This window comes from Engystomops pustulosus, chromosome 1 (assembly GCF_040894005.1).
Source record: "Engystomops pustulosus chromosome 1, aEngPut4.maternal, whole genome shotgun sequence".
In the NCBI taxonomy this organism is placed as follows: Eukaryota; Metazoa; Chordata; class Amphibia; order Anura; family Leptodactylidae; genus Engystomops; species Engystomops pustulosus.
In genome coordinates this window covers 185,591,065-185,879,422 of record NC_092411.1, presented here as the reverse complement: position 1 = coordinate 185,879,422, position 288,358 = coordinate 185,591,065, and the positions used below count along the sequence as shown (strand labels likewise).

Here is a 288,358-nt window from a genome sequence, read left to right as displayed (position 1 = left end):
GAGAATGGTTGTGCATGCACTGAAAACTATCCATTCGGCTAAGCTCCCAGGATCAGATCAGTGGCCTGTTCTTCAGATGGGACCTACTACTGTAGGTTTATTTATGACATATCCTGTGAAAATCTGGTGATAAACTTTAAAAGGTGACTATCTCCAGTATAAAGAGAAACATAAAGCCTTTGAAGTGAGGATTTGACCTCACAGTGCAATAATCCTTAAGGAAATTTACCATCAAAATCAAGCCTGATATATCCTTGCACTGTGACTATGGTAATCTTCTTATATTTGTTATCCATGGCCTCCTTCAGCCTAAAAGGCTATTGAGCGGTTCTTGGAGCCCCTCCATGCTGCAGTGTTCTGCTGATTTCTTTGATTAAATCAGGTGAAGAGAGGACTAAGTGCAAGCAAGAGCAGGGGGCAGGTTGAGACAGTCTAACAGCCTACGAATCTACAGCATGGATATAGTCTGCCCCAGTGGCCGTTCAGGCTCATTAGCATAATTGTAAAATTCATTTTAGCAGAAAGGAAGCCATGGATAACAAATATAAGAAAATCACATATAAGAAAGTCAAATTTTGATGGTAAAATTTTTAAGGCTGTCCAAGGTGTAGAGGGTAACTTCTGCTCACTTACTTTTGTTAGACGATGGTACACATGATTGAGCTCTTACCGTATTGTGTTAAGGATTTAATTTTTCTTTCTTCATTGGAAAATTATCTTTTTATAAACCTTACCAAAAATCTCTTAAGCAGTAAATTAAAATCACTCAATAATCTACATTTTTTTACACGAAATGCTTTCCCGCCCTACTCTTCCTTCCCAGAGAATTGTTCTATAAAATTATACTAATTAGTTTTTAATGAAGTCTCCAATGTGCCCTAATTTTGCCAAATAGAGTTGTCATGACCTTACCACATTGACAGCGCAAGACTATAAGTGAACAGAAAAAAAATGGGCAGCGACAATCTTTTTTATGACTTTGACAGTGCGGAGCTCTTGTTAGCTTTCTAATTTTTTAACTCATAGGTAAGTGCATAAATATTCTGCAAAGCTTTATCGAATTTTCCTTGGTCTCTGTCCCTATTGTGTCTCAGAATAGAGATTCCTAATTAACCTTGTTGTTAACTCATGATTTATTTAGAGACATATTGGCCCAAATTTACTAAGGTGTCAGTTTTCTGTCAGACTTTGCGCGCTCTTTTCGGTGCAAGTTGCTTTTCAGTGCAAACAGGTATTTAAGAAGTGTCACACATGATCCTTTTGTGGAGCGGCTCCACTATTCTTTTGTGTTCCGGTGCACAGTCGGACTGTGCAACACAGTCTGATAGAAGTGTGTTGTACGCAAAAAACAGTTGAAGAAAAAAAAAGTTGGTGCACTCTGTCGGGGCAGTGCAGGGAGCAAACGTGCACTAGAAATCTAGAATCTGGCGCCCTCTTTGCTATTCACAGGCAAACAGTACATTTTTAGTAAATCTGGGCAATCGTAAATTGAAGTGGTCCTCTTGATAAACAGATGTGGGAAACATTTACTAAGCACTCAACATGCAAATACTCTATTGCAGATAAATTAACTTTTTAATGGCTTTATTGGTGGCTTTGCTGTGAAAAATGCTAAGAGAATCACTTTGTCACAGGTTATACCTGTCTAGTTATTGGGGCATTCTGTAGAGAGCAAAGTATTCCCTGTTGGCAAAAATGAAAGGAACATAATAAAGAAAACCATCCCCTCTTTTCTGTTGTAGAGCAGCAACTCCGATTCTCCTATCTGGTGTTGTTTATTCAAAATGTTTAGTCAGACATCTTGACTGCAAGTCTGCTTAAAAGCTCAACCGCACACTGGAGAAATGTGACTTTCATACTGACAATCAGGCATGTCCTAACAGGAGTGAATCTCCTTGGGGGTGGGCCGGTACCAGTCACATATGGACCCTGAGGCCAAAGCAAGTCTAAAAGCTTATCTACCTTTAAATCAAATATGTTACCCACTCATATAACCCCAAGCATTAAAAAAAATCAACATCAATTTCAACTTGACCACTACTACCAAGAACAAGGTGGATAATGGTCTGTATAAATATGATGATTGTGGAAGTGTGTCATGACAGGAACAGTCATGTAATAGTCCGCAACGCCCCAAAATAATCTCTACGCAATTAAAAGACTACTTACGATGTGGTATAATAGGTATTTGCTGATGGGCTTTGTAAAATAACATTTTACTTTAATTCTTTGGGTCAGACAGAGATAATTTAAAAAAAAAAATGTTGTTATGTTTTAATGCCTTTAAGTCTTTGGCAGAAAAAATAATCTTTTTATGACCATATTCTGATAACTGTAACTATTTTATACTTCCATGTATTAAGTTAATACATCATTTAATTGATAACAATCAGAAGATCCACAATTTTTACTAATATAGCAGCGCTCATACACTGATCTCTAGTTCCATTGACATTCGCAAGAGCAACGATTGTTGCCAAACTATAGGAACACCTATTAAAAATATCCGTTTAGGTGTAGCAGTTGCACTATTGTGTGCCATCCAATGCAGCTTTGGTGCCATCACGATCATGGCTTCTAGAGGCAACTGTCTACTGTATATTATAAGTACAATCTAGGGTAAAAAGGGAAAGGGTGAAATGTTATCATTATTATTTATGTACAGAGCACCATTAATTCCATGGTGCTGTACAATCAGTAGGGGTTCACATACATTATATTAAGACAAAACCATATGCAAGTACAAAATACTAAACTACAGTAATCAGGAGACAAGTAGGAGGAGGACCCTGCCCATGAGGGCTCACAATCTGTATAATTTGCACTTATATTTCACTAATTTATTTTCTGGTCAACTACCAGGACCATAGAAGGTCTGTGCTGAGTGAATCAATTTATGATTTTATGATTGACTTCTGACAATAATACTCCATTTACAACTCTACACCATTGGGTGCCTGGCACAAAACACATACATACATAACACATACTACAAATATTTAATGTCAGACAGGAATAATTATTTTAAAAATTATTATTAATAAAATAAGACAGGTTCAGGTTCATTTTTGATGTAAGAGTCTACAAATGACTCTAGATGAAATGAAATTGTCAGATGATAACCATTAGAATTGCAACAAGCAGATAAAATTACATCCGGTGTCATGCAATGTATTTGTAGTATAGTCTTATGCAATGAAATGCCAGTATGGGAAGATAAATGTATCAGAAATTCTGAATATTCTGCAGTTACCAGCAGATGGTGCTAATGAGAGAAAATGAGAGATGATAAACAGCAGAATCTCAGAAATTATTCTTATGGGAATATTCATGAGCTGGAAATGTCAATCATATGGTATTACGGTGCTGGAGGCTGGAAGCAGCGTGAAAGGCACTTTGGCCACTTTAAAATCATCTATAAATCTGTTACTAAAGAAGCATTTCAAATAATTGCATTGGTATCATTTGTAGCGAGATCTATTATTCTGATGTACCAATGGAAAATACAATATAACTAGAGATGAGCGAACACACTCGTCCGAGCTTGATGCTCGTTCAAGCATTAGCGTAATCGAAACTGCTCGTTGCTCGGACGAGTATTTCGCCAGCTCGAGAAATTGGCATCTCCCGCCGTTTTGCTTTTTGGCGGCCAGAAACAGAGCCAATCACAAGTCAGGAGACTCTGCACTCCACCCAGCATGACGTGGTACCCTTACACGTCGATAGCAGTGGTTGGCTGGCCTGATCAGGTGACCCTGGAATAGACTAGTCCCTGCCCGCGCTGCTCGGATCATTCTCTGTCTGGATGCCGTTAGGGAGAGAGCTGCTGCTGCTGCAGGTATAGCATTAGGGTGTTATATTAGCTTACTGTTAGGCAGGAGTGAGTCTACAAGAACCCAACAGCCCTTGTTAGGGCTACAATAATGTTATATATTTTTTTTTGTTTGTTTGCTTGTGGCTGGGCTTGCTGGCACTAGTAGTGCAGCTAGTACCATATTGTCAGGAATTTGCAGGGAGACTTGGGAACGTTCTATTTAGCACTTGGTGACACACATATCCATCTCAAACACCGAAGTGGGACAATTTATTAGAGTTTTGATTTGAATTAGGCACAGTCTGCTGATTTATTTTTTTTACCTTTATTTTTTTTCATAACTCAAAGTCATCTGGCATAGCAGTGTGCTTTCAGTGTAGGCTAGAAAATAGCCATAGGAGAACCCAAACTGCTTACTTAGACCTACAATAGCATTATATATTTTTTTTTGTTTGCTTGTGGCTGGGCTTGCTGGCACTAGTAGTGCAGCTAGTACCATATTGTGAGGAATTTGCAGGGAGACTTGCGACCGTTGTGTTTAGCTCTTAGTGACACACATATCCATCTCAAACACCGAAGTGGGACAATTTATTAGGGGTTTGATTTGAATTAGGCACAGTCTGCTCATTTATTTTTTTTTACGTTTATTTTTTTTATAACTCAAAGTCATCAGGCACAGCACAAAATCCAGTTGTGTGCTGTCAGTGTAGGTTAGAAACTAGCCATAGCAATAGGTTTAAAAAAAAAAAAACACAAAAAAACAAACAAAAAAAATTTACAGTTTACACTTTAATTTTGAAAATGTTTAACCCGAGGGCTAGGGGTAGAAGACGAGGGCGTGGACGTGGGTGGGCGTCCAACTACTGCAGGGGTCAGAGGCCGTGGTCCTGGGCGGGGTGAGACACCACCTGCTGATGAGGGAGCAGGGGAACGCCGCAGAGCTACACTCCCTAGGTTCATGTCACAAGTTACTGGGACTCGTGGTAGAGCACTGTTGAGGCCAGAACAGTGCGAACAGGTGATGTCGTGGATTGCGGACAATGCTTCTAGCCATTTGTCCACCAGTCAGTGTTCCACGCATTCTACCCATGTCACCGAAATCAGCACTCCTCCAGCTCCTCCACCTCAGCCTCCTTCCCCCCAGTCTTCCCCCTCCCAGGAAAATTTGGCATTTGAACCGGCATACTCTGAGGAACTGTTTTCTGGACCCTTCCCAGAGTCACAAACCACTTGTCCGGTTGCTGCTGAGCTCTTTTCCGATGCCCAGGTTTTCCACCGGTCGCAGTCTGTGGGTGATGATGACATTATTGACGTAGTGGAAGAAGTGTGTAAAGAGGTGAAGGACGATGAGGAGACACGGTTGTCAGACAGTGGGGAAGTTGTTGTCAGGGCAGGAAGTCCGAGGGGGGAGCAGACTGAGGGATCGGAGGATGATGAGGTGACAGACCCAAGCTGGGTTGATAGGCCGGGTGAACACAGTGCTTCTAAGACGGAGGCGAGTCCTATACCAGAACAGGTTGGAAGAGGCAGTGGTGGGGCCAGACGGAGAGGCAGGGCCAGAGCTGGTGCATCAGCGCCAAATGTTTCCCGTAGTCAAGCTCCCGTGGCGAGGGCTAGATTTTCAGAAGTCTGGAGGTTCTTTAAAGAAACACCGGATGACCGACGGACTGTGGCGTGCAACCTGTGCCAAAACAGGATCAGCAGAGGTTCCACCACTACTAGCTTAACTACCACCAGTATGCACAGGCATATGAATGCTAAATACCCCACTCAATGGCACCAAGCCCGGGCACACCACTGCTCCTTCCCCTGTGTCATCTGCTAGTCAGCCCCCTGTCCAGGACCCCGGCCCAAACACCTCCCGTGCGAAAACCCCATCTTCGCCTCCACGATCCTTCACAGCATCCACCAGCGTTCAGCTCTCCATACCCCAGACACTGGAGCACAAAAGGAAGTATAGTGCAACCCACCCACACACCCAAGCCCTCAACGTCCACATCTCCAGATTACTTAGCCTGGAGATGCTGCCCTATAGGTTGGTAGAGACCGAGGCCTTTTGCAAGCTCATGGCGGCGGCCGCCCCTCGGTATTCGGTCCCCAGCCGCCACTACTTTTCCCGATGTGCCGTCCCAGCCCTTCACCAGCACGTGTCAGACAACATCAACAGTGCCCTGACCAACGCCGTTTCTGACAAGGTCCACCTGACCACAGACACGTGGACGAGTGCTGCTGGGCAGGGACACTATATATCGCTGGTGGCACATTGGGTTAACTTGGTGGAGGCTGGGACCGAGTCTGACCCTGGGGCTGGTCATATACTGCCGACGCCGAGGATTGCGGGGCCTACCTCGGTCCAGGTCTCTCAGGCCTACTATGCCTCCTCCTCCTCCCACCCCTCCTCCACCTCCTCCTCCGAATTACCATCCGTGGGCATGGCGCCATCAGTCGGTAGCTCTAGGCACAGCAGCAGTGCCGTCGCTAAGCGACAGCAGTCAGTGCTCAAACTGCTGAGCCTAGGCGATAAAAGGCACACCGCCCAAGAGCTATTACAGGGCATCACGGCACAGACTGATCTGTGCCTGGCACCGCTGAACCTGAAGCCAGGCATGGTTGTGTGTAACAACGGCCGTCACCTGGTGGCGGCTCTGCAACTCGGCAGATTGACACATGTGCCATGCCTGGCCCATGTGTTAAATCTCATAGTTCAGCGTTTCCTCAAGACATACCCCAATCTGTCTGATTTGCTCACGAAGGTGCGCCGCATCTGTGCGCATTTCAGGAAGTCCAGCACAGATGCTGCCACTCTCAGGGCAGCGCAGCGCCGTCTCCAACTGCACACTCACCGACTGTTGTGCGACGTGCATACGAGGTGGAATTCAACATTAACCATGTTATCCAGAGTTTACCAGCAGCGCAGAGCGATTGTAGACTTCCAGATGTCAACTTCCACCAGAACTGGTAGTCAGGTCAGTCAGCTTCCTCAAGTCTACAATGAGGAGTGGACGTGGATGTCTGATATCTGTCAGGTGCTGAGTAACTTTGAGGAATCAACACAGGTGGTCAGTGGTGATGCCGCCATCATCAGCCTCACCATCCCGCTGCTTGGCCTGTTGAAAAACTCTCTGGTCAGCATGAAGTCGGAAGCTTTGCGCTCGTCACAAGAGACGGGGGAAGAAGATTCCCTTGTTGATAGCCAAAGCACCCTCAGGTCAGTTTCTCAGCGCATATCGGAGGAGGGGAAGGAGGATGAGGAGGAAGAGGAGGAGAATGTTGGCGAGACAGAAGAGGGGACCAATGTTCAGTCCTTCACTGTTCAGCGTGTATGGGCAGAAGAAGAGGAGTTAGAGGTGTTGGAGGAGGAAGAAATGGAGAGTCAGGCCAGTGAGGGGAGTGAATTCTTGCGCGTTGGTACTCTGGCGCATATGGCAGATTTCATGCTAGGCTGCCTATCCTGTGACCCTCGCGTTCAAAGAATTTATTCCAGCACCGATTACTGGGTATTCACTCTCCTGGACCCACGGTACAAGCAAAATCTTTCCACTCTCATCCCTGGAGAGGAAAGGAATGTGAGAATGCATGAATACCAGCAGGCCCTGGTGCACAAGCTGAAACAGTATTTCCCTTCTGACAGCGCTAGCGGCAGAGGGCGTACTTCTGCGGGACAAGTAGCAAGGGAGAGTAGGCGAGCGGGCAGCTTGTCCAGCACTGGCAGGGGTACGCTTTACAAGGCCTTTGCCAGTTTTATGTCACCCCAGCAATACACTGTTACCTGTCCCCAGTCTCGGCAGAGTAGGGCTGATCTTTACAGAAAGATGGTGAGGGAGTACGTAGCTGACCATGCCATCGTCCTAAATGATCACACAGCTCCCTACAACTACTGGGTTTCAAAGCTGGACATGTGGCACGAACTGGCGCTGCACGCCTTGGAGGTTCTTGCCTGCCCTGCTGCTAGCGTGTTGTCCGAGTGGGTTTTCAGTGCAGCTGGTGGCATCATCACTGATAAGCGTACACGCCTGTCGACTGACAGCGATGACAGGCTGACGCTTATCAAGATGAATAAAGCCTGGATTTCTCAGGATTTCCATTCTCCACCAGGTGAAGGAAGCTCAACCTGAATAATTTATGCACTCCTCCTCCTCATTTTCCTCCTTCTCCTCCTCTTTGTACACTAAAGCAGAGGAAACTGGCTATTTTTTGCCAGGGCTAACTAGCTCTAGCTATTGTACGCTATGTATTTAAATTTTCTGGAGGGCCACCTACCGGTCCCCTGTTTTAAATAATTTTTGGGAGTGCCACATACAGGCACTCAATCTATTTAATTTTTCTGGAGGACCACCTACCTGCTCCTCTGGTTTGAAAACTTTTTTGGACTGCTACATACAGGCACTCAATCTATTTAATTTTTCTGGAGAACCACCTACCTGCTCCTCTGGTCTGAAAACTTTTTTGGACTGCCACATACAGGCACTCAATCTATTTAATTTTTCTGGAGAACCACCTACCTGCTCCTCTGGTTTGAAAACTTTTTTGGACTGCTACATACAGGCACTCAATCTATTTAATTTTTCTGGAGGACCACCTACCTGCTCCTCTGGTTTGAAAACTTTTTTGGACTGCTACATACAGGCACTCAATCTATTTAATTTTTCTGGAGAACCACCTACCTGCTCCTCTGGTTTGAAAACTTTTTTGGACTGCCACATACAGGCACTCAATCTATTTAATTTTTCTGGAGAACCACCTACCTGCTCCTCTGGTTTGAAAACTTTTTTGGACTGCCACATACAGGCACTATCCAAATTGAATTGTCTCCGTAGCAGCCTCCACACGTCGTCTTTTTAGCTGCCTCCACACGTTGTCTCCATTGCTACCTCCACACGTCATCTCCATAGCTGCCTCTAAAAGTCGTCCATATAGCTGCCTCCATACATCATCCCCTTATTTTCATGGCTTCCACATCAAACTTGTTAACTTTATCGCCACCCTGCTGTGTTATCCACAAAATATACTGGCAAACTTTTATAATTTACCGATATTATTTCAGCGCTTCTTGCGCATCTGTTTACATTCCCCTCACCCGCCATAACCCAAACTTATAAGAACACTACTACACTTGATCTTATACAAAAGGTTCTTAGAAGTGCTGTTTGGGGAGTAGCCGAGAGACAGGGGCTTGCATAGGCGAAAGCTCGCCTGGCAGCGGACCGCCAGCTCCATCCCAAAATTCAAATAACATAGTTTTAACTGCAGCACCTTTAATCTACAACTACTTCACTGCCTCCATACATCGTCCCCTTATCAAACGAGCTGTGTCAGGTAGAATTTTCAGGTGTTTCACCAGATACATAGTGGAACTCGGCCCATCTGTCGCCGCAATGCTGGAGACCTGAAGTTGCAATCATAGCAGCGCAATATGGATGCCCCATACTGTCGCTCTTAATCATGGAACCATTTATGAAAAAACTATTAAAAATAGAACCACTATGCTATTCCGTTATTCCTAGGTGAAATATTCAAACAACCCCGCCTGCTTCGAAAATTATAATTTTTTCAAAGTACACGCTTCTGGCCCCCAGGCCCATTTTGGGTGGGGAGGAGCCGAGAGAATGGGGCTTGGAGAGGCGAAAGCTTGCCTGGCAGCGGACCGCCAGCTCCATCCCAAGATTAGGCAGCCTTAGAGGCATCCATGCATGCTGCCCCTGCTGTTTCCTGTCCATTTTGCCTCCACGATCCTCCGCAGCGTCCACCAATGTCTCCATGCGCAACTTTCAACTCTCTATACCCCAAACGCTGGAGCACGAGAGGATATGCAGCACATCATCCCCTTATCTGTGTCAGGCAGAATTTTGAGGTGTTTCACCAGATACATAGTGGAACTCGGCCCATCTGTCGCCGCCATGCTGGAGACCTGAAGTTGCAATCATAGCAGCGCAATATGGATGCCCCATACTGTCGCTCTTAATCATGGAAGTCGTCTCCATGGCTGCCTCCACATGTCGTCCCCTTATCAAACGAGCTGTGTCCGGCTCATATTTCGGGTGTTTCACCAGATACGTTATGGAACTTGGTCACTATGTCGCCACCATGCTGTGTTTTCGACTAAATATACCGTCAACCTTTTGTTCAATCATTTCAGCGCTTCTTGCTCACCTCCTTTTGTTCCTCTCTGCCACCCATTGGTTTGAAGCCTGAGTCCATTTAAGGTATGTTGCCATGACACTCTCTAGCTTGCCCTGCTGCCGCTGCCTCTGCATGCCGTCACCTATAGTGTCAGGGTCAATTATTGCATGTTTTAGATGCTATCTAGCCTCATTCGGTCACTCTGTCATGGCCATGCTGTTGCCCATAATTTTGGCATAATGGTACGATTAAGCAGCCTCAGAGGCATCCATGCATGCTGCCCCTGCTGTTTCCTGTCCATTTCCGTGGTGTTTCCATCCTTTTCTGAGGTTCCCAGGTGTTTGGCCAAGCTTCCCTGTGCAGAACCTTAGTCCCCTTTAAAAATGCTTGAGTCTCCCATTGACTTCAATGGGGCTCGTTATTCGAGAGGAGCACTCGAGCATCGGGAAAAGTTCGTCTCGAATAATGAGCACCCGAACATTTTAGTACTTGCTCATCTCTAAATATAACCCATTGAAAATAATAATAAAATGTATCATCATATTCCACAGCGCCTAAAAATTACCAGTTAAAACAAAAGGATACTGATGCCTGTTCACAAGAACAAACAATGTATGAGATAGTTTACAGTCTTAGGCTACATTCACACGACCTTATGGAGGACGTATATACGGCCGACGTATATAGGGCCGATATACGTCCTCCATAGACGGCAATGGGCGCACGGCGCCCTACGGGAGCGGTATGCTACAGCACACGTGCGGCACCGTACCGCTCCGTACCCGGAAAAAAGATAGGACCTGTCCTATCTTTCTCCGTAGTACGGCGCCGTGCGCCATTAATTCCTATGGAGAGGGACGGGGGTGAGCCGTGCTCACCTCCTCCTCCTCTCCCTGTACACTGCCGTTGCACGCTACGGTACGGGCGGGCAACGGCAGTGTGAATATAGCCTTAGAATTTAAGAGCTCACAATCTTCAGTTCATCAGCTGAATGCTTTGTGTTGGAGGGTGCCAACACCTATTGGACCCCAGCTATGTGATTGAAATAAGTTCCGGCCAGTGGCAATTATCTTCACTTTCCTAATATATCACTCAAATATAATTCAAACCATAATAATGGCACATTTCTAAGACCTGTATAACCCATTTATAAACGTTTACTCATAAAAGATTATAGGGTACATTTTTCATAGGGCAGTGCACCAGTTTTCTGTCAGACTTTGCAAAGTTCTTTCTAGTGCAAACTACTTGCACAGGTATTTAAGAAGTGTCTGAGACACAATTGTGGCACGTGTGACACTTTGCGCCGTGAATATGGCGCACGATGCAATTGTCATCATTTGAAAAAAATTGCCTTTTTCATGCAACCTCAAATGAGAGGATTAGACATGGCTCAAAACAAAAAGATAGCATGTCAGTAACAGCTTGAACCTAAATTGATCATGTATTTTATTGTTCACATATCACTTCACATTTTATAATAAGTATTTATATCTATCTATCATATTACCTCATATTACTTAACATATTACTTCAAACATAAGCTGTATATATGTATTTATGTTCTAAACAATCAGTTACTTGAGGGTATTGGTGGATGGTAAACTTAATTTTAGTGACCAGAGCCAGGCGGCTGCTGCTAAAGCAAATAAAATTATGGGATATATCAAGAGAGGAATAGATTCTCATGATAAAGACATAGTTTTGCCCTATGTAGTTTTGATACAAATCACTGGTCAGACCACACATAGAATTGTGTACAGTTTTGGGCACCAGTGTATAAAAAGGGCATAGTAGAACTGGAATGGGTGCAGAGGAGAGCAACCAAGATTTATTAGGGGAATGGGGGGGGGGGGGGATAGAATACAATGATAGATTACACAATTTGGGATTATTCAGTTTAAAAAAAAGATGGCTGAGGGGAGACCTCATTACAATGTATAAATACCTGAACGGGCAGTACAAGGATGTTTTTATACCTAGACCTGTGACCAAGATAAGGGACATATTTTATACCTAGAGGAGAAGCGGTTCTACCATCACCATATAAGCTGCCTTATACTCATTGCCTAATAACTAATCAAATCTTAGTGCTCGAATTAATGACCTGTAGCAAAATAGAATGTGTCCTGTGATTGGTTGCTAACTGCCACAACAGGCAATAGCTCCTGTAGATGGTGGTTAAGAAGTGTATTTTGGAAAGCATGGAGTGAAAATTTGGACTCAAAACCAAGTCTTTGATGTTTTTTGAGTCACAGAGAGCGGATGTGCAAAATTTGGCGATTGTGAATGCAACGTTGCATTTGAAAGTGAAATACGGCGCTCGGTCCAAATCAGTCAGACAGATCGACTGCATGCATCCTAATTTTGTTGCATGGAGGCTAGCGCAGCTGCGCCACAATAGTGGCACAATAGTGACAAGGACACTTCTTAGATACCTCTGAAAGCCAATTTCCTCCAAAAGAACATGCAAGTCTGAAAAAAGTGCGGAAAAAGCCCTCAGTAAATGTGCCCCAATGTCTCCACTTGCCAACTGTTCTATGCTACACTTCCTGAATGAGTGTTTCATAAAACACTGTGCCAGTCCCAGTTTTGGTTATTGAGGAGGACAGCTACTGTGTTGTTGTCACCAGAAACTTTTAGCAGAAAATTTTAGTACCCTGCATTACAGGTGGAAATTGATCTATTTGTGTTCCCCATTAATACACAAAAAATGCTCACATATTCTGGCAAGACCTCCTCCTTTTTCCTGATGCATGTAAATGCTGATCTTGCAATCTTTCGTTTTTTAAATTCCACGGTTTTTCCGAATCCGTCGGGTTGTCCGACGGGCCACGGCCCCCGATTTCTGTCGCGTGCAAATCAATCGCGTGTGCCAAAAACACGGGACAATTGGCCGCAAAACCATGCAAAACGGAAATATTTGAGAAAACCCAACGGAATCGTGGTCCGTGGACCTTTAGTAAATATGCCCCAATATGTCTGAAGAGTGAAGGAGTCTAAATATGTTCTAAATGCGCTGTAACATTAAGTTAATATTAAATAACTTTTTACTTACATTCTTTATTGGAAGCAATTGCTAAATGGAAGAAACCAACTGTTTCTCATACTCTAAACCTAATGGTTTTGTTAAAGAAGTGGTTTGGCAAATATTTAATGTAGAGATGTGGATAAAAAAAATTGTATAGTAGCAATTCTTATTCAGATTCAGAATATGAACAGTATTCAATACAAAAATATTAAACCAAGAGCAGGAAATGACAAAAGAAAATAAATGGCATGCTAGAAAGTCCAGTGGTAGTCGAGAGGAAGGCAAGAATTTGCATAAAGAAATATGAATGAATAAAGAACCAGTACTCTGCGGCTAAAAACATATTCCTTATTTGTTCTTCTTAAAAGTCCAAGCATTATAGGGAGATTTTACAATCCAATCCAATTGGTAGGTTGATTGGATTGAGAGCTCCAATGGGGACAGGGACTGATTTGTCAAACTCTGTGCAGTGCTTGGTAATCTGTGTGTGCTATATAAATAAAGAATTATTATTATTATTTTACTAGATGTTTCAAGTTAGGTAGAGATTTATCAGATGAGTTAGATGAATTTATGAACTGTGACTTTTTAAAAAGTCGCAAATTTAGAAACAAATTCACAACAGTCTCCTACTGCATTAGAAAATACTTCTTATTTGCACAAAAAAGTGAAAGTTTACACAAAAATGCGAGACTTTACACAAAAAGTCTACAATCCAATGCAGATATTAAAGGGGTATTCTCGTCTGGGCACTCACATTCAGTTTCATTAATCTGCCATACATAAACATTTCTTTAATTAAATGTTATTAAAAAAAATGTTCCTGTGTGAAGATAATTTCTCATAAATGTAGTCATGTTGTCCCTTAGAAACGAGATGGCTTCCTCGGATACGGCCACCTCTGCTGGAGGGATTGCACAAAGAAACAAATTATTTTTGTATATAAAATGTCCGGAAGTTACTGTATATACTACAGCCGTCCTGTGGTAATGATTGCTGAATCCTGATGGTCCAGCAGGACTCTATATCGCATGTCTAGCCACCGCTGCCAGAGTGTGACGTGGTCGTATCCGAGGAAGCTATCTCGTTTCTAAGGGACAGAATGACTACATTTATGAGACATTATCTTCACACAGGAACATTTTTTTTATTAACATCTAATTGAAGAATGTTTACATATAGCAAATGAATTTAATTGAATGTAAATGCCCTGATGGGAATACTCCTTTAAATAATACTCTTAGATTAGAACTGCATCTTTATGCAACACGTCTTTAATCAACACACAATTTCCTAAATTTCAATGTCATTGTATAGTCCTATGTGAATATAACCAAACATGTGTTGAATATAATCGAAAATACAGAATAAAAATGTAAATGAGATAATTATAAAAGAACGCTTATGAACACTGATGTTCCCAAGTGACTGAAATCCACTGGCAGAAGGTTGCCCAGGTGATTGCCAAAGAGGTATCCCTAGGGGCATCAGCCATAGCAAGAGAAGTTGGTCATTCCAGGTTTGTGATTTCTAGTATATTGCATCTTTATAACTTTAAAATCTCATTCAAGTCCTCCAAGAAGGTTTGCTGCCCTTGAAAGATAAATGCAAGAGAGGAAAAATAAATGGAGATAAACTTTATGGGTAATCGTTTCAACACTGCAGCTGGAATTGCTCATCAGCTCAGCACTCAGGTTAAGGATCTGTTTTGTCATACAGTGTCTCGACTTTTGAGAGCCTTGAGACAGAAGGCCCACTATGCAGTAACCAAACCTCTTATTAGAAAAAAGAATCAAAAGGCTAGACTCCCCTTTGCTTGTTGTGTGGATAGGTGATGAATTTTAGTGATGAAAGAAATACATTTTTTTGGGATCTGAGGAGGAAGTGTGGAGGAAGTGTCATGTTTTGGGGGATGTTTTTTCAGCAGGAGTTGTACCTCATACAGCTACATAGTAGAGTGAATGCAAGTGTGTATCACAACCATCTTCAACAACATGTGGTTCCTTCCTTGTATTCTTCACTCAATTACCCAGCAATTTAATCCAGGACAATGAACTCTGCAAAGTTGGTAAAGCAGTTCCTTGAAACTGAAAAAATTACCAGTCCAGAGTCCTGATCTAAACCCAGTAAAAAACTGCAGGAAAATCCTTGGTGACAAAGATGTGGCCAAGAAGTCCCCAACAGCCACAGAACTGTGGAAAAGACTGGAAGAAGAGTGGACCAAAATACCTCCAGAGTGAGAGAGATGAGTGAGGACCTGTGGCGGCTGATGATCTGAAGTCATTCATTGCAAAGGCCTGTACACTTTCTACTGATTGGTGACTGGTGAAACCTTCACAAAATTAACTATAATCTTTCTCTGTGTTACTGTCATTGCTGTTTTCTAATAATGATCATCACAAAATAAACGTTTATGTTGATATACTTCAGTAATTTTGTAAAACAATGTTCTAGTGGAATGGTGTACCACTTTTAAAAATCATTGAAATGTTGATGAATTGATATTACTTTATTTCTGAAAAAGAAATTGATCAATCTAAATTTAAAAACGTCTTAATATCAGTATAGAGTTCAGTTGTAATGCTAAGGCCAAAGCTAAGGAGTAGCTAAAGACCTGTTGCCTCTACAAAATAAACAACTATGAAACAGTACAACATACAAGAAGTTACAATTTAATTTTTTTTTTTTGTGTGTAATTCATTTGGAGCTCACTACTAATGATCTTTAAAGTTGTTCTTCTTTTATAACAGTTATAGTGGGATATTTAAGGGGTTGGAGATAATATGGTCATATTTGGGCCAAAGAGCCTTAGAAGGTTCATATGTGAAGTTACCAGAAGCTCTCAGTGCTGTAGCTACACAGGTTGCTTCACTGTGTGGGCTTACACTTAACCTTTTCCCTGCTCTTTTGGCACTTCCCCCTCTTATTGATCATACATTGAGAGGCTGCGGGAAGTGCTCCTTCAAAGTATAACAGCATTTGCAGTTCCAGCACATACAGTCTCTAATATAACAATCTTAATGTGTTGCACACTTGGCTTCTAGGAGCTAACAACGGCTCAGGACCGGTCCACAAACAGTCCCACAATTAAAACAAAAGAAAGAGAAAAATTACTCTGACCGGAGCTCCAACAATCCTTTATAAATTCTTTATGAATCCAACACGGTATATTGCTTGACGCATCGATCCTTTTCAATGAGTATTGCACGTCTCCACAGGTTTCTGACAAGAATAGGTCACCATTCAGACCACCTCCATAGCGTTTCCTAATCCTCCTTCATTGCCATCTCTCTTTAAAGGGAACCTACCACCACAAATCTATCTATAAAGGTAGATTGGGTGGTAGGTGGATCAATGGGACGTGAGGATAGCCCTTTTAAGTGCTAATCCTCACGTCCCCACACTTTTTTGTTAACTTTTATTAAACTTGTATGCAAATTTACTTATGCGGCTACTGGGGCGTGGAGTAGCCGCATCTGAGGTTACACGAGACGGCTACTCCACGCCCCGGTAGCCTCTTTTTCCCTCCTACTCACCATCTTCGGCGCGCAGCTGCGCGTAGCTGCGCGTAGCTGCACGCCCTCGTCCGGCGATCCTGTCGCCTGGGCATGCGCAGAAGAGCAGGCCCGCGCCTGTTTCGGAGCAGTGACTGCGCAGGAGGGGAAAAGAGGCTACTGGGGCGTGGAGTAGCCGCCTCGTGTAACCTCAGATGCGGCTACTCCACGACCCAGTAGCTGCATAAGTTAATTTGCATACAAGTTTAATAAAAGTTAACAAAAAAATGTGGGGACGTGAGGATTAGCCCTTAAAAGAGCTAATCCTCACGTCCCATTGATCCACCTACCATCCGATCTACCTTTATAGGTAGATTTGTGGTGGTAGGTTCCCTTTAAGACAATTTCAGTAGAAGAAATACGCGTATGGATAGTGTAGTATATTCTTTGTAGTTTAAAATTTTATTAAAAAATATACTCACAAAACGTTTGTAAAAATGCGCATATCTAGACATAAGCAGGACACCAATCACACATGTCCACCCGACCCTGGGTTTCGCCTACACAGCTTCTTCCGGGGCGTTGCTGGAGTCTCATGTCCTGCCTCTTTTATATCATTCACAACATACAGTCTCTGATAACAAAGACATTCAGGCACATCAGCATGATTTATGGATCTATATGTAAGTGTAAGTACATTATGCAGCAAACACCCACTGGAAACACTAGCGAAAAAAGGCTTGGTCCTTAAAAGGGTTAAAGTACTAATCTGGTCTGTATTCCCATGTTTCTTTGCATCTACTGCCACTGTAGATTACTATTTGCCGCATAGTGTCATCATTTGATTAAATGATTTACTGTACTGTAATTGAATTTTACGTTTTTAACATTGCAAATGCTTCAATATATATATATATATATATATATATATATATATATATATATATATGTTTATATAGTATATATGTTAAGTGCTTAATAGGGTTTTCTCATATGTCAGTACCAAGTACCAAGGGTGGTTGCTAGAGATTCCCCCTTCATATCAATCACAGCCTTAAGAATAGGCTTGTCATTTACTATATCTCTAGCAACCTATGTAAATGCACAGTAGTTGGAAAATCTCTTAATATAATGTATAGGATAAGCTAATAATACAATTTACCAACACAACCCTGCTGATAAGCACTGAGCCCTCATAACTCTGCCCTGGGGTTAGCAATCACACTTTACAACTGTTCTGTGAGAGTGAGAGGTAACTTGAGAAGTAGATCATCTTGATGAATCCCAGTAGCTGTGCAAGCTGTTATGATTTGTATTGCCCCTATACCTAGCCTTGAATCGCTGAACAATGCATATAAATATAATAGATGTTTCTGCAGTACAAGCAGAAGACTGACTATTGGCAGCTGAAGTGTTTTTGTTAGTTTGACAAAGCACTTTAAGTCTAAGCACGGTGCACGGTAACATAAAGGTAATGGAGATTATCTTCACTAAATAAACACTGGCACCACAGCTACACAAGCAAGTCATTAGTGTTTCTATATACAGTATATTATGTAGTTTAAGGAGTTATCAAGTAAGCTAAAAAACATAGATCATAAAGATTTTCCAAAATTCATAACGCAATCTATTTTTAGAAAGAGAGCGATAAACTCAGCACTCACGGATGACTCTAGGGACTCCAAAATCCAAACTTTATTAGCTTAAAAACAGGCTATACAGACAAGACAAGGTACACAGTCGGGGCGATCTATTTTTAACTTGACTCTGACCCCTCATCCTCTACAGTGGACTCTAGATTGCAAAATTGTATTATATATATTATATATTATATTTTATGTGCAATTGTTGCATGACATCCCATTATGTTCATGTAACTCCCCTCTTCAGCTTTTTTCATTCCCTGAAGCCAAACATAAAGTACAGAGTATTGGCTAAGTTTTTTCTGTCCTCAAAAATAAGTTTATGTCTAGCTTAACAGCACCTATTGGATGACTTACATTGTGAAGTACGTGAAACAGGGGCGTCGCTAGGTCAAAAGATCCGGGGCTCGTGCCCCGGATCTTTTGGCTAGAGCCCCCGGATCTCCCCTGCGCATCCTTCTCTCTCTCATCACGATCTCCACAGATCGTGATGAGAAGGAGTGCAGTCACTGTTTTCCCCAGCAGGGGCTGCAGCCTCTGGAGGAATAATACTCTGAAGGACCTGTGATGATGTCATGGTCACATGACCTGCCGGGGAAACACACAGTGAACACATAGACCTGCATCATTGAGGTAAGTGGGGCTGTGTGGGGGACATTACTTACTGGGGGGGGGGCTGTGTGGGGGCACATTAGCTACTGGGGGTGCTGTGTGGGGGCACATTAGCTACTGTAGGGGCACAATACCTACTAGGGGTAGCTGTGTGGGGGACATTAGCTACTGGGGGTAGCTGTGTGGGGGCACATTAGCTACTAGGGGGCTGTGTGGGGGCACATTACTTACTGGGGGGCTGTGTGGGGGCACATTACTTACTGGGGGGCTGTGTGGGGACATTACTTCCTGGGGGGCTGTGTGGGTGCATTACTGGGGGGCTGTGTGGGGGTAAATTACCTACTGGGGGGCTGTGTGGGGGCACATTACTTACTGGGGGGCCTGTAAGAGGGACATTATCTACTGGGGGGCTGTGTTGGGGCACATTACCTACTGGGGGGGCTGTGTGGGGAACATTACCTACTGGGGGTAGCTGTGTGGGGGCACATTACCTACTGGGGGGCTGTGTGGGGACATTACTTATTGGGGGGGGGGGCTGTGTAGTGGCACATTACTTACTGGGGAGGCTGTGTGAGGACATTACTGGGGGCTGGTTGGGGGCACATTACCTACTGGGGGGCTGTGTGGGGGCACATTACCTACTGGGATTAGCTGTGTGGGGGCACATTACCTACTGGGAGTAGCTGTGTGGGGGCACATTACCTACTGGGAGTAGCTGTGTGTGGGCACATTACCTCCTGGGAGTAGCTGTGTGGGGGCACATTACCTACTCGGAGTAGCTGTGTGGGGGCCATTACCTACTGGGAGTAGCTTTGTGGGGACACATTACTGGGGGTAGCTGTGTGGGGACACATTACTGGGGGTAGCTGTGTGGGACATTACTGGGAGGCTGTGGGGAACAATACTGGGGGTTTGTATGGGGGACATTACTGGTGGTAGATGTATGGGGGTCATTACTTTGTGGCCATGTGGGGAACATTACTGGGGTATCTGTGTTGGGGCACGTTACTGGGGGTATCTGTGTGGGGCATGTTACGGGGGGGCTGTGTGGGGGACATTTCTTGGGGCGTATTCACACGTGGCACTAGGACAGGCCTCGGTTTGATCTCATTTGCGTTTCCAGTGAAACCAATGTGATGGGTAACAAGCTCCTGGTGTTTAAATGCAAGCCTTACAGTATTTGGGGGAGATTGTTAGGGGCAGCAGCAGGATAACTCTGTCCAAGATAAAGGGACAATGAGGAACATAAGATGTGGTGATGTCTAATGGAGAAGATGGAGGACGCGTCACCTGCAGTTACTGGAGGGAAAAAGTAGGGATTTCTCCTGTGGTTTCTGTAGCTGTATATACTGTCAGTAAAGTTGTTATTGGCACAAGCACGTGTGAGGGGGTTATGTACAGGAGGGGGCATTACTGAAAGTCTGATACAAATGCATTGGGGCCCGTTCCCAGGATCTTTTACCACCCTAGCAACGGCCCTGACGTGAAAAGTGATGCTGCCTGGCTCAATTTTGTAGCGGTATGCAAAGAGAACCTGGAGTCAATCTTTGAACTATCAAACGACCAGCACATTCAGTGAAACATCCTTTCTAGAATTCCTTCAGTTTTTTTTTTAATTTTAAATCCATTTTGTTAGTTATGAAAAAACTTTCCAAAGGTATGTGTAAATAAGCAGATAAGAGTAAAGGCAGGCCACAAAGCTGATTTGAGGACAGAGGATCTTGGGGGTCCACGCGCCCTGTACGTATTACCGATTACATGTACAGCTCTGTCCTGTGCATTAAACAGGCAAGGGAGGGAGTGGGTGGTGTGATGAAGAAAAATAATGGAGACACAGGCACACACAGGTTGCTGCCGCCCCTCAACTTTGACTCACCACATGCTTCTGGCAGGGAGCCAGGTAATTAAACTTATATAAAGTACTAAAATAATTCAGAATGCTAATAAAGGCATCATTTTTTAGGCTAGGGGAGAAAGTATGGTGAGTGGGTGGTAGTTCCCACCACGCGTGTGGTGTCTAAAAATATAATTGTTAGAAATATAAAACAAATTGAGTAATATCACAATGCTATCATCACAATTTATGCTTTGAATCTACAACTTTGCATCTCACCAAACAAAACTACCTTGGCCATCTACTTTAAAAATAAAATTTACTGCATTTGCTGGGAGTAAAACTGTACTCTCTTGGATTTCTTCCTATTTCTCTGACCATTTTTTCAGTGTCTTTTTCTCTGGATCTCTCTTTTCCCCTCTTCATTTGACTGTCGGGGTTCCTAAGGGCTCAGTCCTAGGTCCTTTTCTCTTTTCCCTCTATAAAGATCCCATTGGAAAGACCATCAGCAGATTAGATTTTCAGTATCATTTTAATGCTGATGCCACCCAGCTGTAATAATCTGCACATTATATCAGCCCTGCCTTACTGTAGAACACCAGTGACTGTCTCTCCACTGTCTCTAACATCATGTCCTCTCTCTTCTTGAAAATTAATCAAACCAAAACTGAACCTTTTGTCTTTCCACTGTCTACTAACCAATCCATCTGTGATGTTACTATAATTCCGAAACAACAGGCTCACTGTCTTGGGGTTGTGCCAGACTCTAACCTCTCCTTTGCACCATATATTCAATCACTTGCACATTCTTGCCGGGTGCACCTTAAAATCATTTCTAGAATCTGACCTCTAAAACCTCTAATTGTTACTGTGATTCGTCTAGACTACTGTAACTCCCTACTAATTCGTCTTCCACCTACTAAACTCTATTTTCTACAATTTATTCTTGTTTTTGAGTCCAAACGCTATAAGAATATCTCAAGTCGATGTCAGTCACTGAACTGGTTGCCTGTCTCCTTTTGAATACAGTTTAAATAAATGACTCTAATCCACAGAGCTCTACACAATGCTGCAGCTCCCTACCTCTCCTCTCTCATCTCAGTTTATCCCCCAATCTGTACTCCTTGATTTGCCAGTGATCTTAGATTATTCTCTTGCAATATTTTAACCTCTCACTCATATCTCCAGGACTTCTCCTGAGTTACACCAATTTTGTGGAAAGCCCTACCATGGGCTATCAGACTAATACCTAACCTCCAAAGCTTCAAACATGCTCTTAAACCAATCTCTTTAGGCAGGCCTATCACATTCCCTAACTGCGTGCAACTTTAACTCTCTATTTACTATCTTATTCTGTGTACTTGTCCCATCTGTTATCTGGTATAACCAGATACCAAGCTACAGGCTCCTCCACAGTCCCAACAACCTTGGACTCTGTAAATAAAATGGCAGCTGATTCAAGCAGCAACATTTTTATTGATGAAATTATTTTTATTCCATTCCCTTAGATTTCCAAAGAATGGCTGAACCATTATACAAGCTCTTATACCATTTGTGTCACCCATTATAGACTGTAAGCCCTCACTCTTATTGTTTGACATGACAATGTTATTACTCTCTAATGTTTTATTTTATTTGTATATGTTCCCCATAATATGTAAAGCACTACAGAATTTGATGGCACTATATAAATAAAGATTATTATTATCATGTAAAATTGCCATCTTTAGTGGAGAACATTTTTTAAAGTGAAAAGAGTGCCTTATATCTAAATGTGGTTTAAGTAGAAAAATGGTTGTTTTTGATATTGAATATGGTTGTGTAGCAAATAGTAGGGAGTCTTGAGCTATTGTATATTTTTTTTAGCAGCATATGATTGGCAGAGCTCTTCTTAAAAAAGCTATACCAGTTGGTCAATATCTCAGAGCAAGGACACACTGCTGGAGGGAGGAAGCTATACTAATAACTACTAAAGAATGGGTTGGTTTAAATTGAAATTTAATTTTGATGAGCTTGTCTGAGTACCAGGAAAAATTTTGGTTCGGGACCCAGACATTGGCACGAACTTGAACCTCAACACGCAGCCCATTGAAATAAATGAGGACTCAGATTTTAACACCCAAAAATGGTGCCTGTAAAATGGGATTAGTAAGGACTAGAGGGCTGGGAATGGTGGGGATAATAGGAAAGTTGTCCTAACCAAAATGGCCTACAGAAAGTATTTAAAAATATAACATAACATAAATAATGTAATAAAGAAATTATAGTAAAAAAGACGCATCTTCCAGCGACAGAAGATGTGTGGACAGATAATTTTGGTTCTACATGCAATATCCGATAGTGGTGGAGGTTCAGAAGAATTGAACATGGCATTCCACATTGTGGCCAAGCTCGCTCTCCCTCCCGGTTGAGGAAACGATGGTATTGTTTCTGTTTGTTGTCTACAATGCGGTCTACATGTGAAAATTGTGACCGTGGGATGGATTTTTTCATGGTTGAAGAGTGACAGCTGGTATAATGCACCAGGCTGTTCCTATCTGTGGGTTTACGATAGAGGTCTGCTGGAGAAAATGTTAACCCCATTGGTTAAGCAATAGCAATCATTTTTACTAGACACGTCAGAATTCCTAGAATGTGTTCACACACTGGGACCCTTCCCAGAAGATACACAACTTGTGACATGGGACGTGCTGCATTGCCGCGTACCACTATTTAACAGTCCCCCGCTTTACAATACACAGCACCTTTTGTCAGCACGACTGAGCTACCTCATATCTGTGCTCAGGACGACGTTTTTTCCTTCCTACCAGCAGCTACATGGTAAGCCTTCTCCTGGTCCCATGGATGTTTATTCATTTACAAGATCATATTTATTTTAGTTCATTTTATTTGATCTCACAGTATGATTATGTGTTCTTTAAGTTACCGTAGATACCATATTATCTTTATTGTGCATTTTTTCTCCTTTCATGAGATATTATCACCTTGCCCCCATAAGTGAACCCACACATATGAGTATCCTCTGCTTTCTGATTTATTAAAACAGATTCTTACCTGGAGTCTTCCTCTCTAGTCATTAGATTTACTTACCTGGACCAGTATGTAAAAGATTGTTAATATTGTATATATTTATGTATATACATACATATATATATATATATATATATATATATATATATATATATATATATATGTAATATTGTATATATATAAATGTCAGTTTTCTCATACCACTTATTTTCAGTATTATAGTGTTTGATAAAGGCTGAGTTGTAGCTGAAAATGTTTACGCTTACCGCAAATAAAAAAAACCTTCACTTTGTAGCATCAAAACTATGTGTGTGCCTGGATTTATTGTATACTATACTCTGGAGTTGGATTTCAATTCCTGTGCACCTTGGGCACCAAAGGGAGTGCGATTGGAATATATTCTTTGAAATGGTCAATACTTGACTAAAACATTACACAATTTATGTTTCCAGTTGCATTAATAAAAAAACTCATAATTGATACCAATCAACAGTATAACTAGATTTTATAATTGGTAGTATAAGTTAACATTGATGCAAATAGATCTAAGACTAGCATTTTAACTTAACACTGGATAAGACCAGAACTGAAAATTATACTGCGACAGTGCCTTTAACATTGTGCTGGATGATGCTGGGACTGAAAACAATTCTGCAGCAGCACCTTTAAGATTTTGATGCAATTGCAAACTCTACTGAGATTGTGCATTTAAAATATTTCTGCAAAACACATGAGACTGGTACATAAAGGTAATTTGGAACAACTTGGATTCTAGGATATTGACCAACTTAAGATGAATATCCGATGATGAACTTTTTTCATTTTCTCTCCTAAATCTGACCAATGAAAGTTATGTTTTTAGTGATAAATGTGTTTAACTGCCCTCTTGGCACAAGGTGCCAAACTGATTAGCCTGAAATTTGGGAACTCAGGCTCTATAAAGTTAGCCATCACTGTGAAATGGTATTATGCTAATATACCTCACTACACCTTAAGTGTCAATATGATTAGATTAAGATCTTATATAACATATGAAGAAATTGTATCCGTAAGTATAACATAGTTTATATGGTTGAAAAAAAGACACATGTCCATCAAGTTCAACCAAGGAAGGGAAGGGATTGGATGAGGAAGGGAATTATGGTAAACAATTCTATATCACATAACCATCAATGTTATTTAGATATAAAACAGTTCTGATACAGTTAATTAATATTGGCTGTTATATATTCAAGATACTTATCAACACCATGAAATTAACAACAAATCTTTTTTTAACAAAGTTTGTTTAGTACACACATTTAGAAATACTTATTAAAATGACCTAAAGCATTCTGAATTTGACTACCATCCAATATCCTTTAGGACCACCCAAACAAACCCAATCTAGGTGCAGAGATCACAATCGTCCAAACCTATTGAATCTGAGTGTCATTCCGTTTGTATAATATTGTCCTTTATGTACAGTTTATATTTTTGTTTTAAAAGTAGGCAGCCTATGATTCTATTTATTTGTTACCCCACAGTCCTTTAATGTATTTCTTGAATTTCTTGTATTTCAAGAAGTTCTTTGAAAACACCAATATTCTATTAAACTGACAGCAGAAATGTGAAAACGTAGCTTGGCAGCTATCATGATGTTCAATCCCAGTCTGAGTTATTCATCAATATGCTCTAAAAATTAAATTAAGGGAGTAGCACTTAAAAAGATACAAAATGCCTTTCTTCTTAACTGCTAGTATATTTAAACCTCTCTTCTGATACTCTTCATATTCCTAATAATAACTAGCTGTAACACTGACAAGCTCATAATTACCGCATACATGATATGGAGCATTGGGGAGGAAACTGCTGGCCTTCAAGACAGATTGACAGAAGAAAACAAATTGAATTTATGACTTTGACGTGACCTTTTATTCAATATTAAATGATTCCTTGTTTGTTTTTGTGATTTTTTTGTCATATTTTAATTACCCACGATTCTATTCTCTCGCTCTTCCTAAGTTTGATTTCTAGGACATTTACGCTCATTTTGTTCTAAAAGGATGTACATTGTTTTAGCTTAATAAACGCCAAGTCGATCTTGGCTAGAGATCAGCTGTACCACCATCCTGATTGATGGACCTTTTCTCAAGGAGACGTTAATATGCACATGAAATGTCAATTCCCTGAAATAATTTGCAGAAGATTAGCTCCATGGTGATTCTATTTGATAAGAATAGGTATTAACATTACCTCAGTGGGCCTATTTGTAGCCGTTCCCGCTGTATTGGTCATTTCCATAAAGATCAGTGAAGTGTGAATGATAAAATAGCGGAAGAAAGGACTCTATTGCTAATACCAGCTGTGACTGAATTCTGGATTTCAGTGTGTTCTGGTCCCTTAATTTATTTCTCCATTACATTTACGACCTAGGACCTGGCTTTGCAGCTATCATTGTCAGCCTTTTGGCCTTCTAATTATGGTAAGCACAGCACCTGAATATTAATTATATTCACCATATTTCACCTCTGCATGTAACAAAGAAACCATCTGATAGCTCATGTCTGCTAAGGGAGGAGTATATTAACACAGCATATCCCTTTTAAGATGATACAGGGGATTTAAAACTATAGGTTCTAAATAGTACACCAGCGAAAAACATTGGAAAGTACCCAAATGGCTTTGGGGTTTGCAGAAGGTTTTTGATGAAATCTAATTAATATGGTTAAATGCTGACTAATGCAGCAGTAGATTCCACACAGACCTATCGTCCGTTCCATTATTTTATAAATTTCATCTGTTAATCTGATAACTTCAGAAAATTCAATGTAAAAAAAATAGAGACAGGGGGGATATTTATCTTGTACAGCAGCGTACGATAGCCCTGCAGGCTGAAGCCACTTGATGCATCCATTGGGGTGCTGCACAGCCCTTACCTCTACGCCAGGCCCTTCTTGGCGTAGAAATAAACGCAGCCGCTGACTTATCAGATGTGAAAACTTGCTGCTTGCACCGAGTGCGCAGGTGCAGGGACGGTAACGCCCAGCGTCACCCACTCCCGAGCAGCCATGCCCTCCACACCGCCGGCCGCGCCCCCTTCACGCCCCACTGGTGTGAAGGTGGCTGATTGGGAGAAATAATAAGCTTGCATTTGCGATTATTTCAGGGCTTCTACACAGACGCCTTGATAAATATGCCCCATAGAGGGCATTTCATATCACACAAAGGACCTGATGAAGTGCAGTGTGCATTGTCACTGTCTTTTTATTGATTTTTTCAAAATGTTTATATGGGTTGATATTTTTAATAAACTACCAGTGGATATAGCTTCCACTGCATATATACATATGCAAATAAGTTTTCCAGGATGTGATGGGATATTTTCCCAGAATCCCCCTAGTGGAGCCTCAATGGCTGTAAGTCTCCACATGCCTACATGGTGGCCTTAATTGGCAATCTCCATAGGAGAACTTTTACTTCCTGACCTTAGTCAAAGCCAAACCAGTTCCATAAGCTGTACTGAAAAGACCTAACTAGGTTGAAACAGTTCTGTGTACAGTTGGAAATCTGTTTCTTCTGGAATAGATAGACTGGTTTGGTTTTAATCCCACACCATGTCATAAGGCTTCCTGAGGGTCATGCTTGATGTAGTTGCTAAAAGAGGCATGGTTTTCCTTATCTCATCCTGTAAAACTTTGCATATTTTCCCAAAATCCCCCTAGTGAAGCGTCAATGGCTATAAAACTCCACACACCCACATGGCTTAATTGGCAGTCTCTGTGAGGACAACTTTTACTTCCCAACCCAATGAGTCCAATGATTCTAAAAAAAATAGAGTCAAAAGAAATTCAACATGGAATTCAGGGTGTGGAGCGTTATGACAATGTTAAATTTGATGATGATATGACTGTCTTTGAATAAGTATTGCTTTTTGTTCATAAATGGACATTTAGGGTATGGACTGTTAAAAGGATGTTACAGAAATCGATGGCATAACTGCCTTTAAATAAAAAATGTTTTTTTTTGGTTCTTAAATAATGTCTAGTGTGATAAATTTACCATAGATTCTTGTACATGGAAATAGAGTCACAAGAAATTTTTTAAAGAATTTAGAGTTTGGCTGGTTATGCTTATGTATGTGATAGCATAACTACTGGGAATAATGCAAATACGTTTTCCAAGGTGTTGAATGGAAAACAATACCTCCTTTTGCTACCTTGAAAGGCAGCCCCCTTAACATCAAGTATGACCTACAAGAAGTCTAAAAACATGATGTGGGATTAAGCCAAACCAGTATATCTATTCCATAAGGAACAGACTCCCAACTGTAGACAGCACTGTTTCGACCTGGTTGGGTCTCCTCAGTACAGTGTAGGGAACTGATTTGGCTTTGTGAGAGGCTATTGACTAGGATCAGACAGTAGGTGTTCTCCTTAAGGAGACAATGCCAATTAAGGCCACCTTAAAGGCATGTGGAGACTTAAAGCCATAGATGCTCCACTAGGGAATTCTGGGAATAATGCAAATACGTTTTCCAAGGTGTTAAATGGAAAACAATACCTCCTTTTGCTACCTTGAAAGGTAGCCTCCTTAACATCAAGTATGACCTACAAGAAGTCTAAAAACATGATGTGTGATTAACACCTTGGAAAATTATATATTATAACATATCTCCTGAAAATAAGACCTGGTGCATTTTTAGGAGCAAATATTAATATGAGACCCTGGGAGACATATACCTTCATTTTCACTTGTTATTTCTTTCTTTTTTTGCGTCTCTTTACTGTGACTTTTGTTGTCGTTTTTCAAGTACGTTTTTATATGCAACTTGTGCACTGTGCTTTATGAATGTTTACTTTCCTGATGTTCCGTGCCACTTTTTACTTATGCACAACTTTTTTTGTTTGCTATTGTGAATTTTTTGTCGCAAATCTGCACCTGGTCCAGGGCAGGTGCAAAATAAGGATTTTCTTCTCGGACCCTGTTTTAACATGTGAATTGAATTAAGTTGACATTCTTTAAAGGAAATCTACCACTTAGGAAAAGTTTTCCTAATTTATCCTATCAATTCAGATGTTTTGCTGCATCTACTAATGATTCATCATTAGCAATGTTTTGATTTAGGTGCAAATTTGGGACAAAACACTCCAGACTGAAGGTGGCGTAGACTGAGAAGCAGGACCCTGAGCAGTGTAGCACCTGTATATTATAGCAGCAGAGCTCAGCCAGTGTTAACACCACTTGCAGCCACTGTTTATAATTTATAATCTGCAAAGCAGCAGCTCAAAGGCAGAAGAGAAAAAAGTAATCCTGGGAGCTTGCAGATAGTACAGAGAAGTGTCCCCGAGTAGCAGGATGATCAAACTAGTGTCTAAAGAGGAATACTGGCCACAATTTCAGGAAGGCAGCAAAGATCAGCACTGGACGATCCGTTCCAGGAGATGATAGAAGCCACTACTGAGGTGGATCACTAGGGTGCAGCTTGTCAGACACATGTGCTCTGCTGTGCTGTTTCATATTGGGTTGTCGGAGAGAAGTGGAGAGAGTGGAGCTCTGCAGACTAGGAGGCTTACATGTAAGTGCCTGAATCCAAGGTTGCGCCTATATAGGGTAATTATTTCAGATTTCCACCTGTCCCTAATCACAGAAGTTGTTCGGTTTAACTCCCTGTCTGAATGACCCTAGCAAGATCAGTAGCCTCTCCCTAGTTCTGCTTTCTCTATTTAACGGGACATGTGTACAGCAGTACAGCAGGGTCACATGTCTCAGTTAGCCAATCACAACCATGCTCAGCAGTCAATCAACCATTTTTCCACGTTTTCCTGAACATGAAACTGAAGCCCAAACCATGGAGGACCAGAGGATTGTATGAATAATTTGTGAAAGACTACATCACTGTACATCCCAGCTGTGGAAAATAATTAATTCCCTAAAAGTTTTAAAAATGGGTTGATTTGCTGGGGGTTTTAATTATTCTGGTATCTTAGGGCTTCTGAAAACAAGTCATGGTACCTAAAAACTATTGCCCTACAAAAGCTCAATGGTCATCCTTCACTTCTATACCCCATTGTTCCCATGTAGGGAATTCTCGTACTTGGGAAAAACTGGAAAGCAAATCCTTAGATGCATTTTCCCCTTTTATTCTGCATGCTGTCAAGGGTGCTCCCATGATCCCTGTCCCGTCCATTTACTCCCCGAGAACTCACCTCTCCTGGCTCCAGTGGTGGTCTCTGCAGCTCCCAAGGTTCGGCACGCGCGTCCCCGTTTACAAGGGTGCGAACGAGCCTGCTCGCAAGGATTTATAGGGCCAGCACGCCAATACTTGTCCTGCCGCCTTCCCAGATAGATTCCTGCCTCTTCCTGTGACCCTTGCCAGATCTTTGTGCCTCACAGCCTTAGAAAAGGCGTTCCAGCGTTCCGGTGTGTTCCTGTGTATCCTGCGTTCCTGCTCCCATGTGTACCTGTTTCTGTGTCATGTGTGCCTGTGTTCCCTTCCCCATCTTCCTAGACCTCCCCTTGCTGACCCCGGATTGGATGCTGCATCTCTGACCTTGTGCCCGAACAGGAGACTGTCCTCTGTTAAGGTACCACGACCTCGGCTGCCACCGCAGGCTAGTTGCACCTGTGGAACGACCTGGTGGTATCCTGCCGCAGCAAGCCCATCCTGCTTTGCAGCGGGCTCTGGCGAAGATCAGGTGCCACTTAGACTCCAGTCCCAGGTCTCTGCTAGTACCACATCAAGCGGTGGTCCAGTGGATCCACGTATCCCAAATCCTGACACATACATTGTATGTACATTTTAGGGCTAAAAATACATTTTACTGACAACATTTTAAAATTCCAAAAAGAACTTCTATTTTCTTTTAATTGTGAAATACTTAAAGAGTTACCAAGCTCCCTACCAGCTGCTTTGAAAAGATGGAGGGGTTACATGATCACTTCTAAAAAAAAATGTAAACGTCTATAATAACAGCCCAGAGGTAGTTGGTTTCCAGCTCTGTCTTACTAATACCAATGATATGGTCATATGGAGAAGTTCATCCCCCCAGAGGGTGAAAGAATCCAAGTAAAGAAGTGTGTGCTGTGTGTTTTAGCTAAGGCCCATGACAGTCTCTGCTCTTTCCAATGGACTGGTTGGTGTTTTCTATGACCAATGTTCTAGCTGTCTTATGTGAGACATAAGATGAGTAGGGCATGTGCGTTATGTCACTCTTAGGACCAAGTATTAGGGAAAGGACTGATTCCTTCATGAACAATTTTTATAACTCCTGAAGTGAACTACTGAAGTGAAGACCCAAAGGTTTGCGTACAGTAATTTTCTGTTATGAAAAACATAATACTGGGATATTTTAGATCTATAAGGAATTATGTACAGTCGTTAAGACAAAAAAAGTCAATAAAATGATCCCCTCAATTTGCAAGAGAATAATTATTGCAATTACCAAAATATATAGTCTGTTGTCATAAATGCCATTGAATACATATAATATTTCATAATATACAATATAATAACAGGACATCACTCCATATCAAATTTTTGAAGATTAAAGGATCATAATGCTAAGCTTTCTTATTAAAATGGGATGCAAAGTGTACTCCAAGAGCTTTTAAGGGGTTGTCCACTTCCAACAAATAATTGATATTGTTTATGTAATGAAAAGTTATAGAATTTTTGTGTATCTGTTTCAACTGCAGCAACTAAGGATCCATGCACCTGTGTGACATCACATGACCATAGACAAATTTATATCCACTGGAAATAAAACATAAATTCTTTCTAAAGCAGGACAGCAAGTAGAGATCTAGAATATCATGAGGAATTGATACAGAAAATATATAGGAATATTACATATAAATTATTTGCTGAAAGTGGACAACCCCTTTAACAATGCATCATGTTTTCTTCATATTTAAAGTTGTATGGCTTGTCTAGACATGAGGCTTAAAAAGTAATCGCCATTTCAAAAAACTTTTGATATATTGTAGGGAAGGCAATTTTACTCCCTTAGTCTTCAAGTTGTCCCCTCATGTGCTATGCTGAAGTTTCAGATAGAAAGATTACACCACAGTCAATAATCTATCACATCAACAAGGAATTCAAGGAGAGAGGTTTCATTGTTGCCAAAATGGCTCCAGGGCACCCAAGAAGGACCAGCAAGCTCCAGGACCATCTCTTAAAAGTGTTTCAGCTTCGGGATCGGGCTACCAGCAGTGCAGAGCTTGCTCAGGAATGGCAGCAGGCAGGTGTACCTATACATAGGTAGATAGATATGGTTTCATTGGTCAGCAGCCCTTGCTTGTGATGAAGTCACAAGAGGCAGGTGCTGGAAACCATGGTTTCTATGGGCCAAAAAAGGTACTAAATGAGGACCGAGAGGCAAAATACTTTGAGGAATGATTCCCAGGGACACCTGGAGCAGAATAAAACTTTTTTTTTGTTTTTTTTTGCTTCAGAATGACAGTTACACTTTAAATCTCAAAATTACCTAGTAGATGGTTGTGTATCATGAACTGCAACTGCTTTTCATAGTTCTACAAAAATTATACATATTGCACATTTGTTTTTCCAAGCCTTGCCCTTTTGGATGTAGTTATGGAAGATTGTATGACAGTTGTATTAGGTAATAAAAATTAGTTTTCTCTTACTGCTGTCAGATAAAATAGAAATGTTCAAGTAAGAAAGAACAACACAATGGGGGTCATTTACTAAGGGCCCGATTTGCATTTTCCGGACGTGTTACCCGAATATTTCCGATTTGCGCCGATTTTCCCTGTATTGCCCCGGGATTTTGGCGCACGCAATCGGATTGTGGCGCATCGGCGCCGGCATGCACGCGATGGAAATCGGGGGGCGTGTCCGAGCGAAAACCCGACGGATTCGGAAAAAACGCAGCATTTAAAACAAAAAGTGTCGCTTGGGACGCGCTTACCTTCACTTGGTCCGGCCCGGTGAATTCCAGGGCGTTCAGATGCTTTTCAGCGCAGCAGCGCCACCTGGTGGACGGCGGAGGAACTACCTTAGTGAATCCCGGCCGGACCCGAATCCACCGCAGAGAACGCGCCGCTGGATCGTGAACGGACCGGGTAAGTAAATCTGCCACAATCTCTTAAATCTGCTGAGCTGTTCTATCGCTTATTTGTATTCAAAATATAAGCAAGAGACTGCCAAAATGGCTGGCAATGCGGCCATATTCTGTTTAATCCTATTGCTATACACCTTTTTCTGCACTCTTGTACTTGTTCTTTCTCTAAAATCTAGCCAGCTTTAGGAGAATTCTACAGTTTGGCAACTTTCTTTGTCCATTGTTAAGCAACCATAGAGTCTTCGGAGGAGAGCCCAGGACTGATTACATATTAATGAACCTAGTGCTAAGTAAGCCCTACCATGGCCCCTAGGTAAAGTGTGTATGTAGCACACTGCGGGTTGTTAGAAGCAATTCCAATTAAAATTTGTACCTCTTATTTTAAGGTTTACTGGTCTACTCTATGATATAAAAGACGAATTCTTTTTTAACGTATGTATCACCAATTTTCTTATAAACCAGATAGTTAAGCAAATTATTGTCGATTTCTACATTTCTCTGTCCACATTTTCTGACAGCAATATTAGAAGAACTGACCCTCAGTTAAAACAAGAAAGGGGGTCCATTCTTAATAATTGATGGAGTAACAGATCGAAAATGCGCCTTGCTGTTTCATTCAGTACTATAACAAAAATGGAAACTGTAGAGCGTAGGGCTTGGCCGTCACTGTCAATAAGATTGCCAGAGATAGACGAGCAATGTAAATAAACGGATTGAGGAATAAATATATGCAAAGTGCAATACAGTATAGCAAAATGGTTTGGTCAGGTGAAAGGCCAAGGGTCATCATACAGAACGAAGGTGCACAAAATAAGGCATTCAGAAAAATTTGCCACTTTAGTTGAATTTGACAAAATAATTTGATATGAATTATTTTAAAAATTGTGTCACAATTACCCACAGGATGTCAAGTATTGTATCTTAACTCCTCCCAAGAAATTATATCTGTGCAGCAATGACATACACAACCTGCAAAAAGTTTTCTAACCCTAAACAACTGTAGATTAAAAGGCCTGTAGGTCTGACTATTATAAAAACTCAGCAACCAAGTTGGGGAGGGCTTTAATCTGAACTTACCTCCTCACCCCTCCTCAACACCTCAACCACCCTCCTCAAGCACCCTATACTGTATGGAATTGTGATTGCTATAATCTTTACACATTACAAAAACAAACAGGAATTTGTCAATTTAATATGGCTTATAGCAATATTCCAAAATTCTAACCAGAAATAGGGTTAAATACTTATTCTTGCCTTTGCTAGAAATTGCACATGATTTCAAACCTCACCATATCTCCTAATAACTATTACTGCTACGTTTCACATTTGAAATATGATTTCTTCCTCAAAATCATTAGTAGTGAAAGTCTCCTAGGATATGAGAAGCAATATTTTTCTTGTGGGAAATCTAAGTTTTCTACAGAAGTGACATAAAAATGGAACTGTATAGAGAAAAAAAATCTTTTATCATTTAAATTAAGATGGCTTCCAATCTGATCAGTAAACTCATACCAAATAACATTTACAAATAAGCACTTTTTCACCCCCTGCCTGCTGGGATATCCATTATTTTTTCATCTGAAATACATCTATTCTTTGGAATGGTGCAGGTGGTCATTGTAAGAAGAAAATGAAATCCTATCAATCCACAGAAAAAAGGTTTTTTTTTCTTACAATAGAAGATTGACTTTTCATACCCTTCTATAGTGAAAACTCTACGATTTCTCTTCTATAATTTATATGCAAATAACAATAATAACATAGTGAACACAACACATTGCCCATAGCTAGAAATTCCAGATTTTCAGTAAAATATTTGGCAACTTGACAGCAACCATATTTTAATTATTGAATATTTGGGAATTGACAACATTATTCCAAACTGGGAGCATTAACCCCTTAATGACCATAGCATCAGAATTTTCCAGGACCTAGGTATCTTAACATTGGGATCGGAAAAGCTCTGATCCTGGGTGTTTATTCCCTTAGGCACAATGGTCAAATGTGGACCATGTTTACTAAGCAGGTGCAGAGGGAGCGCCCTCTCTCTGTCACCTACTGGCACCCCACAGCAATGATCATAGGGTGCTGATGGTTTCCCTCGGCAGTCCAGGGTCCACTGAAGGACCCCAAAGCTGCCTGGCATAGCCATCTATTAGACCTGCCTGTCAGGGACATATAATGCACTGCAAGACATAAATAGTGTAGTGAATTATATAGAGATCAAGTGATGTCAGGAACATATCACCTAGATACTAACACACAGAAATTGTCAATTTCTTAAAACAAAAATGTAAAATTACACACAGATTGTACATCCACTGCCCTGACTACAAAACTATAATAGCATTTATCACATATGACAAAAAAAACTTATAAAAATGTTTTGATCATCCATCACACAAAAAATTATATAAATTGTTATAAATAAATGTGGAGTGCCGGGAGGAGATATGTAGATCCCGCGGTCACAGCATTGACCACGGGATCAAACTGGTTAACAGTCGTTCAGATCCGGACTGTTAGAACCAGAGAAACCCGTTGGCCTAGCCTAACCGAACCGATGGAGAATTCCGTATGGGCTGTCACTAAGGGGTTAAATACCATCCTCCTTTTAAAATATTTTGCATATACATACTGTGCTCCTCTCTATAAGACATATATGTGATGATGCATCTGTATACATATCAATGACCCTATTGATCACATGCTATATACCATTAAGGCATCACTTGCAATGAGCTAGTAACCACAGGGAGAAAACTAGCTTTGAAGAATGCAAACAATGAATATTCAGAACAGCAGCTTAAAAAGATGATAAAAATTCTTTAACATGACTCCCCATCAAAGTATACATAATATTTAAAGGGCCTAACTTTCTGATTGGTGGGGGTCTCAAAGATGAGACCCCCATTGATTATGAAAACGAGGTGTGCGATGGGGTCCCACATCGGACCCCTCGTCCCAGTAATGGAGCAGACGGCCACACATAACTGTTCTCCTCCATTAAACTCTATGGAGATGATTGAAATTGCTGAGTGCTGCTCCATTTAATTAATATTCTGTGTCTCTGAAAGAAGTACAAATGTACCCCCTATATTAGACATGTATACACTTTGCTTATATATTATGTTCCATTTATTGTATATGTGTATATATATATATATATATATATATATATATACTCACCGGCCACTTTATTAGGTACACCTGTCCAACTGCTCGATAACACTTCATTTCTAATCAGCCAATCACATGGCGGCAACTCAGTGCATTTAGGCATGTAGACATGGTCAAGACAATCTCCTGCAGTTCAAACCGAGCATCAGTATGGGGAAGAGAGGTGAGTATGGGGAAGAAAGGTGATTTGAGTGCCTTTGAACATGGCATGGTTGTTGGGGCCAGAAGGGCTAGTCTGAGTATTTCAGAAACTGCTGATCTACTGGGATTTTCACGCACAACCATCTCTAGGGTTTACAGAGAATGGTCCGAAAAAGAAAAAACATCCAGTGAGCGGCAGTTCTGTGGGCGGAAATGCCTTGTTGATGCCAGAGGTCAGAGGAGAATGGGCAGACTGGTTCGAGCTGATAGAAAGGCAAAAGTGACTCAAATCGCCACCCTTACAACCAAGGTAGGCAGAAGAGCATCTCTGAAAACACAGTACCTCGAACTTTAAGGCAGATGGGCTACAGCAGCCCACACCGGGTGCCACTCCTTTTAGCTAAGAACAGGAAACTGAGGATACAATTTGCACAAGCTCATCGAAATTGGACAGTAGAAGATTGGAAAAACGTTGCCTGGTCTGATGAGTCTCGATTTCTGCTGCGACATTCGGATGGTAGGGTCAGAATTTGGCTTCAACAACATGAAAGCATGGATCCATCCTACCTTGTATCGACGGTTCAGGCTGGTGGTGTCATGGTGTGGGGAATATTTTCTTGGCACTCTTTGGGCCCCTTGGTACCAATTGAGCATCGTTGCAACGCCACAGCCTACCTGAGTATTGTTGCTGACCATGTCCATCCCTTTATGACCACAATGTACCCAACATCTGATGGCTACTTTCAGCAGGATAATGCGCCATGTCATAAAGCTGGAATCATCTCAGACTGGTTTCTTGAACATGACAATGAGTTCACTGCACTCAAATGGCCTCCACAGTCACCAGATCTCAATCCAATAGAGCATCTTTGGGATGTGGTGGAACGGGAGATTCGCATCATGGATGTGCAGCCGACAAATCTGCGGCAACTGTGTGATGCCATCATGTCAATATGGACCAAAATCTCTGAGGAATGCTTCCAGCACCTTGTTGAATCTATGCCACGAAGAATTGAGGCAGTTCTGAAGGCAAAAGGGGGTCCAACTCGTTACTAGCATGGTGTACCTAATAAAGTGGCCGGTGAGTGTATATATATATATATATATATATATATATATATATACACATATATACACAATGCCTCCTCAATTAGATATATACTGTGCCCCTATTTAATTTAATACTACACTCCTTTATTAAATATTTCCTGTGCTCCCCTATATTAGATACTGTACCCCTTTTAAAAATAATATTTAAAAAAAAATTGCAAAACTTACTGATTACATTACAAGCCTAGGGTTGGAAATATGTTGGTTACAGGCTTCACTCGCTAATGAAATACTCAGTAGCCTTCCCCAGCATATAGGGTTGCCCAGAACAATGCTCACAGTGTATATCTATCCATGGCCGTCACTAGGAATTTTGGGGCCCCTGACTGGAAGACTTTTGCCCCCCCCCTCCCCTGCAGTGTCCATTCTCACATTGATGCATAACATTGTATACATTGTATATACAATTTTTTTTAACAAAACATTTTTAAGCAATGACAAGCAAGACTTTGCACATGCCTACTCAGTATATAGATAACCCCTGCACGTGCCCAATCATTATATAGATAGCCCCAGCACGTGCCCACTCCAGTCTGTAGTCAGCCTCCCAATCAATAGCAGATAAGGAAATGTCTACCCCAGGTGCCCCCTTTAATGAAATGTCCACCACAGAAGTCCCTCTTTAATAAAATGACCATCCCAGATGCTCCTCTATAATGAAATGTTCTGCCAGATGCCCTTCTTTAATGAAATGTTCTGCCAGATGTCCCCCTTCAATTAAATGTCCACTCCAGATGCCCCCATTAATGAAATGTCCTACCAGATGCCCCCCTTTAATGAAATGTCCACCCCAGATGCCCCCATTAATGAAATGTCCTACCAGATGCCCCTCTTTAATGAAATGTCCACCCCAGATGCCCCCTTTAACGAAATGTCCTGCCAGAAGAACCCCTTTAACAAATTGCCCTGCCAGATGCCCCACTTTAATGAAATGTCCACCATAGAAGCACCTCTTTAATGTAATGTCCTGCCAGATGCCCCCCTTTAATGAAATGTCTTGAAAGATGCCCCTCATAAATGCAATGTCCACCCAAGATGCCCCGTTTAATAAAGTGTCCTGACAGATGCCCCAGTTTAATGAAATGTCCACCCTAGATGCCCCCTTTGCTGAAATGTCCACCCCAGATGCTCCCCTTTAAATAAATGTCCTGCAAGATACCCCCCTTTAACAAAATGCCCTGCCAGATGCCCCGCTTTAATGAAATGTCCACAATAGATGCCCCTCTTTAAAGAAATGTCTTGCCAGATGCCCCCTTTAAAGAAATGTCCACCCCAGATGCCCCCTCTGCTGAAATGTCCACCCCAGATGCTCCCCTTTAATTAAATGTCCTTCCAGATACCCCCTTTAACAAAATGCCCTGCCAGATGCCCCCTTTAATGAAATGTCCACTCCAGATGCCCCCTTTAACCAAATGCCCTGCCAGAAGACCCCCTTTAACAAAATGTCCTGCCAGATGCCCCACTTTAATGAAATGTCCACCATAGATGCCCCACTTTAATGAAATGTCCTGCCAGATGCCCCCTTTAATGAAATGTCCTGCCAGAAGAACCCCTTTAACAAATTGCCCTGCCAGATGCCCCACTTTAATGAAATGTCCACCATAGATGCACCTCTTTAATGAAATGTCCTGCCAGATGCCCCCCTTTAATGAAATGTCCACCCCAGATGCCCCCTTTAACAAAATGTCCTGCCAGAAGAACCCCTTTAACAAAATGCCCTGCAAGATGCCCCACTTTAATGAAATGTCCACCATAGATGCACCTCTTTAATGAAATGTCCTACCAGATGCCCCCTTTAATGAAATGTCCACTCCAGATGCCCCATTAATGAAATGTCCTACCAGATGCCCCCATAAATGCAATGTCCACCCCCAGATGCACCCTATAACAAAATGTCCTGCCAGAAGAACCCATTTAACAAAATGTCCTGCCAGATGCCCCACTTTAATGAAATGTCCACCATAGATGCACCTATTTAATGAAATGTCCTGCCAGATGCCCCCTTTAATGAAATATCTTGAAAGATGCCCCTCATAAATGCAATGTCCACCCAAGATGCCCCGTTTAATAAAGTGTCCTGACAGATGCCCCAGTTTAATGAAATGTCCACCCCAGATGCCCCCTTTGCTGAAATGTCCACCCCAGATGCTCCCCTTTAATAAAATGTCCTGCCAGATACCCCCCTTTAACAAAATGCCCTGCCAGATGCCCTGCTTTAATGAAATGTCCACAATAGATGCCCCTCTTTAAAGAAATGTCTTGCCAGATGCCCCCTTTAAAGAAATGTCCACCCCAGATGCTCCCCTTTAATTAAATGTCCTTCCAGATACCCCCCTTTAACAAAATGCCCTGCCAGATGCCCCCTTTAATGAAATGTCCTGCCATATGCCCACTTTAATGAAATGTCCTGCTAGAAGAACCCCTTTAACAAATTGCCCTGCCAGATGCCCCACTTTAATGAAATGTCCACCATAGTTGCACCCCTTTAATGAAATGTCCTGCCAGATGCCCCCATAAATGCAATGTCCACCCCCAGATGCACCCTATAACAAAATGTCCTGCCAGAAGAACCCATTTAACAAAATGTCCTGCCAGATGCCCCACTTTAATGAAATGTCCACCATAGATGCACCTATTTAATGAAATGTCCTGCCAGATGCCCCCTTTAATGAAATATCTTGAAAGATGCCCCTCATAAATGCAATGTCCACCTAAGATGCCCAGTTTAATAAAGTGTCCTGACAGATGCCCCAGTTTAATGAAATGTCCACCCCAGATGTCCCCTTTGCTGAAATGTCCACCCCAGATGCTCCCCTTTAATTAAATGTCCTGCCAGATACCCCCCTTTAACAAAATGCCCTGCCAGATGCCCCGCTTTAATGAAATGTCCACAATAGATGCCCCTCTTTAAAGAAATGTCTTGCCAGATGCCCCCTTTAAAGAAATGTCCACCCCAGATGCTCCCCTTTAATTAAATGTCCTTCCAGATACCCCCCTTTAACAAAATGCCCTGCCAGATGCCCCCTGGCATCACGTGGATACCAAATTTGTATAGGTTTTATAATGTTTTCATACATTTAAAAAAATTAAAACCTCCTGTACAAAATTTTTTTTTTTATTTTGCCATCTTCTGGGGCCAATAACTTTTTCATACTTTGGTGTACGGAGCTGTGGATAGTGTCATTTTTTGCAAATTTTGATGCCGTTTTCATTACTATAATTTTTGGGACTGTACGACCTTTTGATCACTTTTTATTAATTTTTTTATATTTTTCAAAATGGCAAAAAAATGCCATTTTCGACTTTGGACGCTATTTTCCGTTACGGGGTTAAAGATAGTGAAAAAACATTACCATATTTTGATAGATCGGGCATTTTCGGACGCGGCGATACCTAATGTGTTTATGATTTTTACTGTTTATTTATTTTTATATCAGTTCTAGGGAAAGGGGGGTAATTTGAATTTTTAGGTTTTTTTATTATAATTTTTTTTTTTTAACTTTTTTTTATTTTTACTTTTACTATTTTTCCGACTCCCTAGGGTACTCTAACCCTAGGTAGTCTGATCGATCCTATCATATACTGCCATACTACAGTATGGCAGTATATGTGGATTTTACTCCCCATGCATTACAATGTGCAATTAGCACATTGTAATGCATGGGTTAAAACGAAGTAGCCTCGGGTGTTCGGAACACCCGAGGTTACCATGGCGACGGATTGCTGCTCCCCGTGACGTCATCGGGGAGCAGCGATCCACGACAAGATGGCGGCGCCCATGCGGCGCAATCTCTTTGAAGCTGCCGGCAGCATTGCCGGCGGCAATATGCAGCAAAGACTTACCGGCTATGGAGAGGGCTCGGCCCGCGAGCCCTCTCCATGCACTGGGACCCGGCGCGCGCCCCCTTTAATGAAATGTCCACCCAGATGCCCCCTTTAATGAAATGTCCAGCCAAATGCCCCCCTTTAATGAAATGTCCTGACAGATGCCTCACCTTTTGGGAATGGGGAGTTTAGTGGGTAAGGTGAGCCCCTCAGACCACCCCCTTTTCATTGGAAAGGGGGGGAGGCCCTTGAACACAGTCCCATGATGGCGACCCTGTATGTAACCAGCACACTGCCTAATGTAAATATGTATCTAGCACACTGCCCCCCCCCCCCCGAGTATATATGTATCAGCCACACTGACCACCAGTATTTAAGCATCCAGCACATTGCCTTTAGTAAATAGGTATCCAGCACACAGCACCCCAGTATGTATGTATCTAGCACACTTCCTCCTTTTATATATGTATCCAGCACACTGACCTCAGTACATAAGAAAAATAAACGCAGTACTTATCTTCCACAACTTCCAACAGCTCCTCTTCTGCCGGGATTCCTCAGCAGTAGCATGGGTATAGTCAGGTCCGTGCACTCTGCCTGCACATACTATGACATCATGAGGCTGCAACACATAGGGGCTCATTTACTAAGGGTCCCCGGATATTTATTATTTACTAAGGATATCGTCGGATATTCCAACGATTTCTGATTTGTGCCGCATTCAACTGAGGATTTTGGCGCACGCGATCGGATTTTGGTGCATTGGCTCCAGTTTTCATGCGACAGAAAACGGTGGGGGGGGATGGGCCATCGAACGATTCGACTGATTCGGACTAAGTGCAGGATTTAACATTTAAATTGTGTCACAAGCCAAGCACTTACATGCAGCAGGAAGAAGAAGGTGAACTTTGGTGGACCTGAGCGTTGAAGTGACACATGCAGGATATCGGGCGCACGCTGGTAGTGAATCGCGGCAGCTGTGCATTCTCATCAGGGCATTTTACCATCAACATAGACAAAGGTTCTTTACTGTAAGAGTAGTGAGACTATGGAACTCTCTGCCACAGAAGGTTGTTATGGATGACTCTATGCCCCCTTTATTGAAATGTCCACCCAGATGGCTCTTTTTAATTAAATGCCCACCCCTTTAATGAAATGTCCTGACAGATTACCCCCCTTTAATGAAATGTCCTGACACATTCCCCCCCTCCTTGAAAAAAAAATCCATGCTCAACTTTTTTCCTCATATAGTGTTCGGGAATAGGGAGATTAGTGGTTGCTGTGAGCCCCTCAGAATCCCCCTTTTTCATTGGAAAATGGGGGAACCCTTGAACACAGTGCCATGATGACGGCACCGTATGTATCCAGCACAATGCCTCCTGTAAATATATATCCAGCACACTGCCCCATATATATATATATATATATATATATATATATATATATATATATATATATATATATATATGTATCATCCAGCACACTGACTTTAGAATATAGTTATCAAGCACACCGCACCCCAGTATATATGTATCTAGCACACTTCCTCCTTTTATATATGTATCCAGAACACTGCCCCCCAGTATATAGCTATCCACCACACTGCCCTCAGTACATAAGAAAAATAAACACAGTACTCATCTTCCAGAGCTTTTAACAGCTCCTCTTCTGCTGGATTCCTCAGCAGTTGCATGGGCAGATTCAGGTCTGTGCATGGACCTGGCTCTGCCTGCATTAATGTAGAGGTATCCTTGAGAGAAGAGGAGCTGCATGGAGCGACAGAAGGTGAGTGCTGAGTTTATTTTTTTATGTGCTAGGGTGGGGATGCTGACTCCCCCCCACCTGCTACATTCTGGCATTTCCCAGGGCAGTTGACCACCCCACCTCAGAAAGAAATGGGGCTGCTTTAGGGTGCAAAACAGGTGCAAAGATTAGGAGTTAAGTAGGCTAAGTTTGTGTTCTTCTGTACTTTTATTATTATTTTTATTATTATTATCCTCATCATAATTTTTTATTAAACTTATTTATTTTCGTTATTTACCGTATATACTCGTGTATAAGCCGAGTTTTTCAGCACAAAAAATGTGCTGAAAAACGTCCCTCGGCTTATACACGAGTCACAAGTCACTTAAAAAATACTTTAAAAATAATAAGCTTATATACTCACCCTCTGGTGGCCCCGATCTGCAGCGCTGTTCCCCCGATTTCCGAGTGGGTCCTCTTATGGCTTCCGCGCTCGTCTTCCGTCTTCTGCACATCGTGCTTGGACGCCGCCATTGCTCTCTCCCGGGTGCCGCTGCTGACGTCATACTAGGCGCCGTCCGAGAGAGAGCAATGGCGGCGCCCAGCGCGATGTACAGATGATGGGCACGGAAGCCAGAAGAGGACCTGCGCGGACATAGGGGGAGCAGCGCTGCAGATCAGGGCCACCGGAGGGTGAGTATATAAGTTTATTCTTTTTTTTAATGCTGGGCTGGGCTATATACTACTGGGGGCAGGCTGGGCAGTTCTGTATACTACTGGGGGCAGGCTGGGCAGTGCTGTATACTACTGGGGGCTGGCCGGGCTGTGCTGTATACTACTGGGGGAAGGCTGGGCTGTTCTGTATAATACTGGGGACAGGCTGGGCTTTGCTTTATACTACTGGGGGCAGGCTGGGCAGTGTTGTATACTACTGGGGGCAGGCTGGGCAGTGCTGTATACTACTGGGGGCAGGCTGGGCAGTGCTGTATACTACTGGGGGCAGGCTGTATACTACTGGGGGCAGGCTGGGGTGGCTGTATATTACTGGTGGCAGGCTGGGATGGCTGTATACTACTGGGGGTAGGCTGGGGTGGCTATATACTACTAGGGGCAGGCTGTATACTATAGGGGGCTGGCTGGCTATATACTGGGGGGGGGGTCTGTGACCAATCCATTTCCCACCCTCGGCTTATACTTGAGTCAATAGGTTTTCCCAGTTTTTGGTGGTAAAATTAGCGGTCTCGGCTTATACTCAAGTATATACAGTAATTTTTTTATGTGTCATGTGAACATTTTACAGTAAACTTAGATTACTAATAGTGGGTGAATTGGTATATGTTTTGTATTATAGTTGCTAGCACTTCTAAATTAAGGGGCTTATGCCTTTTTTCTTTTTTTATAATTCTTTTTTTACTTGAAGAGGGTTATGCATTCAAAACATGTTAATGAAAGTTTGCCAGTAGGATATACGAAACCCAAATTGTGCTAATAAAAACTTCCTTTTGTCTATACAGAAAAATAAAAAGGCTATAGCTTGTAGAAGGCATTGACGGAAAAAAAAAAAAGAATGGCCGAATGGCCTGGGTATTATGTGGACAACAGGTTCAGAGATAAGGGGTTAAGTAGACTAAGTTTGTGTTCTGGCTTTTTTTTCTAGGCTTATATCTTATTATCTTTTTTTTACAATTCTTTCTTTTTTAGAAGAGAGCAAGGGATATGCCTAAATACCGACCCGTATAAGCCGACCCGAGTATAAGCCGAGGCCCCTAATTTTAACACAAAAAACTGGAAAAACCTATTGACTCGAGTATAAGCCGAGGGTGGGAAATGCATTGGTCACAGCCTCCCCAGTATATAGCCAGCCCCTTGTTGTATACAACCAGCCTGTCAGCCCCCTGTTGTATACAGCCAGCCTGTCAGCCCCCTGTTGTATACAGCCAGCCTGTCAGCCCCCTGTTGTATACAGCCAGCGTGTCAGCCCCCTGTTGTATACAGCCAGCGTGTCAGCCCCCTGTTGTATACAGCCAGCCTGTCAGCCCCCTGTTGTATACAGCCAGCCTGTCAGCCCCCCGTTGTATACAGCCAGCCTGTCAGCCCCCCGTTGTATACAGCCAGCCTGTCAGCCACCCGTTGTATACAGCCAGCCTGTCAGCCCCCCGTTGTATACAGCTAGCCTGTCAGCCCCCCATTGTATACAACCAGCCTGTCAGCCCCCCGTTGTATACAGCCAGCCTGTCAGCCCCCCGTTGTATACAGCCAGCCTGTCAGCCCCCCGTTGTATACAGCCAGCCTGCCAGCCCCCCGTTGTATACAGCCAGCCTGCCAGCCCCCCGTTGTATACAGCCAGCCTGCCAGCCCCCCGTTGTATACAGCCAGCCTGCCAGCCCCCAAAAATAATAAACTCAGTACTCACCATTCCAACAGCCCGGGCAGCTCCGCTTCCATCTTCATGTCCGCGGCGGGTCAGCGGCATCTCCGTCTGCAGCGCCTCTTCTCCTTTAGGCCAGCGCTAGGATCGCGATGTCTCAGTACGCATGGCCCGGTCGGCACATAACTGTGACATCACAGTTGCTGATGTCACAGTTGTGTGTCGGCCGGGTCGTGCGTACGGGGATGTCGCGGTCCTAGCGCCGGCCTGAAGGAGAAGAGGCGCTGCAGACGGAGCTGCCGCGGACCCGCCGCGGACATGAAGATGGAAGCGGAGCTGCCCGGGCCGTCGGAATAGTGAGTATTGAGTTTATTTTTTTTATATACCCGAGTATAAGCCGAGTGGGGAATTTTCAGCACAAAAATTGTGCTGAAAAACTCGGCTTATACTCGAGTATATACGGTAATAAAAGAGACACCTACTTTAATATATAATTCATGATTCTTCAGAGGGTGTTTGCTCAATTGTAAGTGAATATCCAACAATAATGCCATTAATGCTCAATATTTTTTACCCTATTTTGCCAATAGAAAAAAAATTTAAAAGTATATTCACCTATATACCTTTACTGCACTTCTCTGTAATTGAAAAAAAAAATGAAAAAGCAAAGCAAAAGAAATATACCAATATTTATTAGCCAATGGTACAACATTCTGTAGACACTTTTGGTAAATGTTGGCTAACAAGAATGTTTGTGTAGTAAAGTAGCATGAAGTAGCATAAAAGTTGTCTAAGTTTACCTTTATAGCTATAACTATTGGATAGTTATCAGTATCGGCTGTTAAAAGCTTGTTAGCTCTCAGCATTGCAAGAAATGATATAACTTTATGTAGTTTGGAACAAGGAATAACCGTCATGATAACCAGAATAATGCAGATTGAAGACTAGGACATTAAAAATGATAGGATCTTAGTTGCTAGAATCTTTGCAGTGGCTGCCAGTAGATAACGTTTCTGTTTACAGGCTAATCCAGATGGAAATTCAAGGCAGCTACAAATAGACATTTTTTATTGAGGGTGTTCAACAGCTAATATCAAAATGTCTAACTTACACTGGAGCACATCAAAGTGCAAAACAGTCAGTGTTACAAACTACTTCCATTTATCAAAGGAAAGGGTGCAGAATGAGTTTGACTTCTTTAATGTCAAGTTAATGTCATAGCATCTATAATTCATCTCATATAGTTTTGTTGTTATGTGTTTATAGAGAGGAAACCTGTTAGATTCAGCTATAGCCTTTAAGATTTTAATGCAAATTGTAGTTTACGCATCAAATTTAAACTTCTGTAGACAAATATTGTAACTATAATCGTTTTCATATAAATATGAATGTGTGCAGATTTCATTTAAAGGGGTATTCCCATTTATGCATTCACATTTAGTTCGTATATACGTTTCTTCAATTGCATGTGATTACTGGTGTGAAGATAATTTCCCATAAATGTAGCCATGTTGTTCTTTAAAAACAAGATAGCTGTCCTTAGATATGTCCACCTCTGTACCCTAGCAGCGGTGGTCACAAGTGTTCTATTAAGCTCTGTCTGATCTCCTTGTTTAAAGGGCACCTGTCATCAGGTCTCTGTTACTAATTCTGTCCCCACTATCTGTTGGAGCAGCTCACAAGGATTCCATTCCAGCCTTTATCTAGTTAATTCATACACTAATCATTATAAAATCATCTTTCCTTTATTATGTAAATGAGGCAGGGCACATGGAGATAAAACGTGATGTCACACCTGTTAGCCCTCCCCTCTCCTCCCCTGCTCATGTCTGTGTGTAATGTATAGTAAAGCATTGCTAGTGTTTGTGCTTTATCTGTGAGAGACACAGACATCAGCTACACAAGTACCTGACATGCTTTCCCCTCATACACAGGGCTGCATCCTGTAGCAGTTGTATTTTACACAGGCGGCAGGGGACATTGCATCCAGCACCTGGAAGTGCATAGAGGAGCCAGCACCAGCAGTGTTACATCGTTATACAGAAAAATGCAATGAGGCAGCACTCCAGTAAGTATAAAGGTGATCTTTATTCACCCATGGCAAAATAAGGTGCAACATTTTAGCTCATCCATAGAGCCATTATGAAGCATACAAACATGTGTTATAAGGTGGATATTTATATCCACAGGAAATTACATCATGAGTGACATCATTACATTGGATATACATCAAATCTTATAATTATCTATATAAAACATTTCAATAAAGTGAACAAGTGCATGTGCTAACTAACCATATCCTCTGTGGCAGTTTTGAACAAAGTTTATATATGTCCATAAGCATTATCAGCCCCTGGGAGTCCAAATCAGAAGTCGCTGTGTGAATTGGTTGCTAGGATACCAAAAACAAACAAGATCGGATGCAGTATATCAGATAAAGCCTTATATTACTTATTGTGCATCACCAGATCTGTTCCTTAAACACTTCACTAGGGGATATACCCCTTAGATTGACTGCTACTGCAGGATTAATCACGGATGATGTACATATAGGTGATGTCACTATTTGACCAATCATGTGACTCTGTAAGTCATGTGACTCTGTAAGTCATGTGATTTACTAGTTACCACCATTTTCATTAAGGGAATCTATGCCCATATTATATGGCAACATATCGGAGGTATGTACCGCTATAAAACCTTGCATATGTCAAGCTAAATCCAAAAGAACAAATACAGTCAAAAATGGGCTGCAGTACATAACATCCCTATGCCCTTAACCCCTCAACGCTCTGCGCCGTAGCTCTACGGAGTAGAGGTGCAGGGAATGTATGAAGAGGGCTCACGGGCTGAGTCATCTTCATACAAGGGTGTGGGCTGTTGCATATTGCAGCAAACCCCCACCGCTAATGACAGCCTGTATATCTCATACACACGCACACTGAAGGGGACTGACCGCCAGAAGCAAGAAACACATAGAGGCAGCCCGCACCAGGAGTGTCACAGCATTATACAGGCTGTCAGTCATGTGTATAGGAGTATCTCATACACACACAGGCTGCAGGGGGGCCAGCACCAGGAAGCACATAGAGGAGCCAGCACAGGAGAGTCACATCATTATACAAGTGGTCAGTCATGTGTAAAGGAGTATCTCATACACACACAGGCTGCAGGGGGCGCCAGCACCAGGAAGCACGTAGAGAAGCCAGCACCAGGACTGTCACATCATTTTAAAGGTTGTCAGTTATGTGTATAGCAGTATCTCATATACACACAGGGTGCAGGGGGCGTGGCCTCCAGCACCAGGAGTGTCACATCATTATACAGGCTGTCAGTCATATGTATAGGAGAATCTCATACACACACAGGATATAGGAGGCATACCCACCAGCATCAGGATGTACATAGAGGAGCCAGTACCAGGAGTGTAACATCATTATACAGGCTGTTAGTCATATGTATATATCTCATACACACATGGCCGCCAGAACCAAGAAACACATAGAGGCAGCCCGCACCAGGAGAATCACATCCTCATACAGGTGGTCAATCAAACATTGAGGGGTATGGCTGTGCCTCACATTCCTGAGTAAGCTGGACTGCTGATTAAGATAATGGTTCATTGGACGCACCTCAGGTCATTTGCATACAGCTCTAGGATCTGATTGTTTAAATGTACAGGCATGTGGAGGGACAATGAGGGGATAAGGGGCAATACTTTCTAATGGCAGCTTCGAAAAATATATTTAGTTTTGGGGATTCATTTTCCTGGCGGGTTCTCTTTAAATATTTATTACCACAGGAAGGTGGGGAGACATGCATGAAGGCTCCCATCCATATGATATGCAAAATCTATTGAAACATGCTACCTACAAATAAGTTGTGACTTTATTGTTAATTCTCTATTACCAATAGAGTTTTCATACTCTACTCTATTGGTAATACTCTATACTCTAATACTCTATACTCATAGTTAAAAAAACATAAGGATATGAGTACGCTACAAGCGAGACACCATTACACATTGCATTATGTGCTTGCTTATGCTAGTAGCCACTGTGTCTGCTGGGTGTCAATGCTTGCTTCCTCTGAATGCCTTTGTCTTGAAGTTTATCGACCCACACAACATATCTTGCATACTTATAATAGAAATATCTGCAAATTGCCTTAATTGTATTATACAGGTGGTGCCTCCACTGGTCTATAGGTTTATACAATATAGTTTGGTGTCACATAATGCTATAATTTGATTAACTGTTTGCTGTCCTAGTTGCTCTATTTCTGCCATAATGATTAACTGGACTGCATTTAACCCTTCTTTTTTATCTCTGTGTCTCCCATATGTCTTAATATGTCTCCCTTGTAGTGTACTTATATCCTTCCCTTATTAACCTCTGTGTATGTATATTTTATTGTTAGTAATGAAGCATTTCTTATTTGTTATATCAAGTTTCAACTTATTTTTAGGTAGTATGTATCTAAAAGCGTAGACCCTTTATCACTCGCTGCTTGATCAGATAAATATGTTAAAAGAAATTTTTAGTACTTTTTCGATTCAAGGAAATTTTATACTTCTGCTTTAACCTCTTATAGACTTGTCATGTAGTAGTACGTCATGTGTCGGCTCACGGGCTAAACCCTCTCCATAATGGGTAAGTCTTTGCTTTATATTGCAGCAAATACTTACCGGTAACATCCATGATCGGTGGGATTTGGACCTTGAAATAGATGATGTGCAAAATCCACATATACTGCCATACTGTAGTATGGCAGTATATGGTAGGATCAATCAGACATCCTAGGGTTAAAGAACCCATGGAGTGTCTGAAAAATAGTAAAAATAAAAAGTTAAAAAGTAAAAAGAAATTTATAAAACCCCCCTAACGATTCACCATCCACACTTTTCCTACAACTGATGGCAGTTAGCTGTGTTTAACCCCATAACGGAAAATAGCGCCCAAAGTTGAAGATGTCATACATTTATGCCAGTTTGAAAATATATAAAATATAAAAAATTCTATAAAAAGTTATAAGTGGCAGAAGATGGCAAAATAAGTAATTTTTTTTTATAGGAGGTTTTTATTTTTGTAAATGTATGAAAACATTATACAACCTATATAAATTTGGTATCCCCGTGATTGCACTGAACCCAAATATGAAGAAGACATAAAATTGAAGCCCATAAGAAATTGGTGCAAATGCATTTTTTCACCAATTTCACAGTATTTGGATTTTATTTCCCACTTCCCAGTACAAGACATGGAATATTAAATACTGTCACTATGACGTACAATTTATTTCACAGAAAACAAGCCGTAGCTTTTTACATGTAAAAATAAAGAACTTATAGCTTTTGGAGTTTGGGAGAGAAAATGCTAATCCAAACAAAAAAGGGCCTGGTTGTTAAGGTGTTAAAGGCAAATTTCAAGATGGCACTGGGCTTTTCCTCTGCTAAAATGCAATACCTGAGACCACACGGGAATCATAGGACCAGAATAACTAAATGTATACCAGAATAAATAGCTAATATGCTAAATATTGCTCTGTCATAATCTAGGCAGATTATCATAATATTATATATACAGTAGCATAGATATAGTAGTGAATGGCATAAGAAGTCATACAGAGTGCTCACAAAGAAGCATCAGATCATGCAGCAGAGAGATCAGAGGAGTAAATGCATTTTTGACTGCAAATAAAAATTACAATTTAGATGTTTTTTTGAAATACATAAAGGAAAACTACAGGCAGTCCCCGGGTTAAGTATAAGATAGGGTCCGGAGGTTTGTTCTTAAGTTGAATTTGTATGTAAGTCGAAACTGTATATTTTATAATTGAAGTTCTAGACAAATTTTTTTCTTTTGTCCCAGTGACAATTGGAGTTTCAAAATTTTTGCTGTAATGGGACCAAGGATTATCAATAAAGCTTCATTACAGACACCTTACAACTGATCATTGCAGTCTGGGACTATAGTAACATCCAGAGAGCTTCACCAGAGGTCACAGTAGGCAGAGGGGTCCGTCTGTAACTATGGGTTGTCTGTAAGTCGGGTGTCCTTAAGTAGGGGACCGCCTGTAAATAAATATCTTTAGGTAGACTTTAAAAATAATAAAATATTAAGAGAAGTTTTTCCACATTGCTTAAATATATAAAAAATGTGGTATTTTTTTTCATTTTTATACCATTAGGAATAAGAGAAACAGAAGTCTAACGCCTTTTCTAATTGCATCGAGCCCACAGGCAATTCCAAGAAAGTTACATTAGCAGTGGAATTGATGTTATTTCAAGCTTTTAAAGCACAAAATTGATTTTTTTGTACATTGAATCTCATTTGGAAACTAAGATACAACAATGTAAGATGATCTGTGGCTGTATTTAAGTAGGAAAAGGGATCAAGAGTTCAGTTTTGCACATAAATGTAAAAATGTGTTTTTTGGGATTTAAAATTGTATAGAAATTCATAACATAATAAATGGATTCTGGATTTTGCACATTATTTTTAAGGAGAAAACAGCTTGCTGCTACCTTTGTAGAGACATGCTTGTCCCGATATGGGAAGTCCCTGCTAATCAGGCTGAACATACCTGTGTCATTATCTGGTTAAAGGGAATGCCACTATTTTTTATTTTGACTGATTAAATTTAGATAAGAATATGTTGATCAGTTTTTATTATCTGATTAGTCTTATATTTCATGTCTGTGATATTGGGGGCTGCCATCATACCTAAGCCCTAGTAAACCATTTAATGATAGGTATTACAGCAGCCTTGTGTATAGTGGCTCTGTTCAAAATTGCAAGGAATTTGCCAGAAACTTTACCAGTGCAGACTCTAATAGGGTTTATTTACCCTGGAAAAGTGTCCCTGTTGCTGGCAGGAGCTCCAGGTCACCTTATCTGCCAGCAGCAGGACTCAAGACTTCCTGTGATGTCCGGTGTACTGCTGACTTCTGGAGGATGGAGGGGATTGTACAATCATTGAGTATGCATGCCCCCTTCATGATAACCATATATCAGTATTTGAAGGGCATAAAGATGTCCTTGGAATGCCCCTGATATGACCACTGATATGGGAGTGGTTATCATGATGGGGGTGTGCAAACAGTAATGACTGCACGGACCCCTGAATTCACCTAGAGCCAGTAGATGTGTATGATATGGGTGAACTTGAACTTACTTTATCAATATTGACCAACCCCTTTAAATATACACAGTGACCTAGAATATTACATAAGAAAATTGAAATAGCTTAATTCCTTTTGATATCTTCCCTTTACAATACAAATGAAAGAAGTCCTGGAACCCCAAGTGGCGATCAAATTTTTCTTTATTATAAATCCAACAAGTAGTTTACTAGAATAGCGTGCGAAAGGTGCTTTCGGCTCTCCTGAACCTTTCTTAACTGCAGATGCTATTCTGTTAATAACAGTAAGTAATAATATCAGACTTTTAGGAGGCAACAGCGAACATACGTCGGGGTATCTCCTACCATGCAACACCTGGGTGGGTAAAGTTACTATTTGTATTTACTATATAACTTTCTGATATGCTTACTTGGATGCCTAAAATGGATGTATATGTATATGATGGATTGGCCACTACCACTCTTTTTGTTTTTGTGGATTTTATTGTATGGTTTAGTGGTTTTGATTGACATTTTGTGCATAAATAAAGATGGGAATAATTTTTATTGAAACTGGAGTTATGATTTCTGAGTTATACTCTTTGATCCTATATACTGATATTGGTATTCATGTTGTGGTTTGTATAAGGATTGCATATGGTAGAAGTGGGTGCTTCTATTGGTATTAAGTTCCCCCAGTATAAAGCCAGCCCCAGTATGCCCAGCACATAAAAAAAGACAATGCCCCCACAGGTGCCCTTATTATGCCCAGCAGCGGCAGATCCGGCAGCCGCATACACACTCAGGGCTGATGTCAGGGCTGGGCATCCATGATACCAATGGCTACATAACATGACTAAAACATGTGATTAAACACAAGTGCATGAAAATGAAAGTTACAAAAATAATGAACCCCTAAGTGATTCTTACCTTAGTCACAATTACAGAGGCGGAATATAAATAAACTAATAGCACAAAAAGAGGGTGATTTTTTTTAGTCAGCACATTTGTGTGTCTTTTTGTGATTTTTTTGGGGCTTTTGACTTGTTTCATTTATCCTAAAAAGTGATATTTAAGACATTTGACCCCAATTTGCACCAAAATTTTGACTTTTTTATTTGTCCAGATCTGGATTTTAAATATATATCAGGGGCAGCGCTGAAAAAAACTCTGCTAGGCAAGTGGAAGTCACAATTTTATGTGCAAATATATACCAAATAAAGCTGCAAATATAAGAGAAAAAAAGAGAAAAGCATAAGATAAATGACCCCCAAAGGGTTTTACTGCTCAAATCTCTGATGGAAGAATTCAAAAATGTCCATGGTATAGAAAGAAAAGTACATGAACTTTATCTTAACAAACCCCCTAATTGCCAAGAGTTGTGGGTTTCACAGTTGCTTTGTCCATGAAATAAAAGCACAAAGTTCTGGGAAATTACAAATATGTCCTGAACGAAGATTGGTTAGTAAAAGTCGTTTGTTAACTTTTTTTAATTTTACTTTGGAAAACAGAAGCAGATAGCAGAAGCAGATAGTGTTACCCTAAAGAGAGCTATCATTATGGAAGTGGGGTTGATGTGGTCAAGCGGAGGAATCATGCATCACTGTTCTATGTAGAAAATCCCTTTGAGCCCAAACTACATACAGCATAGCACAATATTATTGCGTAAATAATAAAAATCACATCAATATGTTCTGTTATTGAAAGTTTTTATTTTTTGTAAAAATATAAAATTTTGTATTTTACACTACAAATAAAAAATGTACACAACCAAAATGCACATATACTATAGCGTCAGCAGAGGGAAAACTGGAGGCGATAATGGCGATCTACATATGCTGGATAGTGACAGTCAACTCTTCATCCAGGGCATTATATTAAAGAGACACATCCTTGTTTCCAAATAAAGGGATGTTTGTTCTGCTCTCCCATTCAGTCCAATGGCTGTTATGTAGGGATAACAATAAGTATATCAAGGAGCCGAGCATGGCCATCATACATTTCTTGTTTCTATAGATGATGTTTCATCCGGAATGTATTTCTTAAACAGTTGAAGATTTCAACACATTTTAAGAACTGGAATTAATTTGTTACCGTTCCTAGCAAACAGTTCACCTGATGTATAAAACACTGCATAAATGTAATATCAAACACCAAGTATAGCATTATATGACAGCATTAGAAAGAAATACTTTAATTCTCCATGCAAACATACATCCAATCTGAAGCTGGACAATGGATACAGGAAAATAGTGGCATGTTAAATTCATACAACTGAACAAGTACAGTATGAAGAGCATTTTATACATTGTTTCTTCAGGAGGATTTCGTTTTATAATATCATGTATATTGTAGTATGGGGTGAATGCACCATATGGAGACTGAGTGACTTCATAATACCACATGTAATGTCTTATGGATAAAATTATCATCATTAATCGCATTGATTACAACATTAATAGGACCTCATTCATCAAAAAGTGTCTGAGAGCAAAAGTGTTCTGGTTGCACATAGCAACCAATCAGAGCTAAACTTTCATTTTATAAAGTGTTGTGGGGGAAATGAAAGCTGAGCTCTGATTATTTGCCATGAACAAGTAGAACAGTTTTGCACTCAGACACTTTTGATTCGTCTCCCTCAAGAGTCTGCATGTCATATATATGGTGTAACTTAACTGCACCATTTAACATTGGAGATTGCATCATGGATTTAAAGCACACAGTATATATGGTATCTAGAGAGAATGTACAATGTTGTAAATAGCCAATGATCAGTAATACTATATACGCTGTGTGTAAACGTCATCATGCCATACTGTAGAATGGAGTCAATGAACATCATAATACTAGAAAACCTTGTAAAACAGAGTGTGTAAGCTTAATTTTATCCTACACGCTGTAGTTCAGGGGAGCAAACGTCATAATGTAAATTGGATTTTTATATGTATTTACACTTGTATCTTCTGATGCCAGTAATTTAATAGAGAACAGTACCTGGACAGTAACTATGAATAACCTGTTTATTCTTGAGCACCATGACAGTAGGATTTTATTTTTTTAATTACACAATTTTTTTAATTTACACAAGGTCTGGGACATAAATAATTTGTGGTTAAAGTAGTTGGAAGAGTAAACTGGAAGAAAAAAAAAATAAAAGAAAGGAGGGATGAGAAAAAAAATGTAACCAAACTTTGTATCTATCACTTTATTACTGCCATGAATTTATTACGAGAATGAATCTGAACAGTCCATGTGTTCACTATGCTGATTATTTATCAGGCTTTTAGTGGTTAAAATAGTCTGCAGCTAGCCAGGGCCATAAGAGGAATTGAAACATTCCCACTTTTCAAGGCTGTGTCTTACTTTAATATGACTAAACTGTAATGCCAGCATGTATCAAATGCAGATCCAAAGTTCACATTGACTCTTGCCCATTTGGCTTCTACTGTAAACATTGAACATTTTGAAAAATCTACCCATAAACCTGTAGGTCAACACTATAGAACTCTATAAATAAAACTTATTAAGGTGTTTCAGCCATAACCAAAAACATAAATGCAAAAGTATCAGGTGTGTTATACATAGATTCAGTTTTCCTATGTATGGGCTCATGCACTAACTTTGTGAAGTGCCTGAAGAGTATCCAGGCTCTGTGATTTTCAGTTCTAGTTCTAAGCTCTTGCTCATTCTTACCCCCCTCCCTCTCCATAGAACTTCTTATTCGTAGCCTAGAAAGCTGCTACCTATATTACTGGAATTTGCCATAAAAATTTCTTATGTACAGCACACCATGAACATAAGGCATGACTGGCTAAGAATAGAAATCTGTAAAAAAATAAATATGAGATGAGGGTCTTTGAGAATGTTTTCAATAAAAGTATGTACCATAGGCCATGAAAGCTACAATAATAAATGAGGTGCTCAGATGAAGTCTGTATAAATGGTCAGTAAGGAGTGTTTCAGTGTACATTCATACTTTGCGTATTGTGCATTATTTTTATATAAAGGTAAATTTGGAAATAATATCACATGTAGGGGGAGCACTGCTGAGATAATACTGTCATTCACTGCCTTATATTGCCTTTTTTAAAAGGTTTTTTTTTTAAAGGTCTACATTTTTTTTAATGTACTGTATATTAAATTGTTTCTAAATCGTATTCTACCAAAATTATTAAGCATCTTCATGTAACTTCAGTGACAAAAATTCCAATTGATCACTGGATTTCGGAGGGAAGTTTAATTGGGGAGGAAACACTATGAAAATATAGTCATATGATCTCTTTTATTTATTTACTATCTACTAGACTTACAGTAACTTAAAGGTTTCTCTTGTCTAGAAATCCTATTTTAAATTGTGGGCTGAGCTTGTTATGAGTTATGTGCTAACTCTTTAAAGACCTTTAATATTAGCCATTATAGACAGAATTTACAAAGAGGGTCCATTATAATGGTGGTCCAGTCCTGTCCTGTCCATATAAAAACCAACAGATCTGAATGGGCATTTTCTTGTGATGGTGCTGCATAGAAACTGAACACTTACAACTAGATTTACCCAGAGATTAGAGCTGATCAGTGGTGGCCCAGGCAGTAAATCAGTCAACCACTTGAATAACAATGCCAGACATATTTTGGAAGGCCAAGTAATTCATTCTTGTTGTCCTGGCAGGACTATTATGTCAAGTGAACACTAGCTCTAAATTACTAAAGAAGAGGATCTAGGAGGCAAGTTTATTATCTCACTTAGGCCACGGACATTTATTTTGGAGGTAAAAAGTTCACAGTTAAAAAATAGAGCCTTATACCTTTTCCACTCAAAACAAACACCAATTATCTATATTCTAAATCCTGCTAAGTTATTATTACCTGTAGGACTCACACATGGAGGATACTGTACAGAATATTTTTTTATGATCTACAATACCAGCTGGAATGGACTAAAATCTAATAACTTCCAGTACCATTCAGTCTATATTTAGAATATAATGTTTAGGAAGACATCATAGGAACATATATTTGAGGTTTCCATATAGACAATTATGGCATATCAATAAGATACGTCAGAAGTGCCTTTTGTAGAGATCCAACCAATGGATATTATATATTAAAGTCTAAGAGGGTTATTGAAATATGTTTAGTCACCTTGCATTGTTTAGAGAATAGGAAAGAGGTGGACTGAATAGAACTGCTGAATGTTTCTTCTAACTACAATTATAACATAAACTTCTATGGTTACTAAGCTGTATCATATTATACTATTACCTAAGTAGGCAATAAGTGTATGAGGTCTGACTGCTATGAACTCCCAATTACAAGAATGGGGTCCTTTGTCTTCTATTAAAATAGGCGGAAGACAATCATGCACTGTCACTTCAAGAAAGTCTATGCGAGTGTCAAACATATACATTTTCACAGTATCTCGAGCATTTCTTGAGAATTGAAGGCAACCTACGATCAAAATAGAGCATCATATAGCATTGCCATTTACTCAAAAATCCAGGCACTGTGACTGTGTTTTTTTGATTTGTCATCCATGGGCAACTTCAGTCTAAAATTTAATATTATGCTAATGAGTCTGAGGCACTCTTACCAAAGGCCCTGAGTGCTGCAGCGTCATAAGCTGAGCAGCACATGTCTCCCCCTCCCCCTGCTCTCTCCCTCCCCCCTCTGCCTCTGTAATGTAGCAGCAGCAGGAAGTGCAGAGGAAGGGAAGACCTGCTCTGCTTATTGCAACAATGAATGAAAAGACATCATCGAGGGGCTTCAGAAACACCCACCAGAGCCCCTCAGACTCATTAGAATAATTTTAAAAGTTTATTTTAGAAGGAAAGAGGTCATGGATAACACATATAAGAAGATTACCATAGTCATATGCACAGGATCTATGAATAAGTGTCACTCGTATCATGAGGATATTTGATGCTAGATTTCCTACATTTTTTCTAAGTATGCATAAATATGATAAAGGTGAACAAATTCCTGCACTCTTTATCCAGGCCCCATTTGTAACTATCATTTATAGGCTGCTTTGTTGTCCTTTGCCTTAAATGTTAGGCCTTAATAATAGCAATAATGCAAAAATAATCTGAAGACCATTGGTGAAAGTGCTATATTACAATCAAAGATGTCAGAAAAAAATACAAAGGAGGTTAAATCTGTAAAGATGCTTGAGGCAAAGGCCTCACTGCTCTTGAAGATGCCGGTCCCAGATCATGGTAATCAATATAGCAAATTTACCTAATGCATCACTATTCGATATGTAATATTTGCAATACGAATAAAAAAGACGGTTTCAATATCCTCTAAAGGTGTGTTTGGTTACAAAATATCAGTTGCTTTAGGCTTCATGTATCAAAACTGGGAAATTTAGTATCCACATGACCAACAACATCCAGAGTTCCCAATGTTTGGAAACTTCCAGTGATTGTTGCTTTGCACAACTACTTACTTTTTCCCAGAGACAATTTTTCTACATGGGGCCTAATTAGACAATACATAACGTTTCACTCCTTGAAAATATGTTTATTACAAAATCACAAAATGAATATTTAAGTACCCTGTTGTTATAATTTTTATTAATAAAGCACCATGGCCTTAGACATGACAGTATTTAGCTGATGTTTGCAGAAAGATATTTGAATATCTTTTTAATTTATTTGTTTAAATCCTTGAAACTCGTCATGAGCATCATAGTAAAAGAACACAACAAACACACAGACATAAGTGGCAGCACAGAAACGTACCTGGGAGTGTAGCAAACTGTACAGTATTTACATTATTTAATGCATTAACCTTACCAGAGAGCAAACTAATAGGCAAATCAGAACACAAAAAATAAATATATTGTATTTGCAATTGATCAAGCAATTTGTTTGTACATACACTTCCATAACTTAATGCTGTGTGACAGCATTTTTGTTCAATTTACAAAAAAAACAAAACAAAATGATAACTATCCAGAAAATCTAGACATATTGCTCTTCAATACACCTTTGTAGACAATTGAGACTTAGTAAACGTCGGTAAACTGCAGCTTTTTTTCTAGGCCATACAGGGCTACAAAAACGTTGTTTTTAAATGATCCATTCAAGTAAGTTCTTGGAAGTATTTAGCGTGCTGCTACAATAAAAGCACTATCAAGATGCTATATACAATTCATGTACAAAAGCATCATGGGAAGTCCTTTGTTACAGAAGCCAAAGAACAGGCTAACTTTACTTTATAGCTCTACATCCAACTCCAGGTCCCATGCATGTTGCAATTACTCATGATGACACAAACAAAATAAAAAATGAATGGAAGTTTGAGTCAAATACTGTTGTATGTTCATTTTGTCGGTTTCAGCCTTCTATAGCAGTATACTCCCTTTTTATTTCAGGTTTCTCTCTGTCTATATATCTCTGGACAGGTTACAAAGTGCAGACTTGCTTGGTTGTGGAATAGCACAATTACAACGGCACCATTCCGTTCAGTAACTGGGCTCTCATTTCTTGGATGCTATTCATTATCTTCTTCTGATGACCGGCCAGAGTCACTCCAAACCTTCTCAGATCTCTGAAGAGGAAAATACACAGAAGGCTTTTACTAGCTGGGAAAACCAGAAACACAATATTGAGAATTATATAAACACAATGTTAAGAATATGTGTAAATTGTAACTATTATCTAACTAATTGTCTTCCTACAAAAAAATATAACGTACAAGGAATTTTAGAGTGATCATGAAAATGCAGGTATATTTCACATGGTTTCACATGGAGTCAATTATGAACATTTTTGTAGTGGATTTTTTTTGTTTATCTACCTCAAAATTTGTTTGTGCAATGCATTTTAATTATTTCAAATTGGAGAAAATATACATTAATATTATTAGCCATTTGAGAGGAAATGTAGACATTATTTCTATTCTATTTTTAAGATATTTTGTACATTTTTATGTTATGAAGACACATAAATTCAGGAAAATACTATTCATTTTCCTACTGTCCTCATATACAGTGATGTAATGGTAAGACCTCTTTAGGCTACTGTTGTCCATGATTTCTATACACAGACATGCAGAGACAATGCAAATCTCATCTTTCCAACATGTTTCGAAGCCTCCTCTGCACAGAGAATCTCTGCGACCAGTGGCATATTTTCCATTACACATTTAGGGCCCTTCATCTATGGACATCGAATTGTGGATAACATCTCATTTTTTAAAAAAATTATCCTTCCTGGATAAGATGCCCAACTGATGGTGTGTTATAAACTATAAGTGTGGAGCGCAGTGATATCTTAGGGTATAGAAATGGGGGTGTAAGGGGTTAAGTAGAAGTGGGGTCACATGTGGTAAGAGTCTATAGTGTCAATAAAATGCTTACATGTATGGACATGGTGTTATTATGCTTAAACTTTGGCACAGTTATCCAAAGCATCACAATTCATGTTTATCCGTAAATCACAGTATGATAGTTGATTTACTTTGTTGACTGACCAAATGTCATAATGATTTCCTGTATTTTTTGTGTTATTGTAACTTTATTGGGGTCATATTTATTTAGGGTGCATGAGCTTTAAATATGTCTCAGCATGTGACATCATTGTCAATGGCACACAAATTCATCTATGACCAGCACTATATTTTGTCATACTGTTTATATTTAACACAATAGTTAAAGGGGTATTCTCGTCTGGGCACTCACATTCAGTTTCATTAATCTGCCATATGTAAACATTTCTTCAATTAGATGTTATTAAAAAAAATGTTCCTGTGTGAAGATAATTTCTCATAAATGTAGTGATATGGTCCCTTAGAAACGAGATAGCTTCCTCGGATACGGCCACCTCTGCTGGAGTGAGTGCACAAAGAAACAAAAGGTTATTGTATACAAAATGTCCTGTGGTAATGATCGCTGAATCCTGGTGGTCCGGCAGGACTCTGGCAGCGATGGCCAGACTTGCGCTATAGAGTATGACGTGGTCGTATCCGAGGAAGCTATCTGGTTTCTAAGGGACAACATGACTACATTTATGAGAAATTATCTTTACACAGGAACATTTTTTTTTAATTAACATCCAATTGAAGAAATGTTTACATAAGGCAAATGAATTTAATTAAATGTAAATGCCCAGATGGGAATACCCCTTTAAGGAAGAATTTGACATGGGCTTTGACTTACATGCACTAATTTTAAGTATATTCTACTCACAATATAGGACATGTTGCTTTTAAGTCAATGGGAGTGGCCTTTGGTACAGATTTTTCAGTGGAAAATATCTGATAAGAATCGTATGTGTGAACTGAGACTTGTAATGTTTTGAAAAGCATAACAAGCATATTCATATTTAACACACCAGGGGGGGATTTATCAAGGCTTGTACTGGTACATTGCGCCAGCACTTGATTAATCCCGTCTACCCCATGATATATGTAATAATAACACATATTAATAATTCCTTAAATAATAATTTGTATAGTCACACAGGTTATGCAGCGCTGCACACAACTTGTCAGACCAGTCATGTAAAACAATACAAACAATACAAGCAATTGGAAACATTTGAATTTCTCAAACATTGTCAAAGTTTTCATTTGTACCCAAACTTCACCTTGGCCACAGTTATTGAGCCTTGTGAAAACCCAACCTTGCTGAAATAACTCATAATATGGGGTAAGTATAACCTGTGCAGAACTGACTAGTGTTATTTTTTTGGATGACTTTTCAACACAAAGGGGCACATTTACGAAGAACAGTGCAAACTTCACTATGTGTAGTTTGCCTGTGTAGTGTGCAGGGAATGCCAGATTCAGGATTTAACATGGGCGGAGCAACACATTTCAATTTTCAATTCTGCCGCACTATCCGACTGAGCATCGGAACGTCCCCTTCAGTGCAGAAATATGTATCACATGAAGAATAGTGCAGCCACTCCACAAAATGGTTGTGTGTGACACAAATGTGGCACAGACACTTCTTAAATACTTGTGCAAGTAGTTTGCACCTAAAATAATGTGCAAAGTCTGACTGGCGCATTGCCCTTAGTAAATGTGCCCCATAGACTATAATACAAGCTATCCCAATTTTTGTATGAGAATTAATAAAACAGGCAGCTGCCAAAGGAAAGCAATATTCTCTTTACTTAAAAAAACTTCTCACATGTCTTTGGCATATCAGTTGTTTTATATAAAATATAAATATAAATAAAACTATACAAAGTTTATAGAGTTTTCTAATATGTTTACATAGGTCCAATTACAGGAAATAAAATGGCTCTAAGAACACTTGACCCAAAAAGTCCCATGAAATAGTGGGGTCAAGTAGTCAAACCTACTCCAAAGAATAAGCCAGAGACATGTGGATAGGAAACCAACAAGTAAAGCAAAATATTACTGATTTACCTGAACACTGTCTCTAATTTCCAAAAGAGGCATTATCAATCTAATTATGAGTTAATCTGCATGGCATTGTGCAAGCATAACAAAGTTTACATTCTCATCAAATTAAATTTGATTAGCAAAGTCATAAGACATAAAATTAATTTATGATTGAAAATAAAATGCAATGATATTGATTGAGAGCCTATGATGTGACTCGAGAAGAAATGACATTCAATACCTCAGGTCCTGGAGAGAAATGGGAGTATATCATGAAATCATGGACTGAGTAAGGAACTGTATCAATATGTATTTGCAAATCAGCAGCTAGTATCCCTCTGTTTAGAGTTAGTTTCTGAATACAATAAAAATTATGCTACTGCGGTTTAATTAGCTCCTTGTACATTTTATTGGAGCATCCTACTAAAACATATATCCCCTGTGCACAGAGGTACAGTGTAACCTCTACATTTGGGACCGGCAGGATTACTAGAAAAGGGGTCCACAGAATAGATGTGTAAATAGCATTGTGGCCACACATGTGAACTACGGTTTCATTCAAACTCTACGGGACTGGCATAAGCATTTGAGCACAGCAGTTGCCTATTTATTGCATTATTGCATTGAAATGACGATAAAGGAGCCTATATGGCCAGTCTAATCCAACTGGCATGAGAATCCTGAATACATGTATTGTAGTGATAACACATAATCTGTGGCGTAACTTGAAGCTGATGGGCCCCAGTGCAAAGTCTGTGCCAGGCCCCCTGACTATAATGTATTTTTTATAGAACTAGTCTTCTCATATTGGAAAGTGACACCTTATGGGCCCCCTAAAGTTACGCCCCTCCACATAATATGAAGTGCTTGGCTAAGAATCAAAAGCTACCAGTGAAGTAAAAAAAAATCTACTCCACTGACACCTTCGAGGTTAGATCCATCTCCAAGCCTCTTGGTCTTTAGAGTACAAATGGAACCTGGTACCTTACTATGCAGCCCTGTTCGTAAGCGTTGCCCAGCTTTTCTTGGATGTAGAACTTTCATAGTATGGCTGCATAGATAGTATTTGTGGAATAGGACTAGCAACTCTTGGCACAACTCAAAGTTATTCAGACCTGTCCCTTCTATATATAGATGAAAAATATTCAGCATGAAGTTTTAAGTGGAGTTAGGGAAACTACGGCTAAGAATACATTGAAACACCTTGTTACTTACTCCAAAGTCATTTGGGTAACTGCATCCATTGAAGTGTATCCATTCTCCACAAACGTATCAGCATACCTTCCCATCTTTATGGCCTCTAGCCACTCATTTACTGATCTGTATGCAGCACCTCCAAGAGTATTTTGTTCAACCAGTAAATTTGATACCCTGCAATGCATATATATAATAAGTAAAAATAATACAATAAATCTACACTAACCCTCTATGAAACACTGTAGCTTATAAATTGTATGTATCCAATGCAAACTTCATGCTAAATGTCTTCCATAAATCACCATTTATCCGGCATAAGAATTTTTTTTTTTAAATCTTTACTCACTAAGATTTGTTTTAAAGCCAAGTTACTTAAAATAAATAGTTGTTTATTCTATTTTAAAGAAAGATGCTGCTGTAATTTGCATGTAATAAAAGAAGTTTCAGTCAGCAGATATTTGTATCTCCCTAGCAATTTACAGGTAGCAGAGCAATTTTTCATAATTAATGTAATTCAATTTCTTGATGTGACCTTGAGTGCCAGCCAAAGCCATCATTATTATCTTATTACAGTTCCCTTCTCATCAAGTTCTCCTATTTATATTGCTGAGCAGTCAGCTACGTCTTTTCTCTATTTTGGAATGTCATGTAATCTTCTGGATCCGGAAAGTGGAGCAACTTCTCCCCAAATTCTGTTATTTTCAAGCCTATCCTAAGAACAAGCCTATGGTACTCCATCACCCCACAAATAAAAATAGCTTCATGTATGGCACTTAAGATTTCCAATTATGCTTTTCCATTTTCCTAGCAAAATATTATTAAAAATTCTAAAATAAAACGTTCTACTTTATGCAAAAAAGAGAAGAATATAAGAATACAGGTACACCAATAGAGTTGGCCATACTGGTGATGTACCTGCAGGATTTGTGCAGTGACAGATCACTGTTCTACAAAGTGCTGGTTTTACTTATGGGGTGATTTGGACAATGGATTTCTCTCTTTAAGAAGACTTCATCTGGGGTCTAGCAGCTTCCTTAGACATCCTAGAATCAACTGGTGGGTTAAGAAAGGTTTTCCGCTAAAGCCTTCTATAGTAGACCTGACCTTTTGGATTGTCAAGTGCCAAGTGATAGGACCCATATAAATCTTGAACATGTTCCCAGTTCATGGTGGCAATAAATGCCTTGTCAGGCATGCATTTTAGTGAATGGGATATAGCCGAAAACTCTTAAAAAGCTGAATAAAACTAAATGGGTAGAGATTGATAGATAAATAAATAGAGAGATGGATATGAAATCATTTCAGCTTTAATGTGAAAGGAAGTCAGATGAAAAGCATTTTATGGTTGAATAGTATAGACATTAGATTAAATATAGCAAATGCGGTTAATTAGAATTAAACACTTTTATATCCACCTTTAAATTATATTGACTTAGATTAAGGACCTCAGTATAAAACCAAACCATCAAAATATCACACCCAAAGAACTAGGCTCTAAAAGCACCCAAAGCACATAGACTTATAACAACTCTAGGGTATATTCTTGCAGCCAAAAAGTCCCATGTCTGTAATTACGGCATTTCTTTGTACCAAAATGGAAGACATCCTGCTATTTCAAACCCTCCCCCCCAAAAAAAAAATGGCATATGTACAGATATGGGACTTTTTGGGCACAAAAACAGGCCTCAAAGTTATGATAAGATCCTCCACAGTATATCACAAAATAATTCTTTAAAGTCTTCATAAGCTGCTCATATATCTGTGTCCTAGATAAAAGGCAAGGAATGACACATCTGTATATGATCATGATATATACATGTGAATTTTTGGCTTCCAATTCTAGTCTCAAATCGTACATTTCAGTATTAAAAGAAAAAATAAACTACTGTATACAGTGTTACTATTACTAGTTATTATACCATTGATATACCAGTATAAATATAGTAACCAAAATTTTACACATATTGGCAATTTAGTCAAACCAAGCTAATTCTGAAAATATATGTTTACCTGTTAGACGAATTAACAAGTGTCTTCAAGCTGCTTGGGTTACGGATCAACTTGTCCAACATACTGACAATCTCTTCAAACTTGGGCCTGCTGTTGCGGTCTTTCTGCCAGCAATCCAGCATGAGCTGATAAAGAGCAGCCGGGCAATCCATGGGACTTGGCAACCGGTAACCTTCCTCAACAGCTTTAATTACCTAACAAAGACAAATTGATTTGCTGTAGTTGTTCGCATTTCAAATAACATACAAACTGTTGCAGCCAAATTTGGGATTAGTATTGTTTATTCACAGCTATTGTAAATGAGTTAAAACATATTGTTAAAATATTGGCATATCTATTATAGAGTCATGTTTTGGGGAACCTTCATTTTGGAGCCATTTTAATCATTAGATTAGACCAGCATATCATCAGATTGTAAATAATCATCGTATTTGGAGTGGGATTAATTTGGGTCAAGTTCATGACACTTACAGGGATTATAAATCCCCCCATTGGTTTAGGCAGTGCATAAAGCAACAGAAAGCAACTATACATGCTACCTACATGTTATAAACATAGATCTGATAAGCGGCTACTAAGGTCATCAGCAAAGTTGAAGAGGAAGAAGACATTCACTGGGAAAGTGAACACTCCACAACTATGTGACATAACTATGTAATACCACTATGTAACTATTGCAAACAGAGATTGGTGAGGACAAAAGCTGCCACACTAGACCAGGAGGCAGAAAAGAGACAATGTGATGTTTGGGTGCAAAATTTATACTCTCTCACATCCATTTTAATATACATTATATGCATTACAAATGCTGTGCTTAACATATATTCACATTTGTATATTACACATACACTTACATTCTGTGCAAACAGCAAGTGGCAGGGGAGAGAAGATAGGAGATACAGGCAGTCCCCGTTTTACATACAAGATACGGTCTGTAGGTTTGTTCTTAAGTTAAATTTGTATGTAAATCGGAACTGTATATTTTATCACTGTAATCCCAGCCAGAACTTTTTTGGTCTCTGTGACAATTGGCTTTTAAAAATGTTGGGTTGTCATAAGAACCAGGATTAACACTAAAGCTTCATTACAGACACCTGTGATAACTGTTATAGATGATTATTGTAGACTAGGAGTAAAGTACAATAAATTACCAATATCCAGAGGTCCGTTTGTAACTAGGGGTCGTAAGTAAGTCAAGTGTTCTTAAGTAGGGGACCGTCTGAATATCGCTGTGGAAGGCATTGGACATAAATCATGTTTCTCTCTGTTTTGCTTCCTGTGCCTGTCTCTGCTTACGTCCTCCCTCTTCTCTGACTGCTCTCTAACTAATCTGTCAGCTATTCCAGGCACTATGGCACTAGTCTGCATGGGAAGCTGTTAGCCTGTCCTGGAGAGAGGAATGTTAACCTCCTATATAGTCCACACATGGAAATGCTGCACATGTCAGTGGGGAAAAAGTACAGCTGTCCAACTTACAGAGAAGGTGCTGGCATTGGCAGTGTATATCCAAGGCTGGGGTGGGGAGCTAAGTTAAGGTATGGACTGCTGGTGGTTGTGCTGTCTGTCCACAAGTAAAGCTACAACCTACAGCCCACTGCAGACTTCCTATAGTAGAAAGTCAGTGCAAGGGATGCAGATGCAGCTGTACAGCCACTAATTATGATGCCGCAGTGACATTCAAACCTGCGCCCCCCCCCCCCCCCCCCAGAACCTGAACAGATATGTAGCGCCCTATGTGATTGTCTACCTCTGCCTAAACTTTGTCCCAGCCCTGACTATGTTCCTGCCCGGTTCTCCTGCGACTTCACTGAGTATTGATCCTCAACTCTAATAGAACTTTTCCTACCCTGAAGTCTGTCTTCCCTTGAATATTCTATGTTGGTCTCCGATATAGATTTTAAAAGTAAGTCAGTTAGATAGAACTCTTGAATAAAGCTTGTGACCCACTGTTCATTAAACAAAGTTTTGCAAAAAGGTTTTTTGTTTACTTTATTTTTTTTTACAGTTTAATGAAGCAGCCATGTTTTTTTAAGGTGGATCACTGGAAGAAGAACCATATTGCTATCCGCTATTTCATGGGTTCAGATGAATTATGAAGTTACAGTTTTACCTCACGGTGCTACACTCCCTATTGCCTTTTAGTGTGCTAAAATACTTTAAAGTGGTTGCCCTTTAACAGGGTAAGTATAGGGTCACTTAAAAGTTCACCCAATCTTGTACTTATCCTACTTGTTTTCCACCAGTAGCCACCATTGACTTGACCCTTACGCAGTAGGACTCAGGACTTTCTGTGACTTCTGCAGGCCCCTCCAAAAACTGATACAGGAGTGGTTCTAAATGACTGAGCGTGCAGACAGTAATAACTGCAAGGTCCCCTCCATCCGCTGGAAGTTGTAAGACACATGAGGGTTTATTTACTAAGGGTCCGGCGGCCGCATTTCCGTCAGGTTTTCCGACTTTTCAGGGAGAGCGGCGTCGGGACAGGAATTTAGAAAGTCATGTAAAATTGTGTCGCAAGCCAAGCACTTACATGCACCAGGAAGAAGAAGGTGAACTCCAGTGGACAATGTTAGTGAATTGCGGCAGAGTGCAGGATCGTCGGACACTCCGGATCAGGGAACACGCAGGACTGGGTAAGTAAATGTGCCCCTCTGTCTTAAAGGCTGCAGCAGACAGCTCTTTTATGTCTTTATGATCATAATGGGGCTCATTTACTAAGGGTCCGAATCAGGTATTTTCGTCAGGTTTTCTGAATATTTCCGATTTGCGGCGATTTGCCCCGGGATTTGGGCGCACTCCGGCGGACCTCGGTGCAGCAGAGACACCTGCTGGATATCGGGTGCACGATCTTAGTGAATCCTGGCCGACCCGAATCCTCGTCGGACAACACACCGCGGGTTCGCGACTGGACCGGGTAAGTAAATCTGCCCCATTGTCTGATTATCTTCAAGAAAGTCAGCATATGTTACTTGAGGAAAGGGGGTAGATGCATGCAAGGCTGACCTTGTAGACAACATTGGCTCTATATTTTGACCTAATATGGGATTTCTTATCTTATAAATCCATTTATTTTCAAATATCCATTATGGACATATGATAATACATAAAACATAAAGGAAAGTGCAGGTTCAGGATTCTGCTACAGTGCATCACAGAAAAGTACATGTAGGCTATATAAATGCAAATTAGGAGCACATGTTAACTAAAGCAGGACACGCCGCTGCTTTGACATGTGTTACCTCTATGTAGAAACTAATCTTAGTGAAAAACCACAGTCCAGGTGATGGCTGAGAAGTCTGTGTGAGTAATCCTATTGCTACAGGGTAGTGAACGGAGCAATACACGGAGCAATCAATACGGCTGCTAAATCTTACATACAGTTGCCAAACATCATGAATAGCTATTTTAGTACATTCCATAGAGAATGAGAGGAAAACAGAAAGCATTATCACTGCGGTTTCTGGGAATTCTGCTGTGCATAAACAGTTTTCTCAATTGATTCTAAAATGTGTCTGCAATCAGTTTTAGCATCTGATTAGGTGATCAGTTTGCCATCATTGAAGCATAAAGGTACATTTTTCCTCTAGATAAGCTAATTATAGTTAGGAACACGTTTCGGCATTTTTAATTGCAGTTTGATTTTTCATTCTGAGATCACACGGCATGTAATAAAGTGTTGTCCTGATTGATGTGCCATGTTATAGTCGGCTATAAAATAGGATTATGAGATGTTCTGCACCAGCTGTTAACCCAGCTATTGTCCATAATCGTATGTTTAATGTAAAGTCATTATAGGAAATGGGGGCATATATGTGTGTGATGGGATCGAAAAGTCTTCAGTTGTTTTATGGGTGGATTACAGTATTTAAAGGTGTTCTCTAGGATTAAAGCCTTTTTTTATATATGAACAGGGGTAACTGGTGGTGCAGTGGCTCCATGGGAGCACTGAGAGAGCTGAGTATAAGCTCTCCTGAGCCATATATCAAAAGTTTTAAAATCCTGCCCAATGCATTTAAGGGTTTGTTAATAGCTTTAACAGCAGAAAATAATAATTTGAAGTAATAGTTTAGTTAGCAAAAAGCGTCTAAAGAAACATGGAAGACACATAAACTTGTGATCGATTTATCAAATTGTCTGCCACAAAATTCTGAAAATGTCTGAAATGCCTTGTTCTACATTTATTTAGAATTATAGACACTTTTTTGACTAGTACGACAAAGTGCCACGGCTTCCAAAATTTGCCATGGTTTTGTGGTGAAAATTCTATATTTGTTTTATAACTTTGTGTAGTCCTAGAGGTTGGGCTTTGATTTGGATCCATTTGAAAAAACAACAAGTGACTTGTCTGTGCTGCAGACCATCTCTCAGGCCCCACCTTTGTGCGCCTGTACAGATCCTCCCTCTCCCACTGATTTCAGCTCACCAGGCTGTGAGCTCTGTGAAGGTGCAGAAGGGAGTAGCTGTACAGGAGCACAAAGATGGGGGCAAAGAGTAGTCTTGTTTTTTGAAATGCATCCAAACCAAAGCCCAACCCCTAGGACAACACGGAGGAATATGTCAGAATGCCAGGGTAAGTTACAACACACATTTATAAAAAGGGCAGTCTAGTGCCAATTAGTGTTCTACATTTATCACAGTGACACAAGAAAAATTGTGTAGCACGCTCTATGTTAAAGGTGCACCAAAAAAGTTGGTGCACACTTCCCGAGAAGTGCAATGTGCACCAGACCAATGAAGACCTTGCCCCAGTAATCAATAAAACTGCACATAGGCATATGTGCATATGCACATATGTATTAATAAAGTGTCTGTGCCAGTTTTGTGCCGTGGTTAGACTGTGTCTGACAAGACAGAAGAAATGGCCATCAAAGGAGTATTTTAGTGCTTAGTTGGAGTTTGTGCCACATTTATTTCTGACATGCACCACAATTCTGCATCATGAACAAAATGCACCAAAAAAAATGATGCACACTTCCAGAGAAATGCAGGGGGCACCAGATAGACCATGCACCAATTTTGCTTAATCTCTTGAACCCTGTACACTCCGCAGGCAAACTGTGGAGTGTACATGATTGTACTAGTTTTGCTAAATGTGGGCCATAGTGCACTTTTTTGATAAATATGGGACTATATGTATAGTCACATAAATTTTACTTCTATTATTGCTTATTTTAGGACTTAGTACTTACATCTTGGTTTGTCATTTCCCAGTAAGGTCTCTCTCCATAGGACATGACTTCCCACATGACAATTCCATAGCTCCACACATCACTTGCAGAGGTGAACTTACGAAAAGCGATGGCTTCAGGGGCAGTCCATCGAATTGGTATTTTTCCTCCCTGAGAACATCATATCATATGGTTAAGTGCTAATATGTGAATGCCCTTTCTGTTCAAAAAGTGATAAATGAGATGAAGCAAATAAGGTGAAGCAAGTCACACAACCATGAACACACATATCACCGATGCTCAGACAGTGTAATACAGAAAATAAAATGTTCACTTCCAACAACTGGTAATGATTTTGTCTCTGGAGAGGAATAAAAGTCATGAGTCACATGATGTATTTCAAAACAATGAATTGAACTCCATTTACAGATAATTCAAGAGCAGTGTTGTAATCTTCCTTCCTGAACAGTTATTACAGCCCTGCATGAAAGTAATAAACAGCACAATGGGACCAAAAAATGGAGGGTATGGTCCTGAATGTCAAGTGCAATACATATCCTGGATGTGTAGATCAAATCTGACCTCTGGAATCCCCATACTGGCTGCAAATGTGCAATGTGTCAAGTTTACAGGCTCAGCTCTAAGCCAAGGAATAAAACACTATACAGATGTACAGGGTTAAGGAAATTTCCTTTGCTGCAATATAAAGTAGTAAAACTTGACACAGGTGGAAGGAAGAACTAGAAGAATTGCTGACACACTTCAGGTTCTAATCAAGGGAATTCACTTATGGATCAGATTTAAAATGCTGTAACATAGGAATATTAGAGTATGACTGCATAGTGCTCATAGTTAGAGCATAGTGCTCAAACTGAGAGTATATATATATATATATATATATATATATATATATATATATATATGCTACTTTGGTTATTAAGAGCAGAATTATAACTCAATTATACAGCCTATATGATAAGCCGATAAGATCAGTAAATAAAGTAAACATAAAAATATTGTTTAAATCTGATTATCTAAGTAAAAGGAATTGGTCCATTGAAAAATATCTCCTCCCTTATCTTATCTCATACTACAGTGTTTTACTAGGAGATTATGTGATTAGTACAGACAGTCCCCGGGTTATGTACAAGATAGGCTTGTTCTTAAATTGAATTTGTATGTAAATCGGAACTGTATGAACTGTACGTCCAGATAGATTTTTTTTGGTCTCTGTGACAATGTGTCCTTAATACATTGCTCCCTACAATCAGTATTTGTAAAGTAGCACCAGGGATTGACTATATACTCAGTAGAGATTTTCACAGCAGAATATTTCTTATCCCACACTCACACACATTCATAGTTTGATACCAGTCATTAAACATTTAATGAGCATTAAATAGCATTAGATAAGAAGTAAAAAATACAGTAAATTTACAGTAGGGTTTTTAGTAACTTGCCATGTATCTCCAACTATTAACTTACCCTTGTAGTATATGCGGCTTCAGGATCATCTTCAAGAACCCGGGAGAGACCAAAGTCTGAAACTTTGCAGACCAGATTGCTGTTAATAAGAATGTTCCTTGCTGCAAGGTCCCGGTGTACATAGCCCATGTCTGAAAGGTACTTCATTCCAGATGCAATGCCCCTCAGCATACCTACTAGCTGAATTACTGTGAACTGGCCATCATTTTTCTGTAAAAAAAAAAAAAACGAAACAAGGTTCATATTTATGTCTAATATTTCATAGTTTGTGCTAGCAGGATTTGGCACACTAAGCCTATTTGGCATACGGAGCCTAAAATTGTATCTGTTGCAACCAGGGGACGAGAGGTACACAATGCACCAGCACTTTATTGTCCTGGCTTTGTCCCTCTTCATGTCTGCAAAACTGTCACCAAACTACTCAGTTTATACTATCATAGAGTGAGGTGCTGGTCCGAGAAAGAAAAAGGGAGAATATAGTAAACTATCAAATAGCAGAAAGAAATGTGAATAGTTGGTATTGCAATTCCTGGATAGGGAGGAACCATGCCAGAAACATTAAAATGAGGCCAGCAAATATTTTTTTCTATGCATTTTACAATTATTGTGTATTTATTGTAAGTTGTGCGGTCGCTTTAATTTACAATTTAAAAGAGGAAAAATCCAAAAATGATAATATTACAATGAAATTATGTGCACAAATCAAAAATTTTTGTTATGTAAATGAGGTCTTGTGGTCACCATTATTGGTACCCCTACATACAAGAAATACCATGTAAGACACAAAGAGACACAAGACACACAAAGTGCACAAGACTATGTGCATAAATCATGCTGCAAACAGGAAGCAGGTTTAGCCCATTTCCATTGAAACTGAGTGGCCACGCGGCTTGGTTACCCACACCGTGATGGTGTGCATAATAGATTTCAAAGCTACCATTTTTGTAGCTAGCTCATGGCCACCATATACTGCTGTGAACATGATATGTACATTAAATGCTAAATTTGATATTTAGCAAGGCCTTCTACTCTTCTGCAGATTGTTTGAGGATACGGAGATGTTGGCTGTGAGAGAAGTGAGATCCAGGGGTACTCGCTATGTTAGAACCTCCCAAGGCTGTTTGAGTAGAAGCAATAGGATCTGGGAGGCTGGCTGTGTTAGTAGCAGTTGACTCTAAGATGTTAGCTGTGTGAAGAGGAAGGCGATATAGCACTGTTCACTGTTTAAGAAGTGGGTAACTAGGAGGTGCTGACTGTGTGATATAAAGAAAACATAGGAGTTCAGGTGTTGTGAGAAGCAAAGGAACATCAGGATACAGGATTTGAGAGAAGGAAAGGACATATGGATGAAAGCATATGAGAAACCCTCACATAGATATTTCCTGCATTCAACTACTACTGTCCATTTAGGGGATTCCCAAACTTAGCTACTCATGTCCACATAGAAGATCTCTGATTTCTACTGACATATCCCTGCAACCAGCACCGTTCTTCTATGTAAAGGATCATTGCACTCGGCACCTTTTATCCATATCTACTTGAGGACCTGACTACTGGAGTAAGCACCAGACACCAGCTACTGGAAATCTATCACAAACAAAGCCCAACAGTGATATTCACATAAAAGTAACAGTGTCAGCAGATTCTCCATCAATTTGCCCATAAAGAATGGTGGATCTCTTTCTATTTGTGTATAATGCAAGATCTATGAAAACCTGTAGATCTATTCTAAAGTTATTTTTTCTCCATGATACAGCAATATCTCAGAGTTATACATAGTTATAAATAGGAACCTATCAGGATTTTATTCTGCCTGTGGATGAGATCCCTGTCATTTTTTAACCTCCTCTCCATGCCATTGACACCATTATTATGAATTATGAGTCGGGCACTATCTTTCTTCTTCCTAGGGCACAAAAATTCTTTGTCCCTACCCTGTATATTATAATTCTTCTTTATTTCTTTTTTTTTTTCCAACTGTATTTTTATTGGTTTTTCAAAAAGGAGAAAAAGAGGAGAATTCCTAAAGGAGAGGGGTTAAGGAATACAAAAACTTGTTTAGACCCTCAACATGTAATTCTGGAAATACATGAACATTCATTATCAACAAGATCGATATAGCTCCTAGTGCTACAACAGATGATGCAGTGTTACAAAGCTAGCGTTATCGTAAACCTCCAATAATGCTAGCAAACACTGCGGCTGTGTACTTTAGAAAACGTCGTACCACGCTTTATGTGGTCGAGGCGTATTCATGAGGGGCCGGTCCGAGACGCTGCTTCACCACCGGACCGCCCCTGCTACTCCATAGCTTCATGCGGCAGTCACTGCCCCTAATCCTCCCCCCTCACGAATATGCACATACAGCGTAGTCCGGCGTTTTCTATTGTACAGCCCGGCAGTGTTTGCTGGCGTTATCAGAGGTTTTGGATAACTCTAGCAGTGTAACACTGCTGCGTCTGTCTTAGCACTAGTAGCTGCTTACTTTAATAAGCAGCTCCTAGAGAGGTTTTTACAGATGACAGGTCCTCTTTAAGGACAAAGGACCAGAATGAGGGGAGACACTTAAGAATCCAGGTTTGGGGGGGGGGGAGGTATCTCTAGCTTGCGCTATTGGGGGGGGGGGAGAGTGTGCTTTATATTTCTTTTTTTTTAATTGCTACATGAATACGGGCAGGGCAACTTTTTTGTTGATGGTATTTAGATTTGCTATTAAAATCATATGCTGATGGAAAGATGGTACATACTCACTTATTTCTGAATATTTGAGACTTTTTATACTTAACAATAATAGGTTCTAGAAATGTTTACCACAACTGTACATCTGTATACTATTTTTCAACATGATGGGGCAGATTTATCAGTTTATTATCTGGCCACGACAGCCAAAATTCAGCCCAAATTCTGCTGAAAAATATGGGTGAATGTAAGATTCACTTACTTCAAAAAGTAATTATATTACATTTTTAAAATGATAAAAATCAGAGATTTCAAGTAGAAAAATAGCTATACATAAAATCATGACATAATAAAATGATAATCCTGCTTTTAAAATTCTCATATCTAAAAATATTGGGGGAGATTTATCAGAAGTGTCAGAGCAGAGCTGTTATGTTTGCCCATGGAAACCAATCAGCAATGGTGGATCTTCGTGTGTGCGGGCCCACAATAAAGATCCACCATCAGTCTTAGCTCACCTTCTGGCTTCTTTTCCTTGGACCCGCGGCTCCATCTTCTGCTCTTCCAGCCCGGGCGCATCACTATGACGCAGCAGTGTCTCGAGCGTGTGATATCCTAGTTTATGCGCCGTGCAGGCCCTTACACTATGACGTCACGCGCCACTACACCATCGCATCATAGTGGGCTGGAAGACGAAGACGACGGAGCAGCGGGGCCAAGAAGAAGATGGAGCCATGGGGCCAGGGAGAAGAAGCCAGAAGGTAAGTATAGCTTTTTTTAATTTTTCTTTTAGAGATCCCAGCTGTGGACATAATAGTAATGATGAAGGAAGCATCTGGAGCGAACATTTCATTAATAAGGGGCATCTGGAGTGGACATTTCATTAAAGGGGACATCTGGAGTAAACATTTCATTAAAAGGGGGCATCAGGAGTGGAAATTTCATTAAAGGTGGACCCTGCCGGTAGACATTTCAGTAAAGGGGGACTCTGCTGTGGACATTTCAGTAAAGTAGGACTCTGCCGGTCGACATTTCAGTAAACGGAGACTCTACTGTGGATATTTCAGTAAAGGGGGTCTCTGCTAGGGACATTTCAGTAAAGGGGGACCCTGCTGGTAGACATGTCAGTAAATGTGGACTCTACTGTGGACATTTCAGTAAAGGCAAGTTCTGCTGTGGACATTTCAGTAAAGGGGAGCTCTGCTGTGGACATTTCAGTAAAGGGGAGCTCTGCTGAAGTACATTTCATTGATGAGTAGTGGCTACATTTCCTACCCTAGGTGTTGTCCTCCAGTCAATAACTTTTCCCTGTTTTGTTTTTTTTGGGGGGAGGGTGTAAATGTAGGAGCCTTGGGTTATTTGTGAGCATTTAGAGTATGAGTGGGAGTTCAGCTGCAGGATGCACAGAGACCGGACAACCAGCATCTACATCTCCGACACTGTCTGGAAGATCTGCTTTGGGCGGCAGTCGGGGTGGACTGTTCATGCAGTTCAGGAATGTTCGGCTTTTCTAAATAGATGGGTTATAAGAGCATGATTGTAGTTCATCATTAAATTACTTTTATAAACAGTACAATATTAAGCATATAGAGTTGTGCTTAAGTCCTCACATCCTGACACATGTTGGTTTGGATGCTAGTAGTCGTGTGTACAGCCTGGCAAATGGGACACTTAATCGGCCACTGCCAATCAGAGCTCATCTTATGTTTTATAAACATCTGTGGAAAAAATGAAAGCTAAACTCTTGTTGGTTGCAATGAGTAAATAGAACATATCTGATAAATCTCCCCCTATTGAGTCCATCATTTTCTCCGATTCTGACAGGAGCAGAATAGCACGTAATGGCAGTCATTAAAGTATGTGTGATAATACAATATTTACAGTGAACTTTAGCTGTAGGATAGTCTGAGCTACTAATGAAGGTTTCCTGGGAGACACATCACAGACTCTTCATGCTTGCTACATTGTAATAATTACAGCACAAAGCGTAGGAAAACCATTGACGGTACAAAGCTCCACAAAATTCATATTATGTTAGACTAAAAGTGAGTCTAATTGAAATATAAGCATAAACTAAATTACCCAGAGAATTCATGATCTCCCACTAAGCAGGACCATACAGAAAGTAGCTGCTAAAAAGAAAATTAAATAAAACATGCTTTCTTTCATGAGACTCTTAAAGATTTTGAGGAGAGGTTAATCTAGGACAATGTCTAGAGCAATAAATTTAGCACAAGCGATGCTTGCCAGCCATGTACTGGAAGGGAGCCGCAGACATAGTTTCTGTGCATCAGATTTGCACATTGCAATCAAATGTTACAATACCGCCATGGAAATAAAGCAAGCTGATTTTATTCCCTACATATTGATAAAGAGGGATATTAAACTACAATCATAGACTTGGAAGGTGATTTGACAAGTGACCACAGCAGTTGTTTTTGCAGCATTAGATATAATATGAAATACATTGCACCTTTGTATTGAAATTGCAGAATACAAAATCAAGTTCCCATAGTAGTCAATACAATTATGCATGTGTAACTGTGGAGTGAAGTGACTGACTACAGCTCTTATGAGAGCCAAAAGAATGACGGCACCCATGGAACAGAGAACTGGAGAGACACAATAAAGTCTTTGTAATGAGGGGACTAGGAACAAATAAACAGACAAGACAGTGAGCCCTAAATCTGAACCAACCAATCTCGTCCTTTCTACTTACATGTATCACCCTTGGAGGTAGTCATTAACTAGTTGATAATCCCTCCCTACACCAAAGTGCAAAACATGAATTCAGGATACCAAAGGTCAGGATACTAAGAAAACAATGATCAGATAAACAAAGAAAGTATGGAGCCAACTAGGAATAACCAAGTACTGCCCTACTATCCCTTGCACTCTTTAGGACCTGCACACCCATTCTCTATCATGATATCTGGACAACATAGGGTGCAGATAAATAGTGTGAGGAGCTGTTGATCTCCATGGGTCAACTAATGATAAACATAAGCTAAAGTGATTGGTGTGATGCAAATCAATCCAAACAGCTTAAAACTCATTCACACTCATTTTACACTTTCTTTAGTTTCCAGTTGGCTCTTCTCAATATATGACTATGCATTCCTGTAGCATCTAAATGAATAATAAAGGGCATATAACACAACCAGTCACATGTGCCTCAAAATAGGGTGAAAATTCTCCAAAAGGACAGATTGGGAAAGTACAGATAGAGAGAAAAAAATTGCACTACAGTCGCCATCACCTCAGGTTATATCTTGTAGGAAACTAGGTGAAAAGCCTCCCAATAACTACATGATACTATACTGGTTGACCAATTTTGGTACTGCGAATGATTAAAAAGCAGAAAAAATAGGCACTAACGCTTTCTCCAAACAAACTGCCAAAAATCAGGTATGAAAATGGAGGTCATATAAAATAGTTTAATAATTAAATACATAAATTAAAAACACACAAAATGGGCAAAAATAACGGGGCCGATTTACTTACCCGGTCCTGTCTTCCGGTGATTCACTAAGGCAGTTCCTCCGACGTCCTCCAGGTGTCGTTGCTGCGTTGAAGTTCATCGGAGTTCACTGGACTTCACCAAGCTGGGCCGAGTGCAAGTAAGCGCGTGTCCAGCGACACTTTTTTTTAAAAAAATGCGGCGGTTTCTCAGAATCCGTTGGGTTTTTGTTCGGCCACGCCCCCCATTTCCGTCACGTGCACGCTGGTGCCGATGCGCCACAATCCGATCGCGTGCGCCAAAAACCCGGGGCAATTCAGGGAAAATCATTGCAAAACGGGAAAAGTCAGGTAACCCGCCGTAAAAACGCGATTCGGCCCCTTAGTAAATGACCCCCAATGTGTTTATTGTTACAAACAGAAACTTGACACCAAACCAGTTACTAAACTATTTTATATGACCTCCATCATCCAACTATTTTTTGGAGTTTTTTTGGAGTTTTTGTCAGTAGACACTTCTAATCTACATATTTTTCTATGGGGCCTTTTAAATTTCAATTATTACAACATTACATTGTTTATTTCATTCTCTGCTTGTCTTCTGCTGAAATCAGGTAATCTGTGCCAAATCTGACCCCTTAAACTACCCCTTTTACTTAAATTCTATTAAACAAGAAAATTGTATCAGTTACCAGCCTGGCCAGCAATCGGTCTAGGTATATCACACATACAGATCAAATGGTTGAAAATGTATGCAAATGAGCCTTAGGGGCTCCAGGCTTTATTAACACCCATGGAACCTGCATGCTGTCCTTTATCCTGGTGGTAGATGCCCTTTAAAAGATAACAGTTATTATACTTAACCACTATATAATAAACCTACCTTTAGAAAAGTATCCAAAGAGCCATTTTCCATATATTCTGTTACGATCATTACAGGCTTGCCTGCAAAATTCAAAGCACAATCATTAAATAAAGATCTATAATCAATCTTCCCTAAAGAGTTTCAATATGAATATAACATACAAAACTATAATGTTGAGTCAATTTAGAATATCATTCCTGTTTTATGTAAGCATTTATACATATACATATAAAAGTAAGCTGAATATGTCATATTTTCAGATGGATGCCTTCTACTTTCACACAATTACAATAATGATAGGGTCTAGTAAACCTGTAAAATGCATCATATACTGTATTAATAAACCAGCGCTGTTCTTAATGTACAAAATTAATATTTGAAAAGCCAGGTCCCTAGTAATATCAATTATTGCTTTTACCTCTCTTCTTTAATATCTTAACTGGACAAAAATATTTTGGGAATACAGGCAGTCCCCGGGTTACATACAAGATAGGTTCTGTAGGTTTGTTCTCAAGTTGAGTTTGTATTTAAGTCGGAACCGTATACTTTATTATTGTAACCCCAGTCAAAATTTTTTTGGTCTCTGTGACAATTGGATTTTAAAAATGTTGTGTCATAAGAACCAGGATTAACAATAAAGCTTCATTACAGGCATTATTGATAACTGTTATAGCTTTTTATTGTAGCCTAGGACTAAAGTACAGGAAATTACCAAAATCCAGAGGACCGTTTGTAACTAGGGGTCGCATGTAAATCGGGCGTTCTTAAGTAGCGGACCGCCTGTATAAGGACAAATGTAATTTCCCATTCTCCAAGTTTAATATCAATATTTATGCTCACTAACTCACCTGAAACCTATTGTTTTATGTACCTAATTTTAGGCAAATATATTTTTTATGTATGTGTTTTTGTCTCTGGATTACAGTATATTTGTTTACTATGCAGTTTTTTTCATTTTTAATATTTGATTTATTTAGTATGAATTCAATTGTTGAACCCATTAGCACTGGATCAGGAAGCATGAAATTAAAGACACAAATAACATGGCAAATTAGAATTCACATAAGAACCTTACAAGTTCACAATAACACAGTAACACTGGAAACTGAATATAATTAAATTTATCATTATGAAACAAATTCAAATTTATATGATTGTTTATTTGAATGCACTAAAATAGTAATCATGTAAATATTTTATGGGATTTGGGAAATTTATTTACATTATATATCATTGTTTTATTCAATTTACAAAATGAAAATAATATCTTAATAACAATTGACAACACCATCCAAAAATAGCCTCAGCCTTTCTCTATAATTTAAAAGTACAGTGTACCCTTAATTTGTCCCAAAAATTATACAAAATTGACATACATAAGGTACCGTAAATAAAGAAAATAATTGCCAGAAAATACTGTTTATTTGGATTGATTATATTCATAAATAGGCTACATATTGTTACTGTAAGCCATAATTTGTACAAGTAGTACAATTTTGCCACCCAACATACATATTATGGTAAAAATGTTGCCAGTTAATTCACAGTAGTCGCAAAGTGAAAGTAAACCTTTTGAAACCAGCAAGTGGTTGTGTATTTGGATACAACCTCTCAATGGTTATACTGTCACGTTGCAATATTGTATTGCATTAACTAAATATATGCAAAGTTAAGGGTAGACACATCTGTATATAATACATATTCCAGTAGTATTTGGTTTTTCAAATCCTTGGAGTGCTACTACTTATTTTCGTTTTAGTCTAGATCCTGGGCTCATCTCCCTTTTCTCTTCTATATTATTCAACCCATATAAAATACTATAGACTGTTACAGTCGGAACAAGGTCATATTCTGCTTCTGAAAAAAAACTACTGCATTATTCATGATCTTCTCATCACCAGTACCTACTTTTTGTGACAACTCCCTCTAAGTGGATGATATTTGGATGGTCAAATTGTCCCATAATACTAGCTTCACCCAAGAAGTCTCTCCTCTGCTTGTCAGTGTATCCAACTTTAAGAGTCTTGATAGCAACAGGAAACTCCCTTTTTCCTGGAAGTTTAATGCGGCCACTACAAACTTCTCCAAATTCACCTATAAAAGAAAAGATGATATTGGATGAAAATATAAAGAAGCATAGGTTCAGTCATCCTTCATTTAAAGGAATATGGCTACTTACTACTTGGGTCATACAATGCAATTTCACACAATGGGGTACATTTACTTACCCGGTCCTGTTGCGATCCCCGCTGTGTGTTCCCCGACAATCATGGACTCGGCGCGATTCATTATGATCGTGTGCCCGATATCCTGCATGTGTTGCTTCCCCGCCCAGGTCCGCCATAGTTCATCTTCTTCTGCATGTAAGTGTATGTCTTGTGACACAATTTAAATGTTAAATCCCGCGCTCAGTCCGAATCCGTTGGATCGTCTGACGGCTCGCCATCCCGATTTGTGACGCATAAAAACCGGCCACATGCACCACAGTGCCCTTTTAAATGCGGTGCAAATTGGTAATTGTCAGAGTATCCGACGTTTGTGCGGTCCACGGACCATTAGTAAATGAGCCCTAATGACACAATTTTGCATAGCATGTGAAAAACAAATTCAGTTCCACTCAGAAGGCAACACAAGTTCAATTTAAATCCACTTTCAGTTCTAGCTTCCAAACCATCATGTGAATAACTAATATGTTGTTATAGTTGATCTCTATTAAGAGCCAGCTTAAATTCAGCATGGACACATAACCATAACATTGATGAAACATAGGTACTATATCTATGGTACTTAGTCAAATACATTATGTAACTGGAATGTTTTCTTATGCTATAAGGAAAAATAAACAAAAATAACAGATAAAGCACATAAACCTATATTCCACAAAGACAATAAAATGCTGCATGGTTTGCCTACAGTCCAATAAACATAATGTTACACAATAAAACCACAACTTAATGGCTTTCTAGAGGAAAGTAATATTGTGCCTTGGACAATTAATGGTGGCGTAGAAATTCATTTGGCTAAAGCATTTCTAGAAACTTGTGTTGAAGAGCTCAGTACTCCCAGTTCTCCACTAAAGTTAACATAACATTCTCCTTGCTGTGACTTTTAGCAGCACTGAAGATAAAAATGGAATCTGTTCACAAATATCTATGGAGTTTACAGTTGCCAAATGTCTATAAATGTAAAGGACTTTTCCTACTTTTGACATGTGACCCAATTCTGTCGAGTCGCACTAATAAATGTGGTGCCATGTCCAACTCTGTACCAGAACATCCCTTTAGGTGCAGAATTTTGTGGTTCCTCAGACAGAGTGCTGCCATGACACAATTCTGGTGCAAAAACTTCATAAATACATGTTTTCACATTCTTTTCAGTACAAAATTAGACAGAAAACTATTCCAACGCTTTAATAAATGTGAACCATTGTGTCACAAAACTTATTTGACACATTTGGGTATACTTCTGAAGGAGATGTCTAAGTAGCCTCCAGGACACCAGGCAAAGAGGGGATCAGAAAATAGAATTTTCCTGCTTTCTGAATCAAATGCAGGAAAATAAAGCTATTCTTATTACAGGTACAGCAGGGTTAACATGACAGGCTTAATTTGTTATAACGTCTTATTGGGAGCCTGTCATCAAGAACAGGCACAATAAAACTTACTCACCAACCACTGTACCTTTGTTGAAAATGTTTAACATGACTGGCTTAACTTGTTAACACACCTTATAGGGAACCTGTCATCAAGAACAGGCACAATAAACCTTACTCACCACCCACTGTGCCTTTGTTGAAAAGGGCCATGCAGGTTTCCCAGCTTAAATGTGCCTCCTCCCTCCAGTAAAATTGTTCTCCAAACTTTTTTCTACCTTTATCTATGTTGTCTCCACCCACTGGTATGTGGCTCTGCCCATTCCACTGGCACCATGGAGAAAACTTTACTCTTCAGAAGTTGACTCATGTCAATTCATTTGCATATCAGTAAAATGGCGGTAATTGAAGTACAGTCATTTTAGGCTATATGGAGTGGACTTTCAATCTTTTACCAGGTGATAGGTCTTATTTAAAGGAAAACAACCAGTGTAAAAAAGTAAAAAAACACTACAGATACTCACCACTGCTCTTCATTTTGATCCCGGTGCTGTCCTCTGCTAGTCTTGACACACAAGGATCACATAGAAAAGAAACGTATAATTAGCTGGCCGGAGTGCAAGGACAAGATGTCCGGCGCTCCGGGCTGCTGCTTATGGCGAGGGTCATAAGTAGCATCCCAGATGGCCAGACATTTTGTCCCCACACTCCGGCCAGCTAATTTCTTTCTTTTTTAGGTGATTGTGGTGTGTCAAGACTAGCAGAGGAGAGCACAGGTATTAAGATGAAGAGGAGAAGTGAATATCTGTAGTGTTTTTTACTTTTTTACACTGGTTGATTTTGTGCTAAACAGTGCTACCTTTGTATGTAAAGAAAGAATTGAGGAGATGGGCACGGCTGAAAGTCAGAGGTAAATGATCAGCCAATAGTTGAGGACCACTATCAGATATAAAAGAAGGGGGTACCAATCAGGCAATTTGTGATAACAAGTAGTATTCAGTAACATTCAGTAACAAGTAGAATTTTATTATTGTATAAGTGACAATACATGACTCAACATAGAGAATTGAATTTTGCATTTTATGACAGTTAATGAAGTAATGAATTTTCCTTTATCAATAGTCAAAGAAATTAGGCTACTCAATACAATTAAAATATTTGTACATACCTGCTCCAATAACACGTTCAATAGTAATAGAGGAAGCATCAATTTCTTTAGCAAATTCATGTACTGCCTGATTTGGGTCTTCATAGGTGTGAGGGTCAATGTATGTCTTTATTCCTGGAAGTTTAACTGTAGTGGAACAGAAGACTGGCTTCTTATTAGTTGTCCTAGTAGTACACAAGTATAGTCTTTACACTACGCTGTACAAAATGCATGAATGTAGAAAATGCAGAATAATCTAAATACTGCAATAGATGCCAACCAGAATTACGAGCACTTACATTATTACAAGCAGTCCCCGGGTTACGTACAAGATAGGGTCCATAGGTTTGTTATTAAGTGGAATTTGTATGTAAGTCGAAACTGTATATTTTATAATTGTAACTCCAGACAATTTTTTTTTGCCCCAGTGACGATTTTTTCGCTGAAATGGGGCCAAGGATTATCAATAAAGCTTCATTACAGACACCTTACAGCTGATCATTGCAGCCTGGGACTATAGTAAAGCAACCAGAGAGCTTCACCAGAGGTCACAGGGGGCAGAGGGGTCCATCTTTAACTAGGTCATCTATAGTCGGGTGTCCTTAAGTAAGGGACAGGCTGTATTGTATTATTTCTACTGTCCTATAGAGGTTAAAGCCACATACTTTCAGCTATATTTTAAAAGTGAAAAAAAGCCTGGAAACTGGAGATGAAGTTTGGTACACAATGGGGGACATGTATCATAGTTTTTTTTACTTTGTTGTATAATTGAAATATTTGGAAGGACTTTTTTGCACCTTATGTATGATCATGTCATTTTTCTTGTGATAAATGTGTAGTTTTGGCTATTCTGGCAGGCCCAACGTTTGGCTGTTTTTGAGGCTTCTTGTTGCAAATGTCTCAAATCCCCAGCCAAGGAGGTTACATACAGGTGTGGACAATACTATAAATTTGGGATTTGAGGCTGTGTCCTGCACTTTTAAGCACTCTTGTCACAACCCAGGGAGATATCTGAGAATTAACCAATAAATAAAAAAAAACATGTAAATGCAAAAAATTTATGAATTTTAAAAAACTGCCCAAACTTTCAATGCCCAACAGGTTAATGTGAAAAGTTTGTGTAAAAATTAAGGTAAATGAAATAACTCCAATTAACATGTTAAAACAGTGTCCATGACAAAAAAATCCATCCTTTGCACCTGCCTTGGACCAGGTGCAGATTTGCGCTTAAAAAGTGGCAAAAATAAGTTATAAAGTGATACATAAGTGAAAAGTGGCACAGAACATCTAGAAAATAAAGATACATATAAGGTACACTACACAAGGAGCAGACTAAGGAGTACTTGAAAAACAACAGCAAAAGTCGCAGTTAAAAGTAAAAAAAATGACAAAAGTCCCAAAAATTAGACAATTTAACTATGTCCCCCACTAGGTTGGTCACGATTATGGTTCCTCCTGGATAAATGGAAACCTCTGAAAACATTTTGGTTCTGGTTATAAAGAACTATTTTTTAAAGAAACACCGAAGGGAAAAAGCATGCCAATAAATAGCAATAAATTCAAAGTTATTGGAAAATGTTCTAAAATTTTCCAAAATATCTTCCAAAAAATATTCTAATATTGTTGAAAAAAATAAATGATTATTAGGAGATTTATAAGTATTTTAAATCAAGTAATACAATTTTAAATTCTCTTTTCATGTCCTAAAATGATTTCATACAATATCTGTTGAGAATAAAAGGATCATCGATTACACTTTATTTAAAAGCATAAACCAATAAACCTATGATACTTACTGTGTCCATTATGAAAATGCATCTTTTCCTCTTCTGGATCTTGTTTAGCTTTGCTGTAGCCACATCGCCTGTAAAAGAGAACATACCATGGCTGCTTAATTAAAAAAAAGCATTGGGACTACTGGCAGTGATTAGGACGCAGTCCTAGGCCGGCTGCACACAAATGTGTTCATCCCAAAGAAACAGAGCAGTATCTTGGTCCAATTCCACAAATTCAACATAATGCAAAGGACCTAAGTCCTTGCATCATACAGAAATATGATGCAAAGATCAGACTATAAAAACTGTCACACTCTTGGTGCTGCAGTTTTGCCGGCAGACAGGGAGTCCTTGCAGTCTGTGGGTTGGACCAGCTCCATGTGCAGCTGGCCTTGGGCTGCAAATGTTAGGAGTGTTAGAGGCAGTGACCCATTGTTCGGCTCCACGTTTTATATGTCAATCTTTGACCATTGTCCTCTTAGAATTAGAAGGCACTCACATTTATCAGTGTGCAGTATAAAAACAACAGCAAAAATAAATGATTTGCCAGTCATTTTTTAACTATGTTAAGTTAAAAAAAAATTAAGAATTCCTACTAGAACAAAAAATGATTCATTCTGCATCATTATGGTTCCACTAAATAAAATCTAGAGATTTCCTACAAAAGATAGGGATTGCCAAGGGTATAAAAAGGGCTTTGTCATTGCTAAATGGTTCATAGTATATTATCTAAAGTGAGATAAAAATTATGATAAAGGCATTTTATTTTTCATTGGGAATATCTCTGGAGGTCTATAAATATATACAGCAGCATGTCATATTAACATACAAAATTAAGTCATGAAAACCCCCAATGTGTCATAAAAGCACGTCTCAACATGATGCACTGCATAATAATATAAAACGATTGCAGGTTTATGTTGGCATCGAGGCAATAGTTCAGCTTCACTAATAATGCATGGCAGGAAACCTGTCCATGAAACATTATCAACCATAGAGCTTCCAGATGTACTAAATTTACTGATCAGATAAACAGGCTATAAATTTGTCACTTAGTGAACAAATTATGCCCTGTAACGTCTGGCATGTAAATACTGGATTTCAAGAAAACAGATGTGTTGTGGTTTGAGCTACAGTCAGTGGCTTTAGTCCTGAAATTCAGCCTTTACTAATCTGATGGGTCAAACAATGTCTCTGCCCAGCAATTTTACATAAAGCAAAAAACTCCAGATATTTGAAAACTGCATAATTTTGGGTTTATAGGTTATTAAGTGTTGTGGGAATATCCGGGTTAATCAGGGACAGTGTTTTATAATTCTGCCTCACCATAAGGAGAACTCATACTCCCCGACCCTAGTCAAAAGCCTCTCCCTCAGGAAGACCAGTTCCCTACACTGTACTGAAGATACACCACCACGTCGAAAGCACTCTATAGAGATGGGAATCTGTTCCTTCTGGAATAGATATACTAATTTGTCTTTAATTCCACATCATATCAGTAGGCTTCCTGAATGTCATGCTTGATGGTAAGGGGGCTGCCTTTCAAGGTAGCAAAAGGGGCCTCGTTTTCCTTGTCCCATCTAGGAAAACCTATTTTCATATTTCCCAGAATCACCTAGTAGAGCATTAATGGCTGTAAGTCTCCACACACCTTCAAGAAAAGCCTTAATTGACAAAGTCTCCATAAGGAGAACTCCTACTCTCTGGCACCCCATCAGAACTGATACTCTAACTGGACTACTAAAAGTCAGTAAATGGGCTTTATTTACACTCTCTTATTATTGACCCCACTTTTAGCTATGGTTTTTTACTACAAAAGGATGGTTTTAATAAAGATTATGCTTTACCCATTGCAATATACCAGTTTCAATGGGCAAATAATATGTTGGTTTGATCTGGGAATTAATTTGTTATTCCTTTTTGGTGGCATTGAAGAGTTTATCCTTTAGCTACAGGATAATGGATCATGATATTTATCCTTTATCTTAAAGATAATAATCACTAGGGTCTAACCATCAGACCTCTACGCATCAAGAAAAAAGGAGCATGTACTCTGTGGATTGGGACAGGTGTTATTAAAGGCACAGACCTTTCAGATTTTTCAATATACATTATTACAGGAGGTTACACAGATGAATGCAAACAGCAAAGAAAATTTTATAGCAAGATACAGTGCTAGCCCTTCTAATTCACTTTCCATTGGTTCTTAACACAAATAGCATAAAGAATATGACAAAACTTGACTCTCTCTCAAATAGCCCTAAAAGGCGCTGCAAGGATTTCTGCAAGGACTTTTTGGATAGGCAATATTGAATGATTCATTGTACTAATCACAAGACAGAATGGTTTATGTCTTTAAACTGTACAACTGTGCAACTAATGTGAATGGGGTTTGTATAAAGTATGGGGCCAAAGTATTATGCCATGTGTGTCAGTTTTTTGGCATATCATGAAAATTGTGACTTTTTAGTCCTTTTGTGTAACTCAAGTCATTTTTTAAGACAATTGTAAAGGCTGGGAACAAAGCATTCCAGGGTGGGGATGCCATGACACATGATGACAAGCTAAATTTATTATAAACCATGCCAGAAAACTGGAGAAGGTTCTAGCTCAAATCTACAACAATCCGGACCTGGCGTAAGTCCAGGCTACCGAAAATGCCATTCTTAATACATCAGCATCCATGTGCTTCCAGCAGTAACAACCCAATATGGATTATTAAGATGTATAACATTTAAGCCAGGTTTTTATTGACACTTAAAAAAATTTAAAATAGATATAATATATAAAATATCTAATTTCCAGCAAATGTAACTTCCCTAAATAAACTTAAAAATAACACTAAATAAAAGGAAACTAAACAATGAATGCTGGAAAAGAGATGTACAAATTCATTTTCTAACCGTGAATATGTAGTTAGATTTCAGTCATTAATGTTTGTGATTTCCTGCAAGACAAGACCTTATAGTTGCAATTTATGCAAATAAATTTCTACTTTGTCTTGTTCTGGCCCCAATTATCCAGATAATTACTGGAAACTTTCTGGAAAGACAAATTAACTACCTACAGCGACTGTCAATGCAGCAAGCTTGACCCTTGTAAAGGCAACACTGGCTAGGACAGGGTAAATAAGTAATCCTATTATGTTGTAAGAAAAAGTGTGTGGCAGCAATTTAATAGGAAACTAAATTTATTATGGAGTTGATTGGAAAATAAAAATAATTTAGGAAATAAAATAGCATAATAATAGGATATTTATGCTGTGCTGATTAAGTTTACTGGATGTTTCAAACCTTACAACACAATCTAGATGGGATGTGGAATTATTTATGGTCTATAAAAAAAGAGATAGGTATGGATGCAATTATTAAAGTCATTATAAAACTTGTTTCTGTGTGTTTCTCTCCACACAAATTAAGGCTGAAAGATGTATCATGTAAGTAGATTGTTGTTGAAAATGCTGCACTGAAGTTTGATACTTCCACATTGCAGAGGTGTATCATTTAAACCAATTTACTTGGTGTTTTGCACATGGTATAAAAAGTATACCCTATTAACATGATAGGGCTAGCTTGCTATTCAAAGGAAGGAACAGGGGAAATCTACCATCAAAATCATACATGATAAAACACTTACACATAGATCCAGGCACTGTTAATGTGGTAATCTTGTTATATTTGTTATCAATACTTTCCTTCTAAAATCAACTTCAATATTATGTAAATTAACCCGAGGGGCTCCTTTGGTTATTTGGTGTCAGGTTGACAGACTTAGGTTGTAGGAATCTCTAGCAAGTGTAATTGGTTTCCGTTAATCACCTTTCTCAGTTGGTCTACATAAAGGACCAGCAAATACTTCCATTATTTTTTTAGTGCTAAGGACTTTATGGTCCTCTACTATGTCTGCAACCATGTGAATACCCACTTTCAAAAGCTTATCAACGTGTATGTGCCTTGCATAGGGTGGGGGGGTTGGGGAGAAATTGCCATACGAGGATTTTTTTTTTTATGATTTATTGGCATTAAGGCTTTTCCCAATCTCTTAGCGAGAGATGGAGGAGTAGAACAGCCACGGATGTATTTGCTTAACTATACTGGAGTAGTAAAGTTGCAGAGGTTTGGAACACCCATACCTCCTCATTTCCTTGTTGTATATAAGATAGATGAAGTGACTCAGATGAAAGCAAAGATTTGTTTTTGTAGCTGTTTGACATATAAAATTGGAACGTGCACATAATTTCATTTTATAAAGGACCACTCTACCTAGCCAGGAGGGCCCTAATTTGTTCATCTCTTCAAATTCCTTCTGAAGGGACTCTAGTAAATGTGTAACATTTACCTCCACCATTTTTAACTATCATAATTTTGATGTTTCTCTACCTTTAGCACCACATCTGGCTTTACAGGGGTTACCCTGTCTCATCCGCCCCTGCTTCCTCAGCAATTGTGCAGGTTTTTCAGCCTATAAATATGTATATCTGGTCCACGTGGAAAATCACCTAATTCAATCTTAAAGTAGCAAAGTTTTTGTGCTCTTTTTTAAAGCTATATATGTACTATTGCTGTAAGAGCTATGGCATAGGTGTGGTATGTGAAATGAACAGTTGTTAATGCTGAACAGACTCCATAATTGACTCTTGGAGTTGTACAGTTATTTTCATTTGTTACAAAACCAATAAATGGTATTGGTTGTGTAATGAAAAGTTCTATAATTTTAAACAATATGCCTTCTGCATGCTACCATTCTACAGAAAGCTTCTATGTTTTTTTTCTGTGGATAAAATATGTTCATGGTCATGTGATCTCATATGGTTCATTAGTATCACAGATATTAATCAGAGCTGTCGTGCACTTGCACAAAATCACTTGACCAAGGACTGGTTTCTATCCACTGAAAGTAAACGATGGAAAGAGGAATTGATACAGAAAGTATATTGGAAAATTGTATTGTTTCATTACATAAACATTAGGAATTATTTGTTGATAGTGGACAACACATTTAAATGTATCTAATGCTTTTCACTAACACCTAATTAAATATTCTCCATACCATTTATCAAAGGGCCACAATAAATGTAACTTACTTTTAAAAGTTGATTTTAGAAGGAAGGAAACCGTGGGTAGCAAATATAAAAAGATTACCACAGTCGCAGTACCTGGATCTATTAGTAAGAATATGTTTTTGATGGTAAATTTCCTTTAAAATGTAATTTTCATATAAAGCAAGTTTGATCCATTTTTGAAGTTTTACCACATCAGACATACCTTCCACTGAGAAGAAACCCAACCATTCCAGCGAGAAGAATGATGCCCACAGTCACCGACACAGCTATAATAGGAATCTGACTCTGATCACCTGTTGCTGCAAATGCTGAGTAGACAGACAGAAAGAACAGATTATGAATTCAGGCAGCTGAGAATTTGTACTTTATAATTAATTTGAATAAAACTAGATTTTTTGTTTACATGAAAATGTTCCTCAAACTCAAAAATAATTGAATCCTCGTAACACGTTTGTGAAGTATTTCTGTTATAAGATCACCCTCTGCATGAGATGTATAAATCAATAAGTCTTGGTGCTTCCACTAATGATGCAGTCACTTGCCTCTTTTTATCTGCTCTTTCCTGCATGTAATGATACATTTTCACATCCTTCTCCCAGGCTTTTCACCCCAAAGTAACCAATCAAAGTGCAGATTTTACTTTTCAAAAGTACTATAAGAAGTAGATGTATGGAGAATGGGTGCTATGGGCAACAACATCAGTTTTTTTTTTAACAGCCAAGTAAATACATCTTGAGAAATGTATAGCACTTTACCACTCTAAGGGGGGCAATCGTACAGCACAGCAAGCAAAATACATTCTAAAACAATATCATATAATTATTGAGTTTTGCCATTTAGCCTTCTTTATAACAGGAAATTTGACTTTTTAGATCAGTATATCTCTCCTAGATAGATATACTCATATGTATTATAAAATAAACTGGGAATACAGTTGTGATTTTCTAAAACCATTTAAATTACAGTTGTGTATAAAGAGCACACTGGTATTTATACCCCCTACCCCTAGAATAAATGAGATGAGAAAGCAAGATTCAGCATGTTAACGTAGCCAAGTGAGTGACACGAATGAGGTCTCTTCACTTAATGCATGGGGCCTGGGAGAGGAAATCTGGAGCAGTGTAAGAATGACAGTTCCCTGTTATGGTATTGATCTGCTGACTCTTTCCGCTAACTATTACATGGACATGAGCTGACAGTAATTAAAATGACTTACACACTGGGCTGGTTTCAAACTCAAATCTGCGACTGAAGGCACCGTACCCTGCGGCCGTGCGTGCTCGGATCTGAAATATGTAGGACGATGCAGGCTTCAGTCCCTCTGCTGTTATTTCTGTTTCTTTGGACTTGATAATTGTGTAGCTGGTCTCCTGGTCCTTGATTTGTACATGGAGAGATCAGAAATGGAAGAAAATAGAGAGAGAATTAAAAGAGTTGTCAAAAAAGTAATAAAAAAGAAAATTAAGGAAACAAAATACAAACACAAAACAATAACATTGTCGTCCCCTCAATCTGTAGCCACTCCAGTGGTACACAATGCTGGTAAATGAACAAGGACCCACATAATGTTTAAGCTAAATTGAATGTCATTGAACACAGGATTAAAGAGATGTTTTTTAAAGAACATGTAAAGAAGGATGGTACATAAAAAATTGTCAATTGCCTTTAGAGCCACACATGTGCTGAGGAAGAAGAATTGCAGTGTACCATGCCGAAATCACACGCTCACCTCCCAATGTTATAGGGAATCTCCACTCTTACTTAGGGCTACCAGGATTCGCCAATTACTTGGCTAGGGTTCCCCAATGACTTCGCTAGGGAATCTCCATCATGACAGTTTCCTAAGAATTCCTTTGGTTGTCAACCCATTTTGAAATTAGTCACTTTGAGGATGTTGCTAGTATTTTGGTTCAGTACAACGTGTGAAATGGCACTGAGGTGCTAAAAAACCAGCAATCATTGAATTCATTAGGGTGTTTACATTTTAAAATGTAATAACTTTGAGGATGTTTCTAATGTTTTGGGACAAAGCCTCCAAAATACATAATATACTCCAGTCATAATACTTCTTGTGCTGAGCCGAGCTAGTAAATAAATTAATTAATGACTCAACAAAATAGAGACAGCATTAGAAAATCTAGTTTTCTTGCAGAACTGAACTGTAGAGCTAAATATTCTCATGGTCTGTAAGGAGTAATTCTTTAGCCTCCTCTCATTATCAGTTTCCATGTACAGTTAGATAAACAGTTAAAAAGCACAATACAGTGAGATGGGAGGAAAATATTGGATGCATAAGATTTTTCTTTAACAAAGTATGCAAGTTTAATATTATCTTAAAACAAGAAAAATAAAAATAGTTATACATAGGGGCTCATTCATCTTTAGTCAGGACATTTGTGCATGTCTTTTCTTGATGTTTCTGGGCTTTGATTTATACATAAGGCAACTGAGTCTGATGGGTTTTGGAACTTTTAATTAAAAAGTCACACAAAAGTTGCACACTCTTCTCCTAAAGTTTTTCCTACACCTGATTGGGACTGGAGCATATTTGTGACTATTTAACCATGATTTGCGCCAAAAATGCAACATTTTCATATGTTCACATCTGGATTTTAAAGATTTATCAGATGCAACACTGAAAAATTGTTGCACAGCTAATTTTGCTAATCGAGTGGAAAAGTCACAAATTTCGAAGAAAATATATCAAATGTGCCAAAATCGCAAAATTAAGAGAAAAAAAAAGAAAATTGTAAGATGATGACAATGCTGGGTATCGAACTCCATGCATTACATTGATATTTGATGCACATAATTCTTAGTTCCCTGTCATGTAACAGAGACGACTGTCACAGCTGTGATCATGGACTGATCACTGAATAATGTGAATAATAAAGTTCACCATTGTCCCCTAGACTTTTCAGTTCTGCAATGAAAAAATGTCTTCAAGGATTTAGTTATACTAGTTCATATTCATGAAGAAATGTTCCATCAACCTAGAATGTTCCTAGAAAAGTAGAACAATCCTTTATATTGCAGGATTTTTTTTTATTGTTCCTCATTTCAATAATAAGAAAATGAAGGTTTATTTTTGGGATTTGCTGATCTTTGACTAACTGGTATGAAGCTTTTGTACACTGCTATGAGGCTCATGTACTGTACAACAATGGATTATTAATACACATTGTCAGATTTCTAATATTATTATTAATTACCTAATTGTCAACACATTTGGTAAATTCTCTGGAATCAGATTTAAGTGTGATAAATGAACCCTACTTAGGTTGAGACATGATTGAGCTCTATCTTTTATTTCTAATTCTACACTTAGGTATGATAAGTATTGGTGATGTATCAATGCTGGAAAAAAACGTATTTCGGTTAAGCCTTAACATTTGTACTTTTTACATGTTTTCTCTGTTTTGAGCAGCACACAAGCAACCCTGTTTCCCTGAAAATAAGACAGTGAGGGTCATTCGCGTTTTTGCGACGTGATACCCGAATTTTTCCGTTTTGCTCTGATTTTCCCTGTATTGCTCCGGGATTTTGGCGCACGCGATCAGATTGTGGCGCATCGGCGCCGGCATGCACGCGACGGAAATCGGGAGCGTGGCCGTAAAAAAAACAGACGGATTCAGAAAAAACGAAAAAAAAAGTGTCGCTCGACAAGCACTTACCTTCATCCAGGATGACTCGGTGAACTCCAGTGCATTCCGATGCTCTTCAGCGCAGCAGCGACACCTGGTGGAGGTCGGAGGTACTGCCTTAGTGAATCCCGGCCGGACCCGAATCCACCGCAGAGAACACGCCGCTGGATTGCGAATGGACCGGGTAAGTAAATCTGCCCCAGTGTCTTATATTAATTTTTTCTCCGACAGATGCACAAGGTCTAATTTTGAGGGGAGGTCTTTTACCATTAACAAGCATTCACTTTTAATGTGAATTCTATCAAGAATTTCTTGTGATTCTATTTCCATGTACATTTGCCAATCCTGGTATTTTAAGTCATATCATCATTACCTAGAAGCAAATCATTACTCTCCAAACCCTGAATTTCATGTTGAATTTTTTGTGACTCCATTTCTGTTAGAATCATTGGTCCCAATCTCTCATGTTTAGCACTTTCCTTTAATGAGCCCTTCTCTTGTCCAGGAAGCTTCTTGTAGCACATTTGCAGCGCAACAGTCATTGATTTTATCCCATTAAATCTTCACCCATGTCACAACCTTTTGCAGTATCAAAATGATCTACTAATAGTAGATGGCGTGAGAGGAGGTATAGCAATGACTGCCGCTAGGTCTTGTTTTCAGGGGGGGGGGGGGCCTTATATTCTGAGCTTGAAAAAAATTGCACTACTTCATATTTTTGGGGGGTGTCTTATTTTCAGGGGAATTATGGGTATTATGCATGACCAGTAAGGCACACACTAAAAAACCATGTATGTATTTTAAGTTGTCTTTCCCCATGTATTAAGTCACTCATTTCTATTGTATTTTTTCTTTGCTCACTTCCAATGTAACATTTGATATCACTTCATTTTTAGTAAGTCTCTCTCTCTTATCACATCATATAATTTCTTTTGCCTCTGGCGCAGCACAGGATCAGGAGAGAGAAATGACAGACGCACGCGGTTAGCAAGTTGCATATTTCAAACATGCTTTCATTTCCTGTGTTTTGTTTCCAGCTTTATCAAGACAATCAATGACTTACAGCCAGCGTTTTGAGTAAATTATTTACATGCAAAATTATTTCCTGTGCTGTCTTTATTAATATAGTACAACAGTGTCCCCTATAAGAAATAGCAACAGTATCATATATTCTATATTAATTCACTGAAGTGACCTTTATTCAGATGAACAAAGTCTGCCAATATCTCCGACCTGAACTTTTAATGTGTTTTCCCAAGCCGATGTGCCACACTAATGAAAAACACACACTGGAAGTCACCCTGGTAATTTACTGCAGACACAATCAATTAGTGATCAATTTCCCTATGTAGTTGACAGCTCCCCAACCTAGAAGAGTTAGTGAGAGCAAATAACACAAAGATATAATTGTACATTACAGAAGGTCAGACCTTTTCAAAGTATTTGATCTCATATTCCAGGATGATACCGTTAGGCTGCTCTGGTTCCTGCCAAGACAAGGAAATGCTATTTCTGGAAATTTTCCCTTTCTTCACATGAGTGACTGGAGATGGGGCTGTGAAAACAAAGGAAAAAATCATTGGATGTTGAAAGTGTTTTGTTTTCTAACTTTTACATATTGCAAAATGACAAACAGTTTAAAGGTTTCAGTCTGAAGCAGTGGTTGTAGTTCCAATAAGATTTCTTACAGGGGAAGTTCAAATTTACTCCATATCTCTCCATATCCTTCTGCATCCATTCATCTCATCTGTGCCTTTATGTCACATATTTATCTCCTACCTACTTATGAGTCCTTCTTTTTTTTTCTTCTGGATGAACATGCCCAAATATGTGTAACATATTATGATCAGATATTCAGGACAAATATTGAATCTCAAAGCAACAATCTATTTGTGTTAACACCCAGGGATTAAGCAATATTGTGTCAAATTCTTCTTGAAACAATTTTGTCTTCAATTTGGTTATTGCTGCTTCCTTTAGGCTTCTTTGATATTGGCGTTATTTATCACATTCGTGGTTCAGTGATTTCCTCACAAAGCCATTGTTTCCAAAGGGTGTTTTCACATTGGCATTTTTTCAAAACATATGAAACATGAACATGAAACATGTCCTATTTATTTCACAGATGTGGATTATGGAAGCCCAACTGATGACACAATGGAGACAAAACGCAATGGACGCATAGCACACACGCCGATGTAAACCTACCCTAACAACTCAAAAATGAACTTAAACAAAAACTCAGCAAATTTAAAACTACAACTCAAAGCTGAGGGTTTTACTCAAGATATGGGCATCAATAGAGACAGATCAGCCATTTTATAAACTCTCTAATACACTAATACTTACGCTTGTATGTAAAGCACATGAAACACAGATTTGAAACATATCATCATTGTTAAATAATTGTAGAAAAACAAGTATCATAAACTAAGAAATAAAGGGTAATGTACAAAAGAAAAATGGTATATGTTATTTTTTAAATAAATTTTAGCAAATATCAGATGGCTTAGTTTAAGTGTCTGAAAACTCCATGCATGGGCACATTTTATTAATAGGCAATTGTAAGCATAGAATGACCATATGGCTATGTATCCTCTAGAACCATTCACCTCTGCCAATGATCCTGAAGACCTACTCATATACTGAATAATACAGAGATAAAAAAAGAAACACAATACAGAGAGCAGAAGATAAAGCTGGTAATTTTACCCCTTTGAGCTTTCTTTAATAGAAGTGTTAAAGTGTAACTGTGCGATAAAGACCAATTAAGTATATCAAATCGATCCCTGAGGTATTCAGATGATAGTGTCTTTGTATCCGGAGCACATCTGCGTTACAATGCGCAGTGCTGGAGTAGAAAGGTAGAAGTATTTTGGAGATTTCTTTCTCAAACAAAACGTAATTTAATCTCAACATCCACACAAAGCCTGCAATCATTCTATCTTAAAAGTCTGCAACTGGATACAGCAATGTATGTTTTAAAAGGAGAAGCGCAAAGGCACAGGAACCAGTCTTTAAAGGTCACTTATTCTGCAAGGGCAGATTTCCCAGTATATCAGAGGGCCGTGCCACATTCACACAATGCTATGCTCTTACGCATTTGTGAAAACAAAACATAAGCTGCCCCTTTACGTCTGAAAGTGAAGTTATCTGTGTGTCACCAAATGGATAGATATACAACTAGATAAATAGTATAGAAGGTTGATAAATAGAAATTCTACTGTTAGATACTGTAGGTAGTTAAATAAATAGATATATAGGTAGAAAAAAGAAGAAGCACTCTCGGATAACTATGTAGCAAAAGGAGGTGAAGTGTTTAATCCATACACAAATACATTTCGCTATTTCGCTACAAATACATTTCGCTATTCGCCTTTTTCAAGTATAATGGTAGATAGTGGAAAAATGGATGTATATTAAGTCCAAAGGGTTAAATGTTAATGTAGTATGAAATTTGTATATTTTTTATTGTGGTCTCTTTTAACATTGGGGTAGTTTCTCCACCATACCCTTTATCAGTCTTTGTGAAGGTTATGTTGTGACACAACTTTATTTATATATTCACATTTGTTTTTTTCTCCTTTTTTTCAGATAACCTTCAAGTCTTGTTTTGGGTTGACATCCTTCAGTCTCCATCTGCATCAGTAATGGAATGTTTTGTTTATTTATGTAAACAATATTTTAAATGCTTATTTTTTTCTTTTGTTTTTTATAATGTCTTTCTTATCAGACCACTGGATATTTATTGGACTGTTATCCCTTGGCTACACATACAAGGAGTAGGAAACCATAATGTTATTTAGCTGTTAGATTGCCTCAAGCTGGTTCTATGAAAGGGACTCCACTTAAGAATACCATTATTATAATATGTGGATGCATATTGTATTGATGTTTAGGGATTGTGTGGACCATGTATGCTTCACGTTGACTTCTGCTAAAGTTTATTATGACTACGTATGCAAATTGAACATACGGGGACACACAGGGGCACATGTGCCTGTTTTCTGTTGGACTTTGAACGTTCTTTTAGGTGTAAACTTCTTGCACAGGTATTTAAGAAGTGTCTGCGCCACTGTGCCGCGCTAGCCACCATGTAACACAAATTAGGGGGCATTCTGGCGCTCAGTCGCACGCCCTATGTTAAAGGTGCACAAATAAAAAGTTGGTGAACTCTGTTGGGCCAGTGCAGTGAAGAGACAGATCCATAATTTCCTGCACAAACGTATACTGGGCAAATAGATATTATATAATTATTATATTCTATTAATGTTTCTTTATCTATCCCAATGCATTTTTTGAGATAAAACAGTAACTGTTACGAAAAAGATAATCAATTCATTAATTATTGTTTTTTTAATCTCACATTATATCAGAGATTTAAACACAGATTTTGAGGTTTTATAACATTTTTCGAGACATTCTCATTTTCTCAGGATTCTAAGATTCTTGTTGTATAAATATTGAAATCTATTTTGCCAGCTATTTTTTTCTTCGAGTATACTAGAACCATTTATTCTGTGGGCCATGATTCAGCTACTATGTTAAAAATTGGCTGCAGTATTAGGGCATTCATCAAGAAGACTGATTGCTGTATCATGTAGACTGGCAGGCTTGGCACCAAAGGACATTTCCCACACAGTCCACACAGGTCTGGGTGATTGGTGTACTTATTTTTCCTTGAATTTAATAGCAGCCCAGGGAAGGATGCAGTGGTTCCTGTTGAAGGAAAATACTGAATGGGAGATTAGAAAAGAAAATGGGTGGGTTAAGTTTCCTTTGACACTTATTCGAGAAAGAAAGATCTATTTCTTCACTTATATGATTGATAGAAAATATTAAGCACAACAGATAAGCTTTGTGTCACAGCCTAGTAGACATGATGAGTTTTGGTATGGGTCTCTCGCTCACAGAGAAAATGCAAGCACATTGTCCCATTCATAATTTGGTTGTAATATCTGCATCTCTCACAGTCCTCTGAAACAAGGTCTGTAGTAATGTAATTTGCATGAAGGAGGACCAAAATGGGCCTTCATTATGGCCTTGTGAAGGAGGATAAGGATGGTTGCATTCAATAATTTTGAATGTGTATAAAATAGTTACTGTTTCTTTACAGTAGTCCAGCAGCCAATGAAGAATGTATGCGTATGAATTAAAACAAATTAAGCAACAGAAGAAAAGGTTAGTAGTATAACTCTTGTTTCATACAGGCAGTTCCTGGGCAACGTACAAGTAGTAACTAGGGCACGGCCTGTTGCAGCTTCAAAAGCACATATAAATTATATGAAATCCACCATCTGGAATGTACTTACCAAAGTAAAACTAGTTGCAGATTTCCCTGGCACCATCTTCCAGAAATAGTATTTTATATTCCACCGTATGGCCTACTTTGTCTGCAAAATCTAAGTTTTATTTAGCGCAGGGCTACTGCAATCATCCAATAGTCTCTAAGAGCTAACTGCACACCCCCATGCACATCCATGATGTCTCCTATGCCAAGGGTAGAGGCCCACCCATGTGCAGTAGCTCCTGAGTAGCTGGCTTCAGCGAACATGCAGAGAATCCTTTCAGCTGGCAGTACCATTGTCACGGGTGGTTCCGCGACCCATATCGCAGGTTGCTGGCTCACCCATGCCCTGCTCTCCCTGTCAGCACATCGCACGTGCAACTCACGGGTTCCGGCTTCTGCTCTGTCCTCTTCAGCCATGCGCACGCATTACCGACTCCTAAAGCGTGCGCATGCCGGCTTCAGGAGATTTAAAGGGTCAGCACGCCAGTAATCGGCTCTGGACATTTTCATGTAATCTATTTTACCCTGCCTCTTCTTGCAAACCATGCCGGATCTTTGTGCCTCACAGCCTTAGAAAAAGCACCCCAGCGATATTCCTGAATTCCTGTGTATTCCTGTGTTCCAGTGTGTTACTGCTCCTGAGTCCTGTGTTGCCATGTTTCTGTGTTGCCGTGTTCCTGTATTAACATATTCCCTCCGTCTTCCTGTGTTACCAAAGTTTCTCCGTGATGCTGTGTTCCTGCATTGCTATATTCCTGTGTTGCTGTGTTCCTGTGTTGTTGTTCCCATCTGCCTGGACCTCCCGTTGCTGACCCTAAATTGGACCCTGCATCTCTGCTGCCTGCCCTGACCCTGTGCCTGGACCCAACCATGAGACTGTCTCCCGTTAAGGTATCTCTACCTCGGCTGGCACCGCAGGCTAGTCGCACCTATGGAACGACCTGCTGGTATCCTGCCGGAGCAAGTCCATCCTGCTTTGCGGCGGGCGCTGGTGAAGACCAGGTGCAACTTAGACTCTGGTCCCAGGTGTCGGCTAGTACCATTTCCCGCGGTGGTCCAGTGGATCCACTGATCATGACAACCATGCATGGAGCTCCAGGGGGAAACATATCCTTTCCTTTCAGATTTTAAGATGGTTGGCCATGTTCTGGACATAGCCTAATAGATAGGACCCCTCATTCATTCAGACATGTGATTTCCCCTTTCATTCCTGAAATGAAGGGGTAGCCTGGGATTTTTTAATCACCCTGTACAATAGGCTACATGTTAAAATTCAGACTTGCATGTGATACTAAATTTAAAAAAAGTATCAAGTATATAGAAACTTAAATGATGTTCTTTTCTCACAACATTTCTTGGGATAGCTTAAGGAAAATAAAAGGAGGACACATTTATATACACTTATATTTAAGGTATGTAACTATTTAAGGATTATATTCATTAGGCATCCACTGTTAAATTGGTCAAAAATAACTATTGATGGCCTATCCCCAGGACAAACCATCTATAGTTGAACATGGGAAAGGGCTACACCTGGCCCCCAAACTGTTCAGCACTATGTACTATACCAAATGTGGCTGTAAACCTCTGACAAATCTTGTTATGGTTTTTTTTATCCATGTCCTCCTTCCTTTTAAAATCAACAGTTAAAATTACGCTAATGAAGTTTAGTGGTAGATATCTTCAGGGAAAAAAATTTGCGTCGAAGGTCTTTTTTAAAATTCCGTTTGCTATTGTACAAGGAATTCGCTGGTTGTTGAACACCGTTGAATAGTGTTTTGGAGGTTGATATGCTTTTTTATATTGTGTTGGTTTTTTTAGTTTAGTTTTAGTTGTTTGTTTGTCTTTAGTATATGTTTTATGTGTTTTATATTGTGTATATGACTAAATCATTTTAATAAAATTTTATCTAAACTAATCTAAGGTTAAAAGGCTACTGAGGCAGTTCCCACAGCTCCTCAATGATGCAGATCAATAGGCTGCTACACTGTCTCCCCCTCCCTCTCTGTTCCTGTTTGTCACACACCTCCTTCTGCCTTATGTTATCTCACAAAGTAGAAGTTATCGCAGAAGCACACAGTGAAGGGGGAAGTACTCCTTGTACACTATAAAAGCCTGTGAATCTGCAGCACAGAGGGACTCTGGGAACTGCCCCAGTAGGCTTTCTGGCTCATTAGTATAAGTAAAAAAAATAATTTTAGGCCATGGATAACAAATATAAGATTACTACAGTCACAGCACCTGGATCTATGCATAAGTGTCCCAGGTTTATCATGCTTGATTTTGAGTGTAGATTTTCTATAAAGCTTGGTCATATGGAGACAAATGCTGTAAGATTGAAATGATCATGCCAGGCTCTACTATGTAGGAACAATATAAAATGTACTGCAGTTGATATGTATAAATAATACAAATAATACAATTTTATCTTTATGCATTTCAGGATAAACTTGTTATTTCTTCATTTAAAGACAAAACATGCTGTTCTAACACATATTTGTATGATTAGTATATTTGTGGTACCACTGTGATATAACATAATAAATATATATTTTATATGTTTTTTTTCCAGAATAATGCTCTGAAGCTAGAATACCATCCAAAATTCTAAAAAGGAACCACTGTAAATTTAGTGGGAATTTCTTTAAGCTCCTTTGTGAACAAACCCCTTTTTATAAGCAGCAAAAAATATGATTCATAACTCTTTGGTGGTTTCAAGCGACAGCTAAAATTCCAACCTCTGCAGTATGAATCATTACTTTTTAGATTGGCTCGGTGTTTAAAATTAATAGGTAATAGAATTTTCCCGAATACACACTAGGGACCTTATGGAAGCAAATAATGAGCGAACAGTGAAAACACATATTTCTGTGCTCAAAACCCAATTGCTTGATATGATTTATTTCTCTAACAACGCTTTTAGATGTTCCTGGTTGTAAAGAAAACTGAATTCAATGCTGTTCCCAGACAGTTTAGGTGGATACAAAGGGCAAGCCGTGCAATGTGTCTACACATACGGTTTATCTGATACCAAATGTGCGTAAGTCATTCTTACTATGTCCGACAGATAAAGAAATACACATTATTTCCTCTTGTAGGCTCTGTCTCAAGCCTGTTGAAGCAGATAACAGTGTAATGAGTCAGTACAACAAATAAGTTATTTCTCATTAATTTTCTATTATTGTAAAACCTGAAACGTATGTAGCAAGGGTAGATTCATAACTTCTTTAGCTGTAAGAGGTTTTCATCTACCCCCTTTGCAACTTGTAATAAAAGTAAAAAATGTTATGCATGTGCAACACCCCTGTCAATGCATAGGCTAGGTGGTTGTTGCGAATAGCGCCCTGTCCTTGTCAGAATCTATCTGGTGAACCTAAGGCTAGGTAAACTTAGTCATTGCAGCTTGAAGCCACTGCCTGTTGTTGTCCAATTATATTCCTTGTAATATTGTAAAGCAAGCTGGAAGCTGGTTGGAGGGGGCTACCACCTGACCAAGGGAGTATAAAATACCCTGGTGGGCGGGAGCACATGGTCAGAGATCAGAGACTCCGTCTTGGTGCACCACAACCACAGGTGCACAAACACATCTCATTTAAAAATATGATATGTTTCTTGCTAGTATTAATCAACATATAATCAACTTGTTTACTTGTTTACATCATGAAAGCCAATATTTCTGTTGAGTTGCAGACCACACACTTGTGTGTAGAGTAATCCTGCAGCCATGTTGTCACGAACCTGTCCAGCAAACAGCCTAACCACGACCAAGCAGTGCAACTGTCAGGCTGGTTAAGAGGTGGCTAACTAATCTTGTGACGTCCCTTCAGGCTAGGCGCTGCCTACAGCAGATAATCTGCCCTGATATGGGTGAACCCACTATCAGAACCTTACAGACCCTGCAAGGTGACAAGAAATAAGAGATAGACCAGTGTTCACACAAGTACAGAGAATAACGTCTACCAAAACCAAACACTAGTGAGAGAAAAAGGGCCACAGTGGGAAAGAATTAACACAGAGGGGCAAATACAGATAATGTCAAACAGAACCAAGTGAAATCCAAGATGGCGGAAAGGCACAGAACCCTATAGCATGAGAATGGTTGAATAAACGTAGCTGAGGTGGAATAGAAAAAATAGCAAAGATGTATCAATAGCAAAGGCAAATGTTAGGACAATAACCAGCAACCTTTAATGGAACTAGGCAGAATATAAAGGAGTAAGCGATGCCAGCCCCAGCAACTGACTGGTTTAACAGTCCATTACTCCAGCCAAAGCTACACATGATACAAACTTAAACTTACACCCAGCTTTCCCTAAGGAAAGATCCAGAAAGGGAGCTGTAAACCAAAGACAGCCCTTGGTGTGGTTTTTAAGCACAGAAGTCTGAAACCTGAACACAGTTAGAGCAACTGAGAGAGTTCTGAAACATGTGTTATTTGACTTCCTCAGCTTCTACTGCTACCTTGAAGGCTGCAAAATAGGGTTCAGTGGTAATAGAAGCAAAAACCTTGACTGCAAAAGTTTGTTACCTTAGAGACACATATGCCTGCAAAGACTCACCTTAACCATATTTTTGAATATCATTTATCAGAGTAATAGATGACAATTCTAAGGCAACTGCACAGAATTTATTATGAATTGACATGTAAGGAAATCTTTTGCTAGGTTTTAGGCCCCTTAAGGATTAGCATCAAAATCAAGCATGATAAACCAAGAGCTCCGGCACCCTGACTGTGGTAATCTTCTCATATTTCCTATCCATGACCTCCTTCCTCCTAAAATCAACTTTATGCTAAATTATGCCAATAAGTCTGCAAGTCTACCCTAACCCTTCTGTGATCCAGCTTTACAGGCTGTTACACTGTCTCCCCCTCTCCCTGACCCCGCAGAATTGAAGTTACAGCAGTAAGTGCTCAATGCATATTGCAGTATAAAGTAACTGCTTGCTTAATTGTTCAAGAACTGTTTATTTCAGGATATATATATATATATATATATATATATATATATATATATATATATATGAAAATAGAAAAAATATGCGGCACTCCAATTTTGTGGGAAAAATTCAAGTGATTTTTATTCCCAAGTCGCTACGTTTCAGCCTCATCCGAAGCCTTTCTCAAGCAATTATCAAAGTGCGTAAAGTCTCCCTTTATGGGAAGTGGTACATAACATGGGTGGAGCTTGCATATATAAAAAGCCTCATATTATACATAAAAAGTGATTAAATATCATCTAATACATGGATAGCCTTGCATAGAACAGTGAATATTTACAGTATACATAGTCCAAGTGTATCATCCAAAGTGTACATGTGAAATAACAGACAGACACTCACAGTGCGATCCTGTTCAAAAACAGCGTTCTCCTGTTCAAACTGCGCATGCGCAGGTGGCGCTGACAGGTATTGGAGTGCCGCATATTTTTTCTATTTTCTTATGGACTGAGGGATCTGGCCGACCCGTTAGTGCGTGCACCCATCTTTATTTGCTAAGCAGTGCCGCTGTTAACTTTTTTCACTTTCCTATATATATATATATATATATATATATATATTAGTTTTATATATAATAAATCCATGCTACATGAATTTGTAAATATAAATCTCTTTAAGCCACTTTTACATTTAAGAAAATAAGAAAGCCCTTATGCCCATTTTATTTTTACCATGATATCATAAAACTTTGTATACACTTTATGTAGTTATTACATCTCATTCTGTACACTGCTGAGAAATATGCATAGTTCCTTTTTTTTTTTTTTCCCAAAATATTGGTCCATTCTGCTCAGCGCATACAGTCATAACACGTACAGCTTGTGAGACAATATCCAATCTGCCAGTCTAATATGCCAGGAAAAATGTAACATCTGAGCCAACAGCTTGTTCTGAAGAAGAAAAATACCGTATACACTTTAGTTACTGAAAACTATACTATTCTCCAAGGGCACTAGAATATTGGGGGCACATTTATTTACATCCAACAAAATGTAAGAGGAAATGCAACGATTTAACTATTCCTTCAGAAAAGGAATTTAGAATAGAAAATTTAGATAGCCATGTAAGTTATATACATTATTTTATATTGAGATAGTCTAGAACATTCATAACTATTTCTGAAAGCAAAAGAGTTGTCTCCTGATTGATAACAACTTCGTTGTGGACACTAAATCACCTCTTGCCAAATGATTGTGTCCATAGGGAAACACAATGGGCACATTTAATTACCCATCCTGACACATTCCCGGAAAGTCATTGTCCGACCAGAATAGTGTGTCCAATATCGTGCATGTGTCGCTTCCCCACTCAGGTCCAACAGAGTTCACCTTCTTCTTCCTGGTGCATGTAAGTGCTTGATCTTGCAACACAATTTGAAAGTTAGTTAAATCCCGCGCTCAGTCCAAATCAGTAAGATCATCCGCACGCCCCCCCCCCCCATTTCTGTTGCATGAAAGCCAGTGCAGCCGCGCCACAATTCGATTGAGTGCGACACAACCCCAGTCAAATATCCGTCACAAACGGAAACGTTGGAAAATCTGACAAAAGTGCGGCCACAGATCCTTAGTAAATAAGCCCATAAGCCCCAATGATTATATGATCTGCTTTCAAGGGTTTTGTTACCATGTCACAATAGTATGGTACTTTCATAACCACGCTCAAGTTATGGCTACAGTCAAATATGTTTTTATGGGGAATCAAAATTGTTACCTTTCCCCACCAGTTGACAGTAGTCTAATTCATATGGATAAATTTGTAAAATATTGTTTGCCTAAACCAGAATAAAAGCTTACATGCCATTTATAATTCTCAGCTGATATAAATGGTTAATATGCTCTGTTATATTACAAATGCCTTTGTGTGACCCTGGCATTATATGGTATTAATGTCAATAAAAGTAGTATTAATAAGTAACCTAGCTGTATCAGCAATGTGAAAATATGAGAAAGAAAAGCATTAGTGGAGATGAGCTGTCGCAGCTCTCTTTCAAGCCTTGCCAGCTTTAATTATTGTGCCATGCATTGGAGACAATCTCATGATAAGGACAGAAGCACATTGCTAGCTTGTGATCCATGGATACTCACATCCTTGATTCCAGCATTAATCACCAGACAGTTGAGAGACATTTATGGCCTTTGTATTCCTCTTCTATCAGGTGATCATGCTATTGCTTGGATTAACTAATCATCCTGGCCGGTCTCTGAGCTTTGTGAGGCAGATTAATCTCTGTCCACAGCAGACAGAATAGCATTGTTCGATTTTCTGCTAACAATAACCTGTGCTTCTCTGAACCCGCATACACTTCACGTTAGCCAAACGGGCCGTGACTGATGGTGTATTTATTGACAATGCCAATTGTGACAATTCTGTCTGAAATGTAATTGCAACTCCTAGAATGCTGTGTTATTATTACTAAACTTCTGGAGTAAAAGATTTTAAGGTAAAACAATGACAGTTTTTCAAATTCCTGTGTGTATACTGTATAGACCAGTAGTATCTGTCTGGCAGTGCAGTAAAGAATGTGAACTTTTAAGGTACGTTTACATGGTGCGGTTGTCATGCTGTCATGATGCTGCCGAGAGGCAGTTGTAATACTGTCATGGTGCGGCTGAAAGTTGACAATTAATAAAGTATTAAAATAATTCATAACGACATTCCATTCTGGTTTTGTAACCTGAACATCTAAGTGTTAGCTTAAAACATTGAAAAAATAATGGGGGTCATTTACTAAGGGCCCGATTACCGGTTTCCCGACGTGTTACACGAATATTTCCGATTTGTGCCGATCGTATTGTGGCGCATCGGCGCTGGCATGCATGCGACGGAAATCGGGGGCGTGGCCGAACGAAAACCCGATGAATTCGGAAAACCCGCCACATTTAAAAAAAAAAAATCGGTTGCGGAGCTTGCACTTACCTTCACTCAGCCCGGCTCTGTGAACCCCAGTGCGTTCCGATGCTTTTCAGCGCAGCTGCGCCACCTGGTGGACGGCGGAGGAACTACCTCAATGAATCCCGGCCAGACCCGAATCCAGCGCAGAGAACGCGCCGCTGGATCGCGAATGGACCGGGTAAGTAAATCTGCCCCAATATGTTTGTTATAAATGATTGACATACTTTGTTATTTGTCTACTTTTCACCCCACCATGACCACATCACAACCGCATCATAACCACATCACAACTACACTGTGGAGTCGTATCCCTAACTGCTGGTATGCTGATAGGGTTCTAAAAGATCCAGGTCCCAAGCCCTTTAGCTTATTAACTGAATTCTCAATAGTATGCACATATCTGCATTTAGGCCAAAGGCAGAAAACCAGAATAATTAAAAGATATTGTACGCAATGACACACAGATGTCATAAAAACATCTTAGATTCTTCCCTATTCTGACGGTCCCATCCTGCTTCTTCCCCTAACTTTGTGCCCCCAAACTACTTTTACTGAAAGCAAATACCTCCAATATATAGAATTTTACATTTATCCCTCAGAATTTGTTATGCTTTTCAGCAGAATTTTACTGAACTAACAGTGATGTGTTACATCAATACATGTATTTTTTATGTTATTGGGCTAATCTGAGTCCTCATACAATTTTGCATGTGACAAAAAAGTTTATTAGGTGATTGCATTCTGCTACACGAGTAGCCTTTACTGTCATAAAATTACAGTACGCTCAGCTACCATTGCCAAAAATACTTAAAGGAAACCTACCACTTGTAGTGGCAGGTTTCTGATGGAAATACCGGGCACCAGCTCAGGGTGAGTTGGTGCCGGAGCTTATTTTCGTTAGTGTTTTAAACCGCGGTATCGCGGTTTAAAACACTTTTTAAACTTTATAGCCGGCGCAGGCAGGTACGCGCTCGGCGCTTACCGTGCGCGCGGCTACATAGGAAGTGAATGAGAGCCGCGCGCATGGTAAGCGCCGAGCGCGTACCTGCCTGTGCCGGCTATAAAGTTTAAAAAGTGTTTTAAACCACGATACCGCGGTTTAAAACACTAACGAAAATAAGCTCCGGCACCAGCTCACCCTGAGCTGGTGCCCGGTATTTCCATCAGAAACCTGCCACTACAAGTGGTAGGTTTCCTTTAAACCCATTGTAAATTACACCTGATTTTCCCCCTTCTTTTAAAAAAAAAAAGATCATCAATGAATATCATGCCACAATATGACAGCATTCACATGTAGCAGTTGAATTGCATTTTAAAGCTCAAGAACGTGATAAGCCTCCCAAATTGAGTCGCAGAAATAACGGCTCCCTCTTCCCCCCTCTCTTTTGGTCACATCACTTATCTTTTAAAGCAGCGCATGCGCAGTGAGACAGTGAGGATATGACTCCTCTCCATGTTGGTGAAACTAACACAGGATTTGATGAAAGGCTCCCTGAGAACAGGCTCTTACACACACACATATACACATAAACTTGTGTAATTATATACAGGCAGTCCCCGGGTTACGTACAAGATAGGGTCCGGAGGTTTGTTCTTAAGTTCAATTTGTATGTAAGTCGAAACTGTATATTTTATAATTGTAGATCCAGACAAAAAAAATTGGCCCCAGTGACAATTGGAGTTAAAGCATTTTTTGCTGTAATGGGACCAAGGATTATCAATAAAGCTTCATTACAGACACCTTACAGCTGATTATTGCAATCAGGGACTTTAGTAAAGCATTCAGAAAGCTTCACCAGAGGTCAGAGGGGTCTGTCTGTAACTATGGGTTGTCTGTAAGTCGGGTGTCCTTAAGTAGGGGACCGCCTGTATATAAACACACACACATGAAGTATTTTCCATTGCCCATACACTCATATAAACACTCATAAACAAACACAAACAATACATTTTATAGAGATAGACATTCATTCACATATCTGCATTATATAGACTCAGGGCCGCCATCAGGGGGGGCTTAGTGTAACTGCATTCAGGGGCCCAGAAGAGGAGAAGGGACCCCAAGTCACAGAAAACCCTCCTTCCTTCACAGGTGCAGGGAACTCACTGTGCATAGACTATTGCACTTTCATCCATGTTTAGTTTCCATAGAGCTCTAGCCTTACATTTTACTGACTGTTGGATTCTTGTAATCATGTGTTTCAGTCTTTTCTATGATGCTAAATGTTTAAATGAAATATTTCTTTATATTCAATAAACTCCTGCTGGAAGTGATGTATTTTCATATAACATAAATGATATTACACATTCCAAAGTTCCCTTTCAAACACTACCATTCAATCTGGATAATGCATGCATCTGGTCTGAAATGTGCAATCATTATTACCAGAAATTAAAAACATCAATTAAAATGTGCTCCACTTTCCATAGTTATAAGAGAAGAGTGCTCAGAACAAAGCAAAATACTAAACCTAGAAAATGACACCCATAGGGGAGTCACAGGCAGGTTACATACTGCAGACAAGTCTTTCTTTAGCTTCCTCTTAACCCTACATTTCCTGACATGAATGATGCCAGATGATTACATGTGGCATATCATAGTTGAGGATGGGCCGCACTCCACTTAAAGGGAACCTGTCATCTGAAATTGACCTAATTAACCATTACCAGTATGTTGTGAAGCAGATTAACACCTTCCAGATCATGTTTCTTTAATGGCTCAGTGTGGTGGCATCATTCAGAAAATCAACCTACAAGTGAGATGTAAATTGGTTGCATGAAGTCATAGAGGTGCAAATCTCAGCATTGAAGTCAAGCTCTCCCCACCTCAGAATGAAGGAGATCTGGTTAGTGATGTATCTGGATGTAGGACCATCAATTACAGTCAAAATGGCAAGGAAAGGAAAGCTTGACTTCAGTGTTAAACTCTCTGCCTCCTTAACTTTATACAACCAAATTACATCTCACATCAAAGTGGATTTTCTGGACAATGCCACCATGATGGGCGATGAAATAGACATGATCTGGAAGGTGTTCAGCTGCTTTATTACATACCGGTAGTGCTTTATTATGTAAATATCTGCTGACTTTAAGCAAGGATCTTATGAATGCATTAGAATTACTACTACAACAATAGAGTTTATCTATACAAAGATATATAGTGTACGACCCCTCTGTAATATTTATGGGGCACATATAATGTTGTCTTCTTCACCACCTTAACAGATGTTTATGTCAGCAGAAGAGGATCATAGAGCAGTACAGCAATGCTGCACATGCGTTGCTCATCACTACTGCATGCTAGCTAGGATGAACTACTGGGATCTGACAACTTGGGATGCTTTGGTTGCTACAACTATGATCACAATGCCATATGAGTGGTACATTGCTGCATTTGTACATATATTATTGCAAAAACAGATTACAAAGCTTGGTCAATGTCCTGTATCTGTGAAAGATACACCAGGACTAATGGAACTTCCTACTAAGCATTGCATTTGATGATCATTAGAGATGAGTGAATCATAAAACCCCTCTTGTCCTCTATATCCTTAGTTAATTTAAGTTGGTTAATCATGTTTTTCATTTTCCCTTGACCATTCCTTTGCCCAAAGATGTGGGTAGCATGGCACTACTATCTACCTGTCATTTTTAAATATTCCTCTAAAGTACCTAAAAAAATTTGTAGTGAAGCTATGAACCAATGGCATAACGATTGTGGTCACAGAGGTTACAACTATACCCAGGGATGATAGAGGCCCACAGACTGTTAGCCAACAGACTGCAGGTTCATGACAGGGGAAAATAATCAATTGCAGACGCCCATACAATCGATTATCAGAGCACATTGGCAGAGGCACGTCTGTGCGCTCTGCCAGTGCACACTGTGTGATCTCATACAGTGTGCTCGGGCAGAGGCCATGGACTTGTCTTGGCCCGCCCTAGTGCATGGAACACCAAGGATATAACAGGAATCTAGAGCACGGGAGCTAAATACTGAGTCCCAGTGACTGCTAATAGTCAATTTATTAGTGAGGGGAGACTGCTGCTAGACATATTATTATTATTATTACGGGGAGGCTGTTAGACATTTTATTGAGTTGAGATTGCTTATGGTCATTTTATTCAGTGGAGACTGCTGCTGGAAATTTCATTGAGTGACAGCTGCTGCTGGGCATATCATTGAGTGAAGGCTACTGCTGTACATTTTAGTGAGTGGAGACTACTGCTGAACATTTCATTGATTTGGGGACTGCTACTGGACATTTCATTGAGTGGAGGCTGCTGCTGGACATTTCATTGAGTGGAGGCTGCTGGGGACCATCTTATTAATGAGGGGGTTGCAAGGGAGGCTGCTGTTAGACACTACGTATAAGGTGTATAAGTATGGTGCTGTGATTATATGTCGGTGTAGCATTTAGATATTTGCATAGGGGCCCAAAATTTGCATAGGGGCCCACTATTTTTATTAAACTGGATTTTTCTAGTATTCTATAATTTACGTGCCCCTCAGAGTGAACATGGATACTAGTAGATGCAATGAAAGGTTTCCACATTAACCCTTCGTGTCACAGCCCTTTTTTGTTTATATTTTGCTCCCCACCTTCAAAAATCTATAACTTTTTCATTTTTCTCTGTACAGAGCTATGTCAAAGCTTTATTATTGTACATCTCTGTGACATTATTTATTATTCCATGGTGTGTGGTGGGAAGCTTGAAAAAATTCAAATGTGGGGAAATTGGTGATAAAACGCATTTGCGTCTTGTGGGCTCAGTTTTTAAGATTTTCACTGTGCTCTCCAATTCATATGTCTACTTTATTTTTTGGTTCCATATGATCAGGGAGATACCAAATTTATAAAGGTTTTATTGTTTTTTAATACATTTTAAACAATTAAAACAATGTGTACTAAAAAACAGTTTTTCCATCTTCTGATGATAATAACTTTTTCATACTTTAGTGTATGGAGTTGTGTATGATGTGATTTTTTTTTAAGATAAGCTGTCGTTTAATTGCTATGATTTTGAGGACTGTGCAACTTTTTGATAATTTTTTTTACATTTTTTATGTTATGTAAAATGGTAGAAAGTGGCGTTTAGGACATTTGGGTGCTATTTTTCATTATGGGGATCACCGCCAGGAATAACCGCTTTTACATTTAGATAGACTATGCATTTTTGGACGTGCCGATGTTTAACATGTTTGTGATGTTTACTGTTTAAATATTTTGTATCAGTTATGGGGAAAGGAGGGTAATTTGCTTTATAGCGCCAATAACAATAGATCTGTGTCCATTGCTGGCACCTGCGTGTCGCGGAAAGTGTGTTGTAAAGACTGCTGGATCCACAAACTTGAAAAAGGAATAGCTCATGCTATGCGTTTTTTGGCTCAGACAGTCAGCTCAGCAACTTGCACGACTGTGTGCACGCCCTTGGAAATGAATTTGTCTGTATGCTAACTGTTAATTCACCAGAATTTTACCACAATTTACCGTATTTTCCGGACTATAAGGCGCACTTAAAAGCATTGGATTTCCGTGGAAATCCAAAGTGCGCCTTATAGTCCGGTGCGCCCTATGTATGGCGCTGGGCACAGGGCAGCGGACCATACTTACATAGGTCCCCGCTACCGGAGATCTCCAGCGGGAGATCTGCTGTCTCCGGTAGCGGGGACCTATGTAAGTATGGTCCGCTGCCCTCCTCCACCTCCCCCTCACCTTCCCCGCTCACCTTCCCCGCGTTCCCCGTCGCGTCTCGGCGTCGCGTCTCGTCGCCGCGTCCCGTCGGGTCTCCGCCACGCCCCCGGACCTCCGCCACGCCCCCGGCCGCCGGACCCCGCGCCTTATAGTCCGTTGCGCCTTATATATGTAATTATTACACATATAAGGCGCATCGGACTAATGCGCCTTATAGTCCGGTGCGCCCTATAGGGCAAAAAATACGGTACTCACAACACTAATACCTTCTGGTAAAGGGTTAAAAGTCCACTTCATATTACCTAAAATTATCTGCCACTGTGGCACTGTACCTTAATTACAGCCATTTTCATGATATGCAAATGAGTATAGAACAGTCATTTTTTCTCCTGTTGGTGGAGCCAACATAGACAAAGACAGAAAAAGTTTTGGGAATGATTTAACAGGTGTAAGCATGCAGATTTAAGCTCCGAAGCCAACAAAAGCACAGTGGAGAAGGTGGGGGGTGAGTAAGGTTTAATGTGCCCATTCTTGATGACAAGTTCCCTTTAAACATAGCCCTTTTAATATTCCATAGCAGTAAATGTTTGCACCAGGTAATATAAGGAAAAAAGTTTCAAGATCATTTTTTGGATATTTTGTTTATGTCGAGAACAAAGAGAATAAAAAGTATCACCTAAATATTTTGCACAATCAGTTTACAATTGACTCATCAGTTCCTTACAGGGATTCTAACACCATCATGTTAAATGTAATAACATTGAAGTCAATAACACTTATGTTGCATTCGTACTGTGATAAACAAATAGTTGCTAACACATTGATTAACAAATAGCTAACATTAATCTAGTTCCTTTTCATGAAATAAAAGTAAAAGTAAGCAAAGTTTGCTCCTGAATTAAAATATTTTTAGGACTTAATGGTGAATAGCACATATTTCCAATGTAGTATTCCAGGTATAGAATAGAAATGATCATGTAACGTATTGAGCAAAGTGGGTACAATATACTGAATACTATAATGTACCAAAAAGTGTTCTGATGGGCTCCCTACAGTTTGTTCAAATGTTTTACTCAGAGAAAAAGCTTTCTTGGCGAGAAAGGAATTGGATCACTTCAGGATAGTAGGTATAAATATATTGCTAAACACTATGAATTGTTAGTTGTAATCTAAAACACTGTATTATGTGCTGCAATAACGTAACATATTCTGACTTTATATGTATTTAATAAAATCTATACTAAAGTCTTAAAGGGGTTCTCTAAGATCTCATAGGGATTGACCATCAATATCAAATCAGTGGGGAAACCCCCTGTCCAATAAATTGGACCCCTCTTATCACTGGAAGGTCAGATCACTGATAGGTCAGACAGCCGTATTCTCCATATCATCATTGATACCATGGTTATCTAAAAGCTTTATTATATCACTATTGGCATTTCATACTGACCCACAATTAAGGTTAGTGGGTACAAATCCTATCATCCGAATCTCTCTTAAGAAAATCTGTCAAAATTCATTTCATATATAAGTGGCTATGAATGAACCCAGATCACAATGAATTCTATGTAATACACCTCTGTTTCGAAGATACACAGAATGATTGAATGACTTCTATATAAGAGAAGAATGACTACAGCATAAGTACTTTGGAAATTGCCAAGGTTATATACAGTACTTGGCCAAAATACAAATGATCATTTCTATATAAAATAATGGAATGATTACATCTAGCTGATAAGACTGAATTAATGAATATTACCAAGTTGGGGAAGAATAATAATTCCTTTAATTTTTTGCCGAACACAGATTACGCAGTGCTGTACAGAGCTTGCCAAATAGGTCCCTGTCCCCAATGGGGCTAACAATCTAATCAACCTACCAGTAAGTTTTGGAGTGTGGGAGGAAACCGGAGGACCCAGAGGAAACCCACGCAAACAGGTATAAGTGACTAGATATGACGCTATTTCATTTGGTATACTGTATTTAAACTGAGAAGAAAGGTTAAAGTATATTACTATGGCAGGCATGGCTGGAAAACCTAGAGGTGAAAACCCATAACTTTTATTGAATTTAGTAAATACAAAATTTAAACAATGCATTTCATTAAAGATATATGTTGATGTTTACACAATATTAAACTTTACATTTAATAGTTGTGACTATTGCAACATAAATATATTAAATGTAATCTGTCATGCGTTATATCAAGTATTTCAGTTTTCCAAAATCTTTGTATGCCACTAGTGTCTTATTGTGTATCAATTTATGTAAGGAATGGGTTGTTGTTGTATAAGATATAAACCTAGAGAGTGTCTAATTACTAAGTTAGGGATTATTTTCTGACAGAGCCTAGGGCACAGAATGGTTTCAATGGTAAATAGATGTGTTCTCTGGTAATAAAAGTATTTGCTGTTTTAAAAATGCTCTGGATATTATTGCCTTATGACAATTAGTTTGTGTCACTGTTAGACTTGGATATGCAAAAGTACCTCATCACATTTCATCACTGTGAGCTGATTTCTCTCTGGAACTCATTTTACAAAAAGTAATTACGGGTCTCATAAATTTTGCAACCACCTGCATACCATCCCAAATTAACCCATAAATCTGGTAAGAACACCTTTCCAGTCTTGATGGAGAGATAATGTTAGATTTGTGTGACTTAATTTTAACCACTGAAAATAAATAATTACCTATATGTACAAAATTCTGATTTGTAAAACAACTGTGACACATTGGGAGAGATTTAATAAAGTGTTGCTGAATAGACCAGTGCACATATAGACTCCCCAGTCTTATTCTGCACCAGATAAATCAGGCTGGACATGGTATCTGGAGTAGTTTAGAACTCTGCTGCCAATTTTTGGTGCACAGATTGAATTTTCCGGCCTCTTGACTAGGCCATTCCCTTTTTCCCAAGGCCATGCCACTTTTTTAAGAATTTGGAGAACTGAGCAAACATAGTCATTTTAATGTGGTGCACAGTATTTTGGACATAAATTACTCCAGAATTCTGGCGTTGAGAGATTGATAAATCTTCCCCTTCGAGAAGAAGATCCAGAGATGTCTTCCTCTGCAATCATGGTGTGACCTTAAAGGGAACCTACCACCACAAATCTACCTATAAAGGTAGATCGGGTGGTACGTGGATCCATAGGACGTGAGGATAGCCCTTTTAAGGACTAATCCTCACGTGCCCGCGCTGTTTTGTGAACTTATATTATCGCTTTATGCTAATTTTGTTATGCAGCTACTGGGGCGTGGAGTAGCCGCAGCTGTGGCTACATGGTGCGGCTACTCCACGCCCCAGTAGCCACTTTACCCCTCCTACCCACAATCTTCGGCGCGCAGCTCCTTGCAGCCCCGCGCCCTCGTCTGAAGGAACCTGCCGTCTGCGCATACGCAGAACAGCAGGCCCGCGCCTGTGAGGTCACTGCTCCGAAACAGGCACGGGCCTGCTGTTCTGCGCATGTGCAGACGGCAGCTTTGTTGGATGAGGGTGCGGGGCTGCAAGGAGCTGCGCACCGAAGATTGTGGGTAGGAGGGGTAAAGTGGTTACTGGGGTGTGGAATAGCCGCGCCGTGTAGCCACAGCTGCGGCTACTCCACGCCCCAGTAGCCGCATAACAAAATTAGCATAAAGCGATAATATAAGTTCACAAAACAGCGCGGGGATGTGAGGATTAGCACTTAAAAGGGCTATCCTCATGTCCTATTGATCCACCTACCACCCGATCTACCTTTATAGGGAGATTCATGGGGGTAGGTTCCCTTTAAGTACTGATGCATCAAAGATGTATCTGATTGCAAATGTCCATAAAAGCATAAGCTCACAAGTATATACAGAAGTGTACATCATCACCTTTCCTAATTAACCAAAGTTACAGGCTGGCAATACATTTCACAATTCCTGCAGAGCAGGGAGGAGTAAACTATCATTTCTTCCGAATGGAATAGAATTCTATGTAAAGGATATTTTGCAGTAAAGTAGAGCAAGTGACATGACCAGAGACAACTAAGGCCACTGTTTGGCAGCAATGGTTTTTTTTTACTGCTACAATATTTGAACTGAACCAGCCTCCCAAATGTTTACATTGACATGCCAAGACTAGTTTGAAAGCGTTTTCCAGAAAGACAAACTAATTGCATATGTTGACAGTTAGATTATCAATTCATACATCACTATTCAGTACATTTGTTATAAAAATAGTAAAATACACCAAGTACTATTCTGATGGAAGCTATTTGAAATCACAAGGAAAGCAATGAGTCAACAAGTAAAAATTGTGGCTTTTAAAAGGCAACACCCGATAGATCAATGCCTGAATTGCAAGGAGCCTTGTGGCATGAATTTATTATAGAAGAAAAAAACAGCCACCTGAAGGCAACACTGTATTGAGGTTTCTACTTCTCATCATTGCAGTATAGGGAACTACTTTAGCTAGGAAAGAAGTAAAAAAAAATCTCCTTTTGGAGACTGCCTTTTCAAACCACTTTTACATGTAAAGAGAGTTTAAAGAGAGTTAGAGAGTTTGTATTTCTCACATTGTTACCAACCTTTTGTTTACGAGATGCACAAATAGCTCAAGGAAAAGGTCAATGTACGTCAATTATCTTTAGTTTGGACATCTGGGTGTGTCTTTTTTTCAGGTTTTTGGACAATTTGTGCCAAAATTGCAACTTTTCGATAGTTTGTATCTGGATATTAGCGATATATCACATCCAACACTATATCACATCCAACACTGGAAAATCATAAAAAGCCTTAGAAAAGTGTCATTTTAAGTTCTAGTTCATTATATGATTCAACTCTGCATCCTACCATGGAGGTCATATTGGATGTCTACGGTAACAGTGGCCATACTTTTGCAAATTCACTTCAAGCTCATAAAAAAGGGATGTTTCAAAGTGAACTGGGGTCACCCATCTGTAGGGAACCCACAAGAGCCACCGTGCCCTTATAGTTACAATAATTACACAAAAATGCCTACATGTGTTAAGAAAAATGTCAATGAAGTCCAACCTTTTTTCCAGGTCCAAATATTTCATCAAGACTGCTAACTCCAGAGCAACAAGAGAGACTAAACATGGATCAAAATGGATAATAATGGACAAAAGGATTGGACTAAGTTAAGTAGAGATTGAATAATATGGGACCTATAATGGAATACTAGGATAAATATAGATGAAACAAGATGGATAGTGAAGCAAAAATTTGGATAGGCATAAATTAAGATCATTAGAAAAGTACTAAGGCTTCATGAACACAAATATGGCCGATTACTGTAGCCAATAATCATCCTGTGTTTATCAGTCTGTGAAAATGGGCACAAGGGCCATGGACTACAAATTGCTGAAAAATACAGCTTTGTATAGGGATAGAGACTTGGAAAGAGTTAGACTAAGATAGATGAAGATCGGTTGAGATCAACTAAATAACTGGTCAAAGGCAATAAAATATTAAAGTAATAAAGCAAATATCGTTTTGCCAATAAATGACAAAGTATAAGCAGCAGTCAACTCAGTTTTGTTGAAATGTTAATATTTTTAATGTACAATGTTACTTTCATCCTTTCCCAGCAGCTAATTACTGCCATGCATTCAAAGTAATTATAATTAACACATGCCATCATGTGGGAGTTCAAGCTGGCAATATTATTACTGTGCATATGTATAGTCATTAGCAAAAAAATATTTCTATAATCCAGAACACAGACAAATAGGAAATGAGCATTACTTATTAAGGGTGAAATATCATTGCAAATGCTAAAAAGTTGAGTTGGTTAGAATGCATAGAGGGCTTGATTGAATGGAGAAGGCATTCTTAAAGTTCTTCCTATGCTTGGCACAATTTACCTTGGTACTAACACAGTGTTATTTTGGGTTACAAAGAATTTATGAATTTGGTTATAAATAAAACCTGTCATAAAGAGGTTGGCAACTATTTCAAAACTTTGTCATGAACAAAATCCTAAGAGCATCACCCACATAGTACTTACTGTCAGGGTGGGTGGTGGTGGACCCAATAAACAACCGTGAACTATGACATAGGCCGACACCTGAGTAGCACCTGGTTGGACTTGCTGTGGCGAGAAACCACCAGGTCGCTCCACAGGCGCAACTTTGCCCCGGTGGTGGTCAAGGCAAGGTACAGAATTGGTAAGCAGAATCGGAGTCATGGTCAGGGAGAAGGTCAGGACAGGCGGCACAGGATCGGAGTCGGGGACGTAGCACAAGGTCAAGACAGGCAGCAGAGAATCAAGGTCAGGAACGTAGCAGAAGGTCACAATAGATAATACACAGGAATCGCAATAGGAAGCTTTCTCTAAGGTTATTGAGGCACAAGGATACAGCAGGGGTGACAGGAAGAGGACAGCTATTTAACAGGTCAGCTGCCGGCCAGCGCCAAATAGCAATGCTCTGGCCCTTTAAATCTTACAGAGCCGGCGTGTGTGCTCCCTAGGACATGGGGACGCCGGAGTACAGGAGATGCCAATGGAGCGTGGAGTGGTAAGACTCGTGGGGTGCCGCTACACGGGAGCCCCCCGAGACTGTGGATCACAGGAGCACCCGTGAAACTTACCTAGGTAAAGGTTTTGTAAAATACTAACTATTGCTCTAATTCACTCTCATCTTGACTACTGTAACTCTCTACTAATCGGTCTTCCATTCACTAAACTCTTTCCTCTTTGTAATTTATTCATAATGCAGAAGCTAGGCTTGTCTATAAGACCAAATGCTACAAAAATGCTTTTTGCCAGTCTCCTTTCAAATACAGTTTAAAATCATAACACTCATTCAAAAAGCTCTGTATTATGCTGCATCTCCCTACCTCTCCTCTCTCATCTCAGTCTATCGCCCAACTCATGCTCTTCAATCCCCCAGTGATCTGAGATTAATATCTACCTTAATTCAAACCTCCCACTCATGTCTCCAAGACTTCTCTAGAGCTGTACCCATTCTATGGAATGCCTTGCCTCCGACAATCAGACTAACACCCAACCACCAAAGTGGTTGTGGCTGTGCAGACATTACTTTCTATTCTCCCCCTCCACCATAACGACTGCCATAAAGGTGGTTGGAATGTTGTTCACATGTCCTTGGCACTATTAGTACTTACCCTAGTACCTTGTAGTTACACTACAAAAGTTTTGTTATACTGACTAACATCTTCACACTCCCCCCCCCCCCAATACAATTTAATGACTATTACAGCTTGAGCTAAAGAAGACAGGGAATTCATTCATTCTTCTTTACCAAATCTCTCATGTGAGAATAAATAATAAGAATTGACCATCTTCAAGAAATAGGCTCTGTTCAGCATCTCCATTCCACTGATGCTGATAATTCTGCCCTGTGAATCCACAGTATAAGTGACAGTACATTATATCAACAGCAACAATGCTTCTGCAGACACTTGGCACATTGGAACATATAAGTTAAGGGAACAACTTAACTTGTCTTCTTATAATCATCAAAGAAAAAAGTGTAAAAAGATATTGGGGCACATTTATCAAGTGTCTGAAAGTCAGAATATTTCCAGTTGCCTATGGCAACCAATCACAGCTCCACTTTAAAATATTCATGAGCACTGGTAAAATGAAAGCTGAGCTGTGATTGGTTGCCATGGGCAACTGGAAATATTCTGACTTTCAGACACTTGGTAAATCTGCCCCATTGTCTGTATGAAATAATGACAGCATGAAGTACACTGACATGTTAAAATGTCTATATTATTTTTCTTTGATTTGTTCCTACTCTTATAAAGTAATAGAATGTGCTCACTCCACAAGTGCTGAGGAAGCCAATCACAGAGGGACAAGGGAAGTCCATCAGACTCATTAACATAATTTTAAAAGTTGACTTTAGAAGGAAAGAGGCAATTGAGGCTTGATTTAAGTGTGACCAATGCTACTGGACACTCTCATGCAGGAACATCATGTGCTTATTCACTTATAATAAGATGTTACTACTGAGCCAAACCACATTTAAGAACACATTTCTGTATGCACTAAGAAATATTTGACATTAAAATTTTAGATATGATGAATATGGGAACTCTCTTACTGACCGGATAAAAGGAAGATGATAGCTGTTATCATATGCCCCAAGAAGTAAAGGCTGAAGATGTCTAGAAGCCAAATTGCTAATCTCATTATTAAAAGTCTGCAGTTAATCCAAATATCAGTACATAAAGCAATGTCTACCATATTATTTTCTCTGGATAGTAAAAATCTGTATTTGAGTTGTGATGAGCATCAGTATTATGATTATTTGTAGTTATTATTGAGCATAAATATGACCAGGTTCAATAACTGTGCACTGTATGGATATTCTCTACTGAATGGAAATATCTTTTATGTATTTATCATAAGTCACCAGTGTATATTCTCACTGCCCTGATTTATGGGGTTTAATGCTTCAACATTTAAGCAATGTAATATATGTTTATAACACAAGTAAAAATAAATAGCAAAAGCACTGAATTTATTATAATTTTATTCACTTTCTTTCCTCTTTCTTTGTGTCTTTACAACCTTTCTGTAAATCTCGGAAGTGCTGAAGCTATTCAGGTTGTGCATTATTTAGATCACCTTACAAGCTATTTTGTTACAGTTTAACACTGGTGTGCATCTGCTGCTACAATATGAAATATATTGCTATCACCTTTCATTGGAGCACAATAAACTCTTTTTTACACATGAAATGTACATTTCTTTTATGTGGTTGATTTATTGTGCTTTTGCTTTCATAGATAAAGAAACTTAGCACAGGCCTATGTGATCAAAGCAATAGACTAAATAGCCATTGAGAAATTGCTCAGGATGTTTTCACAATAGATTACATCCTTTCATTAATCTTACCATTTTCTAGAGGCCAATAAACTGAAGCTAAGTACAATTACCAACTGGGGAGTTATAAATAAAGATATAAAATATTCAAGTAATTCATAAGTCAGATAGCAACGGAGACCTGACCATATGTTGTGATGTCACTACCCACTGTGATAGAATATCATCTGTAGGAATACTAAAAAATGTTTGCTGTCCTAAATATTTATTGGTCTAATAAATAAATGTGGGATAATGCAAAGCACTATTTATATCAATGCTAACAATTTATCCAGTAAAAGAGGAATAGACGAAGCAGTACCATGGATGAGGAGGTTCCAGTCCTCAATGGTGCTCCCAAAGACACTTGACTCAAAACTAATTTTGTAAATCCAAGAAAATGTAAGAAAGCTGCACTCCTGTAAAGTTACAGCAATTTATTTATGGGCAAATAAACTGACAAACTCTACAGAAGTGCCACTTCCTTGCATTGTCTTGAATTCTACCAATATATGGAATTGTGCTGAATTCAATTAGAGAACCAACACCAAAATGGATGTCTTGGTTCCTAGGGAAAACCAGAAAAACTAAGGCTACATTCACACACACTGGCCCACGGGAGCGGAGGAGGGGGAGAGCGCCGTGATACGGAGAAAGATAGGACATTTCCTATCTTTTCCCAGGTACAGAACGCTATGGTGCCGTACGTGTGTGGCACTGTACCGCTCCTTACCGCACTGTGCTCCCATTGCTGGCCTATGTGGGATATATATACGGTGGCCATATATACATACCCCAACGGTCGTGTGAATTCACACTTATTCTGGGAGTCAACTGTACAGATACATGCAAGTATTATGTAAACCACTGTTTACATGAGAGATAACACAATTTCTCATTATGGCCAATTCAGTATGGCCAGTGCTGTGGTGAGACGTCATCTCAGTGAGGTAATGTGCAGTGATGGCAGTTGCATCATTAGAAATTGCTAAGGATTGGTAACAGATTAGGACAGTATGATGTATTATTACTGGGTGCAGAGCATAAGGGGGAGAAGGAGTTACTGAGAACTGAAGGATCATGGGACTTGTAGTTTTAGATGGTGAATCATCTTGGAGATATCTCTGCTTACTTTAGAAAGCCCACTTTATAAATTTAGTGAATCATAAACACAACTATTCAAGCTCCATTTTGTGATTAATGACATTGAGTTTTCATTTATTTATAGCATTATGGGTTTTTGTTTCAGACATTCTTATTCCCAGAATACCCCGCTAATATTAATGGTTTAACAATATTAATGGTTTAAACCAACAATATTTTTGGTTTAAAGAGAAAGATTTGTTTACATTCTAACAAGATTCACCAGATCTATCACATAGTGTGCCTCATTGTGATACCAATGTAACTTTGTTTGCCTATTTTATGTTTATGCTGTTTACCAATTAAACATCATTGGCAAATTTCAGGAGGGACACTATAAACATTTTGTAGCTGGACAAATTACTTTAAAGAAAATCTAACAGCTAATTTGATTTTTATTAACCAATACTGAGGCTGGGTAGCTCTTAGCAGTGTGATTGGAGACATATGTTTATACAGAGCTTTTTCTCCTGTACTTTCCTTATAAAATAAAGTTTTATACTTATGTAACTCTGAAGCAATTTTTTTTTTGGTGGTGAAGTTAACATGTAATCCGTATTACTGCTCCTTCAGCCCAGCCATCCTCTGCGGAAGTTAGCCAGATGCACAGGCAGAACATACTTACTGGTATGACATGATTTCCGTATGCTCCGAAAAGGAGGAGCGCCAAGGGAGCAGGGATGTTGGTTACAAGTGCTTTGGGGGTGCGCGTCAGAGAGCCCGGAGCACCTCTGGGATCCCCCTCTCACAAAGCACTTGTTCTTTATTTACATAAAAAAAAAAATTAGCAGATTAAAGCAATGTATAAACATATATCTCCAAACTACCAGTTAGCTAGTAGATTTCCTTTAAGTGAGTGAGATTTAACCAATCTTATTACAATTGTTAAGGAATTACACTTTTTCTATTTGTGCAGATTTTCAAAAATATTTGTAATGATAACAATTGGAAAATATCTTAAAGGAAACCTACCATTTGATTTGATGCATTATAAACCAAATATTCCTTGAGAATACTGTAGCTACACCGATGCAGGATCATATCTGGTTTATACTTGTGCTGAGTGGTTTTTCCTGAAAAAACTATTATAAATTTATGATAATTAAGCTTTGTCGCTTCTGTGCCTGTGCTCTGAGCTTTTCCTTTCACATTAGTTATGCACTGCACCAGAGGATGATACAATCACGGTCCTCCCTGCTAGGCAGAATAATCAATTGCTGTACCATCCCTCAGCTGCTGTGTATGAGTGATACAGCTCAGGTTCATTAGCCGTCTGTTGGCTTTTCAGAAAGCTCCATGTGTAATGTGGATCCAACTTTCCCAAGGTCCTGAATTTTATAATTGTTTTTTAAGCAAAACCACTCAGCACAAGGATTAAACAAGATATGATCCTGCATCAGTGTAGCTACAGCATTTTCAAGGTATTTTTGCTTCAATGTTCATCAAATCAAATGGTAAGTTTCCTTTAAATGAAAAACAGATATTTTTTTATGAAATTAGAAACAGTTCTAGGAGCATTTGGTGAGAGGGTACCAACTTGAGAAGATATCATAGATAGAAGGTGAAGGCTTATGAAGAGGTCGGTAACATTAAAGAGGAATATTCTGCAGGTTTTAATGAAATATACACATAATGAAGAAAGTATTTGTAGCTGTTTATGTTCCAGAGAAATAAAGCTAAATATGTCTATGAGGACACTGTGGCTAGAGAACAAGTCTATCTCATACTCTATTCATATGCTGTTTATGGTCCAAAGAAAGTAAATTCTAAGAAAATGAAATAAAAGTACAGATTGAAAAAATGAGTAACTGTATTATTATGGGAAAAATGTACTTGAGAATAAAACTTATGTCCAAACATATCTACCTAAGCCAAAATCTTTGATATCCAAAACAGGAAAACTGGCAAAGGACTGAGCTGGCAACGGACTTCAGAGTAGTACTCACATTCAGAATGTCTTGTAGCAACACAAAAACAAACCAGAACTTGGCAAAGCTTTACTACAAGGTTTTTTTCTTTATTCAAAGGGACATAAAATCTGTGAAATCTGATGTAACATATATATTCAATACACTGTGAACACTATACTTCATATACAGACATAAATGGAAAATATAATCGAAGCAGGGCCGGATTTGTGATTTAGTCTAATCATATTGTCTACAGAAATAGCAGGGCTGAATTTGTGACTTAGATCTATACTGTACTATACTGTTTGCACAGATCTCCATGACTGCTACCTAATATTGTCTGTAGCTTCAAATAGTCAAAATTGCTGTTAAGTCTCGTGTACACGACTGATTTCTGGACAGCATACTTCTCCAGGGCCAGATTAGGGAGAGAGGATATATGGAGAGGTATTATATGGAGAGCTTTATTCACAGTTAACACTAACAAATCCATGGACAAACACTGCCCATAATAAAATTAAGCTGCATTTACTAGGTAGCCACTACACTAAGGACAGCAAGGGGTTAAGACACTGACAGCACCAAACACCTAAGGGGGGGGGGGAGGGGAGAACATGTCACTTGTCTCCTGCTCCCCCAGATGCCAAGACAGACTCCTCTTCCTCCACTATTATCTCTGCATTGAGAGTCTCCAGCTCCTACTTACAAGTAGAGTGGGGATTGGCCAGAGTCTCATGTGTTTCTTCCCCCATCTCTCTCACCTTTTCCTGCTGCTCTGGGTTGTGAAGCCCATCTTTATCTGTGTCCAGAAGACGCTAATAATGGTCTCATGTACACACGTGAAGTAAAAGAGTGAGCGCTATGTAAAATGCTTGTGGTCTCTCACTATGCAAGAAATACAGTAGTGAAAAACTGTGAACTGAAAGAATAAAAACGTCAGTATTTGGTGGATCTCACTTATACTAATTGAAGTGCCATATTTAGGCCAAGCTGTACTCCTTCTCCAAAATGCTTCAACAAGAAAGCTAATCCTCTAACTTTTAGTGGATTAGTGAAAAATCTATATGTTCGTATTCGATAGGTCTTCTACTAGAAGGCAGAAAACCTCAACAGGATGCCCCACAAATGCTTCAATGACATTGGAGCTGCTGCATGACTCATGTTTAAATAGTGCATGTCACCAACGTAAGTATAAAAGAAATTACATTTATTAATATATACTCACAAAAGAATTTAAAACCAAGCACTTATAACATAAAATATGATCAAAAGGCCTTAGCCCAACCCTGGGTTACACCCTTCAAGGCTTCTTCTGGGGCATGTTCTATGCTCATGGTTCTAAACTCCTTTGTGAGTATATATTAATCAATGTTATTTGTTTTTACTTACCTTGGTGACCTGCAGTATGTACTACTGTGCATGCAATAAATTCATCTGGGAGTCAAGCAGAAGTTACAGTATCCTTGCAGTAAATCTGAGTATTTCAGATGTGTTTTTCTAGTTTCTAGCAATAGAAGGATCAAGTCTGAACAGAGACACATTTTATCCTGAGTATATCTAATAATCTTGTCTTCATGGGAATACCCATTTAATATAGGGCTGGTGGAGGTCAATCATGAAAAACAAAAATTTGCTATTCCAAAGCCCCATATTAGAAATGGGTATTGTAATTGTATATGCTTCCTTATCCCCACTTGTTAGATAGTGTAGACACCCCAACTATCTCAAACTGATGGCCTCTGCTAAAGAGAGACCACGAGTATTGACCTCCACACACACACACAAAACCATTAAAAGTGTTTCAGTCAACATTTAAAACTTTTTTTGCTAGTTCATTAGTCATTGCTTTAATTCCATCACCAATATACCTGCAGTAAAGAGGAGACTGTATGCACCAGAAGAACTGGAACTGGAACTGTTGCTCCATACAATCTACAGCTTTTCCATGCTGTAGAGTCTATAACTTTACAATCAGTTGGCAAATAAGACAGATATTTATAATATATTCTGTGTATAGTGTTTCAAATCCAACTTACCAGCTTGGTTAGTGGTGACATTCACTGAGACATACTGCTTAGATCCTAGGCTCAGCTCAGACACACCATTTTCAGCCTCAATCTCAAAGGTGTAATTTGTGTGGGCCTGGAGATCTATTACCATCACAGATGTGTTTCTGAGTCCGCTTTGCTGAGGAACATAACGGACATGAATTCCACACTCCTCACAAACTCCGGCAATAGAGTTACATTTCTTGCATACAATATTATAGTAGACATCTTTTCTTCCTCCAGTGTCTGCAGGAAACATCCATTCCAAGAAGACACTAGTTTCATTGATGTTGGAGATTGCATTGCGTGGAGCTGAAGGTGGCCCTTTGAACAGAAAAAAAATAAATTGTGAATAATAAAAGTATGTGCAGTTAAATATTGTTATTCAATCAGTGGCAATATCTATGATGTGGCCACTTTTCAATACTTCTATAATGGAAATATCTAAGAGGTCCATCAAATTCCTGGTCATGGCTTAAAAATTAAAGAAAAATTGGCAACAAAAACATCCTATTAGGGGTTAGAATCGGCTACAAACGACATCCTTCCGGGTGACACCATATAGAAATACAGAAAGACATTTTAACCTTGCAGAGCTGGGCATGGAAAAGCTGGTAGGAATTAGCTCAGAGGACCATTCTTTGAAAATAAGAAGCATATTAGAATTGCATGCTGCCTTTGGATGAATTCAGGAATGCTTTCATAATCAAATTTTGAGTTAATTGTTATAACAAGAAGAAAAATATAAGATAAATTTCCCCAAAAACAAGCCCTTTTAAGAAATGGCTCTAAGTGTTGGCACTGACCGTGGATGTTATCCACTTAAATACCGCCTGCAAAGCCATCATGTTGCCTTATATGTCAGGATCGATCAGATCACCTCAAAAATGTTATAAAAACCTAAATGCTAAAATCAACCTTTTTCTTAGAACTGATATAAAAATTAATAAACAAATAAATTCATAAACATGTGAGGCATCATCACGTCCCAGAAGGCCTGATCTATCAAAATGTAAAAACAATTATTCCCAACAGTGAACAGAAATTTTTAATACAAAATGATTAAAAAAGGTCATACAGTCCCCGAAATGGTAGCATGGAAATGACACCTTACAAAGGTCCATACACCAAAGTATGAAAAAGATATTGGCCTCCAAATATGGTGAAATGAAGCATGTTTCTTTTTAAAGATTAATTTTTTAAATCTACAAAATCTATATAAATTAAGTATTTCTGTGCTATTACCCAAAGGATAAAGGGCAAGTGCCATTTGGAGTGCACAGTGAAAGCTCTAAAAACAGCGCCCAAAATAAATGGCGCAAATGTGTTTTTTTTGCCAATTTGGATTTTTTTTTAGCTTCCAGTTCACGGCATGGAATATTAAATAGTACAGTTTGTTATGTAGAAAACAAGCCTTCATACAGCTGAGTATACAGAAAAATTAGAAATGTTATGGATTTTTGAAGATGGAGAGGGAAAAATGAAAGGGTTTAAGGTATAAACGTGACTACATGGGTCTCTATGTTAGGCTGCATTCACACTGACGTGTGCCCGCCGTACCGTAGCACGGCCGGCACATGTCGGCACCCGGGAGAGGAGCAGGGGATGAGCGCTGCTTACACTGCCCCTCTCCATAGAAATACACAGCGCACAGCACCATATTCCACCAAAAGATAGGACATGTCCTATCTTTCTACGGGCTACGGAATGGTACGGTGCTCCTGTACGGCGCCATGTGCTAATTGCAGTGTATGTCGACCGTATATACGTCCCCCATACGTTCCTGTGAATGTAGTACACTTTTATTTTAATCCATAATGGATTCCATAGTCATATGGAATTATATGTCATGGAATCCACTCCTCCACATGACGTTACAGGCGGGTCTTTTAAATTGCATGTTGAGTGTTGTAAAAATAGATCAAGTCCCCCCAAGTTGATACTCGACTACTGTGTGTGATTTTGCAACATTTTATACAATAATAAAGACTCATTGACAATATGATTTTGGGGTGGATTCTACTTGAATTTGCACTAAATAATGTAAAAATTACAATTAGTTTTATGTATTTAGTAACAGCATCAGTACAGTTACTATGATCACAGGCGCTTCATGTAGCAAAGGTTTTGATTTCTTAATATCCTATAGTGTATTTGTGAAAGGATTGCCTCGCTGAGAAGAAATTAAGACTAATGAATGAGGGTAATAAACGTGTATTGGGCAATAAAGTTCTCTATAGTTAAATTAAAAGAGGAATCACAGGCTACAATTCAGTTCTAATTAGCTCACAGATAATCGAGGTGCCATGATGGGTTACTGTTTGGTTTAGACTTAGGCTATGGTGTATTAACTATTTGTGTTACCAACACCAAATATTAACTATTTGTGTTACCAACACCATACAGTAAATTTCATTTTATTTTAGCTACTATATCCTCAAATTGCTTATGTTCACAAAGATATTATTTTGCTAAATATGTATTACTATGTTACTACAAAGTATTTTTGTACTGCTAATTCAGTCAACAACTATACCCCTTGACCCTACCATATACACCATATAGGTACTTTTTGGCCAACCATGTATATGTTCTTAATAGAGATAGGAAAGTGGATGACTATGGCTGCTGCTTATCTGTCTTTTGGGATCAGAAGTGTTGTAATTCAATGGCCTATTCTTCTTTCTCCCATCAAGAGGAATCACCAAACAAGTCGATGGTTGACCCCTCCAGATGACATTGAGTTTGGCAAACTTGTTTGAATGCCTATTGCCAGACAAAGTGTATATTTAAACAATATTTTACATGTTATATGAGAAAGTCAGCCATTGAGTTGAAAAATGTATATAGAACTGTGTTATGATCCAGAGCTGCAAAAACACATCACTGTCAGAGCCATCACAAACACCTTATTGGAACAGTTGTGGAGTAGGGGAACAGTTGTTTGTGTCAGCATCAGATTCCTGGATACTGCCTGGTAAAAGACTAAATACTAAATGTATTCATTCACTGTTAAGGAGGCATTGTGCCAGATTTTACCCCCAGTAAACTAAAAGCCCCCTCAAGAAGCATATGAAATATCCTTTCTTGAATTCCCTTTTGTATGTGAAATATTATTTACCTATAAAAAAAAATCTCCAAAGTCATGTGAAAATGAGCAGAGAAGAGTGATATTTAGCCTGAGATGAGTCAAAGTTTTGATGCTGCAGAGGGGGATACTCAGACAGTCCTATCTTCTATAATAACTTATTTTTTATTAAATAATTATCATTTCAGATCACATCAGGTTTGTGCTTCTCTAAGCTAAAGAATTGGAAATAGAAGCAGTTTCAGATATAGTTAGAAAGGCAAACTGCAAATAAAGATCTAGTTTTCTCATCAATTGCCTGTATCTCTGGTTTTATAAATTACTGAACCACAAACCTTATTCATTCTGAAAGATAAGATTCCTATATCGCAAAGCATGTTTCTAGGTGTTATACAAACAAAATAAGGTACCGTATTTTCTGGACTATAAGACGCACTTTTTAGCAAGAAAAAATCTTGCTAAAAAGTGCCTACGTCTTATACAGCGGAGGTCAGGAGGATCTTGCACTGCCAGACCCTCCTGACTGCTGTAATGGAGATCGGGTGATGCCCTGCCACAGAGCTGCACTCGATCTCCCAGAGAGGAGGCTCCGTACTGCTCTCCCCTCTCCCCGACAAGTCCAGGACCTGCGGTGATGTCAGAATCATGTGACTGATCACATGCTTCTTACATCACCACAGGTCTCATACTGCCATGCTGCACTGGGGCAGGGTAAGAAGAACGGAAATGGGGGAAGTATGTGTGTGTATGGTTCTGTGTGAGTGTGTATAGGTGAGTTGAGTGTGTATAGGTGATGCAGAGTTGAGTGTGTATAGGTGATGCAGAGTTGAGTGTGTATAGGTGATGCAGAGTTGAGTGTATAGATGATGCAAAGTTGAGTGTGTATAGGTGAACTGAGTGTGTATAGGTATGGATGATGCAGGGTTGAGTGTGTATGTGGATGGATGATGCAGAGTTGAGTGTGTATAAGTATAGATGATGCAGTGTTGAGTGTGTATGTGGATGGATGATACAGAGTTGAGTGTGTAGGTGGATGGATGATGCAGAGTTGAGTGTGCATGTGGATGGATGATGCAGAGTTGAATGTGTATGTGGATGGATGATGCAGAGCTGAATGTGTATGTGGATGGATGATGCAGAGCTGAGTGTGTAAATGTATGTCTGTGTGCGCTGTGCTTTAGTGCGACCAACAGGGATATTTTAATTGGTGTAAAATATATTTTTCCTTTTTTTTGGAAGCCTAAATCTGGGGTGCGTTCTATAGTAAGAAGCGTCCTATAGTCCGAAAAATACAGTAGTCTGTAGTGGCATCTGCAACTTCTATAACTCATTTCATTCAAAATATGACTCTTCTCTGCTCATGCAAGATTTCTGATAAAAGAGGGTATTTTAGATACAAAAAAGATTCATACCCTACCTGATGGTGCTGGTATTTTAGTGGGGTAAAATCTGGTACCAACCTATGTGTCTTCATGGTAACAAACAGTGTGCATTTTCATCAAGCAGTCATGAGTTGCTTTACTCCCCTTCTCCTTTCTTCTTAATAACATATGGACTGTAGAAGAGAAGGGAATTTGGAATAGACTAACTAACACCTGACTTATTAGACACAATAAAGGTATTGCTTGTATTGGTTTACCCTGGGCACACAAAGTTTCAGAAAAAGATATTTTATCAAAATTATTTCGTAAATTGTGATATAACAATTACAAAAAACAATTGCAAAGTGCACCAATAGGAAATCTGCAATTTCTACAGTTTTTTTTTCCAGAAACAGTGCCTTCTAATTTAAGAGTAAACTGAACAAACCAGCAAAAAAATCTACATCAGCTAAGTGACAAACAAAGAAATAAAATCAATAAATCATTACAGAATTGGCAAAAGTCTGCACCTGTGATGTCCATAAATAACTGGAAAAGAGAAAACAAAATACAGGATTAACCAGCATAGTCCCCATTTACTGTGAATGATTGGAACAAATACAGTATTTCTTTCTACATATTTATTCCCAGCATTAGTTAAAAGGGTATTCCCGGGAATATGAACATCTGATACCTAAAACCCATGATGTTATAAAGAAATTAATACAACAAAACTCAATGTTTTTAATCACAAAATGGAGCTTAAATAGTTTGATTTTATGATTCACAAAATTTTATGGCCTCACTAAAGTATGCAGAGTTATCGTCAAGATGGCCACCACTAGAAGCTACAAAGTTCCATGATCCTTTAGTCCTCAGTAACTCCTCCTCCCTCTTATGCTCTGCTCCCAGTGATGATCTAACAGATTGTTTGCTCTGTTACCATAGTAATGATGTGTGTAACTGCCATCGCTGCACATGGCATCACTGATATGAGGTCTCACCACAGCTACGGATGCACTGCAACCAACTGACTACAGCCAAACATAGTGCTGATCACATGACCTGCCCAGGCAGGTGCAGGACATGTGATGTGGACATGTGACCAGCAGCCATTTTCTGTCATGTGTCTGCTCCACAGGGACAAGGTCCCAGGACTGATTAAAGGGCCAGTAGCATTTTAATTCTTCATTACAGTGTATGAGAACGGCATTTTTCTGCTAAGGGGAGCAAAATTTTAAATAAAAAACTACATATTCGCTTATATTTTAATGACCTATTTGTATATGAATTATTCTTATTCCTGGAATACCCCTTTAACATATAAAAAATGGTCGCCTAATATACTGTTACATCACACTTTTAGATTATTAGAATTTACAATATGCAGTCTTGTTTTCACTGGTTGTATAATGGAGGAGTGCTTGGAACATGCTTACTTGTACATGCCATTGTATGCGGATCAGACTCCCTCCTATAATAGCGCTCTTCACAGACACAAGACGTTGCTGCTTCCTCATGGGCGTAGCTGTGAGGTGGGCACTTACTGCATGTCTGACTCAGAGGGGAAGATTTGAAAAATCCAGGACGACATGCTGCAAAACAAGACATAACATGTCACATTATTATGACACAGATCTGACTTACGTGTTTGGTTGAAATGCATATGTTCCATATAAGTAGCCATTGTAAACCTTACAACACCAGAATTAGGCCAAAGACCTTTTACCTAAAGGTGAAGTGCTTTTATGCAGCAACACTACTGTACATGGACACCTCATATACAGTATAAAGATAGTCATATCTGTTTTCTGTTTCTGAAAGGCGTGTAAAATAGTGAAGGGTGGGAGTGTTATTTTGACCAATACCAGAAGTAAATTGTAGCTTTTCTTGGGTAAAGCATTCATACAAATCATGAGTCAGACGAAAAACTCAAAACTATCTTTTTTTTAACATGTCATAATATCTAGATATTTCAACACTGTACTGTAGATTTTGAGCAATAATATGAATGGTTTTTAATTTCAGCAACAGAAACACCGCTTTTTAATCTTTATTAGACCTATATACCAACTTTTTGAACAAAAATTACGTGTGAAAATTTTAATCACTTATATGTATATTTACTGCAGTTATAAATGAACTTTGGGGTTAAATTCTCCAAAATTCCCCAATAATCCAGGAACCCTAACAGTCCATGGCTGGAATTTATTAAGACTGATACATCATGTACTAGTGTTACAACACATGCATGGGGGATGACATGCAATAAGAGGTTCCTGCATGTCCTAAGCCTGCCCTAAGCCCCACCACACCTACTTTTCTGTGGCACAAGGTGGTGAAAGAAAAATAAGGTCCCAATTTTCTGCCCATGTGCCACGAACTGTGACTTTTCATGCCTTCTGTTCCAGAAAACTCGTATAGAATACATCATAAATGTCCTCAATTCTCAGAGACTGATTTTATTGTAATGGTAGTTTTGTTTGCTTTACAAATCAATAAGTAACTTATTAATTTTCTCTATAGCACTCATGTCAAACACAAGGCCCTTGGGCCAAATCTGACCACCACCTAATTTTATGCGCCCACAAAGTCTGGAGCATTCAATTTTTATATTCAGCACCACAACTGATGACGCCATTGTTTGCAAGAGATTTTTATTCTGCGCTATTGAAGCCAATATGACTGTCTTTGCTGCCAAGTTAAGCTGAGGCTAATAGAAAATTAAAGCTTGGAAGAAACACACATATAGCACCAAATCACACTGAATCCTACAATATGTATGCTACCAGTACAGATAAATTAGAATATGAAGGACATTTTATCAGTATGTATTATACATTTGGCCAATGGCTCATCATATCTCATAAGTCTATCTACATCTGCCATGCTATTGGAGTTCTATAATAATCTATTGAAGGAGATTTATCGGGACTTGTATGCCAGTTTTCTGACATATATACCCTTAAATAATTGCAATTACTAGCAAACTGCCAGTAATTGTGATTTAGTTCCCCCTTCAGGCCACAACCACACTAAGTGGGCAATGAGGGCTTGAAGTGGACCCTGTTGTAGCATTGTATGCTGTTGGAGCCAACCTGCTGGAAACATCAGGAGTATCCGGCGGTGCTGGAGGGGCAGGGACTCAATCTTACGAGTGTACAAGCACAAGCATAGGATATATGTCCTCCATTGTTTCTGTATCAACAGCAAACACTAGGGTCATTTTCATATGTAGTCAATAAATCAATCAGCATATTTTTTAGAGTGTGGAAGGAAACTGGAGAACCTGTAGGAAATCCATACAAACACACGGAGGATACTAGCTTCATACATACATGTCCTAAGGAATCTAAATCAGATCTAGTACAAACTTGGCAATATTACTGTTTATAAACTCTTAACGACTTTTTTTATTAGATATTGCAACCCAAGCCCGTTCTCTAGAAATCTAATATTTAATAAATAATTTAAAAAACCTTTAAAGGCACTGTACATACAGCTTCCAAAATGTTAATAATCCTTTTACATATGAACATGAAATTTACTTTGTACAGTAAATGTAAATAAAAGTATCCACTACAGGAAAGACATCAAACACACACAATGCCGCAGGAATGAAACCAGAGAAGTGTGAATCATAGCCAAGAAATAAGAACTTTAAAATATGACTATTGTTCCATAGATTGGCTTGCTATATTGCACGTTAAAGTTACAGCACAACTTTATGGTCAAAACAAGTGCTTACATTAAACCCATCTGGATTTCCAGAACTGATACAGAGAGCACTTGTTCCATCTAATGCATGTTTCATTCTATAACTGTCCTCTTCGCTTTGGTTTTGTAAGTGTAGCAGTCTTTTCATTTTACCTGTGGATTTGCCATAGATTTTACTCTGTACATTGCGAATGGTAAAATCCATAGTTAAAATCTGCCACAACACAATTGTAACATGCCTGCCAATGCATGGGATGGATAGGTGTAGTGTAAATGTCCTTCTTCATGCCAGTAGCTACCTGGTGAGATTGATCACCTCACTAGGATGTCTGTAACATGAGAAACTAAGTAATTGCAGTGTGAAGCCACTGTCTGGACTCGGCTCGATCTACCAGACCAGCCTGAAACTCTTACCAGGCTGTGAGAAACCGTTCCTGCAGACCAGCTATCTCCTACCAGCTTTCCAGCCTTTTGAACCTGTTGTTGAAGTTAGGCCATTGCCTGCTGTTCGAGTTCGAATAAAGAGCCGTGAGTTGATTTGCAAACGTGCCTCCGTGTGATCCCTGGATCAGGCTCTTTACCACTACGGGCTCCCCATTCTCCATTTCTCAGGGATTCCTATATACACCTCAGGGGTTGCCCCAGGGAGAAACTTCTTTCATCAGCCTCTCCCTCCATTTTTTCTTGCACATACTGCCTGTTGGAGACCTGCCAGGCTGTAGGCCCATCATCCGGTCCCAATACCAAACACCGTGACCATAACATGCCCAAGCTGTCAACAACCACCGAAGAAAGGCTCGATGGGGAAGTTGCACAATCACTTTTTTTCCAGGCAAATTCTGAATATTGCAGTGTTAAAAAGCCTACTTAAAATAATCAGCTGACTGCAGGAGCCATAACAATGGACATCCGTACATGTCTAAGCTAGTTTCATGTTTTTTTGGATAATGTCCCAGTAGTGCTTTTTTCTGTTTTCTGGGGTAAACAGGAAAGATAAGTATAACATAATATGATATTTCCTTTTCCCTATGATGGAATACTTCCTATTTCATACAAAGCCACTTATGGCTTTGACAGAAAAAAGAGCCCGAATAACTGAAATAAGAACTGAAACAATAACTTTCCAAAAAAAAAACATTTTTTGTAAAGCTACCACAAAATATAAAAAATCAAGCTGATAAAGGTGATAAAATAATTGAAAAATCATTATTAACAAAGTTCCCCAACACGACAGTGCCCCTTCTACAGTAGTTCTTACTGGTTCTTTAAAAGAGGACCTCACACCATATATAAAATGGTAAGTGATATATCTCATTGGATTGCTGTATTGTGCTGGGTCAATCTTTTTTAATCCATCAATCTATTCAAAATATAGGGCCTTTAGGAGTTTGTATGTGATTCAGCTCAGGCTATCCAGTGGGGCGGTATGAAAGTAACAGTACCACATGCCCTCTTCCCCCAGTACACCTGTAGTCTGATTTATATATCCATAAGATGGTTATGCCTGTAAGGATTAATTTTGTTGCCAAAACAGGGGCAGATTTATCAGAAGTATTTAATAGCAAAAGTGTTCTAGTAGCCCATGGCAACCAATCAGAGCTCAGCTTTTATTTTCTCACAGCTGTTTATAAAATTGAAGCTGAGCTCTGAATGGTTTCCATTGGCAACTAAAACAGTTTTACCTCAGACACTTCTGATATATCTCCCTCTTTGTTTCTGCTTTTAGGTGCACTATTAATGGTTTGGAAGGTACTTTGGATCCTCTTCAATAGTGTTTTGCAAGCAAATATTTTATCATGTCTGTATATGTACCCCAAGGCCTGTAAAGTGCTGTGGAATATGTTGGCGCTATTGAAATAAAGATTGACTTTTTGTAATTACTCAAATGTCATGGAAACCTGGTGTTTGTGTATGAATTCAATGCTATTCTGCATTGACTCTCCAAATATAATTTAGGGCACCTAGAGTAACAAGTAAGAAGATAGAATAGGAGAATTCCATGAATATTATATCATAATGAATCACTTAGATGCAGTTTGCACATGAACTCTCCATTCAGCATTACATTAGAGTCAGTTTATTTACTATAGCACTTCTACGAGCCACATAAAACCATTAGTCTCCTCTTATGACCCGCTGTTCAACAAATTCCTTTGGCTTTGTTTGTCCCTAGCTGATGGGTAGATGCAAAACATGTTTAACAGTCTTGTGCTTTACTGACAGTTCACCTTCAATCCGGATTATGAAGGCAGTGGTGCTAAAGATTACGGCAAGAAAGCAATCAGTAGCTTTATGAGTTGAAACAAGCGCACAAAAGAGACTTCTTGCAGAGACAATTCTGGTAGTTTAATAAAGTACTGGAGGGCAGGAACCATGGTAAGAATATTGATGGGGCGCAGAATGTGCATCTTCAGCTCTAGATAAAGAATATCAATACTGCCGCTAACAAGCAGCCGCGTCTTTAATGACCTCTATATCTTACATGCCGCAGAATAAACATTACATACATGCCTTATACACAGGAACCAGTTAACAACGTGTGCTGCATATTCCATCAAATTACAATATTAATAATGGGAATTTCTGCCTAAAGCCTCCAGCCTTACCGGTGACTATTATTTCCCATAGGCCTTTTGTAGAAAAACCTGTGGAGACTATGAGATAGCTGACAGCTCTCTGAATGTACATTGTGAACCAGACATGCCCTCTATTCAATATGTTTCCTCCAGCTGTAATTTATATGTATGATAGCTTTGACAGATTTCAGCTAAGAACTCTACCTTGTGATTTCTTTTGTTCTGGACCAGACAAAGCTCTCGATGTGATCTGAATAAGATCCGCGCTCATCTCCCAATTAAGATTTTCGCTTTAATCCAGATGGCCTCTCCGATTCACGTGGTAAATGTATATTTAATTGGACTAATTAAAAGCACAAGAGGACTAATTCATTATCACTGTATGCTATAATTTCTCGCACCCCAGATTAGAGAAGGGTTCATAACACCTTCTGAACTTGGGCTGAGGAGGTTAAAGGGTTTCACAAGGAAATCTGAGACTCTAATAACTAACACAGTATTGCAAAGGGGAAGAACATACTTTACATACACAATAATAACTTATGTTTCTCTTTATAGCATATGAGAGACACTTATACATAGAGGAAGACAATAGGGAGTTTCTAGATATTTGTTGTAACAGGAAAAGTAACTTGTAAGATAAACAGGATAAATCATAAACTACATTTCCTAACTTTTGCAAATCTTTTAGGGTCACAGGCGGTACTACTTTTGCGTACAAAATTGGAGTCACTTTGTGTCGTTTTACAATTTAGGAATGACAATATGAACATCACAAATTAAAGGGAGTGGAATGAAAGTTGAGAATACACATTATATTAATCTCAGTTACTAGGCTTTTCCAGCTATTTCATGATGGCAGACATAAAGAGACATGACTATTAGATTTCAATGTATCCAAAAATAATTTGTTCAAGGAAGTATACTGCCACCAGAGTTGGTTTTCCCTCTCTGAAGCACATATACCCTTGGTTGGATGTTCATGTGTAAAGTGGGCTCAGGATATATAGATTTTCGTCTAAATGAATGTTGGATTGACAACTACATAAGCCTAAAACATCTCTGTAGGATCAGACAACAGATAATGAGTCTATAAACTCATGAGCACATGATCCAGGTATATGAATTTTTTAAAGTGGGTTTTCCAATTTCAATGGAAACTCCTGAGTGGCCAGAGAAGGGGGAGAAGTAAAAAAAAAGTTTTAGCAGACCCAAATGGTCACAGGAGGAAGCATGGTGTATGAAGCACATTTCTAGTAGTTTCCAAACAACTAAGCTCCCATCAATATAATGCAATCATGGCCTATTTAGCTTATATAATAAAAGTCAATTTCTTTGGGATAAATTTCTGAAACAACATGGCAATGGCATTATTTGTCTGTCATGTACTATAAAAATGACAACAAATATGGGGAGTTAAATATAGGCCAGTATAAAAATGGCAGATGCTGTGAAAAAATATCAATATTTATCAAACTTACCTTTACTGAATTGCCAACAGTAAGTAGACCTTATGGATAATCATCAAGTCAATAGTTACAAAGAAATCCTAAATTCAGAGTAGGTGATGTAAAGGGCCTAGAAGATAATGGGGACTTTTACTGTGTTTCTTATATGGCTTCTTTGCAAAATGAATGCCTAATCAAATTTTCCTTGAGTAATTTTTTAGCTGGATTAAATTGTGTTCTATAAAACTCACCCTTCAACTAAAAATATACATTTCTTCTGGGAAATGACAGAACTTGAATTTTTCACGTATAAATACAGCTCTGCAGTGAAGAATTTATTACATATTCACATCAGAATAGAGCTGAGCAAACATGTAGTAAATTTTACAGCATAAGACGGTGCAGAAAGACGTTCTTTGTGTAGGAAGGAGCCGATTGCTTTCTGTAATGTGCACCTGAACCTTTCCTTATCTACCTAATGTCTAATGTCTGTCATAAATATAAAAACCTCTAATTGATTAAAAAGATATCAGATTCTTCATGTACTCTGTGCTATAAACCTGTTAGTAAAGCCCCATTCACAACACATTGGGGGTCATCCACCTTATCTCTGTTTGTTCTGGTTGTTTTTCACTCTCTTTTCTATCTTCTTTGAAAATTTATCAATCTTACTTTTTCCTTGTGATTAATGTTTTTTTTTTCAGATCTCTTTTTAAAACATTTGTTACAAATGTTGCAAGTCATTTCTTTCCATTTTCTAAGTTTTCCTTAAGGTGGCAGAGAGGGCTAAATAATCGCTAGTGCTATCAATAAGCTAGCATTTGCGATTATTTCAGGGCTTCTACGCCATTGACACATATGTCCTAATACATACACCCTGATCTGTCTAAGGTAGCAGACCAATGTATGTATATTGTATAATTGTACGCTGCTCCCCATTTTTTTCTTCTCCTTTTTGTGGGGTCCTGCAAGACCACCATTCATTTGCTTTATTCGCTGTGTGCATTGTATCTCCAAATCCCTTTAACCGTTTTTTTCATGTCCATTTTTCACTTCCCACCTTCAAAAATCTATAACTTTTTTATTTTTACACGTAAAGAGCTGTGTGATAGCTTGTTTTCTGCGTAACAAATTGCACTTCATAGAAATGGTAGTAAATATTCCATGCCATGTACTCGGAAGTGGGAAAAAAATTCCAAATGCAGTGAAAATGGTGAAATAATGCATTCGCGCCATTTTCTTGTGGGATTGGATATTACGTCTTTCACTGAGCGCCCCAAATGACATGTCTACTTTATTCTTTGGGTCGGTACGATTAAGGGGATACCAAATTTATATAGGTTTTATAATGTTTTCATACATTTACAAAAATTAAAACCTCCCATACAAAAATTATTTTTTTGATTTTGCCAACTTCTGGCGCTAATAACTTTTTTATACTTTGGTGTAAGGAGCTGTGGGTGGTGTAATTTTTTTTTTGAAATGTGATAATATTTTCAATTATATCATTTTTAGGACTGTACAACCTTTTGATCACTTTTTATAGATTTTTTTATATTTTTCAAAATGGCAAAAAAATGCCATTTTCGACTTTGGGCGCTATTTTCCGCTACAGGGTTAAACACATTGAAAAAACGTTATCACATTTTGATATATCGGGCATTTTCGGACGCGGCGATACCTAATGTGTTTATGAATTTTACTGTTTATTTATATTTATGTCAGTTCTAGGGAAAGGGGGGTGATTTGAAATTTTAGGTTTTTTTATTATATATTTTTTTTTAAACTTTTTTTATTTTAATTTTTACTATTTTTCAGACTCTCTAGGGTACTTTAACCCTAGGTTGTCTGATCGATCCTATCATATACTGCCATACTACAGTATGGCAGTACATGGGGATTTTCCACCTCATTCATTACAATGTGCTATCAGCCTGTGAGCCCTCTCCATGCAGTGCGACCCGACCGCCACCGTGAATACACAGCGGGCGGTCGCGAACTGGTTAATAACGTTTTATTGTTGATTTGAAAAAAAAAAGTTATTTATCATTTAGTGCAACTCAGTGCCATCAGTTAAAAAAAGGTTGGAGTTTTCATTGCAGTTTTTCAAAGACTTCTTCAAGACATAGAATAATGTCCCATAAGTGTTTTTATGACTGATGTACAATACATAACAAATGTAATTTAAGCTACACCAGTGTATGTTTTCTACACGAATAAAGAATCCAATCACAGTTCTTTAAAAATGCATGTTCTACCTTGATTGGTTCCCATAGGCGATGAAGAATTTTTTTCAGATTCATATGTAAAGAATACACTGTATATAATGTTAGTATGTATACATAATACAACGTATGCCCGCTCGGCGCGATGGAGAGGAGGAGGAGTGACTTGCGTACAGGCTGTAACACTAGGAAAGATAGGAATTGTCCTATCTTTTTTCCTGTGTATGGAGCGATATGGTGGCCATTGCCATATATTGCATCCATACATACGTCTCTCATACGTTGGTGTGCATGGGGCCTAACTCGCAAGCAGCAGAAGGAGCTGAGGAAACTTATGTATGACAAAACATTCAGTATGACTTGTCATAAATCAATGTGTTTTCTGTGCTGTCAAGTTGTGAGGGTCAGCCTGATGGTAATAGACAGTTTTCCCTCTATGACTGTGCATGCAGAGAGAGTTGTCAGTCACCGATAGGACCGCCCCATGACTACCACTATAGAAAGAGTACAGAGTATCAATAAATTATACTATTCTCAGTAGTTATTCTAAAGCTTTTACCATAAAACTATATATTAATTTGCTCAGCTTCCTTCAGCAGAGTACAATGCATTTTCATAGGGACAGGTTCCCGACAAAGCAGTAACACTCATGTATCAAGGGAAATCTCAAAGATGAGAAGCTGGATTTTTACTCCTGATTTTGGTCTCAAAAAACAGTAATAAAACATCTATAGCATCTGTACATACAGTAGAAATACAATCTGGGGAAACTCAGGTGTTGCAGTGTTACATCTGCTTTTCATGTGAACTAGGTCAGCTACAGTAAATTGGATCTCATCTGCTGCGTTGCAAATTGCATGTAATAATATAAGAAGATTTTGGCAGCTGTGGCTGACAGAATCAGATGTGCTCACAATAACCATATATAACATGATCATACCGCTGGCATGTAAAAACATCACTTCTAAGTTACAGTTTATCCAACAAAAACCATACATTCCTTTACTATAGAGATCTTGGTCTTAAAACTGTTACCGTATATACTCATGTATAAGCCAAGTTTTTCAGCACAAAAAATGTGCTGAAAAATGTCCCCTCGGCTTATAAACGAGTCAATACTTGTAAAAAATAATTAAAAATGGACTAAAAAAAAATAAACTTATTTACTCACCCTCCGGGGGCCCCGATGCGCAGCGCTGCTCCCCTGATGTGGAGCCGTGATGACATCGGGGGAGCAGTGCTGCGCATCGGGGCCACCGGAGGGTGAGTAAATAAGTTTTTTTTTAAAATTCTGGGCTGACTGTATACTACTGGGGGCACACTGTATACAACTGGGGGCACACTGTATACTACTGGGGGGCAGGCTAGGGTGGCTGTATACTACTGGGGGGCAGGCTGGGGTGGCTGGATACTACTGGGGGCAGGCTGGGGTGGCTGTATACTACTGGAGGCAGGCTGGGGTGGCTGTATACTACTGGGGGCAGGCTGGGGTGGCTGTATACTACTGGGGGCAGGCTGTATACTACTGGGGGCAGGCTGTATACTACTGGGGGCAAGCTGTATACTACTGGGGGCAGGCTGTATACTACTGGGGGCAGGCTGTATACTACTGGGGGCAAGCTGTATATTATAGGGGGCTGGATGGCTATATACTTGGCTGGGTCTGTGACCAATGCATTTCCCACCCTCGGCTTATACTCGAGTCAATAGGCTTTCCCAGTTTTTGGTGGTAAAATTAGGGGTCTCGGCTTATACTCGGGTCGGCTTATACTCGAGTACATACGGTACTTTTGTTCTATAGAAAAGTACATTTAATGGTCTATGATATAACAGCTCATTGTGAATCAAAATAAAGAATATTTTTACTACCTTTATTGGTTAATGGTTTTTAACTCATGGTTTGCATTTCGTTCAATTGTCTGCAATGTTTCACAGCTAAAACTAAACTAAAAAGTGGTCCATGGCAGATTATAATATGGGCGGTATTAACTGTTGCCTAATTAATAGTGATTTCAAATTGGCATTTTTTTTTCATCAGTGATTTTTCACTGAAGCCATTTTGGCCTATGAACACATACAGATTCTTTTTTTATTCCTGGCTTCAGAGATTTCTCACTGATGCCTTACTGTCCCATTCTTTTCACCTGTTCTGTTTGTGTTTACTGACAACATTGGATCAGTGGAACTAAAATGGGTCAGTAAGACATCAGTGAAAAATCCACTGAAGCCAGGAAGAGAAAACCAATCTGTATGTGTCGATAAGCCAAAATGGGTTCAGGGAAAAACCACTGATGTGAAAAAACTCCTATATGAAACCACCCTAAAAAGGACATGTCAGAATGCAAGACCTGTAAGGAGAGGATGGTGCTTACAAGTTTTTACTTCTGCCAGTGATAACCCTTCTCTGTACATCACAATCCTCCTGCATATAAAAACTCACCACCTAAACAGAGACTGCTCTCTCGGCTGCCCGGGGGCACAGCAGTGAGCACTGAAGTTAATGGATCATGAGTAGTCTCCACACCCCTGCTTCTTGCAGCCGTCGGGGCAGAGAGAAAAGGGCTGGGGGTTAGCAATGTGTGATGTTACTTGACGTTCACTCATACAATGCACATCTCAAAAATTATAGGCAACATATAAGCATGTTGCCTATTTATTCTCATCTGCTGTATTTTCTCAACTGTACTGTCCTCAGTGAGTGACCCAAACTAATAACTGCCTCTGTATATTTCTCTGTCAGGAATGTGGAGGTCATTTATCTTAGTGATGTCTCTTTGTTGTTGTTTCTTGTTCTTGTCATTTTTTTTGTTCTTATTCATCTTAATGTTTTTTTTGCTATGTTAAATGTGTTCAATCCCATGCTTGGGCTTATTTTTAAGTTGTTTCAAGTTTGCAATTTGTGATTTTCTTTCCATCTTTATTGTATCATTTAACTCCTTCCATGGAAGAAACTTGTTAATGTTAAGGTTTTGCTGGAATTAGTTTTGCACCGCTTTTTGGTGCAATTCAGCTGATTTGCAATCAAAACAAAGTAGCACATTTGTGCAATTGTCAAGAATTTTTTGTTACTGATCTCTGTATAGTGAGCCCCATTATTACTATACTGGGGAATGGATACCCAATTTCTTTGGCTGCTGCAGATGTGTACTTAACATTAACCCCTTAAGGACGCAGGGTTTTTCGGCTCATTTCTCGCTCTCCAACTTGAAAAATCCATAACTTTTCATTTTTACGTGTACAGACCTGTGTGAGGGCTTATTTTGTGCGAAACAAATTTTACTTTCCCGTAATGTTATTTATTTTAACATGCCGTGTACTGCGAAGCTGAAAAAAAATTCCAAATGTGGAAAAATTGAAAAAAAACCGCACATGCGTCACGTTCTTGTGGGCTCAATTTTTACGACTTTCACTCTTCGCTCCAAATAACACGCCTACTTTATTCTTTGGTTCGGTGCGATCGCGGTGATACCAAATTTATATAGGTTTTATTGTGTTTTAATACATTTTCAAAAATTAAACGAATGTGTACAAAAAAGAAAAAAAATTTTTTGCCCTCTTCTGACGCTAATAACTTTTTCATACTTTGGCGCACGGAGATGTGTGAGGGGTCATTTTTTGCTAAATGAGGCGACGTTTTCATTGCTACCATTTTGAGGTCTGTGCGACATTTTGATCATTTTTTATTTCATTTTTTATGTTATGTAAAAAGGTGTAAAAGTCGCATTTCGGACATTTGGGCGCCATTTCCTGCCTCGGAGGTCACCGCCGCCCGTAACCGTTTTTATATTTTGATAGATCGGGCATTTTGGGACGCGGCGATATCTAATATGTTTGTGATTTTTACTGTTTATTATGTTTTATATCAGTTCTAGGGAAAGGGGGGTGATTTGAATTTTTAATATTTTATTAATTTTTTTTATTTTTTAAACTTTTTTTTTTCACTATTTTTTAGAACATCTAGGGTACATTAACCCTAGATGGTCAGATTGCTGCTACCATATACTGCAATACTTCTGTATTGCAATATATGGCATTTTTGCAGCACATTCATTACAATAAGCCACTGGCTCATTGTAACGAATCTGCAGATGCCAGATAGTCTCGGGTCAAACGAAGACCCGAGGCTACTATGGCAACCGATCGCCGCCCCCCGATGACATTCGGGGGCGCGGCGATTGAAAAAAAGATGGCGGCACCCGCGCGCCGCCGTCTTTTAAATGCCGCCGGCGACTTTGCCGGCGGCAACGAGGGGGTTAATAGCCGCGATCGGTGCAAGCACCGACCGCGGTTATTAGCGGTGGGGGTTTCATACATCCCTTATACCTCTGCGCCGTAGAGCTACGGCGCAGAGCGTTAAGGGGTTAAGTACAAACCTACATCATTTACTCATCACATTTCAAGCACATTTGCCCTGCTAAGATAAATAGGGCAAACTTGAGGCAGAACACAACTTCTCCCATTTTTAAACAACCTATGGTAGAGGCGCAAATGGTGCAAATAAGGTGCAAACACCTAAAAAGGTTCAACAAAAGACGAGAGGAAAAGAACAACTATGATAATTTACCACCAAAGACTCTTATACAAAAACACTTCTGGTTGGGGTCAATCTGCTTCATGTATCCAACTTTTTAAATAAGAGAACACAAGTCCATACATGTATGCAGGAAGTTACTACTAGAGGAAACTCTGGTGTTTCTGTACTATGTTTACAACAGATTGTTAAACCTCATTCTGAATTTCCTCCCTACTGTCCTTGAACAAGAGAATTAAAGTGGAATAGATGCCAAGAATCCTAGGAAATGAGCTGAGATTCTAATATTAATTCTTGGGTTCCTAACTCTTCTTTGAACAAGGGTTTTTGTTTATTTTAGATATCTGGTTATCTAGGTTACAATTCTAGGGTTTATGCAATTTAATGATGATTGCTATGAAGAAAGGTCTTTAAGCTATGTCTCTTATGTTATATTGAACCAGAAGGAGTAAAATTAAACCTCTAGATTGCAGTAAGGTTGCAGATAGTTCTTTAGTGCACAAGCTGTAGTACCCAGAATTGCCCGGGATAGTAAATAACTACTCTTAGCTATAACAAAATAGAATGTGGCATTTTTGTCTTTAATTGACAAAAAAATGAACACTGACAGCAAATTTCTCCCCTAAATAAACATAATTTTATAAACTGCTATTAGAAAGCAGTGCAACCATCCCTAAATGTTTCCGCCTCATGCCTATAAATTTCCACATCCTGTTCCCAAAGTTATCTCACCATGTATGCAATTCACTCTATGTGAGTCCTCAGTGCTGACTCCGGAATATTCATAAGTCTCATCTACAGCTGTACCTACAGCATGAGGGAGGGGGAATGAGAATGTCACACACAGCCAACCTCTCATGGTGCATGCCAAATTAAAGAAAAGAATAGACTGAAGCTTTAGAACGTTCAGAATCTAGCTAATGTCATTTTGCTCAACTGATGGTTGCAAGCATCGACAGTATTAACTAGTGGATTGGCTTCTGGACTGGATGTCTACGATGACCAAAGATTTTATACATAATAAGAATAAGAAAAAAGTCAGGGGCTTGGGATTGCTGCTAGGTCATGTTCGCGGGTTACAACCATACATTCCATCACAAAAATACAAACATGACCCCACACTCCACTTGAACCCCTGACTTTACTTATGCTATGACATTTTGTAAATAGAAGAAAAGTTACTAGAATTAGTTGCACTATATCCTTCATCCTATGATATATGTAGGACAGCCAAGTGGTTATATATATATACTATATAATACACAACATATGTACTACATATATAACATAAACACACCCACCTGCTATTATACATGTGGTTAATACAATGTAGTAGAGAAATACGTTGTATAAAGAGGTGTGGGAAACCCTAATCTCTGGTAGTCAGTACAGCTTGAGCTTCCTGGCTAATAACAGAAGATAGCTGGGGACATTGCTTGCTCTTGCCAGAACCATCTGCATTCCCTCCAAGCTGCAGGTAAACAATTACCTATAAATTGTTGCTGAAAGCTGCAGTTTAGCAAGCTCCATTGAGAGTAGAATGTTATCCACAAATTAATGCTGGCGTCTGTTTTTTTTGTTTGCATTTTCTTGTCTTGGCTTATATTACTTCTGGCCTTATGAATTAATAAACAAATTATTTTAGCTTTCATCTTTTGTTGCCTCTCTTTCATTTTATGCATTCATATTTTTCCCAGAGTTTTCTCTTCTGTACCTTTGTAATATTAGAGAACAACATCAAACTTTTTTGCAATGTGATACAAGTGGTTAACTCCTTAGATGCAGCCTGGTTTGGTACTGAATGGCGCAATTTAATAACCATGGATTTTCTTTATACATTATCTGTCAATTTAGCCATATAGTATACATGGTACTCTCTTTTTATACCAGGTTGTGGTACTTAAAATAAAGTGTATAACTTTTAAAAGTTTTTTTGTTCCGCTAAGTGAAAATCCTGGCGCCGAGAGCACAGTTGGATGGAGAAGTGGGAGTAAGAGCTTCTCACCCCTCTCCTCTCCTTTTTTAGCCGCCCAGATTGTTCACGGTGTGTGCTCAACGCACCACATAGACCTCTATATAGTCGTGTGCATGTGGCCTTCAAGCATGCTTCTAAGTACTATAGAAGGGAAGACAGAGGAGTTTGATACTCAAACTGTAGCCTCTAAATCATAAGCAAAATATGACTTTTCTCTGCTCATTTTCATATGACTTGAGAGCTTTTATGTTTTTATGGGTAAAATGGCAAGATTTCAAATGAAAGGGAACATTTGTTACAGCTTGGTCCTGCTGTTCTGCCAGCAAGTTAAATATGATGCAAGGACTCCCAGTCTTTGCATTGTGCTTGGTCCATGAAATCCAAGCAGCACATGATCCTGTTTCCAAAGACTGAGCCCAGTCATTTGCAGTTGGCCTTGCTGTGACTATTATAATTTACCATCTTCTTTTCCTAATTTGTTTTTCAGTCTAAAGTTTGAGGAATTTGTTACTAGCAAATGCTCTCTAAAGTGTCAGGTTTATACAATATCTATGCAGAAGGGAGAGATAGCATTGAGTTGTAGCAGCTGATACATCTGGCTGTTTGAGAAAGGGTCATATACACGAAAGGCATCATTTGCAGATTTTATCTTACATTATTTTGATTTATAAATCCTTTTTTAATACTATTTTTGTATCTAGAAGTGCCGTTCCAAGACCTTTTTTACCTTTTTGTTGTTCACTTAATATGATTACCGTATTTTTTGGACTATAACAAAAAATCTTGCTAAAAAGTGCCTGCGTCTTATACACCGGAGGTCAGGAGGATCCAGCACTGCCAGACCCTCCTGACCGCTGCAATGGAGATCGGGTAATAGAGCTGCACCAGATCTCCCAGAGAGGAGAGGCTCCACACTGCTCTCTCCCTCTGCCTACAGGTACAGGACCTGCGGTGATGATAGAACCATGTGACTGATCACATGCTTCTTACATCACCACAGGTCTGATACTGCCATGCTGGCTGGGACAGGGTAAGAAGAAGGGGAATAGGGGAAGTATGTGTGTGGGGGGGGGGGCTGTTTCTGTGTGTATAGCTGAGCTGTGCGTGTATCTATGTGGATGATGCAGAGCGGTGAGTATATCTGTATGGATGACGCAGAGCTGTGTGTGTATCTGTATGGATGAGGCAGAGCTGTGTGTGTATCTGTATGGATGATGCAGAGCTGAGTGTGTATCTGGATGGATGAAGCAGTGCTGAGTGTATAACTATGGATGAAGCAGAGCTGTGTGTGTATCTGTATGGATGATGCAGAGCTGAGTGTGTATCTGCATGGATGATGAAGAGCTTAGGGTGTAACTATGGATGATGCAGGCTGAGTGTGTATCTGGATGGATGATGCAGAGCTGATTGTGTATCTGGATGGATGATGCAGAGCTGTGTGTGTATCTGGATGGATGATGCAGGCTGAGTGTGTATCTGGATGGATGATGCAGAGCTGAGTGTGTATCTGGATGGATGATGCAGAGCTGAGTGTGTATCTGTATGGATGATGCAGAGCTGAGTGTGTATCTGGATGGATGATGCAGAGCTGTGTGTGTATCTGGATGGATGATGCAGGCTGAGTGTGTATCTGGATGGATGATGCAGAGCTGAGTGTGTATCTGGATGGATGATGCAGAGCTGAGTGTGTATCTGTATGGATGATGCAGAGCTGAGTGTGTAACTATGGATGATGAAGAGCTGAGATTGTAACTGTACGGATGATGCAGATCTGATTGTGTAACGATGAATGTAGAGCTGTGTGTGTAAATGTGTGTTGCTTTAGTGCGACCAACAGGGATATTTTAAATGGTGTCAAATATATTTTTCCTTTTTTGGAAGCCTAAATCTGGGGTGCGTCCTATGGTAAGAAGTGTCTTATAGTCCGAAAAATACGGTAGATGCTCACCCAGCCATTGCTATATATACAGATAAAGAGGCATGAAAACAGATAAAGAGGCATGGCTCTCCTGGTCCTACTTCCAATCAATATATACTATTATAGTAATGTATGCATAATATGGAGGTCATACCTATATTGCTAAACACAGTAACACATTCATGTCTGATATATAGGTATATATATATATATATATATATATATATATATATATATATATAAAGAGAGAGAGAGAGAGAGAGAGAGAGAGAAGAAAATCAAGTCTGCAAAGTGGAGAGAAACATCAATAGAGGGGGTGAAGAGCCTCCATGGATCCTGGCAAGAGTAGTAAAGTTGAACAAAATGTAGGCAGTTTATTGAAACAGTGGGGACGTTTCTATATATATATATATATATATATATATATATATATATATATATATATAACTATATATCAGACCACAGCACTATTGTAAATGTAAATAAAGCTCTCATGTGATTTTAGTTGGTTAATGCATATAACAGCTGCTAATTGTCTCGTCTCAGGTTTTCTTCACAGGTCATCGGAGGAAGAGCAGAAAATAACAGATGCTCAGAAAATACTTTATATGTGAGTCTGTGGTAATGGAGATTTAGTGTCAGGAACTGTGGACTATAGTGATGCAATGGACATTTGCTTTTTCACTATCTCATAACGCAGGGAAGGTTTAACACCTTATAAAAGTCACTTTATAGACCAATATAGTCACCAAATCCCTACATGTTCTGTGTAATCATCTTGTAGAAAGAATGTTCTTTTGTTTCCACTGGGAAATCATTTTATTACAGAAAGACTTTACGAAAGAACGTCAGTGGTAAGAGTCTATGATTACTCTTCCGTACACAAAGACCTGAAGTACGAGGATATCCTAGAATATGTAAGCTCAACAATCCATGAACTTTCCCTGGAGTTTCCAGGACACCTTTTACTGTCATATTGGCTGTTGAGAGTAATGTATGATAATGGATATTGGCCACGAGAATGATCTTCGTCATGGAATATGCAGCCATCGCTAAAAAATGACATGTGGCGACCCAGCACATAATCAATACGCTTTGTAATGCATCATATTAAAAGGAAATACAAGGCCTGATATTACGTTATGCACAGGTTTTATGTTTTACTAGTGTGTAAATTGCGTTCTTTATTGTTCTGCATCACTTACTACTCTGCTGGGTAAAGCTCAAGAGCAGCAGATGTTTCCTGATGACATCTTAGCTCCAAATGGGAAAATGCGGTCAGAAAGGGCACCAGAATCTCGGCTGCGAAATGACTGCATATTTATTGGTGTTAATTTTGTTCTCAGCAAACCGTTTTAAAAATTAGGGACACGTTTAAGGATATTTTATAAAATATGCTATGTACAGGGAAAAATTAAATGCTGTAAATAAATAGTACAAATGTTTTAGCAAATGTTCTAGGAGCACTTTTTATTTCAATATTTTTTTACTTTTTTAGTTCTAGTTTGAATAAACCAGTACAGGGAAAAATTAAAATGCTGTAAATAAATAGTACAAATGTTTTAGCAAATGCTCTAGGAGCACTTTTTATTTCAATATTTTTTAACTTTTTTAGTTCTAGTTTGAATAAACCAGTATATTGATAAAATAAATAATAGCAAGAATCATGATAGATAGATGATATATAATTTTAAAATATTAAATTATAATTATATGAATGTCCAATTTCTAGACACATCACATATTACACACATTAAAATTCGTATAATAGACTTGTACGCAGTGACGGCCCACATTTTTTAAAACATTTGCACCAGTTTTCTGTCTGACTTTGCACTGAAAAGAACATGCAAAATGCTTGCACATGTATTTATAAAGTGTCTGCGTCTTTTTTGTACCGCGGCTGCACTGTGTCCGACAAGATAGAAAAAATGTGCACCTTTGGGAGCGTGTTGCTGAGTAGTCGGACTTTGCGGCATTTTTATTACTGACATGCACCACAATTCTGCAGCATGAACAAAGTGCACATAAAAAAGGTACAGTACACACTTCTCGAGCAGGGGGCAGCAGATTAATGAAAACCGTGCGCCAGTTTTGATTAATCTAGTGCACTCTGCACACTCCAAATTGTGCACTAGTTTTGATGAACGTGGGCTGATATCTGTATAATGATAAAGTACAAACTTTTATTAAAAGTTAATGAGGGAAATTAATTAATGCTTTTGCACCTGTCTTTATGTTATATGTTTTTATTTTGTAGCCGTTTTGACAATTTTACACAATAACCTCAGTTTTCCGACACTGAATTTTTTTTTTGTCCCTCAATTTGGGAGTAGCTTTTGTTTCCACACCAAGTGATCCTGTTTTCTTCTTTACAATACTTCTATGGGGATGATACTCATTGTAAAAAATGGCAGTGGACTGAATAAATCCTATAAATGAGAAAATGAATGCACATGAAGATACGGCCCTGCTCCTGATGCTTAAACCTAACAATATAATACTCTCTTAGATACCAAATTGCTGGGAGACATGAAATGCATATCTGAAAGGTTTATAATATGTTCTATACAATGACCCGTTTGCTTGTGGGGTGATTTAGGAACTGGTAAATTACCTTTAAAGAGGGGGTTGTAAGCTAGAAAATGTGACATTTGGCTTGTAATAGTTAAAAGAAAAATAACAAAAATCAATACACACATATATTTGGAGATTGTATCTCTAAACATACCTTAGCAATATATCTTGTGATCAACTTATTTGTGAGGTTCCTCAAACATGCCCCTCATCCTTTAGACCAGGCCTGACCTGGCAAATATTGCAGCAATAGTCTTTGCTGATTTTAAGGCAGAGACTATAGTAAATACAATCTTGTTCCTGTCTACCTCATTGCTGATATTGCCCAAAGCAACGGAATTTGGGCTTTATAAAATCCACTATTTTAAAACATTTTAAACTTAAGACCAAAATACATTCATTATTCTAATATTTTAGTTATCCAATTATTTATTTTAAATGTACAAATTGCTAATAATTTATTTTTTAACATTCCAGATATTTAGAAATCAAAGAAATGATAAAGAAAAAACTAAATGTGTTGTTCATAAATGCTTTGGCCTGTCACATGGAAATAAAACCTTTGCTATGCTGACATGACAAAACCCTATCTCCTCATGGGATTGTGTAAAAGGAATTAACCGTACTTTAACATACAGAATGGCTTTCTCTAAGCAGTTACATTTCTGAGGGGAATTCATTAACATGTCAAAAAGTACAACCAGTGATAAGTTTCTGTTAGTCAGGTTGCCTATTTAGGGTATTGAATTCATTTGCGAACACACTGATATGCCATTAGCCGAGAAAGAAAGAACATGATTATATTTGATATGCTGAAAACTCTATCCAGGAGAACTAAAAGAAGAAAATCTTCACAGTAAAACATCAGACAAACCTTGTCAAAGCTTTGTAGGATACAGAAATATAATTATATGGATCCTGTAATATTGACTGCATCTAGAAGAAAGCTACAGTAGCTGTGAAAGGCAGAGTGTCATAATTTGCCAAACAGATAACTCATTGCTGTTATGGAAACTTTCATGATTACTGATAAGGTTTATGATAAATTGCAAATAAATCAGGGCCAGCGCCAGCACTGGACATACCTGGGCAAGTGCCAGGGCCCAAAGCTGCTGGGGGCCCAGATAAGGCTTTATATAATGAATCCATAAGGTGTGAGAGGGGATTTATATAAAATAACCATGAGGGGACTGTTTGGGATGATAAACTAGAGAATATCAGACTGTTTTAGCTTTTGAATTTTTAATGCCGCCAAGTGAGTTCACTGTAAAGGGGCCCACTGAGTCTCTGTCACCCAGGGGCCTACTGAAGCCTGGAGTCAACCCTGAAATGAATGGTAAAAATATGAATCAACATACAAAATAACACTACAGTGCAGAACAGTATAAAACAGTATATGAGCTTATCTTTTTAATATGATTAAAAATATATACTTCAAAGATATCAGGCCTTTGGTGTTTTTTTGTATTAAAGGTCTATACATATATAAAAGCAAACTGCAGTATTGTATTGTTGTAAGAAGGAATCTGCCCACCCATTATATATTTACATATTTTTTGTGCAAAGATCTAATTTGGGGTATTTGAATAACATGAAAGACACGAGAGCCTAGTAATGTGTCTTCTTGGTTTACTGTTATACATCCATAGCCATAACCTGGTTCTGAATGGACTGGTTCTTCCCTCATGGAGAATCTGGGACATTAAGAGCTGGACAGAAAAATCAGTCAACTCCTTTGTAAACAATATTGCATAGTTACTGACTTCACATGCTGGTCAGGAGATGGACCTTAGTGCTGTAAGAGCAAAGCATTTCAGCTTTTCATTGTGTCCCTTTTGAACTACATGATTTGCTGTTATACTATAAACAGATTTTCTGTCTTTGCTAGAGTTTACTTATTAAGTCCCCTGTACTGCAAGAGCTAAGAGGAAGGGGAAAAGAAAATAGAGCAGTGGTTCTCAACCTTTCTAATGCTGTGACCCCGCAATACAGTTCCTCATGCTGTGGTGACCCCAAACCATGCAACCCGCAGTAAAAACACAGTAAAATTGCGGCTCCGATGGCTTTAGGCGACCCCCGGTTTTGGTCGTTCGACCCCTGCTGGGGTCCCGACCCACAGGTTGAGAACCACTGAAATAGAGGAATTCACTTTACACAGCCCACTGTGCAGGGCTTCATAGGAACTGTAGTCTCTGCATGCAGTCAAACACTGCAAGAAATAAACAGTGTGTGCTGAGGTCATGAGATATTACTTAGCACAGTTAAATCCTTTAATGATTATACTACTCCAATAATCTGTGACAAATTTTGTGTTCAAAATCCAATCGGGAGGATGGTTCAAATTAAACTAGAGGTAATATTCTGCGTAATATTCTGATCCCCTATATGAATATACAACAGTGTTTTATGTGCAACATGTGTTCCTTTCTATGACATAAACATGGTGCCGGGCTTTATGGGGTGCTTTGCAGGTGCTGATTTGTCAATGAACACTGAAACACTATGAGGGGGTGATACATGATGCCTCACTGTTACGTTTGCAGGAATACCACTGCTCCATTAAGGAATTGAAAAATGACAGTATAAATTACAGTATGAATAGGAAAATATGAAATGACAAAATTATGTAATAGTACTATGCCTCGATTTACTAGGCAGTGCCATGTAAATAAGCTCATTACAGTGATATTTTCTCAAAAAGTGAAGTTTAACATAATTGATATTGTATCTATACAAAAGGTATACCTTTAGCTACAGGATCCTGTAGCATTTATACTTTTTTACTGATCGTAGCAGGTGAGGTTATACAGATAATGTGGTAATATCATTTTCCTTGTGAGAAAATTGAAGTAATCATCTAAATCAACTAATTATAGTATATATGTAGATTACCAGCATAAAATATGCTGAGGATGTTATGTAATTTATTGGAGTGCTCATGCATTTTCATAGGATTTTTGGTGGTTGCTAGAAGGGTTAATTAATCAGCACAATTAGAAATAAGCATTTGGATGAAAAGTACAGGACATAGTTGTATTTTTGAATAGGTATATACTATAAAGAAAAGATATTATGAACAATCATGATGATGTGTATATTTTATAGTGAAATTTGGAACTCTACAGTCCTGTATTTAATGAATGCTGTGGGCACAAGATTGTAGTCCTGCCGTCAGACAGTAATATGCAGCACTTTGCTGAATTGCTTTACTGGTTTATGCTTGCTGGCTGCCATGACCTACTACAGTGATTGACAGTTTTCTTCTCCAATCACCTTCCGAACTGGGACCATTATCCTTTTATAAGCTCCTCCGGGTCAGTGCTATGCTATATTCTTGCAGCAAGCTCCTGATAACGAGATAGTCTGTTTTCCTGTATTCTGGTATGCTGACTTTGTGCCTTTATTCTGACTTCCCATCTGCTTTGTGATTTGTACTCCATTTGCCCTCTTTGTTGTGACCTGGCTCTAGAAACTCTTCTGTGTTTATTTTACATTGTCTATGTTTCGGTGGTTTGCAATTTGCTGCAGGAAGGAAATGTCAACCACTAGTCCCTTGCCTTTAGGGCTTGCAAGGCTATTATGTAGGAATAGGTGGGAAGTGGGTTTAGTGTCAGGGCCTACTGTCTGTGTCACCTGTACATTCCCAGAGCCTTCATTACAATCTAGTTATAAGAAGATAATTTCTGTGGAATCTGCTTGACTTATATTTACTTGTACTGTATCTGTGTTGTATTGGCTAAATATAGAGGTATGTTCCACATTAAACAAATTTGCAATGCTTACAACTCTAAATCTCTGACTTAATGTAATTGCAAACTAGGTTACCTCCAGCTGAGATCTGGCATCAAATATACAAGGCAAAAAATAGTTTTAATGAATTTCAGATGTAACTCATTACTCTTGTGATGATTTCATCTTAAATATAAATATGAGGAAGTGATACAGACATTACTGAATGTTCAACAACATGAATATAAGGGAAGTGTAATTTAGGATTTTCCCATCTCTCTATTAGCTTATCATAATTTATGTGCTCACATTATTGTAATCCCTCTAAGTGTGAGCAAAGTTCACATTTAAATATGCTGCCACCAAACGCAATTTAAATAGAGGCAGTGGCGGCACTTAAATCCCACATGTGTGCTGCCATTTTTCCAAGGATTGTCTAACCCTCATGACATCACTGGGACCACTGATCCTCGGGAAAATGATAGCGTGCACGTACAGCCAGCTTTTAAATGACAGCAGTGCGGGTAGGTGACTGTGAGCCGAACCCAAACTTGTGGCTGATATCCTGGTTTAGGATCAGGGACCTGAACGATCGGCATGGACCCAAACATTGCTGGATTGGGTCTGCTCATAACTCATGATTTACAGTATCAGATCTGACTCTTGAAACTTCTATAAATAAGTGGTTTGAAGAAGTTGCAATAGCCATTACATATTACAGTCAATCCCAAATGTACAGTGTTGTTTTGCAGAATAAAAACATGGATGCTATAGGCCATCAAGTGGCATATCCCTTAAATACATATCAATTATATCAGCTGCTGATGATGTTGTGCTTAGAAGAAGCAAATACTTTCCACCTTGGTCCGTAGTAAATATCGATTTTCAACTTACATTCATTCATGGAAATTTCTCAGTGAATTATTGGGTTGTATTAGACAAGTGTATTCAATTTTACATATATCATCCATATGCTGTTTCAACATTGGCAATGTGGTGTAGATTTTACCAGCATCAATGGGGGGGAATTAAATCCATGGTAAAACTGCAGCAAATTGTACTACAGCTCAAAACGTGTCAATTCTTAGTCTGTATGAGGTTTTAACAACACACTTCCCCTGCAGGATTCTTCTCTCTACATTGGTCCGGAGCTGAGATGGTCAGTCACTGAAAAGCCGCAGGTGCACAAATTAGGAAGGAGGAGGATGAAAAGAGCCAAAGTAATCGAAAAAGGGAGGACTTTTCTATGGTATGAGGTACAAAGATTGTGTATACTCTTGTACCATTCATTTATTGAAAAGTTAGTGACTATTTATTGTATATGGTTCAGATCTTTTACAACTGACAATTGGTTGGAAGAAAAAGACTATAGTAGTTTATTAGTTCTCTTTCGGCTCCAAAGTGATGGGTCAGGATCCAACAACAAGTAACATCTGCATGTAGTTTTTTAAGCTACCTTTCACATGTAACATATGGTATAGAACAAAGTATTTGGGTTCCTGAATATTGGAAATTAATATATGGAATTAATATATAGTATTGCATGATATCCAATATAAGTTTTCTATCATTTAGATGACAAAGATGGATTCCCTGGTTTTGTGTCTAAGAACAAAATGCACAACAAAGTTCTGTGTTTCACCTTCTCTGGTAACCTGACTACTCTTTGAATCCATTTCCACAAAACTTGACTTGTACATGTCTCAGTACAGGCCTAGAGCAGGTTTAGCAGCAGCTGTTCCGACCACCCTCTGTGCTACTCAGATTTAAAGCTGTCAACAATTGATTCATGGAGGTTTGACTCTGAGACTATTTCGTGGCAATATGATTGTTCAGCCAAGGTCTTACAGCTCTAGAAATAGGCCACAAAAAAAATCCTCCATCAAGCTGTGCATCCTACACTTGTTCACTAATAGTAGGCAATTCATTATCTGTCATTATATGCAGTCTATAAAATATGACCTCTACATTCTCTAAGCACTTGTTGAACAAACTACTATGCACAGTAAAATATAAAGGATGTGGCTATTTCTATTATGCACACAAGTTTTTATTGTTGTATTTAACTGTATAATAAGAGCTAAGATAGTATGATACATATTTTTATAAAGGCAAATTCATATACAACCCAGCATATGTTCACATTGTACAAATAACCATTCTACTAAAACAATGCAGAATAGAAGGAAACTTTCTCTTATTTTCTGAAAATGAAAATAAGCCAGAGGAGTCGGAATAGTCAGAAACAACTATTTTTTCTGGCGCCAACTCATTATAAATGATCCGCAACAATTATGCGCCAAATAAAATGTTAGTTCCCGATACTTTTATGGCGCGGATACGATAATACATCTGCCCTACTGTATCATCTTAAATCCTAACCTTTATTGATAAGCCTCTCTGTCCTACAATAAATCTCCCCAATAATTACAATAAATAGATAGCGGCCATCTAGAGAACAGTGCTTCAAAATCATCAAGAAAATCATCAATTCTTGTTTGGATTTTTGCATTTTCTTTGAGCCTTTCTTTGTACTGTACAAATAATATATAGTCCCACATTTATCAAAGAACAGTGCAAAAAGTACTATATGCTGTTTGAATGTGTAGTATCATCCTGCAAATCTAAATAAATTGTAAAACAGACATACCGGTGGCAGTGGATAATTTATGACCAAAACTGTGAATCATATGACATATTCCAATTATATCTAGAAATTGAACAATCCCGTAGTGAAGGCAGGGTCTTGAGTTAGAGAATGGAGAAAAAAAAACACTTGAAAGAACTTTTCTGAGATACTAATTTAGTACTGCTTATAACCCTCCTATTTTTATTTATTTGGAAAAACCATATAAATAGAAACTGTTAAAATCCAAGTATGTTTACTCAAAAGAGGATGCAGCTTAACATTAGTGATATGATAAATCAATATTTTTAACAGAAATAATCTTGCTTATATCTACAGGGTTTTTATCTTAGCAACATCATACTGATAGTAACAAATGATGATGTGAAGATTTTTATTCAACATTTGCCGATGATACTATGTTCTATAAAATTATTAATACAGAGGCAGATAGCATAACATTAATGGGATTTGTGGAAGCTGGAGGATGGAAGCAGAGAAATGGCTGATGAGATTTAATGTAGATAAATGTAAGGTTATGCACTTGTGCCATGGAAACACAAAGTACAATTATGTTCTAAACAATCAATTCCTTGGTAAAACCTCAACCGAAAAAGCCTTAGGGGTATTTCTGGATGACAAATTAATTTTAGTGACCAGATCCAGTCCAGTTTTGCCCTTATATAAATCACTGTTCAATGTTCACTGACCACTGTTATTAGTATTGATGAGCGGACCTGAACCCCCTACCACTAAGAGCTGCAATTGGTGTTGGTACCAATTGCAGGTGTTAACCTCCTACTGCCAGCGGGGGCATTAAAATCCCAGTAGTGCGTGTTGACCACCATTTTAGGGGGGATCGTTGCTCTTGTAATGTAATCAGGGATCAACGATCAAGAACACATCATATTGATTTAAATGTCACCACAGTGACTTTGTGTTTTAGGTCCACTTAACACTACTTAGTCTACCACGGAGAGCTAAAGAGAGGGATTGTTGAAAATCGAAAATAAAATAATACAGGGGCCAATGTGACCAGGAGAGTTAAGTGCTAATATATTAGAAGGGCATTAGAGAGTTAGCTAGGAAACCACAGAGAAGAATATTGCAGTAGTTCAGATGGGAGGGCATGGACTGGCAATTCTGCAGACTCTGTGCTGAGGAAGGATACAGGAGATATTCTTGAGGTGGAGGCGGCAGGTTATAATAGGAAACTGTTTGTAATACTTAAAGGATGAGGCAAAGATGACTCCAAGACAGTGGACTATTGGGACCAGGGATAGTGTTGTCATTATGATATATACTGAAATAAACTGATACAAGGAAATAAAGTTTTATCTTACGGATGGTTCAGCTGATTATTAAGTAGCAGGTAGCATAGCAGCTGAATGGACTATTGATTACCCTCTCATAATTGTAAAGTTTAGCAATAATATGTTTATGCAAGCACACAGAGATCAATGTAAAATAATTAGATAGAAGATGTTGTATTTATTTTTGCTGACACAATCTGCTCATTCTATAGAATCTAGATTGTTCTGCAAAACTGACAACATTGTACTTTGAGCATTCATAGGTTTATTGTTATGTGCTGCTGGAAGTCTAAATCAGATAAATAACATTTCATGTGCAACTGGTTATACACATAGAAATTTGTGAGAAATTAGAAATAACCTTTATGGGAACCATTCATTTAAATTCAAGACATTTAACCACCAGACACTATATGGCGAACAAGTCTTCGTGTCTCACTTATTAAGTATCTGGAATATTTTCCCCATTTAAAAAAGGTCTACCCTAAAAAAAATATGTAGCATATATAGTTTTCTATATAAAGTCACAAAATAGGTGTGGCTCACTTCCGTCTTCTGTTTGTCTACAGGGTATGAAATAAACTGTGCATACAGGTCTCTGGTTACTGCGACATAGCAGGACTGCCAAATTAGGTGAGTATCAGCTATTTATTATTTTTAAGGTGGTACAAAAAGCTGAGCTCTACACAGATATAGACATAAAGGTAGCATACAATAGAATAGATGATAAAAGACAGTACAAAGTTGCTTCTGAAAAAAAATAGTAGACAGTGATGAAAGCATCAAATGTTTCACTAAAGCATTGGATAAAAGCGGGAGGGAAATAAAATGCCCTGAACAGTGTATATGAGACCATCATAGTCATTCATAGTGAGATATCAAGGATAGAATGTAAAAGGAATATCTAAGGTGAGACACGGTGAATGCCATATCAGATACATACTTTATTGAATAGCACTGGATTAAGGAGAAAATATATAACTGACCTTGAAAAATTATCCATGATATGGGTTTGAGTCAAATACATTGATACTAATAAAATCCTACTCACATTTATATATAGGGAGTGTGCGAGCATTCTGCGGCACTCTAACCTCATGACATATTGATTCTAACAGGACAATATGTTCTATACCTAAGTTATAGAAAGTTTAAAAGGTTCTCTTGTTTAAGTTTCATTTTTCACAACTATTAGCCTATCGCTATATGTAACCATATCAGCATTTAATTTCATGTAGTTATTAAGGTTCAAAGATGCTTTCCACTTAAAGGAAAGCTAAAATCAAAATCTATTATGATATATACAAGGGGCAATTACTCATAGATTATTCCTTCTAATATAAACTGATTTTTTAATAAGCTTAGGCCTCTTTGTATTTCCAAAACCCTATAGTACATAAGACAGGCCTCGACGTTAACATCCAAAGTAGTGTTTGGGGAGTAAAAGGACTAAGATGTGGTAGAGATGGGGCTTGATTTATTTCCTCTCTGTCAGAAAACTTACAGAGATGGCATAATAAAACAGGGCCATAATGTTTTATTTAGTCAATGATGGGAAATTAAAAATTTTATTCCAGATAACCACTGATCCCACAGTAGAACATTTTATGTACAATGTACCTCTTTAACAAGCTGTGCTATACAAAGGAAATAGAAACCCTTTAGTGATATATTAAAAGGTTTCAATAAAATTCTGACTCAAATTCCAGAACATTTCCAGAAACAGCCTCCCATTTTAGAGAAATTGAGTCAGCGGTCTATTTAAGACAGCGGCTTTAATGTCAACACAATTCTTTGACAGATATAGGCTAAATTCACACAAATGTGTGCCCACCACGCCGCCTCCCCTCTCAATAGAGATACACGATGCCATATTACGGGGAAATATAGGACATTTCTAATCTTTTCCCCGGGTACAGAGCGGTACAGTGCCGCACAAGTGTGTCACCTTACCGCTCAGTGCGCCCACTGCCAGCCCATGGGGGACATATATGCGGTGACCATTTATACATCCCCCAACGGATGTGTAACGGTCGTATGAATGCGGCCTTAGAGATTAAAAGAGTATTCATACAATACTACCCCAAGTGATCAGGAGGATAAGGGTTCTCATGTTGCCTCTTGTAAAAAGTGGGTGATCACCACTCAATATATTTCTTAGGTGCTGATTTGGATTCCGTGGTAAAGCCCCTTTCACATAAATGTTTTTTGGGCATTAAACATTGAGCCATTGTATTCAATTGTCTTAATCAATAAAATCTGATGGTAAATGTCAATTTTTCATTGAACAATCAATTCCTAATCAATTTCTAATGAAACTGCATTTTTCCATTGAAAGGGGCCTAAACATACCAGCAATTCAATGAATGGAAAAAGTTGTGGTAAAACCCTTTAAAATTTGAGAACCCCCATTTTATTCGATCATCTCTACTTGTAAGCAACATGACAATGCAAATATATTTGAGAATTGATGTTTTTAAAATTCCTTTACTTAATGTTTGATAAACCTGTATACTAAATAGTTAATTTTCTGAAAGCCTCTTTTCTGTAGACATTTCCTATTTTTCACAGTTTTTATGGTGTCAACATTCTTGATACAAAACATTGGTTTGACTTATCTGATTGTTTAAGTTTATGAAACATTTATAGTTAAAATAAACATGTAAGCAACTTTTGCTGCTTTCCAAATAATAATTGGCTTATTCGGTAGTTTTTATCAGAATTTTTGCTACTAGTGCAAAACCATAATTTATTTACATATCTGTATTTAATAAATAATTCAGAATTTAGCACTTTTCAGAAAAGGAATTTACATGTTATGGATTGTGATATAAACTTCATTTCTTGCCACTAATTTGTTCCCTGTTTACTGCAATATATTTACTATTAGAGTCTTATGCGCATATGAAATGCTGAAGAAACAAGGATTAATGGAGGTCACTTAAATAGAGGAGCACTGGAAATTGAAGTTATGAGTAATGCCTTGTGAAACTATAAATTTCATGGAATTATCTGAATTAAAGAAAAAGGAGCTAATAATTTTATTTAAAAAATTAATGACTATGCTAAAAAGTAGCGATCACTTGGTAGGACGGGTATTACATATTTATTATTCTTTTAGGCTCTTCCACTCAGCAGGTTTTCAATGTTAAATTTACAGAATAGATATAGACTTTCTATTAACCTGACTATCTAGCCTCCAAAATACTGCAAACTGCCTGCAGAGAATTATTTCCTCAGTTATAGTACTTGTAGCTGAAGCTTAACAGCAACTAGCCCAATTATATAGATGCATTTATTATTGCTTCTCTGATCCTGCTTTGTCCTAAATATTTGGTAGCATTATCATGTTTAGCAGTTGAATATGCATATTAAAGTTTTTTCCATGATTGTAAAATTGATAGAATCAGCAGCTATAATGACCCACTATAAACCATACAAACAAATTTTTGCTGCAGATATTTTGCGTTGCACGTGGATGGAAATTGAAACCAAACCATTATGCTAAACCTATAAATTGCTTAGGACTAATAAAGAGATTCTGCAGCAAATAGTCAGCAGCAATTCTAATCCATGTCCCTCTGGGGGTTCCTTATTTAGGGGAATTTTAGCTATGAATTTCAAGGTTGGGTTTAATTTGGATCGAGTACAGTACAGTGGATAGAAGTCCATGCACCAAAGCCTATGCTATTGCCATCATAGCATGCCTATTGGTCAAGCTGCAGAGCCGATACTGTAACAACTCTAACATGAAGGGATTTTTTTCCTCTCATAGTAAAAATAGAATTCGTAAAAATATCAGGTCATTAATCCAAATAAAACAAATTATCCCACAAGCAGCTTTTGAGCCTTGTTTATCTAATACACTGGGCTGTGTATCTGAAAAAAAATCAATCAGTGGTAAAATAGTGTAAAAAGATAAATTATCCTCACATTGTAGAGATAACAAGATAATATAAGAGACAAAACAATTTGTCCTCATCTAATACAAAAAAATGGTAAACTCCTGGTATGTGATCACTGTGCGCTCTGCAGCATCCAGCTCAACTGCAATTGTCACACTTTACAGCTGTAAAATTGTGAAAATGATATCTTTCCATACAGTTGCACAGTTATTACTGTTTTGTTTGGCACACCACCTTAGTTACAGAGCCTAAACGCCTCTTTTGTAACTTCCCAAGGTATCTGTGGCCATGAAATTGGAAAATCTGATCATTTTCTGCTGTGTTTTCTCCTTTTGTTAGTTGATGAGATTAGATTTTGCAGTGCCTGAAAGAGAGACAAACCACATTTGGGATTCTACTCCGAGATATGGTACTGACCTTTCAACACCTTGTGATAAGCATTCTGACTGTGTATGATATTAAAATATGAAGGGATTATTTCTGTACTGTTTATCGAAATCTGAAAACCATTTGCTAGACCGAATAAGTAGCATAACTGGTCCTATAAACTTGTCACTGTCTGTGCACATGTTTTCTTGCTCTGAAGGCATCACCATTCCAGCCAAATTTATGTTAATTCTAAAGATTCCCAATCAAATTATACAGCTTTATCCATATGTTGCTAAATAAATGTGACAGGATGAGAGTACTCACAATAACAGCAGAAAAAGATAAGGTGGTGCAGATCATTTATCCAATGCTGTGTTCATTTGGTTATATTAGTTATAGTTATAATACTTATACATTGTTATTCTACTGTAACTACATGAAATGAGTCTTCCAGGCTATGTATTGATGACCTATGTTCATGGTCAGGTCATCAGTGGTGGGCCAACCGTAACGGTGCACCCAAAAGCTATTTAGCATTTCCTTATATATTATGCCCAGCATAAATGTTTTCTTGACTTCATAATGCAGCTGACTGGCTTTCCCGTCAATAAGACTGAGCTTCTGTAAGGTCATTTGGCCCATGTAGGTGACCTTACATTTGAACCGTGGCAGCTGAGATTGCTTGAGTGTATCAGCCTCTTTAAATGCAGAGGAAGTGTCTAGTTTTGGAATCCTAATAAAAAACTGCCTATCTTAGCCCAACTGCACATGAATGTGTTCAGAACATGGAAGCGAACCTGTGTATTGATCCAATATCAGGGACTGAATACTTTGTGAAGAATGGGAGCTCTTGCTTTATACAGAAGTATGATTCAAGGATTTGTTGTCTGCCGGATGGACGGCAGTGCAGACACTATAAGAACTATTACAATATTGGCACAGCAGTTTCAGCAGCAGACAGGGAGTCCTTGCAACATAATACTGTATGATGCAAGGACTCCTGTTCGGTCTACCATGTTCAGTCCATGGGATGGGATCAACATACAACTCCATTTCCACTGGCTGAACATGTTTGTTTGCAACCAGCCTAAGGGAGAGTTCATCAGTTCTAAAGTAACAGAGATACCAAACATCTCAGACAATAATATGTAGAGAAACAAACACAAGAAGATCCAAAACAGTAAGCTGGTGCAGAAACACTAGGCAACCCAGAGAGATAACATCATATATACTTCAGCAGAAGAGAGGTGTTAATCCTCCCAGCCGGGATAGATCTATACAATTACAGGAAAGTGAGAAGTAGGAAAGGAGGGGCATGAAAGAGGAAAGCAGTATAGGGAGGGTAAGTGGGAAAGGGGGTTCGAGGGTAGTACTGCCATTTGTCAAATCCCTATGGTTCATCTGTCTCCATTGGGACATCCTGCGTTAAGTCAAGCTATCGAGGTGATCAGATAAAAAGAGGTCCAGTGGAACCAGGTTGACTCCTATCTTGGAGCTGATCATACTTATGAAGGTATATGTATAAACTTGTTATCAGTGGGTAATTTTCAGATGTATCGTGGCTGGAAGTCAAATGTGATGACATTATAGTGAACTCCCAGCCTGACAAAATCTCAGAATGATGCTGTTGTATTGTAAGCTGTAGTGCATCGATTTCCTAGATTACAGAATCTGCACACCATTTGATGCTTCCGCTCTTAGCTGATGGTAGCCCTAGTGATGGATTCACAGTGCCATAATGGTTATCTGATGTCTGCTGACTTGGAACTATCAGCAAGCAGTCTGTATAAGTAATATTATTTTATGAAACAATACATTCCAGATTATGTTTATTTGTTTGTAATTATATATTTTGTTAAACAATCCTTTAGTATGGCAAATTTAAAATGATTGTCACTTACTTTAAGTGTATATGGTACATTGAATCAAAATATAAAAGTATTGTCATCATATACAACCACAAGATAGAGATCAATAAAACAGTTTATAAAGAAAATATTTCCATAATTTTACATGTATGCATCAAAAATGTTTTAAATAAGAATTTACACCCACTGCAACTAAAGAGGAGTAATCCTGTTAAATGTATGTACAAATTACAGAGATCTCAGTTTACAGAGTTTACTCAAACACAGGGTCTGTAAATCATCTCTCAGTACTTAATATTTTGATGACCTGTCTGCTGCAAGAAAGCAACAGGTTATTAAGAACAGATGCTGCGAGAAGTGATATGTTAAATAACCAGGGGAGTTACTTGAGGGGGTGCAGAGGGTGTGATTACAACTGGGCCCAATAGGCTTGGGGGGCCCATAAGGTTTCCCATATGAAAAGACTTTTACTATACATACTAAACCATACACTATAATCAGGCCTGGCAAAGACATTTCACTGGGGCCCATCAGCTTCAAGTTACGCCATTGTAAATAATGGTCTGTACAAGATCATTGTAGCAAAATAAGATTTTATTTTGTAGTCGCATAAAGATATGTCCTACAATATTTAGTTACTTGTATTAACTGTATAACTATGGCAGTTAGCTTGGATAGCAAGCAATAACAGCTCAGGTTCTATTTTGCTATGGGTCAATAATATGAGTTCTGAGCTATGCTTGGTTGCTATAGGCAATGAAGGACATTGTAAGTTTAAGACTCACGTGTTAGTTAACATGATTTTGATGCTTAGCCAACATTGCTGTATGTACATTAGATACCCTCTGATACTCTTGTCACATCCAGAGGTGCAGTTTATTCTTGCCATACACTTATCCAGCATTGTTGTAGAGTCATTACATAATCTTAGATAGTCCCATCCAGAGCAGCAGTTTCTATCTATGGTTATATAATTGCTGCAGACATATTCTTGCTATCATATCATCTCTAATACTCCAGTGACATCCACAGCAGCAGTCTCATATCTGCCATTTGATCATCTCTGATACTCCAGTCCCATCCAGAGCTGCAGTCCTATCCTTGCCATTAAAAAATCTCTGATACACCATCACATCCAAAGCTGTAGTCTTATCCTTGCCATATGCTTAGCCAACATTGTTTTTGAGTTTTTACATCATTTCTGATACTCCAGTCACATGCAGAGCGGCAGACCTATCCTTGCTATCCTTGCAATATCCTTGCTATCATGTCATCTCTCACACTCCATTCACATCCAGAGCAGCAGTCTTATATCCACCTTCTCCTATGCTCCAGTCACATCCTAGAAGCTATGGAAAATTATGTGAACCCTGGGAGCAATAATGATTATAACAGTAGTAGGAGACTGTAATCAGACATAACATACACTCTAAACTCTTCTAAGACATCTTGTCATATAGTATACCATGTTTTACATAATAAACAGTTACTGACCGACAGAAAACCTTTCAACTTTCCTTCACATTCTTAAGAACCGTAGTGAATCAGAAATCCCCATTTCTGACATTTATGAAGATTGTGAAATTATTTTGGTTATTTCTGATTCTCCATTACTGGATACTATTACTATGACAACACACTGTGGCATGAAAAGAGAAGCTAAGGGGGTCTGATTTACATAACTAAATCACTTTACCATTAAGAAAGCCAAGTCATTGCCTGGAATTAACATCTTGAGAACAATCCAGCAGCTGCTTTAGTGATTAGGAACACTTTGGTATTGTACATTGTTTTCTTGTTTGAACATCCTATAGGCTGATCACAATAATGTCAAGATGGGGTTAATGATGAAATGCAATATTTACTCTGCTTCTGATCCACAGGGGGAAGTTATTTCATTTTTTCTGTTTAAATGTTGTTTGTGAGATTAAAACACTCATTCTTTTAGAAACAACCTGATACAAGGTATACTAATATACCCATGTTCTATATAAACATAGAGATAATCGGACCATAAAAAGGAATCTCTACTTCTGAATAATAGTTAATGATTTGTTTAATCCAATTACATCTGATTGGTCAACAGGGCTGACAGATGAAAGTTACTAGACACAAATAATGCCAGGTACAAAGTATTTTGCACTTGGTCTAAGTATCAGAAACATGTTTCAGAACAAATTTTTAAAAAACTTACATAATTCAAGAGTGTAGATGATAAAACTAAACTCTGTAATATACTTTAATAAAGAAATATATCCCTCTGTTATTCTTTTTTCCTCTGCCTTACTTCCTTTTTTTAAGCAGTTGGTGCAAATCAGATTTTTCACCTGTATCCACTGACAGCTGACCCGAAAAAGAAGCCTGATAATACCCATACAGACAGTCTCTGCATAGTCTAATCTCCTTTGAGAGCTGAATCATCAAGGGAAATTTGCTCTAGGTATGGAAAGAGTTAATTATTAGCCCCTTTATCACGCTAAAGTGGACTGAGTTCCGAAGGCGTTCAGATACACTGCTCACTGCAGGAGAAAAAGCAAACAAAATGCCACAGAGAAGCTGCTTTAATCAATGAAGTATATTAAAATTACTATTACTATTATCAGCTGCTTTATTCATTTCCGAAATAATAAAAATAATGGATTGATTGATAGATAGTCCAGTGTAGCACCTGAAGACAAGCCTTTTAAAAGGTGGATGCAGAAATAGACAGATATATAGATTTTAAAATATTTGGTACGGAATATATATAATGGGGCAGATTTATCAAGTGTCTGGAAGTCAGAATATTTCCAGTTGCCCATGGCAACTGTAACAGCCACACGCCAGACCACGATGGGCTAGCAGGGGCGAGTTCTTTTAGGATTCTGAGGGTGTGTAGTTTAGGGGATATTAGGCCCAGATAGATAAGCACATGTTCCACAGTCTCTTTGAACAGTTTATTCTCAGCAGTCTGAACACTTCAGACAGCAATCACAGTAATAATAATCCAAGACAAGTTCTAGGGGCCGGGGCAGTGACTTCAGTACCTGATGTATGAGGCTGAGGTGTCTCTGTGCTCCAGTGTCCTCCCTCTGCACATGTCTCTGGATCCTCTGTAGCTTCTGCAGTTACATATCTTCTTTCTCTGTCCTGTACAGGAATATCTTGTGCTTCCAGCTCTTTCTAATGTGCAACTAATGTGCAATCTCTTCCCAGCTTTGCTGAGGTGTCTTCTGCTGCACTACCACCCAGACACAGGACCTGCTCTGCACTACCACCCAGACACTGGACCTGCTCTGCACTACCACCCAGACACAGGACCTGCTCTACACTGCCACCCAGACACTGGACCTGCTCTGCACTACCACCCAGACACAGGACCTGCTCTACACTACCACCCAGACACTGGACCTGCTCTGCACTACAACAACTCAGACACTAGGCCTGGTCTGCACTGGTCTCTGCAAAATGTAACAATATTGTGTGATGTCACTACAGCAGCTTTGTTTAGTTACCTCTATAGTTGCTGTGTAGTAGTGTGATACACATGTGTATGTGCACAGTTTAGCTGTGTTTGTGAGGCAAGGATGTAGAGATGATGATACCCCTGTTTTCACTGGGCTACACAACCAATCACAGCTCAGCTTTCATTTAACCAGAGCTCATGAATATTTTAAAGCTGAGCTGTGATTGGTTGCCATGGGCAACTGGAAATATTCTGACTTTCAGACACATGATAAATCTGCCCCAATATATAAAGAATCCCAATCATCTTAGCTATAGATAAAATTAACTTTGGAAGGTAGAATATTGTTTTGCATTGCTTTTACCAATCCACAGCTCTTATAAGATCCGTTTATACTTAAGGTTTTGCTGTTGAACAATATATTCTGAGTATCTCCTTTAGCCTTAAATAAGAAGACAATGTCAGTTTCATATTTTTCACTGTTGATCTATTCAGCTAACGTGCTGTTACCTTAGCAACGCACAGGCCACGTGACAAAATTTCTAACCAGGGGATGTAAGGAATCCAAATCAATCTAGAGATATTTGCTGCGTGTTTCTCTATGCATGCTTGGGGAACCCTGGTACTGAATGTGTAAAACGGAATAACAAAAATTTTAGCTTGTATACAAATTATTAGAAACAAGTTAATAAAGTTGGTGTTATTTATAAAGGTGTTTGCCGGGATGGTCTACTTCTAGTGAGAAGTAATAGGATAAACTATTCCCTTGGGCTTTATAAAAGGTAATAGTATAGGTAAAGGTGTATAGTAAGGTAGGCCGTATGTTGGACTCTCATTTCAAGTTTACTAAAAGAACCTTCTATTGTTTATTAGGGTCTCCTGACAAACCCCTCGCGACTTACTATATGTTAGAGTAAAGAAAGTACCGTATTTTTAGGCCAGTGTGCCTTATATATGAACTTATACAGAAATGTACTACAGACAAGATGTACTGTACTGTACAACTGTTTAATAGCTCCATCCCCAGAAATTTCCTGCACCTTCCCACACAGTATACAGGGTCCCTAGCTCCTGAAGTGCCCTGGCACCACAACTAACATTGTGCCCATCCTGCCCTCCCCTAGCACAGAGAGACCGGAGCTGCCATAGTGCCGACCATGAGGCAATCATCATCATCAGTAAGAAATCCCCCATACCTGACATATCCCTGTAACAGGGGAAAGAGAAGGGGCCACAGGGAACCCACAGGAATAACAACCTGGCTGAGGAGGGAAGGAGAAGGGGCAGAGGGAGACAGCTTAACCCCTGCTGCATCACCCTGCATTAACCCCCAGCAGCCATACCTCTGAGATCTGAGCTCTCTGACACGCTGAAGACAAGTTTCCCGGGAAGTGTAGCTGGCTTGAACTGTGCACAGGTCTGCCACCTGCTGGTCATTTTTAGGTACTGCATTTTATCCTGCGCCTTATACTCCAGTGCGCCTTATATATGAACCTAGATGTCTTAGCAGACATTTATTAGAGGTGTGCCTTATAGTCCGGTGCGCCTTATAGGCTGAAAAATACGGTAGCCCATTTTTTACTTTATCAAATATACCCAAACACACACATACAGTATTTAGTAAAATCAGGGGCAAACATGTACAATAGAATAGGAATAGGATGTCAAATATTTGCCAACTCTCTCAGGATACCCCATTGGCTTCTAGTAAATGGAAAGTGAGCAAATATCCCGCTAAATCACTTTTAGGAAATATGTGTCATGTGTCATGCTGCTCTAATAAGCAGAAGGATCTTGAGCATTGGTAGATGGGGTAACTTTGGAAATTCCTTCAGTACATATGGTGTGCTGACTTTCTGCTCCACTAGGGAAAGAAAAGCAGCATGACAAAAATAAAATTCAAGAACCCTAAACCTGAACTTTAATCACATTTCAGTACTGCCGTATTTTTCAGACCATAAGGCGCACAAAAAATCCTTTGATCTTCTCAGAAATCAAAGGTGCACCTTCTAGTCCAGTGCGCCTTATATATGAACCATAATTATAGAAAACAGTTGCCTTGAACTATGCACAGGTCTGCCACCTGCTGGTCATTCATCCTTATAATCAGGTGTGCCTTATAATCCGGTGTGCCTTACATATGAACTTAATGATAATGATGATATAGGACATTTAACTAAACTACTCAAGCAAAAAAGGTGCCACTCAACGACAAAGTTAATTTGCTGTATTGTATTTTTTCCCTCATTGATCTGCTAAAACATACAAATTAATGGTATGTTAAAATGTTGATTTGCGTTCATGTAAATCACATATGCAGGTTTTCACATGGGCTTGCCAGTAATATTTCATGTGTTTTCTAGAAAAACAACGGTGTGTGATCTTGCATGTGTAGACTTATGTGTAGACATGCAATGAGTTTTTCAGACGACACACAACGTCTGTGGAAACGAAAACTGTTTTGCTCTCTCCTCTTTTATCAGTCCATGTGCTGTCCATTAAAAAAACTCATTCAGCTCATTCACATGTTAAGTAACAGTTCAATCATTTGCTTTTTAACTTAAAGACAACCTTTACTTTCCGATGGGCAACAGCAATTTATTTACAGAATGTCTATCTGATGCTAGACAAATAAAGATATTTATAACACAATGCAAGTAATGTATAGTTCATGGTCAAAAATTGCTGTATCCAACCAAACATTGTGACTTCAGTGATACCTCTCATAAGAAAGTAAAAAGATTGTGGCTACCTCAGTGACTGACAAACTATGCTTTAAGATAAGTTTTATGTCAGGTTAAGGCTAGCTTCACATTTGTGCTGGGTCACATATTTACATTTAAAAGGCCAGACAAAACAGTGCTTCACTTTTCAAATTGATCGAATTCTAGTGGCTCCCAATTGTTGTCAATAGAGTATTTTGGGCAATGTTATGAACGTAATTGTTGTAAAAGTACATTTTTAAAGGCTTGGCACCCATTGTACATAGTGTCAATGCTTTAGCTACTGTTCCTGCAGTGTACATCAAACCACAACAGAACTTTTGCAATGCAACAGAAATACAATCTCATAGATTGATGGCTTAGATTGATAACAGGATTTGATGAAAGCGGCTGCTGACTGTTCCTGATGTAAACTCAGCAGACTTGATAACCAGTGGCAACCTAACCTTAAGATACCTTTATATAAGACAATTTGTAATCCATTGGTGGTTAGGAATTATTCCTCACTGGTGACAGGGAAAAGCATCCTCCTTACTTGTCGCCTACTGAGGGCCATGTGCAAAATTTGATGCCATCAAAGTGTAAGGAGGGAGTCAAATGCTGGATTTGTGGCAACTAATGATACAAGTACAAAACTGGATCAAACAGGTAAGAGCCATTTTTGGGTTTGAACAAAATAAAAAAAAAAGCACTGTGAAACAATTCACTTGTATGAAGATTGAATAAACAACATCATGATTTTTCATTTACCAGAACTAACAGCTGTCCTTATGATATCAGTTAATCACATGTTATTATAAATCTAGCGTTACATGTTATATTTCTAATTTTTCCATTCACATTTGGCATTAGTACCAATACTTGTTTACAGGCGATCACACACAAGTCCTTTCCATTATTGTTTTATGGATCATTTGTGTAGCAGAACAATAAAAATGAAAGCGACAAAGTGATATCACAACTAATAAAAACAAATCTCAGAGATTATAGATGCAAGGAAATGAAAAACAGAAAGTTATTCAACCAGAGTTTTCTTCAATACAGGATATTAATGTATCTAATCCTCCAACCATCGCAAGATCTTTTCATCATTAAATTTACAGTGCCGCTCAGCCAGAATCTCAGATTACTAAGATGGTCTTGCCGTGAAAGTAAAAAGTTGTTACTATCATTTTACAATTTCTGTTGCATAAAAAAAAATAATGGTTGAAAGATTTCAAATGAAAAGCTTATAGGACTGAGCTCTTAATCTCAGTATCTCATAGAACAAGAGAAACACTGCAGCAGAGAATTCCCCATGCTGGGAAATCAGAGAATTGTTCCTTGCTTCATTCACTCGTCTTTCCTTTTCTCCAAGCCCTAACAGATAGTGTAACTATCATGCTGACAACTCACCACTAGACGAGACAATAGAAAATCCAACAATACGCCCACCTCAAGTAGACGCCAAGCTAAGGAACCTTTTTACTAACGGTCTTTTATTTAAACAACGGAGTACATTTCTAAAGGTCAAGCTCCAGGCCATAGGAAACTATTTAAAGTTTAAAGCCTTGTATATAAATGTTGACATACACACTAGATTTTGCCACATCTCAATTTTATTATTTACTGAAAGCTACTATTGCTGGCTCACAGCTTGTGTCATCTATACTTCCAGACTTTTACTGAGAAGGATGTAAAGGAAACTTAAATTATACAGTACACAGTTGGAATAGTAAAGCAAAAACCACACGGTCACAAAAAAGTTTCACCCTTCCCCTGTAAAGTGTAAAACAACTAACCATTGTAAATTTAATTATCTAGATAAAATAAATAAATTCATAAGTGTTACCCTATTATGTTTTAGCAATTTTTTCAAGCAACAGGAGCAGTATAGGTTTAATCACTGCCATTATGTGTTAAAGAGTCGCACTACTGTATTAGCAAACTTGTGTATTTTCCATGAAATGCATAACAATTCGTTCTTCAATTCTTTCAATTCTTTCATCTTTCTTTATAACTCTGTATTTTACCATTCCTTTATTACTCCTCCTAAAAACAGTCAATAACCATCAGCAACAATTATAAGCTTAAGTTGTCTCCCTGGAAAATTCGATATGGTCAGTAATGATTTGAAAACAAATCATAGTAAGGAGCCAATCCGGTGGAGTAAATTTAATATGTACAGGCAGTTACATACAAGATAAGTTCTGTAGGTTTGTTCTCAAGTAGAATTTGTCTGTAAGTCGGTACTGTATATTTTATAATTGTAACCTCAGCCAAATTTTTTTTGGTCTCTGGGATAATAGTATTTTAAAAATGTTGGGTTGACTTAAGAACCTGGATTAGCAATAAAACATAATTGCAGACACCTTTGATAACTGTTATATCTGTTTATTGTAGCCTAAGGCTAAAGTACAGTAAATTACCAACATTCAGAGGTCCGTTTGTAACTAGGGGTAGTCTTTCAGTAAAATGTTCTGTATTAATAAAATGGTGACACATTTCAATCTTGCTGACATTGTCACATCTCTAAAAAAAACAGGCCTAAAGTAGAAGCCATTCCAGCGTTGAAACATGTATCTGTTTAACCTATAAATATTCAATTTATTCCATGGGAATGGCTCCCTACTACGATGGATAAATTCGATCTGATGATGACCCAGACTATTATTCTTCCATCATTTGAATGACAATTTTTTAATGACCCCACTTTTATGCATACCTTCCTATTTTTACTAGAAGAGCCGTCCATTTTTTGTACTATGGGATGTGCACCATTACATTCTTTTTTCTATTGTGTAGTTCTTGACAGTGCAGAGACGCACCTCCGACTGGTAACACCCAGGATGAACAACATGGGGAATGCAATTGCGTACTGAAACAGACATGTCAGGTGTCGGAGAGGCTGACAGGTTCTCTTTAATGTGAATTCAAACAAGTTTAAAAATGGATGATTACAAGCAAAACAGTAATTTGTGAAATTAAAAATTGAACTATAGTCATCATATGGCCATCTATATCAATTAACAGCTTGCTTGTCCTATCCCAATGTCACCAAGCCTGTTTAAATAAATATAAAAGTATATACGGACTAACATTTCTATGGTTGTATGGGCACAATAACTATTTACCAAATGTGGTGCAACTATCAATCTGCTTCCATTATATGTGTATGTATGAATGAATCATCCTGTATTTCATAGCTGAATCATTTTTCTGTTGTTCCAATTTGGCAAGCTCTGTGTAGTACTGCGTAATCTGTGTGCCCTATATAAATAAAGAAATTGTTTTTATTATTATTATTATTAATATTGCTTCCAACTGTAGTGGTAATGTGAAGAAATATATAAAATTAACATTAAATACAAACATGCTAATATCTTATCAGATCTAAAAGAAAATGATTTTGTTTTATCCGTGTTCGCATACAACAGAAAAAGTGATCATTTGGTTTCAATTAAGGGAATAGATGTTGAGTTGAGGTTCCTTCTTCCCACTATTAGCTTAGAAAATCACTGGAAACATATCAAAAATAAACTGAAAACACACACAACCAAACATAACATTGCTAACACTGGCAAAGTAAATTAAGGAGGAACATTAAACTGGAAGTGTTTTTTAACCCAGGTTCGGCTCCAGGTTTCAGTAGACCCTTGGGAGATCGAGCCTCAGTGAGCTCCTTTGCAATAAACTCATATGGCGGCATTAAAAATTCAGAAACCAAAAGAGTCTACTCTTCCCTAAAATATTCCCTAGTTTATCATACCAAACAGCCCTCTCATGGGTATTTTATATTACCTCCCCCCCATACCCTATGGATTCAGTGGAAACAGCCCCCCTCCCCCTGAAAGCCACAGATTACTTATGTACAGCCTTCTGTGGGCCCACAGCAGCTGGGCCCTGGCACTTGCCCGGGTATGCCCAGTGTTGGCGCCGTTCCTGTTCATGGACTACTTTAGAGCTTTGTAAAATTTTACAAAACTTATCTACAATCAGAGGGGTGAACTCACTCTCTGGCCTTTGGCCTCATACTAAATACATGCACAAACTCTGCCAGTTCATACCTCAGGCCCCTTGCACACAAATGTGTATGGCGCTCGTATGCTAGCTGTACAAATGCCAGCTCGGAGGCGGCCGCCATAGGAGTGCATTGTGCTTGGCAGGGTATGGTGAGCAAACATTGTGCTCCTTCGCTTGCCATAAGAATGACCAGGTCTCAGAGTTTTTCACTATAGTCTCTAATGGTTTACCGGTGTAGACTATAATAAATCTGGCGTACCATGTGTTCAAGCCTCTGCCTACCCTCTGCCCACCCAGCTATCCATCCGCTCCTTGCCCAAATATTCCCAAGCATGCTAGTCATAGAAGCTAGAAAACTGGTGTGGATGGGGAAATTCATGTGCCGTCTCCACCAGTTTTCTGCTGTAAGCCTTTCCACTGAATCTGAAGGTTCTTTTACACAGCAGATTGTCTACAGACAAAAGAATATTTTAATACCTGCAGAATCCAGTGATGGAGAACAAGTGTCCACCTTAGGTTTCCTGCTTACCCATGTGCTTGGAGTGTGTATGGAGGAGCTAAAGCTCCATAGCACTATTTGTGTCACCATACTGTGCCTTTTTTGGATAAGTATGATACTTATCTTATGAAACAAGCAAAACTCAGTATAGGCTATATATGTAAATAAAACTACTAATAACCCATAACAATATCAAATATTAAATGATAGATGAAATGATATTCTCGCTCAGCTGCATTAAAAAAACACTGCTCAGAAAATTCTAAATAAAAGGCTGTATAATATGATTCTAGCTAGAGAGAATATTTTACTTGTAGACCTATTTTAAAGAAAACATGAATTTAGATTAAAAGATTCATATGGAAAAATAGTTTGCATTTTGAATATCACAGTCTTTTGAACTTCTTTAGTCTAACACCAAAAGACATTTGCTTAGTTAGCGATTATAAAGTTCACCTTAACAGGTCACTGGAAAAGGGCAATAGAGATGAATAAACCATAGCCAGAAATGTCCATCCACATCATGCAGGACCCAGAAGCCGATAGCCAGATTTAATTTTATGCTTGAGTAAAGGGAATCTGCACTTGCAAACACAGCTCTATCTGATCCACATGTTCATTATACTAATGTCAAGCATGACATGGGAAACAATGACATATAGTCCAGTCTGGAATTCTTTATCAAAAGCCAACTATTTTTAGTTTACTCATCAAATCAAGGAATGCCATGGTCGGATAGGTCTTTGATATTTTGCAATCTGTGTTACAACTAATAAAGAGGGATGAATTGAGGAACAATATAATTGAATCATGGCCAGTACATCCAAAAGAGTCACAATTCATTTTTTAGAGTCAGCCTATTATTATTTTGAATGTTAATATTATAAATTATATTAATGAAACCACTAATAAAAGTTTTATGCACCAGTTTCACTAGCTCTGATGTTACCCTTCACCTTTAATCTGAATGGCACTACCAGCAGTAATATGAGAGTAGATGGAATAGCATGTGGTCATCAGGTCACTAAACCCAACCTCCTCCAAAGCAACCCATTGTGCACTAGCAAACTCATGAAGACTATGATATATCTGGTCACTAGTCCTTTCATCTACATCCATGTTTATATGGAAGTGTTTCAAAGACAAGCGGTGACCTGCACGACCCATTGACTTATCCCAATACGTCAATATCCTAATATAGGTTAATTATTGAGTTCATTATTAGAATTATTACATTTTGTTTCAGTGCATCGCATATAAAGCTGATAACTGGCTCAATTTTGTAAATACATGCAAATATATACATGTAGAATGGTAGCATGTAATGTACTAGCTGTATGTGAGCTAACTTAAAGGTATTAGATTAGTAGGCCAAAGACAATGAATTTTGCAGACTGGCTGATGATCTCATATGTATGGAGTCCTATATATATATATATATATATATATATATATATATATATAGCAGAAATATATATATATATATATAAAAATAAAAAATATAAATATATTTCATATAGATCTATTTTCTGGTGTCAGAAGTCAACAAAGAGAAATATCTGCTGGGCTATTTAAAGGTTCCTGACCTAGCCATTCTTCATAGAGGTGTCTGGTATTTCGCTCTTTCATGCAGAACACATGCATGTGAATGGGGGAATACTTAGGAGGTACACATATGGCATGATGACAATCTGAAATGTATCACCAGCTTTAAAGGAAATATACCAGCAGGACCATGGCTTGTAGACTAAGCACACTGACATATAAGCATGTGCCCCACGTAGCAAGATCCAGTTTTCTTTAAACTTTTTATGCCCTTGTTTTTACAAATAAAAGATTTTTAAAATTATGCAAATTAGCCTGAGGGGCCCCAGGCTCCATTAAAACCTATGGATCCTGGAGCTCCTCAAACTCATTTGCATAGTTTTTAAATCCTTTATTTTGTAAAAAGCAGGGTATAAGAAGCTAAAAGAATGGCAGATCCTGCCTGATGGGGCACATACAAGCATGTCAGTGTACTTGGTTTACAATCTTTGATCCTGGTGGTAGATGTCCTTTAAAGGCTATGTAAACAATTAGGACATTTATTTTAAATATTGCATTGTACTTAAAGTCTGTCTAAAGAGGACAGAGATAAGAGAGACAGATGGGGACCAGCCACTTTGTACCCCCAAATCTGAAATTCAGATTATCATTGTAGCTTCCTTCCATGGTTTGAGAAAGCGTGTGTGTACCTGCGAAACGGCCCGTCACCTTGGCGAGGCAGCTCCTCGCTCTGTCCTGTTACCTCTGCCACAATAAAAAGAAGTTTGTCCTACATTACTTCGGTGAGTGCCGCATTTTTTTCTTTTTTTTCTGCTTCCTTCCATGGTACCCTGAAGAGAAAGAATTGCGGTGCCCATAGCAGGAGCTCCAACAATAACGCAGCCTTGTCTGCACCTCCTTGCTCCTCCTGTAGTCCTGGGCAGCTAACTATGTGTAGCTTTAAAATAGCCCTGATCACAGCACATCCTGGGTGGCCAGGGACTACACAAGGAGGCTTTGAGTCCTGTCTGGAAACTCTGTGCAGGGGTGATGGACTGGGTGCCCACAGAGATTGCTCCGAGTGCCACCTCTGGCACCCGTGCCATAGGTTCGCCACACTGTCCTAGTGTATTCCTACATGGATAAATATAATGTTGCTACCAAGAATTGTGTCACTGTTTGTGAGTGAAAACATTGGGTATACAATTTATCTTCTCTTTTCTTTTTAAAATCTACTATCATTTTGTGCCAAGTACCACTGTTAGTTAGTCTACTAACACTGTTGGTCCAGTACCACTGTTAGTCTACTAGCACTATTTGTCTACTAGCACTGTTAACCTAGTACCGCTGTTAGTGCTAATAGACTAACAGTGGTAGTAGACGAATAGTGCTAGTGTTAGCCTAGTAATTGGAGAAGACCACAGCACCAGAGGAGTTAAATTCCAACGAGCCTTTATTTACAATTCATCCAGGCATAAAACAGCGACGTTTCGATTCCCATTGAATCTTTATCAAGAATCTTTTGCCAGGACCCTTGGCTGCGTGCACCTTATATTTGAACTCTCTCTTCTACGGTTTTGGATTGCTGCCTTTCTTCCTTAGTGTTAGTCTAGTACCACTGTTAGTCTAATAGCACTATTAGTATACTAGCACTGTTAGTCTACTGGCACTATTAGTCTACTAGCACTGTAAGCTCAGTACCAATGTTAGTCTACTAGTGCTGTTGGTCTAGTACCACAATTAACTACCACTGTTAGTCTAGTGGCACTGTTAGTCTACTAGCACTGTTAGTCTACTGGCGCTATTAGTCTACTAGCACTGTAAGCCTAGTACTAATGTTAGTCTACTAGTGCTGTAGGTCTAGTATCACTGTCAACTACCACTATTAGTCGTCTACTTGCACTATTAATCTACTAGCACTATTAGTATACTAGCACTATTAATCCACTAGCACTATTAGTCTACTAGCACTGTTAGCCTAGTACCACCATTAGTCCACTAGCACTGTTAGTCTTGAACTACTCTAACAGCAATATTGTTAGTCCTCATATTTAAAAGATAGTTTTCTTTATATTTGCCATTGTTTATTCTAAAGCAAATGTGTGATCCAACACACTATCCCTGTAACCAATTATAAAATTATATAGTCCAGCAGAAATATTTTTTGTACAGCATTATGCAATGTTTTCTCTAACACATGCCAACATCCTTCTAAGGTCATCATCAGTATATGTTTAACTCTTTCACCCCTGTTTCTACTGTCTACACTTATAAAACCTAGTAATGTACCATCTACTAATATGACAGAATAAGTTAGACAAAGTCTCCTTGAGGGAAAAGGATTGATAGGTACAGATTGTTGAGGCCATTTCTCAATTCACATCACAAAGATGATGGTTAAGAAATTCTATGTTTCATATAAGTTGCAGTTCACAAAATGATGGTTCTCAGCTGATTTCTGAATAGAGAATGATTGCCTGAAATGTGATTAATATGCAAGTGAATCCTTGGTAATTTGCACCTATTGTGCGATGTGCCGGTAGGATGAGAAACTGTCTGGTGATTAAGACCATCTGCCTCCTGTGACACTGCTGACATTCATTTCCAACATTCTGGACTGCGGAGAACTCATTTCATCACACTATAGCTTTCTACAACTATAATTTTAATGGTCCATACTTTGGTTAAATTACTTTAATGTCTTAATCAAATAATGACTCTTGTATGTAATATCAAAATTCTGTGGTAGCTTACTGGCCTATAAACCTCCGCAAAATATGTAGGCCAACTATGTTATATGTTAAATAAAACTTACAAAGTGCAATACGTTCAAATTTAATTAAAAAAATAACTACATAATTAGCAAGCATGTGGAAATCCACATGATCAGATTAAAGCTGCAAGTGTACCCATTTTTGTGCCCCTTTTGCACCCACGCCCAATATTTACATGTGGGGGAAGAAGGGGGCACAGTTAGTACAGTTATACAGCTTGTACCTGGGATAGATTTCAATACTGTTAAGAACCCCTTATTAGTTCTGCACCGAGTGAGCCGTTGATCAAGACTGGAGCACAATAGCTACACGCTCCAATATCTTCTGTAGGCTCTGAAGCTGTTCCCTATGGTAGATTTTAGAAAAATAATCTATAACCCTATGGCTGTGTGAATCCAAGAAAAGAATGAATCCTCAAGCAGAATGCAATATTCTATAAAACGTCTATTTTAAAATCCAGCATGGTGATAAATTAATAATTAACAATTTCACGATACAAGTTTATTTTTTCACCCAGTAATTCTATACAAAAGATACAGCCATTAATAAAATACAAAAAGAGATGTGTTCACCACAACCTTAACATGAGTTTACCAATTAAATATAATATTAAAACATACAACATGCAAGGCACAGCACAACCACTGGGCAAGATACAGCACAAGATACACATAGAATAAACATCTTGCGATAGAATTTAGCAAAATCGCGTTTTTTAAGTCTGTCATCTCTTAATGGACATCTCTGGTCAAGTTGAGCCAATGAGGGGGTAAGAATAGACACATATAATATAAATATAACACATTCAGATCTTAATATTCCGGATGATATTAGATTAAAAAAAAAACTTCTTCACCGGCTCTATCTGTTCCAAAGATGATACAACTGACATTAGCAACCAGAAACAGGGTGTTGTCATAAAAGAACCTGTTTGCTTGTCCTTATTAGACCATGTCTAACTATATATGAGCTGTCCAATTTATTCAATTTATTCATATGTTTCCAAAAAAAATAACATAGGAATGGCAAAACAAGCATTTACTGAAACATCTCAAAAAGGATGACAGATTTACTTAAATAACATTTTTTAAAATCTTATTAAGAAGGTAATTCTCTTGGGACATTCCTTAGCTACTAGGGATATCTCAGTGTCAACTTTTTAAAGTTTCTACACAAAAGACAACATCCATCCCATAAACTTCCCATAAACGCATTACAATTTTTGTGCCTTTTTGGGGACATTTTGAAATGTGCACCGGGCATTTGTTTTTTCGTCAGTAAGACACATTTATCTTCTTTTCCAGATGTGCTAAATGTCTCAAGTGACATTTATCTTTACAAATTGTCTAAAATTTGCGAGATTTTTTTGGCACAAAAAACTCCAGATTAAACCATACATGAGAAAAACTTAGAAAATGAGAAAGAATGATTTGCGACATTTGTGCAACATTTTTGCGACATTTGTATCAAATGTCTCAAAAAGAGAGCATATAAGAATCCCCATTTAACACAAGGAAAAAGTGAGATTGATAAATTACCAAAGAAGCAGACTGAAAAATGACAGGCAAAAACTAGCCAGAACACAGAGATAAGATAAATGACGCCCAGAGAGGACTAAACTGGAATGGTTACAATAATACTTATGTTATAAAACAACCTAAGAAATAAGGAATGGCGGTGCAATAATCCCAAAGGGCTTCTCAGAAAGCATAGACTAGTTTATGATATCCATTGCACATTATTGATTTTTAAAAAATGCTATGCCCATTGCTTTATTCAATCTCCCTACTGTATACATATTTGTGCACAGGAGAATGAAACAATATACCTTCACAAATATAGAAAATGCCCAAGTCTGAGTATATTCTGTAGACTCCATTTATTCATACCTTGCAGCTATGAAATACTAATTATGAACCAATTTTCTAACTGCTGACAATTTTCCTTCTCCATAAGAGACCCAAGAAGTTGAATCACTCCTAGAACATATCTAACCTTAAATCAGGTTGCCTAAGGCAAGTGTCATAAATCTGAAAGGGGATACAAGCTTCAATGCCACAATTTTCTTCTATCTCAGTTTGTGGGTTGACACAATTTTTGGGGAAAATTTTTTGAAAATATAATATATAAAACTAGCTAATTATCAATTGGGAAATGGCCTCCAAGAAAGAGATGTCAATTTAGTGTTAGATGGTTTGTGTATTCAATAGAAACACCTAAAATATCCATAGACACTGTGGTAATCATTTTATGTTTGTTATCCATGGCCTCCTTCCTTCCAAAATCAAATTTTAAAATTATGCTAATCAGCCAGAATAGTTCTCCCAAGTGTTTCCTACTGATAAGTGCAGTAGCTTTACAGGCTGTTACAATGAGCAGAGCAGCTGGAGGGGAGATACGCTCTGCTTATTGTAACGGCCTATGAATCTGCAGGCCTTCAGCCTCATTACCATAATTTCAAAAGTTGATTTTAAAGGGGAAAAGGGCCATGAATAACAAACATACAGTACTCGGATCGGCACTGGTGATTTTCCTAATGTAAGGTAAATGTTACCCTTTGGGAGCCCTTTTTCAATAAATTATATAGATATTGTGCTAATGTTTTTTTTTTAAAAAAACATGAAGTAATTATTTTAAGCTTTTCAAAGAAGGCAGAAAACCCTTTCTTTTAAGGGACAAACACATAATTACTCTACAACTCTGTAATTGTTTTGTAATTACACTACACATGATAATTGCATTCAATTCCAAATATATTGTCTTGGTTTTCCCATCTTATGGTACAATTAAATTGCTATTCTCTGATATTCATTACCTACCAACAAGGTGTTATGTAGAGACACAATGGACCATGTATTGTATAATTTGCATTCATGGCTTCTATGAACGTGTATTCAATTGCTAAAATTACTTAGCAATTTGTTACTTACTTTCAACAAGGGGAGGAAAAAAAATGTGATCTGTGTTTACTTAATTGCATAAAATTGTTTTTTCTATTATTTCAATAATAATTACAAATAATGATTAACAAAATAAAATGATTTGATTCTTTCCATGAGCGCCATCTAAATGGCTACTAATCACATCATTTTACTGTCTTTTGTTAGCCACATTGCAGCATCCATGATGTATCCGGCAACAGGTCCAATCTCTCATATTTTTTTTCATGAAGATCTTTTCATAGGGTAAAATGCTTTTACGGGATATGATGATAAATATGGGTAAAGAGATAATTGTGTTCTTTTGGACCTATGTACACTTATTTTTGGTTGGAAATGAACAAATCTTTGTCAAGTTGTATGAATTTGTAGAAATCCGGTATTTTGTGGCACCAAATCAAGTCTCATTATTTTCTGATTTGTTTTGGAGAAATGTTGACTTTTGTTGATTTCCACTGTACAACTTTAGTTTGGTTCCGTTATTATGTTTTTTGAGAAACCTTTACGTTATTATCCTTTTAGAGATTAATGATATAGGATCGAAAGCTTCAGAGAAACGGATCTTGAATAATAATTTCCAGCTGCATTGATGTGAAATAATGGGTATATAGTTTAGAAAGATCTTTATTGTATACTTTACTAGAGTGGGTGCTAAAAGCGGCCCCTGGTTCTTGAGCCTCATCTCTTGGCCAAGAGCATCTCTTACTGTGTAATGCTCAATGTGAGCATTGTGGAAAGAGAACTGTTACTGACAAGTTTCTCCACAGATCACAGATGATTGCTTGAGTACCAGCTGTCAGATACTTTGTGAGCAGCTTACAGTCAAGGCTTTATTTTAACGCAGTTGGTCAATCTTTTATATAAGTTGTCCATGTGACCTACTGCCTTGTAGATAATTCCTGAATGTTCATCAAGTAATTCAGCAATTCTACACTTTGTGCAGACTCTCCGTGATTCTTTGTTTACATCTCAGAGCTCAGAAGCTTTGAAAGGAGGCAAAGACACATATACATGCAGAGGCATGTCTAATGAAAGTCATTTATTGAAACAGGCATGGATTGTTCAAAGCTGGTTACCCTTTTAAAAGTGGTGACTGTTAACATTTCACATAAATCAATAGAATATAGAAAAAAAAATGTACCCAAATGAGTATGGCCTTAGCCAAATCAACATTCAACAATCATGGTTTTCAGGATGTGCACTTAATAATAAACAATATTTTCTGCTACTATAAAAAGTATGTATAATGTATTCTATTACTACATAAAACTATGATCATTACTTAGATTTATATTAAAAATTTCTCAATCATTATCTTTTACATAAAAATTCAACCGTAACTTAAAAAAATACATTATGCAAAATTCAACTGCCAAATATAATCCGAAAGGTATTCTGTGTTTGAACTCAGCGTCAAACCTTTCAGAATTCTGTACTAAAGAATGTCATAAATTGATATACTTTATAAGGTAAAAACATTAACATATGAAATCTATGGTACATATTATTTTTGCAGGCATTTTAGGATTGACTTTGATTATAAGTAAAGGAGGTTTGGCTGTCACGTATAATTACACATATACACACATTGTAATATATATATATATATATATATATATATATATATATATATATATATATAATATATTTTACATTAATGATGCAAAATGTACAGGTGAATCCAATGTATACAAAGAAAGGGCCTCATATCGGAAACAATTAGAAAGACAATACAAAGACTTGAATGACTGGATGAGTCGGCAATTGCTAAAGTATTATTCACTCAGTGTTAAAAATTGTCTTTGAGTGAAATCCCTTGAGACGGCTCAGCACCACACCAATTTAATTCACAGCGGTAAAGCTGGGTGTCCGTAACCCTGCAGCACTTCAGTGGCTGGAAACATCTGCCAGTTAGTAATGCCAAGTCCTGTCAGATGTGTGAACATTGGACTTTCAGTACTGCACATGAAAGATGCATTCAACAGGAGGCAGCCACTGTGACAGAGCGCTAATTATTAGGCATGAGGAGCTACTCCACAGATATTTGTATTCCCTTTCAGCTGGCAAACTGAAACCCAGACGCTGTAAATTGACAAACACTTCACTGATGGCTTCAGCCGGGCGAGGAAGACAGTACCCAGGGAGAGAGATTGTTCCCATGTCATTGCTCCTAAGATAATCAAAATATCTTTATCAACAACTTGACATCTCAACATTTTTTGTCTGATTTCATATTCCGCAATTATTGTAAGATGGAAACCACTGTAAGTTTACCTTAGGCTTTATCTCTGTTTTTTTGCACAGAAAACATTGTATAGTTGGACTATGTATATATACAGTATATATATATATATATATATATATATATATATATATATATATATATGTGTGTGAATATATGTGTGAATATATACACACACAATATGTGTGTGTGTATATATTATATATATATATATATATATATATATATATATATATATATATATATCATAAAAATCTAAATGAGACCACAATTTTACTTGCCCATTCATAACAGCTTTTCCTTATTTGTATTGTTTAGCTGACGTCGTCAGTGTCATTCACACTGTCTATATCTATCTATATATAAGTGTTATCCCCCCTCGGATCTGTCATCAGTCTTTTAACATTTAATTATAGTGGAGCGTGTTTGCAGACAGGTTCAACCAGTGCATTAAAAAGTGCTGACACTCTCCCAGCATGAACCACACAGATTACTCATTCAGTTAAGCACATTATACACTTCCATCAGACATTATGGTCAAAAAACGAGGGGGAATTACATTACAGAGGTTACAGTTCCGGAAGACAATGACATATTCGGTTTTATCACATGCATCACAAGTTGTTGGCGGCTATGAATCACAGCATTTACAATGTCAAAAAATAAACAGCTATTATTATGTTTTTTAAAGCCTTTCTATTTTGTGCTTTTAATATAAATGATAGATACACACATAGGGGCAGATTTATCAAGCAGTCTGAAAGTCAGAATATTTCCAATTGCCCATGGCAACCAATCACAGCTCCCCTTTAAAATATTCATGAGCACTGGTGAAATGAAAGCTGAGCTGTGATTGGTTGCCATGGGCAACTGGAAATATTCTGACTTTCAGACTGCTTGATAAATCTGTCCCATAGTCTAGAACAGTGATGGCAAACCTTTTACAGTCCAAGTGCCCAAACTACAACGAAAGCCCACTTATTCATAGCTGACTGCCAACACAGCAATTTAAGCTGTAAATTATTGCTATCTGTTCTTCCACAACTTTCCTTGTATCAGCCTCTTGAGGACACCAATATGGTTGAAAGAAGAAAACGACATTTGGACTATCCTGCTGGCCTTAAGTTTCAGAGGAGCTCCAGCAGGAGCTCCAAAAATAATCCAGTCCCAAGCATCCAATTATGTGTTGCTTTAAAATAGCACTGAGATCAGCAAATCTTGAGTTGCCTGGGACTGTAGGACAATTGTTGTCTGGTGAACTCGGTGCTTGATGGATGGCTTGGATGTTCACAGAGAGGGCTCTGGTACCCATGCCATTGGGTGCTCCTCCAATGGCAAGTAGGAGACAACTGGAAATAGAAGGTTTTCATATTGCTACAGTTTTACTAGTAAATAACTTTGACATAATTAGTAGACTCCACTTTTCTCATATCCTACATATGAATGTTACGTGGAAAACTGACTTTAATATCAGATTTTTTTCAAGGATGATTTGCATCAAACTATCATCTGTTTTACACAAAACTTTTGAGTGATCCATGAAAAAAATAATCTGACTAAATATCCATTTTCAGCAAATAAATGTTATTCTTGTTAAAATGAAAAGTTATTTTTTTCAACATACTTTCTGCATCAATTCCTTACAGTTTTCTACCTCTCTACTTGCTGACATTCAAAAGGGAGATATTTTGCTTCTTTCCAATTGACTGAAATCTGTCCATGGTCATGTGATGTCACACAGAATACATAAGAAAAAGGACAAAACAAAGACAACCAACTGACATGAATTGAAAATTGAGCTCTCCTATGTTAGAAAAAACTCACGACTGGAATACTGTACACAAAACAAACTACCACACTAGTCTGTGTGCTAGTCCGAGTGCAGGCTGACTGAACAGAGCAAGAGGGTGAACTAACCCTGCGCTGATCTACAGACTAGACCCTGCCAATGCAGAAACCCCCTTGAAGGTAGGGAACCTTTGCCACAGGAACCACCCTGCAAGGCCCTGGGAGGTGAGAGGAACCCAAATAGGTCTGTCAGCCGCTGTGAGGTGGTACGGACAGAAAACTGCAGTGTGGGCGTTAGGACAGTATTCAGACAGAGGGAAAAAACAGGACGAACAATGAAGAAACAAGCAGGATTCAAGACAGCATAAGAAACTAAAGCAGACGCAAGAAAAGAGAACTAAAGATTTACAGACACTGAACATAGAAGAGAGAGCAAAACCGCCAGGTCACACCAAGGGGAAGTAACCTAACTGGCGAATATAATACTGGGGTAAAGCAACAACACTAAGGGGACAAAGGAGACCAGGAATCCAGCTAGGCTGTGAGTTCCAAAAGGACAAACACTGGCACAGGGGGAAGGTCCAGATCCAATTTATGCAGCCTCAGATCCTCCCCTAGAATCCCATAGGAGCAGTAACCCAGGCTGAAGACAGACAGCCTTAACTTCCCTAAAGCGCACGAGTCCTGGATGCCCGCTGCCCCGAGTGTGCAGCAGGGTTAACTCGCTGCAGACAGGGGCGGAGCCAGCGCGGAGAGGTGCAGAAACTTGGGGAAGACCACTAGCATTGTCAGCACGGAGAGTGGAAGGACCAGCAGACACGGTGTCCCAGCGGATCTAACATCCTGTCTATATGAAGATAATATCAGAGGAGCGATTTCATAGGAAACATAAAACACTGTGTTCATTTTCTAGTGGTCATAATATAGGTCTCAACATCACGTCCTCCCCTCTTTTCTTACTCTGCATCACCCAATTCTTATTTGTGCACTTCTATGTTCAGGAAACAAAAAAGTATTAAATTCATGAGGAAGGTGTCCATTTAAGATAACTGTGGGAAGCACAGTCTGCCATATGGGGCGGAGGCCACTTAATAATGAAAAGACGTCCCAAGATGGAGAATTATTAAATGAGCACTTTCTAAAGCATCGGTTGTTGACTGCATTATCTCCATAATAACTGAGAGTTAAATTTATCAACAAATGTCAGGATCATCTGTTTGCTCAAGTTCTTAGCTTCCAGAATCCATCTCCTGTGGCTCTATGTGCCTGCAAATGGAGATTAAAACAATACTGGTATAATCTTTTGCCAGCATGTTTCGCAGGCTGATAAGCATCTGTGCACGGCACCAAAACGCACAAAGGTTTGGAATCTCATAAAATGAAAGTATATTTTACTCACAACAACACATACTTGGAAGCACCTACCGTATATCTTCTTGGCATGTGGTTTCCACAATATTAATATGATAAACTATAGCCAAGTGTCTGTGTAACAGGTGCAGCTAGTATCACATAATGCTATATGTTCTAGCCATGGCTTCTCCTATATCATGTAGGAGCACTCACAGACAAATTGGCAACATATGCAAGGAAGATAAGATTACAGGCCCCATGAAGGAGAGCATAGAAATAAATCAAGGTCTGTCATGTATCAGTTTGAGAAATATCCTGTTAATGACCTTAGTGAGGCATGAAGCCACCAGTATACAAATAATATAGTATAGCCCAGCCTTCCTTAACCATCCAGAACAAAACTAACAGATCTATTCATCAAGCTCCGATGTGGATCATCAGCTAATTCCCACTGTTAAATTGCTATTACATTCAAGGACAGACACTGCCAGAAGCCTAGGAAATTAATAGCAGCTCTTGACAAATAACAGCATGTTCATAGGAAGCACCTTCATTTATGAAACTGCTTCAAAATCAAGGCATTCAAGATGAACAGCTCACAAAGGCATAGGGCTTTGTTTATACAAGACAATTTTGGGAAAATGTTAAATGTATCTGTTAAGACGAAGTTAGGAAGAGGTCCTACATATGCATATGTGAAAGGTATTTTTGTTTCTTGTAAAACACCCATAGCTGCAGAATCAAGACCTAAACTCTTAATTTTCAGTTGTTGAGGCAACATATACTGCACTATAAATGCTATTCAATGGAAAGGTCATCAAGATCATTGTTTAAAACCCCTTTTACACCATAACGTTCGATAGAATTGACAGCCAAGGTTTTTTTCATATGAGTTTCTGCTTCCGTTTATTATGTAAGCCATGGATACCAAGACAAGATGGCTACCGCTAATGATTATGTACAGAAAACAGAATGAAAAAAATACAATCAGAAAAAGAAAATAGATGGTTTGTAATGGGTTCTAACAGTAAAAAACGAAACATGAAATCTCAAGAGCTTCTTTGTGGTTGATATAACTTTTGTACTCTAGTTACATCCTAAATAGATCAACTCATTCCACATTACTGCTCCTTTTAATAAATCACAAGGTTTTGCCAAATGCAGATTAGTGAGTAAAGGCTGGCATATGATTGGTTACTAATTGTAATACTGCCAACCCATTCATTCCACTAGTTCTCATTCATGATCCTTGTTCTTAATGTGTTTTTTTCCCCATAGCTTTTCACATATGTATTTTACATCACTCGCTCTTCGAAGAAGCCACATCATAAACAATATGAAAACAAAAAACATGAATAATTGGATGAAAATTTCTTTTTGTTGTCTGTTTAGTTGAATCTTAAAATATGAACACTTTTTACTATATTTTCTTACACTTCAAAACACATATGAGTCGTAGAGAGTCGCAGAGGTTCTGCCATTCACTCATCTAATCTTCTGACTACTGAAAAATAAAATTGGTTTGACACGAAACTGTCAGTTTTCTATAAAGATTCTAAGTGTCCTTCTTCATGTTCTTGACAACTGTCTACAGGAAAAGGGAAGAATTTAGAAAAGACTAAACAACTAAATATTTTACTTCTCTCCAATACTGGTAACCAGTCTCTGATTTCTGGTATGTCATGTATAATACTGGTGTCATCATGTAAGAAAGATGCACCGCTGGGCTTTCTCATACACAAGGACTGGGTGTGACTGTCACCTTCTATTATAAAACCTCTGACCCTAATACTCTGAAACTCCTTATGTCCTACACTTGACAATGACAAATAAATCTACAACCAACTTATAAGGCCAAATAATGTATTGTACTGTGTGTAGTAAATTCCGAACTAATCTTGTCACACAGTAGGTTATCGTTGCTTGGTCTGTTGCTTTCTGTTGGGTGATAGTCACAATGCTCTAGCATTAAATACATTTCTAATGTGTGAATTTCTGCTTCTTCTAAAAGGAAGGAAATTATTATTGATGACTTCAGCATAAAACAACCACCAGGCGGTTTAGGCCATGAATACATGGGACGTAAGCTACAATAACAGATTGGTGGTACAATAATAGTATTCTACATGCAGCCTATATGATTTACTGTCCGGTTCAAGGTTAACATGCACATTACTGGAGAATTGAGGTGATATATATGATCTATAGCTTATAGTCAGATCAAGCCATTATCTTGACTGAATATTTGTGAGGAATTCTACGCTCTATAGATTAACCCATCTAACAAACTTGGAAGCAACTGTCAACCACCTGCAAAATATTGCATAGACCTCTGTGAACTCCACTCCCCCATGCCACGTTATAGAATTGTCAGTGCAGTTCTCCTTATAGTGGAGTTTTTCTCACTTCACTAATACTCTTTCCCAAAACTCCAATAAACTTTCACATGAATGATCAATGAGTTCTTTCAAGAACAGGATTGTCAGCGTGGCAATGTGTGTGGCCTAGGTCTACAATGACCTGTGATGTGTCTGTTGGTATTACTACTGTCCAAATTCCCTGCTGCTGGCTTTGTCAGAGGAAGCTACTGCTGTCACAATACAAGAACAAGTTCTAACTGTTGTGACACTTCATTTGTCTGGGCAGCCGCATGCTTGAAAGGACGGCTGCCCTGTTTTAGTGGAAGTATGTCAGACAATCAGACCCAGTTAGGCAAAGCAGTTGTGACATATTAAATCATGCTTGAACTCTGAGAGCAAAAATAATGTAGAAACAACTCTGAAAGACCAGCAAAATAAATAAATAATGTGCTCCATAGAAACCCTCTCATGGCATTGCATAGTGAAAGCTTTGTTTTAGAAACATGCTATATAATGCACGTGTAGGTTGTACTTCCTATGCCATAGAATATTCATGATGGGATGTAATATTCATAGTTTTATTAAAATTAAAAATGGCACGTCTAGGATTCTAAATATGTTGCATTATCTTACAGCATGCTGTTATTTATATGTGTTTTGTGCACAAATAAATGCATTAATGAAGTTTTATTTTTCTGTAAATTGCAATAAATATCATGTAGTATAAGGTTTACTAAATAGCATTACGGTATATGGTAAGTACTATAAGGTGTACATGCATATTCACTATGGTACATGTTTTTATTGAAGTGTTTTTACAGCATTACTATAAAGTTATATACTATATATCCCATGTATTTTATATTTACTATAAATTTTACTTTCCTTATAGTATACATAATATGCTATTTTTGTTTTAGTCTTTACACTCACATTATCACTTAAGAAATGGATGAAAATCTATGTAATATAGGGAATACTATATCACAAGACCCTGGACCACTGTTGTCACAGAGCACAAATAAAATGCCATTTAGAGGATTAAATGACAAACTCAGCTCTGGTTAACTCTTAAATGATAGCTAAGATGGCCCCATGGGACAAAGATTACAATGTGCTTCCACCTGCAGTCATTATGTGTCTTAGAGTATTGAAACTCCTGCAATCTATAGAGACTTTTTACAATGAATCTTGAGGCCCCACACACCGAGAAAATCATAGAAACTAACAATAAATGCTCGCTGTGAAATCTTTAAACCTAAATCTTAAACATCTATGTGGAAATACAAGGAGAAAGAAATCCATAAAAGATTATCCTTTGGATAATATATGTTTTCTGCTCTGCATATCTACGGTACCTTTCTCTCTCATACTGTATGCATCTATGGCTATATTGTTTATCAATAATATCCTTTTCTGCTAAGTGTTCAAATGACCTAAAAATCTTGCAATCTCTATATATAAATATATATAAACCTCAAAAAGAATTCTCATATACCGTATTTTTCGGACTATAAGGCGCACAAAAAATCCTTTGATTTTCTCAGAAATCAAAGGTGCACCTTATAGTCCAGTGCGCCTTACATATGAACCGTACTTACAGACAACAGCTGCCTTGAACTGTGCACAGGTCTGCCACCTGCTGGTCATTCATCCTTATAATCAGGTGCGCCTTATAATCCGGTGCGCCTTATATATGAACCTAGACATTTTAGCAGGCATTTATTTATGGTGCGCCTTATACCCCGGTGCGCCTTATAGTCCAAAAAATACGGTATGTAGCCGTGTATATTGTTTACAGTGATATCCCTAAAAACTGTTCCTACAGTTTCCTTCTTCTTTCCAAAAACAGGAGTAGATAAACTAAAACTCTGTAACGTGAGACTAATATTTTACCAAATTATTAAACATTTGATGCTAGAAAGTAAATCCGGTGTAATTGAGGGCTTTACTTTTAACCCAATGTTAGTTTGCTTTGCATCGAAATTTCATAGATTTTTTTTTGTGTGTGTAGGGCGTTCAAACTTAGATCATGCCCATGATAGCATCATGGTGGAGTACATGCAAGTAGAGAAATTCCACAATGGGCACCTGTCTTCCGATAAAATCCACTTCTTTCATTTGAATGATAGTTAAAAAGTACATATAACACCTTTCGGCACTGTACTAGTGCCTTGGTCAAGTATGAAAATATATATGTAATAAGAAAATAGTGACATGGTAGCATCATGCCTTTTTAAGCAATACCATGGGCTTTTTGTCCTAAAATTGTCAAAAATTGTTAAACATTGTCAACATTTTCTATTAAATGCTTGAAAATTCTGCTGAATCTTGATTTACTCTCTGAAAGATTAAGTGAGATTAAGTTCCCATGATGTTGGTCTGGCATGAGAATGAAGGATTAAGATAAACTCAATACAATGCTGCAGACTATGTTGCCGCTATACAGTCAATGGGAGATACATAGGCAAGCAAGAGTTACATTTGGTGTCACACGCCTTCATTGATATCATTAAAATCTATCTGGCTTTTCATGACCTAGCCAAAACTGGAATCATTTGTCAGGAGTGAAACCATAATTATACAGCACTAATTGCACATTTCCATTTGATTACCATAGAAAGTATTCCCACATTCTATCAGAATAACCCTGCTTTGTAGGACTCATCAAGTTAATTTCTGTGATCTCTGATCTCTTTATGAAAAGCATATGGGTAGGATATTTTGACTATGAACACAGCAGGTTGAAAGGGTAAAACCAATCAGTAAATCAGAATATAAAGTGGAAAATAAAATACCCAGGCCCTTGAAATCCTACACTGGGGTCTGTGTGGGCTCAATAGACTGACTTCTCAAATAGTAAATGACCTTTTAATCATTTCTCGAAATGTACTTCAGCTCAGGGAAGAAAGCGTTATTATTACTTGATGTTTTTTAAGAAACTTGTCAAAGTCTATGTCCCCAAGGAAAGAAATGGGCATCAGAAAACGACCTAAACGCAGAGTCTATAACCTCATGTGAAAAGTGAAGTAATTGAATCAGCATGAAATTTATATGAAAGCATTTTCAAGGTAATGCAATATATTTAGTATATACTTCGGTTTAAAAAGAATGATACATTTTGGTTTATAAAGTAAAGACTTGTAGATATTTTGGGGCCAAAAAATTTGGTTTACGTTAAGTCTTTTCTTTTAGTTTTTCTGTTCCAATTTATGCTAAAATTAAATTTTAGTTGTGGCAATAAAAGGATTACATACATATATATATATATATATATATATATATTGTTAGTACTGGGACTTATAGTAGTGTGCTACCTAAGTGGCACGGGTCTCTATCATTTAATGTTTATCATATTTTTTCTAGATTAATATGTATTTTTAATATATTTATAATAATTTATTCTGTGTAAAGCGAATTTGTTGCACTTTCATAGCATTTTGTCTCTGTTATGCTTCTGTTTTGTCAACAAAAATACTGAAGGTTTAAGTTGCCTAGAAAACATAACACCTGATTTCTAAGGCTCATCAGTGAAAAAAACCTGATACTTCATTAGTTTTTTTTTTGCGGTCCCATAGATTTATATTGCCTTCCATGATCCACATTAGTTATAAGGAACGGACATGATTACCACGGACAGAGGACGAGTAAAAAAATAACTAAAACAACAATTGAAAACAATGGCTCAGTGAGGTATCCGTGGAAATCACTGAACCACGGATGTGAAAAACAAGACCAATGTGAGAAATACCTTATTATGAGGATCTATTCTTTTTGCCTTTTTGATAACAGCATTTCCTTTTAGGTAGTATATGCAAGAATGAGATTCAGATAAAATATAACATCCATGAAATAGAGTGAATCCATCAATTTGAGTAAGGCCCTTGTTGACAAATAATAGGGTAATTCCTTGCCGGATTGAACATTACCATGGTACAGCTGCACAAGCTTGCAAGTGTCCTATGTAATAGACCTCACTGGTAAATTCGACTCTAATGGAGCAATTCAGCTTTATGAGCTAGTAAGTGAACTGGGAAATCCAAGCTGATAAAAATAGTGCTGTCTCAGACAATAACATTCCGTGATAAAGAAAAGTGCATGATAGTTTTGCTATAATATTTTTGTTGGAAATTTGTTGATTAAGTCATTGCTGAAATAATTTTTAGGGGCCTGTAATGCTGGTAGTGGTCATGGGTAGTAATTGTGAAGAAATAATAGCAAATTGTGTCCTATATCACACATGGTCACTGGCATAATAATCAGAGACTCCTTTCCCAGAGACCCCTTTCCCAAATAGGAAACTTTGGTGTCTCCTAGAATTTTATCCTGTACAAGTTTATTCATTTAATCATTGAGCCATTTTAAAATGGACATTAAAAGCAGGCATTTTTATGACTCATCTACTTACAGGCAGTCAGTCCCCTGACTTACAGACGACCCCTAGTTACAGACAGACCTCTCTGCCCACTGAGACTTCTGGTGAAGCTCTCAGGATGCTTAACTTTGGTAAGGTGCAATGATCACCTGTGAGGTGTCTGTAATAAAGCTTTATTGATAGTCCTTGTTCCCATGACAGCACAAAATTTTTAAAATCCGATTATCATGTAAGAGATGTTCGAGGCCAGGGTCTTCAAAACCCTCTGTAAAAGTTGTAGAATGAATTCCAACTTGGTGATTTATCAGTTAATCCAGTACTGGGATGAGAGCCGTATCACAACTCATACTTTATTATTGAACTACAGGGTATGTTATTGAGTATATGAGAAAGGAGCACTCTTAGGCACAGTGCTTGGTTTTGATTGGCTTATCCTATGTTGGTCATGTTTCCATCTATACTGAGTAAGGCACATAGGATAGACAACATATCATGTGATATTGATATACATGAGGCTCCAGTCTTCCTCACAGTTTATGGAGGAGGAACATGATGTACCCCTTCAAGGCTGTGTTGGAGATGATGTTGGTTGTCTTGGAGGTCGTAGAACGCAAATGTCGTCCTGCATAGTTTCAGAATATGAAACTAAGTTATGTCCATAACAAATGTTAACTCTTTTTTAATAACTTTAACCAAGAAATATAAGTAGTCATATCCATAACAGTCACACATTTTTTTCTGGAGCTACAATTATAAAATGTATCAGTTCCATCTTACATACAAATTCAACTAAAGTACTAAACTAAAGAACATAGTTACCTGTCTACGTAACCCAGGGGACTTCCTGTAAGTTTTTAATGAAAAATTGGTTCAGCCGTACCTTCTTATCTTGTTTCCACTGCTATTCTTAAAATGTATTAATAAATTGCCGACTGGTTGTTAATATTTCCTTTTGTTGACATTCTGTGTGATTTTGTAAGCACTGATCCAATAGTATTTTAGACTGTGCATGACATACCCCCCAATATAAATGGACAAAAAGAATTGGCAAATAATAGCATTGCACAGAGTTAAGGGGCAATACATGTCTATCCATGAGGCAGAATGGGTAATGGTAAACATCAGAAGTTAACCATATCCTTCTCTGATTTGTTACCAGTTATTAGTATAATAATAATAAAAATAATATTAAACTACTGAAAGGGAGGGTTACTAGTTATATGTTTTTAATTTTACGCCATGAAAAATATAAAGATATATATTTAACTAAAAAAACACAACTAGTTATATTTTCTAACTCTTAATATATAATGTAAACAAGATGAAACATAAAAAACTCAGACTGTATATTATTTTGGTCACAATTGTATACTTTGAGCTGTTCTATTTTACTTTTGCTCAGTATACACTTCCTTCCATTGAAACCTTAGATTTACCTTATCAGAACTTTTATAATTGCGGCAGGTCATTTCTCATCTTTAAATTCTTTATATCTATTATCAACTGATAACATGAGTTAATATAGTGTAGAAGACCTTTCTTTTAAATAAGGGTTATTACCACACTTGAAGTGAATAAAAGAAAAGGGCACTCATGTGCAAATGTAGAAAATTCAAGTCTTTTTTCTCATTGAGTTCATTTCTTTTTTCATGAATGTACTCAGATTCACAGTGTAAAAATAACCTTTACTGTTCTTTCTTATTTCAACCCTTCCTATTTATATAACCATCATAACCATCAACAAGGCTTTATATTTCAGGTGTCCTTGAAATTGACAGACTTTACATTACTAAAACATATATATATATATATATATAGCTTTCTCCTGTTTCCATAATGTGATTTATTTTATTTGAAAAAATACATATAATCATATATACATCAATTCTCTAATTAGGTATTTACCATTTAGTTTATGTTTATTATATGAGTACTGTACTGTCTTTAAAAATTATACTATAAAATAGGCTAAACATGGCATTAACCACATAAATACCCACATTATGAATAAGTTATTATAAAGACCTTTATTGAATTATTTATATATTATATTCTATGGAAGCTGCCCCCTATCTGCAGACCATCACTTTACTGTGCAAGGAGGTTGCACTGCATATACACTGTGCTGTGCATGAAGGATCTGATGCCATTTATTTGAACTGATGGGGAGCCTGAGGTATGTCTTTATTTGTGCATTCATACTTTGATACATACCCATTTCTACTATATTCAAACTTTCAAACACAAACAGCTCTGCTACATAACATTCCTGGTGTCTAATTGGATGACCTGAAGCATGTGATCAGTCATATGCTTATGACATCCCTGCAGGTCCTGGAGCTTTTTACATGATGATGGGACTCATTTTTTCTGCACCCAGCAGCTACTGATTATGAGCGAACATGTGCTAGTAACCCCTCCCAACAACATACACCCACCCTTCTTTATCTAGCTATAGATTCCCATGGCAACCAATCGTTCAAAGACAACCAAAGGGACGAGGTAACTGTTAGCTGCAATCTGGCTAGATGACAAAAGTGTATAGATAAATAAGTGTAAATTAGAGAAATGCTTAATTTGGCTTATTGCAAAGCTAAGCAAATGTTTTTATACTCTACAGCTGTACTTTAAAGAACACCTGTCATCAGGTCCCTGTCACTAGTCCTGTCACTACTACCTGTTGGAGCAGATCAAAAGGATCCATATCAGCATTTATCTAGTCAATTCATACATTAATCATTGCAAAATCATCATTTTTATTATGTAAATGAGGCAGGTCACATGGTCAGAGGCAGTGCTGTCACCCCTGTTACCCCTCCCCTCTCCTCCCCCTGCTCATGTCTGTGTGTAATGTATAGTAAAGCATTGCTGGTGTCTGTGCTGCATCTGCTAACATGCTGCATCTTCCTAATACACATGTGTGAGACACAGACATCAGCTACACAAGTACCTGACATGTTCTGCTATAACATGGCTGGCTGGAGCTGTTGTATCTCTCATATACACACACAGGCTGCAGGAGGCGTGGCCACCAGCAAGCACATGGAGCAGCCATTGCATGGAGCAGCTCTCAGTCAGGCACTGGGGCTGTAGCTGTGCCTCCCACTCATGAATAAGCTGGACAGCTTGAATATGCTAATGACTCATTGGACATTTCACAGGTCATTTGCATACAGCTTTAGGACCTCATTGCTTAAGTTTACAGGCATGTAGAGGGACAATGAAGGGATAGAGGCAATGCTCTCTAATGGCAGTCTATGAAAATATATTTAGTTCAGGGGGGTTATTTTACATGATGGGTTCTCTTTAAGGGGCATCTACCCCCAGTATGAAGAATTGTAAACCAAGAACATTTACATACTGGTGTGTGCCACCTTTAGCAGGATCCATTATTCTTTTAGCCTCTTAACCCATTGTTTTTATGAAAAAAGTTAAAAATATATATGCAAATGAGCCTAAGGGGCTCCAGGCTCCATTGACGTCTAAATCCCCACATTTGCATAATTTTTAAAACCTTTTTTTTTCATTTAAACAAGGGCTTAAGAAGCTAAAACACACATCAGTATGTCAGTGTGATTGGTTTACAATAATTCATCCTGGTGGTGGATCCTTTCATGATGGGCACACCTGCACAAAATAATTTCTAACTGCATATTGTGGAGCAATAGAAAATAGGCACAGGCATGTGGCAAGTACTGTATATTCTGAGTAGCTTGTATTTATTAATGGAATGTTATAGTCAAAAGATTAGATAAGAGATTAATTATGCTAAATCACTGCATTCTATTCCACTGTTAGTAAGCTGGAGTTATTTTATTAGCGAGAGTAAATCAAAATAATTCAAAACCAACAAGGTTGTGTCTAAATCAGTCTTCCTGATGAAGTGACTTCTGCTGGAGCAGCTATAATTAAAATATTTGACCTGTTTACAAACAATGAAGAGTGAAGGTGAGAACCACCGATCTGGAAGCAAATGTAATAAGCTTTTTAATTCCATCAAATGTGATGCGACAGCAAAATGCACAAGTTATACTTGTATATTATTTGGTATTTGCTTGTTCAATTTTTTGTCATTATTATTCAATACATTTCATTTTATGTTCAACATATTTTTTTATAAATAACTTCCTCATGCAATGAATACAGTATATATACATATACATACTGTATAGCTTAACAGGTACATAATTTAATTTTTTTTCTTTAAATCTTTTTAAACGGCTATATATAACTACTCACACATAATATCAGTTTTTTCCAAGATAGATTTCAGTTTAGTTTGATATCAGATTCTTTCCACTATAATTTTGCTTCAACCTCCGACCACATTCCAAAGGGTTTTGGTGCAATGGTTATTTAGTTTTAGAAAATAGTCTTACCTTGACAAGTATTGTTCTTTTCCTCATAGCCCTCTTTACACATGCATTTTCCAATGGGAACAAGCCATTCCCCTTCAGCACTGCAATGCATTTTTGGAGCTTCTTCTGTCACTGAATTGTTGACACACACTCCAGATACTTCCAAAAGCTGTGAAGAATCTGCTCCAGTTATGGTATCTTTAAAAAGTGCTAAGTTACGCACAACTGATGGGCATTTCTTGTAGTACACCCGAACAGACACTAGGGCAATACATGCTCCAACATCTTGAAATGCAAGGTAGAACCCCTTCTTGGTCAAAGGTCCAATATCTCTCACCTCTGTATTTAGCTTCATGACTCTATCTCCCAAGTCCAGCTCTGTAAAGCTTTCATCAGCTGCAATGGTATCTATCTTAATATACTGATTTTCCCTTATATTCCTGCCATCTTCTTCATTTGATTCAAAATAATGTACATTAAATGTTTCCTTACACGTACCAAGTCCTCCTGGAAGACTGTTGCAATCCCGGAGAGTGAATTTGAGTTCAATGAAGATTCTTGATGCTCCTTCATTTGAGATCCAACTAGTCAAGAGCCAGTTGTTCTGATTCTGTTCCATCACTTTACATACTTGATATGTATGTATTGGAGCATAGTTCTCATCAACCTCTCCAATTTCTTCCCACTGTAGAAGAAAAATCACAAGGAATTACTTCACTTAGCGAGACCTTAAAACTATAAAACATATTTATGGAAGGGATGTTTAGCTGTAACATGCACAATATCAAACATAAGGATAAACATAATGAAAAACATAAGCAAAAGGGTATAACTTGAGGTGGTACAGAAGATCTTAGGGAGGAAATAAGGTTTCTCCATGCACAAAGACCACTATAATATTTTACGTAACATATCTGGGAAAATATATGTATATTATACAATTAATAAAGCAAAATAGTAGAGTTTTTTCTTGGCTTCTATTTTAGTACAATTTTTCCCACATCCTAATCCAGGATGGCAACATGAAGTTACAGTATGTGAGTTTAATGTAGTTTTAGTATCTGTACTAATAGTTTTTTTCCTTTTGTGATACAATACTTTATTTTCCAATCACAGATATATTTAGGGACCAGTTCCTTTTACATTACTGTGTATGCTGTCTTTGTAGTGAACATTACATATAGCAATTGAGATTTAAGGGATATTCCCATCTTAGAAAATAAGTGTTGTTGTTTGTGTAATGAAAAGTTATACAATTTTTAAATATACCTGCTGCATCAATTCCTCATAGTTTTCAAGATTTCTGCATGTTGTCATTCTATAAAAAGCTTCTATGTTTACATCCAGTGAATAGAAATTGCTGCATGGCTCCTTATTACACACAGCTCTGATTATTCTTTATGATTATAATGGGCTGTGCACTTGTGTGACATCACATGACCATGGACAGACATTTATCTACTGGAAGTCAACGAGGCTTACGACTGAATGACATCAGGGAGAGATCTAGAAAATAGCGAGGCATTGATACAGAAAGTATATTGGACTTAAATATTTAACTTTGTATTGTACAAACATAACATTTATTTGTTGAAACATGAACACTCCTTTAATTATCATTTTTCCATGTTTACTGTAACAACTAATTGATTCTGCTGTGTAGTGGAATACTTATCCTGCTTTTATGGATTGTTTTTATCACTTGTAAGCATTAAGCTGTAATGAGAGAACCAGGTTCAGAAACACAAACAGGACAGTGAGCCCTAAATTCAAGCCCCCCCCAAAAGGCCCTAACTACTTGCTCAAATGTTATGGGACAACTAGAAGGAAGTCCCTCCCTGTGACAAAGTTAAAACAGCAAACACGTAACAGGACAACCAACACAAACAGAGTAGAATAGTTGATGAGCCGAGTCACAAAAGAGATAGTAATGAAGTGCAAAATAACTGAAATAGATGGGTAATCTATAACAGAAGTCAAGATTAAAATTCCAGGCATGCAGAAAACAGTGGGAAGATTTATCAGAAGTGTCTAAGAGCAAACATGCTCTAGTTTTTCATAGCAACCAATAAAAGCTCAGCTTTCATTTTCCGACAACAGTTTAAAAAAATCAAAGCTGAGCTGTGATTGGTTACCATGACCAAATATAGCTGTTTTGCTCTGAGACAATTCTGATAAATCTCCCCCAGTGTCTCTCTCTCAAGGTTTGGAGCTGGTCAAGATAACCGGCACTCAACTGAATGGGAACAAAATACTGGGAAACCAGAGCTTCTGCTCCAGAATTGATTGGAGCAAAGCTCTGTCAGTCACAACTGTTAAGCATGTTTGGATGAGGAGACTGTAGGTGCAATCAACCCCTAACCAGCCAGCAAGCTAACACACAAACAAAGTACAATGAAATACAGAGACAAAATCAGCAATTCCTCAGTCACAAACCATGGACCACAGATACCATTGATACATATTTTACATAAGATTTGTACATAAAATGAGCCTTTTTAAAAAATTTTCAAACAATTAAAACAAACCTGTCACCGCACTAACCACCCAGAGCCCACAAACCTCAACTTCTTCTCTAATATGTACATTCCATGGAGGTGTTTTTAGAATATTTCTAGGTTTCTGCATGATTGAAAAATCATATTTTTATTACCTTTTATTATTTCCTCCTGCAGTCAGTTTGCTTTGCCCACTCCATACATCTGGTGTCCCAAGCCCTGGCTTCTAAATGTGATGTCATTCTCTGGCTACCTGAAGATCTAGGAGGGCTGTTGCAGATCCATGGAGTGGGCAGAGCAGCCTGACTGCAAGAGGTGGAGTTACCTGACTGCAGGACGAGGAGTTACCTGACTGTGGGCGCCGGGATCACCTAACTGTCTGAGTGTTTACTACAAAAGAATAAAGGATGATTTTTAATTCATGCTGCTAGAAATATGCTAAAAGCACCTCCATGGGATGTAAATATTACAGAAGAGGTTACTGTTTGAAAACTTGGCGGTTAGTGTGGTGACAAGTTCACTTTAAGGATGGGAATTCAATGAGCCATACTCATTAGACTTGGCAAATCACAAAAGTAAAAGCTTGAAGATTATAGTGTCCAGTTGCTGAAAGTATGCTTTTTGGGGGTGTAACACTCTCTTTGTCAAGTCATATGTCCCGATAATTGTAGATAGAATGGTCACAGTTTAAGCACACCTCTCAAGCAGGCTACAACAATTCCCCTGGTTTCATACCAGTTATTAAATGGAAATCAAGCCATACAATTCTCTCTTTATCTTCTGGCAATAATTTGAGGATTCAGAATCAGTTTACCAAATAGTTACTTGTGTTGCATTTAGATGACTTTTGAATATTAGATCTTAAAGGACATCTATCACCAGTTTATCAGTGCTAGGCTGCATTTACACGAATGTATGCCTGCATAGCTAGATTAACTCATATTCAGCTTTCCTGCCGGCTGCAGTCTTCCGCCTGTCACTGACGTCATCCGACTTGTTTGAAATCTCGCATAGGTACACAAATATGTCCATTACGCAGCTGCACTGTCCATCACGCGCCTGTGCAAGATTTCAAACAAGTCGGATGACGTTAGAACCGCTGTTTTCTCCATTATTACGGAACCCCATATTGAGCCAAAAGAAGTGTAATCACCCCGTACAGGTAACGAGCATCTTACACTGCTAAACTGGTGAAAGATGTCCTTTAAATTGTTATTATAAAGAGGAATAATAGCTGACCAAAATCCTTGTTTTGTGACTCTTGGAAAGCTATGACGGCAATGGAAATGTTATCTATGCAGAATGATGTGCTACATATAATGAAAAGAAATTGCATGATTAAACATTCTCAGACAGCTTGAAGGAAACATTGTAAGTTAGATAAATATATTATTTATATGGTCATTATGTGGTTCAAGTGATGCATGAATGGTACCTCAATTTTTGAGTGAAAAGCTAACTCTTATGTCAGACTGTAAAGCCCCGTAACAGAACTGGACAGGTAGACTCTATAGAAAGTCTGTTTATAGAGCAATTAATCTTCACATTGGGACCCCAAAATTCTTGAAAAGGAGCCACAGAAAACAGAAAATAATTTCACTTCACTTGGGAATGTAAAAGTAACAAAATGGAAAATGATGCTTATTCAAGCGGATGCCATCATTCATTTCTAATATGACTTATCAATCCCCATTTGTCCCATTACAATAAGTCAATTATAATATCTAAACCAACAATATACCTTTTATGGGTGAGGGTAATTATAGCATTCTTTATTATTGTTCTTTATTTGCACACATTAAATTTTACTTTCAGTAGGTGAGAAAAGTGCTGTACTGGGGGACATTAAGCAGCATGAAAGTCTTTGAGAAACAACACATCTAAAATCCCATATCCCAGTGACTCTATTTGCTATTGAACGTGTATATTCTGTATGCTGTATTTAGGATTTTTCTGGTGGAGTGTAGTAAAAATAGGTTTTCCAACATGGAAGAAACCTCTTGTTTTTTATGTTTCTGTCTGTGTTCTCAATAGGTCTGTGTTCTCTCCCTAGATATCCATGATGTTATCACTTTAATAAATAAGGTAATAATGTGACAAAGAGACCTTGCAATACTTATAAAATAAAACCACAGTGACTAAAAGTTTGGACAATGTCAACCTGGCCACAGCGTCCACTGCTTGTCTTCATCAAGTCTTAAAATACATCAATGTTCCAGGAGCAATTAGAAGTTGTGAAAATTGCAACCTATTGGTAACGGTGATGATAACACTAAGTTGTCAATTCCAATATATTTTTCTAGAAGGCATAACAGAGGTATATCCCATCTGATGGAAGCGGCAAGAAAATATGCCCCAGAATTAATTACTTAAAGACATGTCAGGGCAATTAATAAATCCTAATTTATTAAAATGTATGCCCACCGTACCATGAGTTTGTGCCAAAGACTTCTGTTGTGGTCATGATCTTGCCTCAATTTGTGCATCCAGTTCATGACCACAATTACAGCCATGTGAATAGAGCCCAAGAGTGTTCATGGTACATCCAGTTAGATTGAATAAGTTTGTATGGAAAACACTGAATTCAGCCACACATCAAGAATATTTTACAGCTCTATTTAACAATTCACTTTGTGTAAACCAACCAATGGTCATTCCTAATATGAAATAAAACACCAGTAACAAAAGGTAACATTTGACGCTCTGACAACAAGTATATAAAGTATATAAAGCTTTTTGTATTGCATAGAATATGACCTAGCTTTTATCTGCTTTGTACATGCTTCACTTCCATTCCTGATGTAATAGACTTTGTATATCAATACTTATTTGAGATGAAATTATGCCATCATGCTTCAGCCGTTATTCACAAAGGATGAAGCAAACAAAAGAAGGAGAAAAGTAGCCAGCTAATCCAATACAAATCATGAGATAGACTTTCATTAAAATTAATGCAGGCGCTGAAAGAGCAGCAGAAAAAGATGTGCTAAATAGTAATTTGCTAAGGCTGCTTATCTCTAGAAATTCACTAGGGAAGGACGGGACAATCATATCTTGGCACATGCTTAGTGCTTTCTATACAAAGCTCTGTCCAGCCTCCTAATCTTATCTCTGTGATCTGTATTAGAAATTGTATAACAACCTCTTATTTATTTTGTGATTAACACAACCTGACTTGGAAGGCCCTGGAGGTTCTTTCAATTCTCAAGGGGCCTGTAGACTTCAGGCCGAGACTCATTTGTTCTTCTAACAATAAATAAACCCGGCACACGCATATAAACAGCCCATCAGATAATACAGACTGTTGGAAAAAAATTAAGCAGCGTTCCATTAGAAAAATAATATTAATAAAAATGCTTTATTTTTTTGATAATTTACAGCCAATCAAGGTATATAAAAGATTGGCTGTAGGTCAATTTTCATGAAATGTATTGTGATCTTTAATATGAACAATAGATATAAAACATCTGGCAGCTATTTTTGTGTATCGATTTAAATTCAGGATGTGATTTGTTACTAAGTGTGATTCCTGTATTATATCCAACAGTTTGAAGATTGCACCATTTTTTCTGATACAATGGTTTAAAGCAAAATCATACTTTCTATTACATTTTTATAAGTGTATTTTGAAGTAGAAACACAGAAAATATGTAGATGAAGAGGAGGGGGGTCCCTGTCTCTTGGCCAAAGAGGAATATGATACATTCTGGTGGGGACCTATCCTGAATTTTACAGAAAATCCAAAGATCACAGTGTAATACTTACTACCAGTTGTCCAAATAGATTAATTTTGATCACTGGAGATTCCAGTGAAGTAACACTTGCTGTCAAGTACCAAAGATTCTGCTTCTTCAAGACATCCTGGGATATCCCAGTTTATGTCTTTATGTTGGCCTTTATTTGAATCAGTACTTTATTTTGTCAGTATTTTATGTTTTCCGCCTTGGGTATTATACTTTCCTTATGATACAATATGTATGTTATGTTTAATTCATCTATACATTATCCACATCCATGAAGTAGCGCTGGTGACCATAAACTTATCCAACAAGAAGTGCGGACCACCATAATATTATCCATAAAGCAGTGCTCATGACAAAAATCTTATCCATTAAAAAAAATGGTTACCATTACACTTCCTAACTGAATTATATGTCAACTCTCTTAAATAACCCATCCTATGCCATCTACCCATCTGTTATCCAGCAAATAATATATATAAATAATAATCTTTAATAATAATCTTTATTTATATAGCCCCATCAAATTCTGTAGCGCTTCACAAATCATAGGGGACATATAGAAATATAATATTACATTACAGAGTACAAACAGTCATATGGAACAATAGGAGTGAGGGCCCTGCTCACAAGAGCTTACAGACTATGAGGATGAGGTGGTGACACAAGATGTAAAAGAGATTGTATAATGGTCCAGCCATTCTTTATAAGGGAACAATATAAAATAATTTAATAAATAAAAATTCTGCTACTTGAACCAGCCATCAGCCGCCATATAAGATATATATATATAAGATACCACAAGATACCACGCTCCAGGCTTCTCTGCAGTCCCACTTTGGATTTTGTATATAAAATTGCAGCAGATTTTTTATTTATTAAATTATTTTATTTTGTTCCCTTATAAAGAATGGCTGGACCATTATATAAGCTGTTATACCTCTTGTGTTACCCACTCATCCCCATAGACAGTGAGCAAGGTCCTCACTCCCATTGTTCTGTATGACTGTTTGTACTCTGTAATGTAGTATTTTATTTGTATATGTCCCCTATAATTTGTAAAGTGCTACAAAATATGATGATGCTATATAAATAAAGAGTACTATTATCACTATAATTGTCTTCATCAAACAATGCTGGCTACCATATTATTACCCATCAAGCAATGGTGGTGACCATAGTCTTATCTATCAAGCAATGTTGACATCCATGATCTTATCCATCAAGCATTGCTGGAGACTATAGTCTTATCCATTAAGCAGTGGTGGCAACCATAAACTTATCTCACAAGAAGTGCCTATGACCATAATCTTATCTATAAAACAGAGCTAGCTACCACAATCAAGCAATGGTGGAATCCAATGGTGGAATCCATGGTGGTGAACATAGTCGTATCCTTTAAGAAATGGTGGCAAACATAATGTTATCCATCAAGCGTGGCTTGTGACTCTAGTCTTATCCATTAAACAGTGGTGGCATACATAATGTTACCCATCAAGCATTGCTGGTGACCATAGTCTTATCCATTAAACAGAGGTGGCATACATAATCTTATCCATCAAGTATTGCTGGTGGCCATAGTCTTATCCATTAAACAGTGGTGACATACATAATCTTATCCATCAAGTATTGCTGGTGACCTGACCATAGTCTTATCCATTAAACAGTGGTGACATACATAATCTTATCCATCAAGCATTGCTGGTGACCATAGTCTTATCCATTAAACAGAGGTGGCATACATAATCTTATCCATCAAGCATTGGTGGTGACCATAGTCTTATCCATTAAGTAGTGGGGGCATACATAATCTTATCCATCAAGCATTGATTGTGACTCTTGTCTTATCCATTAGGCAATGGTGGTGATTACAATATTATCCATCAAGTATTGCTAGTGACCATAGTCTTATCCATTAAACAGTGGTGGCATACATAATCTTATCCATCAAGCATTGCTGCTGACCATAGTCTTATCCATAAAGCAGTGGTGGCATAAATAATCTTATCCATCAAGCATTGCTGGTGACCATAGTCTCTTATCCATTAAGCAGTGGTGGCATAAATAATCTTATCCATCAAGCATTGCTGGTGACCATAGTCTCTTATCCATTAAGCAGTGGTGGCATAAATAATCTTATCCATCAAGCATTGCTGGTGACCATAGTCTTATCCTTCCAACAATGATGGTCTATACTTCCTGCTCAAGTTTTTTGGGTGTGTCCAATGGATGCTTCCCATCTTGCTTTCTCCTGGCAGGAGGAGAAAAATCTCCATATAAACTAAAAATGGGCTGCATAGAAGTTTTTTTATATTATTATTATTATTTAATGTATTTATTTATTTTAATTTTATTAATTTACTATGTCAATTAAATGATACAAATTGCCATAAGTACTTCCTTCTATCCTTCCCTCTTTAATTGGACCAAGGATTATCAATAAAGCTTCATTATAGACACCTTACAGCTGATTATTGCAGCCTAGGACTAAAGTAAAGCATCCAGAGAGCTTCACCACAGTGGGCAGAGGGGTCCGTCTGTAACTAGGGGTCATCTAGTCAGGTGTTCTTAAGTAGGGTACCGCCTGTGTTTCCCTTTTCACCCTCCTCTCTTCCTTTCTTTTCTCTCCTTCTCTCATAATTTTTCCTTTTGGCCCACTGAGTGCAGGAAGCAGTGCATACACCAGGCATACAGCTTAGTTTCGCAAAGCTAATAAGCAAGTAAAACTAGATAAAGCATTCCACTACATGAAAAATAGCATTTTGCTAAGATGACAAATCTAAAACAATTACAGTAATACAGTATCTACTGAGCACAATACTTCAGAGCTATATATTGCTCCATTTTGCAGGGCCTCAGATGGAAATTTGTGCTATATTTCAAGTCTAAAGCTACACTGGAATTTGCTGTTCTGCATTTACTGTGTGAGCTAAAAATTCCTCTGAGCTTCTGTTAGCCACACCAAGCAAAACACAAATGTGATTCGACTTTGCAGTGCTCAATCATTTATGAAAGCATTATTTTTAAGCCAGTGCATTTCCACTAAAGCAAAGTGTAAAGCTTGTAAGAGTAGAATGAAGATATTAATAATAGTTGTGTTATCCTGCAGCGGGAAAGTCTTCTGTGAGAAGAATAAGCTTTTGTATGTAGGCTCTCTAGGCCATAGTTATGTTACATTAACAATCTTCACTCCAACAAGAAAATCTCATAGAATGTAGTAGCCAGTATATAATACAGGCGGTCCCCTACTTAAGAACACCTGACTTACATAGGACCCCTAGTTACAAACGGACCTCTGGATTCTGGGAATTTACTGTACTTTAGTCCTAGGTTACAATAAACAGCTTTAACCGTTATCAATGGTGCCTGTTATTAAGATTTATTGTTAATCCAACATTTTTAAAATCCAATTGTCACGGTTCCGACTCACATACAAACTCAACTTAAGAACAAACCTACAGAACCTATCTTGTATGTTACCCGTGGACTGCCTGTATGTTGCACTGTGCCAAGCTCTGGCTCATAATGCAATACAGTATGATGAGGCATCATAGTTGTAGCTAAGCTTCCTACACAACAATATAGGAGACAACGTATTTCATTTGATTACCAACATTAAAAGTTGTTGCCCAGATGAAGCATCACTTAAGACTCCTGACTGTGGCTGATTTTTTTACTTTGTCCCACTGAGAAGAGATAGCAATGGGCTGAGGTGGCACTGTTGAAAATTAGTACATTTTTTTTTACTTTAGAAAATATTGAGGCTCAATAAATTATTGCTCAATTTTAAAATGCCCAGATATTGCTGCCAGGTATGCAGATGGATGTGCTTCCCCCAGTCTTAGGGTCACCAAGTAACTACAAGGTGTGGGGGGCAGATCATTCTTCTCTACACCATGACAACCATGCTATAGCAAGTCCACTATTCTACATAAAAAGGCACTTGTGGTAGGTAGGGGGGGTATTAGATATTTAACAATAGGAGCCAGGAGAGTTGAGCTATGCCTTTACCTAGTATAAAGCTGATGTACTTGGAGGTAAAATGAGGTACTGAAATTAGCTACTGTGTAAATCTAAATGTGTAAAAGTGTAGCACTTACTGTGAAATCCTTTTCATGGGCTCTGGACCACATTACTGCTAGCACTTCCCAGATGATAGCCCTGACTATACCAGATAGAGGACTTTCAGCAGGCTGGGTTTACATCTTTATGTTCAAGTGATCTCATCTACTTTCATAGGATTTAAAATGATAAAATGTCACTGAAACATCATAAAGAGTGTCTGTCAGCAGAATCTTAAAGGAGGAGTTATAACCAAACCTTTATAGAACATTCGATTTGACACATACTTTTGGCTAGCAAATTTCTAATACAGATATATTGAGTATGAGTCATAACTCATGGGATGCTTGCATCTCAAACCTTATTCCCATTATTGTTTGTTAATAGAGATGAGCGAACACTAAAATGCTCGGGTACTCGTTATTCGAGACGAACTTTTCCCGATGCTCGAGTGCTCGTCTCGAATAACGAACCCCATTGAAGTCAATGGGAGACTCGAGCATTTTTCAAGGGGACCAAGGCTCTGCACAGGGAAGCTTGGCCAAACACCTGGGAACCTCAGAAAAGGATGGAAACACCACGGAAATGGACAGGAAACAGCAGGGGCAGCATGCATGGATGCCTCTGAGGCTGCATAATCGCACCATTATGCCAAAATTATGGGCAACAGCATGGCCATGACAGAGTGACAGAATGAAGCTAGATAGCATCTAAAACATCCAATAATTGACCCTGACACTATAGGGGACGGCATGCAGAGGCAGCGGCAGCAGGCTAGAGAGTGTCATGGCGACATACCCTAAATGGACTCAGGCTTCAAACCAATGGGTGGCAGAGAGGAACCAAAGGAGGTGAGCAAGAAGCGCTCAAATAATATCGGTACATGATAAAAGTTTGCCAGTATATTTTGTGGATTACACAGCAGGGTGGCGACAAAGTTAACATGGAAGCCATGAAAACAACCCAAAATTCTGCCTGACACAGCTCGTTTGATAAGGGGACGATGTATGGAGGCAGTGAACTAGTAGTAGATTAAAGGTGCTGCAGTTAAAACTATGTTAGTTGGATCTTGGCATGGAGCTGGCGCTCCGCTGCCAGGCGAGCTTTCGCCAATCCAAGCCCCTGTCTATAGGCTACTCCCCAAACAGCACTTCTAAGAACCTTTTGTATAAGATCAAGTGTAGTAGCGTTCTTATAAGTTTAGGATATGGCGGGTGAGGGGAATGTAAACAGATGCGCAAGAAGCGCTGAAATAATATCCCTAAATGGTAAAAGTTTGCAAGTATATTTTGGGGATTACACAGCAGGGTGGCGACAAAGTTAACAACTTTGATGTGGAATGCCCTGTAATAGCTCTTGGGCGGTGTGCCTTTTATCGCCTAGGCTCAGCAGTTTCAGCACCGCCTGCTGTCGCTTAGCGACGGCACTGCTGCTGTGCCTAGAGCTACCGACTGATGGCGCCATGCCCACGGATGGTAATTCGGAGGAGGAGGAGGTGGAGGAGGGGTGGGAGGAGGTATAGTAGGCCTTTGAGACCTGGACCGAGGTAGGCCCCGCAATTCTCTGCGTCGGCAGTATATGACCAGCCCCAGGGTCAGACTCGGTCCCAGCCTGCACCAAGTTAAGTGTAGTAGCGTTCTCATAAGTTTGGGATATGGCGGGTGAGGGGAATGTAAACAGATGCGCAAGAAGCGCATGATGCGCATGGAGCTGGCGTTCCGCTGCCAGGCGAGCTTTCGCCAATCCAAGCCCCTGTCTCTAGGCTACTCCCCAAACAGCACTTCTAAGAACCTTTTGTATAAGATCAAGTGTAGTAGCGTTCTTATAAGTTTAGGATATGCCGGGTGAGGGGAATGTAAACAGATGCGCAAGAAGCGCTGAAATAATATCCCTAAATGGTAAAAGTTTGCCAGTATATTTTGTGGATAACACAGCAGGGTGGCGACAAAGTTAACAACTTTGATGTGGAATCCATGAAAACAACCCAAATTTCTGCCTGACACACCTCGTTTGATAAAGGGACGATGTATGGAGGCAGCTATATGGACGACTTTTGGAGGTAGCAATGGAGACAACGTGTGGAGGCTGCTATGGAGACAATTTAATTTGGATAGTGCCTGTATGTGGCAGTCCCAAACATTTTTCAAACCAGAGGAGCAGGTAGGTGGCCCTCCAGTAAAATGGAATAGATTGAGTGCCTGTATGTGGCAGTCCCAAAAATTGTTCAAACCAGAGGAGCAGGTAGGTGGCCCTGCAGTAAAATGGAATAGATTGAGTGCCTGTATGTGGCAGTCCCAAAAATGTTTCAAACCAGAGGAGCAGGTAGGTGGCCCTCCAGTAAAATGGGATAGATTGAGTGCCTGTATGTGGCAGTCCCAAAAATGTTTCAAACCAGAGGAGCAGGTAGGTGGCCCTCCAGTAAAATGGAATAGATTGAGTGCCTGTATGTGGCAGTCCCAAAAATTGTTCAAACCAGAGGAGCAGGTAGGTGGCCCTGCAGTAAAATGGAATAGATTGAGTGCCTGTATGTGGCAGTCCCAAAAATTGTTCAAACCAGAGGAGCAGGTAGGTGGCCCTGCAGTAAAATGGAATAGATTGAGTGCCTGTATGTGGCAGTCCCAAAAATGTTTCAAACCAGAGGAGCAGGTAGGTGGCCCTCCAGTAAAATGGGATAGATTGAGTGCCTGTATGTGGCAGTCCCAAAAATGTTTCAAACCAGAGGAGCAGGTAGGTGGCCCTCCAGTAAAATGGAATAGATTGAGTGCCTGTATGTGGCAGTCCCAAAAATTGTTCAAACCAGAGGAGCAGGTAGGTGGCCCTGCAGTAAAATGGAATAGATTGAGTGCCTGTATGTGGCAGTCCCAAAAATTGTTCAAACCAGAGGAGCAGGTAGGTGGCCCTGCAGTAAAATGGAATAGATTGAGTGCCTGTATGTGGCAGTCCCAAAAATGTTTCAAACCAGAGGAGCAGGTAGGTGGCCCTGCAGTAAAATGGAATAGATTGAGTGCCTGTATGTGGCACTCACAAAAATTGTTTCAAACAGAGGACCGGGTAGGTGGCCCTCCAGAAAAATTAAATGCATGAAGTACTATAGCAAGAGCCAGTGGGCCCTGTCAAAAAATAGCCAGTTTCCTCTGCTTTACTGTACAAAGATGAGGAGAAGGAGGAAAATGAGGAGGAGGAGGAGGAGTGGATCAATTATTCAGGTTGAGCTTCCTTCACCTGGTGGAGATTGGAAATTCTGAGAAATCCAGCCTTTATTCATTTTAATAAGCGTCAGCCTGTCAGCGCTGTCAGTCGACAGGCGTGTACGCTTATCGGTGATGATGCCACCAGCTGCACTGAAAACCCGCTCGGACAAGACGCTAGCGGCAGGGCAGGCAAGAACCTCCAAGGCGTAGAGCGCCAGTTCGTGCCACATGTCCAGCTTTGAAACCCAGTAGTTGTAGGGAGCTGTGTGATCATTTAGGACGATGGTATGGTCAGCTACGTACTCCCTCACCATCTTTCTGTAAAGATCAGCCCTACTCTGCCGAGACTGGGGACAGGTGACAGTGTCTTGCTGGGGTGACATAAAGCTGGCAAAAGCCTTGTAAAGCGTACCCTTGCCAGTGCTGGACAAGCTGCCTGCTCGCCTACTCTCCCTCGCTACTTGTCCCGCAGAACTACGCACTCTGCCGCTAGCGCTGTCAGAAGGGAAATACTGTTTCAGCTTGTGCACCAGGGCCTGCTGGTATTCATGCATTCTCACACTCCTTTCCTCTCCAGGGATGAGAGTGGGAAGATTTTGCTTGTACCGTGGGTCCAGGAGAGTGAACACCCAGTAATCGGTGCTGGAATAAATTCTTTGAACGCGAGGGTCACGGGATAGGCAGCCTAGCATGAAATCTGCCATATGCGCCAGAGTACCAACGCGTAAGAATTCACTCCCCTCACTGGCCTGACTGTCCATTTCCTCCTCCTCCAACTCCTCCAACTCCTCTTCTTCTGCCCATACACGCTGAACAGTGAAGGACTCAACAATGGTCCCCTCTTGTGTCTCGCCAACATTCTCCTCCTCTTCCTCCTCATCCTCCTCCACCTCCACCTCCTCCGATATGCGCTGAGAAACAGACCTCAGGGTGCTTTGGCTATCAACAAGGGAATATTCTTCCCCCGTCTCTTGTGACGAGCGCAAAGCTTCCGACTTCATGCTGACCAGAGAGTTTTTCAACAGGCCAAGCAGCGGGATGGTGAGGCTGATGATGGCGGCATCGCCACTGACCATCTGTGTTGACTCCTCAAAGTTACTCAGCACCTGACAGATATCAGACATCCACGTCCACTCCTCATTGTAGACTTGAGGAAGCTGACTGACCTGACTACCAGTTCTGGTGGAAGTTGACATCTGGCAGTCTACAATCGCTCTGCGCTGCTGGTAAACTCTGGATAACATGGTCAGTGTTGAATTCCACCTCGTGGGCACGTCGCACAACAGTCGGTGAGCGGGCAGTTGGAGGCGGCGCTGCGCTGCCCTGAGAGTGGCAGCATCTGGGCTGGACTTCCTGAAATGCGCACAGATGCGGCGCACCTTCGTGAGCAAATCAGACAGATTGGGGTATGTCTTGAGGAAACGCTGCACTATCAGATTTAACACATGGGCCAGGCATGGCACATGTGTCAGTCTGCCGAGTTGCAGAGCCGCCACCAGGTTACGGCCGTTGTCACACACAACCATTCCCGGCTTGAGGTTCAGCGGTGCCAGCCACAGATCAGTCTGCGCCGTGATGCCCTGTAATAGCTCTTGGGCGGTGTGCCTTTTGTCGCCTAGGCTCAGCAGTTTGAGCACCGCCTGCTGTCGCTTAGCGACGGCACTGCTGCTGTGCCTAGAGCTACCGACTGATGGCGCCGTGCCCACGGATGGTAGTTCGGAGGAGGAGGTGGAGGAGGGGTGGGAGGAGGAGGAGGCATAGTAGGCCTGAAACACCTGGACCGAGGTAGGCCCCGCAATCCTCGGCGTCGGCAGTATATGAGCAGCCCCAGGGTCAGACTCTGTCCCAGCCTCCACCAAGTTAACCCAATGTGCCGTCAGCGATATATAGTGGCCCTGCCCGGCAGCACTCGTCCACGTGTCCGTGGTCAGGTGGACCTTGTCAGAAACGGCGTTGGTCAGGGCACGGATGATGTTGTCTGACACGTGCTGGTGCAGGGCTGGGACGGCACATCGGGAAAAGTAGTGGCGGCTGGGGACCGAATACCGAGGGGCGGCCGCCGCCATGAGGTTGCGAAAGGCCTCGGTCTCTACTAGCCTATAGGGCAGCATCTCCAGGCTAAGCAATCTGGAGATGTGCACATTAAGGGCTTGGGCGTGCGGGTGGGTTGCACTATATTTGCGTTTCCGCTCCAGCGTCTGGGGTATGGAGAGCTGAACGCTGGTGGATGCTGTGGAGGATCGTGGAGGCGACGATGGGGTTTTTGTGCCAGGGTCCTGGGCAGGGGGCTGACTAGCAGCTGACACAGGGGAAGGAGCAGTGGTGTGCACGGCCGGAGGTGAACGGGCTTGTTGCCACTGAGTGGGGTGCTTAGCATTCATATGCCTGCGCATACTGGTGGTAGTTAAGCTAGTAGTGGTGGAACCCCTGCTGAGCCTGGTTTGGCAAATGTTGCACACCACAGTCCGTCGGTCATCCGGTGTTTCCTTAAAGAACCTCCACACTTCTGAAGATCTAGCCCTCGCCGCAAGAGCCCTCACCACGGGAGCTTCACTAGTTGACAGTGGCGCTGATGCACCAGCTCTGGCCCTGCCTCTCCGTCTGGCCCCACCACTGCCTCTTCCAACCTGTTCAGGTCGAGGACTCTCCTCCGTCTCAGAAGCACTGTGTTCACCCGGCCTCTCAACCCAGCTTGGGTCTGTCACCTCATCATCCTCCGATCCCTCAGTCTGCTCCCCCCTCGGACTTCCTGCCCTGACAACAACTTCCCCACTGTCTGACAACCGTGTCTCCTCATCGTCGGACACCTCTTTACACACTTCCACTACGTCAAGAAGGTCATCATCACCCACAGACTGTGACTGGTGGAAAACCTGGGCATCGGAAAATTGCTCAGCAGCAACCGGACAAGTGGTTTGTGACTGTGGGAAGGGTCCAGAAAACAGTTCCTCAGAGTATGCCGGTTCAAATGCCAAATTTTCCTGGGAGGGGGCAGACTGGGGGGGAGGAGGCTGAGGTGCAGGAGCTGGAGGAGTGGCGATTTCGGCGACATGGGTGGACTGCGTGGAAGACTGACTGGTGGTGGACAAATTGCTCGAAGCATTGTCAGCAATCCACGACATCACCTGTTCGCACTGTTCTGGCCTCAACAGTGCTCTACCACGAGTCCCAGTAACTTCAGACATGAACCTAGGGAGTGTAGCTCTGCGGCGTTCCCCTGCTCCCTCATCAGCAGGTGGTGTCTCACCCCGCCCAGGACCACGGCCTCTGACCCCTGCAGTAGTTGGACGCCCACGTCCCCGCCCTCGTCCTCTACCCCTAGCCCTCGGGTTAAACATTTTTAAAATGAGAGTTATAACTTTATTTTTTTTTTTTTACTTTTTTTTGTTTTTTTTTGTGTTTTTTTTTTTTTTTGTGTTTTTTGTTTTTTTTTGAGTTTTTAAAACCAAACAATGCTATCCTATTGCTATGGCTATTTTCTAGCCAAGTATCAAAGCACACTACTATGCCAGATGAGATGACACTGAGTTATTGGCTAATAGAAATCCAACCCCTACTGAATTTTGCCACTTCGGCCTTTGCTATGGATATGTGCGCCACTAAGCGCAGAACACAGCGGTCGCAAGTCTCACTACAAATTGCTCAGAATTGGCAAGTACATGCACTGCAGAAACTACAGCCACCAGCAGATCAACCAGAAATCAAATATATAGAACGCTACTGTAGGCTTCAAGAAGCTGTTTGTATTCTCCTATGGCTATTTTCTAGCCAAGTATCAAAGGAAGCACAGTACTATGCCAGATGAGATGACACTGAGTTATTGCCTAATAGAAATCCAACCCCTACTGAATTTTGCCACTTTGGCCTTTGCTATGGATATGTGCGCCACTAAGCGCAGAACACAGCGGTCGCAAGTCTCACTACAAATTGCTCAGAATTGGCAAGTACATGCACTGCAGAAACTACAGCCACCAGCAGATCAACCAGAAATCAAATATATAGAACGCTACTGTAGGCTTCAAGAAGCTGTTTGTATTCTCCTATGGCTATTTTCTAGCCAAGTATCAAAGGAAGCACAGTACTATGCCAGATGAGATGACACTGAGTTATTGCCTAATAGAAATCCAACCCCTACTGAATTTTGCCACTTCGGCCTTTGCTATGGATATGTGCGCCACTAAGCGCAGAACACAGCGGTCGCAAGTCTCACTACAAATTGCTCAGAATTGGCAAGTACATGCACTGCAGAAACTACAGCCACCAGCAGATCAACCAGAAATCAAATATATAGAACGCTACTGTAGGCTTCAAGAAGCTGTTTGTATTCTCCTATGGCTATTTTCTAGCCAAGTATCAAAGGAAGCACAGTACTATGCCAGATGAGATGACACTGAGTTATTGCCTAATAGAAATCCAACCCCTACTGAATTTTGCCACTTCGGCCTTTGCTATGGATATGTGCGCCACTAAGCGCAGAACACAGCGGTCGCAAGTCTCACTACAAATTGCTCAGAATTGGCAAGTACATGCACTGCAGAAACTACAGCCACCAGCAGATCAACCAGAAATCAAATATATAGAACGCTACTGTAGGCTTCAAGAAGCTGTTTGTATTCTCCTATGGCTATTTTCTAGCCAAGTATCAAAGGAAGCACAGTACTATGCCAGATGAGATGACACTGAGTTATTGCCTAATAGAAATCCAACCCCTACTGAATTTTGCCACTTCGGCCTTTGCTATGGATATGTGCGCCACTAAGCGCAGAACACAGCGGTCGCAAGTCTCACTACAAATTGCTCAGAATTGGCAAGTACATGCACTGCAGAAACTACAGCCACCAGCAGATCAACCAGAAATCAAATATATAGAACGCTACTGTAGGCTTCAAGAAGCTGTTTGTATTCTCCTATGGCTATTTTCTAGCCAAGTATCAAAGGAAGCACACTACTATGCCAGATGAGATGACACTGAGTTATTGCCTAATAGAAATCCAACCCCTACTGAATTTTCCCACTTCGGTCTTTGCTATGGATATGTGTGCCACTAAGAGCTAAACACAACGGTAGCAAGTCCCCCTGCTAATTCCTCACAAAATGGTAAAAGATGCAAATTAAAATAAAAAAAGTAGAACGTTATTGTAGCCCTAAGAAGGGCTGTTGGGTTCTTTGAGAATCACTCCTGCCTAACAGTAAGCTAATAGAACACCCTAACGCTTTCCCTGACCAGCAGCAGCTCTCTCCCTAGCGGCATCCAGAGACAGAATGATCCGAGCAGCGCGGCCAGCGGCTAGTCTATCCCAGGGTCACCTGATCTGGCCAGCCAACCACTGCTATCGACGTGTAAGGGTACCACGTCATGCTGGGTGGAGTGCAGAGTCTCCTGGCTTGTGATTGGCTCTGTTTCTGGCCGCCAAAAAGCAAAACGGCGGGAGCTGCCATTTTCTCGAGCGGGCGAAGTATTCGTCCGAGTAACGAGCAGTTTCGAGTACCCTAATGCTCGACCGAGCATCAAGCTCGGACGAGCATGTTCGCTCATCTCTATTTGTTAACTTTCTATTTCATTTGTAGCAAATACAAACTTAAGTCAATATTATCTATTGAGACTCAGGGGGCTGGTGAACATAAAGTATTTAGCAGGAAGGTGATCAGAATACAAATACTGCAAGGAAATGAGAGTGGAGTACACGGGGTCAAAGTCAATGGCAGCTTTTAGCAAAGAGCTGTGCTGGTAATCTCTGACAATTAGGTGCATATATTTACAAACATATTCATGTTGTTTTATATTTACATGTGTGTGTGAAAATCAGAGAGTGAATATTTGAACAACCTTAAAAAAATAGACTATATTGTTACTATATTGTCAATGCCAAGTACAGAATGTGATTTCATAGTCTACAGATCATACAATCCTAGACTACTGCAAGTGATGCAAATGGATATTGGATTGTTTCTGAAGTGCGGTTTTGGAGGGATCAGACTGACCTTAGAAAAGTTACTTGCAGATTTTTTTTAATGGTAAACTGAAAGGATGATGCTTCATCAAGAATAAAATTAACACAAAATTATAAACCATAACTGTTGAATAATAACCTCCTTAACACAAGATAGGTGATAACTGCCTTATTGCTGGAGGTTGGACCATTAATACAAGAATGATGGTCCCATGTACTGCCACATTGGGTCATAAATAGAGGAACAGAAAGCTTGCAGGACCATCACTATTAATTAATTAACAGTAACATTACTGACCAAACTTTTAGAAATTATAAATACAGAACATGAAAAACATGTACCTCCATAATTTTACCTGGTCTGTTGTGCACAAAAGGTCTAAGCAGGATAAGTGCCCAATGGTACCAATCCTAGCACTTAAGAGCCATTGAAGGAAAAACATAATTTCACTGGAAGCTGAAGTGCTAAGACTTTTTGTACTACTACTACACAGCCTCCACCAAAACCTGTTTAATCATTACAGAGGGAGAGGAGCCCTCATACTCACCCCTCACCCCTTTCAATGACATCTCAAATTATTTGAATTGGTCACAACTTTATCATTAAATAACTTATTTATTCTGTTGCTGTTGTAAAAAACACTTTTAACATGCTTTTCTTCATTTAGGTGGATGAATGCCTATTGAGACATACATTGCTTTATTGTGTTGCATTCATTAAAAACAAAAACACAGTGAGAACCCAGCCTAGACTGAAGAGCAAAACAGTAAGTTAATTATATCTGTCTACTACACGATTATATCATTTTTCTAGCAAGTGAACATTTTAGAAAAATCAGCTTGCTTTTGGCAAGTGGCCATTTATACTATTTACTGCATGATGGTTGGTTTCTAAGGTAAAATATTTACCAATATATTGACAAAAAAAATCAACATATACCTTAAGGGGGTTGACCACTCTTTTACATAAATTTCCCATGTGCTTTTACTGCCTTAATAATAATCCCTGAATGTTCCTCAATCAATTAATCTTCCCTGATTTAATACTTTAATGCTGTCTATAAACTCTCTGTGGATTCTTGTTTAAATGTCTGAGCTCTGATGAACAGGAGGGGCTGCAGCAGGATATTATGAATTAACCTGCTCCCCCCCTTCCTGTGTCTGTCAGTAAGACAGACTGGGGCTCATTTACTAAGGGTCCGAATGCTACCCTTTCGTTGGGTTTCCCAAATATTTCCGGTTTGCACCAAATTGCCCAGGGATTTTGGCGCACGCGATTGGATTGTGGCGCATCGGCACCAGCTTGCACGCCACAGAAATCAGGCGGTGTGGCAGTTGGACAACCCGACGGATTCAGAAAAACCACGGAATTTAAAAAAGGTTTTGTGTCGCAAGATCAAGCACTCACATGCACCAGGAAGAAGCAGGTGAACTCAGGCGGACCTTGGTGCAGGAGCGACACATGGAGGAATCGCGGCTGACCCAAATCCTCGTCGGACAACGCACCGCGGGATCGTGACGGGACCAGGTAAGTAAATATGCCCCACTGTGAGAAAAATAGACACAGTGGTGCTCGCCATGAGGACTGACTAAAGGAATGAGAAACATGAAGTTGTGTATATATGCAGCATGGGGAGAAAAGGGAAAGGTCTAGCAGGGACACAAAACCATGTTACTACACTCAGCTTACTCTAGTGTACCCAGAAAAACACACCCACATTAGGATGTCTGCTGTCTGTCTTCTGCTGTCCAATTCAGACTGGACGAGCTGTCAGACGAGGTCAGCCACTGACGTGTTGCCTGTAGCGACCATTGCTCCACTACAGGGCAGGGTGCTCAGCCTGTACTCCGACTGCTAAACACTTTTTTAGAGCTCGGGACAGATTTTGGTCTTGGTGCCAGAAATGTATTTGCACAGCACCACAATATTAAATATGTATCTCCTTTCTGAGAGCAAGTTGGTAACCAAGCCAGTGCAGATCCCGACAATTTATGTAAATGTACCCTATTGTGCTCACTGCACAGTGACTGTGCACAATAGACCCCCATAGACCGTCCATGAGCTGGCCGCCATTTACAGTTATGTGCACAAGGCCTAATGGAAAAAGATATACTGTTAATTGAATTCTTAAATGTGATATTTTAATAAAAATAGTCAAGGAAATACTATTCTGTGGGAAACAGCATAATATGAAATCACTCGGTAGTCAAATGCAAGGTGCCCTCTGATTACATTTATGGGGGATTAACTTAACACAGGTACATATATATATATATATATATATATATAGAGAGAGAGAGAGAGAGAGAGAGAGAGAGAGAGAGAAAGAGAGAGGTATATATATATATATATATATATATATATATATATATATATAAGAAATCGGTCTGCAATTAAACTATATAAATCTGTAAATATGAAGTGCTCAACGCTACACTGAGGATCAATCTAATCAACCTGCATCCTGATCAAGAGGGTGAATGGATGTGATAGTGCAGAGCCTGTCATCATTCCTGCTCCCTAGGCTGTAATCTGTCCAAAGCATTTCCTGAAGATAGCTTTACCAACCTGAATTATGCCTTGACAACTGCACCCATAAATCAATTTAGAATCTTGCATTAATCATTTTTCTGTAATCAGGGGCTATTCACTGCAAATTTACATCTCATTTCTGTTGACCAAACTGCCACATTAGGCCTCCAAAGCTTATTCAGGCTTAAACGATTACATTCCCCTAATAAACACTGAAGCCTTTTCAGTCTGGATGTTGTGATCTGCATTAATGTGATCTGGGAACAGGGGCTGAGCAAAGTCAGCATTGTGTGCAGTTGGTGGCAGGGACATTGAATGGGAGAACTGTTCTGCTATTTCAATGCCAGCTCCAACCATCACTGGTGTTTAACAGTCACAAAGCAGAAGGGTCACAGGATTTTGTAAAGAGAACCCCTTTAAAGTTTTGTCTCAATTATCATTCTTGTGATTGGCTCCAATTACTATGTAACTTTTGCAGGAAATGCTCCCTGCTTGAAGCCCAGAATTGACAAAGCAGTAACAAGTTTTCTTAATCAATATTGTGAAATGTGCAAAACCTAAACAAAACAGTTGTGCCTACGCCTGGTGTGGACTAGAGTGTATTTGCACATTTTTATCTAATTTTTTAAGTGTAAATCAGTGATACATCATGTGCAAAAATCTGCCACCAGCCGCAGCTCAAACTTGTATTAGGTCTAGAGCAGTAAACCAGTGTGAACTTCAGAGAACGCATGAAAAAGTAGCAAAAAATGTGCAAATACAAAAAAATGCAAAAAGAAACAAAAACATATGCAAAAAGACGACACATCTGTCCACTAACATGCAGGAAAAAGACCTTGATGTTATACCAACAAGGTAGCAGCCATGGTCAGCTATCCCACTACATTGTAAAGTGAAAGTATAGTGTATGTGAACTAAATCTTTCTACATATTGTTGTTCCTTAATTGATGTACCTTAAGAATATTCATTAAAGGGGTTGTCCGAGTTCTTGAAAAAAACTAAAAGTGGCTGGGAGCAGGCTGCTTAAAAAAATAAAGTCCTACTTACCTTCCGGTGCCCTCCGGTATCCAGCTTCCGGCCGGACCCGACAACCTTCCAGCCCCCATACACAATGGTGTGTATAGGGACGGATAGGCGAGTCCTGTGCTTCTCCGGCGGCCATGTTTGTTTACATGGCGCCCGGACCGGAGTGACAGCAACGCTGGATACCGGAGGGCACTGGAAGGTAAGAAGGACTTTATTTTTTTTAAGCAGCCCTCTCCCGGCCACTTTTAGTTTTTTTCAAGAACTCGGACAACCACTTAAATATTTGACTGGTGACGGTCCAGCACCCGGCCCAGCCCAATACGCTAGTGCACCGTCAGGACTAAAATGCTGCTGCCAGCTTTTCCAGCTGCATTTAATGGGTTAATGGGTTTAATGGCCAGTAAAGTCAGAAGAAAATGACTCCATGCTCAGGGTAGTGGCCGAAAACTGTAACAGCAGCTTTAGCTCCTATTAAAAAGAAGCAGTGAAAATTATTACAAAGGAAACGGAGCCAGCTACTCTCAGTTCTGTTCCATGCTACATGTTTATGCCAGGATCAACAACAGGGGCAGGTGATAGACCCTTTCCCATTAGATATTGGTGGCCTAACCTGAAGATATATACCAAAGGACTATATTTGTTCCCAGGACAGACCCCCTCTGATATTCTGAAGTCATGTAATGCTGTTCTTTATCAGCCGAATGCTATAGTAATACAATCAAAAACTGTTAAAAAGTTAGCAAATCTCAATGTCTATGGCAGACCACACCTTATATGACAAGTCAATAGGGATCATCTATCTTTTGGTGTGTGTTTTTTTACAATTTTTTTGGTAATTCTGGTTTTGGATTTGTTTGATTTATCTTACAGGTATATATCAAGCAGCTGAATCCGTGGGGATTTCCAGACTTTTCATTAAGACTGGAGTTTCCAGCCTGGAGTTTGTTTTCGACTTTTTAACCATGATATGCAAATTTTTCATACGTCCACATATGGATTTTTAAAGCTATATCAGGTGAGAAACTGAAAAAATTTTGCTCAAATATGGAAATGCGACAAAAAGAGTGGCAAATATAAGAGTATAAACAAGAAAAACTTAAGATAAATGACCACCCATGTGTATTGTATATACACATTCAGTGCCTTTGTGTGTACTTCTAGGCTCTACACATATTACAGGTTCATCTTTAAATACTGTCTGTCCTGGTCATCAGTTGAGTAATACGCCAGGAAACACTATTAATTCAGTAATGAGATATCTTTGTCAAGATGTGACATGGCTGCTAGACCCTTAAGGTCATTGCTTATCCTGATGCATATTGAGCATTGTGATTGGTGATAATTAGCACAAATAAGGCCAGGAATTGCAAGCTCATGAAGCGCAAAGCCTAAATACCATACATGGAGAGCACAGCTAAACTTGACTTGGAGTGACCTTCAGGAAGCTTTGCTTTACTGACAATGTGTGCCCCTGACAATATCAGACATTTTAAACTTGCAGGCGGTAACATTTAATGGTATTGGCTACACAGAGCTGAAATCCTCAGTCCTAAACTAGCAGGTGTGAAAAGGTTAGTTTACAATTACACAAAGTTCATGATGAATATTTATAATATATTGAACACATTTAAACAGGTTTATGCAAATGATTCTTCATTAACCTTGGAAAACAGACACAACAAGCAAATTCTATTTTAGATGCTCTATGAACCATTTACAACATAATGCAGGTATGATCTTGGCATGGTCATATTAAAGCCAAATCAATGTATGAGCCCTAGGACTGAGCAGCACACAGGCCAGAGACAAATGTATGTGATGTCCCTGACCTGTAGTGCACCTTAACTGCTTCAGACAATCAGCAAACAGATTTTCCCTCAACTAAAATTGATTTATGCAAAGAATAGATGATCAATTTTTCACACATGGACAACACCTCTAAGCACAAGACCTGATTCAATTACTAGCAGTAAGTACTCAATGGGGCAGATTTACTTACCCATTCCCGTCGCGATCCCGCGATGCGCTGTCTGTCGAGGATTCGGGTCTGGCGCGATTCACTAAGATCCTGCGTTCGAGTTCCACCGGAGTTCACCTTCTTCTTCCTGGTGATTGTGAGTGCTTAATCTTGTGACACATTTCCTTTTTTACATTCTGCGGTTTGTCTGAATACGTCGGGTTGTCCGACGGCCACGCTCCCTGACTTCTGTCGTGTGCAAGCTGGCGCCAATGTGCCACAATCCGATCATGTGCGCCAAAAACCCGGGGCAATTCAGGGCAAAAGAGAATATTATTATACTAACAAATGACAAGAGCACTATGGGGAGTCTACAACCTCCCCCAAAACACTAACATCTTTTGACAGCATAGTGTAGAGAAATATACTATGATTTCAACATATCTCTCCCCATTATACCATTTTTGAAAAGCTTTTACATCGCTAAACTACCAGCACCCTCAGTTAGAATATGAAATACCTTTTTGAGAATTCCCTATTTTATATTAAATCATATAGCTATTATAAATCACTTCACTATGAGCTGAAAAGAGACACCTTTTGCTTGAGATGAGTAACTTAAATCAAAAGGGGAACAAAGGACCAAAAGGGGAACACTAAATCAGATGTATATCCTTACCGAAGCAGGAAATTGAGCATTTATCCAGCTTTACTGGCACAATTCCCATTGTAATCCTTAACCATGTATATGGTATATGTTGTTTCTGCTTTGTCCTTTGAAATACTTGTAATATTAAGTGCACATCCCCAGCGCTTGTCAGGCTTTGAGTGCCAAGATGCTGAATGAATTTATCTTGGCTTCTTTTGCTTTCATGATTTAAAGATTGCTCAACCCTCTCACTGATGGTTTTTCTTTTCTATCTAAACAATAAGTTGAGGAACAGTATGCCTTCTTCCGCCACATGGCAACATGTTATCAACAAGAAATAGGCACTATTGGCATTGATTCTATTAGGCAGAATGACAGAAGAATCATATTAGAAAAATCAAGGGCTTAATTTGAAGTCTAGAAGCTGCTCCTGCTTCAGGAGGGGAGACACGGCAGTATTATTTGTTGTCTTCTCAAGTAGAACAACCTTTCGCTCTACTGAACTATATCATTGCACTTCATTCACTGCTTATCCCCAGACAGTATCATAGCACAGTAGAGTTTTCTAAGTCCCGTGAAAGTTCTGTTAAGTATATACAAATATACCTCAAGTTGCAGGATACATTTAAGCTCAAGTTTTTATAAATACTTACTGTATATGTCACTGGACGTAGCATTTATGCGTTCATTATTGCCACACATACTGTATATATAAACTAGAAAATAAGTTGCCAGAGCTCCTGATTCTCTTGCTTCCACTATTCAGACCAACACTCCTGTATTTCTCCTGTGACCTTCTCCAGAGAAACGCAGGAGTGTTGGTCTGAATGGCGGTATATTCCTATGGGAGGAATTCAGGAATTTTTTCTGGAAGAGTGTGAACTACTCTATTTTGTGAGTGGCATATTGGAAGAAGAAGGATACACGGAAGCAAGAGAATCAGGAGCTCCGGTCAGAACTTATTTGGGTTTACTGGATCAACCCTTGACGGTTTGTAGCTCTGCAAGAGAGGTGTGCAGCACATTGCTGTATTTTTTTGCATATATAAACAATCAGTAACTGTGTGTATACCTATAGAAATAAATATCACTAGCTGGATTTGAAGTCTTATTCACAAGCAAAAACTACAGCAAGTATAACATTTTGTTATATCTCATTCACTATGCTGCTACTTGCTGCCTGTGTGACCCTTGCCTAAAAAAATAATTAACCATAGCAAACAATAGCATAGTTATCATAGTTAATTATATGCCATTGCTTGCTATAAGTGGAATATATGTACCTTTTTCATTTCATTTTACTTCATGGAAGGGGATTTCCAAAGAACATGCCATCTCTGGAATTAATTTTAATATAGAATGGATTAAATGGTCCACATAAATACATTGTGAGATTTAAAAGTAGTAAAGTAGATTTTATGGATAATTCCATGGATTAAAACAATAGCATAAAGAAGACTTTTAAAAATCTGGTAGTCTTTATTGGCATTAGCAAAATTGTTGGATAACACAGAGAAATAGGCACCGGGTATAAAATGTGGAAGGTCTATTAAAGGAAATAGAGAGAGACCTGCATGTATTGATATCATTCTGCTTATTGCAGCATTGAGCCAGGGATGAAATGATCAATGTTCTCATACTGGGAATACCCCTTTACAATTTTTATTTATTTATAGAGCATCATTAATTCCATAGTGCTTAATAATTTTTAAGTTATTCAAATACATTATATAAAGACAAGCACAAATGCAAATACAAATACAGAAACTACAGAGATCTGGAACAAGTGGGAAGAGGAGCCATCCCATGATCTCAACAAATTAATCCTTATTACTAGAAATGCATGACAAATGGTGACATTGCAGTGAAAATCGGCTGCATTTCCCCAACTTTTTAAGTCAGGGTCGAATTTTAAAATATGTATGACTTTTTTGTAAAGCTTTCAAAGAACACCTGTCACCATGAAAATCCAGTTTAAACTATCACTAGCATGGATAAGAACGAGAGAAACAGAGCATCATTATTATCCTGTATGTTTATTCAATATAAATTGAAGCTAGTTGAATTATATTTAAAGAGAACCTTTCAGCAGCTCCATCTACTCCAACACCCTTTCATTGGTGGCATTCCAGTGATTCCATTCCCTCTGGGCTTCACCATCCCTTAGTAATCAATATCAAAATGTTTGGATCTCTAACATCTGATGGACAGTGCTAGGCTGCTGCTTTCACCCAAGACCACCCATATGTCGAAGAGAGTCAAATTAGAATATTGGGTGCAGAAATTACCCTTAAAAGGGTATTCTTGTTGGGCGTTTACATCCAATTTAAGTTTTTGTATATGAAATGTTCAGGAGTTACTGCATATTCTACAGACGTCCTGTGTTAATGATTGCTGAATCCAGGAGTTCAGTCAGGGCTCAATAGCACAGGTCTGGCCATCGCTGCTATAGTGCGAGGTGGCCGTATCTGAATAGGCTGTCTGGAACTTTTTTCATCCAATTGAAGAAATATTTACATATGGCAAATTAATTAAATTAAATATGAATGCCCAGAATACCCCTTTAATCTAGGCTCTGAACTGTCAAATGAGTGGCTCTGGGTTAAAAAGGAGCCTTGCTCCACCTATTTGACAGAAAATGATTTGTATAAAATGTTTTAGAAAGTAGTAGCTAGAGAGGAAAGGGAGGGTGGGCAGGGATGTGAACGCCCAGCCCAACAAATTTACTGTTAGAGACTATAGCAAAAAAACTCAACCAGTTCATACCTGGCTACAGATCGGAACCAGCGGAGTTTGCGCCCTTAGCCACCAAGGGGCCGGAGCACCGGCGAGGGGAGTTTTGCGACTAGCTTTCCAAACACCAGCCTTAATGAACTCTCCCCACTGTGTCTTAAAATGGCCTAAAACTTCCCTTCATATTATGATAAACCATTTCCATTAATTATGATTTGATTGTTGTTTCATTACTCACAGTAAAGTAGATTAAATAAAACCCTATGTGAAATGCAGGATTTCATTTTAATAAAATGCATTAACGTATAATTACAAAATACTATATGTTTAGATCTATTCCTAAAGAATATAGAATAATTATCCATGAGCAAAATGTCTCATTAGTGTAAACTGGATTCTATTCCTAATAATTCATTTTAATTAATTTGCATTCTAAAAAGATGAAGGATTGGATGCATGGAGAAATGTCACTCAAAGAATGAATAATTGCCAGCATGGCGTACAATGCGTTACGCTCTCTAATAATGTGTGCACTCATCCCTAAATTATTAAGCACAAAAAGAACTAAAAGTGCTAAGCTGCGGAAGAAATGTCATACTAAATATAACAATGAGCTGCAACAGAGAAAGCAGCAAAATGGAAAATTCTGTTATCGCATCTGGCAAGCTATGCCTTGATAGGCATGATTATAGTCTGGAATGTTTTGGTTTGGAAAGTGCAGAAGGAGTAGAAAGTGTTGAGCGTTCATGTCAGCAGCAATGATATGCTGGAGCACTGTCGTACATGCATTAGCCACATGGTACATTCATTCCTGGTCCCATTAGATGCAATCTGACATGGCCAGAAGATGAAAGCGTTAAGGATGAGTAACTAAAGTCACTCAACAAAACTGATAGAAAGAGCCTGGCAGTACCCTATATCCACATTATAGGTCACAGATGAATTTAGTCTTTCACCAGAGACTGGCACCTCTATAAACCAGTTAGTAATGGAGATTTATTAGTATTTTTTAATCTCATCTCAAGTTATGTCATGTTGACCTGATTTCAGAATGTTACTGAAAATTATAGAAATAGACACATTACAGTCTTGCAATAATTGTGCAATTTGCAGATCAGGTTTGCTTTTATTTAGAAATACCATTAACTGTTTTATGGTATTGAGATGTTTTGTAACCATTCAAAGATATGTCACAGCTCCAGCTGCCAGAAGTACAACAGGCCCAACCTGTTGTATATGTAGACTCTATACAATATATTGGTACAATATACAGTATATTCAGGATTGTAACTAAGAGAGACAAGGCCGCATAGAAAACTTCTAAATGGGGCCCCATAACCTATCACAAAAGATACATATTCCTATACTCTTACATTTATACACTTAATCGGCACACACCGATTAAAAGAAGTCCTCTTTATTTCATCCAAAGATTAAAAATCTGTTACATCACCAGGCAGAAATGAGGTATAAGCATGTGGTTTGTGTCTCAGTCGCTGCTGACCACTTGGGGAAGTGTCCATGCGACACAAATTAGAGGGCGTGCCGTCAGTCCGTCGAGCACCATATTTTACTTGCAAATTGTGTTGCACGCCGTAAGTTAAAGGTGCACCACAAAAAAGATGGTGAACTCTGTCGGGCCAGTGCGGGAAAGCGACAAATTCATGATTTCTGGTGCATGATCTTAGTGAATCGCCATACCCAGGATTATACATGGAAATAGCACTTTCAGTGCAGTTTCCGACTTTCCAAGTAAATGTGCTCCAATATGTATATAACAGTACATATCCTCCATTTTTACTGGATCCGGTCTGATGCTGGGGCCCTCTGACTCTCAGGGCCCATTTTTTTGTCTTGTCATATATACAGTGCAGCCGCGAAACAAAACTGGTGCAGACACTTTATAAATACATATGCAGGCAGGTTGCACATTCTTTTCAGTACAAAGTCAGACAGAAAAGTTAAAAAATGAGTTTAATGGTAGGATGAGTTTTCATACTTTTGTCTCTCACATGTTTTGTGTTTAATAATCTCAATAAAATGGAACTTTAGCAAAGATTCCCTTTCATTTTGTTTTTAGAATCCATTGGACTTGTATCTTTTTAACTTGTAATAGATTTTTGTATGGTTGTTGAATTAGCTTTCCTGTAAAAGCATGCAAGAAAGAAACAAAAGCACTGGTGTAACTATTGTGTCTATAGCACAATAGTTCATTTTTAATAACCAAATAGTGCAGCTTCAGTAATACTTTTTGCAATGTAACAGTTGTCTAGGATCGCTATTGTCCTCAGAATGTCGACATTTCATTTCCCGACTATCTATTCAATATATTTCATGCATTATTATGCCTCTCACTCCATAATACTAATGACACATGAAAAGCCCCTTTGTGAGGATTATGCAGTGTAATTCCCCCGATTTAACTTTCATCTCCGAATTGTGTTTTGATTACCCGCCATTCAGGTAAATTCATCTAACTGACAGAACTAATATACCATAATTTGGATATAAAATGTAACTTGGCAGAGAGAATCCCCAATCTGACTACATGACTTTAATGGTGATTTGATTGGCTTCTGTTTGGGAAGCTTCTTCCCAAATGTTATGTTTTGAGAGAGTAAAATGTACTCTCGAATCAGCCAGGAGGCACAGAGCAGACACAACACCAATGAAGTTAATCACACAAGGAGTGCCAGTTGTTCAGCTTGGCATCCACACAAAGCTGATAGCACACCAGAAGGAGCTTGCACTGCGCAATGAACTGATTCCAACTTGGAGGATTATTTGTGTGGTTATGACTTTAATTGTGTCATCTAGGAGGATTTGTGACACTAAATGGTAATATCCTATTATTGTAATGATTTCCTATCGGAGGGGAGACTTACTGGTCTAATGGATATTTGCTAGTTAAATTAAACAGTACAGTATAGAATATATCCATAAAGCTGATAAGAATTCCAAGACGCTGCTATAAGCATAGAGTGCTATGCTCTTCATTATAGTATAGTATGGATTACCATTCATGCCAATCATCTGTGATCTATTCTACATCAGCGCCAGTCATGTGCCCTAATAGGCCAGGTGTTCAGGATATCCCTGATTGAGCATGTATGTCATACAAGATGAATGTGCTGCTGATTAAGCCACCTGTGCTCAAGTGTGGAGATTCTTATAAGGAATTTATCACTTATAAGGAACAATTATTATTGGGTCGTTATCATTACTTTAATTGTTTTACCACTTTCAATAATTGCTCATAGATTATAGATCACGAGATCCGTGGGATATAGCACTCATCGTTTTCTTCTTTCAGTATGTCAGTAACATGTAATTGTTATAGAATTTTTAGTTGAATATATTTTGAGTCCTGATTTATATATCCTCTTTTGTAATTGTAGACATTCAGAGTTTGGGTCTCATTCAGACACACGTATGCTTGCCTGGCGATAGTCGGGTGAGAATATGAGCATACGGCCGCCTGCTGGAAAGGAAGGGGGAGCACTTCTCACCCCTCCCTTCTTCTCTCCTTGGTCACATGGCCATAGACACGGGGGAAGATAGAGTGAGTGTGCTTTATCTTTTCTCCATGTACGGTACAGTGCCATACCTGTGTGGCCATTTATGGGGATGTATATACACAAGTTTGCAAACGGACAATAGTCATGTGAATTGCAGCCTTAACAAAATTACCTTACTTACTTTTAATTTACAAACAGTGATACATCTGGACGTGTTTTCTTAAAGCCCTACATTATGCCATTTCTTTGTTATTCCTCCTATGTATCGTGTCATTCCATTTCTCCAAAGACTGTGTTTAACACTGCCAAACCAGACTCTAAGACCTTGTGTGTAATATGTACTCTTATCTTGTAAGGAAATATGCAAATAAGTTTTCCAAGCTGGGACAAGGAAGACATTCTATATTAATGTATGACTTACCAGAAGCCTCATAACATAATGCGGGATAATAACAAAGCCAGTTTTGTCTTTTCCATAAGGAACAGAGGTTCAAGTGTGGACAGTGCTGTTAAAATGTTTTTGAATCCCATCAGTACTATGAAGAGAGCCAGTTTGGGGAATGCAAATATTTACATGTGAAGAATGCTGGCAGTTCTTCTGTAAAGGTATATCCTTGTATTTAAAGGCTGTAATGACCACAACAGTGTCAATTGCAAGAATATGCTACAAGTTCAGAAAACCTTAAAGTGTTTCCCATTCTCAACAGCACCCTAAATTATAAAGCATATACAGTACTCATATACTTTGTTGTAAATTTAAAATCTTTTATTGGCAAGTACAACTTGAGTTAAGTTTGGATTAAGAAATAAGCATTATTTATATTTCTTCAAGCATTCTTACAACACTGATGCAGCAGTATTACAATAATGCATAAGATACACTATCCAAAGGTCGATATCTCAATCAATAATGTAATAGGCGAAAAGAACCAAGCGTGTCAACTCATAAACAGTTATGAGATTCACTCAAGGGAATTCAATAAAGTTTCATAATTTACATTCTTTAGACATAAGCAAATGATCAGTGTAAGGCATGGCAAAGTTCAAAAAGACCCCAAAACACTCATACCATAGAATGACAGTACATGTTACACTTTGTCAACAATAGAAGCAGGTTTCACCTGAATTTGGTCAATGGAAAAGCCATTATGTCAAAAAAGATTAGGATAAAGGGGCTGGGCACCTTTAGCAGTGTTTAATTAAACGTTATGCAATTTTCCAATATTTCAGTATTAATTCCTCAGTTTTCTAGATCTCTGTTTGCGGTCATTAGCAAGAAGCTTCATTGTTTACATACCATGGATAAAACTGGTCCATGGTCATGTGATGTCACACAGGTGCATGGCTTGTTTTATTCCTGGTCATGTGATGTTACACAGGTGCATGGCTTGTTATAACGCACAGCTATGATTACTCAGCTGTGTAACATAAACATGGATTGGTGTTTATTAAAAGGAAGGTAATAGAATGACAGCAAGCAGAGATCTAGAAAACTGTGAGGAAGTTATACAGAAAATGTATTGGAAAATTGTATAATTGTCCACTATAGAAACAATGCTTAAAGTGGACAACCTCTTTAGGTTTTTTATACGGAGAAAAGTGAATTAAAGCAATGAAAGTAAAGTATCAAAAAGTACTGGGACAGGAAATATTACAAAAATACTGTAATAGTATTACTGTATAGTAATGTGAATATAGCACACATAGGACTTCAACACAGCCTTATGTTTCACCAAATTCACCAAATTATGTTTCTGCTGCAGATTAGTTGTCATATCTCTACAGCTGACAGCTTGGGTAGCAAAGGTTGTACTCCACATTGAAAACCCACAACAAAAATTTACATTACTACAGTGCAAATTATTAATTTGTTTTATGAAGCATGTAGCTATAACTATACTGTTAATGTAAATAGCTGTGCATTATTCACGGTGATTTGGAAGCATCCAACCCACAGTAATTTCACAACATGCACCTCTTGCCTTAAAGGGTAAGATATTTGCTTGATAAATGAATATTAATGTTAAGAGACCCCACTACTTTCTGTTGATATTGATGTTTTAGCTAATGTATATAAATGCCATAATGCAAATTATTACTCCTTGGGATATCCTCTATTGTCCATGAAAAAGGAGGTCTATAAGGACAGCTGTATGCAAAATGGTGGATGAGGGTAAACCTTTAGAAAGTATAAAATAATAAGCAACTTCTGTGCTTTCAGGAGGTTCCTTTGTATCTATATTAGAAGAGGCTGGATCTCATATACCAGTAAATTGACAGGGATGTCTGTAGGGACACAATACTTTTCTTTCAAGAACATATATACATGTACACTCTAAAGATTCCTTGTACGCTCAAAACATATAAAACAAATCTTACATTCTGTACAGAGTTCATTTGTCGCCGGTTGTTTTGACAGAAAACACTTGAGAAATCTTTCATCAAAGGACACTTATCCAGCACTGCCATTTTTCTCACAGAAGGGAATAAGCAAGCTGAACACTCACTTCAAAATATATCATAGCACAGTGCAGACCGCCGAGAATTGTACAATTACTTTTAAGTCACTGGACAGCAGCCACTACTTGACTCTCTGGTTCCTTTTTTCATACTGTTTTGTGTTTTCCTGCCTTCTGGAAAGAGCTACAGCTGTCACCAGATCTAATCTAATAAAGCTGACATGTGTTGTGTCACAAGATGGCTAATGCATATGTATTCCTTTATTTCAGAAGGCTTAGAAAGCAGTGGATTATAACATAGGCAGTTTGGGCAGTAGCCCGGGCCTTCTAGGGGTCCCATGGCCACCCAATCCACCCGCCAAAACTTTCCTCCTTTATGACCTCAAAGGCTCCTGGACCCTGGATCAACTTTGCATATGCAGAGGTTATACTCCTTTTCATTAAAAAAGGAGCTTGCAGTCAGTGATGCTGCTTTGTACGGCATGAATTAGATGGTAGATTTCCTTTAAAGAAAACCTGTCGCCAGGAATGTCATTTTTAGCTGGTGACAGCTTCCAATAGCCTATGATATGGTGATTTTAAAAATGCCTTTGTCAGCATTCTGAACATCTCAGTGTTTTATTAAACTTTATTTCACACTACATGGCTCCCTGCCAGCAGCATGGGGAGAGTCCCGGGAGAGGGGCACAGCTGCAGCAGTGTATGAATTCCTGGTGACAAGAATTTGCTTTAAAGTATATTACTGTATAATAAGTGTCATCAGCCTAATATTCTATTGTTCTTTCTGTATCAATCTAGCATATACTTGCTAGGATAATATGTCCATAAATATAAGCTCAAAACACTAACATAGCTCTTACTATGCCCTATGTTATCTCAGTGACCATGGACGATTACATGACCAGGTAACACAATTCCTTTTCTGTTGATGCAAAAACACATTTGTGTGCAAGTATTCTAAGGTTGGGTTTGCATCCTTAGGTTTAATGAAGCCAAAATTAAGAATGTAGTAAAATAGGAGGAGATGTACCGTATCCTCTCTCATTAATATGCCCTCCTCCATTATGATCCACCTGTCATAGTAAAATTTAATCTGTAAACTTTTACATGGGAACACAGTGAAATGGTTTCGTCAAAAGGACCAATTGTACTTGTAAGACTGTATAAATAACATTCTCCTCTAAACTATTCCTAAATTCCAAATTCCAAGCTTTATCTGTTAGAGACTTTAGGGGGCTTGGGGCAGGACCTCTAATGAAGATGCTGCCCTTGTGGGGCTATAACTCAAAGGTGAAAAAGATCTTTATAGGCCTGCAGGCCATATGTTTGACATGGGTGTTGCAGAAGTAGGATGATGTATATGTTGGGATATTTTTCGAATGAAGTGGTTTTTCCACTTCATTCAAATTTTTTGAGTTGATGGTACACATCATAAATATATTCTTATAATAATAATAATTCTTTATTTATATAGCGCACACTGATTACACAGCGCTGCACAAAGCATGTCAAATTGGTCCCTGTCCCTATGGGGCTCACAATCTAACTGTATGTTTTGGAGTGTGAGAGGAAACCGGAGTACCCGGAGGAAACTCACGCAAACACGGAGAGAACACACAAACTCTTTGCAGATGTTAACCTGGGTGGGATTTGAACTCAGGACCCCAGTGCTGCAAGGCAGAAGTGCTACTCACTCAGCCACCGTGCCGCCCGACTAATATATTCTATTCTTATATTACAAGCACACAGTAAGGACAGTATATCAGCTCTGAAACAGAAATGTACGTCCATATAGTAAGTTGCATTGGACAGGAAGGATGCGATTAGCAAGGAGCACTTCCCCCCTCCCATTGTGTGCTGAAACTTCCTGTGCAGCATTGAGATTGCATCAGGCAAAGGGATTGCTGAAGTACTGAGGGGGAGGTGGGGTTGAGAAAGTGTGACAATCAGTGAATCTGCATCACCATGGGCTTTGGTAACGTCCCCAGAAGGTTTTTGGGCAAAGAAGCCATTGATAACAAATATAAGATCACCACAGCCATGATGCCTGGGTCTATGAATGTCACTACTTTTAATTGTATATTTCTTTTAAGACAATGCATTTTTGTTATTTTTCCATATTATATTCTCTGCTTACACAATTGGTATATGTATAACATTCTGTATGTAGGTTGCAATATAAAAATAATCAGGTATGCTATTTTGCATAAAAAGGCTATGAGCTGGATGGCATATATTCTTACCATTGGTGCCCTGGATATGCCAATTACCAAGACAGCAATGTGACATGACTTCAGGGTGCCAAAAATCCTCTTTTGCTTTTCATTTGTTTCTATCTCCCTAGGGTCCCATGCTCCATAAAGCCCACAACGCATTGGCTGAGTGGTTATGCCATCTCTCCTTAGTCGCTAGCTAGTGAGGCCAGCACAGAACTAATGTGCTCATGAAGCATGCTGACTAATCTAAACTGTACACATTTTTAACCTCTGGAGATAAGATAATGCAAAAGAACATTCCATGAATAGCCTGTAAGGCTCCCAAATCCTGCATGGATGTAAGTAAATGTGGAAAGAGGTAATATTTACTATAAATGAATATCATGATGGCAGAAATACAAAGCTGGTTCTGAAGTGGGTAAGTAAGACATGTCAATTATACATATTCTTTACATCAGTTAGATAAAAAAAAGACTGAATCACATAGAATAATAGAGTTAGGATGATATGGGTCATCTTCTGGCCATTTGTTCAAGTCCTTGTTTCATAGAAATCTCCCCTTGCTGACATTACACCAATAACACAGGATTCTATACCCCCTATCTTTTATCTTCTGAAATCATGAAGCTTCATTTATGCAGTTAGATATGTCTCTGACAGCATTAGACATCCCATCGCAGCACTGCCGAAAGGAATGCTTATAATGCTGTTTGAGCAGAGACAGAAAGGGAACATGTTGTGCAGCTAGCCACACCACATACACAATATTCTCAGCGGACTAAAGAGGGTTAGCTTCCATACTGTGCAGAAAACTCCCAGAATCCTTCAAAGGAATCTGACTGCCTACAGTAAGCAGATGTGTATTTTCCTAAAGAAAGCAATTGTACTACGGAAATGTAAATAGTGGAAAATAAAATCAGCATGATAAGCACAGTAAATGGGTCATAAGGGTGGGAGCTTGCTGTAGAATGATTAAATCAGTCTATACTCATGGGTGTAACGCTATGCACCCTCTGTAACGTCAAAGAGATTTAGAAAGTAGGAGACTGCTTGATAGCTCCATTACTCCAGATGACTTAATTAAAACTTGTACCACACAACAGTTATTGGCACTACGTACCGCAAGACTGCAATGCCACTCAAGTATCTGTGCGCACAAAATAAACTCAACATTTATTTTATAGGAATTTTATCTATCTATCTTCTACATATGTAATTAATCTACATAGCTAGCATCTATTTATGATACATAAATGAATCCATCTCTGTATCTATAGTATTATCTATCTTCAGGGCTGTTTTTACTACGGGGTGGGATAAGTGACCACGCTATTGATAATAAGTGTCTGTGTAGTGCAGTGATTTTCAACCTTTTTTGAGCCGCGGCACACTTTTTAAACTTAGAAAATCCTGAGGCACACCACCAACCAAAATAGCACAAAATGACACAAAAACAGTCATAAAAGGCCTCCCTTTACTAATAAAAAGGCCCTAGCGGCCTCCCTTTACTAATAAAAAGCCCCTGGCGGCCTCCCTTTACTAATAAAAAGCCCCTAGCTGCCTCCCTTTACTAATAAAAAGCCCCTAGATGCCTCCCTTTACTAATAAAAAGGCCCTAGCTGCCTCCCTTTACTAATAAAATTCCCCTAGATGCCTCCCTTTACTAATAAAAAGCCCCTAGCTGCCTCCCTTTACTAATAAAAAGGCCCTAGCTGCCCCCCTTTACTAATAAAAAGCCCCTAGCTGCCTCCCTTTACTAATAAAAAGCCCCTAGCTGCCCCCCTTTACTAATAAAAAGCCACTAGATGCCTCCCTTTACTAATAAAAAGCCACTAGATGCCTCCCTTTACTAATAAAAAGCCCCTAGATGCCCCCCTTTACTAATAAAAAGGCCCTAGCTGCCTCCCTTTACTAATAAAAAGCCCCTAGCTGCCTCCCTTTACTAATAAAAAGCCCCTAGATGCCTCCCTTTACTAATAAAAAGGCCCTAGCTGCCTCCCTTTACTAATAAAATGCCCCTAGATGCCTCCCTTTACTAATAAAAAGGCCCTAGCTGCCTCCCTTTACTAATAAAAAGCCCCTGGCGGCCTCCCTTTACTAATAAAAAGCCCCTAGCTGCCTCCCTTTATTAATAAAAAGCCCCTAGATGCCTCCCTTTACTAATTAAAAGCCCCTAGCTGCCTCCCTTTACTAATAAAAAGCCCCTAGCTGCCTCCCTTTACTAATTAAAAGCCCCTAGCTGCCTCCCTTTACTAATTAAAAGCCCCTAGCTGCCTCCCTTTACTAATAAAAAGCCCCTAGATGCCTCCCTTTACTAATAAAAAGCCCTTAGATGCCTCCCTTACTAATAAAAAGCCCCTAGCTGCCTCCCTTTACTAATAAAAAGCCACTAGCTGCCTCCCTTTACTAATAAAAAGCCCCTAGCTGCCTCCCTTTACTAATAAAAAGCCCCTAGCTGCCTCCCTTTACTAATAAAAAGGCCCTAGCAGCCTCCCTTTACTAATAAAAAGCCCCTAGCTGCCCCCCTTTACTAATAAAAAGGCCCTAGCGGTCTCCCTTTACTAATAAAAAGCCCCTAGCTGCCCCCCTTTACTAATAAAAAGGCCCTAGCTGCCTCCCTTTACTAATAAAAAGGCCCTAGCTGCCTCCCTTTACTAATAAAAAGCCCCTAGCTGCCTCCCTTTACTAATAAAAAGCCCCTAGCAGCCTCCCTTTACTAATAAAAAGGCCCTAGCAGCCTCCCTTTACTAATAAAAAGGCCCTAGCTGCCTCCGTTTACTAATAAAAAGCCCCTAGCTGCCTTCCTTTACTAATAAAAAGGCCCTAGCAGCCTCCCTTTACTAATAAAAAGCCCCTAGCTGCCTCCCTTTACTAATAAAAAGGCCCTAGCAGCCTCCCTTTACTAATAAAAAGCCACTAGCTGCCTCCCTTTACTAATAAAAAGGCCCTAGCTGCCTCCCTTTACTAATAAAAAGCCCCTAGCTGCCTCCCTTTACTAATAAAAAGGCCCTAGCTGCCTCCCTTTACTAATAAAAAGCCCCTAGCTGCCTCCCTTTACTAATAAAAAGGCCCTAGCAGCCTCCCTTTACTAATAAAAAGCCACTAGCTGCCTCCCTTTACTAATAAAAAGGCCCTAGCTGCCTCCCTTTACTAATAAAAAGCCCCTAGCTGCCTCCCTTTACTAATTAAAAGCCCCTAGCAGCCTCCCTTTACTAATTAAAAGCCCCTAGCAGCCTCCCTTTACTAATAAAAAGCCCCTAGCTGCCCCCCTTTACTAATTAAAAGACCCTAGCGGTCTCCCTTTACAAATTAAGAGCCCGTGGCGGCCTCCCTTTACAAATTAAGAGCCCGTAGCGGCCTCTCTTTACTAGTTAAAAGGCCCTAGAGCCCCCCCTTTACTAATTAAAAGGCCCTAGAGACCCCCCTTTGCTAATAAAAAGGCCCTAGAGGCCCCCCTTTGCTAATTAAAAGGCCCTAGAGGCCCCCCTTTACTAATTAAAAGGCCCTAGAGCCCCCCCTTTACTAATTAAAAGGCCCTAGAGGCCTCCCTTAACAAATAAAAAGCCCCAGCCTACCTTTACTAATAAAAACAAAGACCCTAGCTGCCTTCCCTATACAAATAATAACCCTATATACTTACCCTTGATGTCTTCTTCCGCGTACCTTCACTCCTAATGGCGATCCGCTCACCTTCTGTAGCTCCTGCACCGCGCGCCTCTGGTCACGTGACTTACGCGACCTGACGTCAGGTCGCGTCAGTCACGTGACATGGGCCGCGCGGTGCAGGAGCTACAGAAGATGGGCGGATCGCCGACGCGGGGCTTGGAGGTAAGTATGGGGCATAAATAAGGGGGCGCGGCGGCAGCTCGATATCGGGGCAGCTTAGTTCGGGGAACTTTCCCCCGCGGCACACTCAACCTTGTGTCGCGGCACACTAGTGTGCCGCGGCACACAGGTTGAAAATCACTGGTGTAGTGCACTCTCTGTTACTCTGTGTGATGATGACTGTATGATTCATGAGCAGCAGCCAGGAGAAGCAGGAAGGAGACAGCCACGGGAGCATGTGACATGTAAGTGATTTTATTATTTTATAAAGTGTCTGTGTTGGGACACATTTACTTACAAAGTCACTCAAGTTCACTGAAAGCGGATTGTACATGCTGCATTGTACATACATAATGCTGCATACGGCGATTCACTAAGATTGTGCGCCAGAAATCATGAATGTGTCACTTCCACACAGGTTCAACAGAGTTCACTATCTTTTTGTGGTGCTCCTTTAACATAGGGCATGCGACACAATTTGAAAGTTAAATAGGGCGATCGGTCCAAATCAGTCGGACCGTCCGACTGCATGCCCCCAATAAAAGCCAGCACAGCTGTGCCACAATTACAGCACACACCTCTTAAATACCTGTTCAAGCCGTTAGCCCCAAAAAAGGAGCACAGCCCAACAAAAGTGGACAGCTTGACCCTTAGTTTATGCACCACACAGTGTCTGTGTTGGGGCACAGTGAGTCATTTGCTATGATAGGCCCTCCACTGAAATTAGGTAGTTTTATCTCTTTGTATATTTTATTAGTCCCGTAGACTATAAAAACTGTGGTGGGGGGGGGAGATTTATCAAGGCACGTACGCAAGTTTTCTAGAATACAAAGCCTTGAAATAATTGCAATACGTTGAACACCTCCAGAAATTGTGCATATTTTCCCTCTTATGCAACCACACACGCAGAGTGGGCATGGAAGGGCATGAAAGGGGATGTGTCCAGCTGTGAAATGGGCATTAGCTGTAGCCTGTACCCATTCAGTTGACCATTATAGACTCTTGAGCAGCACATCATGCATCATTGTGTGTTAAATCACCTCAGTGTATTTGACTATCAATGTCCTCCTATGGAGCATGAAATAAGAGGTTGTGTTTTATGTCTGCCAACCATGCCAATTGAAAGGGAAAAATGAACCCTAGATCTGGTGAGTGGTAAGGGCCCCAGTGTTATTTCTCTGTTCTATATAAGTAAGTAAAGGGGGAGGTGAGTCTAAGTGTAAAAAGATTACAGCCTCTTAACGCTCTCATGTACTGCCACCAGTAACCACAGAAATGTTAGACAAAAAAGAAGACATTAATATCTGTTGGTGTCTCCCATGTTTGAACTGTGGTTTAGCCTTTTTGTATATTCAGCTACACTCCCTTTACTGTACTGAGTTCTTTTATATACCTTTGCAGTCCCATAAGACCTTGCTAGTTAAAGGTTAACCTCAGCTCCATGTTTGTGCTTTTGCTATTTAAAAGAGGACTTTCTGGGTCTCTTAAGGATGCCTTGGTTGGTCATCCTGATACTGGCTCTTTGGAGCAAGCCATGGCTTTGGCAGTTCAGATTGACCGCCACTTAAGGGATAGACACAAATCCGGTTATACATTAGTCGATCATCTGGGTCACCAGAGAGCATCGCTAGAAGAACTTCCTGAGTTTTTTTTTTATTGTGGTGGATCTGGACTTTTTCTGCTGGACTGCCCTACCAGGCTGAGGGCACAGCCAGGAAACTTCAGCGCCAGTTGAAATCTGGAAAGCCTAGTGTCTGCTGTCCCCTGTTGTGACCCAAGATAAATTGGAATTTGAAGTGGAGAAGATTATGGATTTATGCATGGTCCAAAATTCCATACAATACCTGGTATATTGGGAGGGTTATGGTCCTGAGGACAGGAGATGGGTCTCTGGAAAAGATCTCCATGCGTCACATCTCCTCAAAATGCACCACCGCCAAAACCCTTCCAAGCTGGGTGGGCATAGTGAGGGTCTAGTGGCCCCTCTTAAAGGTGGGGCAGTGTAATATCTGTGCTGGCATCATCCTCTGTCCGCAGATTCCAGCTAAGAGGTTAATATCTGTTGGAGTCTCCCATGTGTGAACTGTGTTTTGGCCTTTTTGTTTATTTAGCCACACCTGGTTCCCTCTAGCTTAGACCTATCAAGCAAAGGGTTTGATGGACAGCATTTCCACTCTGCTGTGGAAGGTGTGTCCATGTGTTCCTTTATATACCTTCACAGTGCCATCAGACCTTAAAGGATTACCTCAGCTCCATATCTCTGTCTGTGCTGTTGCTATTGTTACTCGTTTGTTCTGGTTTTTGATCTAGACTCTTGTACCCTCGGCTATCCCTATTGGACTCCAATTCTGTTCTGTATCTGCTATCTTGTTGTGACCCGGACCGCTTGTGATTCTTGTGTGTTATTTGCTTGTGTGTCTTGTTTTGTGTCTGCACAGTGGTTTAGAGAGGTACCATTCTGGTGGTTGTTCCGTGCCATATTAGGGCATGTGAGGCAAGTAGGCAGGTGACAGCTTTGGGGGGCTCAGCTTAGGGCTCCCTGTCATGTCTGTCATCTTGTGCCCCCTTGCCACCCTCCCTTACAAATATTTCATGCTTATCATCTCAGGAATAGAGGACTATTGGGTACAGTCTATATCATGGGTGTCAAACACAAGGCCCGCAGGCCAAATCAGGCCCGCAGCCTTGTGTTATGTGACCCAGCTCCTTCCCCTTGGCTGCACTAGTCAGGAACGCAGAATAGGGGAAAGGTAACTACTATACTCACCACAGCAGATTTCATGTTTTTACTCCTCTAAACCCACCATTCTGAAGCCAGCAGACGTGATGATGATGTTCACTGGAGTAAAGAAGATGACATCTTCTGCATCAGAGGACCAGGGAAAGGTGAGTAAAGTTGTTTTTTTTTTCCACAGAGAGACATGCTTCAGAGGAGGGACGGAGGCTGTTGGCTACTTTGTGGGGCACAGTGACAGCTGTGGGGGCACTATGGCATCTATGGGGAGCACTATGACAGGTTTAGGGGTATTGTGACTACTATGGGGAGCAGTTGGGTGCATATGGGTTGCACTGTGGTTGCAGTTGGTGGTCCTCTGGCATCTGTGGGGGCACAGTGACTACTATGGGGAAAAGTTTTTCCTATTGGAGCCTTACTAGGGTTATCATAAACTTTACTAAGTTTATTTAAGGGGATTTAAGGGAACTAGCCACATTATATTTGCAGACCTATCTGTGGGCAGAACATTTCACATTGTATATACTGTCATTTGTTTGAAAGTCAAAGAGATGAGCAAATAGACTGTATCATCTTACAGAGCAAAGAAATGGAAAGCCAATAAGTGGCACACTAGAAACTATATATGTCCCTGACACTGGGCACACTAAGTGCATATTTTGAGGGAGGATCTGAGGGAATCAAGAGAACACCGGGATGTAACAGCTACAACTAGACACAGGAGCATTTTTAAAGTTATTCAATTTCAAAAACTTCTTCTATGATACAGATGCAGCAAACATTGTGGATGGCATTAACCCCAATCTGTGGTATAGTAAATATTTGTCTTCAGATCACAACATACTATCCCCAACAATTCGAGAGTAGGAAAAATAAAATTTTTGTTGTGGTGGCCCTTTGTGCTCCATGTAGTATGGTGTCACAAGTGCACATAGGCGTGTTGGCCCCTAGTGCAATATATATCTCTGCAGTATCACTAATATAGATCGATATAAATAGGATATAGCATAGAACATATAAATATGAAAAATAGAACATTATGCTAAACATTTACTGTAGGACTACACTATGGCTGCATTTCCTGTAATATAAAAATAGAATAAATGTGATGTATTCTCTTTGTCCAATACTATTTTCTGTCTCACAGCAAGAAGTAAATTCCATCATGGAACAAATGCAGCAGAAACTGATTTTTCCTACCGAGGATATAAACCAGTAATTTGTCTCAGAACATAGAAAAAGTCAAAGAAAAAGCATCTGACAATGGTTGACAGAAACATCATATACAATGGGAACATTGCAAATTATGGGAATCACGGCATAGTCAAATTAAGCATTCCAGGTTATAGCCAAAATAATTAACCTATTGTATGTAGACATTTACATAAGCTCATTTTTCTATATAAGATGCCTTACCCCATTTTTTGGATACGCTACCCATCCAAGATCACCCATCACAGACCGGGAATCCAGTAAGTTTACTGAAAAAGAAAAGACTTTATTTTGATATTTGATATTTCATTTGTGGACTTAAAACTTTATTGTTCGTCACTCAGTGATTGTGAGTTGTTCACATAATAGGGGTTTGTATAACTGTAAAACAACCCTACCAGACACCCGGTTTTGTTGTGTCAGCCTGGTCGTTATTGGCCTCAGATGGTAAAAGAAAAAGACAATGTTTTGTACAATTTTATTCTGTTTCATACAGAGTTGAATACAATATTATACCCTAGTCTAAAAGCTGTACGTGCAGCTCAGTTTTTTTGGTATTGGCTTCTTCTTGCCTGGGCCCACCGTCTATACAAGTACACGACCTGTTGCCCCCATATGGAAGGATCTGCTCTGCTCTGCTTTTAGCTTTTTATGTTCCGTTTTTTTTTTTTTACAAAAAAATGCTTTTAAAATAGTTTAAATATTGGCATAACAAGCTAATAGAAAAGTGAATCCTTCCAGAGGGGACACACACCAAATGTAAGTATACTTGGTTTACAATTCTTGATCCTGGTGGTAGATGTCCTTTAAACATGTGGGCATGCCCCAATATTGTAGTGAATTGGTTGGTGCTTTTGGTCCAGCTAATTACTTTAGACATTAGATTGTTGTAAAGGGTTTGGAGGTTTTTTTTTTTTAAACAATTTTTATTGAATTGCATACCATAACAAAGGTATTAACATACAAGGTACACGACCCAAAGGGCCACATTTCGTTATCTACAAATGAGCAGCAAACAGGTAGAAGACATTTTTTAGATAGTGATTGACCTCCAATGTTTATGTCACCAGTTCTTACCTGTATTACTTTTGACAGTCCTCCGATCCTAAGACCATCTAAATTACTATATAGTACAAGTTATATCTGATTAATTGAATTATAGAAAAGGCAAATTTGAAAATGGCTGTAGGAAGATAAGTTCTTATCGTCACACCCAGTCCTCAGTCATGAATAGCCATGTCATTGCCTGTTAACAAGCCATGTTCTCAGTTGCTTGTCTGATTCTACATGATGATGGATGGGATACTCAATAAGGGTCATACCATAATTTTGCCCTCCAGGTCATATTGTTTGTGGTTTCTCTCACTGACTCACTACAATTATTTTCCCTACTCTGATCCAATAACTTGCAGAAAACTGGTTGGAATGTGTGTAGGAGTTGTAAATTGGCCATGAGCTGATAAGGAAAAGCTTGTGAATTGTAACACTTGACATATGGCATGTATTGTGTTATATATAAAAGATAAGAGTTACAATATGTGTCACTGGTACAAAGGGGAGGTCAATTTGATCATGTCTAGGAACAAAGATCTAAATAGTGCCTTATACCAGCATAACCAAGAACCCCAAACAATGTTCCAGCATTCATTGCATTCATCATTTGTTATCTCTCTGTCCCCAATATACGCCCACATTGTACTCCTACATTGTTCATGAGTTTGGAGCATTTTAGTTAGTCAGTACTCAGGGCTAAACTGTTGACATATCTTGTTTGTGTCATTTGGGGAACATAGTGCTATACAGTACTGATTTTATAATTATACAATAAAGATAGAAGACATGTAATTATTCTAAGCAAAGCATTTCAAAATAGGACCACCCCATGGATCTCTTAAGGCCATAAAAGTGGATATTTAAGTGAATTAAGTAATACATTTATAGTGAATCTTTTACTTTAAGCTGCTAAGCTATAAACTTTTCTATAACACACTGACTTCAGATCAAACATCATATACAATATGGCAGGTTTCCTGTAATTATTGTGCAGTATTTTCTTAAGTTATCTCTTCTGGTGCAGTGAGTTATACATTATTTTCCCTAACTTGAAAGATTCTTTCTTTGATGTTTTGCATCTTTCATATTCTCTATTTACTGATGGGCAGCTTGCGACGTGTCCCGTAGCCTGTGGCTCCCTTCTGCCATTTGTTTTCATTACACTGAAGTGAATTACAGTAAAGGCCATGGAGTTGTGTCATTTTTATGTGGTGAAATTATTCATCTTTAGAAGTGTTTTAGTGTAGTCCTCATCTGCATATACCAGCATTATGCCAATGTAAAAAAAAGTTCCTTCTACTGAGGAGCAAGTAATCTTAAAAAAATAAAACCACTTTAGTTGAAAGGGAGCTAAGTTTTAATTACCTGGATCAACTACTACACAGATAACAGATCCACTCTCCCTGTTAGGTTTAAGGCCAAACAATAAGATCAAAACCAATAACAAAGAGGGACCCTGTAAGTATGCTCAGTTACATTATTCTGTTTCTTAATATGAAAGCTAATGTATATACGATAATCCCCAATGTTAAAATTAAACTGTGGAAGATAACATAACATAGCATATACAAAAACACCATCTGGCCCTTTATGTCCCCTCTTAAAACATCAACTTTTGTTGTTAATTTTAAATTGATCCAAATAAGAAACAAAATGTATGCCCAAAATGAATTTAAAATTGATTTAATATTTTATTTATTTAATTCATTGTGCATCAGGAAGTATTATGGAGCTTCAGGGTGGGACATACATAGCTATCATGTCAAGTGAAGACACACATTGGTATAATTTTCAATGCCTATGTATCTAATAGCTCAATCTAGAATCTCCCTCTCTTCTCTATAAGTATTAGCAGACTCCAATACTGATCTATTAAAACATGAATTTGTTTACAGCTCCCTGACACAATGCACTAAGTAAAATATATTCAATATAACATAGTACACAATGAACAAAGTAAAAATTTAAACACAAAGTAAAAAATAGCTGCTAGTGTTACAGAGACTTCATACTGTAGCTTGCGGAGATATGGAAATATCATTGAGCTTGGAATTAAACCCTGGATTTTAAGTGTCAGGAAAGAAATCTTCTAATTGATTGCAGCCCCAAAGCTCAGAAAAATGTGAGAGATGAGGAATTAATCTCAGATAGATAAAAGTCTGGATGTTCCTTGACCCCCATCTACTAAGTAGCCTCAAAGGAAGTGAAGGGGTCAATGAATGCTGCATAGATTTTAGCATGAGACGATTACACCATTTTTATTTCTCCTAGACATCTGTGGATTACCAACATTTTATTTAGAAAAATGCAAAGCATCATTGCCTGCCATGTTATAAACATACTTTCACTAAAATCTATATTATCATGTTGTTTTCAAGTCCTGCCTTTTGGGATGATGAACCTTTATTAGTTTATATCTTTGTTTTTAGGATACAGAGCTCCAACTCTTCAGTATAGAATTTGCTCTCTGTCATGTTTCACTATATGAAAACTGGTGCATATTACTATACTACCTGGGAAGTGTATCACTTCTTGTGATCAAGTCCACTACCATACTATGCATGTACAGGCGGTCCCCTACTTAAGAACACCCGACTTACAGACAGCCCATACTTAAAGACGGACCCCTCTGCCCACTGTGACCTCTGGTGAAGCTCTCTGAATGCTGTACTATAGTCCCAGAGTGCAAAGATCAGCTGTAAAGTGTCTGTAATGAAGCTTTATTAATAATCATTGGTCCAATTACAGCAAAAAAATTTTAAACTCCAATTGTCACTGGGGCAAAAAATTTTTTTGTCAGGATCTACCATTATAAAATATACAGTTTCGACTTACATACAAATTCAACTTAAGAACAAACCTACAGACCCTATCTTGTATGTAACCCGGGGACTGCCTGCACATTGTCTACGCGCCAAACCTCAGACAGATAACGGTCTAGTCTATCTTTGCACAGCTAACACTTGATTCTAACTATAAGATGACAGCTGAGGCTACAGTGTTACCCTTAAAGGGACTCAGTCACCTGATTTGACTCCTAATAAACTCACATCACCTTCAAGTCGGGAATGAAATATCCTTTACATTATTCCTTCTTTCATGTAATATTACCTATTAAAAATTACTTTCAAAGTCACATGAAAACTAGCAGAGAAGACGTTTTGGATGAGATGAGTCTTATCTTTAATATGACACCATAAACATGGTTGTAGGTACTCTAGCACCGCACAGAGAGGCTTCAGCAGAGACTCTCCCCCTTAGCCTTTAAAAGTTAACAATCTCCTACAAAAGATAACAGTAATCTGCTCATGTGACTTTGGAGGGGATTTTTTTTATATGTAAGCCAATGAGATTTCACATAAAATAATTTTATGCCTCTATTAGGGCATAGGCCATGTCCTACTTTATTTCAAAGGTGCATTTTGTAGCATAGTGAAGAAGCAGAGTTTAGAAAAAGTCTCAGAAACAAGTAAAGTGCAACCATGCCTACAACTCTTAATAATAGTGAAAGCCAATAACAGTAGACAAGATTTTCTGTGAAATCAAATATCATACAGTCTTTAGCTGACTATCATGTTTTAAAGCAGACTCTAGTCCAGCAATGATATTAGTTATGTTGTAAGGGTAACTTAAAGGAGAACAGTTCACTTGCAGTTAAAAAAATGCTTCAAGCTCACCAAGGTACAGGACTGTGTCCTAATGAGAATCAGTTAGGTGCTCAGTTTGCCCAGGAATGGTTGTAGGCAGCTTTCAGATCATCTGCCCACATGGCGAGGGGGTGGATTTGGAGGCTTCACATTTACTCATACATTTTTTCAAGAACACGTGAATAAAGGATAATATCTGAACATTTTCCAAGAGAAACTTCTCCAAAAGGTCTTGGAACAATCTAGTGAGCAATGGAATCCTTCTGGAGTATAGTGAACCACCAATTCACAAGACATAACTGATAACATTGCGATTTTCAGCCATGAAACTCCCCAGATCTGAATATGAGATCCTCAAAAACCAGATGAATAAAACTGAACAAATTAATGAAGATGAACTCCAGGTCCTGATTAGGCAAGAACAAGTTGCCTACAGCAGGCATTTGGCCTAGAAGCTGATATCCATTGGGTCAGGGCCAGGCTGAAAAGGATTTGATGGATTTTTCCTTTGTTCATTATTACTTTTCATTATCAAAACCATTTTTACATTAAAGATGAAAAATATATCCTGGTACAATGCAGAGTAACATTCTTTCAATGTGGTAAATTTCATATGCAGGAGGAAGCGTTATTTTTGTCACTTGATTTTGAAAAGAAAGACTTAGTTAAACAAAAGAAATAGCTTTCCTTAAAATTTTAACTTGTCAGATCTGATCCAAATCTGCGACTTTTTGTAATGCAGCCACCTGCTCCACTTTCAACTTCAAACAACTTATTCCATGAATCTATAGGTGGTTGACAGATCTACAAATTGTAACTTTTCACAAAGGTTCAAATCTAGGTGCAAATCCATCCCAGCATTCCAGAACCAACTTGTTAACCTAAAAGTCACAAATTCACTCGAAACATTAACACCCCTGGTGCCAGTATAAAACAATATTTATCAAGTTGTCGAAACCATTATAATATATTTAATTTGCAAATACTCCTAACCCACTTAAAAAACTGGAGTAAAACGTCTGCTTAACTCTTTAATGTCACAGCTACATAATCTGCACACTTTGAATGCTATAAATGTACTTTTTCTTTATCAGAGTCATATGAGGGCTTCTTATCTGTGGGATATATTCAACTTTCTAGCATCACTGTTTAATATTCCATGCAATGTACCAGGAAGCTGAAAAAAAGCCAAATTTGCTCCGAGAATAAATAGAATTTTCACAATTTTATTGCAGTGATGCGCAGTAGATAATTATCTCTTTTTTAGTTTGAAAAAGCTATATCTGAATATTTTTCCTTTATAAATAATTATTCTAAATAATTAGACATCTTTGTATTTGCCTGTACTTTAAGAATTTGACATATTTCATTGATTGTGATGTGTAATATAAACATTCTTGGCAAGGAGGTGGCACTCGCACCCAGAATTCTCAGAGTGGCAATTACTGTAATTAAGTGCTTCTGATCAGTATATTTTTCTTGTAAGTTATAATGGATGCACATTGTGTATTGATCTACACTGCAGCCCATCATTTAAAATAAAATCATATCTATTAGACTCAACAAGCGAATGTAATTAGAGGAAATATTTTCTGGCTTCATTGTCCTTATCTTGGTTTAACTGCTGTACTTGTCCTGTACTAAGTTTCTCCTTTTATATCGTAATGCAATGAGTATATTGCTCTGAAATTCAAAAAATTATGCAACCTACAAGAAATGTTTCTGTGATTTGATAAAATGGATGAAAGGAATGAATTATGTTATACAGTGCCCTATTGAAAGATAACTATTTCTAATATAGCATTTTTATTATTAAGATTGCTTACTTTAGCCAGGAGTACATTGTGCTAATAACATGTAGGCCTGGAAGGCATTTAAAATTCCCTGCGGTTGCCCTGCAGGAGCTGTCATGAGACTACAAAGTAGAGAAGATAAATCAATGGATCATATAATTAACTGTAATGTCATTGTTTAGGATCTCAATATAAAATTTTCCACTGGTGAGCATAATTTGCAACTTTGTAAGTTAATATTGTGCACATAAGTTGTTAAAATGGGGTTTTCTAAGACCACTAATCATCGGAATGCAAGAGGATGGTTATTCCTCTTCTGTTTGTGTTCCTCACCAAGATACTAATGGGCTATACCAGTGATTTTCAATCTTTTTTGAGCCGCAGCACACTTTTTATACTTAATAATAATAATAATAATAATTCTTTATTTATATAGCGCACACAGATTATGCAGCGCTGCACAAGCATGTCAAATTGGTCCCTGTCCCCAAGGGGCTCACAATCTAAACAGCCTAACAGTATGTTTTGGAGTGTGGGAGGAAACCGGAGTACCCGGAGGAAACCCACGCAAACACGGAGAGAACATACAAACTCTTTGCAGATGTTGACCTGAGTGGGATTCGAACCCAGGACCCCAGTGCTGCAAGGCAGAAGTGCTACTCACTCCGCCACCGTGCCGCCCCACTTAGAAAATCCTGGGGCACACCACCAACCAAAATAGTACAAAATGACACTAAAACACTAAAATGTCATATTATACATATAGTTAATAATATAGATTCTAATAAAAAAGGATAACCCCCTCATATATTCAATGTAACCTCATAAATACAGTCCCACATATATGAGCACATGATTATAAGCATCATATACTGTGGTGATGTGCACTGTACAGGGTCACAGTATATGGTGCTGATTATTATGTGGCTCATATACTGCAATATAAAGGGGTACAATGAAAAGTACTATGGCCATGAGGCCAGAGTACAAGTGCCAGCTCATATGCTGAGTATATGACTATAGTATTTCTCATTGTTATATGCAGTATACTGCTGGAGTACTAAAAGTACCAGCTCATATACTGAGTATTCTGCCAACAGTTCATATACTCAGGCAAAAGCTCATATAGTCAGCATTATTGGTGGGCATTACCTTGGCGGTGGGCAAATGCGAGAGTCTCTCCACTCTCGGGATGATGCCCCGGCCTCGGTGACGTCATTTTGTCGCGCAAGGTTCAAAGCTTGCACATGTGTTATTGTACACGTCTCCTACATTGTAAGAAGCCGTGACTGCGCATCGCTGTGCATTGCCGGGAAACAAAATACAGGGGCACCATAGTTTGGGGAACTTTCCCCATGGCACACCCGACCATGTGTTCAACACTGGTTGAAAATGACTGGGCTATACTAAAAATATTATGCTGTTATGTATAGTAGACAGTATATACATGGATGCTGTGAGTTTAGGCCATACAGCAGTCTTCAGTCCAAGAAAGACATAAAGATAGAGTAAAACACAGACACTGTTTTGTGATAGAACATAGATACATGTATAAATGTGTAGTTTGCCACTAGAACATAGATCAGCCTGGAGCCTAGACAAGATATGACTGTATCCACTTCTTAGTAGAGACTAAAACTATGTTCTTCTAACTCAAATCAAGTGTTCTCATTCACTGATAGCAACCTTATATCTTGACAATTTTCTGAAATAAGCACTGCAGTGTGGAAGAAATTTAGATTATTCTTTCAATTTCGCCAAACTACATGTCATGTGGGCATGAAGGGGGTGTGAAGGGGGCGTGACTGCTAGTGGAATGGGCCGGCAGAGTGTATTTGTGCTTTGTGTCTGCACCATTGAATGTTTGCAGGTTTGTACGCATGGTGTAGTTTTGCCCGGTAGCACAGCAACCCAACGGAAAAATGAAGAGGTCAAAGCCATGGGTGGGTTGGGCCATTATCATATTCCATAAGCACAGAGTTGCCCGCATAAAATCCTTAAAACAGTAGTGATTTGTTTCATGTATAAATTAAGCTATATTTATATAAACCCACTTCTGTAAGGGCAACAAGATAACAAACTTTTATTGCCTAAAAAGTATCCAAAAACAACAACAACCAACACTTCACTACTGAATGTCACCATTCTTGTAGCTGTGTTCACTGACGTTGACTAGAGAGAATGTTTTGGTGGAACAAGCAGTAGGAGCAGAGTGTGTGCATCTATCTCCCCGACCTCCTGTAACATGGTAAATAGATTGTAAATTATTGAATTCAGAATTCAGCTGCTTTTGGTTAAAATAAGTTTGTTCAAGCTTGTCCACATACACAATCTGTAAATGTAGCTGATCTCATTCGCAGTAGAATAATGTGAAACCACTGTACAGGCACAGGCATTACAGCAAGGAATGATGGGTAATTTAAGCTTGAATTCTACCTCCTGCAGACTTGTCATAAAAAATAAATGTAGTATGCTACCATTGAAAGGAATTCTGGTCCTGATTCTGAGAGTTTTAGTTAATAGAGGCTTGGTGTCACAAGTAGTGCATTATCCATGGCATATAAATGTGGTGTGTCTTTGTGATAAGATGGTCCATGTATCTAATTTTTGGTTTGGCATTTTCTTTATTTCTAACTTTTCATGGCACATGTGGATTTCTGTGACTTTTTTTGCTCCAAATATAATCTCCCTTCAAAGTTTGCCATGCACAAGTTTTCTGCAGTCACCTATTTCCAGATGTGAAAATGTGGACAGTTTTTGTTTAAAAGATGTTTATACCTACCTACCCCCTACAAAGCATTGGAAATTTTTTATAGATGTTTAAAAACTTGCATATTCACTAAACACCTCAACTCCTCAAATATTAATAAGAAAGAACCACTAATATACATTTGACAAGCAGAAAAGCCAAACAAAAAAGGCGCACAAAGCCTGACTTAAAGGGTTGTTCCCATTTCAGGAACTCTATATGATTAATTCTGTTATGAAAAGTTATAGAATTTTCAGTTATACTTTCTGTATTAATTCCTCACAGTTTTCACTGTTTCCAGTGGAGAGAAATCATGTGACATCACACAGGTGCACAGCGTTATAACACACAGGTCAATAATAAACAATAATAGTTATCTGCTAAAATGGGTATACGCCATTTAGATATATGTGCCCAGTTCCTTTCTCCGAAGGTTTTTCTGAATAAATGCTAAAATGGGTATAGGCACCACTTGTCTGCTACTACCCCATTTTACTGCTGCTGAGCAGGGTCAGTGATGGAGTTAACAGCTGACATGTTAGACTACAGGTGGTAAGAAATATATTGCCTATAAACTAAATGTTGTCAATAAGCTAAAGTAAATGGATATTGAATAGAGATGAGCGAACATGCTCGTCCGAGCTTGATGCTCGGTCGAGCATTAGGGTACTCGAAACTGCTCGTTACTCGGACGAATACTTCGCCCGCTCGAGAAAATGGCAGCTCCCGCCGTTTTGCTTTTTGGCGGCCAGAAACAGAGCCAATCACAAGCCAGGAGACTCTGCACTCCACCCAGCATGACGTGGTACCCTTACACGTCGATAGCAGTGGTTGGCTGGCCAGATCAGGTGACCCTGGGATAGACTAGCCGCTGGCCGCGCTGCTCGGATCATTCTGTCTCTGGATGCCGCTAGGGAGAGAGCTGCTGCTGCTCAGGGAAAGCGTTAGGGTGTTCTATTAGCTTACTGTTAGGCAGGAGTGATTCTCAAAGAACCCAACAGCCCTTCTTAGGGCTACAATAACGTTCTACTTTTTTTATTTTAATTTGCATCTTTTACCATTTTGTGAGGAATTAGCAGGGGGACTTGCTACCGTTGTGTTTAGCTCTTAGTGGCACACATATCCATAGCAAAGACCGAAGTGGGAAAATTCAGTAGGGGTTGGATTTCTATTAGGCAATAACTCAGTGTCATCTCATCTGGCATAGTAGTGTGCTTCCTTTGATACTTGGCTAGAAAATAGCCATAGGAGAATACAAACAGCTTCTTGAAGCCTACAGTAGCGTTCTATATATTTGATTTCTGGTTGATCTGCTGGTGGCTGTAGTTTCTGCAGTGCATGTACTTGCCAATTCTGAGCAATTTGTAGTGAGACTTGCGACCGCTGTGTTCTGCGCTTAGTGGCGCACATATCCATAGCAAAGGCCGAAGTGGCAAAATTCAGTAGGGGTTGGATTTCTATTAGGCAATAACTCAGTGTCATCTCATCTGGCATAGTAGTGTGCTTCCTTTGATACTTGGCTAGAAAATAGCCATAGGAGAATACAAACAGCTTCTTGAAGCCTACAGTAGCGTTCTATATATTTGATTTCTGGTTGATCTGCTGGTGGCTGTAGTTTCTGCAGTGCATGTACTTGCCAATTCTGAGCAATTTGTAGTGAGACTTGCGACCGCTGTGTTCTGCGCTTAGTGGCGCACATATCCATAGCAAAGGCCGAAGTGGCAAAATTCAGTAGGGGTTGGATTTCTATTAGGCAATAACTCAGTGTCATCTCATCTGGCATAGTAGTGTGCTTCCTTTGATACTTGGCTAGAAAATAGCCATAGGAGAATACAAACAGCTTCTTGAAGCCTACAGTAGCGTTCTATATATTTGATTTCTGGTTGATCTGCTGGTGGCTGTAGTTTCTGCAGTGCATGTACTTGCCAATTCTGAGCAATTTGTAGTGAGACTTGCGACCGCTGTGTTCTGCGCTTAGTGGCGCACATATCCATAGCAAAGGCCGAAGTGGCAAAATTCAGTAGGGGTTGGATTTCTATTAGGCAATAACTCAGTGTCATCTCATCTGGCATAGTAGTGTGCTTCCTTTGATACTTGGCTAGAAAATAGCCATAGGAGAATACAAACAGCTTCTTGAAGCCTACAGTAGCGTTCTATATATTTGATTTCTGGTTGATCTGCTGGTGGCTGTAGTTTCTGCAGTGCATGTACTTGCCAATTCTGAGCAATTTGTAGTGAGACTTGCGACCGCTGTGTTCTGCGCTTAGTGGCGCACATATCCATAGCAAAGGCCGAAGTGGCAAAATTCAGTAGGGGTTGGATTTCTATTAGGCAATAACTCAGTGTCATCTCATCTGGCATAGTAGTGTGCTTCCTTTGATACTTGGCTAGAAAATAGCCATAGCAATAGGATAGGATTGTTTGGTTTTAAAAACTCAAAAAAAAACAAAAAACACAAAAAAAAAAAAAAAACACAAAAAAACACCAAAAAAAACAAAAAGAAGTAAAAAAAAAAAAAAAGTTATAACTCTCATTTTAAAAATGTTTAACCCGAGGGCTAGGGGTAGAGGACGAGGGCGGGGACGTGGGCGTCCAACTACTGCAGGGGTCAGAGGCCGTGGTCCTGGGCGGGGTGAGACACCACCTGCTGATGAGGGAGCAGGGGAACGCCGCAGAGCTACACTCCCTAGGTTCATGTCTGAAGTTACTGGGACTCGTGGTAGAGCACTGTTGAGGCCAGAACAGTGCGAACAGGTGATGTCGTGGATTGCTGACAATGCTTCGAGCAATTTGTCCACCACCAGTCAGTCTTCCACGCAGTCCACCCATGTCACCGAAATCCCCACTCCTCCAGCTCCTGCACCTCAGCCTCCTCCCCCCCAGTCTGCCCCCTCCCAGGAAAATTTGGCATTTGAACCGGCATACTCTGAGGAACTGTTTTCTGGACCCTTCCCACAGTCACAAACCACTTGTCCGGTTGCTGCTGAGCAATTTTCCGATGCCCAGGTTTTCCACCAGTCACAGTCTGTGGGTGATGATGACCTTCTTGACGTAGTGGAAGTGTGTAAAGAGGAGTCCGACGATGAGGAGACACGGTTGTCAGACAGTGGGGAAGTTGTTGTCAGGGCAGGAAGTCCGAGGGGGGAGCAGACTGAGGGATCGGAGGATGATGAGGTGACAGACCCAAGCTGGGTTGAGAGGCCGGGTGAACACAGTGCTTCTGAGACGGAGGAGAGTCCTCGACCTGAACAGGTTGGAAGAGGCAGTGGTGGGGCCAGACGGAGAGGCAGGGCCAGAGCTGGTGCATCAGCGCCACTGTCAACTAGTGAAGCTCCCGTGGTGAGGGCTCTTGCGGCGAGGGCTAGATCTTCAGAAGTGTGGAGGTTCTTTAAGGAAACACCGGATGACCGACGGACTGTGGTGTGCAACATTTGCCAAACCAGGCTCAGCAGGGGTTCCACCACTACTAGCTTAACTACCACCAGTATGCGCAGGCATATGAATGCTAAGCACCCCACTCAGTGGCAACAAGCCCGTTCACCTCCGGCCGTGCACACCACTGCTCCTTCCCCTGTGTCAGCTGCTAGTCAGCCCCCTGCCCAGGACCCTGGCACAAAAACCCCATCGTCGCCTCCACGATCCTCCACAGCATCCACCAGCGTTCAGCTCTCCATACCCCAGACGCTGGAGCGGAAACGCAAATATAGTGCAACCCACCCGCACGCCCAAGCCCTTAATGTGCACATCTCCAGATTGCTTAGCCTGGAGATGCTGCCCTATAGGCTAGTAGAGACCGAGGCCTTTCGCAACCTCATGGCGGCGGCCGCCCCTCGGTATTCGGTCCCCAGCCGCCACTACTCTTCCCGATGTGCCGTCCCAGCCCTGCACCAGCACGTGTCAGACAACATCATCCGTGCCCTGACCAACGCCGTTTCTGACAAGGTCCACCTGACCACGGACACGTGGACGAGTGCTGCCGGGCAGGGCCACTATATATCGCTGACGGCACATTGGGTTAACTTGGTGGAGGCTGGGACCGAGTCTGACCCTGGGGCTGCTCATATACTGCCGACGCCGAGGATTGCGGGGCCTACCTCGGTCCAGGTGTTTCAGGCCTACTATGCCTCCTCCTCCTCCCACCCCTCCTCCACCTCCTCCTCCGAACTACCATCCGTGGGCACGGCGCCATCAGTCGGTAGCTCTAGGCACAGCAGCAGTGCCGTCGCTAAGCGACAGCAGGCGGTGCTCAAACTGCTGAGCCTAGGCGACAAAAGGCACACCGCCCAAGAGCTATTACAGGGCATCACGGCGCAGACTGATCTGTGGCTGGCACCGCTGAACCTCAAGCCGGGAATGGTTGTGTGTGACAACGGCCGTAACCTGGTGGCGGCTCTGCAACTCGGCAGACTGACACATGTGCCATGCCTGGCCCATGTGTTAAATCTGATAGTGCAGCGTTTCCTCAAGACATACCCCAATCTGTCTGATTTGCTCACGAAGGTGCGCCGCATCTGTGCGCATTTCAGGAAGTCCAGCCCAGATGCTGCCACTCTCAGGGCAGCGCAGCGCCGCCTCCAACTGCCCGCTCACCGACTGTTGTGCGACGTGCCCACGAGGTGGAATTCAACACTGACCATGTTATCCAGAGTTTACCAGCAGCGCAGAGCGATTGTAGACTGCCAGATGTCAACTTCCACCAGAACTGGTAGTCAGGTCAGTCAGCTTCCTCAAGTCTACAATGAGGAGTGGACGTGGATGTCTGATATCTGTCAGGTGCTGAGTAACTTTGAGGAGTCAACACAGATGGTCAGTGGCGATGCCGCCATCATCAGCCTCACCATCCCGCTGCTTGGCCTGTTGAAAAACTCTCTGGTCAGCATGAAGTCGGAAGCTTTGCGCTCGTCACAAGAGAAGAATATTCCCTTGTTGATAGCCAAAGCACCCTGAGGTCTGTTTCTCAGCGCATATCGGAGGAGGTGGAGGTGGAGGAGGATGAGGAGGAAGAGGAGGAGAATGTTGGCGAGACACAAGAGGGGACCATTGTTGAGTCCTTCACTGTTCAGCGTGTATGGGCAGAAGAAGAGGAGTTGGAGGAGTTGGAGGAGGAGGAAATGGACAGTCAGGCCAGTGAGGGGAGTGAATTCTTACGCGTTGGTACTCTGGCGCATATGGCAGATTTCATGCTAGGCTGCCTATCCCGTGACCCTCGCGTTCAAAGAATTTATTCCAGCACCGATTACTGGGTGTTCACTCTCCTGGACCCACGGTACAAGCAAAATCTTCCCACTCTCATCCCTGGAGAGGAAAGGAGTGTGAGAATGCATGAATACCAGCAGGCCCTGGTGCACAAGCTGAAACAGTATTTCCCTTCTGACAGCGCTAGCGGCAGAGTGCGTAGTTCTGCGGGACAAGTAGCGAGGGAGAGTAGGCGAGCAGGCAGCTTGTCCAGCACTGGCAAGGGTACGCTTTACAAGGCTTTTGCCAGCTTTATGTCACCCCAGCAAGACACTGTCACCTGTCCCCAGTCTCGGCAGAGTAGGGCTGATCTTTACAGAAAGATGGTGAGGGAGTACGTAGCTGACCATACCATCGTCCTAAATGATCACACAGCTCCCTACAACTACTGGGTTTCAAAGCTGGACATGTGGCACGAACTGGCGCTGTACGCCTTGGAGGTTCTTGCCTGCCCTGCCGCTAGCGTCTTGTCCGAGCGGGTTTTCAGTGCAGCTGGTGGCATCATCACCGATAAGCGTACACGCCTGTCGACTGACAGCGCTGACAGGCTGACGCTTATTAAAATGAATAAAGGCTGGATTTCTCAGAATTTCCAATCTCCACCAGGTGAAGGAAGCTCAACCTGAATAATTGATCCACTCCTCCTCCTCCTCCTCATTTTCCTCCTTCTCCTCCTCTTTGTACAGTAAAGCAGAGGAAACTGGCTATTTTTTGACAGGGCCCACTGGCTCTTGCTATAGTACTTCATGCATTTAATTTTTCTGGAGGGCCACCTACCCGGTCCTCTGTTTGAAACAATTTTTGTGAGTGCCACATACAGGCACTCAATCTATTCCATTTTTCTGGAGGGCCACCTACCCGGTCCTCTGTTTTAAAAAATTTTTGGGACTGCCACATACAGGCACTCAATCTATTCCATTTTACTGCAGGGCCACCTACCTGCTCCTCTGGTTTGAACAATTTTTGGGACTGCCACATACAGGCACTCAATCTATTCCATTTTACTGGAGGGCCACCTACCTGCTCCTCTGGTTTGAAACATTTTTGGGACTGCCACATACAGGCACTCAATCTATTCCATTTTACTGCAGGGCCACCTACCTGCTCCTCTGGTTTGAACAATTTTTGGGACTGCCACATACAGGCACTCAATCTATTCCATTTTACTGCAGGGCCACCTACCTGCTCCTCTGGTTTGAAACATTTTTGGGACTGCCACATACAGGCACTCAATCTATTCCATTTTACTGCAGGGCCACCTACCTGCTCCTCTGGTTTGAACAATTTTTGGGACTGCCACATACAGGCACTCAATCTATTCCATTTTACTGCAGGGCCACCTACCTGCTCCTCTGGTTTGAACAATTTTTGGGACTGCCACATACAGGCACTCAATCTATTCCATTTTACTGGAGGGCCACCTACCTGCTCCTCTGGTTTGAAACATTTTTGGGACTGCCACATACAGGCACTCAATCTATCCCATTTTACTGGAGGGCCACCTACCTGCTCCTCTGGTTTGAAAAATGTTTGGGACTGCCACATACAGGCACTATCCAAATTAAATTGTCTCCATAGCAGCCTCCACACGTTGTCTCCATTGCTACCTCCAAAAGTCGTCCATATAGCTGCCTCCATACATCGTCCCTTTATCAAACGAGGTGTGTCAGGCAGAAATTTGGGTTGTTTTCATGGATTCCACATCAAAGTTGTTAACTTTGTCGCCACCCTGCTGTGTTATTCACAAAATATACTGGCAAACTTTTACCATTTAGGGATATTATTTCAGCGCTTCTTGCGCATCTGTTTACATTCCCCTCACCCGGCATATCCTAAACTTATAAGAACGCTACTACACTTGATCTTATACAAAAGGTTCTTAGAAGTGCTGTTTGGGGAGTAGCCTAGAGACAGGGGCTTGGATTGGCGAAAGCTCGCCTGGCAGCGGAACGCCAGCTCCATGCGCATCATGCGCTTCTTGCGCATCTGTTTACATTCCCCTCACCCGCCATATCCCAAACTTATGAGAACGCTACTACACTTAACTTGGTGCAGGCTGGGACCGAGTCTGACCCTGGGGCTGGTCATATACTGCCGACGCAGAGAATTGCGGGGCCTACCTCGGTCCAGGTCTCAAAGGCCTACTATACCTCCTCCCACCCCTCCTCCACCTCCTCCTCCTCCGAATTACCATCCGTGGGCATGGCGCCATCAGTCGGTAGCTCTAGGCACAGCAGCAGTGCCGTCGCTAAGCGACAGCAGGCGGTGCTGAAACTGCTGAGCCTAGGCGATAAAAGGCACACCGCCCAAGAGCTATTACAGGGCATTCCACATCAAAGTTGTTAACTTTGTCGCCACCCTGCTGTGTAATCCCCAAAATATACTTGCAAACTTTTACCATTTAGGGATATTATTTCAGCGCTTCTTGCGCATCTGTTTACATTCCCCTCACCCGGCATATCCTAAACTTATAAGAACGCTACTACACTTGATCTTATACAAAAGGTTCTTAGAAGTGCTGTTTGGGGAGTAGCCTAGAGACAGGGGCTTGGATTGGCGAAAGCTCGCCTGGCAGCGGAACGCCAGCTCCATGCGCATCATGCGCTTCTTGCGCATCTGTTTACATTCCCCTCACCCGCCATATCCCAAACTTATAAGAACGCTACTACACTTAACTTGGTGCAGGCTGGGACCGAGTCTGACCCTGGGGCTGGTCATATACTGCCGACGCAGAGAATTGCGGGGCCTACCTCGGTCCAGGTCTCAAAGGCCTACTATACCTCCTCCCACCCCTCCTCCACCTCCTCCTCCTCCGAATTACCATCCGTGGGCATGGCGCCATCAGTCGGTAGCTCTAGGCACAGCAGCAGTGCCGTCGCTAAGCGACAGCAGGCGGTGCTGAAACTGCTGAGCCTAGGCGATAAAAGGCACACCGCCCAAGAGCTATTACAGGGCATTCCACATCAAAGTTGTTAACTTTGTCGCCACCCTGCTGTGTAATCCCCAAAATATACTTGCAAACTTTTACCATTTAGGGATATTATTTCAGCGCTTCTTGCGCATCTGTTTACATTCCCCTCACCCGGCATATCCTAAACTTATAAGAACGCTACTACACTTGATCTTATACAAAAGGTTCTTAGAAGTGCTGTTTGGGGAGTAGCCTATAGACAGGGGCTTGGATTGGCGAAAGCTCGCCTGGCAGCGGAGCGCCAGCTCCATGCCAAGATCCAACTAACATAGTTTTAACTGCAGCACCTTTAATCTACTACTAGTTCACTGCCTCCATACATGGTCCCCTTATCAAACGAGCTGTGTCAGGCAGAATTTTGGGTTGTTTTCATGGCTTCCATGTTAACTTTGTCGCCACCCTGCTGTGTAATCCACAAAATATACTGGCAAACTTTTATCATGTACCGATATTATTTGAGCGCTTCTTGCTCACCTCCTTTGGTTCCTCTCTGCCACCCATTGGTTTGAAGCCTGAGTCCATTTAGGGTATGTCGCCATGACACTCTCTAGCCTGCTGCCGCTGCCTCTGCATGCCGTCCCCTATAGTGTCAGGGTCAATTATTGGATGTTTTAGATGCTATCTAGCTTCATTCTGTCACTCTGTCATGGCCATGCTGTTGCCCATAATTTTGGCATAATGGTGCGATTATGCAGCCTCAGAGGCATCCATGCATGCTGCCCCTGCTGTTTCCTGTCCATTTCCGTGGTGTTTCCATCCTTTTCTGAGGTTCCCAGGTGTTTGGCCAAGCTTCCCTGTGCAGAGCCTTGGTCCCCTTGAAAAATGCTCGAGTCTCCCATTGACTTCAATGGGGTTCGTTATTCGAGACGAGCACTCGAGCATCGGGAAAAGTTCGTCTCGAATAACGAGTACCCGAGCATTTTAGTGTTCGCTCATCTCTAATATTGAACTAAAGGCATAACCAGGCAAGGCGGCATATTAAGTTTTACACCTTATCTTTCTCTCTTAAAGGGGTTTTCTAGAATTAAAATATTGATGGAACATTCTAAGTATAGCTCTTCAATAATAAATTAGTGGGGGACAAACACCTTTTACCCCTAATGATTAGATTCGGTTTATTGTTGGTGTAGCTGATCTCAAGCCTGAGACGTCATATCCATGGCCTTGTTGCAGCTTAGTCTCATTGAAATGAATGAGACTATAATATCAAGCATGGCTACTACAACAGGTATATTGATCATATGAATTCTTTAGTACCTCTATCGACAACAACGATTTTGAAGAAATATTATATAGGTAGATCACAATTTTCTTTCTTTCAGAGCAGTATGTCCGCAAAAATTTTGACATATGGTGTCCATGCGAAGTACATATTATATCCGCATCCATTTTTTTTACATCTGTGTCAGTTTTTTCACATCTGCAAAAAAAAGATGCATTTCCAATCTACTTACTGCCCAACCCAGTTGGTAACCTAGCAAAAGAAAAACAACCGCATATGGATGTCATCCATTTTTTATATAACGGAGTCTATCTCCATGGGGACATATATTAGTCTATCTCTATGAGAACATACATGAGTCCACACTATCACATGTTCTGAGGGACTATGATGCACTATAGGCAGTGACAAAGAGGTCCTGACACTTTTATGACTGCAAGGACTTGCATCATTAGCAATCTCAGCAGGGCGCCCTGAAGTTGGACTCCTCCAATGTTTTCTTATTTCTTAAAGAATTTTTGATCAAAGAATCACTCCCTATAAAAAGAAGAAATGGAAATGATAATTGATCTACTGAACTGAGTTATATGTTGACATATTTTCAATATGTATTTTTTCAACATATATAACATATTTTCATATTCTATACATTTTATGCTGAAATTCCCCTTTATCCTCTTAGAGAAATAACTAGATAACATAAATACCATTTAGATGTGAAAATATGGGCCGCAGGATAAAGAATGGCTTTAATTACAACAATACTGAAACAAATCAACCTTTTTAATATCCTAAACCAGCGTGTTTTTTTTCTAATTCAGCAACAACAGATTTCTATTAAGCAAATGAATAAATGCAATGAACCAAAAAAAGTCAATTACTATGTATCCGATTCTTTAGACTTAAAGCAAATGTGAAAAACCCAAACAAAATTGATCCACAACAACCTAATTATTTTATTTTCACATCAACTCAATTTGTGTTATCTATTTTCACTTTACAGTGAGGTCAGCCCATGAGGATACATTCTCTTTGAGAATATTTTAACTTCTGACTTATTTTACCTTTCTCTGGGTTAAGTGGGAAGCAAAAGTGTTTCAATGTAATCTTCTCCTTGCATTCATCTATATACTCTCCTCTGGTTAAGCTTGATGGACTAGTGTTACAGACCGCACAGATCTACATGGTGAGTATAGTCCATGTTTTGGACTATGAGCCTGCATTGATATGTATTTTGTGAGTACATCTACATCCTTATGCATGTCTTTATTGAGTGTGAGTGGTACAGATCTTAAGCAGTGAGCCTTCAGTCTGCCGCCTCTAATAGACTTGTTACAACAGTAGTACAAAGGGCATAATACACTGTATACTAACTCCTTCTTTCTATTCTTGACTTCGGCCCCAGAAGGCTGCCTTGGGCTTATGTTCATTGTATTGCTACATCTTTATCTAGTAGAACTTATTAACGAAAAAGAGGACTGTCTAACTGTGAATATCGGTCTGTGTATTGTGTTCATATAAAACACGAAAAAAAGGTAGTATATATTATATTCAGGGTTATAACTACCCTCTATCATAAGGATACTGCAATTTTAATTGTATTTGGATCTGATGAATGCAAAACGACCATTCCAGGGTGGTACTGTTGATCCCTTTAGGAAGACTTTTGCTAAATGGCTTGCATAACTATATATATATATATATATATATATATATATATATATATATATATATATATAAACCACCAAACAATATAATAGTATACATAATGATGGACAATGTGTACAAGTACGTTTTATGATATACAAGATGAATTCAGCCCAAAGAGAAGATAGCCTAATCGTGATTGGTCCCATTCTCCTTGTGAATATTGTAGGTGTAGAACCATTTGGATTATGAAAATATGGACGCCTAAGTGTCAAAACATAAGTGGAAAGTGGGAGGGTTTAATGTTTACAATAGCATAAAGCTGGGTTCTCTAAAAAAAGAGTTGGACAAAACAATATATTTTAGTACTAAAAATCTTATTACTTTGTTGAGTTGTTATAGAAATGCAAATTATTTCATTGTTTCACGGTCATCCCAATCAGCCCCTACCAAATGCTCAGCAAACATCCCCTCTTATCTAGACAGGGTGTGTAACCAAGGAAACCTACTCCCTGTTTTGTATCAAACTTATCTTTTACCTGCAGCCAATATGAGATCTCACAGCACATGAATGTCAATACAGTCCCAATAGTATTGGGTTACACAATCAGTATCTCAATATACTTTCAGCTGTTCTGAAGTTTTCTTTCCTTGAAGCAATGATTCATAAGCAGAATTAGTAAAAACAGAAATGGATCACCATCTGCAGATGTCATGGCACTGAGATGACAGGTTTTAGTTTTCACCTCTAATGGATACAAAGGCAATCATTTTTTAGGGGGCAAAAGAGCAGGGCACTGCAAGAGGTGTCACAATTCTGCAGCATAAATCAAAGAAAGGATTCAACATAGAAAGTGTTGTAGATTGTGAAATAACAGTAATAAAAATAGGTGAAAAGAGAGCAACTTGAGAGAACTAAACCTCGAAATTGTCCTAAAGTAAACCCAGCATTTTATACATACATTAGTCTGGGCCTTCTGCTGAATGGGCTGGTATTCAAACTACATAGTGCTTATATCACTAAGACCATCATGGGTTATAGCAGCCTCCACCAGCTCTTTGTAGCATGGGATGTACCAAATGTCTAAATCTGAGCTTAAAAAGCTTTTCCAACATATGGTATACAACTAGCACACAAAGCAGGCAGTAGGGACCACTAACCTTTCACACTTACATTTCCACATATTATTGCTACAGTATTGTGAAGCATGCTACCCCCCTCACTAATGTACTCAAGTGACCACTTTATGGACTCGAAAAGTCAGGAAAAGTCAGGAAAAACGGTTGCTTACAATGAAAATCCACATCTCTATGAAAGTCTAGGAACCATACAATGGGTATGTAGAAAATATGCCATAGCAGAACATGATAACCAAAGAAGCATCACATCATTGAGCATGTAAACAAGAATAATAAAAAAGCACAGAAAACAACTAATGTAAACTGATATAATGTTATGAATTTGTTATCCATTGTCAGGTTACATTAGTTCTAAGTAAAATAAGACTTGCTAGCAAGCTGCAGCCAAATACCATGTACATAAATGTTTACTCAAAAACCTAAAAACTTCCCATTAAAATATAATCCTACTCCAGTAATAATTAATTTTTCAATACAGTTTTTATAATAAAGATGTCATTTCATTTTTAAATATACACATTGGGGCATATTTATCATGCGCTGGCGCAGCGCCGCCTCTTGATGTATCGGGGCGGGAGACTGCGAAGTGTTTATCCTACGCCAGGCGTAGTAAAAAATTCAGCCGGCTACTGTTCACATACGAAAAGTCGCCGGTGGCAGCAAGTGCGCAGTGCGGGGATAGTAACGCCGCGCCCCGGCCCACTCCCGAATGGCAACGCGCTCCGCTCGGTCGGCCGCACCCCCCTTCACGCCCCACTGTTGTGAAGGTGGCGGATTGGGGCAAATAATCGCAAGTGTTAGCAATAAGCTGGCATATGCGATTATTTCAGGATCCTGATAAATATGCCCCATTAGAAATATGCAAGACAATATTAGATTAATCAAAGAATATATATATATATATATATATATATATATATATATATATTATATGCACTCCTATTTTGGGATGACGTCACAGACAGAAGCGGCGATCCTCCCCAATTTTGAAGTTTGGGTTTGGTCTAACGCGGGTGAACCTGAACTTTGTCGGATTTGCTCGTCGTTAGTTAAGGAGTCTTGGGTCAGTAATAGATGTTTTTTCCAGCTCTACAAACTATAAAAGTACAAAGTACTTGCAGAAAAGTCCTTCACGATTTAGAAGGAAATGGGGCCTAAGCCAAGAGACATGCTTTGGTCTGTTTTGCCATCTTGAAGAGGGTAAAGAGAACAAAGAGCTATTAACATTAAGCATCCCACTTATTTCAACAACTTGTCTTGCAGTCCCAGGCAGCCCAGGACCCCAGAAGGAAGCTACAATGATAATCCAAACTTCTTCTCCTTCTTTCTACTGTATTGGTGTACTTTGGTGCCTATACAATTTAAACCTGTGATAAAGCAGGTAGTAATAAGTTACTGCTTAAATTGTCGCATTGGCACTCTGCGAAAAATATGTGAGTTTTGGTTGTACTTTGGGCACTCGGTGTCTAAAAGGTTTGCCATCACTGGTATATAGGGTATGGACAGTGGATGTCAAGACACAACAGCCCATTTAATAGCACAAGCTATTAGTTTTCCAAACCTCAATTTTTTAAATTTGTACATAATCGTTGAGGTCGGTAACCAGATCCAGCACCAATCAGCAGTTAGGGTTTTCTAGTAGCAATAATAACAAATATATCTTTAATATTTACAGTAGTTGTATAATATTTCTATTAATTGCTGTAATATTAGTATAATAAAAAAGTGTAGAGTAGCATAACTGTTAACGTTGGTCATAATCATAATATTGTAATATTGTATTTGTAGTAGCTGCTGTTAGACTTGTAGAACTCTTTGTGAAATTTAAAAAAAAGGGTAGTAAACCTGGAGTCCATAATGCACGGTGGTGTAGTAAAAGTATTAATCAGAATTAGTGTACTTAATTGAAAGTGTTATAATTCAACTGTGGTGACAAAAGAAAACATACACTTGTAAAAGTAAATAAGGAAAAAACACATAATACCTCAGCCTATTATTGTATTGAGAAAATTTCCCATAAACTGTTTTCGGATTATGTCATGTAATGAACAGATCTTGCAGTTTCTAAAAACTTTTTTGATTTACAAAGCAACAGAGGAGAACACACAGGCTGTATCACGTGTACTATACATACCGTACTGTTTAATTGGTTTTATGTGCTGTTATTATGCAATACCAGAGATATATAGATATTCTACACAAGAGAAAAATCCATTGCCACTCGTATAAGGCTCAGGGAAATGACACCCCTGCACATTCCAAGTCTTAGGTTAAATCAATGACTGCCATATGTGATCATTTTATTTTGATGGAGGCAATAGATTTCAATTTGTTTAACAGGTAATATATCGTATACAGTACTCTTAAATAAAGTACATCCATTGAATTATTTCATTTGCAGCCCACCCTTCATTTAAATTATAATGAAAAATATATTTTAAAAACAAATAAAAAGTTTATTTCTACTGTTTTTTGTTATAATGCTGAAATGTGTATGGTTATTCTTGTACTTACATTTAAGTAAATACTGTAAACCTACTTCTGTTGATATAGTTGTATATTTAAAGGTTTGACACCACACACATGCAGACACATAAACTTCTGCAGGTTCAGGGCTACACTTCATTGACAATGCATACTGCATAGAGAAGGAAATCCAAGCCTTTTATTACAAGTGACTCCATGGCAGAGGAAGTCGTCAAATGATAGCAGGCCTATTCCTTTCATTTAGTATGTATGAACTATTTACCATAACAAAGATTTCCCATATTCATTCCTGAAAACAGCTGAAAAATCTCAAACAATATCTGAAATTTCTGGCCTCATGTGCCTACCCTCTTCTCTTTGTGGAGTTCCCCTGATTTTAGCAGGAAAGGGTCAGAGAGGGCAGAGACGTTGGCAGTAAAAAGGACAGCCTTTGTGTTGTGTGGTTTAGGGAAGAAAGAATAGGCTTAGAGGGGAGTTTTGTAACACAGGGATTTTACTTAACCTCATTAGTTCCAGATGGGCCCCAATACAGTGACAATACTCTCTATAGACAATGCTGGTTAATATTACAGAATAACTGGCTGCATATCAGATCATTTCTGGATGTTTATTTATGTGCACTCCAGCCACATTCATAGAAATCTGAAATGTCAGAAAAACCTGAAATGCTGTTCCACCCAGTAATTCTATACTATGACTCTTCCTCCAGCTCACACATATGTTGTGACTTCTAGTCTATCATCCTATTGTTTGTCTATCTGATTCTTGTCAAACACTATTCTAAGGTGGCTCATCAAAGTGACGCTCTTAAAGCCAGAACTGGTTTAGCTGCAGTATTGTTACTGGTATCTAGCTTACACCATTTACCTTTGCCATATGTCTAAAAGATCACATAGTGATCTGCAGGGAGTATTACATGTCTATATTCACCATATGACCGCTCAATAAGGTTTTCCTGTTTAATCTATTTTTTTAAGAAAACTAAAACAGGTGTCTAATAGCTACAAAACATCTCTCACATTGTACTTTATATCTACAACAAAAACAAAATACTGAAACTTTCACTGTAAGGTTTATTCTGTGGAAATTACTTTTACTATCCCTAACCTTTAGTCACTTAAGTACCAGCAATAATGAGTTTATTCTCCTATGGTGCAAATGGGATATGTGTAATGGTGAAAGACATGTACAATGCAAAATAACAACAGCTGTATGTTGGAAATTATGAAAATGTTAATAAAAATGGTCACTATCCCTATGCTCAAAACTCTATCTACTTATCTAGCTATTCATATATCTGTCATTCAGCTACCAAATATCTATCTATCTATATATCTATCTATCTATGTCTTTCTATCATCAATCAATCTTAAATGGAGTAAATACAGGTGGTCCACTACTTAAGAACACTCGACTTACATATGACCCCTAGTTACAAACGGACCACTGGATATAGGTAATTTATTGTACTTTAGTCCTAGGCTACAATGATCAGCTGTAACAGTTATCAAATGTGTCTGTAATGAAGCTTTATTGTTAATCCTGGTTCTTATGACAACCCAACATTTTTAAAATCCAATTGTCACAGAGACCAAAACAGTTCTGGCCTGGATTACAATGATAAAATATACAGTTCTGACTTACATACAAATTCAACTTAAGAACAAACCTGCAGACCCTATCTTGTTTGTAATCCGGGGACTGCTTTGTATGTACTATTTATCTATTATGTATGTAATGTCTATGCAGTAACCAAGTAATGTGTGATATCTATCTATTTATCAATATACAATGTCTATTTATCTGTCCATCTATCCATGTATCTTCTTGTTATCTATTTTATACATATATCCATGTATCTATATGCCGAGCTATTTCTCTTTCTATCATTAATTTGTCTAATCTCATAGATAAATATCATGTATCTCAGGGATAAGGCAACGTTTCTGCTCCAACAATGAGGCTTCTTCATGTAGCTCATTTATCGTTCACTGACGTCGTGTTGATGCTGCTGTTTCTGTACTTATCTATCGCATATTCATTAATCTACATGTATCTTAAAAAATAATACATTCTTATTAACACAGTAAGATAAATAAATAACAATAAAAATGAACTGATCTACCAACCTAACTATAGTGCTCTTGCTATAAAGCAATGTTGAGTAAATGGAGATCCTTATGCAGGTGTCTACACTTACAACCACATATCATTGACTAATACAATATTGGCAGATGGTTCTGCTTTCATTAATTGTAAGCATCTACATAAAAATACTTTAACATTGTTATTTTCATCACATGCCTGCACATATAATAGAATATTTACATAGTTGTCCATATACATTTATACAGTTATTAGGGAGATGATTATAAGGAATCGGCAAAGCTACATAAGCAACACAACAAAAATAAACTCAACCAACGTGATGACTAAACAAGCATTTCCTGGACGGTTTCAAGAAGCCACCTTCACCAGCGGAGGCTTTGTAGGTCACTTCTACATTTACAGATGGATAAAAGATAATAATGGCTTTTCAGGCAGTGTAAGAGCTCCTATTGTTATATGCTCTGATACAGAGGTAAACTTACTTCAGTCTACCATTGTTACTTGTCAGTTGTCTTCCTGTTCTAAAAAACACTAAAGATTTAAGAGCGGACATGAATGAGCATACCAGCACCTGGATTCCATTCTTACCAGTCTACTAGGGCTTGTGTTCCAGGATAAGGAAGTTATTACTATTTATAGGAACATATAACTTGGAACTTTGGATGCTAAAGCTGATTTAGTGTTATAAAGTGTACAGTTTTGTTAAGAGCATCCTGTCTTCTTCCTAACATCTGATAAATCTGTAGATGCAAAGAATTACTAGTCTAGGCCTAAAGCCTTAACCAACAGATGAATAGCAATAGCAATCCATAAAAGATAAATCTTTAAAATTAGAAAGAATTTTACTTGATATTTACCATAATTTACTATGTGATGCATTGTATATAGCTTGATATGTACACATGTAAAAATGCAAATTTCCCTTTTATGTACAACAGTATTAAACATTACCACTTTGCTTGAGAAAGGCTTCTGATTAAAGAGCTGAAACATTGCACTATGGGAATAAAGTAACCACTGTTTGAATCTTTTGGTGTGCCGTCATTTTATTCATCTATCTATCTATTTATGTATCTATCTATCTCATATATATCTATTTCATATCTATCTATCTATCTATCTATCTATCTATCTATCTATCTCATAACTATTTACCAATGATCGTCATGTCAAATTTACCAATCTATCTCTTTTCATATCTATTTGTAGTGTATAAATATATCATCTAACTCATTTCCATTTCAGATGTATTTATTTATAAATTCATCTGTGTTCTGATACTACTAAACAGGCAGTCCCCGGGTTACGTACAAGATAGGGTCCATAGGTTTGTTCTTAAGTTGAATTTGTATGTAAGTCAAAACTGTATATTTTATAATTGTAGACAATTTTTTTTAGCCCCAGTGACAATTGGAGTTTCAATTTTTTGCTGTAATGGGACCAAGGATTATCAATAAAGCTTCATTACAGACACCTTACAGCTGATCATTCCAATCTAGGATTATAGTAAAGAATCCAGAGAGCTTCACCAGAGGTAAGAGGGGGCAGAGGGGTCCGTCTTTAACTAGGGGTCGTCTGTAAGTCTGGTGTCCTTAAGTAGGGGATGGCCTGTATAGGAAGAAATTGGTTCAAAACTTACCCAGTAACCAAGACTTTACTTGGTGACTTTTACTGAAGCACTGAGCTAATTGTGGCTCCAAAATTCTTTTTGGACCTTAGAATTGCTAAGAAGGTAGGTCCGTACCACAGTAACTCAAGCAAGGGAACTTTTTTACAAGACAATTACTTGTTTCAGGATGAAACATAGGACAGTTATTTCAGTTGTCTAGTATGACAAATCATCTCTCCATACAAGTCGCACTACGGCAATCATGCCCTTATTTCTGAACGTTATAACATAGCTGACAAATTCTGAAATTACATATACATATAAATATATAAATAAATCTATATTTATTCTAGGACTTTTTCTATTTTTTCAAATAAAAATGGCTACACATTTTTTTGGTTTAGATAATTTTTACAAAATACTATTATAACCTTGGATAATGAAAAAGTATATATTAATTTGCCCATCACATATCTTTCTATCTTTCTATACCTTTATATTATACAGTGTTAGTGGTTGTTTTAGCTTTATAATTGTGCTACTACTATTACTACTGTTACTCCAGTTTCAGTCAGAAAGGCCATAATTCAGCGCAGAAGTGAAAAATGCATATAGACTAAAATATTAACTCAATATTTTAAATGTTACCGTATATCTTGCTTGCTGTTATGACCAGTCTTCCTATCAGTGTAATTCTAAATTATGGAACTTATGGTGGTAATGGTGTATTTAAATGTCTAATATTTTATGAATTTCGTTTTAGTAGCTATGAATTTGGTAACGTGTCACCTACATAGAAAAGTCTCGTCTTTATTACTTCTAAAGTATTTTTATTTTTTATTTATTTATTTATTTATTTATTTTTGTATCTGTTTATGGGCTGAAGGCATCTGATGTAGCAAATAGTACTATGTAACAGTAACATGATGGTATTAACTTGGTTCATACACTATGGATACAGAAAATAACATCTTTCTCTTCCTAGTCCTTTTTAACTCTTTTAGTGTGAGATCCCTGTGAGTTTAGATTATGAGAATCTACATAACTTGGTTTAATCATCTTGCTTAAAAATGGAGGAGTCCTCTTGTATTCGTAGCTTTCACATATACTTCAGGCCTACTGATACAGTTGAACACAGGATAGTTAAACAATATAGTTACATATTATGTACATAAAATTTAGTACATGGACTTATCTTTACTTGCCACAACCATAATTCAATTCATAATATCCAAGCAGTCCTATATACATGGTGAATGTAGTAGTATCATGTACACTAGCAATAGTAATCTAATAAAGTCAGGGACTTCCACATCTCTTGACTCATTTCCAAGGCTCAAGGAGCAACTTCCTAACAAGACATCAGCATAAACCCTGCAGCACTGCTATGACCCAGGAGTCAACTCTATTCTCATCTCTTCCACAATATTATCAGGGCTGCACAGCATGATATTGCTTTAGTGTCCTTCACTATATAGAGTGACTTTACCAGTAAGGTTATGCATAGGTTTCTCCAATGCAAAAATATAGCAGATTAAGTAAGTGATCACAGTTAATAAATGAATTAAATTTGTGGGTGTTAATGTTGTTAGAAAAATATTGACAAAATCAATAAATGCATATTTTCTATCTATACACATACTATATCAGCACAGCTGGCCAACTTTCAACTTCCAAGGATCATGATCAGGTTCATGAAATTATTGATACAAAGAAAAAACTATAAATTATTATTCTTAAATCAGGGGTATGCCAAGCAAGGCTGTAGAAAAGACCTTCTGTAACATCGTTAAACCTGGATGGATGCACATTCCTTACACATCACAAGCTCTGTAACAAATGTCAGACCTCTCACTTCTTTGGGGAAGAAGAGACATATATTCAGATGCCAGCAAGTTTGTGCATTAAGAGGGGGTTATTACAGCATAAGTATTTCAGTGTTATTTGAACATAAATATGCATATATGGATGTATGGTATATATATTCGTATTTATACTGTCACTTTCAAGCAATAGCAGGTGGTGAGACCAAAGTGAGTTCTTTCATATAATAACACTGAATGTTTTCCTGATGTACACAGCATAAAGCAGCATCACTGGTTCTCTGTGGAGACAGTACACATATATACTGTGCATACTTCTATCTAATATATATATATATATATGACTTACTGTATGAGATGTCACACACTTTGCTTATATATATGGACAGAGATGGCACTGAGATTATATAGGGAAAGGGCAGGAGAGGCTTCACTTACCTTCATTACTTGGACTGGGGAAGATCCCAGAGATGCAGCAGCAGCAGGTAAGAAGCCAAATCCAAAGGGTTAAATCAGAGGCAAATCCAGAATGCAGAGTCCAGGAAGATCCAGTGTGAGAGCAGGGCAGTCCAGCAGCAGCAGCAGCAGCAGCAGCGGGCAGCATCTTCTCCCAGCAGCAGAGGACCTCTTCTTCTTCTTCTTCCAGGTCCAGTCACACAATCCTGGTGAATCCGAGAGCTGATGGAGAACTTGTCCCTTCCTTCTTTCCCGGGATGTGATCAGGTGTAAGGCTTTCTCTCCTTCCTCCTCCTCTTCTACAAATAACCCTGATGTGCGTCCTTCTTCTCGCCTCCTCTTCTCCACTTTGATGTGATGATGATGAAGCCTCCGGATGATGGGGGTGGTGGGATGTGACAGGAGCAGCCCCCACACACTTTAGTTCTCCCCACCAGAAGTCAGACCATGTTAGGTGAGGTGAATGCAGGGAGGGGAGCAGAGCTACAAGGCTGGGGGGATTGCAACTAGCAATGATGTCCACATTAAGGCTGGCAGACAGGGAGATGGTGAGTGACAGCAGGCAGCAGCTAGATGGAGCACAGCACAGCCATGGAGGGCACCAAGTAGCAGATAGACAGCACACTGACTGCTGCCAGGGACTTTGTGCTCACTACAGGAGGAAGGGATGGAGTCAGGGTGAAGTTAAGAAGCATCACAGGATGGATGCTAATGCCATGCTGTGTCTGATGTCAGCAGGGTACACACAGCTACTGCAGACTCTCTGCTAGACACATGCAGGAAACACAATATGCAGACAGTAAATGAGCAGCCTGACCCTAACAAACCCACAGAAGGAGGAAGGGATCTGCATAATAAATCTCACTTGTCAGGCTTATGAAATAGAAGATTTCCAGTGATACCTGATCCTTACTACACATTAGAGTATCATCTTTGTGCAATGCAATATGAACTGATATTGGCATGGTGTCCAGACTCTGCCACATTAAAAACATGAATACTTCTAAATCAAAATGGGGAGAACTCTCTCTAAGCAAAAAAAGCGGTAACTGTTATGTAAACTATTTTACAAATGGTAAAACTTCTCATGTACCATAAAGGTACTATACACCTGGGATACAGCTGGACTATAGATTACATTTTTCTACACATAGTAAAGGTGATCAGGACTGAAAAAGTCATAAATAACCAAAGGTTGTGGTATAACAGTCTCAAAATTTCTGAGGGGGACCAGGTTACAATTTTTTTTTTTCGTGGCACGTAGGATTATTAAATAATTTACACATTTACTCAGATTTTTTTCTTTCATGTAACACTGTCAGAAATCATCCACAAAAGAATTTTTTAACCTCATAAAGTCCTGGCATATTGTATGATGAGGGTGAAATGTCCTCTGAAACTTAATTCAGAAATTTATTGACATTCTCTGTACCATAAGCGGAACAAAATAAAGCTGAGGTGCAGAACATTTGGAAAGATGTGACTCAGTTCACATTTTTCATGATTAGTTTTGTGTTTCAAGATTTGCCATTTTAGTATATATAGTAACCTGGAGGCCTATCCAGCATTTAGTTTATTAATATTTAACTGTGTCTACTGGATTCCCAAGCATAAAGAGAAGAGACCTTTAAATAAAAGGGAGTTTCAAAGTCATGACTTAAAAATCACATCCCCAGGAGTGAAGCTTAAAGAAGACCACCATCAGGATTAAAATTAAGAGGAGGTGCATATGTTTAGATTAGGCTACATTCACATTGACGTTTGCCCGGGAGGAGGGGGTGAACGTTGCTCAACCCCACCTCTTTTCATAGAAATACACAGCACACGGCACTGTATTCTGGCAAAAGATAGGACATTCTACGGGCTACGGAATGGTACAGTGCCGCATGTGTGCGGCATTGTACCGTTCCCGTACAGTGCCGTGCGCCAATTGCTGTGTATGGGGGAAGTATATATGCTGTATATACGTCGGCTATATTTACGTCCCCCATACTGCCGTGTGAATGCAGCCTAAGTTTGAGTGTTCTATAATTGTAGATTTTCTTTAAGTTGTCATGTCATTTACCATTATGGCAATATCTTCCAAACCTTTTTTGACCTTTAAATTGTCAGTACATCAAAATGTATTTTAAAAAATGAGGATAAAATGCACTTCCATCCATTCCTAGCCAAGGTAGAGGATTTGAACTGCCATATTAGGACTAACAGAGCTCCGACATCTATATCAATGCATAAGGTGGGCTCATGAAGAACATAATATTTTAGAATGAAGGCACTTTGGTGAGCCACTGATCATCCAAGCAATCACTGTTATCACCAGGCAAAAGTCACAGCTGTAATAGAAGGTCTAAATGCTCTTCCCTATTGATTCTTTAAGATACCAAGATTAACTGCTAATTTGGAATATGACAAATCTATTGTATTATATCTGTTCATAAAGGTCATAGAACATATTGAATTTTCAGTCATATTATGTTATGTATCCTGGATCCATGAATGCTGTATTTATATGGGACTTGTGCTCCAGCCTTGATAACATTTCATAAAGTGTTCTTTATAGCAAAATTGTGGGATAATATAGGTTATGTATTCATAGGCTGTGAAGTGTTAGCAGAACTAATAGAAGTGGCCAGTGTAATCTATGAGATAAATCATGTCCCCTATCACACCCCAGGGAGATATTTATTTCATTTGTAACTAATATCTTCATAGAAATGTTTCAGAAAATCCCCTTGTATTCAGGGTCCCCTCGTATTCTACAAAATAACATCTTTTGTCCTTTTATTAGGGAGAAAATATATATATATATATATATATATATATATATATATATATATATATATATATTTTTTTTTTTTTATTCTAATTCTCTATGCTATGCTTCTCTAAAGTTATAGAAATACAGAAGGGTAAGTTGTTATCCGCACCATTAACCACAGACATAAATAATGCATTAATCTAAAGATTGTACTAGTAAAAAAGCAAATATTTGTCTGATCTTTCGATAGTTTAAATGGGATGAGCATGCACCCTCAATTCACTGTGTGAGTATCATAGATAGATAGAGTACAGCGGCCGTCCACATAATAGATCTAGGGATCATGCAATACAGGGGTTCCATTCTTGTGATTAGTGGGAGTCACAGCAATTGGACCCTCCCAAATACATTGTTATCTTTAACCACTGTTATTTATAACTACTAAACTCAGGACAACTCATTTAAGAAAAGTTCAAGGGTGGCTTCTCTCCGGCTTATCCCTGCCCACAGTATACTATGAGACTTGTTATTCATTGAAGGAGGAATAGGGGAAAATCTGCTGACAGGTTCCTTAATTTTGTGGTAATGATTAAGGGTGGACATTACACCCGAAACGCGTAGGCCAGTACCTTACTGTATCTACAAGGTGATGCTTTGCTGGATTTTTTGGCTTTTTATTCTGTAACCTGCTTGACAAATTGTTGAAAATAAAGTAACCAGAAACACTTTTTCCTACATTCCTTTTAATGTGAATGTCACTAGTGGTCTTTATAAGTAATGGATGATGATCATTATAAATTCACCAGCAGTGGGTACCACTCCCTAATGTCTCACTCTTTCTCACACACTATGCAATCCCATGTTCCTCTTCACTCCTATTCAAATATCCAGAGCCTCCAAGTCCACCCTTTTCACATGGCTCATGTCTCTGTGTCATCCTTCTTTTCACACAGCATTTCAGGGTATTAGCTGTGTCAGCCTATGCACATGACTGTCACAGATGGCATCTTACTGCCTGAGGACAGTCCCAGCTTATGGCTGCAGCTGACATCCAATGTATCCCGATGCCAGTCCAGCTACTATCTTGAGCTGAGGTGGCATCAGCTCTGCGTCCAAAATATCGGACGCTGAGTGCTAAGTCAATGCACTCAGCATCCGATATATCAGACGCAGGGCGTGAAATGGTTAATACAGGGAGGGAGATTTCATATAAATTTTCCCAACTGGATAACTTCTTATCCTTTGTTTCTCATGTTCCCAATCTGAATTCTAACATACTCATAGAGGGAGATTTATCATTATGCAGGCTCTTTGCGATAGTTCTATGACTGCCTTCGGAGCTCTGCTGCTTTTCAGATTTATTAAAGTGGCATTGGTTCTTTAATAAATCTCTCTGGGATTTTTTTTAAATATTCACAAAATAATCGCAACAGCACATACTCAAGGAGGGGAGTAGAGTGACCTTGTGACTTTTTTACGATTAAAAAAAACCCCACAAATATGGCTTCACACGACATTGCACTAGCAGTGCTTCTATGTTTAAAGGGCACCTACCACCACAAATCTACCTATAAAGGTAGATCGGGTGGTAGGTGAATCAATGGGACGTGAGGATAGCCCTTTTAAGGGCTAATCCTCACGTCCCCGCACTGTTTTATAAACTTTTATTACTTATATATGTTAATTTACTTATGCGGCTACCGGGGCGTGGAGTAGCCGCATCTGAGGTTACACGAGGCGGCTACTCCACGCCCCGGTAGCCACATTACCCCTCCTACTCACCATGTTCGGCGCGCAGCTGCTCGTAGCTGCGCGCCCTCGTCCGCCGATCCTGCCGTCTGCGCATGCGCAGAACAGCAGGCCCGCGCCTGCGCGGTCACTGCTCTGAAGCCGGGGCTGCGCAGGCGCGGGCCTGCTGTTCTGCGCATGCGCAGACGGCAGGATCGGCGGACGAGGGCGCGCAGCTACGAGCAGCTGCGCGCCGAACATGGTGAGTAGGAGGGGTAATGTGGCTACCGGGGCGTGGAGTAGCCGCCTCGTGTAACCTCAGATGCGGCTACTCCACGCCCCGGTAGCCGCATAAGTAAATTAACATATATAAGTAATAAAAGTTTATAAAACAGTGCGGGGACGTGAGGATTAGCCCTTAAAAGGGCTATCCTCACGTCCCATTGATTCACCTACCACCCGATCTACCTTTATAGGTAGATTTGTGGTGGTAGGTTTCCTTTAAGACACTATTTCTGAGTGATGGGAAAAGGCCATTGCAATTTTTCGGGTCCCAAAAAAACTGCAAAAAAAACCCTTTGTGATTATTTTGCCCCTTTTTTACAACAGTAATTCAGTAATAAATAACCCCCATTGTTTCCATTTTGTAATTGTTGTGGACTACCTTTAGCATATTACCTAGTGCTGGTATGCCTACAGCTACTTTAGAGTCCCTAGGAATTTCCTTGGGACTGTGGATAAACACTGGTCATGTGATATCACACAGGGGCACATTTCACAGAGAGTAATCTGAGTTGTGTGTTATAAGGAGCTGTGCACCTGTGTGACATCACATGACCAGGGACAGATTTCTGTCCAGTGTTATTAAACATAAAATCTTTCTATAGAATGACAGCAAGCAGAGATCTAGAAAACCGCAAGGAATTGATTCAGAAAGTATATTGGAAAACTGTATAACTTTTCATTACACAAAAAATATCAAGTATTTGCTTAAAGTGGGCAACTCGTTTAAATGGTTGGCACAATTCCTGTTCCCATTTGTCTTGGAAAGTTAATCTTTCTTGGTGAGAAAAGGATTTCTTTGTATCCCCTATTAATTCCTTTTTTGTATGAGGGTTGTTAAAGAATTTCTCATATGGAAATTTAATGGAAGACAGCTCTCAAAATGTATTTTGGGTTAGATGCCTAAGTCTTAAATACTGAAAAAAATTCTTTAAAATAGCATTTAGAAATACTGCATTTGTTTACATTACATATGACCCCCAATATTGTTTCCCTTTCATTTAGATCCTCTGTCTGATTTTAGTAGTCTACCCTAAAAATACAATTTAAAAATATTGACTCTTAAAGAGGTATTCCCATGAATATAAGTTCGTAAATGTACTCAGGATAACAAAATAACATATTCTCTAATTCACTGTTATTAACAAAATTACAGCATTTCACAGAAATAATTCCAATCCTGGTGTACACAATTTTAGTTGCCCCCAGACATGACCCTGTAACTTCTGACTTTAGGGTCGGGCCGCCATCTTGAATTCCTGTGTGACAGCCGTGCTTGCGCTGCTGAGTCTTTCTGCTCTATGCCTGTAGCCATGCTCCCTGCACGGAGTTCACACTGACACATATACTATTTCACTTCCTGTCAGCACATCCTGAGCAGAGAGAAGATACAAACTACAAACTACAAGGAGATAAGTGATTCGGGGAAGGGGGAAGGCACATATCTGTGAAATGCAGCTGAGCTGACTGTGTAAAAGTCTGTCAGCCTCTGTGTAATCATATCATGCATCTCATCTTCTCTGATCTGCCTCATCTCTCCTTCTATGTGTCAGTGTGTTAGTACAATGTCAGAAGCCAGATGAAAGCGTATATATAAACCTTTTACCCTGATAATGTAACCACATTATCACCCCATAGAACTAGATGGATATAATGTATCTGCTTACAGTGTCCCGCCCAGGAGCTAAAACAACAATAACACTGAGTAAAATTGTAAAGTAAGGGGTTAAAATGATCTTTATCATGTAAACATCACTATGGGATTGAAATGTGAGAATTTTATTTTATGGGAAAACCCTTTTAAATTCAAATTGGCCTAAGCCAAACATATTGGCCCACATTTACTAAGGGGCATGTGTCAGTTCCCTGCTAGGCTTTGCATGTTCTTTTCAGTGCAAACTGCTTGCACAGGTGTTTAAGAAGTTTCTGAGACACATTTTTGGTGCACACAACACAAGACACACAACACTTTGTGGTACATGCTGCACTACTCTTCATACAACACAAATTTCTGCAATGAAGGGGCGTTCCAGTGTTCAGTCGGACTGTGTGCCACATTTAACAAGTGCCCGCAAGCCCTATGTTAAAGGTGCACCAAAAAAAGAAAGTGGTGCCCTCTGTCGGGGCAGTGCAGGGAGCACAAGATTGATGAAGAATGGGCACCAGAAATCCTGAATCTGGCACCCTCTGCACACTTCACAGGAAAACTGCACATAGTTTGCACTGTTATTAGTAAATGTGCCCCTTTCTGTTATACATCAAGAACAGTGGATTGAAATAAACTCTTCAGAATATGGTGATGTTCTATAAATAAAGGTTTATTATTAATTTAAATTAAACAAAAATTAAAATTGATGAAAATGTATTTATATATCAGCTAATTTTTAGCTAATTCTAAAAAGAGTAATGTATTACAGACAGTCCCCGAGTTACGTACAAGATAGGTTCTGTAGGTTTGTTCTTAATTTGAATTTATATGTAAGATGGAACTATATATTTTATAATTGTAACCCCGCCCAAATTTTTTTGGTCTCTGTGTCAATTGGATTGTTATAAGAACCAGGATTAACAATAAAGCTTCATTGCAGACACCATTGAAAACTGTTACAGCTGATTATTGTAGCCTAAGGATAAAGTACAGTAAATTACCAAAATCCAGAGGTACGTTTGTAACCAGGGTTTGTCTGTAAGTTGGGTGTTCTTAAGTAGGGAACCGCCTGTATTTCCCTTTATAATGAACAAATGATATTAGGCACAGTATTTGTACATATAATGTAGGGCCGAATCTTTGTGTAAGAGATCTTTTTCATATTTATGACTGGTACACAGAGTCATGGAGACTGCATAAAGTATGTAAATCAGAGGTTAATTAAATTAAATAGAGAATATAACAATTAAAATGTCTACGACATAAAAACACAAATCAGTTCATATTTTTTAACATCCATGCTTTAGTGGTAGCGCAGTAAGCCAAGTGCAAGAACACCATGGTGCCAAGTCTGGTGGCAATTAACAGTGACGTGTAACACCAGATGTAGAATAATTGTGTCAGTCTCAAGAGGGGTGTTAGACTAGATCTCAATGTACAAACAAGCACATATTTGCTGGATGGAATCCACTACAAGTCTATATACACTGCAGATATTAAATGATCATTTGTGTCTCATTCATTTGTGAAGACTCAGAGGGAATATACTGTTAAATCATAATAATGATCATGTTCCATGAAGTTTACACAGCAAAATAGAAAAAGAGTAAAGAAAAACCATAAGTGATTATAATTGGAAGAGTGGATTTCAGAAACGTTTACAATATTCTCTGTGATTTCATCTTGTAGGTATAAACATCATAGTGTCAGATACGTACAAGTTATTTTTAATTATAACTAACCTTTCAACAAACTCTACATATATTAATGATACAAATGAATTGATGAATGAATTGTATATTGTTTCAGGGGAATATACCTTTTTTTCTATTTAGAAACCTTTTTTCTGCCTCCCAACTTAACTTACTTTCATTTCAAAATGTCTTCTGTATTCTTTATGGAATATATGCCTATAAGGTCAGATATGTATCAAATGTCATGCACCTCTATTGAGAGAGTAGAAAGAAGGCATAAACAGTAGCCAAGTCAAAACAGATAGCCTCTGCCTACTGGCTGAAGAAGAAATGAAAATGTGAAATTTATCATGAAAATCCACCACAATAAAACAGGGACAATTACTCATAGATCCAAGCACCATGAGTGTGGTAGTACAGAACTAGAGGACAGAACTAGAACCTGAACCTGTACACTGTGATCAGAAATGATATATTCAGGAATTCCATGTATATGCAAAATATGGTTTATAAACAAGGGGGCTAAACCCTTAGCATTGGGGAGTTTCTTTAGGGCTATCAAATGGTTTTTAACCTGTCAAATACCACCCAAATAACTGTGTTATCCTAGGATTTGTCCAAAATAAAAAAATATATAGGTCCATAGCTTATTAGGAAGAGGAAGTGGGTGTAGAAGCCCTCTGGTGAACCTTAAATCTAGCACACCTTTCCAAAGCAGCTACAAAGCCTTGAATACCATGTGACAGCCACCAATAAGACCTGGGCAATAGATACTAGGTCCCAGCAATGCCCGGCCGCCATGCTAACTGCGAACAATTTATTTCTTTCAGTAAAGGAAACCAAGAATAGGAAGAACAAATAACTTTCCTTTAGGAACAATTTCAGATGCTGAACCGTGAGCATTAGCCCCCCCCCCCATGTGCCGCCACTCTGCAGCACATCAACTTGCCCGTCCTAGCTCCTGCTTCCGGGTCCACGGGCGTGTGCGCGTGTCCCCACGTCCCAGGACGCCGGCTTCTCAAGATTTAAAGGGCCAGCACATTGTTTATTGAAGCTGGCCTTACCCAGAATTCTATTTAACCCAGCCTGATTTCCCATTGTGACCTTGATTCCATTCCTGACCTCGCTTCTGTGCTGCCTTTCTTGACCTTCCGCTACGTCCCTGACTCTGACCCTGTGCTGCCTGTCTCGACCTCCAGGCTGTCCTCGACCACGCTTCTGCCTCACGATTCTGTACTTCGTCTTGGCCGCCACCGCAGACAAAGTCTAACCTGTGGAACGACCTGGTGGCACCACGACGCAGCAAATCCGACCCCCTTTGTGGCGGGCTCTGGTGAAAACCGGTTGCCACTTAGACTACCGGTGTCGGCTTATGTCATCGTCTGCAGTGGTCCAGAGGATCCACTACCACTGATCCTGACAATAGTGATAGACATGGTCAAATCCTGATCATTGACAGCAATACCAACATCAGGGGAAAGGATTTTTTCAGAAGCTCTGAGGAGGAGAACTTCCTTGAGAAAAAGGCCACTGTGTGTAGATTGGTAAGGGATTTAGGACCATGGGACCAAACAGCTACCATTCCAACCTCTAAAGCATCAACCTCTAGAACGGAAATGGTATAATCGGTAAAATCTAGACCAGGGCATTCATATAGCTCCTCTTTAGATGTACAAACACCTCTGGAAACCAATAGGTTAAATAAGTACCTTTCATAGTAAGATCTGTCAATGGCTTAGCAGAAAATAAATGTAATACATTTTCGATAAAAGTTCAAAATACCAAAAAATCTTTGTAGGGCTTTCAGATTTGTGGGATGCTCTCAGTTGTCAATAGCTGTGACCTTGATGGGCTAAGGATTGATGGACTTCAAAAAAACAGACAGTTTAGCAAATAATTGATTCATGCAGAGCTTAGATAATACATTTTTGGTATCCCAAGCAGGAGAAAAGATAAGGATATCATCCAAATACATAACAATATACTGACCCAACAGATCCCGGAAAATATAATTAAATGGGTTTTCCCAAGAAAGATTCTCAAATTTCAATCTCCTAGTGATGTTAACACAATAAAGATAATTTTTAACACTTTTACTCAGTTTTATTGCTGTTTTAGCTCCTATCGCTCAGGAAAGGTCAGTGCAAAATTCCAGAGTGTGGTTGGGGACTCTCTAAACAGACACAGTGGGGCACATTTACTTACCCGGTCCTGTCGCGATCCCCGATCCAAACTGTCCAATGAGGATGAAGTCCGGCGCAATTCACCAAGATCGTGTGCATGTGTCGCTTCCCCGCTGAAGTCCGCCGGAGTTCATCATCTTCTTCCCGGTGTATGTGAGTGCATGTCTTGCGACACAATTTGAATTTTAAATCCTGCACTTAGTCTGAATCAGTGAGGTTGTCCGCAGGCCAATCCCCCGATTTGTGCCGCATAAAAGTCGGCATGACTACGCAAAAATCTGATCACGTGCGCCAAAAACCCCTGTTGAATGCAGCACAAATGGTCGGGAAATAGTCGCGAAATACAAAGGAAATGAGGTCCCATTATTATCCATCTCGTTCTGTGAGCTTAAAATGGGGCTAGATTATCAGGGTAGTGGTTTATATATTTTTTACTTTTATTTACCTACTGTACATTGTACTAGTATCTGACACATGGAAAGAGAAGTGAGACAGATCTGAGGTGATGAGATCCATGAGATGCCAATTACACACAGTGTTAGCTCTCCTACATCTCTGCTATTCCACAACACACTAGACCTCCCCCCCCCCCCTATAAAGAACTTATCTGGGTGTAGCTTCTCTCTCCTCACGCTGCTGCTGCAGGATGTCATTGTCTGTGAGCTCCGCTCACAGGAAGATTCACACTCTCATCCTGAACACTAACAATTAATGATGTGCAATGAGAACATTTTTGACTGAACTTTACCAGTTTACCAGAGGTCCAATCAAACACAGGATTATGCAGCCATAGGATAATACAGGCAGATAAACTATTGAAAACATAAAATTCCAGTTCAGTGGAAATAGACCCAACCTGCAACGTAACAAGAAGAGTATATATATGTTTTATTAGGTTTTAGTAGATTTAAAAAGATAAAAATATTTTGTACAAAAAAATATTTGCCATTTTGCCAAATTCTGAGGCCAATAACTTTTTCACACTTTGGTGTAAGGACCTATTTGAAGATGTCATTTTTTAGCTATTTTCCGGTGTTCATGGCCAGGAATATTCATTTTTATATTTTGATAGAACAGGCATTTTTGGAGGGGACAATACCTAACATGAGTATGATTTTTACTGTTTATTTATGTTTATATGTGATCTAGGGAAAGGGGGGTGATTTAAACTTTTAAATCTTTTGCACATTTTTTTTACAATTTTTTCAGACCCTCTAGTGGACTGTATTGCAGTATATAGCAATTTTGATAATTATATCTAATTGTCTGTCATCTGCAGGATACTGAATATCATTACATATGGCCATCCTATAAGTCTCTAAGAGACTGTAGGATGCTATTTGAACCAATCAAAACCCTCTAATGACCTCACGGGGGCGCAAACAGCCATTCAAGATTGCGGTGCCCATCGAAACTTAGGTGCCACAGTCTTGTTCAACTGCAACACTTAGCAGGATAACTGCTGAGATAGGTGCCAGCACCAACCGTTAGCTCCTGTTACCAGAAATGGAGCATCAAGTTTTACCAAATCTACACCTAGAGCCAAAACAAAACAGCAAGTTTTGAGCAATGATTGCAGAGAGCCAGCAGTTCAGCAAATAGAGAAAAGCAAAATTCAGGCTGCTGCTTGAGAAGCACCAAGTGAAATTTAGTACCTTCAACTGCAGAAGATCATGACAGATGTACCAACTAAAACTTCAAAATCTCTATTAGAGATGAGCGAGCACTAAAATGCTCGGGTGCTTGTTATTCAAGACGAACTTTTCCCGATGCTCGAGTGCCCGTCTCGAATAACAAACCCCATTGAAGTCAATGGGAGACTCGAGCATTTTTCAAGGGGACCAAGGGTCTGCACAGGGAAGCTTGGCCAAACACCTGGGAACCTCAGAAAAGGATGGAAACACCACGGAAATGGACAGGAAACAGCAGGGGCAGCATGCATGGATGCCTCTGAGGCTGCTTAATCGCACCATTATGCCAAAATTATGGGCAACAGCATGGCCATGACAGAGTGACCGAATGAGGCTAGATAGCATCTAAAACATCCAATAATTGGGACGGCATGCAGAGGCAGCGGCAGCAGCAGCAGACTAGAGAGTGTCATGGCGACATACCCTAAATCGACTCAGGCTTCAAAACAATGGGTGGCAGAGAGGAACCAAAGGAGGTGAGCAAGAAGCGAGCTTTCGCCTGTCCAAGCCCCTGTCTCTCGGCTCCTCCCCAAACAGCACTTCTAAGAAGCTTTTGTATAAGATCAAGTGTAGTAGTGTTCTTATAAGTTTGGATTATGGCGGGTGAGGGGAATGTAAACAAATGCGCAAGAAGCGTTGAAATAATATCGGTAAATGATAAAAGTTTGCCAGTATTTTTTTGTGGATAACACAGCAGGGTAGCGACAAAGTTAACAAGTTTGATGTGGAAGCCATGAAAACAACCCAAAATTCTGCCTGACACTGTTCGTTTGCTAAGGGGACGATGTATGGAGGCAGCTATATGGACGACTTTGGGAGGCAGCTATGGAGATGATGTGTGGAGGTAGTAATGGAGACAACGTGTGGAAGCAGCTATAAAGACGACATGTGGAGGCTGCTATGGAGACAATTAAATTTGGATAGTGCCTGTATGTGGCAGTCCAAAAAAGTTTTCAAACCAGAGGAGCAGGTAGGTGGTCCTCCAGAAAAATTAAATAGATTGAGTGCCTGTATGTGGCACTCACAAAAATTGTTTAAAACAGAGGACTGGGTAGGTGGCCCTCCAGAAAAATTAAATACATAGAGTACTATAGCTAGAGCCAGTTGGCCCTGGCAAAAAATAGCCAGTTTCCTCTGCTT

At 39.1% G+C, this 288,358-nt stretch overlaps 1 protein-coding gene across 3 annotated transcripts; it reads right to left on the bottom strand.

Annotated features, from left to right (window-relative positions):
- Positions 1-58,682: 58,682 nt before the first annotated feature.
- EPHA5 (EPH receptor A5) lies at positions 58,683-275,343 on the bottom strand. Of its 3 annotated transcripts, none has more exons than XM_072115041.1 (17): positions 275,217-275,343; positions 245,498-245,562; positions 201,011-201,674; positions 133,270-133,425; positions 127,370-127,705; positions 96,002-96,126; positions 92,144-92,303; positions 91,130-91,235; positions 85,887-85,954; positions 84,112-84,255; positions 81,260-81,445; positions 79,370-79,431; positions 72,349-72,558; positions 70,885-71,034; positions 65,696-65,889; positions 63,704-63,859; positions 58,683-59,683 (listed from the first exon to the last, which is right to left on the bottom strand). In XM_072115041.1, exons 2-17 carry the CDS (start codon positions 245,534-245,536, stop codon positions 59,578-59,580), a joined length of 2,862 nt encoding a protein of 953 aa, XP_071971142.1. In that variant the 5' UTR covers positions 245,537-245,562; positions 275,217-275,343; the 3' UTR covers positions 58,683-59,577. The 3 variants fall into 3 exon arrangements, with proteins under 3 accessions (XP_071971142.1, XP_071971151.1, XP_071971158.1); XM_072115050.1 differs by having other exon boundaries at positions 84,112-84,237; XM_072115057.1 differs by lacking the exon at positions 63,704-63,859.
- Positions 275,344-288,358: the final 13,015 nt, after the last annotated feature.

What these genes read in the sequence shown, in the direction of transcription:
- EPHA5 (XM_072115041.1), bottom strand. Translation starts at nt 245,536, where the DNA reads ATGGGTGATCTTGGATGGGTAGCGTATCCAAAAAATGGG. An exon ending in GCATACAATGGCATGTACAA is followed by an intron (nt 127,706 to 133,269) that starts GTAAGCATGTTC and finishes TTCTGTTCAAAG; the next exon opens with GGCCACCTTCAGCTCCACGC. An exon ending in AAGCCGCATATACTACAAGG is followed by an intron (nt 71,035 to 72,348) that starts GTAAGTTAATAG and finishes TGATGTTCTCAG; the next exon opens with GGAGGAAAAATACCAATTCG.